Source organism: Myotis yumanensis, unplaced genomic scaffold, assembly GCF_028538775.1.
Source record: "Myotis yumanensis isolate MYYU_CA2020_CCGP unplaced genomic scaffold, mMyoYum1.0.hap1 SCAF_1, whole genome shotgun sequence".
NCBI lineage: Eukaryota > Metazoa > Chordata > Mammalia > Chiroptera > Vespertilionidae > Myotis > Myotis yumanensis.
In genome coordinates this window covers 74172241-74460598 of record NW_027223752.1, presented here as the reverse complement: position 1 = coordinate 74460598, position 288358 = coordinate 74172241, and the positions used below count along the sequence as shown (strand labels likewise).

At 39.5% G+C, this 288358-nt stretch overlaps 1 protein-coding gene and 2 pseudogenes across 1 annotated transcript; 2 read left to right on the top strand and 1 right to left on the bottom strand.

The window, feature by feature from the left end:
- The first annotated feature begins 5132 nt into the window (after window positions 1–5132).
- LOC139005226 (pre-mRNA-splicing factor SYF1-like) lies at window positions 5133–8622 on the top strand (annotated as a pseudogene).
- A 102489-nt stretch (window positions 8623–111111) lies between these two features.
- Window positions 111112–236564, top strand: SPRED1 (sprouty related EVH1 domain containing 1). The gene is made up of 7 exons (XM_070425299.1): window positions 111112–112263; window positions 169377–169551; window positions 190916–191084; window positions 195603–195652; window positions 200324–200479; window positions 228084–228185; window positions 230738–236564. Exons 1-7 carry the CDS (start codon window positions 112232–112234, stop codon window positions 231374–231376), a joined length of 1323 nt encoding a protein of 440 aa, XP_070281400.1. The 5' UTR covers window positions 111112–112231; the 3' UTR covers window positions 231377–236564.
- Window positions 185598–186438, bottom strand: LOC139017212 (small ribosomal subunit protein uS5 pseudogene; annotated as a pseudogene).
- Window positions 236565–288358: the final 51794 nt, after the last annotated feature.

The window sequence follows — 288358 nt, the reverse complement described above, 5'->3', positions numbered from 1 at the left end:
AAATCAATTATATATATATATATATATATATATATATATATATATATATATATGTTTTTTTTTTAAGGCTGTGATTCTAGTTCTGATCTTTTGTTGCATAACTGGGTGGCCTCAGAAATCTCCACAATCCCTCTAGGCATAGTTTCTGCATTTCAAAAATAAAGAGATTGAACTGAATAAATGGGTATTATATTATGCTGTGCTCAGAAGGTGAAGAGAAGGAGGGTGATTAGAGGAGCCAAACTAGCTAAGCTTTAGGATCCCTTCTCTTGCTAAAGACAATATTTGTGTCCCCCCAAATGTATATGTGGAAGCCTTAATCGTCATTGTGATGGTATTTGAAAGTGGGGCCTTCGGAAAATAATTAAGTAGGTCATGAGGGGGGGAAGTCCCATATTGAAATCAGTGCCCTTGAAAGGAAAAGAAGAGACCAGAGCTTGCTGTCTCTCCCACACAGCAAGAAGGCAGCCATCTGCAACCCAGCAAGAGTCCTCACCAGAATCTGACCATGCTGCACCCTAATCTTGGACTTCCCATCCTCCAGAACTGTGAGAAGCAAATGTCAGTTATTTAAGTATTTATTTAAATATACAGTCTCTGGTACTTTGTTATAGCAGCTCAAGCTGACTGAGACATTTCTCCAACCAGAGTGGTTTGCTTCTATCAGTTCTATGTAGTTAAGTTTGTTCATATGACTTATACTGAAGAACCGATTTTCAAGGATTTCAAAAGAAAATTTACAACTACAGTGGGACCTTGACTTACGAGTTTAATTCGTTCTGAGACCGAGCTCGTTAAGGAGCTCTTTAACTCAAATTACTCTATCAACTCAATGCAAAAAAATCGGCCTAGAGCAGGGATGGGCAAACTTTTTGACTCGAGGGCCACAATGGGTTCTTAAACTGGACCGGAGGGCTGGAACAAAAGCATGAATGGAGTGTTTGTGTGAACTAACATAAATTCAAAGTAAACATCATTACATAAAAGGGTACGGTCTTTTTTTTTTTTTTTTTAGTTTTATTCATTTCAAACGGGCGGATCCGGCCCCGCGGGCCGTAGTTTGCCCATGGCTGGCCTAGAGACAGCTGGTATCTCAAAAAACTCGTTAGTCGGGACACTCGTAAGTCAAGGCCCCACTGTACTGTAATAGATGACCTCTAAAATCTCCTCAGGTGCCAAATCCAGTGATCCTAATTGGTAAGCTTAAATCAGCCAGGTACCCATTGTAAGTCTTTAAAAGCAGGCAGGCATTTGTTCTCAAAGCTGCTTTATAAAATATTAAGAAACACCCAGGGATCCTCCAGAAGTTTTACACCAAACCCTTTTTGGTATTTTATTTTGATCCAAATGGAAGCGATTCCCTTCCCTGTGTTTATAGGCAGTGTGCTCCTGGGGGTTTGTGGCCACACACAGAGGGCAGGGAGCTCTAGACAGATACTTCCTGTGCCTCCACGTGCAGGGCCCAGCTGTTGGCCTGGTGGCTCCTGCAGTCATGTGTGCTCCTCTCCGGTGGTGATTCTCAAGGCCTCTAGAATTTTTCATCAGTGAGTCTAAGTAATTCAGAAAATCCGTCTCTCAGAAGCCTTTAGACAGCCATGCACTCAAATCTGCTGATTTGTGTGGGAGTCATGTTTTCTAAGAGACCCCATCTGCCTTGCAGCTCACAACTTGTCCCGCTGGTTTCTTTTTCTCCTTAAGATATTTGTACATTGTGCATGTGTTCTTTTTTCATTCCCCTAATTGCGGTGACTCAGTGTGTTTGCCTAGTGCCCACATCCTTTCCCCACAAACTTAGAGGATCGAAAGCATGGTATAGTGGAAAAGAAACCTAAACTCTAAATCTGGCTTTACCGTTCAACGTTTCATGTGATTTGGGAGAACATAGGTCATACCTCTGACCCTCAGGTTTCTCATCATAAAATGGGAAAATTAGCTTAGTTTTTTCTAAAGTTTTTGATTTATAATCACTGACATGGAACATGAGTTTAGAATGTCCATAACATACACCTAATAAGTATGTATTTATTTTAATGTACAGTAGAAAAATAAATGATTGTTACATAAACCAGCTTAAATTAAATTTTAATTAGTAGTTTATCTAATGGTAACAATTTTTAAGTGAATTGATTTAAAGTAGAATATTAAGCAGATTCGAGGGGTAAGTATTATAGAAAAAAATGAGGAAGTGGTCCATACAGTGGTTGGAAGCAGTATTAAGTTCTGCCTCAATGTTTCATGGGAAAACTACATTTCCAAGCTCCCTTGATATCGGGTTAGAATCAGGGCCTGATTTCTGGCCAATGAAATGTGAACACAAGTTATGTGTCCCTTCAGGAAGCCATGGCATTGTCAGCGTACAGAATGAGTTTAGTACCCTGAATGCTCAGATGGATGAATGTGTCTGTGTACTTGAATAAGCCACAGAGATTTCTGGGTTTATTATCTGAGTATAGATTACCGTATCCTGACTAACACAAAGCATCATAAGATCATCACATTCCATCTAACTCTAAAATTCTACATTCTCAGTTTTAACCTATACTTTTTTTCCTGGCCCTCTAACTTCAAAGAAGCTTCTTCTAAACTAATCTGCCTATGTTTTGCCCTTCCAACTATCTCTGCTTTTAGAAGTGGCATTTATTTTTAGTGATGGCTGTAGGTCTGGATAATTACATAGAACCTTCCTCACATCCAAAGAGGACATGACAATTAGTGTCATTGCCTGTTTGTGGTGCCTTTCTGAGTAACCTTTGGTGACCATCAGATCTTTCAGACTACTCATACATAAATATGACGCTTTCTGCAAATCCTTGTTCACTATTGACATCACCATTTCCAGCTGTTATAAGCCTGTGTCCTTGGTTTGTTAAAGCCACTTCTCTTACTGTTTCGGGTCACACTAGCTAGCTTCAAGCTATTGGTTCCCAAAGTCCACCAGCAAGATATATTGTTAGAAGTTGTGCTATAGAAAGCTCATCTATGAGCCCTGTTCTTAGTATGAGCCCTTATCAAGCCCCAAACAGCTGGAGGAGCCGACTTTCTTTAACCTTCATTATATGCCAGAACAGCCAAGCTACATGATGAAAATCATCATTTTAATCCTTGAAAGCTGATTACATTTTAGGACTTCATGTTGGCTTGTGTTATCTGGTTTTGTCATTTAATAGTCATAAATATTTGTTTTAGAAAAATGTATTTTTCAAGAAGCTTGATTTAATGTCTGGGTCAAATTACAGCCTCTTAGTTCTAATCACTGCTCTATATATCTTCAAATTTGTATGGTCTGCCAAGTTTTTGTCTGCCTTTTCTCCTAAGGACATTAAATTTTGATTCAATTTGCTTCTTTATGGCTTGATCAATTAGTATATCAAATGTGTGCTTAGACAGTGAAACTAAGAGGCAGTTTTTAACAGTGTAAGTTGATGTAATGTTTTTATTATGTATAATGTTTTCCTTACTCAAGATAATATAGAAACCTAGTTCTCCTGAGGTTCATAGGTCACTGGTGACCCTTCAAATGGTCCAGGAAAGCCGTGGCTTTTCTTCTGTGAGTTTATAAATGGAATGATCATTGGTTTGTTATTTATACCCTAGAAACTTCCAAAAATAATTTTAAGATTATCTTAGAACGATTAAAAGTCATTATCCATTAAAAACACAGTATGTGTAACAATAGTGATGTCTGTTGCTAATCACAAAACCATGGAATTACAGAATATTGGAAACGGAGGAAACCAACCAGCCAAATGGCTCATCTCCGATTTAACAGAGATGAGAAAACCTGGACACAAAGGGTGACATGTTGTTATTTTATTTTTATAACAATGTTATTGACATGTAATGCACACTATCAAATTCACCAATTTGAAGTGTATAATTCAATAGTTTTTAGAAAGTTATACAATCAATTTTCATCACCCAAAAAGAAACAATGGACCCATTAGCAGTCACTGCCCTAAATCCCCCTCACCCTAAGCAAACACTCATCTACTTGCTACTTCCAATGATTTGCCTATTCTGGATACTTAAGAGGAATCATGCAACATATGATCTTTTGTGATTGCTTCTTTCACTTAACAAATGTTTTTGAGCTTCATTCCTTTCTAATTGCTGAATAATATCCTATTATATTACTACATATATTTTGTTTACCTGTTCATTCCTTGGTGGACATTTGGGTTGTTTCCAAATTTTCAGGATCAGAAAATTTTTTCAAAACCTTTTTTCTTAAGTTGAATATATAATATATCTTGCTAAATCTCAGTCTTCCCCATTTTTAATTTAAAACACTAGAAATTTAGAATTAAAATTCTTTTAACTATTAATCAGTGTCACTCCAATAAGTTTAATTTAAATTTTCTTTTAAATTCTTTTAGACATCTTTTAATAATATAACAACTTATTTTTTTTTAAAAAAATACATCTTTATTGATTTCAGAGAGGAAGGAGGTGGAAGAGAGGAGAGAAACATCAATGATGAGAGAGAATCTTGGATTGGCTGCCTCCTGCATGCGCCCTACTGGGAATCAAGCCCATAGGGCCCTCAGGCATCTATTTGGCAGAAGCAATTCATAGTCCTCTTTGAGAGAACACACCCCCAACCTCAAGCCTCAGAGAATTTCTATACATAAGAGAAACAACAGTTAATAATTCATATTTTTAAATGCACTATACTGACAAAGAAGCAAGTCACCAAGAGCAAAACTCACAGAAACAAACACACACAAAAACAGACCTGCAACAATTTCAGGCATTGGAATTATCAGATATGGACCATAAAAAATTATATATTTAATATTTCAAAAATGTAAAGGAATGGGAATATAAAAAAGAACAAAAGACTATTTAAAAAAGTAAAAGTCGCCCTAACCAGTTTGGCTCAGTGGATAGAGTGTCAGCCTGCGGACTCAGGGGCCCCAGGTTCGATTCCGGTCAAGGGCATGTACCTTGGTTGCAGGCAGTGTGCAGGAGGGAGTGTGCAGGAGGCAGCTGATTGATGTCTCTCTCTCATCGATGTTTCTAACTCTCTATCTCTCTCCCTTCCTCTCTGTAAAAAATCAATAAAATATATTTTTTTTTAAAAAGTAAAAGTCATAACGTGGCACCAGCCTGTAACTAAGCAGCCAGGAAAAATGGTGGTGATGGTGCAACTCTCCCAGCCAGAGTGGCAGCTAAATGATGCCCGCATCGTCCTGAAGAAGGCCACCAAGTGAGCTCACTGTGGAAGAAGAGAACCTCCCCACTGAGGAGGAAATCGTGCAGAACCAGTTCTCTGTCAAATGCTGGCTCCGACACATAGAGTTCAAACAAGGAGTGCGAAGCCCGGGCTCAATCAGCTGTGTGAGCAGGCACTGAAGCTGCTGTCCTGTAGCTACAACCTCGGGCACCACTCCCAGACTGCGAAGATGTCAATTCCTGCCGCGAGAGGGCCTTTGTGTTCCTGCACAAGATGCCGCATCTGTGGCTAGAATATCGCCAATTCCCCATGTACCAGGTCCGCGTCACACACACACACACACACACACACACACACACACACACACACCTGCTGCACTTTCAACTGTGCGCCCCAGGCATTGCCCATCGCTCAACACTCTCCTATTTGGACCTTGTACCTGCGCTTCCTGGGCTCGCACCTGAGCCATGCGGGCCATGGTGCTTCCTTAAGCTGAGCCCTGAAAGCGCAGAGGAGCGCACGGAGTATCTCAAATCGAGCTGGACGAGGCCACACAGTGCCTGGCCACTGTGGTAGAGGACGAGCGCTGAGTGTCCGAGGCCCGCAAGTGCAATTACCAGCTGTGGCACGATCTCTGCGACCTCATCTCCCATAACCCGGATAAAGCACAGCCGCTCAACATGGGGAGGAGAGAGGAGCGAGAAAGGCCTCACCCGACCAGCGGGGTAAGCTTTAGTGCTTGCTGGCCAACTAGTACCTCTTCGGTGGCCACTGTGAGAAGGCTTGGGAGGTGTATGAGGTGTCCATCCGGTCTGGCCATGGTCACCGCACAGGACTTCATCCAGGCGTTGGACAGCTCCGCCCAGTTCGAGGAGAGCAGGCTCACAGCTCAGCTGGAGACGCCTCGGAGCTGGGGCGGGAGGAGGAGGACAACATGGCCCTGAAACTGTGCCTGGACGCTTCGAGCAGCTCATCAGCCAGCAGCCCCTGCTCCTCTACAGCGTCTTGCTGCGCCCAAACCCGCACCGCTTGCTGAGTGGCACAAGCTCTGGGCCCTGCACCAGGGCTGCCCCCTCACGGAGATCATCAAACACATGCAAGGGATCTTTGCAGACGCCCGACCCCTTCAAGGCTACGGGCACACGCCACACTCATGGGTCAGGTTTGCCAACGGTTATGAGGACCACAGCCTGCATCGTCCGGAAGGAGGCCACCAAGGTGAGCTTCAAGCCGATGGATGACCTGGCAAGCGTATGTTGCGAGTGTGACGAGCTGGAGCTCTGACATGAGAATTAGGAGCAGGCCCTGAGGCTCCTGCGGAAGGCGACAGCACTGCCCCAGGCCAGGCCAAGAACTTTAACAACTCGGAGCCCGGGAAAAACCATGTATATAAGACCCGGGAGGTGTGGTCCCTGCTCCCCGACCTGGAGGAGAGCCTGGGCACCTTTTAGTCCACCAAGGTTGTGAATAACAGCTTCTTGGACCTGAGGATCACCTTCCCCAGATTGTCATCAACTCCACCATGTTCCTGCAGGAGCACACTGCTTCGAGGAGTGTTTCAAGGCATATGAGTGGGGGCATCTCGCTGTTCAAGTGGGCCAATACGTCTTACATCCGGGCATCAACCTGACCAAATTCATCGCCCACTAGGGGGAGGCCGCAAGCTGGAGCAGGTGCCGGGACTCCCTGGAGTAGGCGTTGATGGCAAATTCGCAAACACCTTGTACCTGCAGTACTCACAGCTGAAGGAGGAGTGGGGTGTGAGAGGGCAGACTCTCGGTGGCCGTGTACAGTACACCACCCGGGAGGTGGCATCCGCCCAGCAGAACAACATGAGCAATAATTATATCGAAAGGGTAGTGGATATCTATGGAGTCTCCCACTGGCACGGCATCTGCCAGAATGCCAGGGAGATTCAGTCACACAAGCACGCCCAGGAGCTGTGCCTGTGGCTTGTGGATAGGGAGTGAACACCGGGGGAGATTGACCACGCCCAAGCCATCTACAGCTTCTCCCAAATCTGCAGCCCTGGGTGAGTGGGGCCTCCTAGCAAACGTGGGAGGACTTCGAGGACCCGCAAGGCAAGAAGGACACAGGAGATGCTGCAGATCCGCCGAAGCATGCAGGCCACGTACATCGTGCAGGTCAACTTCATGGCCTTGCACACGCTCAAGGTGTGGGGTAGCTCCACAAACACCATGGCTGACGTCGCCCAGGAGCAGAGTGGCATGGAAGATACGGAGCCGCTGGAGCAATGGGCTAAGCAGCTGGCAGTGGAGGCCAAGAGCAACCAGCCCCCATGAGCCCAAAGGAAGATCCTGTTGGTGTGGAGCGATGCTTCCTGGGAGGGGCTGGCCAAGCCGACATGGCAGGACAACCCAGAGGAGATGGAGATGGGCAAACGTGAGGATGAGGATGAGATGAATCTACAGCCCAATGAGGAACGGCTGGAGCAGCAGAGCATGCTGCTCAACTGCTCCAAAGGAAGACTGACACCTACCTCACCCGGCCTCCCTTGCAATGAAGCCTGTTTCTATGGCCAAAAGAGAGAGAGAGAAAGAGAGAGAGAGAGAGAGGGAGAGAGAGAGAGAGAGTTTTAAAAAGCACAAATATATCTAAGGTATAGAAAATGTCATTCAAACTCAATGATCATTAACGATCACCTATGTCTTGGTTTCCAATACCACTCTCCAATAAAAGAAACCAGGGGTCCTCCTTGGAGAAATGGTTGACTCCAGGACTGGAGAACACAAAATGAGCTTAGAGAATCTTGTAGTGCCAGAGAGTAAAAAGGTGCAAAATGTAAAATCACAATGACACAGGCACACAGGAGCCAACTAAAAAAGCTCCCATGGCCAACGTTGAAACAACCTGAGGAACAAAATAAAGTAATATTGGGCTGTAACTCAAAGTATAGAACAAGTATCCACTAGTCTATACTGATATAAATAAATAATTGAATAAGCAAATGGGTGAGAAGAAACAAATCTTCCATAAAGAAGAATTCCAAGTAATTTACTACCTATTCCATCATCAAGAAGGTAGAGCATAACTTCTTAGCTGTGGGCTGCACACAGTGACTTTATTCAAAAAAAGGACAGTATAGGAAGGGGTTGGGTGGGAAGTAACTTTACAGTGGAGAAATCTGACAAATATTACCTCAACCAGGTGATCAAGGTCAATATCAACAATGATGAGGCATGTTGACAGAATGTACCATACCCTTGATATGATATGATAAGAAATGGTGCTTTATCTCTGTGGTCTTCCTCCCAAAACCCCATTACTCCAGTCTAATCAGGAGAAAAACATCCGAAAAATTTTAATAGAGGGTCATTTTACAAAATGCATGACCAGTACTCCTCAAAACTGTCATGGTCACCACCAAACAAGGAAAGTCTAAGAAATTGTCACAGTTAAGAGAAGTTGTCAAGAAGGAGACATGACAACTAAATGTAATATGGTATCCTGGATGAGATCCTAAAACAGAAAGAGGACATTAGGTAAAAACTAAGGAAATATATAAAAGATATATGAACTTTAATTGATAATAGTGTATCCAATATCAGTTTATTAATTGCAATAAATATACTATACTAATTTAAGATATTAATAGAAGAAACTGCATTTGGAGTGAATGGAAATTCTCTGTAGTATCTTTTTCATTTTTCTGTAAATCTAAGAAAATAAAGTTAGGGCTTTTGTTTGTTTTTAAAAGTCTTGCTAGATAAATTAAACAGTGGTTTGGGCATATATGAAAAGAGATTTATTTCTGGAAAATATATCCAAATATACTCAGAATTCAGCTCAGCAATATCAAGAGAGATTAAGAGACACAGAAGACGTAGCAGGAAGCTCTAACTAATATGTCTAATTGAAGTTCAAAAAGGAGAATAATGACGGAATGGATGAGTGATAAAAGTGAAAGATAATAAGTCCAAGTAATTTCCAGAATTAATTAAAGATACAATTTCTTAGAGTCCAATAAATATAAAATAGAAAAAAGCCACACATGAAGACAAACTGTAGGCAAAGAGAAAATCTTAAAAGCAGTGAGAGGGGAGAGAAAGCCTAATTACCTATAAAGTAACATGAATTAGACTAAAAACTAACTTTTCAGTCAGAAGATAGTGTAATAGTATCTTCAAAATTGAGAGGAAATAATTTCAAACTTAGAATTTTATACCTGGAAAAACTATTCTTGAGAATAAAAACGAAATAAAGATATTTGGATAAACAAAAACTAAAGAAGTTTACCATTCAAAGATCCTACTAAATGAGCATCTAAAGGATGTACTTTAATAGGAAATAAATGATCCAAAAAGATCTCAGATCCAAGAAAGAATTGTAGCTAAATAAATGAATAAGCTTATGGTAAATTTAAACTAGTATTCAAAGCATAAAAATATCTATTTCATGAAGTGTAAAAAATAGAAAGATAAGGCACTAGACACAGTTACATGTAAGATGAGAGGAGGGTAATTTGAGTTCACATATACCAAAATCCTCATTTTGTTTGGGAGTGGGTGAAAATATTCACTAACCTTAGACTTAAATGTACATTGTTAAATTCCAAGAGTAATGACTAAAATAATAGATAATAAAGTACATATATTCCAAACAAATAAAGGAGAAAAACATAGAAGTAAAAACAAGTAAACAAACAGAAGAAAAATCTCAAACAATTTTAACAAGTCAAGAAAAAAAATAAACTGTATATGCAGGACAAATAGAAAACACAAACTACAATGGCACCAATACATTTTTCACATCAATAATTATGTAAATATTTGATAAGTAGCAATCTTAACTTCTTCCACTGAATGGTCCTGCCATCGTGTTCATCTTCTTCAGCGTTAGATAGTCAATTGTCTCTGATAAAATTTGGTACTTGGGCCTGCACAACCACCTTACCATAAAATATATTGTATGACTGAGATGGTGTTAAACCCACTGTCTCTCGTTGGCTATTAAAACTCTCATTAATCAGTGCTACTAGAAGAAAGTCCTGATATAAACATAAAACATATCAAACTTAAATATATCATCTGTATTTTAGCATTTTCACCAGCCTATGACTACAAAATAAAGATACAATGTTCATATGCATACTATAATTATACAAATCCCACTGGGCTATTTTAGGAAAAGAGCCTCCTTAGAGCATCCTCCAGGTATTTCTAAGAGTTCTCAAAGTACTGCCTCACATACATTCTGAAGAAAGACTCCTGATTTCCTTCCACTCCAGCCTTCTTAACATTGCACTTTTTTTCTGCTGTGGATGACCTTATGCACACACCACTTCACTGAACACTGCCTCTGCTGCAGGTGAACTACCAATGATCCCCATCCCCCCAGTCTCACCTTAGGAAGTAGACATTCCCCTCCCTAATCCCCCACATTCACACCTGAAACCATTTTGTGACTTTCAACAATATTTCACTGAAGGCTTAAAGAATGATGTGACTATAACACAATGTAGCTATTAAAATATCTAGTCAAACGCAAAGAAGAAATACAAATACCAACAAGTATATAAAAAAAATGTTCAACGTCATTAATCATTATGGAATTTCAAATCAAAACCACAATGAGTTACTACCTCATACCTGTTAGGTTGAGTATTATCAGAAAACAAAAGAGAGTAAGTTTAGGCAAGGAAGTGAAGATAGTACAAACTTTGTACACCATTGGTGGGAATCCAAAATGGTGTCACCTACTATTAAAAACAATATGGAGTTTTCTAAAAAATAATAATAACAACAATAATAATAATAAGATAAAATATTTCAACAAAATAGTTGAAATATTTTAACCTTTCGTTTAAGGTTTCAAGATAGTGTTCCAGGTCTACAAGTACTGTTCCATTTGGAGGCAATGAGGGACCCAGGCTTCTTTTGTCTTGGGGCCTTGTCATCCTTTAGACGTCAACTGCATTCATTAGGGAAAAGAAGAGAGCATGGAGGCCTATGTAATATTAACAGTCTTGCCATGGAAATGCCACACATCACTTCCACTTACATATTTTTAACAAGAACCAATCACAGCATCACAACTAATTGTAAGGAAGATTAGAAACTACAGTCTAGCTCTGTGTTCAGAAAAAGAAAAAAAAAAGTGGAAACAATTTATAAACAACCAGCAGAGTTTTTTTGCAAATGCACTCACAAATACCCAAAGAAAACTCAATTTATTTCAAGGGGAATTTTTAAAAAAAATTCTGCTGTTACACAATAGTGCTATTATACTCAATTTACTTAAAAAATTATCTTACAACTCAGTCTAACGCAAGTACATTTACATTAATTCATTACATTCGAGCTCCCCAGAGTAGGTAGGGAGGCCCAATGATTTAAATCTACATGACTAAAAGCAAAATAATCCCTCCCAAGACAAAGAAAAAGGTTCCCCTAAAGCAGTGGTTCTCAACCTTCCTAATGCCGCGACCCTTTAATATAGTTCCTCATGTTGTGGTGACCCCCAACCATAAAATTATTTTCGTTGCTACTTCATAACTGTAATTTTGCTACTGTTATGAATCATAATGTAATTATATATGTGTTTTCCGATGGTCTTAGGCGACCCCTGTGAAAGGGTCGTTCGCCCCCCAATGGGGTCGCGACCCACAGGTTGAGAACCGCTGCAAAGGCTAATTAATTCCTGCCTCTTGCTTTATTTCAACTTCAAAATAGCAGTATTTTACCCTCAAAAATTTCAATTTTAGTCTCCAATGGCTCCCTTTTTACAATTTTTAAATTGTAAAAGTCTTGGAATTCATTATCTTCATATTTCACATGATGAGTTACACAATACATTTGCCAAGCCAGGCTGTCAATAACATTTGTGGAATTGAACCGATTTGATGTCAAGGACCTTCTTTCAGGTGTTTTTGAAGTGGGGATCAAACCCGGAACAGTGACTTGGACAGACCCTTTAGCATGTTTCCACTACATAATGAAGGAGAACAGCTGTGGGAAAGACTGATGGTTTTTCCTCGCAGGCTGGAGCACAACACATGTGCACACGGAGAAGGTGACCTAACTCACTGTAGCCGAGCCTCTATTTAAAGGTAATAATGACTGTACAGTTTTGGGTTTCAAACAAACTAGTTAACCCAAGCTATTTGTACAAGAACTTCGAAGACTTTCATAATCCTGGTGTGTTCAGTAGGTGTGTCTTCCCACACATGATTTGTAAATAGAATCACTTTTCATCAGCCCACCGCCTAAATGATCCACCAGGCTTTTTGACTTCACCAGACAAATGTGCCCGTTTCTTCAAAACTACTGTGTCCAAGGCCTGCCTGCTCTGACCCAGCATAGTTTCAGCATTCATTAAGTAGAATCTTTTGGGCAATTAAGTTTTTTGCCTAACTCACGCCTCTTTTTCTTCCTGATTCTAAAGTCTAAGTCAGCAGTTACCATGTTTTCAGCCTACAACATATTCTCTATACACCACTAGTTTGTGTTTTTTTAAGTAAATTTAAACCTATAACTAGAATAATTTATGAGGCCTCCAATAAGTCCACTGCATGAAAAAATTATAACAAACTAGAAATAGGAGAGAATTCCCTTAAACTAATAAAGAACATCTACTAAAAAGACATCAAACAATACTTAATGGCAAAACAATAGAAGTATTCCTAGTCTAGTCAGAAATTAATTTTATTAACCAATGTGACCTCAATAAATTCAATTTAAAAATTCAAGAAACAAACAAAAAAGACTATGATATGAATGCCTGCTATTCCTGGTGTTTTTCTTTTAGCATTTTACTGGACAATCTATACAGTCCAACAAAATAAGAAAATAAAGTAGAAATAGTAGTAGAAAAAATAGTAGAAAAGAAAGAAACAAAATCTTTAAAATTAATAAATTTAGGTCACTAGATAGACAATACACTATACAAAAAAATTAGCAACATTCCATGTGCTAGCAATAATCAATTAGAAAATATAAGACCATTTTTTCTAAAAAAAAATTATATATATATATATATATTTACTGCAGGAGCAAAAAATCCTAAGTGTACATCTAACCAAATATGTTCAAGATAATTATGTGGAATACTTTAATATCTCAATGGCATAAGAAAAGGTCCAAATAAATGAAAAATATATCATTTTGTGGGAAACATTTTAAAGTTTGATAGTTCCAAGGATATATAAGGATGTAGAAGCAGGAGCTCTTATTTGTGCTAGTGGGAAGGAAAATCGATTCAATTGAGGAATATTGAAAAAACATTTGAGCCAGCTTGTCCACTTCTGGTTATATATACGAGAAAATTCCCCTGTGTATACTAAGAGGGCTGTATAAGGATGTTAACTACTTCTGAAAGCAAAAATAACTTGGGAAAAAACTACATATTATCTTTGGGGGATAGAAAAATAAATGATACAATTGAATACTACATTGTGATTATTTTACATCATAATTTACATGGACATTAATATGATATTAACATAGATAAAAATAAAAGCCATGAGTTTAAATTAAACATTTATTAAATTTAGTGGTAGAAATATGAGTATCTATTAGATTTTTATCTCACCTTTGTGTATTCATAAAATATTCTATAATTTTAAAATAATACTAAATTACTATTTTATACACTATTAATTAGAATTGATTGAATCCAGGAATTTTCTAAATGATTTTTCCTCTTATGAATTAGCCAGAGTGGACAGCAGCATCAACATTTCACAAAACCTGATCAATAAGCTGCTTCACTGAATTTCTACTGATACTTTTTTTGTTTGACATTAGGATGTGTTGCTGATTAAAATAGTGTTTATTAAATATTAAAATAATAAAACAACTATTTTACCTAAATGGTCTCCCTCCTTTGGACATGTTATGAAGAGACAACCCACACATTATTTAAGGTTTCAGGCCAAATCTTTGTCACTAAAGAATCCTGAGGATTTGGGAAAGTTACAGTTCCTCTTTGACCCTCAGTGTCATCTTCTGTGTAATGGAAGTTTAGACTAGGGGATTCCTGAGAGTACTAATACTCATAACTCAGTGACCTACAGTTTGATTTGAGAACAAAAAAGTAAACTTAAGCTCAAGCATCCAAACCTTAAGAAAAAAAATAAAATAAAGGCCCTGGCCGGGTAGCTCAATTGGTTAAAGCACTGTACCAATACACCAAGGTTGTGGATTTGATCCTCTGTCAGGGCACATACAAGTCTCACTCTCTCTCCTATCCCTTCCTCAATAAATAAATATATATATAAGCCTAAGCTACCATTATGACCAAACAACTGGAAAGACCAGTCAACCAGTCAGTATGATGTGCACTGACCACCAGGGGGCAGACGCTTAATGCAGGAGTTGCCCCCTGGTGGTCAGTGTGCTCCCACAGCCAACCTCCCGTGGCCTGTCCCCCCAGCAGGCCAACTTCCCATGGTCCCTCCCCCCTGCTGGCCAGCCCCCCTGATAGGCCTCAATCGCCAGCCAGGCCCAGGGACCCCACCCATGCATCAATTCATGCACCGGGCCTCTAGTATACTAATAATTCCTGAAGAAGAAAACAGCCACTAATGAAGTGAACGATTTAAGTAATTAAAATTGAGAATATAAGCCTCATCATAAATATAAAGCATAATCTATTGATTTCCTGGTTTCTGAAGGTCAGTGGCTGGTTGAAAAACTTAAGCCAATGAATTTAGAATATTTGCAAATATCCAACGTTCAAAAACCCTGGCTCTTTTTGAAATCAGACTTTGCTACAGGCAAACTAAAACACAGCTTCAATTTAACTTCAAGATGTATCCATAACAACTGATTACCCCAAATCCTTCTATATTTCTTCTCCCAGTGGCAAAATGCGAAAGTTTTAAATGCCTCTATAATTATAGTAAACATAGACAGCAATCTCTGAAATTGCAGTATACTATTTGGTGTTCCTAACCTATGGGCGGTCTTTAAAGAGCTAGATTAAAAGACACCATCTGGGAAGGGGAATCAAACACTAGATTCCAGGTGTTTGAGAGGCAATGCAGAGGTATTTTTTTCTTCTTTTCAGAGTTAAATGAAAATAGTTTTTATGTAGGCTATTTTCTAGTTGGTATACAGAAAACCTGGAAATCTGTCTGAGGTTAAGTTGTAAATAATATTAAAGGAAGAAAGTTTTCAACTTTGAACTGAATTGGGTATAAGAGTAAATCAGCTTTGGTAATCCTGGTGTTTTAGATGGTTTCCTTGCCACCTCCTTTCTCCTCCCAACCCCCCAGGAAATCCAGAGTAATCTGAAACTCCATAGGACCCATGATTACAATTTAATATGTGTTCAGCAATCATTATTCTTCATACATTTAGACTTATTTTATCCACCTTTTTGTTTCTTGTTTCTGATGGTCTTGTTTTCCCCCTCCTTTTCTAGCTTCAGTTAAAATATAAAGCTTTTCTATGTTGGTATGGAAGCTATAGGTTATATTTCTATTCTTCTAGTGGTTTTCCTAGATATATGTACTATGCTATATGTTTTTCTAACAAAGTCTAAATTTTTAATGTCTCTCTCCTCCAAACAAGCAAGACAATCCCCCTAGAGCATGTGAACATTTCCCACTCCCATAAAATTATCTAGCTTTGGCTTCTTATTTTTTAACATAAGATGATATTATTCTTTTTAATGGCCTATTGTTTTTTTTTTAAATTTACCAACATCTTTTAACTTCTGTGCTCAAAGTTGTTCTTACATTTCTCCTGTCCTCGATGAGTATTCTTGCCTAATGGTACAGTGCTCTTTAAAAGGATAGGTGGGTGGAATGTGTGTCTGAAAATGTCTTTAGTCTACCCTTACCCTTGAATAATCATTTATGGGAATAGGATTGTAGGTTGTCAGTTATTTTCCCTCAGGACTTTGAAGATGTTTACTTCATTGTCCTCTGAAGTCTATGGTGACATATGAGAAGTCCACTGGCAATCTAATTCTCTTGGTAATCTTTTGTTGGGATTAGATAGTCTTTGAGATTTTTTCTCTATCCTTGATATTCTGTAGTTTCACTCTGAGGTGGATTTATTTAAGTTACTTGAAACCTGAAATGCACTTTCCATCTAAGGATTCACATCTCTTCAATTCAGGAAAAGTTCTCAGCCCATTTTCTTTCAGATATTGCCTCTCCAAAACTGCCTTTAATCTTATCTGCTATACTAGCAAGATTCCCTAAATCTAATCTCCATAAACTTTCAGGGTATAATGCTTTGGGTAAGCACTTTATTTTAAAAATTCATTTTAAGTATTTTATTGAATATACTAGAGGCCCAGTGCATGACATTTGTGCACTGAAGGGGGGCGGGGGGACAGGGGGGAGTCGGGGGGGGGGGGTCCCTCAGCTTGGCCTGCACCCTCTCGAAGTCCAAAACCACTTGGGGGATGTCGCAGAGGGGTACTTAGGGCTGCCGCGGAGGTGGGAGAGGCTCCCACCACCACCGCTGCACTCACCAGCTGTGAGCCCAGCTTCTGGCTGAGCAACGCTCCCCCTGTGGGAGCACACTGACCACCAGGGGGCAGCTCCTGCATTGAGCATCTGCCCCCTGGTGGTCAGTGCATGTCATAGTGACCAGTCATTCCTCCATTCAGTTGATTTGCATATTAGGCTTTTTTTTAATAGGATCAGGGTGACACTTGTTAACAAAATTATACAGGTTTCAAGTGCACAATTCCACAACATGTCATCTATACACTGTATTGTGTGTGTTCACCACCTCAAGTCAAGTCTCTTTCCATCACCATCTATCCCCTCTATACCTTCCACCTCCTATACCTTCCACCTCCTCCCCCAGCAATCACCACACTGTTGTCGGTGTCCATGAGTTTTTTCTTTTTTGCTCAATCCTTCCACACCCCCAAGCTTCCACCCCTGCCCACCAAAAGCTGTCAGCTTGTTCTCTATCTATGAGTTTGTCTCTATTTTACTTGTTACTTCATTTTGCTCATTAGACTCCACATATGAGTGAAATTATATGATACTTGTCTTTCTCTGACTGGCTTATTTTGCTTAGTATAATAATCTCCAGGTCCATCCATGCTGTTGCAAAGGGTAAGATTTCTGATGCCGACTAGTGCAGCCACTGTGGAAAGCAGTATGGAGTTATCTCAAAAAAATTAAAAAATTGAACTGCATTATGACCCAGCAATTCCACTTCTGGGAAAGAAACCTAAAACACTAATTTGAAAGACTATATACACCCCTATGTTTGTTGAAGCATTATTTACAACAGCCAAGATTTGGAAGCAGCCCAAGTGCCCATCAGTACATGAGTATATAAAAAAATTGTGGTACATTTACACAATGGAATACTACTTGGCTGTAAAAAAAGACTTTGAGTAAACACCTTTAAAATTCCAAGGCTTGGATAATATGAGAAAAATCCTAAGACATGTATCTCTAAATTAATAGGGCCTATAAATTGCCTAGAAATGACTTTACAAAGATATGTAGCAAGGACCATAATAATGAAACTATGAAGCAATGGGAATTAAAAAAAAAAGTTTGCAAAATATTCATTTCACAGCAGCGCTGGAAACATAAGAACCACAAAATGTTTCATCTAAAGGAAACTTCATTTTTCAGAAGATATACTTGAGACATAAACGAGAGATAAAGGATGATTTCATTTCAAGCTATTGTCAGCTTCAGGACTACACACAAAATTTCATGAATTTCAGTAGAGTAAGCTTAATGCGATTCCACATTACCTTCCTAAAACATTAAAAATATTTTAGCTATCACATCAAAATCCAGGCTCAGCTCATTTTCTAATCCAACCCTGGCAGGGTCCCGAATACCAGGGGGCAGTAAGGATCTATGGAACACCATTGGAATAATGAGGGGTTCACTGGCTCACCCAGAAACATGTATAAACTGGCCTTCCAGCATTGAGTCCTGCCCAGGCAGCCAAACAAGAGTGATTCACTCAAAGAAAAATTACTGGAAATATTGTGAATTAAAAGGCCTGTTCGGTTGAGGAGCTGAATATTTGCTCACTGTATAAGCAAACCCACACTGATGTTCTGTGGGTGGCTGCAAAAATAAAATTTCTACCAATTTCTTAAGAACTGTGTTATAAGAGCTAATTGGTGAAAACTGATTTAACAAGAAGAGCCCTTTCATGGGCTAAACAGTTTCTAATCATAAGTACCAGAGAAAATTGATGACTGATCAAAGAAAAAAAGTTTTAAGGTAAATTAGGCATAGAGATAATTAGCCAGACAAATGAACTAAGCCAGGAATATGGTTGTTTTTTGAAAAGTAGAGATAAGTAGAGCTGAACAAAAGCCATGCACTACTTTCAATCTACCAACTAAGGAGTAATTTTAATATTTAGATTTGTGCTATATGCCCAGGGTATCATGGAAAAAGGGCCAAAATATTATTGGCAGTTGAGTTTGAAAGTACAATATATTGTGTTTTCTTTCCTCCTTCACCACAAAACGAAAAGGAGAGCTTGTAAAAGGGAAAGAGATACCATTTTGCCAACTCTGAGTGAGGCAAAGCAGGATGTGATTGGACTTTGCCCACAAGTATATAAAGAATTCTAAGTCAAATGCAGATCCTCAACCTGGTGAAGAAGCCCAGAAAGAAAATTTATAAGGAAGAAAGGAGAAAGGGTATTTCTTAGCTGAGCCTGGAAGGAAGAATCATGGATATGTTAAGGTGCAGGTAGATAATAGTCTTAATCTCGCTGAAGAAAGGCAAGATCGCCAGTATTTCTGCAGTGGTAAAGAACAAGAGCTTGGGGGTTTATAGAGAAAGAAATGCATTTGAAACAATCATTAGGGGATAGAGTTAGGCAGGGAATAGAGGAAGAACATGCAATGGGGTTGATGTACCATAGTCAAGGAGGAAATAGAAGTATTTTTGTGGGTCATTTGGGTTTAATTATGAGTCTTTCTTTAGCAGCTTTCTGTGGTTGGGAGCAGCAGACAAAAGAGGTGCCATTGAGGGTGGGATAATGTGATTGACAGAACCAGAAAAGTCAAGCAGGCTGGAAACTCACCCTGAAGTTGTTGAACAGTTGGTCCATGATGAGGAGAGAAACACATTAGACCGACAATTAGAATTTTCAGTGAATAAGCAAAGAAAGGTTAAGAGGCCAGGACTGGTGGTCCTGGGACAAGAGAAACTAAGCAAAAAGTAGGGCTAGCTCCAAAGAAGGTGCCAGTGGTGTCAATCACCTTGTTCCAAGGGATCTAGAAAACTCAAATCAGATTCAAAGTAGTGCTGACATCCATGGACCTGTTTGAGGCCAGGGAACCCCAACAGAGTTCATTAGGCAGCAGTAACACAAAGTCAAAGCAGTTGCACAGTTAGAGCCCCAAGATGGTGAGAACTTCTGAATTTAAATAGCAACTCAGGCAACAATGACTTGTGCCGAGATCAAGATCCAACCCATAGGGAAAGAAGCTGACAAAGAATTAACTGCTCAATCAAGGAACCAGGGATTAGGACTGTGCTTGAATCCCAGCATAGACTAGAGTACAGACCAGAAACTAAGGCAGAAGCCAGCCATAAAGACTGAGTGCACGCAATGGGGCCTGGGAGAAAATATTGAGGTAGGAAGGGCACTCAGGGTTCATCTAAGACATTTTAAGCATGTAGGCCACAGACTATTTCTCAATTCTAACATGAATCCTAGGAAATAAAAATATTTTTCTGATTCAATATATATTCAGGCTTGATTATTCTCAGCCCAGAGGTTGAGCAGAGCTAGCCTCAAGTTGTGAGGTTTCAATTTCTATAACTCAGCAGTTCTCAAACACAGGCAATTTTGGACCCCAAATGACATTTGACAATGTCTGCAGACATTTTTGATTGTCATGACTGGAAAGATTGCTACTGGTATCTAGTTAATAGAGGCCTGGGATCCTTCGAAACATCCTACAATGACGGGACAGCTTTCCACAACCAAGAAGGTCTGGCCCAAAACATCAATAGAATGGAGGGGGAGAAACTCTGCTCTGGATAGGGATGGGTCTGGCAGGGACTGACACTGACAATTAAGGATTAAGTAGGGAAATTGCTATTATATTTGAATATTCACTCATTTATTCACTCACCCATTCAGCAGACACAGCACTTATTATGCCCAAGAGACTGTACTGGGCACTAGGAATACAATGATGATTAAGAAATGGGTCCAGCCCTAGCCAGTTTGGCTCAGTAGATAGAGTGTCAGCCTGCAAACTGAAGGGTCCCAAGTTCGATTCCTGTCAAGGGCATATGCCTGGGTTGTGGGCTCAATCCCCAGTAGGGAGCATGCAGGAGGCAGCCGATCAATGATTCTCTCTCATTATTGACGTTTCTATCTTTCTCTCCCTCTCCCTTCCTCTCTGAAATCAATAAAAATATATTTTTTGAAAAAGCAAGAAAGAAATGGTTCCTGCCCTCAAGAAATTATTAGTCTAAAAGGAAAATCTCAAACTTCACAGCCTTCATTCAGTTTTATCAAAAATGCCAGGAGCCAAAAATAAATTATTTCCTTCGATTCTATTCTTTGCAGAATAATTTAAATTATCCCCATAGGCACACTTGGTTTGGGCTTAAAATCATAATGTGATGCCTTCAAAAGACCTGGAATGTGTCTAACATTTCCAAGATCACTAACTTCCGTGTCCTCTGGCAGGAAGAGGCCAGGAGCAACAATGTGGGTAGGCGTAGACAGAGGCATGGATACATGGAACAAACAGACAGTTCTCAGCGAGGTGGAAGGGAGGGGAGGACTGGAAGAGATTAGCCCAAAGACATATGTGCATGTGTGCATAGCCCATGGACACACACAGCAATGTGATAAAGGCCAGGATTGGGGAGGGGGTGCCAAAAAGGGGGACAGGCAATTGGGGACATCTGTAATAAATAGCAACAACAACAAAATACTGGTTAAAAAAATTTAAAAAAAAGAATGTGGGTAGGAAAAGTGACAGATGGGGCCAGCTGAAAAGGCTTCCTGAATAACCTTCACAGCTTGGTCACCAACCAGGAAGAGAGTCACATTTTTAAATGCAGCTTAAAAGTATTTTGGATGAAATGCACTGCTGTGTGCAGCTCACTTTGAAATGTATCAAAGCCAATGTAGACTGAGGTTGGCTAGAAAGATGATAATTGGACCAACATGTGAAAAGCAAGAATAGTACAATGTTAATGGGACTACAATGTCTAGGTGGTGGGTTCACTGTAAAACATCTTTCAACTTTTCTTTGTTTGCAAATTTTTATAATAAGATCTTAACAAAATGCAGCTTAACTCCCTATTCCTTGTTTAGAGAAAAATTTAAGACTAAACCATATGTACTGAAGTAGACTATAAAATATTTCTGGCAATGGTTTTGCTTCAGGAACACAGCTGCAGCCCAGTACTTGGAATGTGGTCCATGGACCCCAATCATTGGCATCGAAATGCAGAATCTCAGAATTCGAGACATTCTCTATCAAATTTGCATTTTAACAAGATCTCCAGGTAATCCGTATGCATATTAAAATTTGAGAAGCACCAGAGTAAAAGAAAGGTCAATGACCTAGCAGACCCAAGTCCTACTTTTCATTCATTCATAAATTTAAAAATGCTTATGTATTGAATCCCATTATGTTCCTGGCACTGTTCTAAATGCTAAGAACACAGCAATGATTAAGACAAATATTTACTTAAATTCTAGTGAAAGAGACAGTCAATAAACAAGAAAATAAAATATTTCAGAAAATGTATATGCAATAAAACAAGTAAGGATATTAAGAAAAATTGGTCAGAAGCTATTTTAATTAGAGACTTCAGTAAATACAAACTAGAGTCCTGAATAACAAGAAGACAGAGGGAACGGCGAGTGTAAAAGCCCTGAGGCAGAAGCCAGACTGGATGCCCCACTTTGGATGTCAGGACCAGAGATTCTTCATACCCAAAATGAAAGCATTGAACCAAATCATCTCTGAAGTTTTTTTTTAATTCTCTGATTTCATGAGGATCTTTAAGGTGACTATTTATGAGTGTTCTAAGAAGAATACAGAACTGTGTTCTTGGCTATGTATTTAAGGAGCAAGTATTAACATGGCCAGTGGTTCCAATCAGCATTTGAGTTAAGTCATCATTCAGACCTATTCTTCCAGTATTTTCTTGCCTCCTCGTATCTTGATTCATACAGACAAGCAAAGACAATTGATTGTTATCTCTCACCACCCCTTGTGTCTAGGGCCCATTCCCATCACAGTCCCCTCATCTTCTATTTATTAGTTGATACATTAAACAGTGGGTTCCATCGGCCAAGGGTGCCAACATCCCAGCAGTTGAGACTGGAGATGATGTCCTGATATGCAGCAAACAAGCCGAGGAATACCTAACTGGCTCCATCAAGCGTCCCCTCAGTTTCCTGTGGAAACTATTCACACATGAAACATTAGCAAACCCGGGGGGTGGGGGGGAGAGAAAGCATGTTACACATCTCTCTTGGCAAGATTCGGTCGGAGCACGTGGCTTGGACCCAACATTTCCAGGGAGTTTTACCTTCCTCTCAATCCTAAAACCAGCTGCTGAAAGGAAGAGAATGGGTATCCTGCCAACCTCATCTCCATCTATTCCTCCTGCTACATTTGTGATCCAGATATACTGAAATGAGTTTCATTCTTCACACCCACTCCACTCTTTCTTATTTCTAAGCCTCAAGATATGCTGGACCCTCTGCCTAGAACACTCTACATCCTCAGCTCTCTTCATCTGGCTAAATTCTGCTCATGCTTTGGGTCTCTGAGTCTTCTCCCATACCACCTTGTTCTCCTACTGTCCGGGCCTTTATCACGCTGTATTGTAACGATGTGTTTACTTATCTGCAGCCCCCTAGGTTAAGAAACATGAGAAATCAGGAACATCTTGTTTAGCTTTTTTTTTTAACCCAGAATCACATCCACAGTCTGTGTGGTACACAATAGGTGCTTAGTGATTATTTATTGTTTGAATGAATGTAATTTGCATTTGTCCCTTGCTCAACCATCTGTGTAGATCTATGCTATTCTCAATAAACTTTTCTAATCTTATTGAACAAAGAAAGTTTTCAGAATTGAGAGCTTCTCCCCTGATAGCTTAGAATTTTTTTTTTCAAGAATTCCTAGGAAGGAATCAACAGTATTTTCAAAAATACAGGAGACCTTTTTTTTTTTCCAAATCTAGGAATCCATGCCTCCTGTGACAGCTAAAATTAATATACTGCCTTAGTCATCACAATTCTCTTAAACCAGTTTGAGGAAACATGTTTTGCTTTTTGTTTTAAACAGGAACAGATTGCTCAAGGCTTGAGGGAGCCAGACACGAATCAGAAAGCCCTTCCTCTTTCATTTTACAAGTCTTTAAACTCTACCCAGCCCTGAAATATTTACTGAGCTGCCCAAGGAACAACTTTCTTTCTCTTCTCCATGCGGCCTTGTGTGGTGTTGAGAGGGAGAGGAATCAGGAGCACTCCTCCAGCACCAGCCTCGGCAGGTTAGCACAGGGGAAGAGGACCATGAATTTTGCTCACCCTGGACTCAGAAAACTCTGACAAGTGGCCTGAGTCTAAACGGAGAGAGGGAATTGGGGTTGAAAATTAACTCTTCAGCTGCTGGACAAGCCCAACAAGCTGTGGAATGATACCACTCATCAGATCAAAAGCAGCTGATATCTGTTCCAAAAATCTTCTGGCATTTTCCCTCTGGCTCTAAACCAATCTGTTCTTTTTTTAATTTTTGAAAGTGGATATAGAGAAACCAACATTTACTGGATTCTTTTTATGTACCCCACACTGGGCTAAGTGCTTTACATGCATTATCTTATACAATCATCCACACAATCATGTGAGGTGTTTATTTTTAATCCTCACTTTACAAAGAAATTGATACTCAGAGAAAGCTAGTAACTTAGCCACTTAAATAATAAACCCACATATAATGAAATCAAATTACAGTATTTTTTTCCTGCTACACCTGGGAATTTTAAACTGGAAGTCATAGGAATGCACCCAAAGTTTTAGAGGCAGCACAAAATAGAAAGTTCTACACAGCTCACTACATCATTAACAATAGCCATTCTGTAGGTGACAATAGTTGATCTTAGCCAGAATATTGTCTTCAACCATATTGAATACTAAGATTTTTCTGAAAGAGCATTTTGACAAAGGTTAGTTGTTTCCTGAAATAATCCAGCTTCCCTAAACAATTCAGGATAAATTCAACATCCAGAAATTAGTTATTCTTATCTTAAACAATAGCCCTAAGCAAATTTCCTTTAGCATTGTATATCTATGTAGCATCTATCCAGGGATATTGTAATGTTCTGTGTATCATCCCCGCCCCCTCTCACAGTCCAGGAGCCCTCAGGGGTGGGAGGCGACCCAGCGATCAGGGGAAGGCAATGCCCCCATCACACCTCTGCTGCTGCCACTGCCGGCAGTGCAAGCCTCAGCCAGCCCTGGTTGCCTGAGCCTTCGGTGGCTCTGTGTGGCTGGGCAGACACCATCTGAGGCTTGCCTGCACCTCAGGCAGGCCCTGGGCAGCTGGGGGGCTGAGGGCAGGTCCTGCCGCTCTGTGTGCCTGCCGTCCACCCCCCACCCCCTCCGGGCTGGGCTGAAAGGACTGTGGGACTCCAGTGGAGCTGAGGGGACTGGGCACTGCCATCTTTGTGGCAGTGTGATGGTCAATTTGCAGATTCCCTCTTTGTTAGATAGGATTCAATTAATCTAGCAGAAACCACCGTTATAAAAACAACTAGCTGTAATGCAATTTGATAAGAGCTGACATTAAAATAGGTTCAAGATGCCCTGGCCAGTGTGGCTCAGTTGGTTGGAGTGTCATTCCATACACTAAAAGCTCCCAGAGACATACACCAGATGCCATTCAGTCCAAGTTGGGGCCCATACGAGAGGCAATCAATTGATATTTCTCACATCGATGTTTCTCTCTTCCTCCCTCTCTTTAAAATCAATAAACATGTCCTCAGGTAAGGACTTTTTAAAAATAGTTTCAAGATAAGGTGTAAGGTGTAATAACAATCAAGTCTATTTAGAACAGTGGTTCTCAACCTTCCTAATGCCGCAACCCTTTAATACAGTTCTTCATATTGTGGTGACCCCCAACCATAAAATTATTTTCGTTGCTACTTCATAACTGTAATTCTGCTACTGTTATGAACTGTAATGTAAATATCTGATATGCAGGATGTATTTAGGCGACCCCTGTGAAAGGGTCGTTCGGCCCCCAAAGGGGTCGCAACCCACAGGTTGAGAACCGCTGATTTAGAGGAAGGGCTGTTTGGGAAAATCGCACAATGAAATGAGTTCACCAGGTAGAGAAGGAATAAGAAGAAAGGCATTTCAAAGATAGAGAAGCTTAAACAAAGGCAAGAAGACAGGAAAGTATGGCAAGAAGCTGAAAGAGGGGGCCATGGATTTGTCTTCTTGGAGGGAAGCAAAGGAAAAGGAGCAAGAGTCAAAAGAGTTAAGAATTTTTGTCAACAATATTAAACTCTTTTTATTTCTTGACATTTTGTGCTTAATACATTATTTAAGGTGTAGTGTCATCCAAAGGCTGCAAAGTCTGGAGCCTGCTTGTGAATGGGTCATACCCTGAGACTGCTTACTCCTAAGTTCACTTGTAAGATTTCAAGGGGAAATGAGGTAGAGCAACCCATAGGGCTAAGGATCATCAATACTGAGGAAACCTTTTTGGAAGGTAGAGACAATCTCCTTCTACTAAGAGTTAGAAATTAAATGCTTCTCATTGTATTTACACATCAATATGTCCCTGAAAAAACCTTTCAGGGAGCCCCATCATCTGTCTCTCCCCAGTGCATTTTCTTCTGTATCTTAGTCAAGCCTTTCTTCTTTTATTTTCTCTTCTTTTCAGTTCCAAGGACACTTGACAAATAGAATGAGGGTTTCATTGGAAGCATCTAGGATAGTGGAATTCAGTGGGGATGGGGGACTATGTAATGCCAAGGAGGAAAAAATCTTTTTCCCTGGAGCTGTAATACTGCCTCATCTCCTCTTTGCTTCTTCTGCTTCTTCCTTGTTTCCCTGAAAATGACAATGACAGCCACACCACAGCTCCTAAGTATAGGTCAGCTCAGTTCACATCCCAGGGTCTAGGACCTAAGAACCCAAAAGTAAAATAACCAAACTTCTGTAAGCTCTTCACTCTTGGTTCAATAAGCTATGGCCTGAGTAGGTGGGAAATCATGGTTTTACGGGCAACTCATGGGTGGAAGAGGATTCGTTTTCAAAGGCTATGCGTTCTATTATAAAAGCCCCTTACCTGTCTCTATAATTACTTTGGCCCTGCCAGAATTTAGATTTTTAAGCCAGACTTTTTAATAGCTGTATCTTGTCCTTAGATGATGTTTTCCAAACACTTTAAAAGCACAGAAACTTGTTTTCCCCAGCAAAATAGTTCGCTGTAACCCAAGATATAAAACAGATAGGAAGGAGAGTTGTTCCCATTGACCTGGGCAGGGGTGGAGGGGTGATGGGGGGTTGGCAAAGCATACTTCCTCTGTACATTTAGCTCCCTGGTGCCCCCCAAAAGCCCTGCATCAGTCCCCTGGGGAAGCCACTGCTCCTGTGTTTATAACGAATGATAGTCACTCCCACAACTATAAAAAAATATGTTACACTTCTGTTTCTTGACTTGTCAATGTTAGTATCTTTTGACTGCCTGCCATAAAAGATAAAACACTTCAACTCAATTCTACTTTCTCCCCCTCTCTTCCTAGTTGGAAGAGCTAACTTATTTATAGTCCTTTTCTTCATTACTGTTAGATACTGTTTAAATATTATGATTAAAGAGTATTTTTCTCTTTTGACTGTAGGTAACATCTCATCTGTCCAATAACTAAAATAGCTCCCTTGTACTGCCCTCCAAACCTCCCCCACTTTTAACATCTGAACACATGATAATTAATAGGCTTTCTATGCGTCATTTCCACTCCTTGATCCACTCTGATACACACAGTATTTATTCTCTTACTTGTCTATGAATGCTAAGTTTATTTTAGAGCATACGCTCTGAAGAAGCAATTGGAGGTGGTTTATATTTTTAAATGGCACCACTCACAGAAGAAGAAGCAGACAGACATGGTGTGGTAGACAGGTGGTGGAAACCATCGACTCTAATTTCAAGAAGCTGATGATCTGAATTTGAAATAGTCTGGGGAGAGGGAGAAAAACAATGGATTCCTGCAGAAACTCAAACATCCCTTAGATTTCATAGTCCATTTTCCTTCACAAATGCCACTATTTTTTGTTATTCTATACAGCACAATAGAACATTGCCACACCCATGCACTGGTAGCACCATCTTCAATTAGCAGCAGCCAGTTTCCTAGTGGCTTTGTTAAGAAGACCCCACGCCATAGCCACTGACATATATTGTATAGTCTGTGAAATGCTCATGCTCTTTTCCTTGTTGCTGACAAGTAAAGTCGTCCTTCAGCCTCTTCCTCGTGCTCTCTTTTACCCTCCCAGCCCTGCTATGAAATGAATCAAGGCACTTTTTCAATCAACCTTCTGCATCAACGTAGCCTCCCTCTGCAAATGATTTCCTTAGTAATTCGCTGACTCTCTTGGGTTCACTTTAGTTTCTAGGTAATTGGCCGGTAGTTCAACTCTCCTGCTAGAGGAAGTGCTGAAAACTGATGAGGGAAGAAAACTTTCATTAGAGATAAGTTGTCAATGGCTTTTATAAGCAGTGATAAAACACGAAGAATCCGCAGGCACAACAGATGATCCTGGTAGTGTTAGGAACAGGAATGGGCCCCTCGGGCTTCTGTGGACTAGCCTTCTCTGGAGTTCTCTCTCTTCTTTAGTCATCCTTATTTGGCTATGGGTTTAGGATGTTTCAGTTCATGGGTCAAAGGGGACCATCTAGTCAAGGTACATTAATCATCAAGTCTTTAGTTGATTTTAAGTACTTATTAGAATTTACAACATTCTCAAGTGTGTGATCTTATTGGATCTTCCCAACAATACTGTGAAGTAAAGAAGACAGCTATTATGTATTCACCTCATTTTGCAGATTAGAAAACCACAATGTGTAGGAATTAGATGTGGTTCCCAAGGTCACAGAGCAGCAAGATGTTGCAGAAGCCTCTTGTACCACACTACGCCGCCTTTTCCACTTAGTGCTCAGGTTGCACCAGAAGGTTTTACCAGACAGGATTCATGGGGTATAATCACCCACTAACTTTATATAGTCTCCCAGTCTCCCTTCAAAGGTTAATAGATAGAGAACATTCTTCCTGCGAATTGGATAAAAACTCAAAAATCCCATGACTCTCCTGATTACCTAGGTAATTTTTAAAAAACTAACTCTTCTTTCATGTTGCAAACATGATCTCAAGTTCATAATTAAGATTATTTAATTACACACAATAGTAAAAACTTCAAACCAGATTTGGAATTCAAAATCCTCCCTCCCATCCTCCTGTAAAATTTTTGCTGTGTGGGAAGTCAGGAAAATGATTGGATAAGAGAAGGGGAATCCTTCTTCCTTGTACCTTCCTTTTGCTATTTTGCAAATCTGGTTGTGATCCATTCTTCCAAGGCCAGAGAGTATTGGGAGAAGACAGGAGAGACTGGGGTAGACAGGAAAACTCTCACGTAATTACTACATTTGTAAAATGCTCCTGCACTCTCTAGCAAATAAAACTGATTCTTATGAGCTATTTTGTGGATTCTTAGAAAGAGCCCCATTACTGAGGACTTCTCATCTGAGATTCCCTGGATATGACTCATGCACACTCCTCCACTTCATCCATCTAAAGCAAACCAGCCTGCCTGCTGCCTTTTAGGTTTCACAGGAGGAAAACACTGGTCTTCATATCCTAATTTCATATTAGGTTCAGTGAGTGCTCTTAAGTCCCTTGCAGGGGGCTTAAAATATGTGAAGGTAGCTTATTCTGCGCCCCCCGCCCCGCCCCGGGGTAGAGTTAGAATCCCAGCCCAACTCTCTCAAAAAAATATTCTTTAAAATCCTTCCTCAATCCTATTCCATTAGACACTTGATGTAGCAAGAGGTTTTAGTCGCATAATTGGTTCTGAGACTGAAACTTTCCATTTTTATCTGGACTCTCTTCAGGAAATGTATCTATCAACTCTAGGTGCCTTAGTAAAAAATTTCCAACATTATATCTTATTACATCAAGTAGGTATAAAACATGACCTCCACTCTTTATTTTTTTTAAATATACTTTATTGATTTTTTTTACAGAGAGGAAGGGAGAGGGATAGAGAGTCAGAAACATCAATGAGAGAGAAACATCGGTCAGCTGCCTCCTGCACACCCCCTACTGGGGATGTGCCCGCAACCAAGGTACATGCCCTTGACCGAATCAAACCTGGAACCCTTCAGTCCGCAGGCCGTTGCTCTATCCACTGAGCCAAACCAGTCAGGGCGACCTCCACTCTTTAAAAGCTTCTTTCTAACTGGGAAGGCAACCGACATATGAAACTATAGGAGGATAGAAACAGTATTAACCACAAGTGCTACAGATGCTCAGTAAATGGAGAATCCCCAGGGTTTAGAATAATACATTCTATAAGCTTTGTATTAAAACAAGCAAAAAACTAGAACAAAGCAGCATTCCAGGGAGAGAAAAATATCACCATTAAAAGAGAAAGTATGTGATAAATATGATCATGATATGTTAACTAGCTTCCAAAATTGTCTCTTCCCTTCATTTCTCTCACTGTAGCCTTAATTCATTCAGGCCACCATTGTCATCCGCTTTGAGTAATGTCATAACTTCTTGGTTAGTCTGCTTATGTTTAATATTTCTCCCTTCTGCCACTTTCTCTCAGTTTATTCTTATCATTTGGATGATAATCCCCTCCAGATTCATCTTTAGTTGTTTCTCCTATCCAGTCTTCCCAGAAATTCCCCAACATCTCTCTATTATTTTGCCTCCTTTTCACTCACAGTCCCCATCTGACTCTCCTACTCCTACCTCATCTTCACCTGGTATGTTTGATGATTGAGTTGTATTCTGTATCCATTCTTATCCCACCTTCCTTTGTCTAGCAAAACCTACAGAGCTAAAAATTACATTTTTCAGATTCTGGGTGTGAAAGAGGCTTCATCAATCAGATGCAATCACTCAAAGATTAGAAGGTGAAAATGAAGGAAAAGCCATATTCCATTGTGGTTGTTTTCTATGGGCAAGGAAAGCTGTGCAGATATAGGCGTTTCTGCATTCCAGTACACAGTGTCCAGCTTCCTGGGAGGTGTTGGCCACAATAGCTTCCTGATTTGTTTCCTGACTTCTGGGTTTCAATCACAGATGTTTTTTAAACCAATTGGTCCATTGGACCTTTCAATTACCACCTCCTAAATGTGACAAAATAGTAGCTCCCATAATGATTTTGTGAATCATTACTGGAGACTCAGGTCAATGGGGGAAAAGAAGACATATGTAATATTTTAAACAATAAAGAATTTTTTTAAAAAATGCCCAGACAGATTACTTCTCTTGTTCAGGCTCTAAGTAAATGTGTGCAGGCTTTGCTCATTGCCTTTGGAAACCTTGAACAAGTAGAAATAATTGAAGGCTTTTTATACACATCAGAGAGAGAGATTCCATAGCAATAATGACTGTGATAGTTCTTAACTCTTTATTTGTCTTTATTACTTATGTTTATAAGTGATAACTATTCAATTTGGAAATATAGTTTTTATTTTTGACAAGAAAAATAATAGAAAGCCTAAATATCTGTATTTTATTTTGTTTTTATTTTTTTTAAATATATTTTATTGATTTTTCACAGAGAGGAAGGGAGAGAGACAGAAACATCGATGAGAGAGAAACATCGATCAGCTGCCTCCTGCACATCTCCCACTGGGGATGTGCCTGCAACCCAGGCACATGCCCCCGACTGGAATCGAACCCGGGACCCTTCAATCTGCAGGCTGACACTCTATCCACTGAGCCAAACCGGTTTCGGCTAAATATCTGTATTTTAAAAGATAGGTTGTGTATCTATTAAATAGAATAGTTACTAGTAACAGTAACTATTTTAGTATATATATATATACTTTTTTCATTTTATAAGCAAGAGGTTTAGCTTTAGTTAATTAGGGGCAGAAGAACTGGGATTCAAACCTGAGTCTATCAAAAGACATATTTAAATATAAAGACACAGAAAAGTTAAGAGTAAAAAGACTGAAAAGATATATCATGCCAGTTTACCCAAAAGAAAATTGGCATTGTATGATAATATCAGATTAAGAAGACTCTAAGGCAAGAAGTATGACTGGAAATAAGGAGGAATATTTTATATCCATAGAAGTGTCAATTCAACAGAAAATAAAAAATTTCTATGCATTTAATAACAGCTCAAATGCATAAAGCAAATAGTCAAATTCACAATAACAACTAACAATTTCAACGTGTTTCTTTCAGTAACTGATAGACTAAGCAGGTAAGAAAATCAGTAAGGATATATGAGATTTTAACAAAATGATTAGAAACTTTATATATATAATACTATACATGTAAAACCAATGATTTTGTAATACAAATTCTTTACATTTGCACATGGAATATTTGCTAAAATAGAGTTTATACTGGGCCATAAAGAAAGTCTCAACAAATTTCAGAGGATACAATCACACAGAGTAAATTCTTGAACCACAGTGAAATTAACCTAGAAATCAATAACAGAAAATTAACCAAAATATCCCAGAAATCACAATGGAAACTAAGTGAAAATGAAGATTTCACATGTCAATACTTGTGGTATGCAGCTGAAGCAGTGCTGAAAGAAAATATGTAACTTTCAATGCATATATTAGAAAGACTAAATATCAAGGATATAAGCTTCCATCTCAAGAAACTAGGCTGAAGAAAACCCCAGCATATTAAACTCAAAGGAAATAAGAGCAGAAATCAATAAAATAGAAAGCAAACATACACTAGAGAAAATTAACAGAAGCAAAAGATGGCTCTTTGAAAACAAATTTAAAAATTGATAAACCCCAAGAAAGATTAATCAAGAAAAAAACAGCAAGAAAATATAAGTTGTTAATACCATATATAAAAAGATAATAAATAGATAATAAATGAGTTAGAATGAATGGACAAATTTCTTGAAAAACACAATTTACCAAATATGACTAAAAAATAAACAGAAACTCTTAATAGTTCTGTGGGTATCAAAGAAATTGAATCCATACTTAAAACTCCAAGTCCAGATGCTTCACCAGTAAATTCTTCCAAATGTTGAAAGAAATAAGAAGAACCTCATACACACTCTTTTTGATAATAAAAAAGGACTACTTCCCAACTCATTTTATAAGGCCAGCATAAGCTTGATACCAAATTTGGCACTAACATTACAAGGAAGAAAAACTACAGGCCAACATCTCTCCGACAAAATGCAAAAATCCCTAACAAAATCAGCAAATTGAACCTATGGGTATATAATAAGGATAATTATATCTCAATCAAGGAGGAATTATAACAGAAATGCAAAGTTGGTAAATATTTCAAACTGAATAATGATTAATAGAATAAAGGAGAAAATCCATGTGATTATTTCAATAGAAAAATAAGAAATCACCCTCACTTAAAATTCTAGGCTTTAAAAAAGTAAACAGCACCATATGAATAAGAAATGCATTCAGCTAAAAATAAAAGAAAATAATAAAACTGAGGAAAAGCAGCTAAAAACTAAGGGGATTCATGAAGTGCAGGGGGAGGCAGTTAAAGTTGTTTCAATGTTTAATGATGCCATCTGGGCTCCAGACTCTTTCTATCCTTCTGCTCTGCCACTTTTGGGAGCATCTAAAATAGTGCCTGGTATCATAGTAGGTGTTCAGTAAATACTTGTTGAATGTTTTAATCTTCACCCTGAAGATGTTTCCATAATGACCATAAGACTAGCTTAATGGCCTTCAGGTTCATGTGCAGGCATGAAGACCAAAGCAGAAAGAAGTGTGGTGCCTATATTCAGAAAACCAGAAACCCTCGGCTTTCATTTCCTTGTATAGAACTGACTCATTTAGCCACCTGACTGCAAGAGAATTTGGAGAGTAAGTATTTTTAGCTGGGCACATTATCACCCTGAAAAAAAACAGAAGTTCTGTTACTCAGGATGAAGAAAGAATAGATACTGGGTCTGTCTACATAGAAGACACAATGATAAGCACTGTTCAATCCACAATATTGGTAAGAAAAGGCACCATCTCTGAGGAGATTAAAGTTTAACAAGGAGGTAAGAGAAGTAAAAAACAGCCATAATACAGGGAAGAGTAAGATAACAACCATGCAAGAGTTTCAGACAAAGTGCTCTGGGAAATCAAAGGCAGAAAAGACAACATCTATTAGGGAGAATGAATAGCTTCATAGACTAAAACTTTTGAAAAAAAATTTTTTTAAAAGGCTAAGATTGTCATAAGTAGGAATGGGCAGTAGCATATTCTAGGAATAAAAGTACCAGCAAAGGCATTTTGACAAGATATCTGGTATCTAAGGAACAATAGATGTATGCTGCAATATCAGATATTCATAAGGATCTACTTGGAGATAAAACTAGAAACATGAACTTGGACTATGTCATAGAGGCACTGAATGCTGCGTAAAAAAAATAAACTTCAATTGACAATGAAGAATTTGGGATAAGGAAATGATAAGATAGATGTGCTACTTCCCCCACCCTACCCCCATTTTATTGAGATACTAGAGGCCCAGTGCATGAAATCGTGCAGGGGCAGGGTCCCTAGGCCTAGCCCGCGATCAAGGCCATCTTCCGCTTGCCCACCAGTCCCCAGTCCCGCCTCGCTGCCACCCACCCCAGTTCCCCATGGTTCCCTGTTGGCCATCTGGTGATCAGAGCCTGCGGGCTGGGGGGAGGGAACGAGAGGTGGTCAATGCAACTCATAGGGATTGATCAATATGTCATTCTGGTCATTATGCTGTTATGGTCGCTGGCCTTTTATTATATAGGGTAATTGTGTGATATTGTGGTTTATAATAAGATATTTATATTTGGTCTTCATTTCTGTTACTGGCATAGAGTTCCTAAAATCATTGTGATTAACTGAAAGTGACAATGGTGTCTTTTGTTATGTTAATGAGGTGACTTTTGGATTATGCCTATGGATGGAGGTTGGTTGCCAGGGTAACCAACCATGTGATTGGAAAATTGGAACTTTCAGTCCCACATCTCCCATTCCCCCAACCCCAACATCCAGGGAGGAGAGAAGGGCTGGAGATGGAGTTCAGTCACCAATGGCTAATGGTTTAATCAACCATGCCTGTGTAATGAAGCCTTTAACACCCCAAAAGGATCGGGTTTGGAGAGCATCAGCGTTGGTGAACAGGTAGAGATTCAGGGACAGTGGCCTACCCAGAGAAGGCCAGGAAGCTTTATGCCTTGAAAGCACCATGTCCTTTCTCCACACCTTGCCCTAAGTCAGTGGTCGGCAAACTGTGGCTCGCAAGCCACATGCGGCTCTTTGGCCCCTTGAGTGTGGCTCTTCCACAAAATACCGACTTCTGCACATGGGCCACGAAGTTTCGATCGCACTGTACATGCGCACCCGCACATGGTATTTTGTGGAAGAGGCACACTCAAAGGGCCAAAGAGCCGCATGTGGCTTGCGAGCTGCAGTTTGCCTACCACTTACCTTTGATAAGAAAGGATATAACTGACTGTTATATCCTCTTATAAGAAACTAGTAATCTAATAAATAAAATATTTCCATGAGTTCTGTGAGTGCAAATTAATCAAACCTAAAGAAGGGAGTCATTGGAACCTCGAATAAATAGCCAGTCAGTCAGAAATCCTGATGACAACCTGACTTGCAGTAGCGACTGAAGTGGTGTGGGCAACAGTCTTATAGGACTGAGCCCTTACTGTGGGACCTGCTGTCTCCAGGTAGATAGTGTCAGAATTTAGCTGGTGTCGGGGAATGACTTGATGGTGTGGGGAACCACTGCCCCCCCCACACACACACACATGTTGGAATTGGTCATAAGAACCTTAAATTTTCATTGAACGTTGTATTAGTTTAAGGTGTATAGCATAATGATTTGGTATAGGTTTATAATGAGAAATGATTATAGATATGGTACTTTTTAAAGTTTATTCTGATACCTAAAAAGTGTGGGACCGGGAATCAAGTTTTCAGGATTTTGTAGTTGTTTAGGGGAGAGATCTATGTTCCAGGCCTGATGAAGAACAAAGCAGAAAGCTCTTAGTGCTGTAATGGTTTCAGGTAAATGCTAGGGTGAGCAAGGAAAAGAAAGGCTGGATGAGAGAGACCCTGGAGAGGAAGAACCATTTTGATTGGCAATTGGTTGGATGCTAAGATTAGAGAAAAGGTGTCTTAAACTTTACTGAAAACGAGTGGCGATGTCATTAACGGAAGAGGAGAGGTGTTAAGAGGATATCTAAGTGAATTTGTTCGGCCAACCCAAAGATGCCGTTTTAGGATTAATCCACATGAACACAAAGAACTTCTCTGATGGAGTAAGCCTAGGGAGAAGAAACCCAGGGCAAACTGTTGGAAGGAGTTTAGTGAGTGGAAAATTTAAGAGGAGCCAGTGGAGAAAGGAGAGGACATTTAAGGAGGAAGAGTTAGAAATGTAAACATCAGCAGGAAGAGGCCAGAGCCTTTCTGGAATCAAAAACAGAAGAAACAGATTTTTTGTGTGCAGTACTCACTTATTACCTGTATACCTCACCTGGTCCTAAATTCCTAAAAAACAAGAAGTGTTTGTCGGGTGGGGGTGGGAGCAGGGTGGAAAGGGTCAATGGGGGGAAAAGGAGGACACCTGTAAAATTTTCAACAATAAAGATACATTTAAAAAAACAAGTGCCTAATTCATTCTTGTGTCTCCAATGCATAGCTCAGTGCCTGCCACTGAACAGTAGTCCCCCATCATCCACAGTTTTTCTTTTCAAGGTTTCTATTGCCCACAGTCTGAAAATATTCAACGGAAGCTTCCAGAAATAAACAACTCATCAGTTTTAAATCTCATGCCACTCTAAGTAGCTTGATGGAATCATGTGCCATCCCTCTCCATCCTGCCTGGGGCGTGAAGCATACCTTTGTCCAGCTTGTCCATGCTCCTGTTAGTCACTTAGTATTCATCTTGGTTTTCTTAGACTGTCCCGGTATCACAGTGCTTGTGCTCAAGTAACCCTATTTTACTTAATAATGTCACGTTCACATAACTTTTATTACAATATGTTGTTATAATTGCTCTATTTTATTATTAGTTATTGTTTTCAGTCTTCTACTGTGCCTAATTGATATTAAACTTTATCATAAATATGTATGAATAGGAAAAATGCATAGTATATATAAAAATACACAGTACTAGTTGTGGTTTCAGAGATCATTGGGGTTTTGGAATGCGTGCTCTGGTGATAAGGAGAGTCTTCTTAATACAGGCAGGGGGGTTGGAAGGGAGAAAAGGGAGTTAGGAAGGAAGGAGGAAGAAACGAACAGTTGGGTTGGTGATCAGGAGAGTGTTGTCAATGGGATGGTAGAAGTGAAAGACATGTTGCAAGTGGTTGCAGGCGTGACTAAGGCAGAGCGAGGACAATGGATACAGAGACAGCTTTTTCAGGTAGGTTGACAGTGAAGAGGATGGGGGTGAGTGGAGAACAATCTGGTTTTTGTTTGCCTGCTTGCTTCCATTTTGTTTACTGTATTGGGAATAGCACTTAAGATGTTATTTTGAGTTTTCCCTTCTTATATTTAAAGCATTCAGTCAGCTCTATCCTTACTCAAAAGTCTTCTCAGCTTCTTTTGTTGTTGTTCTCCCAAACTCTTAAGCCCTTAGGAGAAATTAGGACATGTGATGTTAAAGTTTCTTGCAGGAAAGTGAAGGGAAACATATTTCTCACAGCCACAACAGGAGGAGAAAATAGAGAGAAAGCTGCCTGTGGATTCCCAGAGCAGAGATGGGGGCCCTGCTTTCAGGAGCCCCACAGAAAAAGGTATGACCTGATAGACAAGGGCTATGTGATCTGACCAGGGACACAGGACCTTGGGGAAAGTTCAGCACAGATGCCCACATGCCAAGGAGCATAGAAACAGACTCCTCAATGGTGACCCAGCAGACCAATGGTCGAGAGAACAATTGTTGCCATCATCATGCTTCCCCCATTCTCAAGTCTCCCTACTGAACAAGTTCCACAAGGGGAAAGAGCACCCTAAAAAAGAAAGAAGTTGCTTGCAAAATATATAGTTTTGAATAAATTAAAAAGTTAATATTTTTAACCACATCGGCAGAATGGGGGTTCAAGTCAGAAATTAAGTTACATCACAGAAAGATCAGAGAGGAGATTATCAGCTGAGTTTGTGGACCAAGCTCCACTGGAGGTGGTTTATAAGCAGACGAGCAGGGGCCTCGAGGACAGCAAATCCATAGCTAGAAGCACCACGCACACACACATCATGACATGGGCAGTACCCACTGAACTGCCCTGAAAGAGACGCCAAGGTGGGGAGACAGAGTTAAGGAAAAGCTCCTCCGCTGGCTTCTGTATTGCAAATAAACTGTAGGGCTAAGTCACTGAAAAGAGAGAACAGAACATGTTTGGAACATTTCTGAGGAGTTGTGTGAAAAGACGAATCCATTTGTAGATAGGTGAGCAACAAGGAGCACCCAGTAGCCTTTTGAGAACATGAAGTCTGAAATAATGGGAATAAGCATGTGTTTATGCATTGATTGGTGTGTGTATTTATATTCTGCCTTGTGTAACAAAGGACACAGGCAAGCAAATAATTGCTAGGCAAAGTGATCAGCGCTGTAGTGGGGACATGGGCCCAGTGCTGTGGGCCTGCAGCTCAGTGACACGCACAGCTACCTCACCCTGGGAGGTCAGGGAAGCATTGCCAACAAGGACCGTTGCCTGGTGTCTCGAATGATGAATTGGAGTTTCAGGGAGGACATGTGACAGAGTGATAATGTCTAAAGGCTTGGAGGCATGAATGAGCATTGTATGTTTTGTAAATAAAAAGACATTCTACATGGATTCATCAAAACACTTAGAAGTAAGTGGTCAATGAGGCTGAAAAGGGAAGGACCTTGTGTGTTACCATGTAACCTATTGGGACTGAGGAGGACCCGAGGTTTTTATCAGAGAAGCGACAAGATCGCTTCCAGTGATGTGGAGAGACACCTCTAAGTGATGAGATAATAATTTTTATTTTATTTCCATATTTTCAAATTATATTCAGTGAATATGTATTGATTATGCAATCAAACAGTTCGTTTTTAAAATAAGTGAATAATATAAAGCCAATTCACAAATATAAAAGGAATTTGAGCTACTAGAGAATTCAGTCTGTTTTGCAGCAAAGATGAAGTAAGCCTAGGTAATGACACCCTCACTGACACTGGCTTCGCCATTGCCAAAGATTTGGAATCTAATTACAGTATCTTGTCACTTCACTACCCAAGATAAAGGCAATGGCAAAGAAGAAAAAAAGTGTTACTCCAATGCTATAATAGGTATGACCAAGACACAATAGGTGGATTTCTATGAAGATATTCTTATTACATTTAGTGACATAACTTTTCATTTTTACAATTTTCAATTGTCAATATTATATATCCAGATCCCAAACTTCCAGGAAACTCAGATAACCAGATCTTTCCCTGGGATATACAGGAATTGTAACTTTTTATAATAATGACACTGAGGTGCTGTTAGATATTTGGACACTTATTACTATCCCAAAATGCATATGTGATGGTCAGAGTAGGGAGTTTTTCATCTTCTAATTCTATAAAAATTTGTTCATGTATGGCATAATGAGCTTAATTATCTAAAATATTCAATTAACCAGAGACTACCCCCATTCTCTAAGAGTGCTAAATGAAATATAATTTACACAAATTCATCATTTCTTAATTATTTTAGTAGCTGGTTGTTAGATATGAACAAACAACATGATCCTCCTTTGCAGAAATATTACTCTCAATCAGAATCCATGCCACTAAATGGAGCTAGAAAAAAAACAATCATCCACACTGACCAGTATCTCTTTAAATTAATCACATTCACAACTATTAATTTCAAGTGTGTCCTTCATTCTGCTCAGCAACCATGAAGCATTTCTTTAGTTCATTTAAAATCCTAGGACTACGATTTCATATTTTCTCCTCAAACTTCCAACACCTCCTCCCCCATCTTCACTCTTAGCTCTTGACCTTGATAGCTATTTAACTGAGAAAATAGAAACAACCATAAGAGAACTTCCACAAGTTCCCACCAACACCTCCACCCACCCACCAGCATCTGGACCCTTTATGCTGCCTTTCTCCTGTTACCAGGGATGAACTCTCCATCTTCCTATCCAAGGCTAACCTCTCTACTTGCTCACTAGATCCCAATCTTTTTAATATTCAAGAGATCATTCCAGATATTCCTCCCTTTTCTTTCTCCTACATCATTTTTCCTCTTAACTGGATCATGCTATCATCATATAAACATATTATTTCTCTCATCTACTTTTCCCTCCAGTTCATATTTCCATTCTTCTTTACAACAATTCCTCTAAAGAGTTATCTATACTCATATCTCTAAACCCAATTCCACCATTCTTTCTAAACCCCCCTTTAATCAAGCTTTTGCCCCTTCCAAGCACCAAAACTTCTCTTGATCTATATTGTCCACATTGCTAATCCAATAGTCAATTCCTTTATTTGACTTCTCAGTAATGTTTAACACCATTGTTCACTCTCTCCTTCTGGAAATATTTTATTGACTTGTCTTCTAAGACATCATTCTCTCTTGGTTTTCTTCCTACTTTCCAGTTTTCTTTGCTCATTTCTCCTTGTTTCATCAACCTCTTAACATTGAGTGTCCCAGGACTCAGTTCTTGTCCATCTTCTCTTTTTTATATATGTTCATTCCTTTAGTGATTGCAGTTGTTCTCATGGCTTAAAATTCTATCTATATACCAACTGCTCCTAAATTTATATCTCCAGCCTAGACCTCTCCCCCACCACCAGAAATGGATGTCAATTGCCTACTCAACATCTCCACTTGGATGTCTAATGGGTATTTCTAACTTGACATTCCATCTCCCTCATAAAAGACCTGATCCTCATTCAGTCTTCTTCTTTTTGCTTAGACCAAGGAGTCAACCTTGATTCCTCCTTTTGTTTTACATGTTGGCCTATCAGCAGCATCTATCAGCTCTACCTTCAAAATGTATCCAGAATCTGATGACTCACCTTTTCTACTGCTTCCTCCCTTACCAAAGTCATTATTAGCTCTCTCCTGAATTATTTCCAAAACCTCCTGACTGGGCTCCCTTGCTCTCTCTCCTGTGGTCTCTTCTCATAGGAGCCAGACAGATCCAAGTCTTTACAATGCCCTACAAGATCATGCCTAATCTCTCCCCTGACCTCACTCACTGCTCCAGTCACACTGGTATTCCTGTTGTTTATCCAACGCACCAAGCATACTCCCTCCTAAAGACCTTTCACTTGCTGTTCGCTCCCTGTGTTCTTCTCCAGCTATCTCCGTGACTCACTCCCTTGCCTCCTTCATATCTTTGCACAGATGTCACCTGTTCAGTGAGGCATTTCCGGACCATCCTATTTAAAACTCCAACCCACTCTCTCCACCAACACACTCTATGGCTTTTACCTGCTTTATTTTTCTTCTCAGCACTTACCAATTGTCAATTATATATTTTGTTTACCTGGGTAGGGATTAGGCTATGTTTACTGTTTGCTGTAGCTGTAGGTGTCAGGGGTTAAATTTTTCTCTGTTTTTTTTTTGTTTGTTTGTTTGTTTTTGCCCCTTTTTTTTTATAGATTTTCCTAAAGAGTCCTTAATTATTGTCTGAGATGCACAGTTCTTTCAGCTGTTATCATAAAGAAATCCCATTGATGTGGTGGTGTGTGTGGGAGGAGAAATATTCTATAGTTCCTGTGATTAGGTCTCAGTTTTTTATTGCGCCTGTGTCCCTGGGCTGTGACCTTTACAAGTGCTTCTCAGTTTTTTTTTGTTTGTTTTTTTTTTTCCCCTTAGAATAGACAGGAAGACTAAAGGGTGCTTGAGTGGAGTATTTCCCTTCCCCTAGGTTAGATAGTAAAACCCCAGTAGGCTGGGCTCTGGTAAAATAGTTTCTCCTGGAGGCAGGTCTTGTTAAACAGAACAGAATGCCCTGGGAATATTTCAAAATAGCTCTTTCCCCACCCGCTACCAGAAACATAAGGGGATTTTCCTCTGATCTTGGCTGTGAGAAGCTGATAGGGCTCCAGGAAGTAAAACATGCAGAAGTGTGGAGGCCTCTCCTGAGGCTGAGCCCCTCCAGAGTTTTTATCTCTGACTTGTCCACACTGAGGCTCTAGAATTGGTCATTTACACATTGGTTTTCCTACCCTGGTGCTGTTTCTGCTCCTGGGCTTCTGAGTCTCTGCATCTGCCTGTTTGTCTCTCCAATTGTGTGAGCAACATTTTTCCCTATGACCTCAATTCTCTGATGGATCTAAGAAGCATCATTGAGCCCTAGCTGGTTTGGCTCGGTGGATAAAGCGTTGGCCTGCGGACTCAAGGGTCCCAGGTTCAATTCCAGTCAAGGGCATGTACCTTGGCTGCAGGCACATACCCAGTAGGGAGTGCTCAGGAAGCAGCTGATTGATGTTTCTAACTCTCTAACCCTCTTTCTTCCTCTCTGTAAAAAATCAATAAAATATATTAAAGAAGAAGAAGAAAAAGAAGAAGCATGGTTGAAGTTCAGTCTGTTCAGTTTTTTCTTCTTGTGGGGAGGATACAACTTCTGAGCTCTCTAGATGCTGGACCAGAAACTGGAAGTCCCTGTTGCACATTTTTATCATTTATTTTTCTTTATTATCCTTTTTACCCTCTGGAATGTAAGTTCTGCAAGGGCAGGGATTTCTGTTTGATTTGTTCACTACAATATCACCAGTGCTTAGAACAGTGACTGACACACAGTAGGCACTCAGATAATATTTCTTTGAACAAATTGAATAAATGAAACAAACATTTCCCAGTAGCTTCTAGCACAGAAACTTCTTACTTGGGACCACTGAACAGGGCCTTCGCCTATATCGTCCCTCTACTTGAAAAAGCTCTTTCTCAGTCTCTGTTCCTCTTTACCTGGTTAACTCCTCTTGTGTCAGCTGCAACGTCAGTTCCTCAGGGAAACCTTTCCTGACCTTCAGGATACGGACCATAAGCATTGATAACCCTGCTATTCCATCTCATACTTATTGGAATTAAATAATTATATAATTACTTATTGAATATTTGTAAGCATCACGTGATTATAAGTTCTTCAAAGGGAGGAACTATGTCTCTCCTACTCACTTCAGGAACCTGGCACCTAACAGACTGCTTGACACGCAGGAGATGCTCAGTAACTATTTGTTATGTAAATTAAGGCAGGTTAAATTACCCCCTAAACTTTGTGCCTTGAAAACAACAGTAATCATATATTATCTATCAGAGTTTCTATGAGTCAGGAATTTGGTTGTGGCTTAGGGGAGTGGACTTGGGGGTGGGAGGTGGGGGGAACAGGGGAAATCTCTCATTAGGTTCTGGTCATGACATCAGCCAGGCTACAGCTATTTGAAGGCTTGGCTGAGGCTGGAGGATGCACATCCACCGTGATCCTTTCATATGGCTGGCAAGTTTGTGCTGGCTGTGGGCGGGTAGTCTCAGTTCCCCCCATAGGAGCATCCTTCAAGGCTATTTGGATATCCTCACGACACGACAGCTAGCCTCCCCCAGAATGGGCAGTCCTAGAGGGATCAAAAGGGAATGGTGATGCTTTTCTTATAATTTAGCCTCAGAAGTCACATGTTATGACTTCTGCCACATTCTGTTTATTAAAAGGAAATCACTACATCTGGTCTACATTTAGGTGGCAGAGAATTAGACTCTCCACCTAGGCAAGGAATTGTATCCAAAAAATTATGAACATCTTTTTAAACGAGCACATAACCATGTAACAAATTAATGTATAAGGGAATGAGGAAGAATTTGATGTAGTGTCTCAAAATCAATTTTCCTAGTTTTAAAATAGAGAAGGAAAAATAACTCTATAAAAGTTTAAGAGCAATATCATAAAGAATCAAACAGTAGATTAATATCTGGAGATATTGCTTCTTTATATTAATATCAATATAGATGCAGAGGTGTAATGTTCATAAATGCTTCTCTACTTTAGAATATCCTGGGGGAAATAATAATACCACATTCTTAGAAGGTCAAGGTCAACAGCCAGCACAACTCTGCAAATAAAGATGGATGGATAGATAGATAGATAGTAGATCGATAGATTTTAGATAGATCACTGTTTAGCTCTATCATAAGATAAGGTAATGAATGAAATAGATGCAAAATAATAGCATTTTGCATCCTTCTTGCAGAGGTTACAATACTCCTGTAAATATCTGAAAAACAAAATCTTCTTCAGTCTATCCACACATTGTTGGGGTTGCTGGTGGAAGGCAGGGGGTGCATAGAATTACTTTCTCTGCCTATTCATATCAGCCAATATCTGATCCTAAGATTGGAGAGTGAAGTGGATAAAATACAAGGTTAGAATTTGAAAGGGCATAAATTATATAATCTATTGTAATAGTCCCACCAGATATATTGCCAAGCAGAACTTTAGCACAACCCAGTTCCCTAACCCACTTTTTGTGGAGAAGTTAGTCTCTGTGTCTTAGCTCTCTTCCAGTTTGGGTACGTGCTGTCTGTCTGCTAAAAATCTCTCTGTACTTTTAATGGACTGCTGCTGTCTTCTCCCCTTCCTTTCCTGGGCCATTTTGACCATGGTGGGATGGTTTGTAGATCAAATAAATAATAAATAGCCCACAGCACATAAAAAATATGTGCACATAGAAATGATAGTGATTCATAGTAGATGAAAAGTTCAGTTTACAATATATGTGTGTATACATGTGTCTGAATGTACTCCTTTTTCATCTGAATTCCTACTAAATGAACATCTCACTTAAATGACTTTTTCATGTTACAAAAACTCCTTTAGGTCCTCAAACATTGTTACTTTAATTTAATTGCTGTTAATGGACAATTTCTAAACTATTGTAGACTGTTCTACATTTTTAAACTAAGCATGCTAAATTTCAAACTTTGCTTGATGATTCCAGATGATCTTTATGATTATTAATGATCGGTCTACACTTTACAAGGCAACCTAGCACAACAGGAAGATTATTAGATTAGGAATGACAATGACATCATCAAGTTCTTCAACCCCCCTGACACACAGTTGCCTTCTTTGTAAAGGAATATTATCTTCCCTGGATTTCTCAGTGATTAGGGTAACTATTAAATTATATAACATGTAAATGTTACCAATAAACTATTGACTATAAAAAAGTAGATACTAAAATAAGGGGCCATTTTAGCCCAAGAAGTGCTATGTAGCTATGATTTTTGATGTTTGTGTGCTTATTGTATTTAATCATGATCTCCCAAAGCAGTTAAATTATGTTTAAAATTACAGTAAATAGATTCTAAGTAAATGGGTTTTCCTATAGAAAAAAAAATTTACTTTTAATTATCTGGTTTCTATAGTACCCATTTCTTCGGTATACGGATTCTCTTTTTGCTTATTATATCCTTCTTTGCTCTGTCTGGCTAGGGGGGTTTGCTAACTGAATGACCTCCGAATAACTGAAGTGTTATAATCTGTGTATCTTTTTCTAGCATAAATGCAAATGCCATGAATACTTTACTTGGTATAATATTTTCCATGTTGAACTGTCTCTGAAAATAGACATAGGCATATAAAAAATATGCCCAACGCTGGCCATGGCCAAAATGATTAAGTTTCCGAAGCATTTGAGGGGAAAGTGCTACCTTGCTAAATCATCAGATTTTACTGCGTTGATTTCTAAAAAAACCTTAGGTTTGGCCAGCCACATTACTGAACGGAGTGGATGGTATTTAGGGCTTTATCTCTCCAGAGCAGGTGTATAAAGCAATGTTTCTTCTCCAGAGAAAACCTTCAACCTCACCTTCACAATTCATCACAGAGCAAAAAGGACCAGTGAGCCACACAGGCTCCAGGCTCCAAACTGGACAGTGATTCTGACAGTCATTTCAGGGCAATGCCTATGACAGTAGTTTCTAAACACTGGACTGTGGCCCAGAGTGCCGGAATCAGCTGGCAAACTTATTGCTTGTTCTGACCTTACAATATTGAAGTCAAATCTCTTGAAGATGAACCCTAGGTACTTGTGTTTTCAATAAAACATCCAAGTCATATTTGTGAATCACTGGTCAAAACTGGGTGAGTGAAGGTGCTCACCACTCTGCATTATCTCACTGATGTAGAATGTTCCAGAGAGGCACAGGATTCTGCCATCCTCCCACCCCGGTAGTACTCTGATTGTCATTCCTTCAGCAGGTATTTTCTGAGCTCCTACCACATGCACTGTGATGGGTGTCAGCTTTATAGCAATGAATCAAGCAGATATGGTCTCTTTTATTTTTTTTATTATTATTTTTTTTTATTAAATTTTTATTGTTCAGATTACATTTGTTCCTCTTCCCCCCCCCCATAACTCCCCTCCTTCCAGTTCCCGCCCCACCCTCCGCCCTCACTCCCCACCCACTGTCCTCATCCATAGGTGCACGATTTTTGTCCAGTCTCTTCCCGAATCTCCCATTCCCCTTTCCCCCTCAAGAATAGTCAGTCCATTCCCTTTCTATGTCCCTGATTCATTATAATCACCAGTTCATTCTGTACATCAGATTATTTATTCACTTGATTCTTAGATTCACTTGTTGATAGATGCATGTTTGTTGTTCACAATTTATATCTTTACCTTTTTCTTCTTCCTCTTCTTAAAGGATACCTTTCAGTATTTCGTATAATACCGGTTTAGTGGTGATGAACTCCTTTAGCTTTTTTTGTCTGTGAAGCTCTTTATCTGACCTTCAATTCTGAATGATAGCTTTGCTGGATAAAGTAATCTTGGTTGTAGGTTCTTGGTATTCAGCACTTTGAATATTTCTTGCCATTCCCTTCTGGCCTGCAAAGTTTCTGTTGAGAAATCAGCTGACAGTCGTATGGGTATTCCCTTGTAGGTAATTGAGTCTCTTTCTCTTGCTGCTTTTAAGGTTCTCTCTTTGTCTTTTGCTCTTGGCATTTTAATTATGATATGTCTTGGTGTGGTCCTCTTTGGATTCCTTTTGTTTGGGGTTCTCTGCGCTTCTTGGACCTGTAAGTCCATTTCTTTCACCAGGTGGGGGAAGTTCTCTGCCATTATTTCTTCAAATAGGTTTTCAATATCTTGCTGTCTCTCATCTTCTGGCACTCCTATTATTCTGATGTTGGTACGCTTGTAGCTGTCCCAGAGGCTCCTTACACTATCTTCACACTTTTGGATTCTTTTTTCATTTTGCTTTTCCAGTTGGGTGTTTTTTGTCAAATCTTTGGTTTGATTCTTGTGCTCCTCTGGTCTGCTATTGGGTATAATATTCTTTATTTCAGTCCGTGTATGCTTACTTTCTAATTTCTTTATCGTAGCATCGAGGGTCTCATTAGTTTTCGTGAGGCTCTGCTCAAGTTTATAGCAAGCCCTCAAAATTGCGATTCTTAGCTCCATATCCTCCATTTCTGTCATGTTTTTTTGTCTCCGCATCTTTTATGCTTTCTTGGTGCACCCCCTTGTGGTCTTTGTGCACAGTCTTGTTCTAGCCAAGCCTTAATTGTTGTAGTTAACACTAGAGGGATTTGACCACCAGGCCGACTGGCTGTAGGAATCAGCTGTGTGGAAAACTTCAGTCCTCTGGGGAGGCGCTAGTCCAGCCTTTGCCTGAGGCAATCGGCAAATGGCTCTGCGCAGGGTTTGGGCAGGGCGGGCTCAACAGGGCAGGGGGAGGGAGCAGCTATGGCTGCTCTCAGTCCGTCTCCAGGGGCTCTGCCTCTCTGTCCCCGCAACCGCTGCAAACCTCGGAGGGACCGTAGCCAGACAGTCCCGCTTCTCCCGTTTGAGTCTGGGTCCCTAGAGGATCGCCCGGATCTGTAGCCCAGAGTCTGAGACTCACTCCTGATTGAAAACGACAACCGCGCCCTCAGCCACCAGCCCGCTTTGCGTGCGCACCGCCGCACCACCGTACCTTTAAATTTTCCACACTGCGCCTCCTCTAAGCCTCGTAATGCTGTTGTTTTTCCTTCTAGTTGAAGAGTCTCTCCTCAGCCAGCCTTCCTGTGGTTCTGGGTGATGTCCGTTCCGTCTTTTAGTTGTATTTTTGAAGTGGTTGTTCGAGGCAGCAAACTCCGGTGTTTACCTATGCCGCCATCTTGGTTTCTCCAGATATGGTCTCTTTTATCACAAAACTTAAAATTCTGTGGGAGAAGGTGGTATATATTAAGCAAATGATCACTCAAATTTCTATATGTATCATGGGTGTTATAAAGGAAAATAGTGTGTTTGAGAAAGCATAACTAGTGCTTCAAATACTGATGGAGTATGGAAGTGGTCAGAAAAGTCTTCTGTCAAGAAATAGCATTCAATTTGAGATTTGGATAATGGGCACTAATTTACAGGATAGGCAATCCAAGAGCTATTAACAGTGGTGTAAGATCCTGTGGTAGCTCGTCCTCAAACTGTAGCTTCAGGTCCATTGAGCAATGTGCCTCAGAGCAGGTTAGTAAAAGAGCAGTCAGATTCAGAAGGGAGTCCACAGGACTGGTGGGGTCAGTTAAAAATCCTATTCCTGGATGTTTATTTTGTATTTGTTATCCGTTTCCTATCTGGGGTTCTAGTAATCATATTTGACATCGTTTGATCTAAAACAGCGTTCTTAATCTTGGCTGTACATTGGAATCTCCTGAGGAGGTGTTTTTATTGTTGGGTTTTTTTTTTTTCTTTTTAAATACTGATGGCTTGGCCTTACTCCTAGAAATTCTAATGTAATTGTTCTGGGGTGTAGTCTGGACATGAAGATTTTCTAAAGTTCCCCCAGATGATTCCAACATATAAACAATTTTGAGAGTCACTATTTAAAGGAGAAAAAAAATTAACTCTGAATTGATCAATGAGGAAAGTCAATGAACAGTTAAAATAATCTGGTTTGCGTCTCTCTCTTTTTTTTTTTAATTTTTAGAGAGAGGAGAGGAAAGAGAGAGAGAGAGTGCCACTAATTGTTGTTCCACTTATTTATGCAGTTATTGGTTGATTCTTGTATTCATCCTGCCTGCAGTCAAACCCTCAACCTTGAGGTATCGGGTGATGCTCTAACCACCTGAGCTACCTGGCCATGGCTTGCATCTCTTCTTTGGAAAGCAAAGAACAGCTGGTAAAATTGAACCTTAAAGCGAGTGTGCTATTGGTTAAAAAAAAAAATTGAACCTTAAGTTGCTTGCACACCAACCAGGAAAGAGGGCCTCACTGGCTGTCTGTTTCACATAGACATGACCTTCTATGGCACTCGATCCATTTTTTTGAGGCAATTCTTTATTCCTAACATTTTGTATGCTGGGACAAGGAAAAAGATAAAAATGCAAGTTAAGGATATCTTTCCCTCAGAAAATTTGAAGTTCACTTAAAAAGACAGAACTAACATCTACAAAATAATAAAATAAATACAGTTTAAGGTGTTGACTAAGACAACAGAAGTTTAAGAGGTGGGGAAAAGCTTCACTGAAGGCGGGGCAGATGGAAAGAGACAAGAGGACATGGGACTCAAGTGACTGATCTTGGAAGAGGGAAAAGAGTAAGCCCAGGCAATGAAGTGGGAATAATCTCTGCTATTCCCACAGGAGATCAGGGAAGAGACCTGCCGTTTTGTCCCCAGGGTGGGAGCTGGGAGTAGGAAGAGATCAGCTCTTTTCTTCAGTTGAAGATGGCCAAAAACCAACAGCCATGATTACATCTTATTTTTCAGAGAACCATTTTTTTAAGGCATTTCCCCTCATAATGAAAAAGACTGATTCCATTTTTCCAATTTTCTCCATCAGAAAAGTGACTAGCCTTCCATTTTCAAGTGTTTTGATGTCAACTGCCAGGTTTTACATTTTTTAGTCCCTGCAGGCCTCCTGTCACAGGTAGATAAAATATCCTTTCATATATTAATGGTATATTTTGATCACTCGGGTACAAGTTTCTTTAGATTACCAACCTAAAAAGAAAGCAAATCACAGATAAGCTGTATTAACTATTTACTAAGTGCCAGGCAATGCACATATATTATCTCATTTAATTTTTACAGCATGTTACTAGGAAACTGTTATCCCCACCATGAAGTTCAGAAAAGGTGAATGATTTGCCCAAGTTCACACAGTAAGTGGCAGAGCCCAGTCTGTGGCCAAAGTCTACCTTATTTCAAACTTTAACTTGTAGGTATTGCCTTTTACAAGGTTTATAATAGACAAGAAATTAAGATTCTTGATATTACTTTACTATACCTAAGACCTCATGATCACTGTGCAGGAGAACCACCTGTGGCACTTTTTTAGACTATATAAGCTTTGATCCCACTTTGGAACTACTAAGTGCATATACCCAGGGCAAAGCCTGGAAATCTATAATATTTTCTAAGTTCCCTGGGTGATTATGATATGGAGCCTGAATAGAGAACCATGGTCCTCTTAGTGGCAAGGGTTGGGAAACATTTGTGTGACCTAATGCTACTTCCTAAACTTGTACACAGGTCTGCATAAGGCCTCTCACCTAGAAATGTATAGCATCTTTCTGTTTAATCCGCTGGAAACACCCATAATAAGGAAAACAGTGATGATGCTAATTAAAAGAAGCAAGTTTGAGAGGACACTCTGACCAGGAGGAGCTCCACCAATCCCAAATGTGGGGAACTTAGGAAATGTCACCATTTCTAGTCAGCAATGGCCTATGGAATTGTCGCATTCTCCAAAAAGTGTTAAAACATATTACACAAGCCCTGTTGTTTGTGGTTTGCATATGCTTCCAGAGCTGAACCAAATTGCCAGCTGCAGTCATATTAGCATATATTTTTTGCATCCTTAAAAATTATTTAAGTAAATGCTTACAGAGGTCAGATGTTCGACACCACCACAAAAAATGCGTTTTGGAATAGGTTTGGGCATCATTAAAGAATGACAATTGTGTTAATCATAATCTCAACCAGCATGTGGTTACTGCAGGCAAAAGGTTTTGGAAAAACGCATAGTGGGTGGGAGAACCAGAAGTTGACCTTTAGCGTATTTGGAAATAAAGTGAGATAGGTGTGTTCGGGTCAATTCTTTATCCTTTTTGGAGCAACAGTTAATATTTATGTTATTCAGAGACTCATTCTGAAATGATTATACTTAAAACTAACTTTTCTTGCAAAAGATTATCATTCATGGGCTATCAATGTGAAATGAGCCATAGAGGAAATTCAGCATTTTTCATCTTCCTTAAGGACTGAGCAACTAAGAATTAGAAGACAAAAATGAAAGTGAGCTTAATAAGCTTTATGAAGCATCCAACAATCATTTGCTTGATTGTGGCCTATTTAAAGCTCTGTGCTAATTTTTTGTTTTATAAGCAATTGAAAATTGCCAAGAAATATATTGATGTTGAGTTGTTTGACATTTCCCAGATATAAATGCAAGAGAATATAAATAAATCATCTTTTGGAGATAGGAGGTATACCTATCATTAGATCTTATGTAACAACTTATAACTGCCCAGGCTTTCAAAAATAGACAAGGACATAACAATTAAAGAACAGTTTTGGAACACATAAACTCAATCTAAGCAATAAAATTAAGGCCATCAATTTTTTTTGCCTACCAGATCCTACATATTCATTTGTTGTTACAAATGGTTTAATATAGACAAGGAAGGCAACCTACCTAACATCTCTGTATTCTATGGTTCCCTGGGAAGTGGCAATTATCAGCGGCAATTAACACACAGAGAAAGTGGAAGAAAGCAATTAACATCATAATTTCTGTTGCTTTATCAAGTCCAAATTACAACAGACTTTTTAGTGGTTAGTTTTATGCAATTAGAACCCTCTGATATTTGATGAGAACAAATTGTTGGGACTTATTCTTAGAGCAATCTCGTCAAGTAGAAACATCTCAAAAGCATCAACTGAAAAATGGGCACGTGCTTACCAGAGGAAAACCTAGGCTAGAATGATATGGGGAATCAGCTCTGTACATAAAGCAGTTTTACATAGATACCTTTGAAATCGTAGGCTTACAGTGATCTGCCAATTTTTGGTGGTAATTACAAAAGCACTAAGCTACATAGAGGATCCACTACATACTGGTGCTTCACAATGTCACTACTCTCAGTAATTAGTCTTCGCTCTCAGAGAGCAAAATATACTTTCCAAAGGTGAAGAAAGGCAAAAGCCTGAATTATATAATAAGTTTTAAAAAGTATAGTCCCCATTTTACCTCTCAGTTCTGTATCTATAGAATCACAAAACATTCCATCTGGAAAAGACCTTGAAGATCATGCAGCAACTCTTTTATTTACAAGTGAGGAAGCTCAGACCCAGAAGACTTAAGTGGCTAGTTCAAGGTCACATCCCTAGTTCATTGCTGACCTTCTAAGTGTATCATCAGTGCTCCAGTTTATTAGAGAGAGACAGATTTCCCTTTCACATTCTATCAACTGGAAATTCTTTGAGGTTAACAACTAGCTCTTTTTTTTTTGGGGGGGGGGGGAGGGGTGCTAAACCCATTGATCATTTCCATATTAACGCCTTGAGTGCTTTAGATAGGCAACATCTAGATGACGTTTCTGTGAAAGTGTGGAAGGGAGGTTTGTTTGAAACTATGGAGAAGGGTGCAGAGAGACTGTCCCACAGGAATGTAGGAGACTTGCTGAACTTGCCGTCACATTTGAAAAAGTCTATCCCTAGGTTCTAACTTACTACTTGTGTGACCTTAAGAAAGTTACTTGATGTCTTTGAGCCTCAATTTCCTCATCTGTATAACCAGGATAATAACTATTACTTCCAAGGTTGGCATAAAATTAGATTTCAGGTTTTTACATAAGCTACTAAAATAACCAAGCAAAATGGCTGGCGTTTGGTAGGTGCTCATTAAATGTTAGTTCTCTTTATTTTCCTTTTCAGTCACCACTATCCCTACCAGAAAGTTCTAATAAAATCAAAGTGGTTTTTAGACCACTGGGCCTAAATTTTCTTGTCCGTAAAATAGAGATTAGATATCCTACTTCACAGGGTCATTGTGAAGATTAAATGTGATAATGTTTGTGAAAGTGCCTTATAAAGTATATACTGTTATATACATAAGGATTTAATACTGTTATTGTTATTATCTACAACACAATACACCAGACTCAATACTTTCTTTTCCAATCTGCTTAAAACACCTTTATCTTTCCTCTCCAAGTACCTGACACTCTTCCATCAATCCCTAACCTCGTCAAATAAACAATCCCTTAGAATTTGCTGTGTGCTGGGGGGCTGTGTTGCTATGTAATAAAGCCCAGTCTCTCTGCTCTACCTACTGTGGTCTGTCCTTGCATCCAACTCCTGCACAAAACATGTTTAATTACCTCATTTGGCACTTATCACATATTGTTAGGATGTTTTTGCACTTAATATTTGGGTTCCTCTACTAGATTACGGGACTCTTCAAGGATAAAGAATATGGTTTTTGGTTTTGGTTGTGTGTTTTTTACAAACTCCACAAGTCTAACAGAGTACTTTGCTCAGAGCAGGTTCACAATATGCGTCTGTTGAGTGATTGACCAATTACAGTATTGAGTTTGGCCAATGGCTTTGTTTTAGTTATTCTGCTTACATTAAAAATGTCCAGAAAACTAGTGGGGTAAAACAACCTTTTATTATGTTCATGGATTCCATATATTGGGAATTTGGACAGGGCACAATGGGAATGGTTTGCATCTGCTCCTAGATGTCTGATACTGAAAGGTTTGAAAGCTGGAGGCTAAAATCATCTGAAGGCTCATTTGTTCACATATAATGCTAGCTGTCAGATGGGAACTTCATAGGAGCTGTTGACTGGAACATATATACATGGCACCGCCTGTTCATGTTGACCTGGGCTTCTTTCACCATATTGTGGCTGCCAAAACAACAGCCAAGCAGAAGCTGTATACTTATATGACCTAGCCTCAGAAGCCACACAACATCACTTCTGTCATATTCTGCTGGTCGGAGAGAGAAGTCATGAGTCTGCCCAGGTTTTGGGGAAGGGAAATAAACTCCATCTCTTGATGGCAAAGTAGCCTGGTTCTGCAGGAGCCTGCTGCAATGGAAATGCTGCTGTGGTCATTTTGGGAAAATATAATCTGACACAAGCTTTTGTTGTTCTGATGAAATAATGCCATGTTTTTCTGTGTTTTAAATTTAAGGAGATGTCTAACTCTCAAGTGTAAGTAGAGGACGTGAAATCTAGAGGTCGTTTGTTTTACAAATTGTGAGAGAGGCTTGGAAAAGACATAGGCTTAGTGCGCGTGGATGCAAGCACCCCTCTCCTGTGAATGGTCAACTGGATATTCAGAGCAACAGAACCATTGGTTACGATTAGTGAATAAGTGGGCAGTCCCATAAATGGCTTTTGGTTGGAGCTTCTTTTCCTCCACTAAAGGTGCCGTATCCTTGATACCACGACGTTGGCCCCCTGGTTGAGTTCCCTGACTGAAAGCTGACTCTTTACAAAGCTCAAATAACCATCTGTCCAGGATGCTAACATGCTCAGTAGCTCACTGGTGATTGAATGGCCAAAGGGGAGTACAAGACAGTTTTTCAAGTTTATATGTTTTTTTCTTCCCTGTGAAAGGTTCAGAACTCCCTCTTATCCATACTTCCCCACACATAACCGTCAGAAAACAAACAACAGTGGACAAGGTGGCAAGTAAAGGTATTACAGATCCAAATGTGAAAAAAAAATCTGCAGACATGTATTATTGTAACAGTGTAGCAGGTTTCTCCAAGAAAGGTGCACAGTAGTTCTACATGGTCAGTTTAATACAGATTACTTGTTACCTTCCAAGACATACAGCAAGCCAAACTGTGAGATAGTAAAGTCTGCATCCCACTTTTTCTCCCCACAAATTTACACATACATACACCACTCCTTTTAGTGCTCTTTCCTGCTTAACAACACCAGCTACCATGAAAACTAATTACGCAGGTCTTAAGGCCTGCTAAGAAAATTTACTTAATCCTCCTTATATATTTTTTTTAAATGTGATTTTTCTAGGCTGCTCACCTAGCTTCTTTGAGTCCTAAAGCAAATCTGGTCCATTGGTCCTGGTTAATAGAATAATTAATTACTTCTTCCAGGTAAACTGTTATTAGAATCTTCTAGGGAGCTAGATCTTCTGACTTTAAGAAGCCAGTAGCAAGAATCAGAAAGACTCAGCAAAAGCCTTAAAAAAGTGAAAATCTTTTGACCCACCAATTAGACTTTTGTTAATATATACCAAGTAAATAATTGAACCCAAAGATGTGTGTAATGCAGATGTTTACCACCAGGTTATTTATCATAATGGATAGATAAATAGAAAATTTGGAAATATCCAGAATATCCAAAAAATAGGGGAATAGTTAAATACAGTAGAGGATATCAAATTGTTTAAATAATGATGAGGAATCTACATAATGAGATAATATGCAACCATTTAAAATAATAAATTACATATATATTTATTGGTGTGGAAATTCTTTGATAATGCATTATGAAATATAAAAAGTAGGTTACATAGCACAATATGGAGAACCATCTGGTCTTTGTAAATATATATTTCATATGTATATATATTTTTGTGTGCACATCCTTCCAGGAAAATCCTGGAAGAATATACACAAAAATGTGTTTTGTAAAACCTTTGGCAGGTGTTTTGGAATTATTTTCATTTTTATTACTTTTGCTTATTTGAATTTTCTATTTTTTACCCAATGATGAGTATTACTTGTATGCCTTTTTTAGTTAAGTAAGTTAAAAATTAGTTGTCAGTCAGTAGGAAATATATTTTAACCAGATAGAGTTTTCAATTTCCCCTCAAATTTTATCCCATAAGCAGCCATCCATTTTGTCCATGGATGGTCTAAGTTTTAAGAGACAGTAGGTAATTATATTACTGAAATATTATAAGTGCACGAATCTTACAGGTCAATATGTGCATTACATTAAGTAATTATCTTAAAATGAAAATGGAGGTCATTATCTGCACCTAAAACAAAAGATCAATAAGGAGTAGAAATTTTGGTGCCAAGATAACGTCTCTTCATTCTCCAAATTGAATCAGAGCTAGATTAAGGGACTGCCAGCCAGGCTATTTTATGGGGAGTTAACATACTAGGAAATAACCCACCTTTGCTAATAATGTAATGAGTTGTAGAACATTGTATTTACCAAAAATTTTCTTAGGAAGAATAAAATATGTGGCATAAAGAAATACTTGGAAAAGGCAAATATTGGGATGGGATGGGAGACCTCCCAAGGGACACACTTAGAGCCCCACTTTGTAAAGAGGTGGGTTAACTTCAGTGTTCCTGACTTGCTAAGTGGTGTACATGACGTTGAGGACAGTACTAAGGTGCTGGGACCTAAGAAGAATAGGCAGGGCTCTGCTTTCTGTGGTCTTTCTTCTACGCTTTCCCCCTGCAGTGCTCAGCCTCTCCTCTACTTGATTATTTAAAGTAAGTTGATTCACAGGGCTGCCAAGTTTTTGGCCTGTCCAGGAACTCACGTGCTTCATTCCAACTCTGAATCCAACACATAAACTCTCAGGGCTCAAAGTCTTATCAATAACATTGGTACTGGAGCTTCTGCCTCCAGATGGCACCCCCTCTAGGAATATATTTATAACTATTAAGTAACCTACTTAAGAATAAAAGCTTTTTGGAATTCTCATTAATAAGATTTTGTTACCAAAGTATAAGAGGTTATGCTTATATTCTCCCTTCTTGTTTCTTGTGAATTTTCTAAATTATTTGCCCTTTGTATTTTGATTCTCTGTAAATAAAATTTAGGTAACATTATTAGGATTCCTGGAAATGTTGCCCTTTGGAAATAGTGCAGTACTCCATGCAATCATTTATTGAACATCTTCTACAGGAGCTAGACAAGTCAAGAGATGACAGCCTATCTAACAGGTTTGATGGGAAAGAGATGTACAGCATATTATGGGAAGAGATTATGAGCACCCAAAACACTAGAGAATATGAATTTTGAAGGAAGAGTAATATCACTAGACAATAGAGGGGAAAGATCACTTCCTACAGCAACATCAACATGTGTAGTTTCCCGAAGTTTGTTCTCTAGAGTATCAGTTCAAAGGAATGCCAATAGGTGTTATCAGTAAAAGAGTCAATGAAAAAACGTTTGAAAAACACTGGGTTAAACATTAAACAATCCCAAGTTAATAATGTTCTATTAAAAACAAAAGAGCCCTAGCCTGTTTGGCTCAGTGGATAGAGCATAGTCCTGCAGACTGAAGGGTCGCAGGTTCAATTCCAGTCAAGGACACATGCCAGTGTTGCTGGATTGATCCCCAGTAGGGGGCATGCAGGAGGCAGCCGATCAATGATTCTCATCATTGATGTTACTATCTCTCTCTCCCTCTCCCTTCCTCTCTGAAATCAATAAAAATACATTTTTTAAAAATGACAATGCCATTAAAGACAAAGAAAGGCAGTCATGGCAGTCAAAGCACTATGTGTGTCAGATCTCCTGTCAAGAAAGAACCTGCTGCAAGAAATGTAGTTTGCCTACAGTCACCAGCTGCCACATCTTCTAATCTACTGCAGTGTCTATACTTAGACCACACTCCCCACAGGCTGCTCCCAACCTGTGGCTGAGCATGGAAGGACAACTACTGCTGGCCCATTCCTGCCCAATGTAGGCCCTCTCTAATGGGAAACTTTTGCTCTGGGGGTCCCAATGGATCTTGTGACAGATCTTGTATTTTTTGCATCTTGACTATGGTGGTGGCTACAACAATCTATACATGTCATAACATTGCCCAGAACTAAACACACATACACAAGTAAGTATATGTGAAACTGGAAAATTCTGAATCAGGTCTGCAGATCCTATCCATGTCAATTTCCTGGTTTTGCTACTACACTATAGTTATGCAAAGTGGGGAAACTGGGTGAAGGGTATATGAGATCTCTCTGTAATATTTCTTCCAAATGCATGTGAATCCACAATTTTCTTAAAATAAAAAATTCTCACACACACACTTTAATTTTTCCTAACCTCTTAACATTAACTTTTCCCAAGAAATAGGTGTGCTTTTAATGCACCTAAAGGAGACGATGTCTTTATCTAGAAGAGAAGTTCCAAATAGCTGGCTGCCTTTCCATCTAGGATAGACCCAGGGGAAAGATATTTTTGTGCAGGCAATTCTTTTGGTAATGTTCACATCTCACGACATCAGCAGCTGCCTACTCCACCTACTCCATCTTCCTTCAGTGGATTGAAACTAAAAGTTCCTTCTTATTCATGAGGAGCTGTGTTTAGCCTTGTCCAACTTGGTAACTACTTGTACATTTCCCTGTGTTATAAAGAAAACTCTCTTATTCTAATTTTTCTTCCTTGAAGGTGAAAGAAAAGGTCTATTCTTGACATATATGTCTGGGACCTCAAAGCATAAGAAATAAAAAATGCTGAATTCAAATGGGTGTGTAAAAGCTTCCTTCCACACTTTCCCCTAGGCTACTATGGAGGAGTAAAAGGCTTTTTTTCTCTGTTGAGAATCAATCAACAAATATTTACAACCTTTTCAACAAGCTTTTTCAACCATTACTAGATCACTAGAGAAGGCTTCATTCGAACTCCATGGCCCTTTAAAGGTTTTAGGGACTGAGCTGCAGAAAAATGAAACCACAGAGTTAGTAGAGCTCCCACTCTGCTCCCATACTTCAACCGCAGGTAGCTTTTAAAAGTCAATCTGTGGTTCTGGACAAACGGGCTAGGCTAGAATGGGAACCCAGAACAGAAGCAACTGCAAAGGAGATAAGCAATTAGAAAATCCTACTTATTGTTAGAACACTACTTGATTATATTAGACCTCTTTTAACCAAAAAAAAAGTAGTTTAAACTATAAAATAAACATTTTTCACTATTTGTTCTTTTTATCTGAATAATTGAAAAATGCTCTGAAATTAGTACATTTAGTAATTTGCCTTTATAAATCACTTGTGAGCCAAAATAATAAGTGATCTATTTAGAATGCCGACTCTACTCATTTCTCTGGAAATCACTCAGTGGTTTGGCAGGTTAGAAATATTGCATTTCCTTGCAAGATTGCTTTTATACTTCAGCAGTTCATGAGTTCCAAAATTGAACTTAAACCTCATAGAGTGGGGAGAGGTATATGGGAACTCTCTGTATTAGCTGCTCAGTTTTCTGTAAACTTAGAACTTTTCTAAAAAATAAAGTCTATTAAATAAAGACAAAACAAAAACTTCATAGGGACCCAGAGTTAAGTTGACAAATATATCTGAATAATTTCCTTATTTAATATTCTAATATCCTGGATTCCTTCCCTTTCCAGCAGCTATAACAAAAGCCACCTGCCCCTATCCCGACCTCCCAACACTCACAAAAAACCTGCTGTTTCTATTGAGAAAGGAATCTATTGAAGAGACTGTCTTGACTCAGTCTCTTCAATAAATGGTATTGGGAAAATTGGACAGGTACATGCAAAAAAATGAAACTACACCACCAACTTACACCATACACAAAAATAAACTCAAAATAGATAAAGGACTTAAACATAAGACGGGAACCCATAAAAATCTCAGAAGAATCCATAGGCACCAAAATATCAGACACACTGTATACTGTAGCAATATATTTACCGATACAGCTCCTAGAACAGTGATGGTGAACTTTTTGAGCTCAGCGTGTCAGCATTTTGAAAAACCCTAACTTAACTCTGGTGCCGTGTCACATATAGAAATTTTTTGATCTTTGCAACCATAGTAAAACAAAGACTTATATTTTTGATATTTATTTTATATATTTAAATGCCATTTAACAAAGAAAAATCAACCAAAAAAATGAGTTCGCATGTCATAGGTTCGCCATCACTGTCCTAGAACAATGGAAACTAAGGAGAAAATAAACAAATGGGACTACATCAAAATAAAAAGCTTATGCACAGCAAAAGAAACCATCAACAAAACAACAAGAAATACCACTGCATGGGAGAACATATTTGCCAATGTTATATCTGACTAGAGGCCCGGTGCACAAAAATTTGTGCACTTGGGGGGGAGAGGGGGTTCCTCAGCCCAGCCTGTGCCCTCTTGCAGTCTGGGACCACTTGGGAGATAATAACCTGCTGGCTTAGGCCCACTCCTGGGTGGCAGAGGGCAGGCCCAATCCCTAGGTGCAGCCCCTGGTGGGGCTCAGAGCAGGGCCGATTGGGGAGTTGGGGCGCCGCCCCCTGTCATGCACAGAGCAGGGCGAATCGGGAGGTTGCGATGCCACCACTAGTCATGCTCAGGGTAGGCCCGATTGGGGGGTTGGGGCACCGCCCCCTGTCACATTCAAGGCAGGGTCGATGGGGAGGTTGCGGTGCCACCCCCTGTCACACACAGATCAGGGCCCATCAGGGGGTCGGGGAGCTCCCCCCTGTTACGCACAGAGCAGGGCCCATCAGGGGGTTGGGGAGCTCCCCCCTGTCACTCACAGAGTAGGGCCGATAGGGGAGTTGGGGCACCGCCCCCTGTCACACACAGAGCAGGGCAGATCAGGGGGTTGGGGTGCCGCCCTCTATCACCCACAAAGCAGGGCCGATCAGGGGGTTGGGGCACTGCCACTGTCACACTCAGGGCAGGGCTGATGGGGAGGTTATGGCTCTACCCTATCACACACAGAGCAGGGCCTGTGCCGGGGGTGGGGGGGGTGGGGAGGGGGGCGCCGCACCCTGTCACACACAGAGCCGCAGGGCGATCAGGGGGTTGGGGAGCTCCCCCCTATCAGGCACAGAGCAGGGCTGATCAGGGGGTTGGGGCACCTTCCCCTGTCATGAACAGAGCAGGGCGGATAGGGAGGTTGTGGCCCTGCCCCCTGTCACATACAGAGCCGCAGGGCGATCAGGGGGTTTTGTCGCTGCCCCCTGTCACGCTGATCCCGGTGCCAGGAGGCCTCATGGCTCCGCTGATCCCAGTGCTGGGAGGCATACTACCCTTTTACTATATAGGACAGAGGCCTGGTGCACGGGTGTTGGCCGGCTGGTTTGCCCTGAAGGGTGTCCTGAATCAGGGTGGGGGTCCCCACTGGGGTTCCTGGCCAGCCTGGATGAGAGGATGATGGCTGTTTGCATCTGGTCACACCCCCTTCAGGGTGGGGGTCCCCACTGGGGTGCCTGGCCAGTCTGGGTGAGGGGCTGAGGGCCGTTTTCAGGCTGGCGGGTGACTGAAGCTCCCAACCGCTCCTTTTTTTCTTTTTTAATTCTGGGCCAGCTTTAGCTCTGAGGCTTGGCTCTAGCTATGAGGCCTCGGCTGCTGAAAGCAGCTTTCTGGCCTCTGTTTACCTTCTGTATTTGATACAATGTTGCAGTCCGGCTGGCTGAAGCCCAGCTGACTAAAGCACTTTTCTGGGGTTTTGTTTAGCTTCTATATTTGCAACATAGTTGCTTAGAGTTGCAGCTGAGAGGCTGGCAAGTCAGGCGGGGAAAGTTGGAGTCCACAGTCACTGGAGCAAGCAAGCCTCCCTGTTCACGTTAGTGCATGGCTGCCAGCCGCCATCTTGGTTGGCAGTTAATTTGCATATCTCAGTGATTAGCCAATGGGAAGGGTAGCGGCCATACGGCTAATCACCATGTTTTTCTTTTATTAGATAGGATAAGGGCCTAATCTCCAAAATTTATAGGGAACTCATACATCTTAACAAAAAGAAGATAATCCAATCAAAACTGGGCAAAGGACTTACATAGACACTTTTCGAAAGTGAACATACAGAAGGCCAACAGACATCTGAAAACATGCTCAAACTCACTAATCATCCAAATCAAAATGACAATGAGATATCATCTCACACCTGTCAGAATGGCTATCATCAACAAATCGACAAATGACAAGCGCTGAAGAGGATGTGTGCTGGGGTGCAGCCCCAGCAGGTCCAGGGATCCCCAAAGGTGTGGACAGAGTCGGCGAAGAAGGAATGACACGGAGGCTGCGTTCAGTTGATCATCATAGTCGGGTTCTCTTGTCAGGGTCTCCTGCCATGTTCTGTAGCCATGTTCTCTTGCTAGGTTCTCCAGCCAGGGTTCTCCAGATTCTCCAGCCAGGTTCAGTCGCCAGGTTCTGTAGCAAGGTTCTCCGGCCAGGTTCTATCCAGGTTCTCCTGCCATGTTCTGTCTAGGTTCTCCAGTGAAGTTCTGTAGCCAGGTTCTGTCCAGGATCTTTTGCCATGTTCTCTGGCTAGGTTCTGGTTAGGATCTGACGTTTTTTGTCTTGTTACATCCGTATTTATACCAGCCGATTTTAATCCTGTCAATTTCTATTACAAAGGTTAGGGCGTTTCTTATCTCCATTCCAGGGAGTAAAGATTATGTAGCTTAACTACCCGCCTGGCACTTAATTAAGGGGTTGTATCCCCTCCCTAACTTCAGGGAAAAATTCCCACCTGGGGAAACAACCTTTCTCGGAGAGGTGACTTTGGTTAAAACACATAGCACCAAGAAGGGGAGCAAACATATTAAGAACAGTATGCCATATACGCCAGGTCCCTTGAAACAGCAAGGATGGACCGGCTCCCAGCAGATGTGGAGAAAAAGGAACCCTTGTGCACTGCTGATGGGAATGTTTTCCACTGTGGAAAACAGTATGGAGTTTCCTCAAAAAATTAAAAACGGAACTCCTATTTGACCCAGTAATCCCACTTCTAAGAATATATCCCAAGAAATCAGAAACATCAGTCAGAAAGGATATATGCACCCCTATGTCCATAGCAGCACAATTTACAATAGCTAAAATTTGGAAACAGCCTAAGTGCTCATCAGCAAATGGATTAAAATTTGGAAACAGCCTAAGTGCTCATCAGTGGATTAAAAAACAGTGGTACATCTACACAATGGAATACTACGCTGCTGTAAAAAAAGAAGGAACTCTTACCATGTGCAACAGCATGGATGGACATAGAGAGCATTATGCTAAGTGAAATAAGCCAGTCAGAGAAAGGTAAATATCACATGATTTCACTCATTTGTGGAATATAATGAACAACATAAACTGATGAAAAAAATCGATACAGAGACAGAGAAGCATTGAACAGACGTCAAACTTCAGAGGGAAGGCAAGGGAGGAGGGGGTAAGAGATCAACCAAAGGACTTGTATGCACGCATTTAAGCATAACCAATGGACACAGACACTAGGGGGGGGGGGGGGTGAGGGAATGTGCTGGGGGGTGGGGGTGGCCAGGGAGAAGACAATAGGGGGAAAAGGAGACATATGTAGTACTATAGGTAATACTTTAAACAATAAAGAGGTTTTTTTAAAAAAAGAAAGAAATCAGAAATAATATTTTTAAAAAAGAAAAAAAAAGAGAGGAATCTATTAAAGGAGGTGGGAAGAAATAGCTGGAGGAAGAGACACTGAAACTGCCCTGAAGGGAGAAAGGGGGGCAGACCAACATGGTTCTTACGAACCTCCCTCTTCAAGAGTGGAGGTAGCTGGGACTGGCTGATACAAGAGATGACAGGAGAGGAATCCGTAAAAAAGAGCCTTGCACCTTGAGCACCCCCTCCTCCTTTCCTTCGGTGGGACAGAAAATGGCCACGCCCACTGGAGACAAAAGAAAGGCATTCCGCACTGCGCACTGCACGTGGGAAGTGGAGGCATCTGAACCAGAGCAGACAAGGCTGACACATGGCTCTGTGGCCCATGGCTGGTCAGGAAACACTGTCGTTGCCAGACACAGAGGTGAAGTGTATAGAAAAGACTGTCCTTCCTAAGGATTCCCCTCCCGTGTCTGAGCGGAGGATAGGGTGGATTGAGTTGGAAGTTCCCACAGGGCTGGGGCAAGGGGAGCAGAAACATCAATTTGCTACAGTAGGACATCCCAGCTCTACCACATGACTGGTATGGCCTGAGGGAAATCCCTGTTATGTAAGCAGCTTCTGAAATGATTCACCGAATCATGCAGTGTTGTTAAAATGCTGCCTCCTTTGTAATAAAAATCCCCATTAATTTTTTTTTAAGTCAACTTACTTTCAGAGAGTCAGATGATGCGACCCATTTCTGAAAGAGTGAGAAATGAAAGCCTCTGCCATGTTGCAGCTTCCTCACTTTCCAATCCCGAAAACACTCTCCAGGGACATCAAACCAACTGGACCTAAAATTCTGAGACTTCTGCCTCCACTACATACCCACTACACAACCCTGGGCTAGAAGCCTCACTCCGAGGTCTCCTTTTCAACTGTCAATGACAGGGGTCCTCAAACTTTTTAAACAGGGGGCCAGTTCACTGTCCCTCAGACCGTTGGAGGGCCGGACTATAGTTTTAAAAAAAACTATGAACAAATTCCTATGCACACTGCACTTATCTTATTTTGAAGTAAAAAAACAAAACGGGAACAAATACAATATTTGTATTTGCATGTGGCCCACGGGCCGTAGTTTGAGGACCCCTGGTCTATAAAATGAGAAGAACTTCCAGGAGCAGTCACCACAATTGTGTGCTATTGGTGACTTTATCGTCGGTTACATATACACAGAAAGAGCTTAGGTTGTGAGATGCCAAAATCTAAACTGAAACCTCACATTCAAAAAAAAATTATTTATTAAATTGATTGGTGTGACATTGGTCAACATGAACATATAGGTTTCAGGTGTGGGTTTCTATGTTACAAGATCTGTATATTGCACCATGTGCCCACCACCCAAAGTCAAATCTTCTCCTGTCACCTTATCTTAGGACCCGCATCTCCTCCCACCCCCTTCCCTCTGGCAACAACCACACTGCTTGAAACCTCACATGTTTAGAGTGATTCTCATGGACTTCTCAAAAATGTCAGTTAATTCCATTTCCCCATTCCTAAAAAGCCTAAAAGGGTATGTAGCCTGGTAATTTCCTATCATGGGTCAACAAGGAGGAAGGAACATCTGGGGGTTCCCACTGTTCAAGGGCCTGGAGATAACACTGGGATTCCCAGCAGCAACCTCGGCAGCGGGGCTTGAGGATGATATTTGGTGCATGTGCAGGATGGCCATAAACCTTCAAGGTTGCAAGAAGCGATTTCCAGATCCAGACGTGGTGGGTGATTGCTAGTCTCCATCCTACTTCCCCAGATGAAATCAGGATGATTTTATGACAATGCCAAGGCTGTAAACCAAACCCCAACTCCTACTCTTCTCCAAAGTCCCTACTGTGCCCAGGCTCCCAATGGGTCCTGTCCTGGGGCCATGATGAGAACCTAGCTCACCCACACAAACGCACCTGAGACACTCGCCAACCATAGGCACTCGCCTCTGGAATTTGTCTAGACCATTTCCCTTAAAGAGATGAAGAAATTTGCCCAAGGTCACACAGCCAGGAATTGGCAACCGGAGGGTGCAAATATAAGTTTCCCGAAATGCAGAGCCTGTGTGATGATGATGGCACTGTTCACTGCGGCTCTAAGTGCTCCTTTAAAGGAAAAGCAATGCTGCCAATTTGCTTTGACAGGTGACCTGGTCCAGGCTGAGAGGTGTTTAAGAGGCTCATGATAAAACACACAAAGACTCTCAGGCCCAGTGGCTGTATAAATTTCAAGAGTTATCATCATTTTATCTGCCAGAATATATCTCCTCTGCCCGTATCTCATACTGTACAGGCTGCCAGTTACTAAATAGTACTGAAGTCAGTTAATGTGTATTTTGTACTTGCTATGTTCACTACAGTTAACTGAGTGCTGTCTGAGACTTAATAAAACACATTTCTTGTCCTCCCACCACTCAACTCTAAGGGGCTAGAGGTAGGAGTGGAGATATGAAAAGTAAAGCAAAAACACAAATGCCTGTTATCCAGGCCAGGGTAAGATAAATACCACGAGAGACAAACCAAGTCCTGTGGAAGCATAGGCATAACCAAAATGATTTCTCCTAAAGCAGTGGTTCTCAACCTTCCTAATGCCGCCACCCTTTAATACAGTTCCTCATGTTGTGGTGACCCCCAACCATAAAATTATTTTCGTTGCTACTTCATAACTGTAATTTTGCTACTGTTATGAATCATAATGTAAATATCTGATATGCAGAATGTATTTTCATTGTTACAAATTGAATATAATTAAAGCATAGTGATTAATCACAAAACAATATGTAATTATATATGTGTTTTCCGATGGTCTTAGGCGACCCCTGTGAAAGGGTCGTTTGACCCCCAAAGGGGCCTCAACCCACAGGTTGAGAACCGCTGTCCTAAAGTAATTAAAGTTCTTTGTCATCAAGTTAACCCTAAACTCATCTACATCTAACTTTATCAGTTTACTTCACCTCAGTAGAAGTTGCCTGAAAAAGTCTTAACTTGCTGTTGCCGTAAGCCCCGTCTTTGTCTATTTTTATAACAGAGAAGCAAAATTCTCTCCACCGTTGTTGTTTTTCACCCCCTGAGCATTCTTAACATGTTAGAACTCAGTTCAGATCTTTTTGAGAACAGCATAATTGGGAGGAATGTGATCAAGGGCCCTATTCACTAGGAATGTACACACAATTTACGTGGCCAAGTTATGTTGGTTTCGGTGGCATAATCTCAAGTCACGTAGAAGCAGCTTGAAGATTAATGCAGACAAAAAAATTTATTCTTTTTTTTTTTCCTCAGATTGTTACGGCAATATAGTGAGGCCATTCTCTCTGCTGGGCTTGTGTCAGCACTTCCCATCTAACCCTGTTTTTTCAAGCCTTTCAGACTTGGCTGTGAAACTGCCCTGTGGGTCTGTAATTCAGGAGACAGCTTTGTAAGGCCTTTTGATTAGATTTTTGCAAGTTTCCCTGTCTGAGCTGTCTCCTCATTACATGATAGGCAAGGAAGGTTGCACAATTCTTAAGCTGTTGTGTTCCTAAAGAGAAATGGAATTATCTACCTCACAACCGGGACAGGAAACAATTGTTTTGATCCTTTAGAATCATATCAAAAACACCTTTGAGTTGTATGAAAATTTTAGATGTGAGACTTTAACCTCCCTTTTTATGAAATGTGATGGTGTTACATGTTTTGCTTCATTCTCTCTTTCATGCTTCTTCACATGCTTATTTTGGTCCAGACCTCATCCCTCAAAATAGACCAGCTACCAAGAGTTTTTGCAATCCATCTACTCCATATGTTTCATGGGTTGAGTTGTGTGTCCCCAAAATTCATATGTTGGATTCCTAAAGCCTAGTACCTCAGAATGTGAGGTACTTCAAGTGATATGTTTCACTCTGATGCTTGATTATACGGAAGCAATTGCTACCACTAAGTTTGGTGCCAATGTAAAACACACAGAGAAATTTCTCATTTCTCTTGGTAGTATCAAGAATTGGGGTGTATTTTTGGAGATAAAGCAATCAGAGAAATCCACAGATTGGTGTGTTTTCTTTCAATCATCTCGCCTATGGTTTCTGAAAAAGGCAGTTTGGTGGAGTGGAAAGTGCAGGAGCTCTGAGTAAACAGACCTAGCATTGAATATCAGTTTTACCACTGTGTGACCAAGAGCATGTTGTATGAAGCCTGGTCTCCTCAATTACTAACCAGGGAAAATAACATTTCCTTTTAAGGGATTCAAGTGGTTAAGATTCCCTAATTTTTTCTTTAATAAATATTTGGGGGCATTTACTCTGTGCCAGTCACATAAGCAATGGAACCACAGTTACAATACCTTCCCGAGAGATAAACTTGAATCCAATAATGACCCAAGTAGAAGTAAAAAGTTAGAGTTATGAAACCGTAAGTGCCACAAAGGAAAGCACATGTTGCTTTGAAGGCATGTCAACCTCATCCAGGGAACCAAGTGAGTGATGTCTGAGCCACATCTGAAGGATGAGGGAGCCTTCGCTAGGCAGAGTTGGGGTACTTGGGAAAGGGGTATTCCAGGCAGAGAGATCACCGTGGAAGGTCCTGCAGCAGGACGAAGCATGGACCCAGCCAGCTGAGTGGAGGGGAACGTGGAACTAAAGGAGATGAGGGAGGGTTCAGAACAAGATATTACAGATCCAATGATCCTGTTTATAGCACTTACTTTAACTCTCAAAAAGTATCCCCATTTGGATAATTATATGACCACACTACTCATATGCCACATTCATCATCTTGACCTTTTTCTTGAAAGCAGTAAAAATGTTTAAGCATAGGAATAACAAAATGGTTTTAGGAAACTAAGGTGTAGAGAATATATCCCTGAGTCTCTCCTGTGACTACATATTTCATTAGCCTCCTATGAAACCCCAGCCTGAAAAAAAGGCAGTATCGCTCATTTATCAAGGTATCAACCAAGTGACTATCTTCCCAAATAGACTTCTTCTAATCAAGTTTTAATAGCCAATTTTAGGGTATGTTCAGTGTCATAATCAGGATTCTCCAGAAGAATGTGTGTGTTCGTGTGTGTGTGTGTGTAGACCCAGGGAAGAGATACCAGTCAAGTCCAAAGGTAATCTGCTGGCAGGATTTCCTCTTCTTTGGAAGAGGTCAGTGTTTTTTTTCTTTTAAGGACTTCGACTGACTGAATGTGGCCCACCCACATCAAAGTGGGTAATCTGCTTATTCAACATCCACAGACTTAAATGTTGATCTCATCTAAAAAAAACACTGATTCAATTCCCAGTTAGGGCACATGCCTGGGTTGGGCTGTGGGTTCTATCCCTAGTTGAGGGCATGCAGGAGGCAGCCAATCAATATCTCTCTCTCTCTCTCTCTCTCTCTCTCTCTCTCTCTCCCTCTCCCTCCCCGCCTTCATTCCTCTTTCTCAAAAATAATTTAAAAAAATAAAAAACACACCTTCATAGAGACATCTAGAATAATGTTTGAGCAAATATCTGGGTACCATGGCCTAGCTAAGCTGATATAAAATTAACCATCACAAACACCTATGGGTACAGGTGAACGAATGAGTGAATGAATGAATGGTTTGTGGAGAGCATATTGCCTAATCCCAATATCCTTGGGGGTCTACTCCCAATTGAATTAATTCCCAAAGATTCTCATGGCATCTTCATTGCCAGGACAGCAGCTCAATCAAGACAAGTTTCTTAACAGACAAAGCAAAGTTTTAGAAGCAACACAACCAGGCTTTGTGTTTCCAGGATTCCCACCTGCCACAGGCCCCATAGGTCCCACATTCCAGGGTGGAGTGGTGAGATGTTCCAGGAAGAGGTGTGGCTGAGAGACCTCCCCTTTGCGAGTTTCCCACTTCGAAAGAATAAGGCAAGAACTGTTTGGCTTGTCAAGGAAATTCCCTGAGGGAGACATTAACTTTCAAACTTCCCAATTTCAATAAGGAAGTTATAAAGGCCAGACATCTAAGAGCTGAAACTCTTCCCCCACATTCTCATTTAAAAAGAAAAGGGGGGGAAAGACTTCTCACAAAAGTAGTGTCCCTGGGATACTTTTGTGCTTGTGTGAGGAAATAGGAGCTATGTGTTGTAGTTGAACCAATCTGACTGCATTTGGGATATCAAGTCATAATTTCTCATGGCATTATATCTAACATTTTAATTCACAAGCCCCTCCCTTATGCTCATGAAGAAAAAAAAAATGGTTGTCTGTCCTAGTGGCCCCAAACACAGGAGGATAAGCAAGAGAAAAAATTCAGAGGGTCTAAAGAACTTTCTAAAGACATTCAAGCTAATACCACACCCATTTTTGTTTTCTTTCTTTTTTTATAACCCAAAGAGGGACAGCATATTTAATAAGGGGAAGAGAAAGTTTTTAATGACAAGAACCATTATGCAGACTAGTTGATTTTTAGCTTCAGTATAGACAGAGTAAGAGACAATGAGCTTGAACTTAGCATAAGCGATTGGATTTATACAGATCTATGTGATACTGAATGAACTACCAACTAAAAGGGGTGTCTGAGAGAGCCTGTGGGCTCTGCTTCCTGAAAAGATTAGTCATAACAGACCAGGATTTTCCATGCCAGTAATATTAGGACACAGTGGTGTATGAAACATCTTATCAGTGTGTCTCAGCAAGGATTTTTGCCTCACATATTGCAGAAGCCACTTGCCCCAGGCCTGTAACTGTCCAGAGGCCCCAAACTGTGTCCTTCTTTCTATTACTCCCTAAGTTCAAAACATACCCAGGAGTTTGGGGAAACATAAATGGTTTGGACTGCCTGCTCTGAGGTGTGTCCCTGCCCCAATAGCCGGCATCACTGGTGTTAATTACATTTCCTTTCTAAAGTGTACACAATACACAGAGTATAAACAAACACAAAGACACATCTGTGTTGACACAAACCATACACCTACACATACCAACTGAAAAATATATAGAAATGGCAAAGTCGTTCGAAATAATGTTCTACAACTTTTTTTCTCTACGTGTAAAAACATACATTTTCTTTTTCCAAACAAAGGAATAAATTGCTCTTGTGGAGAGCTATGATATTTCTACCAAGTTAGCCAGGTGTTTAAAAGTTGAGACAATCTGAAAAGTAAAGATTCTTCATTTTTTTAAAAAAAAAGCCAACTTTAATTCAGGAACTACTAACTCCAACTTGGCCCACTGGAGATAGCAAATCTATCTTCATCTGAAGAGATAGAATTGAGCAGAAACAAACAAAAAACTACTGACTAGATTTAAGGGAATGGAAAAGTAGGAGATGTAGGAAAGGGAGGTAAACTGTTTATGTGACCACTTTTTTTCATCCTATGATTTATCACAAAAAAAAAAAAATAGGTCAAAGGACAAAATGTTTCACCCTGGCCAGTTTAGCTCAGTGGATAGAGCGTTGGCCTGCAGACTCAAGGGTCCCAGGTTCGATTCCGGTCAAGGGCACATGCCCAGGTTGTGGGCTCAATCCCCAGTAGGGGGCATGCAGGAGGTAACTGATTAATGATTCTCTCTCATTGTTGATGTTTCTATAACTCTCTCCCTCTCCCTTCCTCACTGAAATCAATACAATATATATATTTTAAAAGTCCTTTAAAAAAAAAAGGACAAAATGTTTCATCCACCCCTTCACTCTACCATTGTGGCTTTTCTTTCTTTCCTTTCCTTAATTAAGCACCTCCAATCTATTTTTATCCGTGACTATTAGCTCTCATCCTCACTCTCCTTGCACGTTGTAGAAGCAAACCTGGCCACTTTAGAAATGTATATAGTCAGCATAGAATGGTCAAGTGTGACATGGACCACATCCTACTAAGACGATGTAACGCTGCACTGCCTGAAGTTGGGATAGGATGCTCTAACTATGAATATTCTGTCAAGGTTCTCACCTGTGTACAGTTTAAGCTGAGTTTGGTTAAGTGATATTTCCAAATCCTGGCATATTTTTAAAAATTTTATACTCATTTGTAAGAATTTAGAAAGATTAATTACCTTTTATGTATGAAAGGACATTTCCCCCCTGCCATTGATGGTCTGACTTCTGCTTCTGACATGATGGGTAAGGTTTCTAGGGAGAGAGACTCTTATCTGAATTGTGTCCCTTCCAAAATTTGTATGTTGAAGCCCCAACCCTGAAAGTGACTGTATTTGTAGACATGGACTTAAGGGAGGTAAAAAAGGTTAACTGAGGTCACAGGGTGAGGCCCTAATTCTATAGAATTGGTGTCCTCATAAGAAGAAGAACACAACGGAAGAAAAACAGAAATCTCATTCTCTCCTTGTGCATATAAAGCAGAGGTCATACGAATACACGCAAATGGTGGCCACCTACAAGCCAAGAGAAGGGGTCTCAAAATGAAATCTATTAGGCCAGCACCTTGATGGAATTCCCAGCCTCCAGAACTGTGAGAAATAATTGCTATTGTTTAAGCCACCCAGCCTGTTAGATTTTGTTATGACAGTCCTAGCAGGCTGAGATAGAGATCAAGTTCCAGATTGGTAGGAGCAGGAGATGGGCCAAGACTAGAAGCCCAGTAAGCAGTTGAACAGCTAGAACAGTGATGGCGAACCTTTTGAGCTCGGCGTGTCAGCATTTTGAAAAACCCTAACTTAACTCTGGTGCCGTGTCACATATAGAAATTTTTTGATCTTTGCAACCATAGTAAAACAAAGATTTATATTTTTGATATTTATTTTATATATTAAATGCCATTTAACAAAGAAAAATCAACCAAAAAAATGAGTTCGCGTGTCACCTCTGACACGCGTATCATAGTTTCGCCATCACTGAGCTAGAATATCCCATGGATTAGGAAACACAAGAGAGGCACCAGCGTGTACAGAAACGTGGCATGCAACTACAGTGAGCTCTAAGAACCAAGCCAGAGAATCAGCTAGTGCACAGCTCCGTGGTTTAGAGCAGAACAGGATTCGAGTCTCTGCTCTTCCCAGCTGTGTGGCCTTCAGTAACTTTTTCTGAGTTTCAGTGTTCTCATCTGTGCAATGAGGATAAAGGCAGTAGCTACTTATTGTGAAGAATCAATGAAATATATGGATAAAGAGCTCAGCACAGTCCCTGCCTCCTAGGAAGCATGTACTTAAATTACCCAAGGCAAGAAAGAGAGCAGAGAGGCCAAGGTTGTCACTTAATAGCTAACATGGCCGGAGGACAGAGGCAGAGCACAGCACAAAGTGACGATTCAAAATGGGGACCTAGGAACAACATCACCCACGACAGAACAACTACCAGGAACCACAACGCTATAAAGTAAGACTGCTGGACCCAGGTCAGGGGCTGTCTGCTTGTTATCTGTTGCAAGCTTTGCTGATGGGGAAAGATGCACATGTTATTGCTCTAGCAGAAAACAGATGGCCCCACTCAAAGAGTGTGGAAGCCAGAGTCATTCTGGTTAAGGAATGTCGACAAAGGATGGTCAATCGCCCCTGGACTAGCAAGAGAGGGACAGCATCCGAAGTCGTAGGCCTGGATGGCAGGAGGAGAGGGTTGCTGGAGCCCAGGGAGACCTGCTCTGCAGGAAAGAGGCCCAAAAGGAGCTTTGGTCTTTTCTAGAAGATCATAACCCTACGAAGCTGAGGCCTGGGAGGAGGACTATGGGGAACAAGGAGATTCATCTTGCTTTCCTGCTGCCTTCTGACTTCTTGCCAGCCCCTCCCATCAGTCAAACCCAAACAGAAGCCAGAGGCAAGAGAGCCCAGTGGATTCAGTCCATATTACATCAGCCTCATAAGGCTCAAAGTGGAGAAGAGTGGAGTGTCAATCTTTGGAGGCTCATAGAATAGGCAGTGCAACGAACAAAGGATCATAAGAGTATACGGTCCCTCAGAATCAGATGGGGTCTGAGGGCATTGTTCTTAGAGTTGAGATTAGGTGTCTTTGCAGCTCTCCTCAATCTGACTACAGACTCATCAGGGAGAAAGGAGCTAAGACATCCTTGTCTCCTCAGGGCAAAAACGCCCATCCCCAGCGCCTGCGTTCAACACAGCTCCTCTGATTACACTCTCTCTTGCCTTTCAGGATCATTAGCACCTGGTTTCTGCCTTGGTGTGGGAGGGCTGCTCTTTTCTGCTTCAGCTTCCTGAAAACTTAAATTTCTTCCTAGAAATGTTATTTCCAGGTGAGCTGCAATAACCCTGCTATACCTAGGGACAAATTTGGGTTGAAATGTTTTACAGTCTGGAGTATACATGAGCAAGATTCAGGGGGAAAAATTAAAATCTTCTGCTTCATCTCTAACCTGTATCCTAAATGCTCAACATTTTTTTTTTCTGTTAGTCACTTGCGAGTAATGGGACTTTGATCGTTTTCATCTTGGAATCTATTGCGAAGATGTTGACTTTGGGATCTAGTCTCCTTGACTCCACCCCCCCGGATATGCACTCATTGGTCTTGTTGACATTAATGAATAGTTGTGTGTGCACAACTCAGAGTCAGAGTGGCAATTTCTGTGCTGGAAGCAAGAGCTATGAATTTTGTCCAACAAAGGAACCAGCGGAGTAGCCATGTGAGGTATTATTTTTCTTTATTCTATAGGGAGACATTGTAAGTTCTCCTAATTAATAGAATCTTTTGTGCATCACAACCCGAAGAGCTTTCCCCTTTCAAAAAGAAATCTAACAGCACGGCAAACATATGCATTTTTGGCTGCTTTTCAAGCCGTCTTTATTAACTAAGTGCTAGGGTGGAGGGTGGTTTTCTTGCCAACAGGATTCATAGGACACAGCACTTGAAAGCACATCAAGGAATGAACCATTTCTCTGACGAGCACAATCACTGCCTGTAACTCCAACTTAGCTGGTGCTGTCAGCACTGACCGCACAAACCACAGACTAACTGAAGGACCGTAGGCACCTAGGATGAAACACAGCCCCCAGTATTATGAGGTGCTGGGACCAATCCCCAGAGCCACTTGAGTTGAGAGAAAATAGCAGCTGGTCAGACAGAGACCATTTCCGACTTCTCCCCACCATGTTGGACACAGGGATCTTCCTGGTGCTGAACTCTCCCTTATCCTGCTGTTAGGAGGGAGTCTCCTATTCGCCAGAGGGCCTACACTACTCCTACACCCTTTGCAAAACAACGGTTCTGGAAGAAATCCAATGACCTATGAAACTAAAGCAGGGAATCTGCCAGGTAATTAAGACACAGGCAGGTTTTCTTCAGTGCCTCCCCTTCCCGGGCTCACCCTCCCTTCTGTGTCTCCCAACTTCCAACGTCAGAAATTCTCCTTCCTTCAGAGGCAGCCTGTGAAGATGAGGTTGGAATAAAAGGTAGTTCCAGGGTTCATGTAAGGTGACAAAGCTGGCACACGCTAAACACTTAGCATTATACAGCCACCCCTTAAGAGTGCTCCAAATCCATCAGTCATCATGGAAAAATTAGAAGCTTTACTGGATTCCTGCCTCTCCAAACAGATCTTTTGAACTTCTTAATGGACTCCATAATTCAGCATTGGAGAAGAGAGCTTCAGACCAGCAAGACTGTCTCTATAACACACTGTCAGGCAACTTGGAACAGGCAGAGAGGAACAAGTCAAAACAATCAGCTATTTCATTAAGGGGATAAGATTAATCTTGAATGATGCCCAAGTCTGACTCACATTGTCAAACATTATATATGATCTCTGTGAGCAGGCCATTTTCCCAATTCACTGAAACATCTGTGCATTTCAGTGGGCGAAGCTCTGCCCTGTCCGCTGCCCTCTAGCTGTTTTTGTTGTGGATTATGCAATTGAGTGAGTGATGCAATCAGAGGAAGAATACTTTCTACCTGGGCTTTGTACATGATGTCTGACGATTTACTGCAACGGGCTAGATGGCACAGAACCTTGGATTTCAACACCCTAAATTGCTTTGTGACCTTGGGTCTATTACTTCCCCTCTCCTGGCACCCGCAGTAAAAGTGGGGAGGGGCAAATATTGCCTCTTTCACCACTGGATTGGAAAGTGCTTTGTAACTGCCATGAAAATAAGCACCAGCCCAAGAGACCAATGGCCACGGAAGTCAGGCTAAGAATCCTAGAAAATGGGCAGTGGGCATGACTTAAAACAAAAAAATGTTTGGCCTGTTTTTTTAAATTTGCCTTTGTGTTTCACTGTGTGAGAAGCTATGTGTTTAAAGAGGAAATCTGAGTTTAACTTAGATTTTCATGCAGTGATGTAAAGAAGAGAAAGAGAAGCTAGAGAAGTCTGAGAAGTAAAAAGTTTATATTTAATGTTAGATGCAGAAAGGCTCACACTTTACCCTAAAATATATTCCACAAGGATCAATCATTTAAATGTACAAGAAAACAAAACAAACCTAAAAACACTAGAATAATATGGGTGAATATTTTTAGAACCTTGGAGCCTTTCTTAGGATGTCATATAATCTGGATGCCACAAAGAGAAAACTGATAGATTTATTGCATTGTAAAAATTTTTACAGGAAAAAATAGAAGATACACATAAAGTCAATGTATCAAAGAAGAACTGGAGACAATGTTTCATTTTGCCTATCAGAAAAAGGAAAATGCCCCTAACATATGATGTGCTCTTTAAAAATCAATATGAAAATCATGAACACAAAAATGAGCAAAGAAAATGAATAAGCAATTCAGAAAAGAGATTCAGAAGGCCCCCAAAAATGTCTGGAAAGATGTTCCTCTGTGCTCATAATTGAAAAAATATAAACTGTAATAATGTAGACATACCAATTTTTTACCTATCAGATTGACAAATATTTAAGTTCTTAAATCCCCTAATTAGCAGATGTGTAAAGAAATGGGCTTTGCACATTCTAATGGTTAGATTGAAAACTGATTAAAAATTGGCAAGTTGGCAACATATATCACAATTTTACTTGTGAATTGGAAGTGGTTCTTTTAGGAATTTATTCTGCAAATATTCTTCCCAAAGTGTACAAAGGCTCTTTACTTTAGCATTATTTGTCATATAAGAAATCTGAAAACAGCCATCTATACTAATAAAAGGGTAATATGCTAATTAGAGTGGACATGTTCCAGATGTCCATCTGAAGAAAGCCACAGTGGCTGCAAGGCCCAGGGCTCAGGCCTCGCAGCCGCGGTGGCCGGCAGTGGCAGCAGCAGCAAGATGATGGAGGCGGTGCCTTCCCCTGATCAGCCTGGTTGCCTCCTGCAGAGGGAGGCCAGACTGTGGCTTAGCCATCAGTAGGACATCCCCTAAGGGCTCCCGGACTGTGAGAGGGAGCAGGCCGGGCTGAGGAACCCCCCCCCCCCCCGCATGAATTTTCGTGCACAGGGCCTCTAGTCCTATATAATAAAAGCCTAATATGCTAAGTTTCCAGTCGTCCATCAGCCATTCAACCAATCAAAGCGTAATATGCTAATGATATGCTAAGGCTGCTCAACTGCTTGCTATGAAGTGCACTGACCACCAGGGGGCAGATGCTCCCACCAGTAGGTTAGCTTGCTGCTGGGGTCCAGCGGATTGGGGACTGAACAAGATGGGCTGGACATGCCCTGGAGCCCTCCTGCAGCCCCTCCTCAGCTGGCCAACCTCCCGCGTCCCTCCTTGGCCCTGATCGTGCACCAGTGGGGTCCCTCGACCTGGCCTGGCCTGTGCCCTCTCACAATCCAGGACCCCTGGGGGGATGTCGGAGAGCTGGTTTCAGCCCGATCCTGCAGGCCAGACAGAGGGACCCCACTGGTGCAGGAATTTGTGCACCAGGCCTCTAGTATAGCATAACACTTCACTGAGCCATATGGACTGACAATACAAGTTATCTCGGACATGTTCCTAAGAAAACAAGTCCTAGAACAGTAAACATAGTATACTCCCATTTGAGGTTAAGAAAGGCTCTATAATATTTAGACATGTGTATTATGTATGTGTGTACATGTGTGTGCTTTCCTTAAATAGACTTCCTAATTTATCCGAATCTTGGCTGAGGTTTCAATATTAATAATAGTAAGTGATATGTTCTCCCATATTCTAAATAGAGGTACTATATTCTCCAGTCAGGGCTTAGTCAAAGGTAAACAACGCCCTAAATTGTGATCCTTAGCTGATCACCCATCTTCATTCTCTATCAGAGTGTGAGGAAGAAAAGGAGAGCTTGGACAGTTGTTGCTGGTCTAATAGCATTAGAGTTCCATGGATTCCCTTCCTCATGAGGAGGCTGAATGGCGTGCCAAGAGAAAAGAAAAGAAAGGATGGCAGGGCCTGCCAGAGGATGAAAAAGCATCTCACCCCTACTGATTACTTGTCAATCTGCCAACATTCAGAAGGCTCCCTCCATGCTGCTCTTACAACAGTCAGCTCTTGGGTGAACTTCATCTGTGTTCCCTAGAATTTGGGGGCACAGAATGAGATGCCTTCCTCTTGCCTAGAAAAGGCTAAAGGCCAGAGGTTGCCAAGTTTTCCCATGAGCTAAGCGATCACCCTGGAAGGTAGCCAGGCCAGGGTCATTTTGAAAAGACCTTACCCCAGAGTCTCGCCCGCTGGGTCAAGGTAACCCCAGCAGAAATATTCTGAGAAGAGGAGAGGAATCATAGGACTGCACTGAGGGAGAGTCATGAGAGTCTGGGCTGAGAGAGCATCCCTCACTACAGAGAACAATTCAGAGACCAGAGCACAGAGTCCTTTAGTGGCAGAAGGAGTCTCTGAAAAACCCACAGAACCATCCCATGGAAGACAAAGCCAGCATTAGGTATCCACAAGCCAGAGGGCATAGATATTGGCTAACATAACACCCATTGAGCAAGGCTGGTCCTTTGAAATGTCCATTCTCTACACGGCCCAATCCTGGAGGAACCTGGGGCAGCAGGGGTCCGTGTGGGACCCAGAGGAGTAGAAAAGCAAGGAGGAGGAGAATGAAAAGCCACATCCCTCACTTCTCTTTCTCCTTGCAGGTTTCTGAACCAGGATCAGGCCTAAGCTTAGGGGGAGAGGGGAAATTTTTAAGTAGATGTAAGAAAGAACTTTTGATTTTGATCAGATTTCCCTTTTAAATCTTTTAAATTCATTTGAAAATAAAAGACTATTTTAACATCTAGATGTGTTTGGGAAAGTTGCAGGATCTGCAGGGAGACCTGTAGAGTGAGTTTGAAGGGTTTGTGTTAGAGAAAGAGTAAAGTGACTTTTATGATTTCACCCCCATTTAGTAGCCTGTTAGGTAAAGCAGTGCTACATGCATTAAACATTCCTGAAAAGATAAACAAGAAGCTCTTAGTTGTGCATACTCAAGGTGAGGGCACAGGGCGTCACACAGATGGGGGACTCTATTTCCATTCATCCATACTTTTTGCATCTCTTACAATAAACATAAATCACTCTGAACATTTAATGTGTTTTAAATACGGAGCTGATACAGACTTTGCAGCAGAGGAATTTATGAAAACTCTTTGGCGAGAGCCTTTAGCGTATCTTTCTCAGAATCCTCTCCTTCACCTTTAGCACAGTTAACTACTGCCTACTTGGCCAATACAGCTAGGATTGGGTGGAGTTCCCTGGCCACCTAGTTGGCCCCATAGTGCACCAGAACCTTCTGGCTTCTATCCATTGAAGTGTGCTAGAGAACAAATAGCCCTGAGAGGGAGGCTCCCGACAGCCGGTGCTGTGGCCAATCAGTCTCATGGAACTAGGTACATCCCCAGGTGGATTCCTTAAGCCTTCAATGCTGTCAGCATCAGCCTTGAGGAGGCCTCTTTACATACCAGCACCACTCTGGGGTACTGGCTATGTTGGCTCTTCTCAGCAACTGTCATTCAGTTCGGTGGGTTCCAGGGCAAGAGCCTCAGGAATCCAAGGCAAGGTGAGAACCAAAGACCAGGAGAGTCAGACCTGGGGAACTCAGGAGTCTGGATTTCTGGCGGTAGAATCCAGACCTATGGCCATGAGCCGGGATGACATAGGTACCTGAAGTCCATGCAAGGCAGCAGAAGGGAGAAATGGATGAGGGAGGGTAGAGGAAAGACTATGTCAAGAACTCGATTGTTTTAAAAAGCAGAGACAAAGAAGAAACTTGAAGCAGAGGCAACTTCTGTTTAGGATTGGAAGCCTGCTTCCTCTTTCAGTGTGGTCTCCCTCTACCTCAGGAATGTAATCTGCTGGTCATGCCACTAAGCCCCCATAAGTCGCTGTGCTAGGGAAATGGCTACTGGGATAATTAACCTGGATTCTGAAATCTGTGCATGAGGATAAAGGTAGATCCTAACAGAGCTCCCTCCGGCTAGTTAAGTACCACCACACGACTGCTGGGAAAGGAAATTGCACAAGACTGAAATATAACAACTAATAAACAATGCAAAAGAACATGCCCTGAAAGGTAAGGACAGGAAGCACTCCGTAGTCCTATAAATTATTCCTGTTTATTGAGTGCTAAAAGCACAAGTTCCAGACATATATAAATAATATATTTGTATAAATAATTGAAAACACAAGGAAAATTACATAAGCAGGAACCAAATCTAAATTTAGCAAGGCCTCTGGCTTTATGAACCCCTAGAAACTATGCTTCTCAATAAGCCCCATCACCTCATCCAGAAGAAAATTAAGATGAGAAACATTTTACTATATCATATGGACTGGCCACAGCATTTCCTTTGGTTTTCAGTTTCCCCATCTGAAAAAAAAAAAAAAAAAGGGCAGTGTGAATAAATAAGCTCTTAAATAAGCTCTAAATTCTACTGGAGCTCTGACAGCATATCATCTGCTTAAAAATTAGTAGAATAGTCATTAATTAGGATCCTGTTTACACCAATAGTGTTCAGGATAATAACTTGTTTTAGGCTTGAGTTTCTAGCTTTATTGCAAAACCCCCTATGCAAATCTTCATATCTCTGAGCATCCTAACTAAACATCTCTGAATTTCAGGCTTATACTGTATGGCTTGACCTGTCCTTGAGCAGCATTTTCTCTAGTAACATTGGTAATCCTGGTTTGGTGTTCCAGCTAACAAGTTACTGTCATTGGCCAAAAGAGCACCCTGTGACTACAACCTTAATTCATGAATTAGCTCATTGTTTCTCCCTCCTTGGGACATTAGCTTGTTGTCTGTTTCTTCCAGAGGAAGACTTCACAGATGCCAAAAGCTCTGGTGTAAATTAAATAAATGGACTTCATTTTCTAAGTTGTGCAAAAGGCAGAAAGAGCATGCACTTCCTGGTCTTCTTTCCTCTCACAATGGTCACACTGGATTCTACGGACGAGCTTTCCAAAAGCCACCAGTAGCCCTGGTTAATGAGAAAAGGAAAAGTTTAGGTGCTCTCTGAGTTTGGTATAGCTATTTTCCTCTATGACTCTGTTTAGACTCAGATATAGCAGTGAAATCACAAACATCATCATTTATTGAACAGCAACCATGAGGCAGGCACACACACTATCTCTAATCTTATGACAATTTGGCAAAGTACATGTTATTATCTAGACCCGTGGTTGGCAAACTGCGGCTCGCGAGCCACATGCGGCTCTTTGGATCCTTGAGTGTGGCTCTTCCACAAAATACCATGTGCGGGTGCGTACATACAGTGGGATTGAAACTTCATGGCCCATGCACAGAAGTCTGTATTTTGTGGAAGAGCCAGTATTTTGTGGAAGAGCCACACTCAAGGGGCCAAAGAGCCGCATGTGGCTCGTGAGCCACGGTTTGCCGAGCCGCAGTTTGCCGACCACTGATATTAGACCAACGATTTTCAACAGGTGTGCTGCAGTGTGCCGCATGAATTATAAAACATGCGATACCTGACTATTTAGTCAGGGGCACTGACCTCTTTTCCCTTAGTTATCAAATAAAAAAATGACAACAGTCAACATAACAATAGCCATCTGTGTGAATGAAAGGAAATTTAACCTATTTTTTGTCATATTGGCAAAAAATATAACTTTTGATATGCTTCGGAATTTTAGTGATTAATTTATGTGTGCCATGAGATGAGAAAGGTTGAAAATTGCTGATCTATACTATTAGATACTAGTACTATAGGTATTCGTATCCACAGGTATTTATAGATACTAGAGTACCCTAGGTACTATATATTAGATATTAGTTGCTATACTATTAACCTTTGAGACTCAAAGGTTAAGTAACTTGTCTATCTCATTTGACTCCAGTATTCTCACATAACTTCTGAGATTCTTCTCAAGGAACACACTGCAGTGGTTAAGCCTAAGGACCCTAGAGACAATGTCTGGGTTCCAACCCTTGATCCAGAATGTACCAGCTCTAAGGTTTTACACAAGTTTTTCAGCTCCTTAAAGCCTTTGTTTTCTCTCTGTCCATAGTAATAGTACCTACTGCATAGAGTTAAATTATGCAATGTTGCAATAGTAACATAATGCAAGTACATGCACTTAGCACATTCCTTGGCAAGTAATGAGCATTCAGTGCATGGTGGTAGGTATGGTTTCTATTGTTGCCTATATATTGTGCTCCCTCTAGAAGCACACTTAATTCAAGTTCTACAATGGGACAGGAGCTCTTGCCACAGTAGCCTCCAACAGTAAGTGCCCAAAAAATTTTTGTTAATGATTTCTATGGTTTGCCTAATGAGGTATGCTCTATCTGGGCAAGGCATATATGTGCTTTTATTTTTATTTACATTCCCTAGAGTCTCTTCTTTTCCCCTTATATATGTGTGCACACATGCACCCATATGTATGTATATTCAATAGCATATATACAGGGTAACAATTTATCACTACTCATTTATATTAATGATGCCACAATGCCACAGAAATGTTTGATTTCAGAGTTTATCATGTGGTATAAGATAATATTTCTGCATCTGAAATTAATATCAAATACTTACCAAAATAACACATGTACTTTGAAGACTACTAAAGAATAAATTTTGGAGAAAATGCCACATAGAAAAAAATGTGTGTATATGTGCCCCACATCATTCATTTACTATCTTGTTATGATGCTGCCAAATTCATCAATTATACTTTGGGGAGGCAACAATTATTCTTACAGTATATTCGTCTTATGTTGGTAAATATAGATGGTAAGCAACAGTTGTTCCTTCTCAAACTGTTCAAACAGAAAAAAATTAATACCACATAATCAAGTTGGTTTCCTATTCTATGCATGTTCAAGGGGGCAGGCAAGACCACAAAATATGGCCAAGATTGGCCAGAGTCACTCTATGAGCCCAAAATCACAGATGTTTGAGGCATTAGGGGTTAGAAAGTTGGGAAAAGGTGTATCTATCTCCCAATCCCATAAAGTATAACACAATATCCTCCCTATGAGTAGCATGCCATACCTTGAATAAAGAAGACAGCAAGCCATATGAAAACAATGGCCTTTAGAACCTTTGCACTGACTATTCCCTCTTTCCTAGAAATGCTCTACTGCCCTAGCCAGTTTGGCTCAGTGGATAGAGCGTCGGCCTGCAAACTGAAGGGTCCTGGATTCAATTCTGGTCAAGGGCACATGCCCAGGTTGTTGGCTCAATTGCTAGCTGGAGGCATGTAGAAGGCACCCGATCAATGATTCTCTCTCATCATTGATGTTTCTATCTCTCTCTCCCTCTTCCTTCCTCTCTGAAATCAATAAAAAAGATATTAAAAAAGAAAAATAAATACTCTACCAATAGATAACCATGTGACCAACTCTCTCACTTCCTTTATGTTACCTTCTCAATGAGGCCTATCTCAATCACTCTGTTTAAAATGGCAACACTCTCACCTCAACACTCCTGATTCCTTTTACCCGGCTATACTGTTTTATTTTTCCATACTATTTAATTTACTTATTTATTAGAGTTAGTATTTATTGTCAATTACCCCACTCTAAAACGTAAATTCAGTGAGGGCAGGCATTTTTGTACATTTTGTTCGTCATTGTATTCCAAGACCCTAAAGAAGTACCTAGAACATAATAGATGCTCAATAAATATTTGTCGAATGATGCTTTTGTAGATGATGTTGATAATAATTACAAAGAAGAGATATTGTTCAATGCAAACAGGTATGTTCCAAACAAAATATAAAATTTTCATCTTCAAATAATGGACAATTACAAAAACAAAATTCCTTTGGGAAGGAAGAAGAATGAAAATATAAATTAATTATCTGTCTCAAATTGCATCACAATTCTCCAGACCTTTTTTAATGGATTTTTAAAAAATCTGCCTCTCTGCCCTAGCTGGTTTGGCTTAATGGATAGAGCGTCAGCCTGCGGACTGAAGGGTCCCAGGTTTGATTCTGCTCAAGGGCACATGCTCAGGTTGTGGGCTCGATCCCCAGTAGGGGGCATGCAGGAGGCAGTCAATCAATGATTCCTTCTCATCATTGATGTTTCTATCTCTCCCTTCCTATCTGAAATCAATAAAAATATATTTTTTAAAATCTGCCTCAGTGATCTCTAACTGTGTTAAGGTGCTATAAGAGCATTTCACACCAAATTCACACCATGTACAGTGTAAAATAGTTGTTCCCTTATACCCAATATTTTAAGTTTATGCAGGATATTATTTCAGAATCTAGTGCCTGTTCCCATTTATAATCATCTTTACCTGTAGTATAGTGGTTCTACCCAACCACAATTAAGGATGGTGCCTCTGGTATTATCAGAGTATTTCTACCTTATTTGATCATATAACTGACATTGTAAAAATAGAAAAAAATTAATTGTATGATAGCCACCACAACTTGACACCCTTATTCATCCTTCCCTAATTTTTTACAGACTCCTTCACCTTACAGTTGACCAATAGTTACAAATCTATATTTTTATTATCATTTGTCATGTACATTTATCTTAATAACTAGATTGATAATCATGAAAGTTAAGTGCTTAATCGTTTTTAACAAAATATACATGTTGTGAATTTCAAGACATTTCAAGACTTCTGATTTAAGATTTCTCTTGGAAAGTAATTCTATTATCTTTACTGGAATGAATTGAATCTAGCTTGGGGTTGATGATAAAATCAAAGTGACTTTGAAAAGTAAATAATCTAATTCAAGTGAGAGGAGGCACATAGGCCCTTACCAAACATGGATCTAAAATCACTGGATGTGATGAATGGTTGTTACAACATTGGGAGCTCTCCCTTAGTATAGAGTCCCTTGTAGTTTTGAACAGAGTGTTACTAGGACAAAAGTTTAAATCTCATGCAAACGTAACAGAATTAAGTGTGTCCTCAATGAATGGTATTTTTTAAAGTTTTCTTTAATAAACACCCCACTCACATAAAACCACCCAATCCCCATTGACCATCGTCACTGTGATTTCCTGATCTATGACTTCTTTGTCTCCAGCTCCATGCTCTGATCGCAACTGTCACTGAGTCACACAGCCTGCTCTAGGCGCAGAGCCAATTTGATTACAACAACCTCTTGTGTGACAGAGAAAGGTGGTTTTCAGAGCCCTAGCAAATGGCTCACCCAAGCTTCTGACTCTGGGGCATAAATTTTGACTGTCATTCACAAGATGAAAAATAAACATCTGCCTAACCTAGTAAACCAACAACCTGGAAAATCCTTACGAACACAGAGTTCTATCACCAGGACACAGTAGGAATGATCAGATGGGTCACACTCTAGCCTTGTGATAAGTAGACATGATCACAGCCACATTCCTCAAAAGCATAATCTCCATGCACTCAATACATTTACAATCTTATTTTTATTTCTCCAGGCTTACAATTGTGGCTGGCTCGTTTTGAATCCCAGGTGCCTAGTACATGGCATATGCATATAAAATATTTATTTAAATTAAGTGGAATGAAAATAACAAGTCACTTAGAGACAGAAAGGTACCTGCTTGTTAGCCTCATCCACCCAAAAGGCTGCTAATTAAGGGGTAGGTGATGGGAATCTAAGGACTCTTTCAATTTTTAAAACTGAAATGAGTTGTTCAGCTTTAAATTAGTTATATTAGTTTGATGGAAACCAAGTCCTGTTTTTTTACTTATCAAATAATATGGTATTCTACTAATGGAGTTAAGGCAATAAAAAATTATATATGTAAATAAGATGTCCTAACCACTACGACGCCTGGGCAGGATATCACCCTGTATTTATTTTCATGTTTCTGTGTTTCCCTTTCTGGTTACCATCTAAAACATAACCTAGAACATTAATTAAAATTCTTTAAACTCCTGGAAAGGAATAATCCTTTTACTATAATACTGGAGGCCTGATGCACGGATTCGTGCACATTGAAAGGAAATTAATTAGAAGACATATTTTAATATCTCTATTTGTCCTTTCTCTATAATAGAAGTGTCAACCAAATTTATGATCGACAATGACAGATCGAAACACATGCGTGCAATTGGTGCTAGTGAGAGCTTTATATGTATTGCGTATGCGCAAGTCAACATAGCCTTCTATATATATATATATATATATATACTAGAGGCCTGGTGCACGAAATTCATGCATGGGTAGGGTCCCTACGCCTGGCCAGCGATCAGGGCTGATCTGGTTCCCTGCCTCCTCCTTCCCTCACTCCCTCAGCACCCGCTGCCCCACTGGTCTCCTGCCATGTTCTGTGTCGCCCCCTGGAGCAATTGAACTCCTGGTCTCCTAGTCAAACTCCCAAGGGGACAATTTGCATATTAGCCTTTTCTTATATAGGATAGAATAAACTTGCTTAATTAGACCTGCTTTCTGATTTAGCTAAACTTTTTCCAGCCCATTGAAGCACCCCAACTTCTCTTTCAGGTAATTGTCAGCAACACAGCAGTAAATATCAACATACAGCAGGTTATTATTGTAGATCACACAGGGAGAACAAAGCGTAAAATATTTAACTGCAGCAGTGTTTGACAATATTCTGCACAGTGAGAAAACCTGAAGTCATTTTCAAGTTCCACCATTTCTTACTTCTTTTCAGCCGGGTCAAGTTTCTAAACTTTCTAAATCTCCATTTTCCGACTAATGAAAAGAAAATAGGATTCCAATGAGTCTCCTATACCTACTCCAGGATTTCTGTGAGGATCAAATGAGATGAGGCATGGGAAAACGCCTCACAGACATTTGATTAAAATGTGAAATGTTTGCACCTGGCTATAAAGCAAATCATGTTCCTGGGCTGAAGAAACTGTGAGGAGGCTAGTTGTTGCTAGGGAGAGAAAGCTGGGCATTGCTAAGTGATGTCATTACCAAGCCCCCACAGCCACCGTTTCCAAGATGAGCTGGGCTGTAGGCTGCATTTTGCACCATGAGGTCTCAGCAGCATCAGCTGCAATTTGGTGGGGTGTTGCCCTGGGGTGGTGGTGGGGCCTGTGTCCCACTTGGGGGAAGCCGAGTGTTGCTTTGTGGGCGCCAGGTCCACGGTGCCATTTTTCTGTGCACGTCACAGCAGCTCCTGTGTTGTGCATCTGCCCCCTGGTGGTCAGTGTATGTCATAGTGACCCGTCAGATGGTCAGACACTTAGCATATTAGCCTTTTATATATAAAGTGGGACCTTGACTTACGAGTTTAATTTGTTCTGAGACTGAGCTCGTTAAGGAGCTTGTTAACTCAAATTACTCTATCAACTCAATGCAAAAAATCGGCCGAGAGACAGCTGGTATCTCAAAAAACTTGTTAGTCGGGACATTCGTAAGTCAAGGCCCCACTGTATAGACTAGAAGCCCAGTGCACGAAGTTTGTGCATGGGGAGGGTCCCTAGGCCTGGCCAGTGATCAGGGCCAATCTGTGGGGCGACTGGTGGGCTGATGGGGGGGGGGGGGCTGGCACCCGCCTTGGCTGGCCTGGGGCCTGTGGGCTGGGGACAGCTCCTGCGTTGAACGTCTGCCCCTGGTGGTCAGTGCGCATCATAGTGACTGGTCGTTCTGCCGTTCGGTCTATTTGCATATTAGGTTTTTATTATATAGGATATCTTTTGCTCTTGACTGATTAGTATATCTTCATTTCATTTATATAGTTCACCTGACAAACCCTTATTAAACTGAGTGCATAGTTAGGCAACTGTGGGAGAGAAAAGTAGACTAAAATATAATCATTGTAGCTACCTTATAATTAATTCTTCTTAGACCCCACTCCTAAGCTAATGCTTTACATATATTATCTCAATTAAACAAACTTATGTGGCTGTTACTGTTCTTATGCCCACTTTACAAAGGAAGAACGTTAGAGAGGTTAAATAATGTGCTCAAGGTCATCTGTCTAATAAGTAATAAGCTGAAGTTCAACCCACGGCTCTTTGACCCTAAAGCCCCGTACTTTCCTGTTCATACACAGAGGTAGAACCAAAAGAGAAGATGCATTTTCTTATTCCAACCAGCAATATGGATGGCAAATGAGACATGTGTGCCTGAAACAACTTAAATGATTCTAAGGGAATAGAAAAGGAAACATAAGATGGACGTAGGAACGTCAGTCCCAGGCCAGAAAGAATCTGCAATTTTTAGTCATCCCAGCACTTCCTTCCTCTAGAATATTCATCTCCCAGCTCAGCCAGCTTTTTTATGTTTTTGTTTTGCAGCTGGGGGTCCCCCAGGGCAGTCTGCTTTCCCTAGATTTCTGGCCTCAGTAGAAATGTACCCTCCTTCCCTCTTAGCGAAGTCAAAGCTGGAGGTTTTCCAAACAGATTCTATTAAGAAATGAAGGGAAAATGAACATGGTGGAAGAAGAAGAGTGAGAGGGAAATGCAAAAAAAATGTATGAAGAAAGCATTAAAAGAACATTTGAAATTAAGAAAATTAATCTTTACAAATGCCTGCCTTTTATGTTTGTTTGTTTTTGCATTGTTGCTTTGTTTTGCAGTCCTTAGCAAAGTTTACTCAGAAATCTGCCTTTACAATTTAGTAAATTCAAAGATCTCAAGTTTCTTTCTTTGCCTTTGATTGGAGGTGGGGGTAGGGTGACAGCTAAGGTTTCTCTGGGCATATATCATCTTATTTCACTGTGAGGACATGATGAAAGGGCTATTATTATCAGCTTTTACAAAATAGGAAACTGGGGTTCAGAAAAATGGGAAACTGGGGCTCAGGAAAATTCCTTTTCCACAGGCCCTTAGCCAGTCAGAGGCAGAGAACAGAAGGATTTCTGACCAGGTTCCTGGGTTGACAGTGCTCTCTGCAACCTTCAGCACTCTCAGCTTCTTTGTCCTGAGGTGCTTCCTTCTACACTCGCTCATTTGCATTCCCTCCTCCAATAGCGTCTTCAACAGTGGAAGCAAAAGTCAGCCTTAGAATAGTGCGCCTAAGATTGGGGTTTGGAGGTTTACATGCAAAGACTCTCAGAATACTTGGGTTCAAATCCTACGGATCATCTGTGTGTAAATGTGTGATCTTAACCTTCCCGGTGAGATTTCCTTGTCAGTAAAATGGGGATGAGTGATGGTGCTACCACCTTACAGGGTGAGAACTGAATATGTAAACACAAACCTAAGGGAAGTAATTAGAGCAGTGCCTGGCACAGATGAGCACTGCTACATAATTACAAAATGCTGCCACGAGGTAAGTTGTTGCCTGGGAAGGAATAAGAAATTAAGGAGTTTAATCTTCTTCCTAAAATAGGACATGTCATACTCACTGAGTCTCTCTGTTGCTGTGGGTCAGCTCTATGACTTGGGACAATAATGATAAGCAGCAAGGAATGCCCAGAAGATAGAAATACTTTGGACTTTCCAGTGTCATATAAAATCGATTATATTGATCTTTGAAGTAATGGTTCATTGGGAAGAAAACAAAACCTGTTGTTAAAAGATAAATTGAGACATAGTACATTTTTATTTTATTAGAGCAAAAATTGATTGAAATAGGCCAGAGACAAACCTGAAATGGTTAGGAGTGCTTTAACAGCTCCTTAGTAGAAAGACTTTTTAAAAATATATATATATATAGGAGGCACATGCAAAGCAAAGAAATCCTTAAATTGACTATAACTTAAACACTTGCCTTATTTGGAAAAACCTAGTTTGTGACTGGTTGTCCTTAGATTCCAATTTCCTTGCCTGGCGGCATTTCAGGCTGAGGTTCAGTTTGCTGTGTAGATTACTAAGGCATTGAAGCCACTTCGGCCTAATGGCCTGTTCAACTAAACACTGTATTGGCCATTTTCCTAGTATGTCTATTTCTTTGGGCAAAATAGATGCTACAGATAAACAGTTATTTACCTTGGGGCTGGGACAACCTTCTGAGTTGATAGTTCAATGCTTTCACTATACTCAGCCACAACCTTCCTACGCTTCATTCCAATGCAGATGTAAGGAAAACACACAGAGAGATAGCAGATTGAAAGATAGTCCCACATGTGAAATATTCCCCCAAATGAACTCTTCCTCTTAAAGAAAAATGTCATTATTTTATTAAAAAGGTACCTATTTATCTATCTATCTACCTACCTACCTACCTGCCTGCCTACATAGAGAACTACATAATTTGAAGGACTGGGGAAAAGATATTTTATAATAATGCTCATTTAAAGAAAACTTCATTGAACAACATACAGCTTCAAGTCAGGCCTATTTTCAATGACCTGAAGGATTTAAATAGGTCATTTTAAGAGAGATGGATTGTTTGTGAGATAGACTGGTTAAGAATACCTATCGAGTCTTTGACATAAATAATAGTCCTTTATGCAAAATTAATATTCCTGCTATAATATATATTGAGTTGAGGTATGAACCCTGGCTTCGTCTTACTGTAGAAGTTTCCAATTATTCTTAGAATACTTGGGATATTTCATTTTTAATAGGTTCCTCAGGCAATTCAAATGTATACCAAAATTTGGAAACCACTGACATACTTTCTAATGGTTACCCCATGGTCCATTATAAGGACATGGTACTATTTATTTAATCAATCTCCTTTTCTTGGACATTTAGGTTTAATATAAGCGTTCACCATTATAGATCATATTGTGATGACCATCTTTATAACAACATCTAACATTTATTGCATGTTTTGTATGTGTTGCCACTATACTACACTTTTATTCCGTTAAGATAAATTCTTAAGAGAAAAATTACTAAGATACGTTTTGTGTATTTTTAAGGTTTTTAAAAAATATATATTTTTATTGATTTCAGAGAGGAAGGGAGAGGGAGGGAGAGATGGAAATATCAATGATGAGAGAGAATTATTGATGGACTATCTCCTATATGTTCCCCACTGGGGATCGAGCCCAAAACCCGGGCATGTGCCCTCACTGGGAATCGAACCCTGACCTCCTGGTTCATAAGTCGACACCCAACCAACTGAGCCACGCCAGCTGGGCTAAGTTTTGTGTAGTTTTAAGGTTTTTGATGCCTAGATGCTACTCCAGAAGGTTTGCTCTGTGGCCACTTTTTAGTGGGAAAACACGGATAGCTATGTTACATGAAGACTAGCATTCAGCGATGAGTTTAGGAAGTGCCCACAAACAGTGCCTCATTCAAGAGACTTAGGAAAGATACAGCACAGCGTCCTGACTCAAGCATCATATCTTAGCTGCTGTTGTTGCTAAAAGTAGCACTCCTGAGTGGCTGCTTCCAGGAATGCCTGTCCAGAATCCGGCCGCAGAGACTGTACGCTGTTTCTGGGAACTAGCACATTTCACATGCTGTCCCTTCCGGGGCCCATCAAGGCAGAGCCAGCCATCTCCTGTAGCCACGGGAACAAAGGGCAGTGTGGAAACGCCGAATCCAAGATCATTTGTTATAGAATTCAATATGAAAATGTTCTGATATCAGACAAAAGAAATATGCACAGACGTGTGTACCCAGGTAGTTAAGAAATTAAAGCAAGCCTAGCCTTGGCAGATATGGCTCAGTTGGTTGAGTGTTGTCCAGTGCACCAAAAGGTCACTGGTTAGATTCCCCATTAGGGCACATGCCCAGGTTAGGGGTTCAGTCTCCGGTCGGGGTTCATACAGGAGGCAGCTGATTGATGTTTCTATTGCATTAATGTTTTTTTTCTCTCTCTCTCCCTCTCCCTTCCTCTCTTTCTCAAAAAAAAATCCAACCACACCAAAACATATTTTTTATAAAAGAATATGAATTCTTCCCAGTAATATGAATTACATGTTCATCCTATATCTTAACCATCTACTATGGGGAGGAAGAAATTGTTTGGAAGCATGACATTTTTCCATGTAAGACCAGTGTGAGATTTTTTGGCTACCTAAATAGATTTTTTAAAAATCACAGCAGCAACTCATTATAATGCTAGCACTGGGAGACAAAGCCATCTTGTTTTCAAAGAAATCTGGTCGATTTAATGAACATAATTAGATCACTTAGGATCTGTGTACAAATAGTGAAATGCAAGGCTAATCACCTTAGCATAAAGCAGAGTGAAAACACTTGGTATCCTGAAAATGTAGAATGTTGAAACTAGAATGGATTTTATATTTAACTAGAGTCCCGGTGCATGAAATTTGTGCACTGAGTGGGAGGTGTCACTCAGCCCAGCCTGCACCCTCTCCAATCTGGGACCCCTCGGGGGATGTCTGACTGCCGGTCATCCCTCTCACAATCTAGGACTGATGGCTCTAACCACTCGCCTGCCTGCCTGCCTGGTCACCCTTAACCGCTTTTGCCTGCCAGCCTGATCGCCCCTAACCACTCCCCTGCCAGCCTGATTGACACCTAATTGCTCCCCTGTCGACCCGATTGCCCCAACTGCCCTCCCCTGCCGGGTCGATTGCCCCCAACTGCCCTTCCCTGCTGGCTTGGTAACCCCCAACTGCCCTCCCCTGCAGACCTGGTCGCCCCCAACTGCTTTCCCCTGCCAGCCATCTTGTGATAATGTGGGGGTGGCCATCTTGTAATGACATGGGGGTGGCCATGTTGTGGTGGCTGTCTTGTGATGATGTGGGGGCGGCCATCTTGTGATGCGAGGGCATGAGGGTCAATTTGCATATTACCTCTTTATTATATAGATTGGCTCTACCAATCCTTTTAAGAATATAATAAAAGTAGGGCCCTGGCCAGTGTGACTCAGTTGGTTGGAGCATTATTCTGTACTCCAAAAGGTGGTGAGTTCAATTCTGGTCAGGCACATACCTAGGTTTCTGGTTCGATCCCTGGCTGGACCACATACAGGAGGCAACCAATCAATGTTCCTCTCTTTCTCTCTCTCTCTCCCCCTTCATCTCTCTAAAAATCAATTATAATAATAAAAAGGAACAAAAAGAACAATGTAAAGGTGCAACTTATACATAATTTCAATAGAGATTATCTAGTCCCCACTTTTTATTTTATTGATTAGGTAAGTAAGGCACAGAGTTAAAGTGGACTTCTGAAGGTCACGTAGCTAGCAAAAGAAAAGTGCAATGGATGTCTGATTATACACTAACTAGAGGCCCAGTGCAAAAAATTCATGCACTGGTAGGATCCCTAGGCCTGGCCAGCGATCAGGGCCGATCTGTGGGGCAACTGGTGGGGCAATCGGGGGCCCCCTGCTGGCACCTGCCTTGGCTGGCCTGGGGTCTGCAAGCTGGGGGCAGCTCCTGCGTTGAGCATCTGCCCCCTGGTGGTCAGTGCACATCATAGTGACCCGTTGTTCTGCCAGTCGTTCCACCATTCAGTTGATTTGCATATTAGCCTTTTATTATATAGGATACTCAATTCAGTGTCCATTCCTTTATTTTCTTTCCCTTTCAGTGTTCCCAAAAATGTCCAAAGAATTTTCAATCATTACATATAAATGCTCCTCCCTTGAGGAAAAGTATAAATGGGGCATAGTAAATACTAAATAAAGATGTTTAGTTTTTCCTCTCCACTTACAACATGCCTGCTATATGATGAAAACATCCCTAAAAGCCTTGTGCATATTAAATGTGTATCTTTTTAAAAAAATATATTTTATTGATTTTTTACAGAGAGGAAGGAAGAGGGATAGAGTTAGAAAGATCGATGAGAAACATCAATCAGCTGCCTCCTGAACACCCCCTACTGGGGATGTGCCCGCAACCAAGGTACATGCCCTTGACTGGAATCGAACCCAGGACCCTTCAGTCCGCAGGCTGACACTCTATCCACTGAGCCAAACAGGTTACGGCTTAAATGTGTATCTTGTGACTGGGTGTCTATCAAAGCATTCAATCACTCTTCATATGGATTTTGTGAAGAGCCAGGGAGAAGGGGTTCGGATTTTGTGAAGAGCCTGGGAGAAGGGGTTCTGGAGTTTTCTATAGGAAAGATTAGGGGCAGAGATTTAAATAAAAGAAGCTGTTTAAAAGAAGGAAGATTAGAACCCCTGGCCAGATGCTCAGTTGGTTGGAGCCTCATCCCATACACTAAAAGGTTGTAGATTTGATTTCTGGTCAGGGCACATATCCAGATTGCAGGTTCAATTTTCAGTTGAGGCCCGATCCAGAGGCAACCAACTGATGTTTCTCACATCAATGTTCCTGTCTCTGTCTCTCTCCCCTCCCCCCACAACCCCACTTCCTCTCTTTAATAAAAAAAAAAAAGAAACAAAAAAGAGATATCAGAAGACAGTCTGTTTGATCTAAGCAGTATGGTGAGGACAAGGAAAATTTCTGTGGTTGTTGTTTCCTGTTATAACCAACCTGAGCACCTGAAACCAGGTCTGGCACATAGTAAATGCTTAGTTAATGTCTGTTGAATAAAAGAACATGAGTCTGGCACTCAGGAGACCTGAGATCCAATTCTGGATTTCTCACTAGCCTTGGTCAACCCACTTTTCTGAGCCTCATTTTCATCATCTGTTACATGACAAGCTTGGACTAGATTAGCTCTGTGGTAGATACAGGTACTTTTTTTCTACTGAGCTCCCACTTCGCAGGGGCGTGCCCCCCTTCTCTATCATCTGTATGATTATGATCACACAACTCATCCCCAAATTAGTCAAATCTAACCCTCCCCATGGACAATGTTGACTTGTCCAGGCATAGAAACTCCCAAGCTGGGCCAATATGAGTTTTTTCCAAAGAAAAACTGGAACAAAATTTAATATTATCCTCCTTCTCATGGCTGAAATTTAGAAAATACAAACCCACAATTGGTTGGTGGTCACCTTCCCCAATTCTGTCTGAGTGGTAGAAGTATCCAATAGATAGAAGGAGAAAACAGACACAGAAACTGAGCAGAGAGACAGAAACTTTACATCCATGATGCTAGCTGAACCGGAGGCCCAATGCATTCCTGTCCTTTATGTAATCCTCACATTAAATTCCCCAATTAAAAATTAGATCAATCACTTAGTGATTAGATTATCTATTTAATGAGATGAAAATAGTTATATCCAATAAATTCTAATATCTTTTTATTTAACTTTTTAAAATTGATTTGAGAGAGAGGGGTAGGGAGGGAGAAAGAGAGGGAGAGACAGAGAGAGACATTGATTTGTTGCTCCACTCATTTATGCGTTCATTGGTTGTTTCTTGTACATGCCCTGACTGGAGATTGAACCTGCAATCTTGGAGTATTGGGATGACACTCTAACCAACTGAGCTATTCTGCCAGGGCTATACATTGATTTTATTTGGGTCTATATTTTTAAAATTACCAATAGGGATATATTCTATTCTTTGAATGATCTTGGTAAAAGGGATAATGAGATAAGCAAAATTATATTAGCAAATAATGCTAGACTTGGTCAGAGTCAGAGAACATGAATTCCAATCCTGATCTGCTCTTACTAGCTTATGTAAGCTTGCTCAAATAACTTCACCTTTCTGAATCTTGAGTTTCCACATCTGCTAAATTGGTAATCGGGCTTACAAGAGATAGTATACATAGGACTGAATGGAGTACCTGGTACCTAAAATTTAAAATAGTATATAAATCTCAAATATATTATTAAACACTTTGATTGTCTTAGAATGTCTAAATATATCACATTATCATTAATAAATATGTAAAATGGTAATATTCAAAGTAAATTTTCATGAGATTAGGAAGATTAATCATAGTATCTTAGTCTAATTATTGGGTAATAATTATTCCTCAGGCAGTTCTAGCAGAATAAAGGTTTTCCTTTCCTTTCTTCTATTATTATTCCAACAGCACCTGCTCAGTTTCATTTCAATCCCTGGTTTTATAAGGGAACACCCAAATAATATCATTCACACATGACCAGAGGTAGAAAATCCTGGCAAGAAATTATACCCAAATATTTTGACTTGGATTTTTATACTACTTATGTTTTGCACCTTTTCCCCTTCATGAATGTCCTGGCCAGACAGGAAGAAGCTGGAATGAAAAAGTGGAATTTGTCTGGAAAGAAAAGTTCCAGTTATCCTTGTATTGTTGTTAGAGAACAAATTCTCATGCCACTGGATGGTAGCGTTAACCTGAGCTGGGGTAGCATTGTCTTACAGAACAGGGCTTCCTCAACCTTAGCATTGTTGACATATCAAGTGGGATAGTCTTTTATTCTGAGAGGCTATCCTTAGTAGCGTCCCTGGCCTCTACTTACTAGATGCCAGTGGTATTCTCCTTCTCCCTGCCCCAGTTGAGACAACTAAAAATATCTCCAGATATCACCAAATTTCTGAGAGTCAGGGGTACAAAATTGCCCCTGATTGAGTACCACTGTCATGTAATGATTCCCCATGGTCTTTTTTACTGTGTTGAAGATGAAGGGGCATCTGATTCGCCAAGGTTGGGTGCTCCATCCCAGTCAGGGCATATACAAGAATCAACCAATGAATTCATAAATGTGTGGAACAAATCAATGTTTCTCTCTCTCTCTCTCTCCTTCTTCTCTTCTCCTCTCTCTCTTTCTCTCTCTCTCTCTCGCTCTCTCTCTCCCCCTTCCTCTCTCTCTCTAAACATCAATTAAAAAATGTTTTTAAAAATAAAAATTTCATTGTTTCATCTAGAATATTTTAAGGACACACTTTGTAAACCTTATATTCTGCCTAAAGTCTCAAATCAGATGATGAGTGTAAAGTCAATCTCATCTTTCTTTGTAAGAGTCCACACCTCTACAATTTTTGTGAATCTTAGAAGGACAGCAAGGGGAGATGCCAGAACAATGTCCCCAGGTTGAAAGAAGTATGCCTGTATGTGGGCTTGAAGGGTTGGTTTGGCCAAGGGCTTAGGGAGCATGAGTTATACCGAACCCACAATGCACTGCATTTTATTGGTGCTTTTATGAACAAGTTCCATCAAGTGGGCCACTAGGTTGGCGACACGAATCAGAAGGTAATTTTCCCCATTTCTTTCTTTCCTACTTCCTTCCTTTCTTTTTTTATTTTTCTTTATTTTTTTCTCCTCTTATCTTCCACATTTTTTCTTTTCCCCCTTGTCCATGTCCTTCTTATAGTTACTTTCTCTTCTGTTACTATTTTATTCAAATACTGGTCATGGAAGTTCAGCATTGACTGTGAGTGGGGCTCTGGAACCAGATGGCTTGAGTTTGAATCAGGGCTCTGCTACTTTCTTGCTATGAAACCTACTCAAGCAAGTTATTTGACCTTGTGTGCTTTCATTTCTTCATCATTAAAATGGAGATGATACTAATAGTACCTGCCTCATGGCAAGATCCGTATTAACATATGCAAAGCACATGGAACAGTGCCTGGCATGTAGTAAGCAACCAATAAATGTTAGATATTATGATGATCTTCATGTCCTCCACCAGGGAAGAACATGTACCACATCCTATATCATAAAGAGGTAATATGCAAATTAACCCTCACACCCTCACAAAATGGTTGCCTACGACCAGGCTGGCGGGGTGTTAGTGAGGGACGACCAAATGACTGAACAAGCAGGCTGCATGGGGAGACCAGGCCAGTGGGGGGGGGGGCTGTGAGGGGCGACCAGGCTGGCAGAGGGGGGCAGTTGGGGGTGACCAGGCTGGCGGGGGAGGGGGGGCAGTAAGGGGTTACCAGGCCTGCAGGGGGGGCAGTTAGGAGAAACCAGGCTGGCAGGAAGGGGGCAACCTGGCTGGCAGCGGGAGGCATTTAGGGGTGACCAAGATGGCAGGGAGTCAGTTAGGGGTGATCAGGCCAGCACGCAGAGGCAGAGAGGGGTGATCAGGCTGGCAGGGGGGAGGGGGGCAGTTAGGGGTGACCAGGCAGGCAGGCAGGTGAGCAATTAGGAGCCAGCAGTTCAGGATTGTGAGAGAGACGTTCGACTGCCAGTTTAGGCCCGATCCCCAGGATTGGGCCTAAACCGGCAGTTGAACATCCCCCAAGGGACCCCGGATTGGAGAGGGTGCAGGCTGGGCTGATGGGATTCCCCCCCCCCCCCCATGCACGAATTTCATGCACCGGTCCTGTAGTTTTTATATAAAAGAGCCCAGCAACAACTGCCCATTTGTATTTATGTAGTGGATTATTCTATATTACTGGTCTGGGAGAGGAGAAAGTTAGATATCTGTCTTTTCTCCCTGATGCATTGTTATTGCTAGTCTTAATACAATGTATACAGTGTTTCAGTATGACTGGAGAAAAAGCAAATTTTAAAATTACATACAAAAAAATAGAATATCAAATACAGAGAAGATAATTTTGAAAAGCCTTTTAAAATAGTACTTTTATTTATTATTTTTCTTAGAAAAGACAAAGACCCACTGATAATAATCTATAATAATAAAAGCATAATATGCTAATTAGACTGGATGTCCTTCTGGACAATCTTCCAGATGAAGCTGGGGCTGCAAGGGAAGCCCAGGTCCTGCGTGCCTGCTGGCAGCCGAAGGGAAGCTAGGGTCCCAGTGCCAGAGGGAAGCCAGTGCCAGCAGCCAGGAAAAGGAAGGCCTACTCTTGCATGAATTTCATGCATTCGGCCTCTAGTCTATCTATATATATAAAAGGCTAAGTGACCAACCATTCGTCTGTCTGACCGTCTGACCAACCAACCAGCCGGTACATATGACATGCACTGGCAATTTAAAAATAAACGTTGACTCACTCATACGTGATACATATAAAGTTCCCATCGAATTTCTTAGTAGTATTAGACCTTCGGGAATGCTGTGTCATAAATTAAAATTGAAAGTAGGTGCAATCATCATGCTACTGAGAAATCTTAAGAGTAAATGGGGTCTTTGTAATGGTACTTGATTTATTATCAAAAGATTGCGACCTCACATAAGCGAAGCTGAAGTATTAACAGGATCTGCAGAAAGAGAGATTGTTCTGATTCCAAGAATTGATTTGTCCCCGTCTGACAATCGCCTCCATTTAAATTAATTCAAAGACAGTTTCCTGTGATGCCAGCATTTGTGATGACTATTAACAAATCACAAGAACAAACTCCAGACAAAGTAGGATATTCCTATCTGGACCCATTTTCAGACACGGTCAGTTATATGTTGCTTTCTCTCATGTTCGAAGAGCGTGTGACATTAAAGTTAAAGTTGTAAATACTTCATCACAAGGGAAATTAGTCAAGCACTCTGAAAATGTTTTTACTCTTAATGTGGTATACAGGGAGATATTAGAATAAGTTTAATCAATTTATCAGTCATTGTTTTTATCAATGTTATTTTTATATCATGTTTTTATATCATGTTTTTGTTGTTTTTATATGTCTTTGTTGTTGTTATTGTTTATTTATTAATCACGTTATATATTATTTTCATATACATTTTACTAATTTTCTTTCATCTCTGACACTTCTATTATAGAGAAAGGGCAAATAGCGATATTAAAATATTTCTTCTAATTAATTTCCTTTCAATGTCATGAATCCATGCACCGGGACACTAGTATCTAATATGTAAGTATTTTCATAACAGTTACTTCACAACAATATTGAACTAAGGGTACATGTAGCTAAGGAAATTGAGGCAAAGAGAAATTAATAAGACACAGATGGATTAGGAAATTCACTGAAGAAGAAACATGAATGAAATTAAACTAAGTACTAGTAATTAGGGAAATGGAAAATAAAACAAAAATAAGGTACCATATTGGGGGATATTACATTGGCAAAAACTAAGAGACTGTTTATATCTACTGTGAGCGAGGGTATAGAGGAAAGAGTACTCTCCTATACTGGTGGTGAGAAAATAATTAATTAAAAATTGAACAGTGTTTTTAGAAGACAATTGATCATTATCTCTTATTTAAAATATTCACTCTCGCCCTAACTGGTTTGGCTCAGTGGATAGAGCGTCAGCCTGCGGACTGAAGGGTCCTAGGTTTGATTCCAGTCAAGGGCATGTACCTTGGTTGTGGGCACATCCCCAGTAGAAGGTGTGCAGGAGGCAGCTGATCGATGTTTCTCTCTCATCGATGTTTCTAACTCTCTATCCCTCTCCCTTTCTCTCTGTAAAAAATCAATAAAACATATTTTTTAAAAAATAAAATGTTCACTCTCTATGTCCTTGCAATTTCACGTAGATAAATCTTTCTGAGAGAAATCTTCACCTTTACGTCCAAAGATAAAGTGTGCAAGGATGTTCACTGAAGCATTATTTCTAATAGAAAAAAGAAACAAAATCTGAAAACAATCAATGATTGATGACTATTTACAGAGGATCAGATCATTAAATTACAGTATGTCTACATTATAAAATACTATAGACAATATTTAAAAGAATAAACACTAATATTGAAAATGTATATGACATGTTAAAAAAGAAATAGAATAATATTTAAAATATGTTTATTGTGCATGTGTAAACGTATATAAAATAATCTGAAATTATATATTCTAAAGTGTTAGTAGCGGTCACCTTTGAGGTAAGTTGAATTGAAGTACTTACTTTTATTCTGTACTACTTTTCTATAGAGTTCTAAATTTTTACAAGGAGCATTTGTTTTAATTTAAAAATGAAAAAGGCAGTTTAATATTTTTGCCTTTGCACTTGGGGATTTCTCAGGTGGTATATGAAAAGTCTGTGTAGACTTTCTATTGGAATATATATGATTTGGGGTAACTGATTAAATTTTGAGATTTCTTCATCTTGATATTAATTATGTTGTGCCTTTTGAAATTTTTGTTGGCAAAAATAAATGAATGGAACTATAGCAAACTAAAAAGCTTCTGCACAATAAAAGAAACTGACAACAAAACAGAGGTAACCAGTCAAATGGGAAGTTATATTTGCAAACAGTAGCTCTGACAAAGATTTAATCTCCAAAATCTATAAAGAACTCATAAAACTCAACACCAAATAAACAAGCAACCCAATTAAAAAGTGGGAAAAGGACATGAACAGATACCTCTCCCAAGAAGACACACAAATAGCCAATAGGTATATGAAAAGATGTTCAACTTCTCTAGCTATTAGGGAAATGCAAATCAAAACTATAATGAGATACCTCCTCACATCTTTAGAGTGGCCATTATCAATAAGACAAACAATAACAAGTGTTGGAGAGGTTGTGGAGAAAAAGGAACCTTCATTCACTGCTGGTGGGAATATAGGCTGGTACAACCACTATAGAAAGCAGTCTGGCAATTACTTAAAAATTTAAGAATAGAGCTACCATACAACCTGGGTATATACCCCAAAAAACTCAAAAACATGTATTCCCAAAGACATATACCTCCAAAAACTCAAAAATATGTATTCCCTCTATGTTCATTGCAGCATTATTCATGGTGGCCAAGACATGGAAACAACCAAGAAGATGTGGTACATATACACATGGGATACTACTCAGCCATAAGAAAGGATGAAATAGTGCCATTTACAACAACATGGATGGACCTTGAGATTATTATGCTAAGTGAAATAAGTCAGTCAGAAAAAGCTATAAGCCATATGATTGCATTCACATGTGGAATATAAAACTGAAACTCGTGGACACAAACAGCAGTGTGCTGGTTGCCAGGGGAAAGGGGTCGGCGGGGGGGCGGAAGGGGGTTCTAATAATGGTGACAGGAGAAGATTCGACTTTGGGTGCTGGACTCACAGTGTAATATACAGATCTTGTAACATAGAAACCCACACCTGAAACCTATATGATCATGTTAACCAATGTCACCCCAATAAATTTTAAAAAAAAGAATTGCAATGGAAGAACAATAAAATAAAATTGTTGTCTTAAGGTGTACATAACAACCCAGGTTCAAATGAACTTCCCTCAAATGTTGAGGAGGCAACAGGCAACTTCTGTCAACATTGTTGAGGGTACAGTAATATACATTTGGGGAAGATAAAAGAAATTTTAGAAACCAATGACCTTGTTTTGTTAATTTAATATTCAGAACATACACTAGGAACCTAAAAACACTTTTTTGGAATCAAATAAACACACCAAAAATATGTCCAGTACAGAATTTCTACATATGTTCAGAAGAGACAAGAGAAATGGAAAGCTCAGTGAAAACTACATGGGATGGATGAGATGAGAAGCAGGACAGGTGGCCTTGAGCATTTAGTACACACAAAGCAACCACAGGGAGTTCTTGGGGTGGGAATCAAAACAAGGTGCATTATATAAAAGATTATTTTCTCAGAGTATTTAGGCACTAATTAGGAGATTGCTCAAATATACCAAAAGGGCCTGTAAAATAAATAACTAGCAGAAACATAACTGAAAACAAATAAGCCAGCTACACAAACATCCCTCAGGTCACTGTATGGTAACAAAGGGACATTCTCCCAGGGAAAATGAAGATAGGTGTTGATGAAGAGGATAACATTTAAATAGGGTGAAGGTTGGGGAGTGGCTGCGAAAGCTTTATCCTCATGGGGCTTCATGTTCAGCATTTTCGCCTTGTTGTTATATAAAAGTGTATAAAAAAGAACCAAATGTTTATCAAACCTTAGTTCCCATTATCCCTTTGGAGGTTGAATTATACAACCATCAGCATTTTTTTTTTTTTTCTATTTACAATTTCCTTGAACACATGGGTGAAGCCATTTTTTTCAAGGATGGCTTTTCATTTAATTATTCTTGTGTATGTTTCACAATAATGTTTAATGGTAACTCACCTACTGTTAAGCCTCTGTTTTATGTGAAGCAAAATCAACTGCTCCCATAGCACCTTATTCTAATTTGTATAGCACTTTCCATGGTAATGGTAATCTACCAATTTTCATCTGCACTAGACATAAGTTCCTTGAAGTCAAAGACTGCTTTAATTTTCTCTATATTACTGAGCCTAACATATAAAATCAATTAATTAATTAATATTTCTAATATAGATATCTTCTGTGAGTTTGTTGAAGATGGATCCTTTGAGAGTTTATCCTAAACCACTCCCTAACTAATTCTAGTGCTAGTTTCTGAAGGTTTCCTCTATTTACTGAGTACTTTCGGCTTTATAAAAGATCAATATCAGAAGTAAAGGTGATAAAAAATAAAATAAAAAACAACCCACAAGAAATAATTATTGTTAGAATTAAATGAGCTACATTTCAAGTGATTTCCAAGGAAATTTGACATTGTAGATATGTGAAAAGTAAAAAAGACACTGGAATCATACATAAATAGTTTATTAATTTGAATGAAAGCTTAGCAAAATCTTTTATATCACTTACACATTTGAAGAGATAGGAGCTCCAGAGATATAAATTGAAAATGGAAATTAAAAGTTGTCCTCGTGAAGTAATAAATTATTATTACCATATAAAATAATGTTTGAGCCCTAACCGGTTTGACTCAGTGGATAGAGCGCTTGCCTGTGGAATCAAGGGTCCCAGGTTCGATTCCAGTCAAGGGCATGTACCTTGGTTGCGGGCACATATCCAGTGGGGAGTGTGCAGGATGTTTCTAACTCTCTATCCCTCTCTCTTCCTCTCTGTAAAAAGAAATAAAATATATTAAATAATAATAATAAAATAAAATAATGTTTGATCAGCACTGGACATCTCACTTTGCAAGTTACTGTCCAAGAATAATTTGATACATATTTGGGTTCATAAAATCTTGGAAACAGTAGATAACTATAGACATTAAACCAATACATAGTTAAGAATAGTAGCATGGACTATATCAAGAATAACTACATTTCTGAGAATGTAGACTAGACCAAATGCTGTAGGACCGTAGAAAGCAATTTTTTCCCTCCAAAATCAATTCTAAAAAGCTTTATGGAAAATATCAGGAGATGTACTTAAAATAACAAAGACAATAAGGCAAGTAAAGAGAGACTGTTGGAAGTACTTGGCACAGTTTGGCAGGGGACCCAGAAGGAAGACTGGCATGATCCAACAAAGGAAGGAAACTTGAAATAAACAACGATTGGCTAAAATATGGAAGACGATAAGGGTGTGAAGTGTTTTAAGGCTTCCTGATAAAGAACTTTAGAGCTGAGGGTGGCATTCTCTAATATAAAGGAAAGTCAGTAACTTCTCGGGATTTAAATTTTATAGAGAATGAAAATATCTCTTCCTGGTAAAGTAAGGGCTGGCCAGATGTCACTGGAACTGAAGTTTAAAATTAATGCTAAACACAGAAATTTTCAATGTGGTGTATAGTTTAGATTTTATCAGACAAAGATATTAAGGCTATTAGTATAGGATTCCAAAGCGGACATATTTGGGAATGCTAATAAGATTAGTGTCATTAGTGGAAACAACAGCAGTTATTTTAATTACTTGTCATGCCATGTATTCATATAACATCTTGTATTTTCTAAATGTTTCCTTTTGGTGTCCCATGTCGGCCCCAGCTAGATTGCAAGTTTCTGCAAAGCATGCCTCCTAGCAGCTAAAGTAGTCTGGTACCTACATTTATTTGTATCCATCCTCTTCTCTCCAGCACCTGACAGGTGCCCAAATTGTTCTCTAAAATAGACCATTGCAACAGTCTTTTTACTGGTCTCCACAATTTTACAATATATCTAGGAAGACAGGAAAAACCGAAAGGAAACATTTAGATAACACAGATAATAAAAACAACTGCTATCATTTCCCTCTAATACTGACATTTCCTGTATAATGCTCCTCCTAGCTCTATCGCCTAAATGTCTGTATTCCTTCCATTATAACTGTTCAACTTTAAATTATGAAAACACACACACACACACACACACACACACACACACACACACACACAAAACCAACACAGGTAGCAGTCTGGAAGGGTCAATGTCATAATGTAAATGGTGAGTCTTAACTTTTGTTTTGTTTTTAAACTATAGTAGAGCAAACAGAAGTTACAACAAAACCCGAAGTTTTAAGACTTCCTGAGAGGGTTGTGCAGAAAACTACCAGGTTTCCCCTGCCTAATAAAGTGTGACAAAGTCCCATTAAAGTGCGATGTTGCAGAAGGGGAAGAGGGCGGACCCTTCAGTAAGTCAGAAAGAGGGAGTTAGAAAAAAAAGAAGGAATGTTTTTTAGGAAAATAGGGAGAGTTGATAGAAAAGAGGAAAATGGGAAGGGGTAGAGAGGAAAGGGGTGGCCCTCAAATCATCTAGGCTTAATCCAGGAAGAAGCAGGCCGAAAAGTGCTATTAGGTGCTCTAGATCGGAGACCAGAAAGAAGAGGCTAAAAGCAAATTGGAACAAAAATCCTCTTACAGGGGACCAGGAAAAGGGCTGGAAATGATGGGTGAGTCTGTCTTAGTTTTTCACACTTGGAAGCTGGACAAATCTGAAGAAAAATATACCTAGTCAAGGTTACGAAGGGCCACCATTAGAGAGAAAATTTACAGCAGGGTTTCTTAAACTTATAAACTTTAATGTGCGGATGAGTCACCTGGGGATCTAGTTAAAATGCAGATTATAATTGAGTAGGGCTGGGGCGGGGCCCAAGAATCTGCATTTCTTCTCTCTCTCTTCTCTCTCTCTCTCTCTCTCTCTCTATATATATATACATATATATATATTTACATTGATTTTTAGAGAGAGAGGAAAGAAGAGAGAAAGAGAAACATTGATGTGAGAGGGTAACATCAATCGGATGCCTCTTCCATGCCTCCTATGCCATCAATTCTCCAACCTGGACATATGCCCTTACTGGGATTTGAATCTCTTGGTGCACGGGAGGACGCCCAACCAACTGAGCCACACTGGCTAGGGCTCAAGAGTCTGCATTTCTAATAAACTCCCAAGTGAAGCTTTGCTGCTTCAATAGCAAGGGTTTATTTTACAGTACTAAACATGAGCATTTAAAGTATTCTTATAAAATGAATAAATCAATGAATTAGTGCTTCCAAATACAGCTATCTTCTGTAGGTTTGTCACAGACTTTAATTATGAAGTTACCCTACCTTTTTCCCTGAATTGATGGCAATGAAGACATAATCTAAGGTCAAAAGAGGGAATACAGTGTACCAGCTCAAAGAGACAATGAGATATTTGAGAGCATAATCATTGTGAGATGTCTATATTAAGAACAAGATAACCACCTGTGTTGTTTACAGCAACACATATGCACATTAAAATGCCAATAGAATATTCTGTGATAATAAAAATATAGTAGCCACTAATTATAGTGGCCATTGAGCACTTGAAATGTGGCTAGTACAACCGAGTAAAATTTTAATCTTATTTAATTTAATTAATTTAAATTTAAATAGTCACAGATGCTGGCAAGTGCCTACCGTGATCATCAAAACTGCTACTATGCCAAAGGAAAACCAGATATTTTTTGCCCCCCAATGGAAGTAGTCTTCCTATCAAGGCTCTAGAATTAGCTACCAATTCACAAAAGAGACACCAGAGGTTTTCTCTTCACACCAATGGCATAAACAAATTTATGTGCCTGAGGCCCACAGAAGGCAACTGATGACAGCCAAGGAATTTATCTTCCCTTTATCACAGTCATAAGACTTGAAATGGAAAGATATCCCACTAAAGATCCCATCTTTGACAAGTTATCCTATCTAATAAAGCAGGAATATGCAAATTGACCGTTACACCATAACAAGATGGCTGCGCCCACAGCAGAGGCAAGGATCCTGTAACGAGCCTTAACGAGCAATCAACAGGGACCTGAGGCTGCGCCCCCCTGCCCCAGTGCCAGGCTGGGGGATCTCAGGCTGCATGCCCCCGATGGCAGGGCTTGACGGAGACCTCAGGTTGCGCCCCCCGCCCTGGTGCCGGGCTGGAGGACCTGAGTCTGTGTCCCCTGCCCCGGCGCTGGGCTGGAGGACCTGAGGCTGTGTCCCCCACCTGGCGGGGCTTGACGAGGGACCTCAGACTGTGCCCCCTGGCCCGGGCCAGGGGACCTCAGGCCGCACCCCCAACCCAGCGGGGCTTGATGGGGGTGGGGCTGGCCGGGCCTGGATCTAGCCCAATGGGGTTGGGGCCGGCCAGGTCTGGGTCTCGTGTGACTTCGAGGTGCACGTGGGTGGGCAAGGACTTGACTCTGGTTCCCATGGTGTGCCCCAGACTCTGACAGGAGGAAGATTTTCATATACATTTTACTAATTTTCTTTCATCTTTGACACTTCTATTAAAGAGAAAGGGCAAATAGCAATATTAAAATATTTCCTCTAAATAATTCCCTTTTAATGTGCATGAATTTCATGCACCGGGTCACTAATATATAATATTAACAGGTACACATAGGCTTTTGAAGGAGAAAATTTGAGTTGGAGCTCTGGTCACATCCTTACTAGTGTGTGGCCTCTCCGATTTTCAGTTTCCAAATCTCTCTGTAAATTGGTAATAATCCATAGTGGGCAAGGGTGTTAGAAAGGTAAGTTCCAGAGGGGCCTAAGTTTTACGGTCCTATACAATGGCTAATGATTATTACTTACTAAAAGGGAAGTCAAATGCCACATTTAAAACAAAACCCAAGGAACTGCTTAGACAATTTTGCCGTGCACCGAATTTGTGTCGCATGCACATTGTCTTTGGAATCTTGCTCTAATAGGATTATCACCTTCAAAGAATGAGCATGCCAAGGCTACTTGGGAGAAGCATGGTAAGGGAGGAGTGCTTTATTTAGTGGTGTGGAGCCTGGTAAGCATACTCCCTGCTAAGATTATACTGAAAATAAAGGAAATCGCAGACTGCTTATTTCCCTTGTACTCCTTGTAATCTTGTGGAAACTTCCTGTAGAAGGCAGTTATAGCATTAAAAGTAAACTTATTTCACACTCACCGGATACTACCAGGCCAACAATTGCAGTCCTTTGAGAAAAATATAAAATAGCATACTTCTACTTTATACTTTGTATTCGTTCGGAAGAACATGGAAACCCTAGTGATGGAGAAACAGACTGATGCCAGAGGCAAGGAAACTATTTAGAAACATGGTTACCATTTAGTAATTCCACTGAGAGGCAGAGCTCATTAGCCAAGAGACTGGTTATGCGGAGAAAAAAAAATCATTCATTAAACAAAGTACAGCATGAAAATAGTGTCCCCTTTGATCTAGGCACATATTAACTACAGTTTTAAAATATAAAATTTTAATAACATCTGCCAAGGGGTAATGTTAAGAGTCGGTTTAGAAAGGGAAATGTGTACATGTATTTTATATTCTGTTAGAACCTCAAATGTTGGCATGGCTGTTTCCTCTTTTGGCTTTTTCAAGTATACAAATATCTGCTGAGAGCTTATTAGTACAAGGAAAGGTGTGTGTGAAATGCTGAACTGCGGTAGTATTCAAGGCACACACAGTAGGAGGCCAGAGGGGACTCCAGATTTCCATCAGTGTCAGTCAATACTGCTTCATTTTTACATATGCACACCGCTTTGGCATCATATTTCACTTTGAAAAAGCTTCCATTACTTAAAACCCATGCTGACGAGAACACCAAAAAAATATGAAATACTGCCTCTGCCTTCAAGCCACTTAAAATATAACTGGGAAAAGATACAAAAACTCATGAAAAGTTAATTAGGTCAAAAAAATAGAGGGAAAGAGAATTATTAATACAGGCTTAAAACAGTAAAGGCAAAAATAAAATAATTTGAGAGGATAGCCTTGTCCAGGTTGCTCAATTCGGGTTTGATTCCCAGTCAGGGCACATACCTAGGTTGTGGGTTTGATCCCAGGTTGGGAAGAGGCAGCCAATTGATGTTTCTCTCTTTCTCTTTCTCTCTCTCTTTCTCTCTCCTCCTCCTCCTCCTCCTTCTCCTCCTCCTCCTCCTCCTCCTCTCTCTCTCTCTCAAACCAATAAACATATCCTAGGATGAGGATTAAAAGAAAATAAAAATAAAAAGAATTTGAGAAGAAAAATTCTGAGTTCATAAGAAAGATGATCACTGTGGGCCAAGTGGTCTGGAAAGAAGGAGAAAGCCTTGACGTGGAGTGCCCATGCCAGCTGCCAGTGCCTCCATGAGGACAGGCTACTTGGCTGTCCTTGTGAACTCTGGTCTGATATCTACCTGGAACTCAGAACCCACTTGTACTTTCTTAACTTTAATGACTTCCTATACAGCAGTGACAATTACCTGGCAGGTGTGCCGTTGGCTGGCCCATGGATGCTTTAGGTAATGAATCATCTATAACAGGTTGTTAAGTGTTAAGTGGCTGTGGCTAATTCTTAAGCTCAGGACACCGCTACCGAGAGCCGCCACTTGTAAGAGCCAGCTATTGTGGCCAGTGTCCTTCCCACAAAACCTCCTAAGAAAATACAACAGAGCGAATGTAAGGGCCCCGTGCCTTCCCGACCCTGATATGGCCACAGAATCATTCTGGACTAGTGCTCAACCACCTGAATGAAGTTGGAACTTAAGGTGAAACTGTGGCCTATGTGTATCTCTCACGCAGCTTTTCAAGACTTGTTGAATCCATCCTCCATAGTTGAACCAGGTCTCTAGCCTTGATCAGTATCTACTTAGCCTAAGATATACCTTGGGCCACTCTTTTTTGTGTTCTGTTATTATAGAAGTTTAAATTAGAGATGTGTTCAGAGATGGAACTACACAAGTAGTTGCAAGGAAAGGGGGAGTAGTCTGTGAGGGGCTAAGAAGGACCTGGTTTACTTCTGAAAAAAAACAACAAAAAACAAAAAACAGATTTGTTAGTCCCATTACAGATCTGTGATCACAATCTCTGGAGTGGGATCTAGGAGTCTGCATTGAGGCAGCACTCACACACCCTAGCCCAGTGGTCGGCAAACTGCGGCTCTCGAGCCACATGCGGCTCTTTGGCCCCTTGAGTGTGGCTCTTCCACAAAATACCACGTGTGGGCGCGCACGTACAGTGTGATTGAAACTTCGTGGCCCATGCGCAGAAGTTGGTATTTTGTGGAAGAGCCACACTCAAGGGGCCAAAGAGCCGCATGTGGCTCGCGAGCCGCAGTTTGCTGACCACTGCCCTAGCCAGTTTGGCTCAGTGGATAGAGCATCGGCCTCCGGACTGAAGGGTCCCAGGTTCACTGTGTCTCTCTCACACATCAATGTTTCTCTCTGTCTCTCCCCCTTCCTTCCACTCTCTCTAAAAAAAATTAATGGAAAAATATCCTTGGGTGAGGATCAACCAAAAAATAAAGCATCACTTGCAGTGTACAGCAGGTCATCAAATAGTATCATTTTATTTAATGTCATTTTGTTATAACCTAGGAAATTCAGTCTTGTTTATATCAATTAGCCCATGGTAAAACTGGTTTTGTTATACGTTGTATGCCTTAAAGTCACAGAACTCATCAACACTGAGGACTTACAGTACTTGAAAAAAGAACTGTTTGGTGACTGTCTTGATCATGGGATTGGGAACAATCTAAAAGCATTAATTCAGGCTGTTGATTATATCTTGCCCTTTTGGGTAAGCACTGTGTGTGAAAGTGGCCAGCACAGTACCTTGCAAATGACAGCCAAAATGGTTTTTCGATCTTCTCACAAAACATGCTATTGATACTTTCCCTGATGTACTTGAACCTCAAACAGACAGAAATTTCTTCCAAAGAAAATGGAGGCTTTGCAAGTGACTCAACTTTCCTTAATCATAACTCTGAGAACTATTATTTATTGATGACTTACTAAGGGCCAGGGCATATGTCTAGTGGCACATAGAAAAAAATCTGAGTTACTTACTGAATGATCAAGGCTATTGAATGCTTTACATTCAACCTTCAGAGCAATTGCTACTGCCTTGTCATGGAGTTTATTATCTCGATTTAAAAAAAACCGTAGGACTTATTATTGAGCCCTTAATCTGTTCTAAGTGCTTTATGAATATTTATACCAAATTAATCAGTACAGCAACTCTATGAGTTAGGTACGCAGGCTGAGTTCAAAGTAACTTGTCTAGAACAGAAATTATAACTGACTTGATTCAAATCTGAGTAGATGAAGCGGTCAGCAGTAGTGCTGGAAGGAGGGCAGGCCAGTCCCAACACTCCCAGTTACAGATTCTTAGCAGAAACAAGATAAAAAACAAAGACAAAACAAAACTCAGGCTCAGAGGTAGCAGAAGTAAAGCCTGATGATCCCAGATCCTCTCACCTCTTCCTATCACTAACGTTACCCGTCCTCACTTTGAGCAAGGACAATGCTGCTGCGGAGGCAGTTTGCAAGAGACCTCAGACATCAACGGGATGTTTTTTGGAGGCAGACTGACTGGTTTAGCTCCTTTACTCGTTCATCGCACATTTATTAAGCACCTACTATGTTCAAAACACTCCTAACAGAATCGAGCATGCACTCCTGAGAGCAGCAATCCTGAAACTTCGCGGAGGCGGATGGCAGAAGGCGAGTGCGGACTCGTGTGGGAGGTTCTCCCACTTTCTTCTTCCTCAGGAATTGTTCTACCCCTCAAGGTGGCAGGAGCAGCAACCTTCATCACCAGGTCGCACAAACTTGAGAATGAAGAGAAAAACATTGCGCACAGCGCTAGACCGATTACCTAGGGAGATGCGTCAGAAAAGCTGGAGCGCTTGGGACTCAGTCCCCCAGGCCAGATCCTCTAGAGGCTGGCTTTCTAGAGAGAAGAGATAATAGAATTTGCGGAGCCAGGGGCTTAGAGTCCTCGGATTCAGGAGACCCCATACTCCAAACCCGCAACCCCAGCAGGTTTCTGTGCAAACACCTTTTGAGACGAATGCATACTTTGTCCTCTAATAATGCAAACGTGACAGCTGCCCATTCAACTCTCGTTCCGCCTCCATTCAGAGCAGTTGATGCCACAGCGGCATCTTCTGAGCTGCAGTTATGCAACCTCACTCACAGCGGGAGTTATTTCCTGTGCTTCTGGCTGCGCCAGATTCATGTAACACGCCTACCCTGGGCTTCAATGGAAGTCGTTCTCCATTAACAGCCACTCTAGCGCTCGGAGATGAATGCCCTGCACGGCATACCCCTTTGAGCAGTAAGAATCCGAGGCATTAAAAACAACTCTTTCTCTAACACACACGCGCGTACGTACACACACACACACACACACACACACCCGTTGTGCATGCAGCTAGGACACTGCAGCGATGCAAGCGGAGGACAGCAGGCGGAGCTCTCTTTGTACAGTCCCTCTTCTAACCCCCACCAACCAAAGATGAACTCATGCCAGCTCCATTCTTTGCTCTGCAAGGAGAACACACGCGGCAGAACAGAGTAGCCTCCCCGGTCCTCCTAAGGCACAGTCATTCTAGCTCCTTCGTTCAAATATTCCAAAACGAGTGACCGGGAGGACCGCTGCCGCAACAATGCAGCCTCCCCAGCAGCTCCCGGTGCAGCTCACACCCCCGCCCCCTTTCGCGGCGTGCCAAGAGTTTGGAGCGCGCGCACGCACACCGAGCTCGGTGCCTGGCGTATCCCTCCGCCTCCCTCCGATTTGGGAAATGAAGGGAGGAGGGGACTACTTTCCTGAAACTTGCTATGCTGCACACGACTTCGAGTTGCAGTGATTCGCTCCGGGGCCGCAGCTCTGGGTCCTCCTCCCCACACACCCTCACAGCTCGGGCGTCCCGCTCTGCCCACCCCCGGCCCGTGCTCACTCTGCTCCCCGGGGGAAGCCAGCGGCCGGGAGAAGTCGCCAGGGACTACTTCGCCTCCTCCGGCGGGCGCCCCGGGTTCGGGCAGCGGCGACGGCGGAAGGAGCGGGCGGCGTGAGCGCTTCCGCCGCCCCCCTCGCGGCTCCCCTCCGGCGGGTGTGCGGAGGTGAGGAGTTGGCCCGCCGAGCGGCTGCTGGACACCGGCTGCCGGGGGACCTGCGGCCGCGCTCCTCGCTCTCCAGCTGCTTCTCGGGACCCTGCCCCCCGCGGGAGCGCCCGCTCTTCGCCGGCCCGGGCGGGGGCGATCGGCCGCCTGCCCCCGCCTCACGCGCTCCCCGCCGCCCCCTCTCCCCCCTCCGGAGCCGTCCCGGCTGGAGCGTGTCTGGAGGAATCCGCCGCCGCGAGGCCCCGCGCCCGGTGGTGCTCGTTCTTGAGGACCGCCCCGCTCGCTGCCGGGGGCTGAGCGGGTGCCGGCAGCCGGGCGGGAGATGGTGGGGTGGGCTCCGGTAGGACCGCGCCGCCGCCGCCCGGAGCCTGGCTTCGGCACCCCCGCGCCGGCCCCCGCCGAGCGGAGCTCTGCTTCCTCCTCGCCGCATCTCTGAGGGCAGCGCCGCCTGTGCTCCGGCTTCGCCGCCGCCCGCCCGCCCGCCCGCGCCTGGCTGGCCGGACCCCGCTGCTCGCCGCTCCGTGGCGGGAGCAGCCGCTCTCCAGGCGCCCTTTGCAGCCCCCCTTCCTTTTCTCCCCTCCGCACACCTCCCCGGCCTCCTCGGACCTCCTGGCTGGGCGCTGCGGCGAGGGACGAGGCTGGGGTCGCCACGGCGGAGGTTGCCGCCGCCACCCCCCTGCGGGGGCGGCCGGGGTTCCCGGCTGGGGGGGCCCCGCTCCGGGTGAGGCGTCCACCATGGTGAGGCCCCTGAGCTGCTGCCCGCGCGCCCCCCCGGCCGTCGCTGCCTCCGGTCCCTCGGTGCTCCTGCTGCTCCTCCTGCTGTTGCGCCTCCATCTCCAGATCGGATCACGGTGAGGGAAAGATGAGCGAGGAGACGGCGACTTCTGACAACGAGTAAGCGCCTCATTGATCTTGATTACTACCCCCTACCCTTCCTCCGCCGCCCCCCACACCCCTCCAAGACTTGGGCGCCCGAAAGCTTGCAGCCCTGGAGAGTTCGGTGCATCTTGTTCTGCAGATAATATTTGATTTCTTGAGCCATTTAATTTCATGGCAGCTCTCGCTCCCTCACCCCCACCCCCATTTAGTTGCTTCCTTCTGGGGAAGGGTATTGAGGGTTGGGGTTGGATGGCAGTTTTATGTCCGGGAGATCGAGTGGTGTGGGTGGATGGATGCAGGCAGGGTAGAAATGACCCCTTTGCCTGGAAGACCTTTGGCCTGTCCTTTTTCACGGGAGCGTGCCAATCAACATACCCCGAATATCCATCCTGTTTCCTTTATAGCTATTTCACTTGGAAACGAATGAGTGGGAGCACCTCCTGCAGCAAACTGCTCTTGAATCTTAATTCGATGAGTCAGTGACTCTTAAATACAGATTAAGCCTCTGCCCCCTCCCCTCCTTTTTTAAACTTATGACCTGTAAGATTCTTGTAAAAAATGGGGCCAGGGGGACATGTTTAGAATTTAATGGGATTATGGACGCCTGGAGTGTGGGAGTTGTTGAACCATTCTATTTTGCCTTTGCGAACCTTGGACATGTGTTTATCAGGTGCATAGAAGAATTTCGAATGGTAATTTTTTGTTCTTCAGCTATGTTAAAATACACCTTTTACGTTGGTTTAACACTACTTACATTGCTGAATATGTTGATGACTTCATTGATGAACTTCTAGAGCAGCCTGGTTAAAGTTTTTTATTTATGTGGGCTGTCCTTCTGTTTTTCAAGCGAAATACTTTGCCTTTTACAATATTTTGCTTTAATGTAACAGCTGCTTGGAGAAGTGTTGGTGCGCTGACAGTTTTCTGTTGAGACTGGATTTAATTTCATGCAGGATATTAGCTTCCGTTTTCTTGTAATTCAAATGTTGTTTATCTTTTGAGGGTTGGAAAGAGTTAAGTGAGTTACGGCTAGTCCTAGGATGCATTCCTTTAAATAAAGTGCATTCCTCGAGTCAGACCTCTTTTGAGAGAACTTTAATAAAAGTCCAAAGCCTAGGCCTGTTTAACATAAAATAGCTTGAGAAATGCCAAGCAGCGTTTTTCCTTCCCCTCCCTCCCCCCAGCACACTCTTCCGATGAGCGGGTGTGGGAGAAGGTAGATTGCTGCAGTGTCAGTGCGGTCGGGAAGCAGAAGTGGCCGCCATGTTCTCTCTTTTTTTTGTGAATCGCCCTCATTTGCATAGCACACTCTTCATTCATAAAAAAATAATTAAACATCCATCACCTTGGACATCTTGAAAGGATTTCCCAAGAAAAAAATTCGAAGCTTGATTGTCTTCACGTAGATTTTTGAGTTTAGGAAGTAAGGAAAATTCGAAGTTTTAGGTTAAATGCTAAAACATACGCACACACAAACAACTACCCCTGTTCTCAGAATGTTGACACAGTTATGTGGGAAATATCAGTTCGGGGAGGTGCTGGGATCACGTGATCGCCTCCATTCATAAAATACCTGGCTGTCCATTCACAGTGCAGTACACTGTCTCACTGCCTTCCGCAGATTAGACCTACTTTGAGCGAGATCAAGAAGTACTGTATCTCAGATAACGCCTAGTTAGGAGAATAACTGCTGGAAATTCTGAACAGAATGACGATATTTTTTGTGACTCTTCAGAAAGCTTGGATCAACATGTCAAGTTCATTTTAGGGATAGGAAAAGACTAATTACCATATTTAGAGTGAAATATTTAATGCCTCAGCTAATAGAAAAGCAAATGAGGGGATGTGGATTGACACACGTGTATAATAGTTTCTAAATGTCTCTTTCTGTAATACTTGCCATGAACAAATTCAGAGCAAGTTTTTGGTGTAGTGATGTCAGTGGATGATTTTGCTGTTACACGAAAAATGAGTAAATATTTCCAGTGGCTTAATCCCAAAGATGTTGATATTTGAAACACAAAATGGCAATTTTTACTGAGAAGGTTGCTTCTCTCTCTTTCTCTCTCTCTCTTAAATTTTAAATGTACTTAATGTGGGACAACTTGGAAATAACCTCACACACCCATATTTTTGGAATTCTGTTTTCACAGATATATCCTGCTTTATTAATATTATTCCCCTAGGGGATTTGTTAAGCTATTTTTTGTAGGACAAAATTAATATTTTAGCATATAATATTTTGCTATTAGATCTTAACTCTTCATGGGAACAAGCTCTTGGGATTTTACTTACTTTTTTTTTTAATATTAAAAAGTGATGTGTTCATCTGGCAATCAGTTTTATTAGGGCCAACACTGTGCATTAGATAAACCACAGTAAACTTGTTTGGAACGTAGCTTTTATTCTGGTAATTTATATATCTCATCTTTAATATATAAAGTAATGTTTTGAAATGGCAACTTATTATTTAACCATATATATATTATGAAGATACAAGAAATATATAATGGCCGATGCCCTTGAAGGTTTAACATAGTTTAAAACTGCCTTGTAATGTGGAATTTATTTATAAAATCCTTATGTATATTTTTTCTTTCCTCAGTTTTTTTCAGTCTCAATTAACAGAAATTTAATTACAGTAGAGATTACTTTTAACATTGGAATGTTTTTACACCTAATTTCAACCGTTAGAAAAAAAAAAGTAATCGTTTCTAGGCCTTTCGGCTAAGATCAAGTGTAGAAAAAAAGTGAAAATCACCAATATCTTGAGAAACCTTAATCTTTTCTAGCCATTGTAGTAAAATACAGTACGGCCTTTGTGGCCTCATGTTGAAATCCTCTATTATGTGCTTTATTATTTGAAATAAGAGTTATGTATAGAGAGATAGTTAGCTCTCAGGTTGATTGTGGATATATATTGAATTAAGAATTAGTGAAGGATCTACTATGTGTAAGACTTTGTCTTATGCAATATCAGATTTTGGGAAGGGTTGGTAAAATTCTGCTTTTCTTCAACTTTAGTAGGAACTGGAACTGAGTTAAAAGTGCAGTTTAAAAAAATAATTCGTTCCATGCAGGAGTATTAGTTTATTTCAGATAATGTACAAAATGGTCTTGAAAGTGAAAAAATAATGTATTTGCAATTCTACTACTAATATAATGTCTTAATATTTTATATATAAACACACTTTTCCTATGATATGCATAAAGCATATTCACTTACTGAATTTTTTTACCATGTTCCAAGAACTGTGATAAATGCTTTACTCATGTATTATATAATTTATGTATATGCATCTATTTTCAGCAGAAATGGAATTGCGTAGTGGATACTATTATAACTTAATATATTGTGAATATTTTTCTGTGTCATTACATTCTAGAATATAATTTTAATGGCTACATACATTAGTTTTAATCAGTCTACTATTTTTGGATATTTCTAAACAGTGTTGCATTTGATCCTGAGTTCTGTCTGTATTCAAATATATTACTTTTTCCTTGAGATAGTCTAGGAATGGGGTTAAAAGATGTAAGTTAAAAATTTTTTTATTCCTGCCAAATTGCCCTCTAGAAAAGAATAACTCCGTGTATCAGAGTGCTTATACCTTGAAATGTCTGTCCAGTTCTCTTAGAAATAAATTTTTGCCATTAAAAAAAAATTCTCACCTAAGGATTTTTTTTATTGATTTTGAGAGAGAGAGAGAGAGAGAGAAAGAGAAAGAGAGATACAGAAAAAAAAGGAAGAGAGAGAAAGATGTGAGAGAGGAATATACATTGGTTGCCTCTCATACCTACCTGGACCCAGCCAGCAACCTAGGTATGTGCCCTGACTGGGAATCTAACCCGCTATATGGGATATTTCTCCAACCACCTGGGCCACCTGGCTAGGGCAATTTTTGCCAAATTGAATGAGGAAATGAGATCTTGTGCCTATTTTTAAAAGGTGCTGGATGGTAAAATAAAATTGATATTTGAAAAAACAAAAAACTTGTGAGGTTGTTTTTGGACAACTGGACTAAAACAAAATACTATATAATAAAATAAATAAAATTACAATATATGTGATCATACAAAAGTCATCTGCAGATCATTTATTTAACCATTACCAACCTTTATGTAGTAGGGTATAGTGTAAAGAACATTGGACTTGGAACTGGGTGATGCAATGCTGTCCTAACTGTCACTAATTTTTTCTGTGATTCTGGGCAAGTGACAGCTTCTGTGGGCCTCAGTTTGCTCACTTGTAAATCAAGGTATTTGAACTGAGCATTATTATGGTCCCTTCCTGTGCTAAATCACCCTAAAGTAATATGGTGGTAGAAATACTGCAAGTCACTAGCCTTGTAACGTACAAATTTGTTAATTAATTTTATTATGTTGTTTGTGAAATATTGAAGCAAATGAAAGAAAGACTTCTAGTAGAGATCTGGTAGGGTGATGAATTAAAAGCATGAATTTTGATGAACCAAGATAAAAATTTTGGAAACAATTAATATGTTGAGAATCTTTTAAGATTTTATTTTGGGCTTTTAATAACCCTGTGTCTTTGATAATATATATACATCACAGATGGAGAACTTTTTAATGCCCTTTTTAAGCCTCCTTTTAAGGCTATTGGGTTTAAATACCAACTTGAGTATTTCTAAAAGGAAGACTTTTACTAACAAGGTACCAACCCTTGTGTTTTAATTGTCCAAGAGGTGCCAACAAATTAAGTCTTTTCATTTGCTTATTCATACAAATCGTGTTAATTTAATACTAAGAGGTAATTTAATTCATTTAAGGAGCTAATGCAGATAATGAAATTTTTTATTTTTAAATTTTTTTATTGACTGACTAGAGGCCCAGTGCACGAATTCGTGCACAGGTTGGGAGGGTGTCCCTCGGCCTGGCTGGCGATCGGGGCCAATTGGGGTCCGTCTCACCCAGTCCCGATCACGGTGGGCCAGCTGGCGGGGAAGCAGGGGAGGGAAGAGGTTGGCCGGCCGCAGGAGCTTGGCTGTGGGAGCACACTGACCACCAGGGGGCAGATTCTGTGTTGAGTGTCTGCCCTCTGGTGGTCAGTGTGTGTCATAGCGACTGGTTGACCGGTCGTTTGGTTGCTTAGGCATATACACACACACAAACACACACACACACACACACACACACACGCGTTTAAGAGAAAGAGAGAGACATCGCTTTATTGTAACCACTTACTGATGCATTCATTGGTTGCTTCTTGTTTGTGCCCTAACCTGAGATTGAACTTGCAACCATGGTGTACGGGGACAGTGTTGTGCACTAACCAACTGAGCTATCCTGCCAGGGCCTTATTTTTTAATATTGAGATTTAGTTTGCTGTTTATGACAAATTTGTGTCATAGCAGAATCTCATTTTAGAGTCCTGAACTATTGTCATTACAAACTCCTAACATGTTGATTTTTGTGGCAAACAGAGTAGTTTTAAATGAAAAAAAAAAAGAAAAGAAAAAGAAAAAGATGTATTTTTGTTTAACACGTTAAGTGCCCAGCCTGTTTTGTCTTCTGGACGGAAAGTATAGTGTTAATCACTGGTGACTGGGTGCTTAACGTGTTAAACATAGTTTATTATTTTTGTTAAAATATAGTTCATTAGTAATGGCTCTTAGACTAAGGTGTTAAATTGCTTGAGACATCGAGTTCTTAGAATTCAGACTACCAATCTCTAACCGAACCTTGTTTACATTCATGGTTGAAGGAAATACCAACAAATCATAGCAGAATTAGAAGTACTTGTGACAGCAATTGTATTAGTTCCCTAGGGCTGTCATAATAAAGTATCACAAACTAGGCGGCTTAAAACAACAGAAATTTATTGTCTCAGTTCTGGAGGTTAGAAGTTCAAAATCAAGGTGTTGGCAGGGCCATGCTCTGAAATCAATGGGTGAATCCATCTTTGCCTCTTCCCTAATGTGGTTGATGGCAACTTCGGCATTCCTTGGCTTGCAGCTGCCTAATTTCATAATCTGCTTTCATCATCACATGGTGCTCTCTCTGTGTATCTCTGTCTTCACATGCCCCCCCCCCCCCCCGCCCCTCCTTTTTTAAATATATATATTTTTTATATCAGAGAGGAAGGGGGAGAGAAATAGAAACATCAATGATGAGAGAGAATCATTAATTGGCTGCCTCCTGCATGGCCCCAACCAGGGATCGAGCCCACAACCTGGGCATGTCCTCTTGACCAGAATTGAACCCGGGAACCTTCAGTCTAGAGGCCAACACTCTATCCACTGAGCAAACCAGCTAGGGCCACATGGCCCTTTTATAAGGACACTAGTCATATTGGATTAGGAGCCCATCCTACTCCAGTATGACTTCCTCTTAGCATTCTACAACAACCCTGTTTCCAAACAAGATAATTTTCTGGGGTACTAGGGTTTTGGACTTCAACATTATTTATTTTTAAAAGGATATAATTCACTTATAATGGCAATAGAAGTCAGATTTTTTAAAATGTCATTTTTATTTTATTTTTTTCTTTATTGATTAAGGTATTACATATGTGCCCTTATTGCCCCATTGCCCTCTTATCCCCCCACTCATGCCCTCACCCCCAGGTGTCCAGGCGTTAATAGGTATCTTGAAATAGCACTTATTATAGTCACTAGTTTGAAATTATTATAGTTAATTAAACTATTGCTAGAGCTTATATTTTAATATGTTAATAAAAGAAGCACATGTATTTTGTATTGCTATTTCAAAATTTAAAATATTTTGATAGTTATGTCAATGTAATTGATTTCTTTTGTAATCCTATGCATTTTGTTTTAAGCCTTTAATGTTGTTCTGAGAAGGGGGCCATAGGCTTCCTTAGACTGACAAAGAGGTCCATGGCACAAAAGGTTTAAGATCTGCTATAGCCCTGGCCAGTGTAGCTCAGCTGGTTGAGCATCCTCCCATGCACTGAAAGATTGCCCTTTAGATTCCCCTCAGGGCACATGCTCAGCTTTTGTGCTCCATTCCTAGTAGGGGGCGTGCAGGAGGCAGCCCATCCATGTTTCTTTCTCTCTCCCTTCTTTTCTCTAAAACCAATGAAAACATATTTTTAAAAAATCTCCTGCTATAGAAGGCTGAACCCAAAGATATGGATATAAAATGGGAAGATTAAGAAACATGAAGGATAAGATAAACAAGTTCAACATACAAGTTCAACAGTTCCAAAAGAAGAGATAATGGAGGAGAGGAAATAGTCAGAGATAATGGCTGAGAATTTTTAAGAAGTAGCAAATTAAACCCAATTCAGTGAACTAAACACAAAACAGCCTCACAATCAAACTGGGATTATCTGTAGATTGCAAGAAAGGAAAACCTAACAAAATCCATGTAGTTTATCACATTTGAATATTAAAGGAGAGAAATGATAGTTTTAATAAGTGCCAGAAAGGTAATACTGTCATTCCATCTCTGCCCATAATATGCAAGTAAATGTTCATAATTTATAGATTTATAATATAAATATTCATAAATATAGATTTACATTATTTCTGCTCCCTAGAATTTAAGACTTAATTTTTCTGATTTAAAATGAGAGTGTTGGATTTGATCTTTAGTATTTCTTTTAGTTCAGTAATTCTAGAATCCTAAGTGATTTTCTTTGTATTTCTGAACCACATTGAATATAGCATTGCTGTTACTTATATATATATAGAATTGATTAGTAAAGATTTCCTTGTATCTGAAATTTTTGAATCATCTTGGAAGGCATTTTCTTTGTACATTTAGAGTACAAAGAATAAGCTTTAGTAAATTCAACAGTGATTGGAAATAACATTTAATCTAATCAGTTTTATAACTGATTATAATTTAGATAAAGGCCTTTATGACTTAGACTGTAGAATGCAATTGTTTTTTTGCTGATTGTATTTAATGATAGTATTGTTTATGATTGAACACATCTCATTTGTTTATTCACATGTTTAGAGATTACGTTCACAAGTACATGGTATTTGTTTTTGCTTTTAATTTTTTATTGTTTAAAGTATTACATGTGTCTCCTTTTCCCCCATTGACCTCTCCCCGGCCGCTCCCACCCCCCAGCACATGCCCTCACCCCCCTAGTGTCTGTGTCCATTGGTTATGCTTATATGCATGCATACAAGTCCTTTGGTTGATCTCGGCCCCCCCCCCCCCCGCCCCCCACTCACCTTCCCTCCTAGATTTGAAGGTCTGACCCCCCGCCGCGCCCCATCCCCACAATCTTCCCTCCTAAGTTTGACAGTCTGTTCGATGCTTCTCTGTCTCTGGATCTATTTTTGTTCATCAGTTTATGTTGTTCATTATATTCCACAAATGAGTGAGATCGTGTGATATTTATCTTTCTCCGACTGTTTTTTGCTAATGGCTTCTCTATATTGGTGTCCTGTGATAGGATTACCAGAAATTTAGTGAATCATGACTTTTCTGATGCCATTTTTATAAAGTTGTCATAACTTTCACCACATTAGAATGTTTTAGTAACTTTGGCATAAAGTTACCAAACTTTTTTATTTTTGCTATCTTATTGTTAATTACATTGATATTTTGAGATTGGAATTCGGGATCAATTCTGGATTTGCCCCATTAATAATATGTGAAAGCATTTCAAAATTTTAGTTGCTGAATTGTATATATGGATTTCTTAACAGTTTTTCAGGACAGATTTCATTAGTAACTTTTTCTTCAAGAATTTCAGATCAGTGACATTTGAGTGCCTACTAGGCATTTGACTTTTCCTTAGCCTTGGAGATACAAAGATAAGTAAAACCTGATAACTGCTTTCACTTTCCAACAGGGGAACTAGATCCCTCTGAAATGTGATGAGTGCTCTGCTTATGAAGTTATTCAAGGCTGTAGGAGAAAGTGATTCTTTCTGGAGGTGGATGGCAGGGTGAGAGTTATGTGTGAAGGAAGTTTTCAGAAAAGAAGAGGCATTTTAGGAGTCACCTAGAGATGAGATGGAAAGGGGAAAAGTATTCCAAGAAGTGGGGTGGGGAGAGGGTAAAACAAAAGCAAGCACAGAAGGTTTGAAGAAAAGCAATAGCTTTTTGGATAAACATGTTTGGAGGAGTAATGGGAGGTAGATTACAAGGTGTTGGTGGCCAGATTGTAAGCATAGATTTGTGCTTAACTATGTATCAGCAATCTTGGAGCAAAGGTGATGGCTAGGTCTGGAGCCTGAGGGCCACAAGATAAATGTGACAGAAGCTCCTGGAAGCTTTTTCAAAACTTCTTTTGAAAAGTTGAGAGAAATTTATTTAACTGTTCAGTCTGTTAATTACATTAATTTTGAACAGAATTCCCATAAATTTTTCAGATAAAGTCTAAGCATTTGAAGAAAATTTGTTCTTTGAGCTTCCCTCCCTCTTCACCACAACTCTTAGGTCAGTAAGGATAATAATGAAAGGCACCAGCTTAAGTCTTTATCATGTAGACAGTGGGGAACATTATTTTAAGTGAGGAAGTGATGTCAGATTTGTGTAGAAAGATGAATACTAGGGTTCCTTTGTACAGGTGATTAGAGGGAAAAGAAAGGAAAAGAAAATGAACTCTCGAGGAGGAAGATGTAATACTGATCAAGGTAAAGAACAGCTGGGAATAGTTCATTTGGAACTCTTGAGGATGAATTTGTAAGGCAGTATAGATTTCCAGTGTGATTATGTGACTGGATGTGAAGGAAGTAGGATGAGTGTGGGATGATTTCAACATTTTAAATTTGGGTGGCTGTGATGCTTTTAAATGAAGTGGGAAGAGGAAGAGACGATTTTTAAGGGGAAAATAACGCCATTTTGATATTTTTTAATTTGTGGGTGCCTACTAGGTATCAAGGTATGAAATACCCCATAAGGTGATTTAAATGATAGGTTTGGTGCCCAAAGAATGTTAAGAGGGCAGAGTTAGAGGTAACTTATTCAGCATATGTAATAGTTGAAGCTAGTGGAAAATTGCCCAAGGATAACATTAAGTAGAAATGGGAAGTTGAATAGTTAGAAACAGCAGTTTGTTTTTTAAAATATATTTTTAATTGATTTTAGAGAGGAAGGGAGAGGGAGAGAGAGATAGAAACATCAATGATGAGAGAGAATCACTGATCTGCTGTGTCTTGCATGCCCCCTACTGGGGACTGAGCCTGCAACCCGCGCATGTGCCCTGACCTGGAATCAAACCATGACCTTCTGGTTCATAGGTCGATGTTCACCCATTGAGCCACACGGGCCAGGCAACAGCAGTGTTTTTAAGGGAGAGTAAGAAGAGACACTAAAAGACAGAAAAGTCTTGAGAGGTAGGAAAGTTCAGAGAGAAAGTGTTAAAATGGGAAGTGATGAAATGGAGACGGCAAAGAGTAAGATTATACTCATTTAGGGGGAAGCTGGGAGTTGAGATTGTTTGTTAAATGAGGTGATGTCAGTTATGCAGAGAAAGAAAAAAAAGAGTTAAGGAAGATGGGCAATTGATAGAGGAAGGCCTAGGAAAGCGGAGCCTATCAAACTGTTTTACTGCTTGTCAGATGGAATGCTAGATTTACTCCTTCTAAGGACCATGTGAGCTAAGTATTATCCATAGTTACAGATAGAGATAACTGAGGTTTAAGAGAAGTTTAGTAACTTGCCCACAGCCACACAAGGAAGTAAGTGGCAGAGATGAGATTCAAAATGCAATGTGATATTTATACCTCGATTTTAAACAAGAAATTAAGCTTGAAGTGATAGGTAGACACAGAATTGACAGCTGATTTGAGGGACTGGAAGTTTTGATGAAGTTAATGGACACAGAGTGAAAGTGGGACAAATTGAAAGTTAGATTTTGATCAGAGAACACAGGCTCAAGAATGCTGACATGTGAGGGAAGATTAAAGTAAAAACAGGTTGTAGGAGTAGAGGAGCCAGGATCTGCTAGGATGTTTTAAAAGGTCAACAATGTGGCTGTTCAAGTTTCTGGGTTGGTATTAGGAGTTGAGGTGGAGAGGAATCCTGAGCCAAGGCCAATGTATTTAATGTGAGTGTGGGATGAGCAGCTTAGAGTGGGAGTATGAATGCTGACATCTGCCTCTACAATTTAAAGAGACAGGAATACGGATTTTGGAATTGGAGGTTGAAGAAGGTGTCAGGGGGGAGGATAAGAAAAGGGAAGGGCTTACCTGAGAGGAGTTGAGAATATTAGGAATGTTAGGATCGCATGTAATAATGGCCCTATCAGGGATGAAAGATGGTGGGAATTAGAAAGTGGAAGGGAGGATAGACATGTAAATGAATTACCCAAATTTGGATTTTAATTAGGAACTTTAAGGTTTCTGAAAGACTAACCAAGATGTTGACTTTATCCAAATAAATTATATTGTCTTTGACAGAAGGTTTTGTATTCTTTGGGTACTCCAATCTAAATAGTTAGAAAGGCCTTTTCAAAACAAAATTCACTAATTAAATAACTACAACTTGGTGTTCACAATTAACATGATCCTGCAGTTACTGCTGACTATTGCATTAAGACCTTGACAAATCACATAACCTGTCTTTGTGCTTGATTCTCCATCTGTAAAACCAGGGAAATGTGTCAGTACTTAAGAGAGATGTTAAGATAAATGTAACATCCCCCTCCCTTGGTATTATTTTTTTATGAGTTAAGAGAATATTAAAAAGAACTTTTTAATTCTTGAGAAGAAAGGTTCATGAAATAATGGGTGCTTACTTTCACTTAGCCTGAATTGTATGTAGGGTTACTTTAAAAAAAAAAATTTATTGATTTTAGAGAGACAGAGACATTAATTTTTGTTGTTCCACTTTATCTATGCATTCATTGGTTGCTTCTTATACCCTGACTGGATGAACCCAGAACTTTGGTGTACTTGGACAACACTAAATAACTGAGCTACCTGGCCATTACTGGTAGGGTTACTTTTTAGAAAGGATTTGAACTCCTGGAAAATTTGTATTTCACTATAAATGTTGAAAAGCAACTTTTCAGAAAGACTTAGAAACTAATAATTCCAATAAGCAGAAAATAATATAAATCTATATTGTGAATATTTTCTTCCATGTTCTGAGCAAAGATTGAGTAAAGAGAATATAATAAGTGTTAGGCAAAGAACTAGCTCTAGCCAGTCTTTTTGTTTGTTTGGTATTTAAAACAACTATTTAGTTATAAAAGGAGAATATTTCTAGAGCTTGTTAATGAAAACAATTTTAACACCTGAGCACATTTTGAAAGTATAAGTCATCTTTCTCAGTTGAATGCAGGAGCTTTCAAATATTGTATGGAGAGCAAAAATCTACTTTCATGGGAGAGAAGGGAGAAGAAGGTTTTTTTAAGCTTATTGAAGATTTAGGTAATTTTTTGCAACTGTAATCAAAGTAGGATTCCTATTAATAGGCTAGATCTATTAATAGGGATCCTAGTGATAAGTGAAATAGGCAAGATCTGCTAATCAGTTCATTGCTCTTGATTTAGTCTGTTAACTTTAATTTGGACAGCTAAAAGGTCTGTAAGCTTATGTTTGAGTTCATTTTATAGTCATCAACAACTAAAGCAAAAACTTGTTTATGTTTTAATTTAGCCTGATATTTACCCTCATTATTGTAAAACTGTATAATTTGTTAATTAAAAAATAACTGCCTTAGATACATAATTACTGAAACTAGGGTTCGGAATGAATTTGAAGTTAATTCTCAATCAAGATATAACATGAACATAAATCAGGAATTTAAAAAATATGATGATTAAAGATTGTATATACTTTTTCTAGAGGGTTATTCAAGCCAACAAACAAAATTAACTTAATAAAAATTAACATATAACAAGTAATTTTAATAAGTATATCTAATTAAGATATTCTTTAACTGTATTATGATCATTTTTAAAAGGAAAGGGAGAAATAGGAGATGAATGAGTGAGACAAGCTAGCCTCTAACCACCTTTGTTTTTTTTTTGAGCAGTTTTTCCTAGTCTTGATCCTTCAAGAGAGCGAACTTAGCTAAGTGAGCCAGAAAGAGAAAGAATGTATCTGATGTTATGTAGACCCTATTGCAGATGAGTCTGAACTTTATAATGGGTAGGAGGCCTCCGCATACACTGGTTTGGCTTTTAATTACTGGCTAACTTCTAGTTGTGTCATTTGTGTATTTGCCTTGTGTTAAACAGATTTGGCTAGGTGTAGTGGGAGGAAAATTGAAACTGAGCAGTCCTTTTAACTGACTGCTATGGTCTGAATGTCTGTGCCCTCACACCCATCCCAAATTTGTATGTTTAAATCCTACCCCCAAAGATGGTGGCATTTGGAGCTGGGGCATTTGGGAGGTGTTTAAATCATGAGGGTGGATCCTTCTTGAATGGGATTAGTGTCTTCTTAAAAAAGAGGCTCCAGATAGATCACTAGGGTCTTTTACCCTATGAGGGACACAGAGAAAGAAAGGCCTTGGCTGTGAACCAGGAAGAAGGCCATAATCTGACCATGCTGGCATCTTGATCTTGGACTTCCCAGTCCCCAGAACTGTAAACATTTCTCTTGTTTATAAGCTACCCATCAGTAATATTTTGTTATAGCAGCCTGAATGGACTAACATACTACTTTTTGTTTGCTTGTTTTGGGGAATAACATCTAGGAAAGAAAGAAGTTAATTAAAAAACAACACAAATTTCAGTTGCTTCTAGATCCATATGTATATATTTTACTTGTTTTAGTAGGGTATGCACAAAAATCATTCATTTCTTACCTGATATACTTAATATAAATAATTTCTATGCTTAGACATAGATTTTTAGTAATCATTAATTTAATGCCTATAATATTTCATCAAGTTGTACCATAAGTTTACATAGCTATTATCTTCTTAGTGAACACTTCAGGTTTCCAGCTCTTTGCTATTATAAATAACATTGCAACGAGCATCATTTCACATATAATTGTTGTCTTTTGTTCAGTTTATTGCTTAGGATGAATTTACAGAATTGAGATAACTGTGTCAAAGAGTATGTGTTGTTATTTTTATTCTTGATATAAATTGCTACTTTCAAAATTTAACAATTTTTTTATTGTGGATTATTTATAAATGAAATTTGTTCTCATATTTCTTACATTCCATTTTTGTTCTTTAGTAACTTGTGATTTTTTTTATATAGCTCCCAGTACATAATTAAGTGATAGTTAATATTTGAGTAATTACCAACATTGTCTTAATCATTTTATGGATTTAGTTTTCATAATAGTCATTTTAAATACCGGGGTGGGCAAAAGTAGGTTTACAGTTGTGAGTGTGTGAAACAGTTTATAGTATTACTATTTATTCATTAATTATTGTATTATTTACCTACTTTTGTCCACCCCTGTATTACTACCATTATTACCCCCATTTATGAAGATGAGGAAACTGAGGCTTAGCAAAGTTAAATAATTGACAAATATATACCTGGTAAAGACTCCAAAGCCTGTGTCCTAAAACAGTGACTTTTTTTATTGTCTGAAGTTTTACATATGTCTCCTTTTCCCCCAATTGACCCCCCTAACACAGTGACTTTTAATCTTTAACTGTGACAATAACGAATACATTATACCCTTTGACACTGTGTGTGTGTGTGTGTGTGTGTGTGTGTGTGTGTGTGTATGAATGCACACACAACCTTTCACAAAATAGCTTAACTTACTGTGCGATGACATAGGTTGACTTTTGTGCTCCCATTCAGTTCTCTATAAAAACATAACTGGTGAAGATGCAGTGAAAAATCTATTCTACACTACAGTGCAGTATATGGGATGTTGTCTTTTAAAGATGTACCTCCTTATTGCTACTGAAAATAACATTTGTGTTCAGCTTATTATTTCATGAAATACGAGATAATACTGAAAGTTATAGGATCCTCGGGAGAGTGCATTTCAAGGTCGAATTAGGAGAAGTTGCAGGGGAATTCAGATTTGAGTTGCTGTGGCTAAAGTATAGAGAAGTGTTGCGCCATTGCTTTGCAGATTTCTTCACTGAAGTGCCTCAAAAGATAGGAGAGAATGCATCCCAAAAGCAGCCTTTAAAAAGTATGGAATTATTTTGAAATCTAGTAAACTATTTCAAAGATAATTGTGAATATCGTATTCTAATCAGTAATATAGTAGTATTTCCAATTTGAAATGTTTTTGATTATATATATTAGGAAAAATTGGGGAGCTCTTTAACCACAAAATCTTTGCACATTTACATGTCAAGGCATTATGTGCTCATAGCCCATGTGGCACCTTCCTGGAAGTGTACTCTCTGGAGTACACTTTGGGATACATCCAGGGTGTGCTCCTGAGACCAGAGCATGGTTGTGCACTGTAATTATAGCGGCTGCCATTTTCAAACAAAAAGTAGGAATAGCAAAGAGTATATGGATTCAGCAAAGAGTAACATAAACTTTTTGAAGTATAAAAACAATATAATCAATCACACTGTAGGAAATTTGGAAGATGATGGGAAATAACCTGTAGAAGAAATTTTCTTTTGTGTATTTTTTTAGATTAAAAGTATTAAAGACAAAAATATAGAAGGGATATTAAATTTAAAATTTGTTGTTTCTATAAAAACTTCAGGTCGATCATAACATTTATACAAACAATAAATGAGCTGTGTTGGAACAAATACAGGCATGCTAATTGGTAGTCTAAGAAATCTGCAGTGTTGTGTAGCAAAGGACACTCAGATTTCATTTCAATGTTGCCATTTAATTATGTGACTTAGAGCAGATCTTTTCATATGTGAGCATTTCTGTTAATGAAGACAGTAATCTTTTCCCACTTATAAATTGCTTTTGCATGAAAATTTATATTAAATGGATTTAGCTATAGAATTTTGATTTACTTATAGGGAAAATGGGGGTTTTCTAGAGGATGAAAAAAACAAAGGCAGACAGATAAAGGAAAGGTTTTAGCAAAACCTTAGGGAGAGAAAGTAATCTGAAGAAAATGAACCTAGGTCTTAGATTTAAAATCTTGAGGCTTGTTTGGGAGATAAATAAGATCTGTATAAGGAGTATTAGCTAAGTTAAAAGGTTATGTAACCCACATATTGGGAAGTTATGTAAAATCCGTACATTGGTTATATAATTTACAAATTGGGAAGTTTTGAAAAGCATCTATCTACATAGTTAAAATCAGTGAAAATTTGCGTGGTGTATCAGATGGACTGGAAAATTCCCTTTTAAAATATTGGTTGCAGGAAACAAGACATTCACAAGGATGTTTAGATCATGTAGGGCACAGAAAGGGGAGGCCCTAAACAATTTTAAATGATCAGGGGAAGGAAAATGAGAATTTCTTATACAAGACCCTTTATTTTAAAAAGCTACATATTGCTGATATTCTGTTCATTATTTGGGCATGGTTTCATTATTGCTTTATTAATGAAGGTAAGGTAATTATAAGAGTTTTCATAAGCTCATGTGTTGAAACAGTGTTTGGTATACAGTAAGCACTAAATGTTTGGCAATAGGCATTCAGTTATGGCTTCATTCTTAACCTTTTTGAAAATTGATTTTAGAACAGAGGTGAGAGGGAGTAAGACATCAATTTGTTGTTCCACTTCCACTTATTTATGCATTCATTAGTTGATTCTTATATGGGCCTTGACCTGGGATTGAACCTCCAACCTTGGCATATTCCAGATGATGCTCTAACCAACTGAGCTACCTGGCCAACTCTCTTAACCTAATTTTCTTTCTCAGTTTTTAAGTTTGTTCCTCAATTGCAATCTTAGTTGCATCTCCAGCCTTTGAAATAAATCAAACTATAAAGGAATTGTAGAAAAAGAAAAAAATACTTTTACTACCAGCTTTTAATTCATTCTCTCACAGTTCTTTCAAAATGTTTTTATTACTTTACTGAAAGATACATTTTTTCCCTGTTAAAATTTGTCTTACTACCATTTGCTACCCTTTGGGCCTTATTAGATTCCTTTGACAATTGAAAGCAGCGCTGCATTAGAACTTTCTGCGATGATGGAAATGTTCTGTTTGTGCTATCCAATCTGGTAGCTAATATGTGGCTAGTTGGCTAATGAGTACTTGAAATATAGCTTGAGGGACAGAAGAACAAATTTTAATTGAAATAGCCTCATGCAGCTAGTGATTTCTGTTTAGATAGCACAGATCCTGAGTGTTTCTAATTCTTGAATTCTAGCCAGTTTTTGAAGAAAGTTCAAAAATTTTTAATAGGGAGTTAGCTTGAGGTAGTGCAGCTTTTTTCAAAGTATGGAACTTGCCCTGGTATGTAAGATAATTTTTATCACAGACATGGCATTAAATTTAATTGACAAGTTATTTCTTTTTCAGTACTTTTTGCATTTTTATTAAGTTGTTTATTTGTGTGTGTATATATGTCTGTGTGTGTTTAATAGGGAAGGAGTAATATCAATCTCATTCTCTTGTACACAAGCCAATACTGTTTTGACTTTCACTGTACTAAAATTTATTATTATTAAGACAGTCTCTTCAATAAATGGTGTTGGGAAAATTGGACAGATACATACAAATAAATGAAACTAGACCATGAACTTACACCATACACAAAAATAAACTTAAAATGGATAAAGGACTTAAATGTAAGACAGGAAACCATAAAAATCTTAGAAGAAGCCATAGGCAGCAAAATAGCAGGCATTTGTCATAGCAATATCTTTACCGATACAGATCCAATGGAAACTAAGGAGAAAATAAACAAATGGGACTACATCAAAATAAAAAGCTTCTGCGCAGCAAAAGAAACCATCAACAAAACAACAAGAAAGCCCACTGCATGGGAGAACATATTTGCCAATGTTATCTCCGATAAGGGTTTAATCTCCAAAATTTATAGGGAACTCATACAACTTAACAGAAGGAAGAGAAACAATCCAATAAAAAAAAATGGGCAAAGGACTTAAATAGACACTTTTTGAAAGAGGACATACAGAAGGCCAAGAGACATATGAAAACATGCTCAGTCACTAACATCCAAGAGATGCAAATCAAAACAACAATGAGGTACCATCTCACACCTGTCAGAATGGCTATCATCAACAAATCAACAAACGACAAGTGCTGTCGAGGATGCGGAGAAAAAGGAACCCTCATGCACTGCTGGTGGGGATGCAGACTGGTGCAGCCATTGTGGGAAACAGTATGGCGTTTCCTCAAAAAATGAAAAATGGAACTTCCATTTGACCCTGTGATCCCACTTCTAGGAATATATCCCAAGAAATCAGAAACATCAGTCAGAAAGGATATGTGCATCCCTATGTTCATAGCAGCACAATTAACCATAGCTAAGATTTGGAAACGGCCTAAGTGCCCATCAGCAGATAAGTGGATTAAAAATCGGTACATCTACACAATGGAATACTACGCTGCTGTAAAAAAAGAAGGAATTCTTATTATTTGCAACAGCATGGATGGAACTAGAGAGCATTACGCTAAGCAAAATAAGCGTCAGAGAAAGATAAATAAATGATCTCTCTCATTTGTGGAATGTAATGAACAACGTAAACTGAAGAACAAAAATAGAACTAGAGTCATAGAAGCATCGAACAGACTGTCCAATATTTGAGGGAATAAGAGATCAACCAATGGACACAGATGGGGGGTAGGGGGAGTGGTGAGGGCTTGTGCTGAGGGGTGGGGGCAGCTGGGGAGAGGTCAATGGGGAAAAAAGGAGACTTACGTAATACTTTAAACAATAAAGAATTTAAATTAAAATTTTTATGTATTTATGGATTGTGATAGTTTTGTTTTTTAAATTGACTGAGGTGATTAAAACCTTTCAGGAACATTTTTTGGATAACATACGTGGTACACATAGAGTGCAGAATATTGACGAAGGCAATAAATATCAAAACAAAAGCAGGTTGTGTAGTAGTTGAATTGGCTTGGTAGGGAATCAGGAGCCCTGCTGTGCAGTCTCTGTTTGCTGAGGCAGTCTCTGTCTCTTAGGTAAGGTTTCTGCTTTGGCTAAAAGGGAAGATAGGTTGGTTTAGAGTGAGAAGTGATTTACAATTTTTTAAATGTGTTTTATTCTGTAAGTAAAACATAACATTTTGGATGATAGCTAAAATGCTGTATGTCAAACATGAAATATCTTATTTAATCCTTCACTCCAAAACAGATTACACTTAACTCTCAATTTTTTAAAACAAAAACACCTCCGGTGTACCAGTTATAAAATAAGTCACAGAATATAATGTACAGCATAGGAATATATATACTTTGTAAGTATATAAATGTTGAATGAGTATGTTGTACACCTAAAATTAATACAATATTGTATGTCAACTCTAATAAAATAGAATAAAATTAAAAACACCCTCTGGTATACAGAATTGGATTAATCTTTATCTTGATTCATGCTGCCTTCATTGGTCTATGTATGGCCCTCGGAAATCTGATATTTTAATATTTTATTTACTTGGCAAATACCCCATCACAGTACAATCAAGAATCAGAACCTTAATGATGACTAACATTTACCTAATGTGCATCTCTCATATTATCTTAACTTCTCAGAGGTTACTCTAACCTGAGTTGTGTGCTTACCATTCTCTTGCTATTAAAAAAAAAGTTTAATTACATACATGTATGCCTAAACAGTGTCTCATTGTTTAAATATTTTGCAATTCCATAAAAGGAATATATTATATGTTAACTCCTAGAACTTGATTTTTTTTAATACATTACTAAGATGTATCATTTTTGGCAGGGTGTACTTTTTTTTAAAAAAAAAATACATTTTTATGTATTTCAGAGAAGGGAGAGGGAGTTAGAGAGAGAGAAACATCAGTGATGAGAGATAATCATTGATCGGCTGCCTCCCGCATGTCTCCTACTGGAGATCGAGCCTGCAGCCCCGGCATGTGCCCTGACTGGGAATCGAATATAATATGCTTCTGATACTTATGTGCTAAATGTGCTCTTGAGTATATATTTAGGAGTAAAATAGTTGGATTTCAAGTTACGTTGTGAATTTTTGAGTTTATAAGATAATGCCAAATTGTATCCCAACATAGTTTCAGTTTGTACTCCTACTAGCAGTGTAAGAGAATGGGTATAAAATTGTATTTTATGGGTCTTGATTTGCATTTTCTATAACAGATAATGATTTTTGCCAAAATTTTTTCAGTGTTTGCTGTGTGCCAGACACTGTTCTAAAGACTTTACATGAATTAGTAACAACCCTTTTGCCATAACAACCCTTTTGGAAAGATATCCTTACATGCATTTATATATGTAAAGATTGAAGCTCTATAACAGCGGTTCTCAACCTGTGGGTTGTGACCCCGACCCTTTCACAGGGGTCGCCTAAGACCATCGGAAAACACATAATTACAATTTGTTTTTGTGATTAATCACTATGCTTTAATTATGTTCAATTTGCAACAATGAAAATACATCCTGCATATCAGATATTTACATTACGATTCATAACAGTAGCAAAATTACAGTTATGAAGTAGCAATGAAAATAATTTTATGGTTGGGGGTCACCACAACAATGAAGAACTGTATTAAAGGGTCGCGGCATTAGGAAGGTTGAGAACCACTACTCTGTAAGGTTAAGCTAGTAAATGACAGAGTTAGGATTCATACTTGGTCAAGCTAAGCTGCAGAGTCCAGCCTCCCTAACTAATGTTTGATGTATGTTTTAATGTGCATTCTTCTTCTCTTTCCTTCTCCCCCACCAATCTCTTGGCCTTTGTGTGCTTGTGATGGCAAATGTTGGTTATTCTATCCTTATATTATTGTGTGTAAGGATTGTCCTTCCTTGAAAAAAGCAATCTCTTACAAAACCTGTTTCCTCATTGCTAGAATGAGTAAGATGGCTCAAGATCATTTCTAGTATTTTATTATTTGACCTCCTCTCTTTTGCAGTTCGTTATTTTCAGAATAAGCTATTATTTGCATTTTCTCTCTATTATTAAAATGTGAAACAATGTAGTATGCTTTATTTCTTTGTATAATTCTATTTTAATTGAATTATTTTTAACAGAATATTTTAAATGTATTAGTTGATTAAAAAATTCTGGAGTGGATTTTAATGTATACTGATCTCCACATAATCTTTTGTACATACACCATGAACTGAATAAAAATTTTTCCTTTAACATTTCCAGGTAATGTCCTTGAAGTGTAGTTCATTATTAAGCCATTCATCTTTGCTTATCAACTGTTAGATGCTGAAAAGATGTTTTTTGTTTTACTTTTTAGGTACTGAGTTTTTAAAGACAAAAATATTACTTTTAAATTATAATTCTAGTGTAGATGAGAATTTATTTACTTAATAATTGTGGAATGACAAAGTGCTAGACCCAGTAATGAACACCTCATTATCCATATTTCTTGCCAAAGTGTAAAGTATTATCTAACCTCAGATGTTAAAGTGTTTAGGTTTTCTAAAACAGTGTTTAGGCCTTTTCCCTAGGCAAAAATCTTCTGGTTCGTATCCATTATATGTATGCTGCATGGTTTAGCAGTAGTTAAATGTTTCAGTGCACTGGGCACAAAAGGATCAATCACATATGTGTTGGAGTGGTTGGCTGATACAAAGCAGCTAAACAGATGGAGATCAGGATGTTGCAGCATTTCTTATTAGTCAAATTTAGTTCGTTTCCTGGATTTTACATTGCTCGTAGGTTTGGCAGTCATTAATGTTGATACTGAATGAAATACCTACAACAAACATTTATTGAACATTTATTATATGCCAGACTATATATGAGGTTTACTGTGTTCCAGGTGTTAAGAGGGTAGATTAATAAAATCTGCATCTTTGCCCTCAAGATATTAAACCAAATGATAGGTTCTTTGGTAATGAAGGACTTGGAAATATTGATTTCTTGCTAGGGGAAAAAATTATTTTCTTAGAAGAGGAGAAAAACTATTCAAAGTAAAAATTACTACATTTGGAAGAGGCATCTTTACAAGTTATGTTTAACTTTACATATAGTTCAGTAGTCTTGTGCTCTGACAAAGTAGATACAGTGTTAATTGTCTTTTATTTGAAGTTTGTATAGCAGAATAGATTGTGTAAGAATGGTAAAAGGTTTAGTGTCAACAACTTAGAGGTAAGGCTCAGGTGAATAGAGTGAACCTAGTCCTTTTATAACTTTCGCCTTCATGTATTATAAATAAAATTATATATATATATCTTATATTTTATTATTGATGAGATGTGTATGACTTTAATCTTTTTTCTAATTATTAATTTTCACTAAGCAAGAGCTTTGAAATGAGTAATTTGTAGCTGATTAGCCCAGTTGGGTGCCATCCTAAGTCACATAAATGGTCCAAACAGCCTAGATTTCTGATTAGAAGATTAAGGGGCATTTTAGGTGAAGGACATGTTGTGGTTCCAAACGCCACAAATAAATTATACATTTACTGAACAAGAACTTTTCTCCCTTTCCTCTCAGTTATTTGTGCTAAAACTTGGAGATTTTTATGGGTGAGAGGTCAAGGTGGGAACAGTGAAGGGATTATGTAAACATGCTGGTCTGTCATTGCCTCTTACCAGCCTGGGTAAATCTTGAGGATTTTCCCCCCTGTTATATACTAAAGAGCTGTCATTCAAAGATACGTGGCAGTTATTGAAAAAAGCATAAGCTAGTCTTCCTCATATTGTTGTGTTTCTTCAGAAAATTTATATATATTTTTCACTTTGAAATAATTTTAACCTATATAAAAAGTAGAAAAAATACACAAAGAATATCCATATATTCTTCAGCTGACTTTCCAAAATGTTCACCGTAGCCAAATCAGGAAATTAACATTGACATAATATTATTATCTACTGACCTTATTCAAGTTTCATCAGTTGTCCCACTAATGTCCTTTTTCTAGTTCAGGATGCAGTCCAGTATCACATATTGTATTAAGTTGTCATGTCTTCTTAGTCTTCTTTAATCTAGAGCAGCTCTTCACTTTTTCTTTTATAACCATGAAAACTTTTGAAGATTCTTCACTTTAGGTTTGTCTGATGCTCACTCTTGATTAAATTCAAGTTAAGCATTTTTAGCAGCAATGCTGTAGAGTGATGGCGCCCTCATCCTTTAAATCAGGAAGCCCATGATGTTGATAATGTTCCTATACTGATAATGTGAATTTTTGATTATTTGGATAAAATGGTTTTTCAACTGGTAAATATTTATAATAAGTATCTTCTAAGGAGAGATACTTTGAGACTATGTAAGCATTTTATTTCCTATTATACACTTGCCTGCTATTTTTGACATTTGTTGATGATTCTTTTTTTTTCTTTTTTATTGTTATTGTTGTTGGTTCTTGCCTGCAACAATGGTGATATTTGCCAAATGATGACTTTTTACTTCCATCATTCTTTTTTCTTTTATTAATTGAAATTCTATAGACAAGCTTTCTCTTCTCCCCAGATTTATTTATGTATATCTGTCGCTATGGATTATAATCCTTTGCTATCATCATTTTGTTACTTTGTTGTCCCGAATTTGGCCATTGGGAACCCATCAAGTTGACTTCTGTGCCCTTTTGACATGTTCCTTCATTGAGCACTTCCGTTTGGGCTTCACAAGATGTTCCAGGCTCATCTCATATTTTCCCTTCCCCAGCTTCAGAGTCATCCCATTTATCCAAGGAACTCTGTTTCTTTCTTTCTTTTTTTTCCTCAAGGAATTCTGTTTCCATTTATTGGAAATTATATGTAGAAACTATATCTGGGTGCTAGGTGTGCTCATTGGCATTAGGTAAGGTTGGTGTTACTAACCCTATTTTCTAGATGAAGAAAACTAAACTGAAGGTTTAAAGTCTTTTTATAGCACCCAGATAAAAGTTATGGATTTGGCACATACATTCAGACCTTCTCAGTTCAAAGTCCAGGCTTTCTGCTTACTCTCCATAGTATTCCTTCCTTACACTTGCCTTTTCCATCAGTTTTGTTACTTGTTTTTTTTCTGCCAAGGAGAGGGCATAATCTGATTCTAAGAGTCAAGAAGATTATTGGCTAATAATAGGTATAGCTATTTTAAAACAGAAAAATCTTCAATTCCAAAAACATTATATGTATGCTATGGGTAATGCAGTGTACGAGGCATTGATGGTATGTGAGTATATGCATATAGATTTCAAGAGTTGTTTACAGTGGCTTTTTTTCCCCTGGATATAGTTAAGGGGTCTGGGTAAGTGGTATGGCTATTGTAAATTATTTCATTATCCATGAATCGAAATGGCTTAGGGACTTACATATTATAGTTAAATATATACTACATAAACATATGGTACTTAGATTTACATTTACTTATATGCCTCTTTTAAGTACATTGTCATTTTATAATTTCAGTAATATTACATAACCATTAAATGATACATGTTTGCTAAACACACTTAAGCACTTTATGTTTTTGCTTTTAATTTTCACAATAGCTCTTGAGTTGATATTATTTGTCCTGTATTTCAAATAATCAGAGACTTACATTAAGTTTTGTATCTAAATCATAGACTTATAAATATAAGGTAGATTTAAATCCAATTTTGACACTCCCTACTGTGTGAAGTACTGTTTCTTTTATATATTTTGCTCAGGCTTTTAGAGTATTCCTTAGTTCTGATGTTTGGAATTTGGTGAGCAACTTTATTCTGTATACCTTCATGGAAACTTTTGAGTTCTTTTATTCAAGGTTAAAGGCCAGCTCTGTAACTTAAACAATTTTGTGATCTTGGACTTGTGAAAAAACTGCATCTGTAAAATGAGGATAATAATTATACCTGCTTTGGAAGGTTATTGTGAGGATTAAATGTAATCCATATGAAGCATTGAACTGTTTCTGCACATAGCAAATACTGAAGTGTTAGCTGCCTATTAATGTCAGTAGTACAAGTACTAATTAATTCATTGAAAAGAAACATTAAAAGTTAAAACTATAGCCCTGGCTGGGTAACTTAGTTGGTGGCCCCCATACGCCAAGGTTTCGTGCTCAATCTTTGGTCAGGGCACATACAACAAGCAACCAGTGAGTACATAAATAAATGAAACAACAAATCGATCTTTCTCTCTCTCTGCTTCTCTCTCCCTCCCTCCCTCTCTCCCTCCCTCCCTCCCACCTTCCCTCTCCCCACACTTCCTGTTTCTCTCTACCCCTCCCCCTCCTTTCTCAAATTAATTTTTTTAATTGAAAAAATTAAAAAGTTAAAAAATATAGAATAAATACTAAATAAAAACATAAAACATTTATGGTGGACTACCTGGGATAATTTTGTAAGTCTTGGTATTTCATGGAATCAAATTTAGAATGAGGAAGGCTTTTGATTAAGTAGCATCTTATCTCTGATTTTTTGGATGAGGGGTTTTAAGGTCTGGAATGACAAAAAATAACTTCCCCAAAATATTACAGTTGCATATGTCAGTCTCAATGCAAACGTGGACTTCATGATTATTAACTCGGTGTTCTCTCCACTTTGATTCCCCCCCCTCCCTCTCCCCACAGTATGTCCCTGGAAAACCCAGTTTCAATTAAGGGAAATAATTTTTTGGGAATGTCATTATTTTTAGGAGTCATTAATATTAGTATAAACACTGATTTCTAAAATGTAGCCAATGTAAATTGGAAGAGATGTATTTAATTTGACTCTTTAAGGGATTATGATAAGCATAATAATGATTTTAATCAGAATCCCTTCATTAATATGAGCAACAAAAGGTCAATGAAAAAGCTTCTCTAAAAGCACATTGTTCATATTCTCATGCTAGCCACCAGAGTCTCGGTGAGGAATAGGTTTTTAGCTTTTGGGTGAGTTGCTTATTTGTTTACTTTTTAGAAATTTAAAAGAGACACAAAAATGCAAAGAAGATACCAATCATCTATATCCTTGTCATCCAAAATTAATCAGTTATCTTTGTCCCAGGGTGGTTGTTATTTAAATCTATTGCTTTTGTAATGGTAATTATAATTGAATTAGGCTATTAGAATATATTTTACCTAAAGATTGATAAAAGATGAAACTGTTGTGACATTTTGTTCTTGGTTATTTCGAACATTTGGTTGGGCACTGTACTCATAAAGTTAATGAGTCTGTTGTGAGCCTGCAAACTATTTTTACTTTTATAAGCAAAAAAAGCCAAACTGCAAACCAAATGAAATAGAATAAGTGCAAATCATTTAGCATCTCTTATGATGAAAGGAAATACATTGTGAATTCTTTTGACCATCATTCAGGAATATAATTGTAAAATGGATAGCACATTAAAGGGAAAGCTGTGAATTACTCTACTATGAGTGAGTCCATCACCTAACATCTACATCTAAAAGCTTATTATTTTTCCCATATACATAACCGTTGTGTTAAATTCATAATGTACCAGTATGATGAGATATTTAGAAAGCAAGGTCAAATGAGGAAAAGTTATAGGAACTTGTCAGGTTGAGCTTAGAGAAGAATTGATGAATAAAAAATATTAGCTGTCTTCGAATAATTGAAAGCCTCATAAAACATTAGTAAACTTAGATCTTGTCCCTGAGAATAAAACTGGAATCAATAGTGTTTAGAAAAGGGAAGGGATGTAAATATTTGTTTTGTACAAAAGACAATTTCCTAATGATGTGATTTGACTGATAACGAAATAGACTGTTTCATGAAGTTGGGAATTTCTCAACTTGTTAGTTATTTTCGATCTGAGACAGAAAGGATTGATTACCTGTGCAGATCTTTTCAAAGGGAGTGCTGTGTTCTTTCAGGTTCCTTATAACTGCCTAAGTTCCATGCTTTTAATTTTCATGCACATAATACGCTACAATGCTTTTGAATGTCAACTTTCTTAAAAATGTACATTTATATAAAATGGAAATGCATAGCTTTAGAGAAATATCTTATAGTTTGAGATTTATGGATGAAGAAAAAATTGCCAATACCTGTTCATCTTTTGGTTAAAGGAAAGCACATGTATTCAGTTTCTGTCCACACAATTTCTGAAAATTTTAAATATAATCTTGATACCCAGATCTGCGTATCTTCTTCTTTAGTAGATGTCATGAGCAAAGAGTGTTTTTGTAGCTGTTTTAAATTTATCTAGGGATGATCTGCATGAAATATACCCATGGAATGAAAAGGCTTTCACTACCTTGTTTTAACTGATTAACCTTTGATTGTCAGATTCCTATGGATATCCGCATTACTGAGATTATACATAGTCCATAATATTCCATACAGGTTCCATAATACATATTTTGGAGGGAATGTATGTGGACTTACTCTCTGTGCATTAATCATTCCTTTTTCTCCTCAAGAAGTCATGGATATTGTCTTTAATTCATTCCAGCCATGCCCCATGTAAAAGCTACTGACCTACATGGATAAGCAGTGATAGCAAAACCTGCATTTCAGATCTTGGAAACTCTTGAAAATTCTTGTTTATGCCTATTTCCTAATAAAAGAATTCTGTATATCTTTAACCTTTTATTCATTACAAGGTTCGAAATGAAAGTTTACAGGTTATATTTTGTCTCATGATGGTTAAAATTTGTCTGGTGATGGTTGTTTTTATTTTGCCATTGCCTATTTTTTCTTCCAAGTAAGGACCATGATTTGTAGGTTTGTAAGGGCCTTATACTGGAATGTTTCTGTTTTTTTAAACCACACTGTATGAGAACCATGATGCTGATTTAAATCCACTATTGCTCATAGTTAAAAAGTGTCTCCTAAGTTTTAGTGTATTTCCATGAGGTGTAATGGGTTGCTGAACATTTGAGGAGAGACTGAGGAGTATTGGGCATTATATAAAGGATGTGTTGTCAAGATGGACATCTTTACTTTGTGAAATAGGATTGCAGGTTTTGAGATTTGTTTCTCTACAGGAGAGGGAGTCATGATTATGGAATCGTGTTCAGTAAATGCTATGAGCTTACATTTTAGACTTATATAAGATTGTACAAAAATGAAAAAAATGTTATTGCTAGAGAATATTTACTCCCAAATATTCTTTTACACAAATGAAGTTGGGGCCCTAGCTAGTTTGCTCAGTGGTTAGAGCATCAACCCGGGTGTGGGTTCCATTCCCGTCAAGGGCACATATCTTGGTTTCAGGCTTGATCCCTGGCCCCAGGCATGCAGGAGGCAACCAATTGATGTGTCTTTCTCACGTCGGTGTTTCTCTCTGTTTCTCCCCTTCCCTTCCACTCTCTCTAAAAATCAATGGAAAAAATATCCTCGGGTGAGGATTTACAGTAATAACAAAAAATTAACTGTCTTAGCTATTTTAAGTTGCAGAGCAGAACTAAAACAGCATGGATTTTAAATCACTGTTCAGTTACTTACAAGTGAAGCAAGTTACTTTTAACCTCTTGAAACTTTAGTTTCCTCATCTGTAATATGGAATAACACCATTTTACAGGATTATCATAATTTAAAATGATACCTTTAACCAAATACCCAAAATAGTTTAAGCAGATAATAAGAGCAAGATAAATATTCACTATTAAATGTTTATAATTAGTAATAAACATTGCTTTGGATTGCTTTGTTTCATTTTAGGTAGTATTTGTGATTATAAAAGGTGAAAATAAAGGTCACCTCTAACTCTGCTGCTAAGGCATAGCCATGATGACATCATGTTGTAAATTTTTTCAGATTTTCTTTAAAGGCATATTATATACATTTTATCTTTTTATTTCCCCAAAACTGAGTCTTTGGAATTTGGCCTCTCACTATGAATGAAATAGGTAATTCTTGCCGGGTTTTGAGCAAGTCATATGACCTGACCAGCCTCTACCACTTTTAACATCCCCCACCAAAGTGGTACATTTGTAACAACTGATGAACCTACATTGATGTACCATTATCACCCAGGGTCTACAGACAGTCCTCGGGTTATGTTTCGTGGCTACGTCGCCATCTCCCATTTATATATAAAAAAAAGTTCCGTCATTTCAACGTATGTACATATGTGCTTTCTGTTTTTTATTATTTACCACAAGTAAAGGTCAGGAATTGTTACCTTTTAATTTTTTTTTACTGTTTCACTTCATTACTGCTGTGTATGTGGTCCATGTGAGCGACGTAGGTGCTTATGTAGATGGGTTTGGACTTATGGCGAAAATCGCATGTCGTGGCGTGGTAGGAGGATCTCCGACGTAACCCAAGGACTTACTATAGCTTACATTTGGGTTTACTCTTGATGTTGTATATTCTTTGGGTTTGTACAAATGTACAATGATACGTATCCACCATTATAATATCTATAGAGTAGTTTCACTATCTTAAAACTCCTCTGTGCTCTTACTCATCCCTGCCCCTAAACCCCTGACAACTGCTGATCTTTTTTACTGTCTCCAGAGATTTGTCTTTTCCAGGATGTCATACAGTTGCAGTGATACAGTGTGTAGCCTTTCAGACTGTCTTCTTTCACTTAGCAATATACATTTAAGGTTCTTCCTTGTCTTTTCATAGCTTGATAGTTCATTTCTTTTTTAGTGCTGAATAATATTCCTTTGTCTTAATGTACCACAGTTTTATCCATCATTTACAGAAAGACATTTTGTTTACTTCCAAGTTTTGGCAATTATGAATAAAGCTGTCATTAACATTTGCACAGATTTTTATATGAACGTAAGTTTTCAACTTCTTTGGGTAAATACCAAGGAGGGCTATTTGTGTATTGTATGGTAAGAGTATGTTGAGGTTTGTAAGAAACTGATGTTGTCATGCAAAGTGACTGTACCATTTTGCATTCCCACAGGCAATGAGAAAGAGTTCCTGTTGCTCTACATCCTTACCAGCATTCAGTGTTATCAATGTTCTTTATTTTTGCCATTCTAATAGGTGTGTAGTGGAATCTCCTTATTTTAATGAGATGACATGTGATGTGGAGAATCTTGTCATGTTTATTTGCCATCTGTATCTTGGGTGAGGTGTCAAGGTCTTTGGTCCCATTTTTAATCATGTTGTTTCCTTATTGTTGAATTTTAAGAATTCTGTGTAGGACTTGGATGGGCCCCCATCTGAACCCAGACCAAATAGCTGAGCCCAGGCCATGCCTAGGTGCCATCTAACTAAGATGGAGGAGGATCTGGCTATCCATGGTGCTGTAGGAATTCTATCTAGCTCCTCACCCATATCTAATAGAGTCTTGCTTACTTTATGAGACTGACGCACTGCCTACTGCGCTAAGACGGCAACTTAATCTTGCTTACTTTAGTATTTCACTCTTCTGTTCAATAAAATGCCCTGTTTTTCTTAGGATTAAAAAAAAGGGGGGAAATTTTGTGTATATTTAGGGTAATAGTTCTTTATCAGTTTTATCTTTTGCAGATATATTTTCCCAGACTGTGGCCTATCTTCTCATTCTCTTCACAGTGTCCTTTGCAGAGCATATTTTAATTCTAATGAATTCTAGCTCATCCATTCTTTATGTCATGGATCATATCTTTGTTGAAACCAAAGGTCATTGCTAAACCCAAGATCATGTAGATTTTTCTCCTATGTTATCTTCTAGGAGTTTCATAGTTTTGTGTTTTACATTTGAGTCTGTGACCCATTTTGAGTTAATTTTTGTGAAAGGTATAAGGTCTGTACCTAGATTCATTTTTTTTGAATGTGGATGTCCAGTTGTTCCAGCACCACTTGTTGAAAAGACTATCTTTGCTCCATTGTATTGGCCTTTGTTCCTTTTTCAAAGGACAGATCAGTTGACTATATTTATGAGTCTGATTTTAGACTCTCTATATTGTTCCATTGATCTGTTTGTCTATTCTTTTGCCAATACCATACTGTCTTGATACTGTAAATTTATACTAAGTCTTTGAAGTCAAGTACTCTCAGTCCTATAACTGTGTTCTCCTTTAATATTGTATTGACTATTCTGGTCATTTGCCTCTGTACTAATATGTAAACATAAGAATCAGTTTGTAGATATCCACTAAATAACTTGCTGGATTTCATTGAATTTATAGATCAAGTTGGGAAGAGCCATCTTTTTTTTGTTAATCCTAACCCAAGGATATTTTTTTCCCCATTGATTTTTAGAGAGAGTGGAGGGGAGGGATAGAGACAGAGAGAGAGAAACAATAATGTGAGAGACACATCAATTGGTTGCCTCCCCATGCACCCTGACGGGGGCCAGGGATCTAGCCTGCCTTTGACTTGAATCGAACCTGATACCCTTCTGTCTGTGGGCTGACGGAGAAGAGCTGACATCTTGACAACATCTTAACCATGAGCATCTCTTCATTTATTTAGTTCTTTGATTTCTGTCATTACAGATTTGTAATTTTTACAGATCTTGCACATATTGTTAGATTTCTACTTAAGTATTTCATTGGAGGGGGAGGGGCAGTGCTAATGCAAGTAGTATTGTGTTTTAAATTTCAAATTTCACTTGTTCATTACTAGAATATAGAAAAGTGATTGGTTTTTGTATATTAACCTTAGTTCAGGAGTTTTTAATGTCAGTTCTTTTAGATTTTCTACATACATGATCATATTATCTGTGAACAAAGACAGTTTTCTTTCTCAATTTATATACCTTTCATTTTCTTTTTTATTGCATTAGCTAGAAGCTTAAATACAGTGTTGGGAAGTCTGTTTACACTGGTGAGCACCTCCAATATATTGTTGAAAAAGACTGATAAGAGGGAACTTCCATGCCTTGTTCCTAATCTTAGTGGGAATTTTGTAGTTTCTCACGATTAAGCATGATGTTAGTGATAGGTGGTTTTTTGATACTCTTTCTCAAGATATTATCTATTTTACTGACAGTTTTCATCGTGAATAGGTGATGGATTTTGCCAAATGTTTTATTAGCATCTATTGATAAAAATCATGTTTTTTTTCTTTAACCCATTGATGTGATAGGTTAGATTAATTGACTATTTATTAATAGTGAGCCATGTTTGCATACCATGGTTAAATCCCAGTTGATTATGATGTACAGTATAATTTTTCCCAAATTGTTGCAACCAATTAAAATGAAATTATTTTGTTGAATATTTTTGCATCTTTGTTCATAAAAATATTGGTCTGAAATTTAAATTTTTTAAAAAAATTTAAGTTTTCTTGTAATGTTTTTGTCAGGTTTTTATATTAGGATAACATTGATCTTATTGAGTAAGTTAAGAAGTATTCCCCTCTGTTCCTATTTTCTGAATGAAATTATAGAAAAATTGTATAATTTCTTTCTTAAATGTTTGGGGAGAATTTATCAGTGAACCCAAGTGAGCCTGGTGCTTTCTGCTTTTGAAGTTTATTAATTATTGAATAAAATTTAAAAATAGATTAATGGTCCTTTTCAGATTAGATTGGTTTTCTTGTGTGAGTTTTGGGAGATTGTGTCTTGCAAGGAATTGCTCTATTTCATGTAGGTTATCAAATTTATGGACATAGAGTTATTCATAGTATTCTTTTATTATCCTTTTGACATCCTTGGGATCTGTAGTGTTGTCTCCTTTTTCATTTCTGATATTAATAATCTGTGTTTTCTCTCTTTTTTTTTCCTTAGTTAGCCTGGGTAAACTTTATTAAACTTTTCAAACAACCAGCTTTTGCCTGGTGGGTGTGGCTCAGTGTTTGAGCATTGACCTATGAACCAGGAGGTCACAGTTGGATTCCTGGTGGGGGCGCATGCCCTGTTGCGGGCTCAATCTCCAGTAGGGAGTGTGCAGGAGGTAGCCTATGGATGATTCTCTCCCATCATTGATGTTTCAATCTGTTTCTTCCTCTCCCTTCTTGTCTGAAATTAATAAAAGTATATATATATAATCTCCAGCTTCTGGTGTTGGTTTTTCTGTATTTTATATTCTGTTTCACTGATTTCGGCTCTAATTTTTATTATTTTTTTCTGCTTTCTTTGAATTTCATTTGCTTTTTCTACTTTGCTAAAGTGTGAGCTTAGATGATTGATTTTAGATGTTTCTTTTTTTTGACATATGTATTCAATATTTTAAATGTTCCTCTAAGCATTGCTTTTGCTTCATTCCACAAATTTTAATAAATTGTTTTGATTTTCATTTAATTTAAAACATTTTAAAATGTCTCTTGAGATTTCTTTGACCTGTATGTTATTTTATGTGTGTTTCATGTATATACACATACATGTTTACAGATACATAAACATACATAATGGGATACATTGTTATTTGAACAAACTATTTTATCTGTTAAATCAATTAAGAATAAGGAAAATATCTCTTTCTTTATGTAGATCTAGGTTCTTGGCCTGTATAATTTTTCTCCTCTAAATAACTTATATTAACATTTCTTAGAAGACAGGTCTGCTGGCAACACATTCCCTTAATTTTCATTTGCCCAAGGAAATCTTTATATCCCCTTCACTTTGGAAGGATAATTTTGCAAGGTACAGAATTCTAGTTTGGTGGGTATTTTTCTGTCAGTAGAATTATTTTACTATAATCTCTTCTTGATTGCATAGTTTCTGAGGAGAAGTCAGATGTAATTCTTGTCTTTGCTCCTTTACAAATAAGGTGTTTTTTCACTCTGGCTTTTTTCAGGATTTTCCCTTTACCTTTGTTTTTGGTTTTTTTTTAGTTTGAAAATACTATGCTTCATGCACTTTTTTGGGGCCTATTTATCCTGCTTGTCTTATGAGCTTCCTGACTCTGCATTTTGGTGTCTGACATTAATTTGGGTAAATTCTTAGTCCTTATTGTTTCAAATATTTTTTTCTATCTCTTTCTCTCTTCTTGTATGTATTCCCATAGGTGGTATGCTACATTTTTTTTAGTTGTCTGACAGTTCTTAGATAGTATTCTGTTTTTGAGTGGTTGTTGTTTTTTTCAGCCTTTTTTTCTCTTTGCCTTTTAGTTTTGAAGGTTTCCCTAGAGATATCCTTAAGTTAGAGATACGTTTATTCAGCCATGTTGTCTATTAATGAGCCAATCAAAGACATTCTTCATTATGGTTTCAGTATCTTTTATCTCTAGCATTTTTTTGTTGTTCTTTCTTAGGATTTCCATCTCTGCTTTCATTGCTCATCTGTTCTTGCATACTGTTTACTTTATCCATTAGAGCCCTTAGTGTATTAATCATAGTTTTTTTAATTCTTGGTTTGAGAATTCCTATGTTTCTATCATATCTGATTCTGGTATAATCTGTCTCTTTAAATTGTGTGTGTGTGTGTGTGTGTGTGTGTGTATTTTTTTGGCAGTTTAGTATGTCTTGTAATTTTTTTTTTTGATAGCCAGACTTCATAAAAGGAACTGCTGTAAATAGGCCTTTAATAATGTAATAGTGTGTGTGGAGGGGGGGGGGTCGGGGGGGACTGCTTTATAGTCCTATTATTAGGTCCCAGTCTCCACCCCAAACCCCCACAGCTTTATTTAGGTATGATTGACAGAAATTTTTTATATTTAGAGGTGTATAACTTGATGTTTTGGTATACGTATACATTGTGAAATAATCACCACAACCGATCTGATTACCATATCCACCACAGCATGTATTTACCATTTTTTCTTTTTCTTTTTCCTTGTGCTGTAAGAACATTTAAGATGTACCCTGTTAGCAAATTTCAAGTATATAATACAATATTGTTAATTATAAGTACACTAGTAGCCCTGTGCATGAATCCATGCTCCAGTAGCTTGCCAGTAGCTTGCTACCGCCCTCCAGTAGCTCTCCACCCACTGCCCCACCCTCCTGTAGCTCCCCCCCATAGCTTGCTGCCCTGCCCCCACCTGTAGCTCTCCACTGCCCCACCCTCCTACTGATCCCTGATCCAGTCATTATGTGGTCGATTGTTACGCTTCACGGCGTAATGACCATTTGCATATTGCATCTTTATTATATAGGATTGCTGTACATTTGATCGCCAGAACTTCCATAGGTCTTAGTCTTTTGTGATCATGTGTCTCTGGATTGTGAATTTTTCAAGTGTTTTTTTTATTTCCCTCCTGACCCTTCTAAGGACAGGATGGCTGGAGGGGGCTGTAGTTGGGCGTTTCCTTTCTTGAGATCAGTTAGGTGCTGATAAAACTCCAGGAGGTTAGGCTCTGGTTAAATAAATTCTGCTGAGGGCAAACTTTAAGAAGAGAGTGCTCTGATATATTTCAAAATGCTTCCTTTTCCCTTTCCCTTCTGGAAGCCTGAAGGGGTTTTTCTCTGATATTGATTGTAAGGACTTGGTAGAGCTCCAAGAGGTAAAGTTCACAAAAGTGTTGGGTACTTCAATGATTGGGTCTCCTTGGAGTTTTTATCTCAGTTGTCCACACTGAGCTTCCCGCAAGTCATCAGTTGTACCTCAAGTTTCCTTACTGAGGCACCATTTCCCACAGAAGGCTCTGCTCCCTGCTGTTGGGTTTCTGCTCCAGTAAGTTGTGATTCTCTGTGTTTGTTTGTATTTCCAATTTTGGGGGCAACAGTTTTCCCTGTGACTTTGCTTTTCTTATGAATCCAAGAAGAGCTGATTTCTCAGTTTGTTCAGTTTTTTACTTGTTAGCACAAATTGACAGCTTCCAAGTTTTTTCAGGTTGGATTGGAAACTGAAAGGCTTTATATTTCTAATAAAGAGTTTGCTGTGGGTTTTTTGGTAAACAGTTATATAATCTGCAAATAAGGTAATTTTTAAATCGATATTTCTGTTTTGTTTCATTTTCTCTTCCTCTGGAACTCCTCTTTTAATCATATTACTATAATTTTAATTTTTAAGCCTTCCTAGTAATATCCTATATCTAGCTATAATAGGAATGCCTCAGGTGCTTCACTTTAAATAGCCTTTATCATGTTAAGGAGTATCTTTCTAATAGTTTTTTACCAAAAATATTTCCAGGAGTTAATGTTGAATTTAAAAAATTTTTTTAGCATCATTCAAAGTAGTAAAGTTCTTTTTGAAATAGTGGCTCTCAGTTCCTAGTTTAGTTCCCTTTTCAGCATTTGAATCTTGAGGTAAAAGTAATATGGTCCCACTGTATTAGGTTTATAAAATTTATATTTAAGATTCTCCTCCTCCTCTGTTTCCAGGTATTTTTATTCATGTTGCATGTTATTTTGTTGCTACTTATACTGTCTGTAATGCTATTTATTAATACTATTTAGATGGTGAACTCCTTGAGGAAATAGGAACCCTTTGCATAATATGACCTATCAGGAAAATCATTCTTCTCCCTTTTCAACTTTTCCCCTTCTCTATAATTTACCTCTACTCATCCTCATCTCTCTTAGGATTCAGGCTGCACTTGGTTCTTAGAAAGACAAGTCACTCTGAGAACCCAGGTAGTCTTCTCTGACACATAACTGAGAAAAGTTCTGTATCTTCTGGTTTTTGCTTGAATTGTAAGAATGTATTTGTTTAACATCTCCATGTCATTTGAGTTGCTTCTGGAGTCTTTTATGTTTACCTAACCCAAGTTAAAATTACCTGACCACAAGGGTACAGGGGAATGAGGAAGGGAGCTGAGGGGAGGACGGTAGAGGAAGCTAGGGAACTGAAATTTTCCTCTTTTAATCTTGCTTAGGGCTAAAATTTTATAAAACATTTTATTGTCTTTGTAGAGGCTTATCTGTATGGCACATTAATAAGTTGAGAGTAAGATTGGGACTTTGTATGCTTTTCTGTTCATTTACTCAACAATAACATATGCATTGAGCACTTACTAAATCTCACATAACGTTCTATTCAGTGCAATAATGGGACATAAATTCTACTAATAGGAGACAGACAGTAAATTCCTAAAGAAAGAAATAAATAAGATAATTTCAGATAGTCATACACATTATGAAGACAAACCAGGAAAAGAAATGGAGTGAGGTAGAATTAGGGTGGAGGGAAGCTGGGTGTTGGAACTAGTTTAGATTGGGTGAATCCACGTGGAGGAGGATTCATGCTAGCTGACACTTGGGAGCATCAAAGTAAAGGAAACAGGAAGTGCAGAGGCCCTAGGGTGGATAACACTGTTTAAGGAACTGAACGGAAAGAATGCTATTGTGGTTGGAGATAGTATGAGTGAAGTAGGAGTCAAAGAGATGGAGTCTTATAAGTCGTGGTAAGGAGCAATTAAAAGATTTTAGATTGCCAAGCTTACTTTAATCAATATTTTTGCTTTAACTATGGAGTTCTTGTATTAGTGCTTTCTTCTGAAATTCAATTTATAAGATTATCTTAAATCCCAAAACTAGAGTAGCTAGCTATATTGCTTGAAGTGATAGGAAAGAAATTATTCTGAATAGAACTTTATAATGACCACTTTTCTGTTAATTTATTCAAAATTAAGATTAGTTTTATGGTTTACTAATATCCCAAATTCAGCTACACATCAGAACTACTTCAGAAATTTAAAATATAGGTCTGCTTAGCCTCATCCTTTAGGAATTTCGGAGTGGACCTTGGGAATCTGGTTTTAAAAAGTTCTCCGGATAATCCTCATAGTACTAATCCTTAGACATGAATTTAGGAACCTCTGAGCCAGTGGAATTTTTATCTAGAACAAGTTTGCCCACGATTCTTGGTCATTTGTGTTCATTGTTAAATACATGTGCTGGGATTTTACAAGTTTTGTATTTCATGCTTAAGAACAAAGTGTATTCAGAACTTTGAAATGAAAACACGTATTAAAGTAACATTTAGTTTAAGGAATTGAGACTAAAGTACTAGTTGGCTAATTGCTCTTTCTTGTTGCTTGTGTTTTTTGGGAGATCCTAAAATATGCTATATTTATTTGTATAGTTTTCTAGTTAAAAAAGGTAAGTGCAGTGGTAAAAATGAATAAAACCAATTTATATTTTTGATGAACTAAAAAAAAAATCATTATTTAAGACAATCATTATTTAAGAAAACTTCAGGTGAAACCAGTCCATTTATAAATGAGCCAGTATTTAAGAAATCAGGCAGGATTTCTAGCTTTTCTAAAAAGTTCAAAACATTCTTATAATACTGACCCTACATTCTTATAAGGCAGCTGCTGGAGTATAGAGTGTTAAGTATTCCATTTCCATGGTCCCAGTCTCTACCACTACAAATATCATAAGCACTAAAAGCTGCAATCTTTGCTCATTTATATTTGTTTTGACCTCTGCTTTAAGACTTAAGGTAATCTTTTAGGTATCATCAGTATAGTCTGAATCTGAGTCTTCTGTGAAATGAAAAGAGATTAAAAATTTCAAACATTTATTTATAGCTATTCCTTTCTAAAAGGTAGACTATCCTACTTAAAATGATTTGGCTTAACAAATTGATATTAACAAAATGTGAATTACTAGTTTATTCTCGTTTATTCTCTAATACTGGAGAAATGAGTATTCCAAATTTATGATTATCAGTTGATTAGTACTATTGCATTCAAATCATACTTCCAATATGATTTTAAAACAATCCTTTTGTCTGGGCTTTTATTACACTTTATTCTTTTTTAAAAATATATATTTTTATTGATTTCAGAGAGGAAGGGAGCAGGAGAGAAAGAGAAACATCAATGATGAGAGAGAATCATTGATCAGCTGTCTCCTGTATTCCCTCTACTGGGGATCGAGCCTACAACCCAGACATGTGCCCTTGACCAGAATCGAACCCAGGACCCTTTAGTCCGGAGGCCGATGCTCTATCCACTGAGCCAAACCGGCTAGGGCTACACTTTATTTTTCAAATTTTCTTGACTATCTTAAGTATTCTGACCCCCATTACTGACTCCTGTCTTCCTCCTTAAGAGAATTATTTCTCTTAAAGCTCAGTTTCAATACTATATTCTACTTTTCTTTTACTCAGGCTTCTGAATCACTCTTGAAGCTTTCTTTACCAGAATTAATCACTTGTTTCTCTGAACTCTAATGGCAGTTTAAAAAAATGATTGTCTTTATTATTTATTCAAGCTAGTTGTATAGTGAATTCTATGAGATCAGGGACTGTGTCTTACTCATTTTGGATACTTTTTGTTTAATATATTATTTGACTTGTAAAAGACATCCAGTCCATCCATCCATTTATCAAGCATCTATATGTGCTAGGGACTGTGGAATTACTTAAGGTCTCCTTGGCTTTTGAGTTATTTCCTTTGAGTGTTCTTTCCACACTTGACAACTGAACTCTTAGTCTATATTGATGACAACTTCTTTTCTGCATCCTTTACACTGTATATAGAACTACAGGACTGAATCCTTACAAACCTACAGTCTTGGAGTTTATCTTTGACTCCAGTGTTTTTAGTACTCCCCTCCCCCTTTCCTTGCTTTCATAGTATTTGTTCTGTCTGAGCTTTGTTGAAAATAATAGATCTAGGATTCTGCCTTCTACTTTTTCTGTAAAGACACTGCTCTATTCCAGCCTTCATTGTTGAAATAGCATTTGGATTCAAATAGCATCTTCCTAGCTGCCTTTCTGTCTCTGCTCCTGACTATTCCAAGCTTTCCTGATCCTATTTTTCAATATAATTATTTTTAGATACCAACTTAATGATATTCCCCCTGCACGGAGGCCTAGAATAGTTCCTTTTTGAATACACAAGGCCTTTACCAGTAGATTCCTATTTAGTCTCAATCATGTTTGTTGTCTTCAGTAATCTTCCAACTCAAGCAAGAATATATTGCATACTCTGTGTCTATTTTCATGATGTGCCACTCACTTTAAATGATTTTTTACCTTAAACCCACTCCCATGTTCCCTCCTTCAATATTGTAACGGCCATCTATGGTTTTGGTATGCCGAGAGTACTGTGATTCTTCTGTTAAGAGCACCCTACTTTTCTTTGGGGAATCATTTCTTCTTCTTTTTCAGGCCTTTTAATTTGCGTGGGTTTATTGGTTCAAAGATTGTCCAGTAACCCAAGCCAGACAAATCAGAGACAATGAGACTCAATTCCAGGACTTTTGAACTCTGAGAAGAGACACTGTGACATATAAGGATTTTGTGGACCTAGAGCTAATGGGGTGGGGAGATAAATAAGGAAACAATCAAGATCCAACTTTAAAGTGAAGTCAGCTGTATTTAAAAGTAAAACCCTTTTGGTTTGAAGCATTGTCAGTACGCTTCAAACAATTCAATAAGCAGGGATCCTGCTCAATTTCCTATATTGGCAGTTGAATATTGTGTCCACATGCAGTCAGAGGTGTGTGTGCACGCACATGTGCAAGAGAGATTGTCTTTTAACTTAGGCTGCAGGAATCCAACAGCTTGGAACCCTGAAGAATTAAAAAAAATAATTTATTTCTTTGAGTAGATGAGTACATATTAACGTAAATACTTTTTTTATCAGTGAATTATATCAGCTGTCCATATGCCTGGTTGTAATGGTGATAAAAAGCATAGGCTTTCTACTCCAACCTTCATTTTATTCCTTGTTTTGTCTACTTAATTGAGTATGGAAAAATTGAGGGATTAAGGAAATCTCATTAAGAAAAACTAGCTCTGAGACGAAATCTTAGTTATTTTTATCTAACTGGAGAAATGTTATCAAGAGAGTGTCTTTGTTTTGATCTCCAAAGGGATCCCTGTTCTTTTGGTTAATTGACATCTGCCAAGACTTTCTTCTCAGAAGACTGGATTCAGAGGAGCATAGGTCCTGCCTTTCCACTTTTAAATAAATCTGCTCCGTGCCAGCACAAATTGACTGGCAGGACTTGTCATCGATATTACCTGCTTTATCCCTACTTCAGATACATATTTGATGCTCTTTCAAAATGTTCTATCACAGTACACTTTTAAAATAAAATGCTATAAGAATTTTTTTCTGCCTCTGTCAGTGACATTTTATTTTATTTTTAATATTTTTTGTTAATCCTCACCCAAAGATATTTTCCATTGATTTTTAAACATAGAGTGGAAGGGGAAGGGGAGAGACACACAGAGAGAAACATCACATTGATTGATTGCCTCCTGCACGCACCCCAACCAGGGGATAGAGCCTATAACCGAGGTATGTGCCCTTGACTGGAATTGAACGCAGGACTCTTCAGTCCTCGGGCTGATGCTCTATCCACTGAGCCAAGCTGGCTAGGGCTGTCATTGACATTTTAGGTGATGATGTGTTGTTGGAGGATATCTGATTTTTTCAGAGCAGCAGTGTTTTTTTTTCAGATTTATAGCTCAGATTATTTAAAAAAAAATGACTTAAGATAATTTCTTACTGGTTTTTATTTATATACAGTTAGAATATTATGAATGAATTACATATAATCAAGCAATATCAATATTTAGCTGATATTAATACAGTGAATTACAATGAGAAAGCACATCCTATATAATAAAAGCCTAGTATGGAAATCGACCGAACTGCAGAATGATCAGTCGCTATGATGCACACTGACCACCAGGGGGCAGATGCTCAATGCAGGAGCTGCCCCCTGGTGGTCAGTGCGCTCCCACAGGGGGAGAGCCGCTCAGCCAGAAGCCAAGCTCACGGCTAGCGAGTGCAGCAGTGGTGGCAGGAGCCTCCCCTGCCTCTGCTGCAGGCAGACGATAAGGAGCGAGAGCCCCGGACTGTGAGAGCGATGTCTGACTGCTGGCTTAGGCCCGATTCCCCCAGGGGATCAGGCCTAAGCCGGCAGGCGGACATCTCCCAGGGGGTCCCGTGCTGTGAGAGGGCACAGGCCGGACTGAGGGACCCCCCTCCCCTCCAGTGAACAAATGTCATGCACAGGGCCTCTAGTTTTAAAATAAGATATGTATGTAAATGTGTTCCCACCAACTTAACAGTTATTTAGCAGTTTTACACAGTAACAAAGACTTAACCAAATCCATTCTCCTTCTTTATGGAAAAATTATAATGGGTTCACTTTTTAAGCTCTGGTTTTTTGGAATCCTGATGAAGATAGAATGTCAGTTGTATTATGCAACATTGAGGATTGGTAAATAACACCTGGACCTAGAGGACTGGGAATGAACTACAGTGGTGCCTCCCCACCTCACCACACCCCCTCGTGTCCATGAGGGATACGTTCCAAGATCCCAAGTGGATTCCTGAAACTGCAGATAGTACCAAGTCCCTGTCTACTGTTTTTTTCTATACATATAACGTTCAATTTCTAAGTTAGGCACAGTAAGAGATTATAGCAATAACAACTAATAACCTAGAACAATTATGACAATAAAATAAGGGTTACTTGAACCCAAGTACTGTGATACCACAGTTGTCTAATCTGATATCAAAGGTGACTACTAAGTGACTAAAGAGTGGGTAGCATATACAGTGTGGATATGCTTGGCAAAGGGGTGATTCACATCCTTGGATAGGATGGAGCTGAGCTGGGCTGCATGATATTTTATCAAACTACTCACAAAGAGCACAATTTAAAATTTATGAGTTGTTTTTTTCTGGACTCTGCCATTTTCAAACTTCAGTTGTCTGCAAGTAACCAAAATCTCAGAAACCAAAACCATGTATAAAAGGAGGGGACTACTGTACTTATCAGGTGAAAAGCCAGAGCTTTGGTCTGCCCTGAGTGTGGTGCATTCTTTTACCTGGGTGTATCCCTTGCCAGGACTTAAAGAAGTATGTCCATAGGATTGTTACAAGATATTTTAGTCCTTGTATGGAATGTAGGGCTTTTAAGCCAGGAGTAATTTTCACCCATGGGATTTCAGTCCTTCATAACTGAACTATCAATTAAGGAGCTAAAGAATAGTCCCTAAATTGCTATGAGGACTCCTGCTTAAGAAATCTTCAAGTTGCCCTGTTGTGTTTCCTGTTTTTGTTTTTTGTTGTTTTGAGTTAAGGATGCTAAGTAGTCTCATTCAGGTTGTGTGGACTTTGATTATTTAGTTCAGCTAAAAACAATCCATTAAGAGTGAATATTGCAGATATCCTTTTGGTATTATATTACCTGCATGTGAAATATTGTTTATTGTAGTAGGAAGAGAGTTGTGATGGATGTTGAATGTCAAGTTCTTGCTGTATATGAGGTACTATGGGTGGTACAGGGCAGTCCAAGATATGGTAAATGGAAGAAGGTTGAAGTTAAATAAGAGAAGATAATGGCAGAAGAATTAAAAGGGTAGTAGTAATCCTATATAATAAAGAGGTAATATACAAATTGACCGTCACGCCCTCACAAGATGGCAGCCCATTGTGGTCACAAGATGGCCACCCCCATGTGGTCACAAGATGGCTGCCCCCCCCATGTCATCACGGAAGGGCAGTTAGGGGCGACCAGGCCAGCAGTGGGGGCGATTGGGTCAGCAGGGGAGGGCAGTTGGGGGCGACCAGGCCAGCAGGGGAGGGCAGTGGGGGGCAATCGGGCTGGCAGGGGAGCAGTTAGGTGTTGATCAGGCCAGCAGGGGAGTGGTTAGGGCGTGATAAGGCTGGCAGGCAGAGGTGGTTAGGGGCAATCAGGCAGGCAAGCAAGCGGTTGGGAGCCAGCAGTCTCAGATTGTGAGAGGGATGTCTGACTGCCGGTTTAAGCCCGATCCCACAGTCGGACATCCCCTGAGGGGTTTCAGATTAGAGAGGATGCAGGCTGGGCTGAGGGACACCCTCCCCTCCCCCCCCACCCCCGCACAAATTTCGTGCACCAGGTTTCTAGTTACCTAATAAAAAACATGTTGACAAATACATTGAATTCATCAGAAGAAGAAACCCTTATAGCAGTGGTTCTCAACCTTCTGGCCCTTTAAATATAGTTCCTCATGTTGTGACCCAACCATAAAATTATTTTCGTTGCTACTTCATAACTGTAATGTTGCTACTTCTATGAATCGTAATGTAAATATCTGATATACAGGATGGTCTTAGGCGATCCCTGTGAAAGGGTACTGCCAAAGGGGTCGCGACCCACAGGTTGAGAACTGCTGCCTGATAGCCTCTAGAAGCCAAGACGAGAATTAAATGTGTGTTTTTACAAAGGAGTAAAGAGCAAATACAATCAAAGGTAATAATTGCATTTTAATTCTTAGGTGGGTACTTTACAAAAAAAAGAAGGCATTGAGGATTAGCTATAGGTGTTGTATGCTAGAAAGTGAGACTGTAGATAGAATGAATGTCTTCTTTTTAATATAAGTTCACCTGACAACTTATTTTTATCATCTTTTTGTAATATTTCCTCTCCAATATGGTAGCTGTTAACTACATGTAACTGTCAAGCACTAATCAGAATTGAATATGCTATTTATATAAAATGTACACCAAATTTTGAAGGATTGGTATAAAACAAATCTAATGGGAAAAAAAATCTAACGAATTATTTATATATATTTTTTATTAAAATGATATTATGTTGGACATATTAGATTAAATATACTATTAATATTAATTTTGCCTGTTTTTACTTTATAAAAATTGAGATGAAATTCACAAATTTAACCATTTAACAAATATAACCATTTTAAAGTATACAATTCAGTGGTATTTAGTACATTAACAATTTTTGTAACCATCATCTCACTCTAGTTCCAAAACACTTTTATCACCTTAAAAAGAACACCATATCCATTAAACAGTTAATTCCCTTTTATCCCCCACCCTCAATTCACTGGCAATCACCAATCTGTTTTCTGTCTGTATAGACTTATCTATATTTGATATTTCATATAAATGGAACCATGTAATATGTGACCTCGTGTGTATGAATTCTTTCATTTAGCATTAACACTGTAGCATATTAGTATTTCATTGTTTTATAGATGATGTTATGTTAATTATTAAAAGTGTAGTGTTGAAGTCTTCCAACTATGATTGTAGATCTATTTATTTCTCCCTTCAGTTTTGTCAGTTTTTACTCTATATAGTTTTGGGCCCTGCTATTTGGTGCGTATCCTACATAATCCTATATAATAAAAGAGAAACATGTAAATTGACCATCCCTCCACTACGCTCACCAGCCGATCAGGAGTGAGTATGCAAATCAACCCGATAAAGATGGCGGGTTAATTTGCATACACAGGCGCCAGGCGGAGAGCAGAGCGGGAGAGCCAGCGGAGAGTGGAGAGGGAGAGCTGGCAGCTTGGAGGACTTGGCAGAGTGGGAGGCTGTGGGACTGAGACAGAGAAGGAAGGGAAAACCAAGAGCGCGGAGAGCACCAGGAATTCTGGGAATAGTAGTTCTTGTGGCAGCCCCAGGACCAGAAGCGGAAGCCCAGAGCGCAGGGAGCACCAGGAATGCTGGGAATCGTAGTTCTGGTGGCAGACGGATCTCCTAGACACTAGAGCAGCAGTTCTCAACCTGTGGGTCGCGGCCCTTTGGCGGTCGAACGACCCTTTCACAGGGGTCGCCTAAGACCATCCTGTATATCAGATATTTACATTACGGTTCATAGCAGTAGCAACATTACAATTATGAAGTAGCAAAGAAAATAATTTTATGGTTGGGTCACAATGTGAGGAACTGTATTTAAAGGGCCAGAAGGTTGAGAACCACTGCACTAGAGCAAAGTGAGCCTGGAGCAAGTTACTGTTGCTGTGGGGGTTGGAGGGAAAGCAAAGGTGAGAGACATAAGTAAAATCAGTGTGTCTCAGAAAAATAAAAGGGAAGATATCCTAAAACTTGCAGGAAATCTCCACCAATGAAGCAAAGAAAAAACAAATGCCTCTATTATTCTGTGAGCAACAAACCAAACTGGGTTGGGGGGTCTCAGATAATTCGCTCATATGATTGCAAAGACAGACAGAAACTCCTGGATTGGAGAGGGCTCCCCTGAGGGCTCCCAGATTGGAGAGGGTGCAAGTCGGGCTGAGGGAGCCACCCCCCCCCCCATGCACGAATCTTCGTGCACCAGGCCCCTAGTATGTTTATAATTGTTACATCTTGATTGACTCTTTTATCAATGTATCATGACCTTTGTCTCTAAAAATGTTTTAGTTTAAGTAGGACTCTGGGGTGTTACTAATATATTCATCCCAGCTCTCTTTTGGTTATTGTTTCATGGAATATTTTTTCCCATCCTGTCATTTTTATTTTATTTTTTTAAATATATTTTTGATTTCAGAGAGGAAGAGAAAGGGAGAGAGAGAGAGAGAAACATCAGTGATGAGAGGGAATCATTGATGGGCTGCCTCTACACACCCAACACTGGGGATCAAGCCTGCAACCCAGGTATATGTCCTGACTGTGAATTGAACCCTGACCGTCTGGTTCATAGGTGGATGATCAACCACTGAGTCATGCCAGCTGGACCCATCCTTTCATTTTTAACCTGTTTGTGGTTTTGGATATAAAGTGAATCTCTTGTAGATAGTATATGGTTGGATTGTGTGTATGTTTTAAAATCCTGTCAGTCTCTGCCTTTTGATTAGAGTTTAATCCACTTACATGTGAAGTCATTAATAATGAAGTACTTCTGCCATTTTTCTGTTTTTTGCATATTTCGTACCTTTTCTGTTCTTTATTTTCTCCATTTCTGTTTTGTGCATTTGATTTTTTTTTTTGTAGTATTTTTAACTCCCTCTAATTTCTTATTCTCTCCATATATTTTTTAGATATTTTTTTAGTGGTTACCATGGGGATTACAATTAACATTCTAAATTTATAACAACTCAGTGTAAATTGTTACTAGTTTAACTTTAATAGGATATAAAAATTCTGCCTCTATACAGATGTCTACTCCTTTTTATGTTGTAATTGTCACAAATTACATTTGTATATTGTGACTATTAATTTAGATTTGTAATTATTGACAACAAAAAGAAATTACAAGCCCAAAATGCCGTACAAAAACAAGCCCTGAAGTATCTGATTTCCACAGTTAATAATGGTGTTATATTTATATTGTTTTGTTTTGTTAATGGTTTTACATTTACCAATATGTTACACTCCCTGATCTTTATCTGAGAATGTCTTATTTTCCTCTTCACTTTTGAAGGATGGTTTTGCTGTGTATAATTCTGGGTTGATCATTTCTCTCCCAGCTCTTTAAATGTGTCATCTCCCTGCCTCTTACCTCCATTATTTTCTATGAGAAATTGACTCTTAATTTTATTGAGGCTCCCTTGTATATAATGAGTAGTTTCTCTCTTGCACCTTCAAGATTCTCTGTCTTTCAACAACTTAATTGTTTATGTCTTGGTTTCTAGCTCTTTAACCTTTTTGGAGTTTAACTTCCTGGATGTGTAGATTTATGTATTTCACAAAGTATGGGAAGTTTTTTGGCCCTTTTTTCTTCAAATATTCTTTCCTATTCTTTTTTCTCCAGAGATTGCCCATTACATATATGATGGTATATTTTATAGTGTTCCACAGATTTCTTAGGCTCTGTTCCTTTTTCTTCATTTTTCTTTCAGTACCTAAGACTGGATGATATCAGTTTACCATTCTTTAAGCTCACAAATTCTTCTCCATTCTCAAATTAGCTTGGTATTGAAACCTTGCAGTACATTTTTCATTTTGGTTACTGTACTTATCAGCTTCAGAATTTGTTTGGTTCCTTTTTATAATTTGTTTCTTTATTGCACATACATTGTTTTCCTGATTTCCTTTGAGTATATTTAAGACAGTTGATTTAAGTGTTTGTAATAGGAAGTCCAATGCATGTACTTCCTCAGAGATCATTTCTGTTAATTTCATCTGTGAATAAGCCAAACTTTCATGTTTCTTTTCATGCTTCGTACATTTTTGTTGGAAACTGAACATTTTTAATATTATACTGTGATAACTCTGGAAATCAGATACTTCAGTGTTTGTTTTTGTTGCTGGCTGTGGGATGTAATTTGTTTAGTTACTTTTCTGAACTATTTTTGTACAGTCTTTATTCTTTGCCATGTGTGGTATCTGAAGTCTGTTCATTTAGCCTACGGTTTTCTCATGCTTTGACATATTTCCTTGAACACCAGGAGCTAAAAAAAAAAAAAAGAAAGAAAAACTCTCCCAGTCTTTGCATATTATATCAAGGCACTCTTTCAAAGCTTAGCCAACTTTGCCTTACCCTTTACTTCCTGCATGAGCCTAGAGGTCAGCCCAAGATAAGAACTTAGGGTCTTCTCAGATTCTTCCTGCACACGTGTTGTACCTTGTGTGTGCATGTGGCTTTCTGAATTCCCCAGTATATGAGATCAGTTTTAATAGCCCTAGTTCCCTAAAGAAACTGTCTCCCCAGCTTTTCCTCCCAGGCTTTTGGTACATCTGTTGTTGGCCTCTGTGATATTTTGTGCTTGGCAGCAGCTGGTTGTTTGTTTGCTTTACGGTGTGTTTGAGGAATACAAACACCTTGTGTTGATCCTTCACATAATAGCTCCAGACACAATTCTTTGAGCTTAAGGTCTGTTCTACTCTCTCTGGAACCAGGGGCCAGGATCCCATGCTGAGAACGCAGGCTGCCTTCTTCAAGACCACTGCTGAGGTGTGGAGTGGAAAGTGGGGTTAGGCCAACGACAAGTAATAGTGCCCACAGCTTTCCTATCTTTTTTAAGCTGCCTTTTGGTATAGCACTTGCTTGGTCTCTGTAAACCTTTGACTATTTTCTAGAGTTCTGACAGAGAAGATTCTGACAATTTTTACCCTTAGTATTTCTGTTGAGTGATGGGCCCTTGGAGCCACTTTCAATGCCATCTTCCTCTTTTTACTTTTTAAATATAACTACTAGGAAATTGAAGATTACATATATGGCTTGCGATATATTTCTATTGGACAGCACTGCTGTAGGGTAATAAGTTTCAGTGAATATTGAATCCATTTATGTTGCATTTGGGAGGAAAAATGTTTAAAATTTTCAAAGGCCTCACAATTAGAATTAGCTATTTACCCTTATGCTTTTTATTCCCAGACTAAAAAGCATAAGGGCAAATAGCTAGTGTGGCATTTTTAGAGGAACTCTTTAGACTTCCTTCTACACGATGAAATGTTAACATTGTGTAATTATGTACCTATATCATTGAAGTCTCCTAAATTCTGACTAGATTCTGCATCTGCTGAAAGCACTCTTGATTCCATATCCCTTTAGCATCCTCGGCTTGTTTGCCTGATCCTCGAATAATTGGCCTCCTAGATATGCAGGGTTGCCAGCTTACCCTTGTTATTTCTCTGATCCTTGCCATTAAATGCTAAGATGTTATATGTCTGGTTATATGCATTCTCAACATGAGTAAGCTGTACTCAAATACTTACTTACAGGTGCATTTTAAAAGCAAGTGATCTTTGCTTCTACTAAATAAGGTTGCATGTGCAGAACCATAGAAGGAGTTGGCAACATATTCAAAAGTTGTGGGTACAAATGTAAGGAATTCTGCTGGCTTCATTAGCAAAAAATCTCTCTATATAAAAGGCTAATATGCAAAGTGTCCCCTTGGGAGTTCAACCAAGAGACCAGGAGTTTGATTGCTCGCTATGAGGTGTGCTGACCACCAGGGGGCAGTGTGGAATGAAGGAAGGCCCCGGCCAGCAGCCAGAAAGCCCCAATGGTCCCTGATCACCAGCCAAGCATAGGGACCCTACCTGTGGTCGAATTTCATGCACCGGGCCTCTAGTCATTTTATAATGCTAACAATGAATGAATTGCCTCCTGAGTGTCAACTGAATCTCTTTGAGTCTTTCTCTGACCAAAGAGAGCATTGCTCTCTCATTGAATTCTCTTGCCATTGCCCTGAAGTAGTCAGAAGAGAATTGCTTCATCTTAGTTATAAATCCACATTTTTCCATTAATATTTCTGCTACTACAGATCATAAGACCAAGCAGTGTAATTTTACTGAAGACACCAAGAAACAACGGTAGTAGACTACTATGTCTTCTTCCTATCTGGTGGAAAGCAACTTTTCATATAATCACATGGTGGTACACACAAGGATATCATGTACTTAATTTAAATCAGAAAAATGGAACAGTGTCCACTTTTTGCTTTAAGTAAGAATTATTAGCCACAGCTAACCATCAAGTACCAATTTAAAAAGTAAAATTTAAAAAGATAAATTTAAAAAATAAAATACATTGTGGGGAATAGGATGTTTTGTTACTGTAAATATCCCTCTGTGGGAAATGTTATAAATTCTTATTGTAAGGAACAAATGTTAAGGGATTCTAAGTATCTTTTTTGGGGGGGAGTGGGGGGAGAGGCTATTTTGTTTTGATGTAGTCTGAAGGTAAGAAGTCCAGATAATCATGAGGCTAAAATCAAGGTCTTGATAGGGTTGCATTCCTTCTGGATGGAGGCTCCGAGGAAGAATCAGTTTCCTTTTGCAGCTCATAAGACGCCTGCACTCTTTGTCTTAGGACCCTTCCCATGTCCAAAGCCAACTGTGATTCTGACCTCCTTCCTCTACGTCCCTTTTCCACTTAAATTGATCTTTTATTGATTTCGTTTTCATTTTCTGAATATTGCTTATTTTTATCTTTATTGTTGAAAGTATTACATATGTCCCTTTTTTCCCATTGACCCCCTTTACCCCACACTGCCCCCTCCCAGTAAAACTACCATTCAAATATTAAGTATTTTGTTCCCTTGGAAGTGTGGTACTTTTATGGTTTACTTGCGAGAGGATGATATAACTTCACTTAACCAGCATTCAGGTAACTAATTTGCTGGGGAATTTCATCTTGATAAATCTGTAAATTATAGCACCTAAGAATCTATTGCAGAGCAACATTGCCCGTTAGACCAATTATTCTTAATCTCAGGTTTGTGAACCTCTTGGAATTGTATTCAGATATGAATTTTTAACTATATGTGTTTGTGGGGGTTTTTGCAGAGAAATAGTCCATAGCTTTAATCACAATTTCAGTAGCATCAGTGATCACCCTAGTACCTCAATTTAAGAACCATTTCTATACAAAACAATATGACTTACACAGATCTGGCTTTTTTTTTCCAGATCTGTTTCCTAAATTTTTGTACATTTCTAATTGCCAGTTGGTAATTTATAATGTAATAGCTGGCTGTTTCTAAACTTAACATTTCTAAAACACTTTCCTTTCCTTTGTTTTTCTCTCTTTTTCTGTGTTCCTCTCTCCTTTCTTTCTCTCTACTATCCCATTCCCTACCGCAACACCTCCAGACCCATGCTGAGAGCATTTGATACCAATATGTTAATATTTTCTTTTACCTTTCTGCCTGAGAGCTTGCCTATATCTCCCCTCCCCTCCCCTCCCCTCCCCTCCCCTCCCCTCCCCTCCCCTCCCCTTCCTCCCTCCCTCCCTCCCTCCCTCCCTCCCTCCCTCCCTCCCTCCCTCCCTCCCTTCCTTCCTTCCTTCCTTCCTTCCTTCCTTCCTTCCTTCCTTCTTTCCTTCCTTCCTTCCAAGAAGTGGGCTTAGGAAACAAGTTACAGGGGCAAAAGAAGGGCCTTTGGAGTTTAGGAGAAAGAAAGAGGCAAGAAAAATGCTCCTAGAGTAAGGTGGGGGTGGTGAAAGGCACAGGGGTGCTCCATAGAGAGCTCCTCATTTTCTGTAGTTCTCAATTTAAAAAATTTTAAAAATATATGATTTTATTGAATTTTTTAGAAAGAAAGGGAGTGGGACAGAGAGATAGAAACGTTGATGAGAGAGAAACATCATCAGTCGGCTGCCTCCTGAACGCCCATACTGGGATCTGAGCCCACAACCTGGCCATGTGCCCTGACCAGGAATCGAACTGTGACCTCTTGGTTCCTGGTCCATGCTCAACCACTGAGCAACACCGGCCGGACTAGTTCCCAATTTTGTATGGGTACATGGTTGCCTGGAAATACAGACTACATTTTCTAGTTTCCCTTATAGATAGGTTTAGTATTGTGACAATGTGTCTATATAAACATCTATTTTATTAAGATATTATTATGTAAAATTTGTTATAACAACTTCCTTAGTAATCTCTCTGCCTGTTTTCTCTCCTTGTTACAAATTTTTCTGTGCTTTCAAGTTGTAGAAATCTTTATTAAATATCCTCTTTTGTTAGGAAACTGATTAAGAAGGTACATAACTAATGTATATTGGCAATATCGTAATAATTTGCCAGTTTTTATTTTTGGAAAAGATATAATTGAGAACTGTTTGAAATAATGTTAAACATATCAATGAAGTTAAAAACAAAAAACAAACACCTGGAAGTTTTAAACTATGAAAGGGCAGAAAGGTTTAGAAGTTGGATTAAGTTTAGGAATGGGAGGGGGAAGTTTTCTGTACAGATCCATGCTGGAGCAGAATGGGCACTAGAGATGAAGAAAAATTATTGGAGATAAGTCTCAATTCAGCAACACTATACAACAGCTGTGAAGCCCTGGTTTCCATGTCCAGGAGAACAGAGAAGCATATGTAGCTGAGAAACATTTCATTTCTGGGCAATGGAAAAGGACTAGTATGTGTTATAATTTAGTAAATACATGAATACTTGCTCTGCTTGACATAGGTGATTCAAGGGACTTTCTTACTTTGACAGAAAATAGAGTATTCTGTTTGCTAAAATGACTTCAAAAGAAAAAAGGTTTTATTTCTTACTAGGATGTAAAGGGCTTAAAATAGTTATGTATGAGATCTTACAAAAAGTCAACAGCATAAATCATAAAGGAAAAGAAATACATTTGACCATGGTAAAATAAAAGCTTTGTTCTTTAAAAGACAACATTTAGAAATAAAAGAAGCCAGGTTTATGAATCACATAACTGGCAAAGAATTAGTATTTATAATAAAAAGAATTTATGCAGATTAATAGAACAAAGACAACCCATTTGAAGGAGAGTAAAGAAAGAATGAAAAGAGCAAGAAGGTAGATTAGTGGATATATTGTAGGCTTGTTAATAACAGCAGGAGGTTTAAGAGTCCATTTATCTTTGTGTTTGGTCCTCATTTTGCTTTAACTTTATTGAAATGCCAGTTGAAAATTTTATAAAATAAAGGTCATAGTTACTATTAAGAATTTTAGATAATTTAGAATACTTACTGTGTTGCTATAACCTCATCAAGTCCTTTGGCTCTTCCTCCAACATCCACCCAAATCAGTCAGTTTCTCTGTGTTCATTATTAGCACTCTAGTCCAATCCAACATTACCTCTCACCTTGATTTCCAAATCGCCTACTATGGCATGAAAGGATATATTTGATGTAATTGTTCAAATAAGACCAGAGGTTAACAATTGAGGTTCAATTTAGATTTTGAATAAAATAAAGGAAACCAAGCATCATTTTACAAGAGTCTCTTCACTTCATTGGAATGAAAGCTAGGCTGCAAAAGTGGTTGTTATGTAGTTCATTGTCGAAGTGAAGAACAGAGCTTTAGTTGGAAGTATTTTCGAAAATAATACTACAGAACTAAATTCTTGTCAGATTTGTCTTTTTGGATAAATCAGTTGGAATAAATGCCTTTCAACTAAATATTTTAAAGACACTCAAGAGTGAAATTCTGAGAGCACATTGTTATTATAAATGACTGCTGTGTCAGAGAAGAATAAATTGCAAATATGATACCCAGAGAGTAAAAATCCAACAAAATTTTGAATATTAATTCCATGATGGCAAATATTACTTTTACTTATTTTCTATATTTATTAGAATGGACTTCTATTGTTTGCATGACCAGGAAAAAATAGTCTGTTATACTTTAAATAGAAGGATAGGATTTGGTTTCTTGCCCTTAGGTCACTTTTATCTAAGGAGGGAATGACAAGTGCAAATTTTACTCTGCTACAAGGAAGAAGAGTATGACAGAGTTTGTAAGAGCTGCTATTAGTCTTTCGGAGTGGTTGCATGTTTTAGACAAGAGTTGCTGCTTTATTTGGGAAAAGAAGACATTTGAAGGCAAGGAGGTTATGAGATGAAAAACTGGTGGAAAAGATTAACCTTGTCAAGAATGAAGGTCTTTGAAAAAAAAAAAGCCCCACACAATATTGAACAGCTTGACTTTTATGGTATTCTAATCTTAGGTCTTGAAGTTGACAGCTGAGTTGTTAAATTATAAGCTAATGAAGGCTATGGAAGGGTGAATACAGATTTACATAATAGGCTTTGGAGTACATTAAAGTTTTTAGAGGTATTGAGAGGAATTATGTTAGAGATACTTTTGTTTGAAACATATTTATACACTTTTAAAAATAACATTCTAAATTGTTTACGATATCTATAATAATAAAAGCATAATATGCTAAGTAGACCGGACGACCTTCCGGACAAAGCCAGGGCTGCGAGGGAAGCCAGGGGTCCCAGATGCTTGCTGGCAGCTGGAGGGAAGCCCAGGTTCTGGGTGCCAGAGGGAAGCTGGTGCCAGCAGCCAGGGAAAGAAAGGCCTACTCTTGCATGAATTTTGTGCATCGGGCCTCTAGTCTTGTATAAAGCCAAAGGCAGTTAAAAATGGGTTTTAATTTATTTAGATTACTTACAGTTTATAAATATGAATAAAAATAATTTTTGAAGAAACTGAGAAATGAAGGGAAAAATATCAAATTTCACCATTGTAAAATAACCACGAGGCTTTTAAATATTTTAAAAATAATCTTACTTATGTATATTTTTATATTTTTAAAATATAAAATATGTCTGAGAACCATTATACAAATTGTAAATGAGAGAAAGACTCAAAGATGATAAAATAAGAGTCTATGCCCTAAAGAGAACAACTGCTCTCCCATTCTGAGGTCAAGGTACCCTGAGCTTCTGCATTGGGTATTTTACTCCAAGTCTTAAAGAATCTAGTATAAAATTCTTAAATTTCCCAGCTGACTAAATAATTAAGCAAGAAGGAAGAGTCGGGGTTCTATAGTAAATAGACACTTAAATGATTATTGGGAACTTGAATTTAGGTTTTGACCCACTTCCTTTGTGACTTGGTAACTTCACTGGACTTCAAATGTGTTGAGCTTCAAATGTATGAGTTTAGTTCACAAACATTTAAACCTAATATGTCTAAGTTAGGTGCTGGGTTTTGGTATAATTCAGTCCAGCTTTTATGCACCCACACCTCCACTGACCAGTACTCTGAGTTGAAGATTGGTAAGAATTGGGCCTAAATCAGAATTAGAGCCTCTGAATAACTGAATAATGAAAAGTTTAGGTAGAATGGTCACCTGTAAAGCTAAAGACTATCAAAGCTTCTATATAAAAAGTTATTTTGACCCCAAAAATAGAGGATTATGGTTGACCATGTACATTTTATTTTTCCCTATATGGCTTTGAATTATCAGGATGACAGCTACTTCAATTTAAAATTCTTTGTTGTAGTAATAATAGTGATTATTATATCCCAGGCATTGTTTACATTTATTAAAGGTGGGTTCTGTAACTTCTCTGTAACGTTTCAAGGACACACAGCTAGTAAGTTTTGGAGCCAGAATCCAATGTATGAAAGTTTGACTTTAGACTCCTCACTAAGCCACAACACAGTATAGTTTTAAAAGTGTACAGCTCTCTTACAGGAGATTTGTGTCCAGAATATATAAAGAACTTCTAGAAGAATTGGTAATAAAAACAGCATAATAAAAAAATGATCAAAAGACTTAACAAAGAAGCTATACAGATGGCCGGTAAGCATATGAAAAGATGTTCAACATCATGATTTATCAGAGAAATTGATATTAAAACCAGCATAGGTTACCAGTATATACTCAGTACAATGAATAAAATTTAAAAGTCTGAAAACATTCAGTGTTGGTAAGGATGTGGCACAACTTCTATACATTATTGATGCTACCATACATTATTGATGGGCTGTATGATGGTACAACCACTTTGGAAAACAGTTTTTTAGTTTACAATTAAACATACTACCCGCCCTAGCTGGTTTGGCTCAGTAGATAGAGCTTTGGCCTGCAGACTGAAGGGTCCTGGGTTTTGATCCTTGTCAAGGGCACATGCCTGGGCTGCAGGCTCGATCTCCAGTAGGGGGCATGCAGGAGGCAGCCAATCAATGATTGTCATCATTGATGTTTCTATCTCTTCCTCTCTGAAGTCAGTAAAAATATCTATATAATAAAAAACCCAGTGGTCGTAACACCGTAACAACCAAAGATCGGTCACCAGTAGGCTGCATGCATGGTGAGGTGCATGCGGGTGGGCGGGGCTGCGTGTGTGGTGAGGAGCGTGCAGGTGGGTGGGGACTTGACTCTGGGTCCCACGGAACTCCGGGACTCGGGGGTCTGGGTCTCATGCGATTTCGTGCGCTGGATCACTAGTATATATATAAAAACATACTACCCTGTGAATTAAAAGGTACAAGTATTGACACTGATTCCATGTATATGAAATCCCATAATAGGCAAAACTAATGTGTATGTTAGAGAAATCAGAACCATGGTTGTCTATTTGATGGGAAGGAGGTTTAAAGGACTTTTCTGTAGTCATAAAATCTTTTATAGCATGATTACCAGTGTTGGTTATGAAGACATGTACATTTGTCAGAATTTATGGAATTATATATTGAGATCGGAATATGTTATTGTGTGTAAAGTATACTTCAATAAAATATGTAAAGTGAAAAAAGGAAAGTGGACTATTTTAAACAGGCACTATGGCAAGAGAAATGACAACTGGCAACCTAGGACTTATAACATAGAGGCTGAGTAGCATAGAACTATTAACATAGAACTTCAGTTGATATTCAATCACCAAAACAAGTTTAAGTTTATGTTCAATATATTATTCTAAGTTAGCAAGGTATACTATTTTTTAGAAAGGATTTCATCAATAATTATTATATTAAAAGCATTAGAACTAAAATGCTTAGATGTCAGTTATTTAGAACATTAGTAGATGAAACACACTTCTTAGATTTTATGTAAAGGGTATTTGCGGTTAATATTGGGAAATGATTCAGAATGGAACTAGAATGTAGTGTAGTCTCTTACGAATAGTCTTCCAAAAAGAAGGCATGAAATTCAGGTTTCAATTACTTGATAAGTTATTGAAACAGAACATTTGTCTTTATATGATTAGTGTGATTTAGGTTCCAAGCTGAGAAGATATACAAAACATGGTGTCTGAGTTTCAGAATTTTATTTATAATAAATTCCAGAAATGTTAGAAAGTTATAGGTGTCACTATTAAATATACTAAAATATAGCAGTAATTTGTCCTGGTTGTACTGCAGCAGTTGAATATATATAGACAAATTTGATGAAGGCCTATGTAATTTGACAGTGTTTGTCTCTGGGGTTTTTCTTAACTTGTTCCATGACAATCAAATGTGCTTGAACTATTCAAATGATTAATTGAGTTCTATAGCCTTTTATTGTGAGGTTGATCTTTAAAATAAAGGTTAACCTTTTAAGTTAGTTTATGTTTTTGACATCTTTCAAGTAGATTACTTTCTGTAGGCTATCATGGAAGTAGTAAGCACTTTAATTGATGTGGTCTTTGATTTCTCAAACAAGACTGGAAGCTTGGCTGGTTTTTGTTTACGGAAAAACTAACTTATAATCTTTGCCTTTGTTTTAGTAATAGTTATGCACGAGTGCGAGCTGTGGTGATGACCCGGGATGACTCCAGTGGCGGATGGCTGCCCCTCGGAGGTAGTGGACTGAGCTGCGTCACTGTCTGCAGAGCCTCCCACCAGGAAGAGGATGGCTGCTCTGACTTTCTTATCCGTGGAGAGCGGCTCAGGGACAAAATGGTAACTGATAATGCATTTATTATAATTTTAAGATTCCATAGAATGAATTACTAATTTAAAATAATTATTAGTGTGCCATAATTGATGAGAATTATTTTTGCCCAGGATCAATGGTTATGTTTTCTGAAACTCTTTTAATATTAAGCACGATGAACTATTCCTGGTTTTTTTTTGCAACTGGAAATAACATTAATGCACCCGTGTTAGAGGAGAGCTGCTTTTGTGGTTAAGTTTAATGGAAGTGTTCCTGGGTAGTCCCCCTAGTTCAGTGATGGCGAACCTTTTGAGCTCGGAGTGTCACCATTTTGAAAAACCCTAACTTAACTCTGGTGCCGTGTTACATATAGAAATTTTTTGATATTTGCAACCATAGTAAAACAAAGACTTATATTTTTGATATTTATTTTATATATTTAAATGCCATTTAACAAAGAAAAATCAACCAAAAAAATGAGTTCGCGTGTCACCTCTGACATGCGTGTCATAGGTTCGTTATCACTGCCCTAGTTATTAAACCAGGTACACCCTGCCTCTCCTTCTCTCCACTATCTCCTAGACTGGAGGCTGGCAAGCTATATAGTCCACAGGCCAAATCCAGGCCTGCCACCTGTTTTCGTACGGCCCATGAGTTGGTTTTAGCATTTTTAAATAATTGAAAATAATCAAAGAAGAGTAATAATTTCGTGGCACATGAAAATATGTTTGTGGACTGGTTAAGCATCTATGATGTTTTTTTCTATTGAAAAATGTATTTTAAATTCTAAAATTTTCATACATGAACATTTTAAGTTATTTTTAATTTGTTGATTTAAAGGGGAGGGAGAAAGAGAGAGAAACATCAATTTGTTGTTTCACTTATTTATGCATTCATTGGTTGATTCTTGTATGTGCCCTGACCAAGGATCAAACCCACAACCTTTGCATACCAGGAGGATGCTCTAACCAACTGAGCTACCCAGTCAGGGCTTTAGCATTTTAAATAAATTTATTTTTAATTTTGGTTATTGGTTTCTGAATAATCTTTACTATTGAATTATTTCAGTTATTTAACTTTTCTTGTTAAACTAACTTTCTTGTGCCCCGGTTTCTGCCTCAGTGAAAGGGAGAGTTATCCTAAGTCATCTTGAAAGTCTCCCAGTTCTAGTGTTTTGTGAGCTTATGACTCACTCCTAACAATGTATCTCAGTGAACCAGAATGTCATTTTAGGATTGTAGGAAACCCCAATATCTAAAGGTGATTCTGGCTTTCCATAAGATGGTGGTTGGCACATACTATTGCTAATCTATATATATAAAATCCTAAGCAACGGTTATGACCGGTCACTATGAGGACGCACTGACCACCAGGGGGCAGACACTCAACTTAGGAGCTGCCCCCTGGTGGTCAGTGTGCTCCCACAGCCAACCTCCCTCGGTCCCTCCCCCCAAGCTGGCCGGCCCGATTGGCCCTGATCACTGGTCAGGCCGAGGGACCCCACCCATGCACGAATTCATGCGCCAGGCCTTTAGTTTAAAATAAGGCTTTGTAGACTCAGAAAGAGTTTATGGTAACTTGTCCTGGACTATAATACTACTCATCTGAGCTAATGGTAACTGGGAAATGTTGTTGGAGGAGAAGTTGTTGATTTTAGAAACTGAGTGTAAAATACTGATGATCTAAAAATATTAGCTGTATTAATGGACAGATTATTTTAGGGTAATTTAATAAATGACATAATCTGCATAACTAGGAGTGAGGCTGATCAGAATCAGCTCAGACTGAAGGATTAGGGGTTGGTTATTGTGGCTTTGTCATAAAGCTAGTGCGAATAAACCTGGGATTCAGAAAGAACACAAACTTATTCCCTATGGCAGGCTTAAAAGGAGCCCTTAGGTGTAAAATTATAATAGACTAACAAAAAAATACATTCTTCTGATAGATGCACTGACTAGGAATCAGAACATTTGTTGTTTCACCTGACCACTTCTCCTTGAGGAAGCTTGTTATCTGTGTAACAGGTAATCAATATATCTCAGTGTAGACATGAAGGAAAAGTTATTCACTTGGAGGGTTGCCATATTTCTTGCAGAGATTAGCTATATAGTAAAGCATTTTAGGTTGTGGGGACTTGTATGATTAAAGGCAGAGGCAATAATGCATGGTTATAAATTTAAAACAGCAGTGTCTTGTGGAATTTCAAGACAAATAGGACAGTGACATTGAAATAAGCAGATTAATTACCCCCCTCTGCTGGGTAATACACTTTTGATCAAGATACTTCTGAAGCAATACAGAATTGAAGTATATATTCTTTTTTTATTGTCACTGCATTTTGGATTCTTAATGTCCATTTCTGTAGATGTTTTTATTGATTGGTTCTATTTCAATTCCATATGCTGAGTTCTAGTTTTTTTATTTATCTAAGAAAGAAGTACGCTGTGACTATTGAGTCTATAAATTTACAATGTTCTTCCCAAGTTGATAGTTATCTTTAAAATCCTCATTTGCTAAAAACTGTTTTGTACCCATTTTGTCTGTCGGTCACATCTTAGAATCCTTTACCTTAGATAAATTCTAAAAATGAAATGAAATACCTGCCCCTCATATCCCAAGAAAAACTTGTGGTCTTTAAGAAAGAATAGATAATTAGTAAAGAGGAGTACCATGGCCATTTGTATAGCTAACAAAGAAATATTGGTAATATTTTAAAGAGTGTTCATAAATCAGAATGCTGGTAATAGTAGTGAAAAGGAAAGATGGCTTTTCTTAAGGCTGAAGGAAGCACTTTGGTAGAAGAGTTTTTGCAGCTTTTGATGTGCAATCACTTGTATTAAAATATGTCTTTTACACTTCTAAAAGGTTTATATTTCACTCATTTATCACTCCTTTTTAATAAGAAACGAGCATAAATAAAGAGTAAGCTGACTGGGATTTTTTTCAGGAAGTCAGCTTGTGTGTTTTGGGGGTAGGACTCATTCATTTATTGATCTGTTCATTCTGAGTACTCAGAAATTATTTCCTGTGATGCTTTCTTTCTTGTTTTTATGATGCTCATAAAGGTAGAGTTTATTTTACAAATTACCCTTTTGCTGCTCGAAGTGAGAGCTTCCCAAGCTATGCACCATGAATAAAAGTGGCTGGAGCCTCTTGGTTTGTTGCCTCTTAACTGGTAGCAACTCCTCTTTCCTGGATGCTTTACAAATGTTATATTTTTAAGGGTGCCTGAGGAAAAAGCTGGAAAGCACTGAGAAAAAACAGGGTTTGGTGTTGTATTCTCCCATCCAAGTACTAACCAGGCCCGTCCCTGCTTAGCTTCCGAGATCAGACGAGATCGGGCGCGTTCAGGGTGGTATGGCCGTAGACTGGTGTTGTATTCTAAGGTAATCAGAGTACTGCCTTTCTTCCAGACACTTGGGTATGGAATGGTCTTTAACAAGGATAGATTCTCAGAACTGCTTTTCTTGATCTGTGTAAGTTGTAGCCTCCATTGCCTTCTAAATCTTTATAGCCTTGATTTCTTCCTTTAATTCTCGAGTACAAATTAGTGTTATCCTCGATCACATATTTCTTAAATGCTAGCTAAAATTTAACTGTTATTTTGTATAGATATCCTTTACTGAGCTTCACATTCTCTATAATAGAAAATTTCTCTTTTGCATTCATTTTTTATTAGATATATTAGATAGGCCCTTCTCTGTTAGTATGACACTTTATTTTATTGGAAAACATTTTATCATATGTATAGGTTATATTTTTTTAATCGTTTTTAGCTGAACTGTATGTGATATGTAAATTTAAAACACTGTATTATAATATACCCTTAAAGTCTTTATAAGTAGCTGAATAAACTGTCCATAATGACATTAAAATTTTGCTAAAATATTTACTACTAAAAGTTTTAAATTACCATGGGAATGTACTCTTATGTTTATGTAGTAGGCAATAAAATACTGTAAATTTACAAATGTAATTAAAATTATGCTTTTAAAAGCATATTACGTGCTAAGAGATGACAAAATATGGAATAGGCTACACAGAAAGATACAATAGGACTCTTACAACATATGTATTACTTTAGATAGTCTGTAGAAATAAGAAAAAGGCACTGTGTATGTCAGCAAAGTTATACGATAGTTATCATTATAAACTTATAGTGACAAAGTTATTAATGGTAAAGGTAAAAATAATAAAAGCAAAAATGAAGTGAAGAAAGGGAAAATAAGAAAAATTTCAGGTTAGGAAGTTGCCAAAGAGATTAAGGATATGTTTTTCAGATTAATAAATATAATTAGGTTGTAGATAAAAAGTGACCTGTAAAAAATAAAAATGCCTGTAAGATAATAGTTTCATTGTTTAAAATGACATTGTAAAAATGAGTTTTCTTTTCAGTTATTAGAGCCTAAAACAAAATTAGAGGATTTGTTTTCTAGGGAGAAAACATAGGAGTAGCTTTATTAACAGTGAGACTCACCCCCTTTCCATCATGGGACACTTTAAAAGACCAGGGACACATCTTTCTGCCTTAGATTGAACTTTATAAAAGTACAGAACATTAATTTCCTACTTGGCTTTTCCCATTGTGCCTCTGAATTATTGCATTGTGAAACCTCAATCTTCCACTAAAAACCAATTGCATTAACTACTTTTCTCTTTAAGATTCAGCAGCTCTGTCTCTTGAAAGATACTGGTTCTCCTTTGACTATAATATCACAGTTAGGGGGGGAAGTGGGAGTATAGATGGTGTTAGCATAATTTTAATTATGCTTTATTCGCCGAAGTATTGCTCTATCAACTACATACATATATAAACCCCTTTATTGACAGTGTTCCATTCAGATCACCATCCATTCGCTTTCATTTTCATCTACTGACCTTAGCAATTCCTTCCCATAGCAACTCTTCCACATCTGAACCTCATCATTATTCTTGGCTACTTTGCTTGCACAGTCTTGACCTTTTGGTCTTCATTTCAGCAGGCTGCTTTCCTGGATCTGGTTGTTATCCAGAACTGTTCCATTTGAGGAATTTTACAATTTCCTCTCATTTCTTTTTTATTCCCCTTCCCTTGCTCTACAATTTCATGCTTACTCTATTACTTTGTGCCTTCAATTTTCCCCAGTTTCACTAGATTCCTCTGGCTTGAGTATCTTTTTTATTATTTTCTTCTTAAATCCAATCTAAATTTTTTGTCAGTCATTTAAACTACTTCAGTAGATAATTACCTGTTGAGTTTTTACTTTATTTTACCCTGAAGGAACTTCACTGAATTCTACATTATTAAAAGAGAATATTCCCTTTTTAAAGGTGAGTCAAATATATATTGAGAAGCTGCTGTGTGCTAGACACTGTTTTAAGCACTAGGGATATCCAAATAAACAATGACAGAAATTCTAGTTTTTAAGATAAATATACATTTTGGTGAGGGACAAAGAAATGTTACAATAAGTAAATAAGATTAATATGCTAGGGAGTCCTAACTGATAAGGGGAAAAACAAATCAGGAAAGAAGTATAGGGAGTTTATTTGTGGGGAGGAACTTTTTTTTTTTTAAACCTTACCCAAGGATATGTTTTTGTTGATTTTCGTTTTGTTTTGTGGGAGAGAGAGAGAAACTTCGATGTGAGAGAGAAACATCGATTGGTTGCCTCCCACACACCCCACTGGGTATCAAACCTGCAGCCTACCTATGTGCGATCACCAGGAATAAAACCACAACCTTTTGGTGTACAGAACGATACTCCAAACAACTGAACCACTGGCCAGGGCTGTGTGGAGGAACTTTTATAATCTGGCCTTTACTTCCTTTATCTTGAATCTTTCTGCCCTTTCCCAAAGGCAATCACTTCCATGATATTGCATTACTTAGTTATCTTTACCAAAAGCAAGTGTTGAATTTATGGAAATGCCTTCCCCTCTTTTACATTAACTAAATAACAATAGATAGCATATTAAGAGTTTATGTGGAGTAGAGAATGTAGACAGATTGCTAGTCCTGAGGAAACAGTGACAGGAACAATTTCCTTTTTATTGTCACAGATAAGTCATAAGCAGAAAACTAGGAAAATTTAATTAGAGAAAGCACCTTGGGCAAATCAGTTTTTCTGTTAAGGATTGGAATTGGAAGAAATGCTAATAATAATGGTAACAACAACAACATTCATCTAGTCCAAAATTAGCTGCTCATTTTAGGGTCAATTCATTGAAAAGATGATAAATTGTACTATTAATGACTTCTTCGTATAACCATAAATTTTGTGACTTTCTCTTGGCAGTTGTTTTTCAACAGTTAACTCTTAATATTGCCAATATTCCCTGAAGAGATAAAACCTGCCTGTTAGCATATATATTATCTTTCTTTTAGAGCCATGTGATAGCTGTTTCCTGGAAATTAAGATTTAGCATATTTCCCATATTACCTGCCTTGTAATTTCTTTTTTTTTTTTTTTTTTTTTTTTTTTTTTTTTAGAAAACTTCAGGTTAACTCTTAACTTCCTTCAGTACTCTCTTTACTGAATATACTAAACTTCCTCTTTATTATTTAACTAGAGGCCCAGTGCATGAAATTTGTGCACGGGTAGGGTCCCTAGGCCTGGCCAGCGATCAGGGCCAATCAGATTCCCCGCCTCCTTGCCTCCTCCTTCCCTCGTCACCCACACACTGCCACTGCACGGTTTCCCCCGCCACCACCGCTGGTCACCTGCCATGTTCCCCGCTGCCCCCTGGGGGTCAGTGCACATCATAGCGAGCAATTGAACTCCTGGTCGAACTCCCAAGGGGACACTTTCCATATTAGCCATATATATATATATATATATATATATATATATATATATAGGTTGGCTTGCTTTAGATTAAAGTCATTCCATTCTCTAGCTACCGGTTTATACTGGTTGATCTGGTCTATTGGGCTCAGCAGGATTATTTTGCCTTCATCTTTCTCCTTTATACCTGATTGTGATACATTTCACATTCCTTCCATTACATTCCAATTAAATTGTTACAATAGTTAGTAGCTTCCCTAATAGTTAAAGTTCAAACTTTTTTTATCTCACTATTAGCTTTCTAAATATTTTGTCACTACCTTTGCTCTATTAGAATCTAAATTATCATGTGAATGTAGCATGCTTTTTAATTGATTGGTTGATTGCTATTCTTTTAATTAATAAACAGCTGTTTGAGTATCTTCTCTATGCTAGACTTTTCTTGTATTAGTTTGCTCATGACACCCGAAGACAATACCATAGACTGGCTGGCTAAAACAGTGGAAGTTTATTTTCTCACAATTTTGGAGGCTGGGAAGTCCAAGATATGGGTACTCATTGATTCGGTTTCTGGTGAGAGCTCTCTTTCTAGATTTCAGAAGGATGTAATTCAATCCATACCACTTCTTATTTAATTCCACTTTTTTGTCTATTGGTTTTATGTGAATATTATACTTTTAAAATTAGTTTTATGTATTTGCTAATACTGATTTCCCCCTTATTAGTCCCCCCCCCTTTTAGGTATATTTTTGCTCATTTTCCCATAACTAAACAATTTTTTAAAAATATGGGTACATTCACTTAAGTTTTTTTCTACGTATATAAAAATTTAGTGACTATTATATATGATTTGGGCAGAGGGTCATTTTTGGTTTCTTTTAAAGCTCATTTCATGCAACTCATCTTCTTTTTGTATAGTGCTAGTCAGAACTTCCAAAATAATATTAGATAATGTTGGTGATACGGTTAGCTTTTTTATTAATTTAATGGGATTTCTAGTGTTGTGTAGAGAAGTAGAACGTTAGATATTATTTTGAGATGTCATTTATCACAGTGAGGAGGATTCCTTGATATCTCTTAATGTTTTCCTCATCAGAATTTGATAATAATTTTTCTGAAATCTCTGTAGATTTTTTAAATGATCTTTTTATCAAGATAATTATAGATCATTAATTGCTCTTGTAAAGAATAATGTAAAGAGATCTTGTTTTCCTTTTACCCAGTTTTCCCCATGGTAACATTTTACAAAACTAGTGTATCACAACAAGTATCTATATTCACATTGACACAGTCCATCACACTCAGATTTTCCCAATTTTGTACTCATTTGGGTCTGCATTTAGGTCAATATAGTTTTATCACATATATCCACTATGATAGAAAAGATGCGAAACAGTTCAGTAACATAAGAATCCTTTCCCCTGGTACTTAAAGCACACCTACCTCCCTCTTGGCCTGGAAACCATTCACCTGTTCTCCATTTCTATAATTTTGTCATCTCAAAAGTGTTATGTAATTGGGATCATAAATATGTCACTTCAGGATTGGTATTTTTCATTCAGCATAGTTCCCTGCGGGTTCATGCAGGTTATTGAGTGTGTATCAATAGTTTGTTCCTATTTATTGTTGCCTGGTGTTCTACGACAACTGTGTACCAAAGTTTAACCATTGCTTCACTAAAGGAAATGAAGGCTCTTTACAGTTTGGGGCTATTGCAAATACAGCTGGTAAGAACATTCATATACAAATTTTTCTGTAAACATATGTTTTATTCCTCTGGGATAAATGACCATAATGTAATTGCTGGGTTGTGTGGTAGTTGCATGTTTAGTTTTGTAAGAAATTGCCAAACTTTTCCCCCAGAGTGGCTATATTGTCTTACATTTTTACCAGAGCAGTCCAGTTTCTAGGCATTCTCACCAGCATTTTCTGTAATCACTATTTTTTATTTTGTCATTGGTATAGGTGAATCATGATAGCTCATTGTGGTTTTAATTTGGATTTCCCTAACAGCTAATGATGTTGAATATCTTTTCATGTGTTTATGTGTACCTTCTTTGGTGAAATATCTGTTCACGTCCTTTGCCATTTTTCTCATTGGATTGTGTTTTTTTTTCTGTTGAGTTTTGAGAGTTCTTTATATATTTTAGATACCAGTTTTTGATTGGGGATATATGGTTTGCAAATATTTTCTCCCATTTTTTTTTATCTCCTTCACAGAGTCCTTTGCAGAACAGAGATTTTAATTTTTATAAAGTCCAGTTTATCAATCTTTTTCCTTTCAGGGATCATGATTTTGGCATCAAATCTAAGAACTCTTTGCCTAGCCCTAAGATCCCAAATATTTATCCTGTGTTTTCTTCCTAAAAGTTTTATAGTTATTAATTTTTACCTAAGGTATGATACTTGGGTCAAGGTTAATTTCTTATGCCTATGAATGTCCAGTTCTTCTAGCACCCTTTGTTGAAAAGGTTGTCCTTCCTCCATTAAATTGCTTTTGTACTCTTGTTAAAAATCAGTTGAGCATTTTTGTATATGTTCTCCATTTTGTTTCATTGTTCTATTTTTCCATCCACAAGTATTATACCATATATTATTGTCGCTATATTTGTAAGACTTAATATTGGGTAGTGTGATGTCTCCCATTTTATTCTTATTTCTCAAGATTATTTTAGCTATTCTAGGGTCTGCTTTTCACATAAATTTTAGAATAATTTTGTCCTTATTAGGATTTTGATAGGAATTGTGTTAAACCTATGGGCCAGTTTGGAAAGAATTGACATTATTACTATATTGAATTTTCCAGTCCATGAATGCCCTATGTCTCTAGTTAGATCTTTGCATTCCTTTTCCCCCCTTTGAATTCTTTTGACATTTTTCAGCACATAGATACATTTAGTTAAGTGTATGCCTCTGTTTCATTTTTCTTGGAGCAGTTGTAAATGATGTTGTATTTATAATTTTGGTTAATGCATGTTCATTGTGTGTATGGAAATGTGATTAATTTTTGTTTATCGTGCTACCTTGCTTAACTCTGAGGTTTTTTGTTCGATTCCCTGGGATTGTTTAAAGTAGACATGTCATCTAAAATTATGAACAGTTTTATTTCTTTTTAATCTATGCCTTTTATTTTATTTTTTTCTTTCCTTATTGCAGTGGCTACAACTTCCAGTTCTATGTTGAGCAAGAATGGCAATAGTATACATCCTTGCTTTCATCAGATCTTAGTAGAAACACATTGTCTTTGACCTTTGAGTATGACGTTAGTTGTAGGTTTTTTAATAGGCAATCTGTGTAAAATTGAGATAATCCCCCTCTATTCCTAACTTACTGATAATTTTTATTATGAGTGGATGTTTGAATTTGTGCAGTGCCTTTTCTGTGTTAACTGCTAGAGCTTCTTTAGCTTGGTGACATGATAGATTACATTGATTGGTTTTTGAATGTTGACTCAAGCCTTTCTGAGTCAACATTCAAAAATCAATCAAAACTGGACAAACATAGGCAAAGTCTATGTACCTGGAATAAATCCCACTTGGTCATGATGTATATCTTTTTATATGTTATTAGATCTGATTTGCTAGTATTTTGTTGAAGAATTTTGTGTTTTAGACCATGATTGATATTGGTCTGTAGTTTTATTTTTTGGTACCATCTTTGTGTCAGGTATTAGTTTCAGGTAATACTGGTCACATAAAATCAATTGGTAAGTGTTCCCCCTTTTTTCTGTTTTCCAGAAGAGATTATGTAAAATTGGTATTAGTTCCTCTTTAAATATATGATTGAATTCTCCAGTTGAAACCATCTCAGTGTAGAGAGTTCTCTTCTTGAGTACTCTTAAATTAAAAATTTAGTTTCTTCGATGGTTATAGGACTGTCCAGGTTAACATTTTTATGTTGACTGAGTATTGATAAAATGTTTTTCACAGAATTGATTCATTTCTTCTAACAGTTGTCTAGTTTATACGTTCTTAGTATCTTAATTATTCTTTTAAAAACTAAGAGATCTTTAGCAATATCCTGTTTTATTCCTGAAATTGGATATTTATGTCTTCATTTTTAATTTGTCAGTCGTGCTAGAGTTTTATCAATTTACTAGAGGCCTGGTGCACAAAAATTTGTGCACTGGGGGGGGGGGGTCCCTCAGCCCGGCCTGTGCCCTCTCGCAGTCTGGGACCCCTCGGGGAATGACCACCTGCTGGCTTAGGCCTGCTCCCTGGGGGATTGGGAATAAGCTGGCAGTCAGACATCCCACTGGCAGCCCGGGAGCCCTCGGGGGATGTACACTTGCCAGCGGGGAGCAGGCCTAAGCTGCAGTCGGACATCCTTAGCGCTGCTGAGGAGGTGGGAGAGGCTCCCGCCACCACCACTGTGCTGGCAGCCATCAGCCTGGCTTGTGGCTGAGCAGAGCTCCCCCTGTGGGAGCGCACTGACCACCAGGGGGCAGATCCTGCATTGAGCGTCTGCCCCCTGGTGGTCAGTGTGTGCCATAGTGACCAGTCATTCCCAGTCTTTCTGCTGTTAGGGTCAATTTGCATATTACCCTTTTATTAAATAGGATTATTTTTTTAAACCAGCTTTTGTTTTATTGATTATTTTCCTTTATTTCAATTTTATTTCTGGGGTTTTTTTTGTTCATTTCTTTCTGCTTGCTTTGGGTGTTTGGCTCCCCTTTTTCTAATTTCTTAAAGTGGAAACTTCTGTTATTGATTTGAGACCTCTTTTCCCAACATCCATAGCCTTTTTAAACTTTATTAAATTATTCAAATCTTATATATCCTGTTTGGCCCCCTTCCATTTACAGGCTGAAACTCTTCAATCATCATTATGTCTTTGGTTATTCTTGATTTTCTAAATAATTTGTGTTATATAGATATTGCTATATAAATAAATTAATAAAGGTTTATGACTGTTAAATCATTAGATCATTGAGATTGATTTCATCAGAATGTGTGGGCCCTTCTCCAGATTATACAGACCCAGTTGAAGGAGAAAAGAATTGTGTAAGCTTATTTACTCTGGCAATTCAGAGATCTAACAGGTTATGATAGGGACTTTGGAAAGAACCAACTAAAGAAGCAAGGAATATTATCTGTGCCTAATCCTATATAATAAAAGGCTAATATGCAAATTGACCAAACAGCAGAACAACCGGTCGCTATGACGCGCAGTGACCACCAGGGGTCAGATGCTCAATGCACTCAGCCAGAAGCCGGGCTCACGGCTGGTGAGCGCAGAGGCAGCAGTAGCGGGAGCCTCTCCCACCTCCGCGGCAGTGCTAAGGATGTCTGACTGACAGCTTAGGCCCACTCCCCTTAGGAGGCTGAGGGGATCTCCCTCCCCCACCCACCAGTGCAGAAATTTCATGCAGCAGGCCTCTAGTAATTTTATATTATTCTTTAGTGTGGCCACCAGGAGTTAGAGCAGTGCCCTAATTATTGTGACAGTTTTTTTCTTTAATCCCCTCAGTACTTCATAGGGAGTGCCTCTCTTGCTTATGGTCCTTAGTTTTCCAGAGATGCTGATAGATTCCCACTGTATCTCACCTCCAGTCCCTCATCCCCTTTCATCCTCACTTTCTAGTGATTCAATTTCTTTAATGGTTATAGGTCTATAATGGTTTTCTATTTTCTTTTCAAATAGTTTTGATAGTTATAACTTTTCTAGGAAATCCATTATTTCATTTAATTTTTCAAATTTGAGCTCATAAAACATTACATTGCTTTTATTATTTTCTAAGTGTCTTCAGTTTTGTCCCCTTTTGCATTACTAATACTGTTAATTTGTATTTTAAGCCCTTCTTTGTCCATTTCCTGGTCTTGGGCAAAGAATCAAATAGTACAAGAATTCCTATACACCCATTACCCAAATTCACCAATTTTTAACATTTTGCCACATTGGTTTTATTCTCTCCCCCCGTATGTATGTACACACACATACACACACACACACACTTTTTGAACTATGCATTTAAAGTAAGTTGCATATATCCTACCTTTTACCCCTTAATACTTTAGTGTATTTTTCCTAAGAACAAGGATATTTTCTTAAATAACCACAGTGTAATTATTTTATTTAGGAAATTTAACATAAATATAGTACTTTAATGTAGATTCCATATTCCAGTTTTGTCAACTGTCTTAATAATGTTCTTATAACATTTTTGTTCCTTCAGTACAAAACACATGACATTAGCTGTCATGTGTCTATTCTCCTTTAATCTAGAGCAGTTTTTCTTTTATTGACAGACATACTGAAGGAGTACTGGCTCCCTTCCTTCCCTTTTTAGTAGCTGAACTGCTGTTATGCGAGAAATACGCCATTGTTTCTTTTGTTACTTTTTAAAAATTCTAAAATCCCATGCAGTTTAGAACAGTGTTAAATATAAATTCTTATTAATGATTAGTAAAACTATGTATTTAATAACAATTAATTTCATATTTAATAGTATGCCTTGGTGTTTTTCATAAAGGATACAGTTTCTATATCATCAGGAAGACTAAAGTTCATAATATGAGGCAACTGTTTGAGATGCCAATTAGTGATTTTGGTTATCAAATAATTTGAATTTGGAATTTTTGTTTAAAAAATGAAATGATTCAAAGGTATTTTAGAAAGTTACTAGTAAAATTTTTTAGGTTTGGTTACCAACCGTACTACTTTTTAGATAATACTATTTGTAAACATAAATTATTACTTGTAAGGTAGCAACTATAATAAAGTACATAGTAGTTTGAAAGTACATATTTAATTTTACTCTGCTCTCCCAAATTATTAGTTGTTGTAAGTTAAACAAAAATACATTTATTCTCATTTTTTGCTTGGTCTATTTTAAATGCTTGTGGAAAACAAGTCTAGTAGTTTTATGATGGTAATTTTGGTCTGTATTTCCCAAAATAACTTAGAATATATCTTCAGAAGTTTTAGTTGTTAAGTGGCCTTGGTTTCCCTTCCCCCCTCCTCCTCTCCCCTCCCCCCATCAAATACCCTAGTATTTCTTGGGGGAAAACAACAACAACATTGGGAGATTGAAATGTTTCCAGTGCTTTTAGAATCCATTAACTTATGCTTCCCAAAATCTATTCATAAGTTCTTTGAGGTCCTGAGCACCTTTATTATTCAAATTCCTCCCCCTCCCATTCTCAAAAAAGGTCTCCCCTCCTAATTACTGACCTCCCAGCCTCTAAAGCAGTGGTTCTCAACCTTCCTAATGCCGAGACCCTTTACTACAGTTCCTCATGTTGTGGTGGCCCCCAACCATAACATTATTTTCGTTGCTACTTCATAACTGTAATTTTGCTACTGTTATGAATCATAATGTAAATATCTGATATGCAGGATGTATTTTCATTGTTACAAATTGAACATAATTAAAGCATAGTGATTAATCACAAAAACAATATGTAATTATATATGTATTTTCCAATGGTCTTAGGTGACCCCTATGAAAGGGTCATTTGACCCCCAAAGGGGTCACGACCCACAGGTTGAGAACCGCTGCTATAGGGGAAACACTTCTCCCTCTCTCCCCTCATCTGTATCAGATTTTAATATGTTTATGCTAATTATAGGTTCACTTTCTTAATTTTGGACTTTACCTGTTATGTGTAGTTTTTTCATAATTAACATCTATTCAACCTTAATAGAAGAAAGAAAAAAAGTTTTTCTTTTTGTGAATACTTGATTGAAAGACTTTAAGATCTCATTAAAATATTCATGGTTCCAAAAGTATTTATCTAGCTAGAAAATAATTTAAACTGGTATGTCTTACCCAATTTAGGTCTGTTCAGATCTGTATTAGACTGCAAAGCTATTCTTCCAAATACCCCTACATAATTGTATTTTTCCTCCTCCATTATAATAGTCACTTCCTAAGGCTGCCTGCAGCCAGTCTATTTGCAGCAATTATATTCTACTCAAACCTGGTCATGTCTGTTGGTATGTCAAAGTCTAAAAAAAAAATTTTTTTTTTAATACAGCCATAAACATTAATGTGCTTTTGAATCTGTTGTTGCTTTTTTCTAGCTTTAAAATTTTTCATCATACACTAATTTTTTTAGTTTCTAATAAATAATAATACTTCATTTCAAATCCCAACACACTTGTAAGTGAGCAAAAGTTCAAAAAGTTCTAGTATTATGCTGATTCTAAAATGTGACTCCTTGATTTGTTCTTATTTGTTAACAAACCACATCCTTAATGGATCTTAAAGGTTATTGATGTCATATTGTTTGGGCAACGTATTCTTTCATAGTTATTCTTGTGTCAGTCTTATTCACTTTATAATTGCTATTTACTCTATGCTTATCTTTCTATTAATTTAATGTAAAATATATTTTGGGTAGAAATGAGGGCAGAGCCACTGATCCCCCCCCCCTTTTTTTTAAAATATATTTTATTGATTTTTTTACAGAGAGGAAGGGAGAGAGATAGAGAGTTAGAAACATCGATGAGAGAGAAACATCAATCAGCTGCCTCCTGCACATCTCCCACTGGGGATGTGCCGGCAACCCAGGTACATGCCCTTGACCGGAATCGAACCTGGGACCCTTCAGTCCACAGGCTGACGCTCTATCCACTGAGCCAAACCGGTTTTGGCCACTGGTCCCCTTTTTATTTTTACTCTCTAATTTACAAATGTTTTTGAAAGTTAACCATGAAGGTCTGATGAAATTTACATTTTTCCAGAACTCTTTAACTCTAGAAAGAGGTATATTCGGCTATTAATTAGGATTACTTAGAGATGCATTTCAAGTTTAACATGCAGCTCTGTAGAATCCCTTTTAGTTTACTACATTGGTAATTAATAGGTGTAGTTCTCTTTTAGCTAGAAATAATTTATCTCCTTACCTATTTTTCCTGCAGAGTAAATAAATCACCTACTGATTTTGTATTGGTGAATTATAATTGCTTACCAAGAAATGTAATTGCTGTTTTCTACAATTTGGTTGTTAATTGTATACCAATATGAATATGGTAAACATTGAGCTCTGTTTTCTGTATGCTTATTATTATCAACATTACTGTTATCGTAATATACATAATTAATATAGTGAAAACTCCAATGGAGTAAAGTCAGAGCACATTGTTCTGATATAGTTTAGGGGCAATGGAAGGAGGGAGGCAGCAGAACTCACTAATTTTTAAGAATCCTTGCAGCCCTTAAAACTTTGTTTTTTAGGAATGCAGACTTAGTATTACTCACATGGTGGGTAAAAGTCTTTTGAGGCATTATTCTACCTGTCTTTCTTTGTTTTGTTTTTTTTTCTAGCAGGCTTAATTCACTTTATTTTTCTTGTATATAATTATGTGGTGGCCACAGCTGGAGCCTGGGCCCTCTGCACAGACACTCTGGTGTGGGTCTTTACAAGATGGTCAGTGAGTTCCTGATAGGGAGACTTGGTGAACACACTCTCTTTCCAGAGATCTGGGGTGAGATAGCTGTAGGTCTTAGAGATGGCATCAAAGGTGGCCTTGGCAAAGTTGCCCAGGGTGGCAGTGCAGCCCCTGGCCAAGGTATAGCAGTCGTCAGTACTGGCCATTATCAGCAACTTCTTTGGCACAGAGGCCGAGACAATGCCAGTATCCCCTGGGGCAGGGATGAGGCGCACCAGTAGAGCCACAGTGCCAGTCACCTTGCAAGGAACGGTGTGGGGCTTGCCGAGCTTGTTTCCCCAGTAGCCTGCTGCACTGGCACAATAGAGAGCTTGGCCAGGATAATGGCTCCATGGATGGCAGTGGCTACTTCCTTTGAGTACTTCACACCCAGACCAACATGTCCGTTGTAGTCCCCAAAGGCGACAGATGCCTTGAACCTGCTCCTCTGGCCCCCAGCACATGTCTGCTTTTGCATGGGCATAATCTTCAAGAACTCATCCTTGAGGGATGCCCCCAAGAAAAAGTCAGTGATCTCAGATTCCTTGATTGGCAAGGAGAATAGATAGATCTCCTCCAGGGACTTGATCATCATATCCATGATCAGACAGCCCAGCTTGGTGTCGGGGATCCACTACTTGTCCTAGGCCTTGTCTCTACCAGCTCTGTGGCCTCAGCTCCGGATACCGCTGCCAAGTCCTCCACGGAAGCAGCTGCGACCTGCTATTCCAGGGCCCCAGGCCCTTGTGCAGCACCGTTGTCATCCGCCATTTGGCATTTCCTTGGAAAAGAATCTCTACCTACCTTTTAAAATACAACTTTAATGTCTTTTATTTTTTTGAGGTGGACAGTTACCTTTATTCTTAATGTGATGAGAGTAAATTTATTTGTTTGTTTGTTAATTCTTACCTGAAGATATTTTTTCCATTAATTTTTAGAGAGGGGACGGAGGGAGAGAAAGAGAGAAACATGGATGTGAGTGAGACACAGTGAGTGATTGGTTGCCTCCTGCATACACCCCGACCTGGGCCAAGAATTGAACCTGTGACCCTTTGGTGTGCAGGCCGATGCTCTAACTATTGAGCACATCAGTCAGGGCAAGAGTGTTTATTTTTTAATGCTACTTAAAGTCAGAAGCAAAAAAACTTTCTAACATATTGTGTGACTTAGATGAGAAATTTTTATACTTTGGATATGGAGGCTTTGAGATTATGTATAAGTTGAGCGATGCAAAATGTTTTAGGGAGTATATTTTTAAAATTACGTAAAAAGAATGATGGCTGATTATGCCAGTAGATTAACTGCTTTTTTTCTTTTGCCCACGTATATATCTTTTTGAGGTCTTTCTTTATGTAGCTTCAAGTTGTTGTCACTGTCATCTCACCTTGTCAGACAGAGTTCCTTGACCATTTTTTTTTTTTTTGCAGGGCAGATCTAGTTGCAGCAGTCTCTGATCTTTTATTTATTTTCCTTCTCTTTTGAATTTCAGTTTAACCAGCTATAGGGTTCTTGATTGACAAGTTTTTTTTCCCATTTAGCACTTCAAATGTATTATGCTGCCCAATATATTTTTACTGATTTCAGAGAGGAAGGGAGAGGGAGAAAGATAGAAACATCAGTGATGAGAAAGAATCATTGATCGGCTGCCTCCTACATGCCCCCTGCTGGTAGATCGAGCCCACAACCCCGGCATGTGCCTTTGACCAGAATCAAACGTGGGATCCTTCAGTCCACAGGCTGTGACGCCCTATGCTGTCCATTATCTTTTGGTCTCCAAAGTTTCTGAAGAGAAGTCATTTAGTATCCTTATTTAGGATCCTTTTATGTAATAATTCACTTATCTTTCTGCCTTCAGGATTCTCTGTGTGAATGCCTTTGAGTTCATCTCATTTGGAATGTGTTTAGCTTATTGCATATTTATATTCATGTCTTTTTATCAAATTTGGGGAGTTTTCAACCGTAGTTTCTACAAATATTTTCTCTGCTTCTTTCACCTAGTAAGTTTTTCACTGTAGTTATTGTACTTTTCAGCTCCAGAATTTCTTTTTGGTTTCTTTTTAGTTTTGGGGTTTTTTTTTTTTTTTGGTCTTTATTTATACTTCTATTTTGTTCATACAACATTTTCTTGATTTTTCTCCATATCTTCATTTCGTTCTTTGAATATCTTTAAGACCGTTAAATTTTTTTTAAATATTTAAGCTGACATTCAGTATTGTATTAGTTTCAGTTGTACAACTTAGTGGTTAGACACTTATATAACTTATGAATTGAACCCCCCCATAAGTTTAGTACCCACCTGATGCCATACATAGTTATTACAATATTGACTATATTCCCTATGCTGTACTTCACATCCCTGTGACTATTTTGTACTTTTTTGCCAGTTTGTACTTTTTTTTTTTAATCTTTATTGTTCAGATTATTACATTTGTTCCTCTTTTTTCCCCCCATAACTCCCCTCCTTCCAGCTCCCACCCCACCCTCCACCCTCACTCCCCACCCACTGAGTTCATCCATAGGTGCATGATTTTAGTCCAGTCACTTCCCGCATCTCCCACACCCCTTTTCCCCCAAGAATAGTCAGTCCATTCCCTTTCTATGTCCCTGATTCATTATAGTCACCAGTTCATTCTGTACATCAGGTTATTTATTCACTTGATTCTTAGATTCATTTGTTGATAGATGCATATTTGTTGTTCATAATTTGTATCTTTACCTTTTTCTTCTTCTTCCTCTTCTTAAAGGATACCTTTCAGCATTTCATATAATACTGGTTTGGCGGTGATGAACTCCTTTAGTTTTTCCTTATCTGTGAAGCTCTTTATCTGACCTTCAATTCTGAATGATAGCTTTGCTGGATAAAGTAATCTTGGTTGTAGGTTCTTGGTATTCAGCACTTTGAATATTTCTTGCCATTCCCTTCTGGCCTGCAAAGTTTCTGTTGAGAAATCAGCTGACAGTCGTATGGGTATTCCCTTGTAGGTAACTGAGCCTCTTTCTCTTGCTGCTTTTAAGATTTTCTCTTTGTCTTTTGCTCTTGGCATTTTAATGATGATGTGTCTTGGTGTGGTCCTCTTTGGATTCCTTTTGTTTGGGGTTCTCTGCGCTTCTTGGACCTGTAAGTCCATTTCTTTCTCCAGGTGGGGGAAGTTTTCTGCCATTATTTCTTGAAATAGGTTTTCAATATCTTGCTGTCTCTCATCTTCTGGCACTCCAATGACTCTGATATTAGTCCGCTTAAAGCTGTCCCAGAGGCTCCTTACACTATCTTCACACTTTCGGATTCTTTTTTCATTTTGCTTTTCCAATTGGGTGTTTTTTGTCGAATCTTTGGTTTGATTCTTGTGCTCCTCTGGTCTGCTATTGGGTATAATATTCTTTATTTCAGTCCGTGTATGCTTACTTTCTAATTTCTTTATTGTAGCATCGAGGGTCTCATTAGTTTTCGTGAGGCTCTGCACAAATTTGTGGCAAGCCCTCAAAATTGCGATTCTTAGCTCCATATCCTCCATTTCTGTCATGTTTTTTTGTCTCCGCATCTTTTATGCTTTCTTGGTGCACCCCCTTGTGGTCTTTGTGCGCAGTCTTGTTCTAGCCAAGCCTTAATTGTTGTAGTTAACACTAGAGGGATTTGACCACCAGGCCGACTGGCTGTGGAAATCAGCTGTGGGAAAACTTCAGTCTTCAGGGGAGGCGCTAGTCCAGCCCTTGCCTGAGGCGATCGGCAAATGGCTGTGCGCAGGGTTTTGGCGGGGCGGGCTCAACAGGGCGGGGGGAGGGAGCAGCTATGGCCGCTCTCAGTCCATCCCCAGGGGCTCTGCCTCTCTGTCCCAGCAATCGCTGCAAACCTCGGAGGGGCCGTAGCCAGACAGTCCCGCTTCTCCCGTTTGAGTCTGGGTCCCTAGAGACTCGCCTGGATCTGTAGCCCAGAGTCTGAGACTCGCTCCTGATTGAAAACGACAATCGCGCCCTCAGCCGCCAGCCCGCTTTGCACACGCACCCTCACCACCGCACCGCCGTACCTTTAAATTTTCCACACTGCGCCTCCTCCGTGCGTCGGAACGCTGTTGTTTTTGCTTCTAGTTGAAGAGACTCTCCTCAGCCAGCCTTCCCGTGGTTCTGGTTGATGTCCGCTCCAACTTTTAGTTGTATTTTTGAAGTGGTTGTCCACGGCGGCAGTCTCCGGTGTTTACCTATGCCGCCATCTTCGATTCTCCAGTTTGTACTTTTTAAGACAGTTTTTAAAAAAGCCTTTGTTTAGTAGATCTGCTATCGGATTGTTTTCAGGACCAGTTTCTATTAAACCCACCCACCCCATCCCCCATCCCCCTTATTTTGTTTAGCTAGCCTTACCATACTGTTTCTTTGTATGCATTGGGATTATTCTGATTGAACACTGGGCATTTGAATCTAATAATGTGGTAACTCTGGAAATCAGATTGTCTCATTTCCCTATGGTTTGCTGTTTTTGTTACTACATTGTTATTATTATTTTTCTCTGTGCCAAGGATCAGAATAAGATGAACTTAATGTCTTCTTATGTCTTTTCTGAGCCTTTCCCTGGGTATGCATAGTCACTTTCTAATTTCCCCCAAATATGTTGTTGTTTTTGCATTTAATGTTTGGCTCTCAAAATGGGAAAAAGCAAAAAAATGGCAGCTAAAATAGGGTGCTAGCCCTTTAAATACCCTGGAAGTCACTTCATTCTGATGAGAAATGACTTGCAGCAATGAGGGAAGGTACAACAGTGGCTGCCCTCTTCTTTCTCTTTACCTCTGTGATCAGAAGCAGCAGTCAGTGATAAGAGCACAAATATCTGGTGGTTGTAGGACAGGATTCTTTTTATCTACCCTGGCTCCCAAGATTTGTGTACTTGCTGCTCCAGGAACTACTCCCACAACTCCCAGAAATTAACCACAATTTACAGTCCATGCGTTCCCCTGGAAGTTGCAGGCTTTCAGCAGACTCCAGACTTCCAACATAGTTTTATCAGACAGATTCTGCCAGTGCAGTTGTTTAGGTAGGAGGACAGATTCCTGGTTCTTTGCCATCTTCCTAAAATCCTCTTCAGTCCCATCTTAATTTCTGTAGTGAATAACTTTGTGAAGTAGATTTAAGTAGCAAGAACTCTGTATTAATATAGGGTTGAAATAATCACTAAAATATAATAGCTCTTCAGTTTGTATTTAAGAGTTACATTAGATGCATTTGACACATATAGTAATTTTTGGCATTTCACTTTTGACAGGTGGTTTTGGAATGTATGCTTAAAAAGGACCTCATTTACAATAAGGTCACTCCAACATTTCACCACTGGAAGATTGAAGACAAGAAATTTGGCCTTACCTTTCAAAGTCCTGCTGATGCTAGGGCTTTTGATAGAGGTATTCGAAGAGCTATAGAGGATATTTCTCAAGGTAAGTTTTCTTGACTATTTTCTTAATCTGTTAATCAGTTATCTATAGTAAAGTAGAGTTACTTTAAGCAAGTCAGCTTTTGTGATATGTGATCAGACTTTGAAAGCTCACTGTAGGTGAAGTAGATAAAATAATGGGCTCCTTAGTCTGTTTCAAATTTGTTACATCACAATATATGCCAATTAAATTTATTACCTTGAAGAACCCATCAACAGTTCCCTTCAGATAATTCAGGTGATTTCAAATAAGAGGTTGAAGAAGAGGGGAGCAGTCAGTTCCAGCTTTTAAAATCCTTGTGTATATGTTATATCAGTCATATTCTTGTTTTGGTAATGATAAAAATAAAATTTCTAATAAATATAGGTATACGCCAGTTATTCTATGTCAGAACCCCTTTCTTTCTTATTTTTTTGAAAGAGAAATGCTTTTTTAAAAAATATATTTTATTGATTTTTTTTTAAAATATATTTTTATTGATTTTTTACAGAGAGGAAGGGAGAGGGATAGAGAATTAGAAACATTGATGAGAGAGAAACATCGATCAGCTGCCTCCTGCACACCCCCTACTGGGGACGTGCCCGCAACCAAGGTACATGCCCTTGACCGGAATCAAACCTGGGACCCTTCAGTCTGCAGGCCGACGCTCTATCCACTGAGCCAAACCGGTTAGGGCAGAACCCTTTTCTTTTTACCTGATTTCATTATTGACAAATATTACAACCCCATCTATTTCTTTGTAATCTTTCCAGTCTGTTAAAATTATTAACTCTAAAGCTTGCAGGTTTTAAAAAGAGGGAGACTGTATATACATGTAAGACTGGCCTCTGCTTAATTAAACAAAGAAATCACATTAAAACTAATTTCTTCCCCCAAACAAGTCAAAACTTGATTTGTTTTTCTAATTAAAAAGGAATATCAACTACACTAATAAAAGAGAAACATGGTAATTGGCGTACGACTGCTACCCTTTTCATTGGCTAATCAGTGAGTATATGCAAATTAACTGTCAGCCAAGATGGCGGCTGGCAGCCAGGCAGCTGGAAGCAAACATGAGGCTCGCTTGCTTCAGTGACTACGGACTCCAACATTCCCCGCCTGACTTTCCGGCCTCTCAGTTGCAACTCTAAGCAACTATCTACTATGTTGCAAATAAGAAAATAAACAAAAGCCCAGAAACCGGCTTTCAGTCAGCCGGGCTTTAGCAACATTGTATCGATGTTTTCAGCGGCGAGGCCTCAGAGCTAAAGCTGGCCCAGAATTAAAAAAAACAACAAAAAGAAAAGAAAACAAGGAGCGGTTGGAAGCTTCAGTCACTCGCTTCCGGAAAACAGCCCTCAGCCCCTCACCCAGACTGGCCAGGCACCCCAGTGGGGACCCCCACCCTGATCCAGGACACCCTTCAGGGCAAACCAGCCGGCCCCCACCCATGCACCAGGCCTCTATTCTATAAAGTAAAAGGGTAATATGCCTCCCGGCACCGGGATCAGTGTGACAGGGGGCAGCGCCCAAAACCCCTGATCGCCCTGCGGCTCTGTGTGTGACAGGGGGCGGGGCCACAACCTCCCTATATGCCCTGCTCTGTGCCTGATAGGGGGGAGCTCCCCAATCCCCTGATTGCCCTGCGGCTCTGTGTTTGACAGGGTGCAGTGCACCAACCCCCTCCCCCCCATGGTCCCTGCTCTGTGTGTGACAGGGTAGAACCATAACCTCTCCATCGGCCCTGCTCTGAGGGTGACAGTGGCGGTGCCCCAACCCCCTGATCGGCCCTGCTCTGTGGGTGATAGAGGGTGGCATCCCAACCCCCCTCTACGGGCCTTGCTCTGTGTGTGACAGGGTAGAGCCATAACCTCCCCATTGGCCCTGCCCTGAGTGTGACAGGGTGCAGCACCCCAACCCCCTGATCCGCCCTGCTCTGTGTGTGACAGGGGGCGGTGCCCCAACTCCCCTATCGGCCCTACTCTGTGAGTGACAGCGGGGAGCTCCTCAACCCCCTGATCAGCCCTGCTCTGTGCGTGACAGGGTACGGAGCCCCAACACCCCTGATGGGCCCTGCTCTGTTAGTGACAGGGGGCAGCACCCCAACCCCCTGATGGGCCCTGCTCTGTGCGTGACAGGGGGTGGCGCCGCAACCTCCCCATCGATCCTGCCTTGAGTGTGACGGGGCGGTGCCCCAATCCCCCAATCGGCCCTACCCTGAGCGTGACTGAGGGTGGCATTGCAACCTCCCGATCTGCCCTTCTCTGTGCATGACGGGGCGGTGCCCCAACTCCCCAATCGGCCCTGCTCTGAGCCTGACCAGGGGCTGCACTTAGGAATTGGGCCTGCCCTCTGCCACCCGGGAGCAGGCCTAAGCCAGCAGGTCATTATCTCCCGAGAGGTCCCAGACTTCGAGAGGGCACATGCCGGGCTGGGGGACCGCCCCCCCCCCCCCCCCCCCCGGCCCCGAGTGCACAAATTTTTGTGCACAGGGCCTCTAGTCTTTAATAATAGAATGGCTTCTGTATAAAGTAACTGCATCAATATTAGATAACATTGTGATTTGTATATTTTGAATATTAGAAGAAATGAACTAATTATGAAACAGACCATAGGCAAGAACATGGAGATGCTTAGTATAAATCTGTATTAATAGTACATGAAACTGTGGTTAAATAATTTATTTAGCTACTTTAAATATTAGAGTTTGTTAAGCAAATAATGTTTGATTTCCAGTTCAGAAAGAAATTCTAAGAAATGATAGCAGTCATTTTATTTTTATAATCAGAGCCCATAAATTATTTTTATGACAGTGTTCTTGATGTTGGCTGCACATTAGAATTACCTGGGAGGCTTTTGAGAAATAGAATGACTAGTTCTCACTCCAGGTCACTTGAATCAAACTATTTGGGGAGTGGAGCTGAGGCATTATATATATTTTTATTTATTTATTTTTAAGTTCCTAGACATTTCAAATGTGATAAGGAATTGTTATCCTAGCTGAATTATTATATTATGAATTTACAAAAACAAATGAATATGCATCCTCAGATTCTCTAGCAAATGTTGTGGTTCTCAAACACTACAATAAACTTTAATTTAAAAAATGCATGGTGCCCTTGTGCCTCACCTAACAGGCGTTTCTGACATTATTGGTTTGGTACTGTACTCTAGTGTTAGTTTCCCAGTTGATTCTGCTATTTAGCTAGTGTTGAAGAACCAGTGCTTTAAAGAGAAAATCGTTATCTATGGCTGTTAAAATTCATATGATTTATGTTTAAGTTTTGAATTACTTTGAAGCCTATACTTATGTTCCCATAAGAACACACTTTCACTAGGGTCAAATAGATTGAGTTTAATGTTCAAAAAGACAATTTATAAGGAGAAATTTACAAACTCCTAGCCAGGTAAAATAGACTGCTACTGTATTCAATCGATCTTATTATTTGTAAACATTATTTTAAATATACTGGTTAACCTTATTACCAGTTATTATATAGACTTTGAACAATCTCATTAAATTTCTCTTCCTTATTAGCCTTCTATAACAATAAGGAAAAACTTATTGCAACCCTTTTGAAAGGACAGATTTCTCATCTCCATGCTAGCTATGTCTCAAGGGTAGCATAAACTCAGAATTCATTGCTAGGAGAAATCCCTCTTTATGAATTTGTTAGAACTAAAGGCTCTCTTGAACATAATAAAAATGTATACAGAGACATTGATGCGTAACGGTCAATAGCAACAATTGGCCATTGACTATCAATAGTGAATTAAGGCTCATTTATTTTTCTTACTATAGCAACTAAAATCCTACTTCTGGGTACTAAATACTGTTTCCTGGATCAGAGTATTTAGACAGATTGAGGAGATCACACATGGACATTATCTAACACCAGAGGAGTGTGGTGCACATAGTTTACCTAGTGCAGCGGTTCTCAACCTGTGGGTCGCGACCCCTTTGGGGGTTGAACGATCCTTTCACAGGGGTCGCCTAAGACCATCGGAAAACACATATATAATTACGTATTAATCACTATGCTTTAATTATGTTCAATTTGTAACAATGAAAAACATCCTGCATATCAGATATTTACATTACGATTCATAACAGTAGCAAAATTACAGTTACGAAGTAGCAACGAAAATAATTTTATGGTTGAGGGTCACCACAACATGAGGAACTGTATTAAAGGGTTGTGGCATTAGGAAGGTTGAGAACCACTGACCTAGGTGTTTGAGTATTTTGGAGAAATCAGGAGCAGGGCTTGCTGTAAATAGTACACTTTTCACACACAGAAAAACATCTCTTTGTAAGTAATTGGAAATTTACCTGCAGAAGAGAAAAACAATCACTTTGTTCTCTATTCTTTTAATAAAGGGGCACGTATGAGTGGCCAATATCAGATTGGTTGCCAGGCAGCCCAGAATGATCTCTGATCAGTCTCCTGTAGTATTATAATGACATAGTCAATTAGTCAGTAATACTAAAATCTAAGACAAAAATTTTATGTTTAATTAAACTTTTACCTGTTTTCTTAGGTTGCCCAGCATTAAAAAATGAAACTGAAGGAGCAGATGATGACTTACAAGTAAGTAGTTGGCTTGAAAGAATTTTTTAAACATAAAGGATATAGAGCAGGGGTGGGGAACGAAAAAAGGTTCCCCACCCCTGAAATAGAGGAAATAACTAGCCTTAATAAATAAATAACTCATAACTTTTTAAGAAACTTTCTAAGGCACTGTATTTGTCAAGAAATACAGAGAAGCAGAATCAATAGTATGTATATATGTATGTATGTACATAACATATATAGAGAGAATGTTGTTTTGGTTTGGATACACACACACATTGTTTTTTGTTTGCTTTTGAACGAATTGGCCCACGTGATTATCAAGTTCAAAAGCCACAGGATAGGCAGACATGCTGGAAGTTCTGTCACTAGTTGATGTTTTGGTCTTGAGTGGAAAGGCAGTTTTGAGACAGACTTCCTTCCTCTTTAGTGAACCTCAGTCTTTTTTTAAAATGTTTTTATAATGAGCCCCACCAACTCTATGGAGGGTAATTTCCTTTCCTCAGAGTCTACTGATTTAAATGTTAGTCACATGAGAAAATTACCTTTACAACAACAACATTTAGACTGGTGTTTGACCAAATAGCTTGGCATCATAGGTTAGACAAGTTGACACATAAAATTAACTATCACAGATACCCCACCCATTAGGAAGGTACTTATATAAAAAATTCACAGAAAAGGCATTGCAAATTGTTAATAAGCATATGGACACCCTTCTGTTTTATCTCACTGTTAATCAGCAGGTAGCTTAAGTTAACATATTTTAGTTAACCTAATGACCAAAGGTTTAAAAATTGATATTATATCCCATCTTGTGTCTGTCCATGAGATTGGAGCCAACTCAGTGACATATAACACACATACAAAAAAAAGCAGAGGAGAAATACTCAGAGGCTAGTAAATATGTGAGGTAAATTTTTCTAGACATCCTATTTGAACAATTTTAAGAAGAATCAACATCCATAATTAAAACTACCAAAGAAGACTCTTGACTTTACCTTATTTTTTCATGATATGCCAAAGTTTTTGCATGCCATTCTTATTTTGGAATAAGATGTTGGAAGTATAAAGTATTCAAATTCATTTAACTCAGCAATTTTTAATCTTTTTTCATTTCATTGCACACATAAGCTAATTACTAAAATTCTGCAGCACACCAAAAAATGTATTATTATTATTATTATTTGCTGATGTGCCAGAAATATAGGTGTAATTTTGATTTATTTACACCGGACGGCTGTTGTTGTGTTTGCTGTCATCATTTTTTAATTTGACATTCTAAGGGAAAAGACAGAGAGAATCAGTGATCGGCTGCCTCCTGCCTACCCCCTACTGGAAATCGAGCCTGCAATGTAGGCATGTGCCCTGACTAGGAATCGAACCTGGTTCATAGGTCAACGCTCAACCACTGAGTCACACTGGTGGGGCGAAATTGGCTTTTTAACTACTTTATTATGGTAAAGTACATCTTGTTTCATAACTCACCTATGGGGCCCGGCATAAACATTTTGAAATTATTTTTAGTACAAATTGACTGATTTATGGTAGTGGTTATGTCAGGCTTACTTTATTGGTCATTATTTGCAAAAGCAACTAAAATGGTTTTAAAAGAGTAACTCATTATCTAAGTTTTTAAGCCTAAAGGAGGTAATAATTGTTATATTTAGATCAGACTTGAGGTAGTAAGAGGAAGAGATCTCAGATTTCATGCTTTTGGCAAGTAGAAAGATGATACCTAATTGATATGAAATGAAAAGTTGTTCTATCTTTTCTTTCTGCTACTGAGAAGTATTTGACTAATATCCTTTTTTAGAATTGGGTAATGTCATTTCTGAGCCAAAATGATTAAAAGGTTTGTGATTTATATTGTTTAAAGTTATTTTGTTATAGGCTAGGACGATATAAATTGTTCGTATACTAATTTTCAAAGTTGGTAACATTTTAATAAGGCTCTATATCTGAAAACTAAGTTAATAGATAGGTTTATTTAGTTAGCTAGGCCTTTTTTAAATTCTTGCATGTTGTATTTAAATACATATATACTTTTTAAAAAAGCACTATGAGGATCAATCTTTTCCATTTTGATTGTGTTTTTGTTAGGATTTTTGTTTGTATTGGGGATGGTGGTGGTTGGAATTCAAGTAGCATAAATCATAAAATTTGAACCCACATGATCTGACTTCACAGTCTTTGAATTTTAGCCCTTATATCATGTAACAGTACTACTAATTATTTAACCATTCACATTCCATTCAACATTTACTTTATTTTCCACAGCCTTTTACATTAATTTTTGTTGGTATTTCTGAATGTGATGTTTGAATTAGATTCTAGAAATAGATTTGTCATTTAGAGGATTGTATAAAGATTTATATAGTTATCAGGAACTATGTAACTACTGCCTATTTACTCAGATTTGGAGACAATAAAACAATCTCTGAAAATCTAATACAATTTTTTTGAAGTCAAACTAAAGTTACATTAGGAAGGTAGTTTAGTTTTTCTGCTTATTAATTTAGGGTGGAGGACTTGTTTTCCTTTTCTGTTTTTGCTGGGCATTATATATTGGTACATTTCTCATATCCCTTTCATATTGTTTCATCACTGATTACTGTATTCAGGTTGCTTAAACAATATACTATAAATGCTGTTAATGTTTTCAGACAAAGCTCATAGACAAATGCAGAATTTAAAACTCAAGGTTTATTCTTATCTTTAATCAAATGTAACTTAAGAAATCTAATGAATGAATAGGAGACAATTATAGTCAGGTCTGAAATGAATTTCTACTGGATGCTACTCCAAAATGTTAATAGTGGTTTTGTTAAGTTCATGGAATTGTTAATCATTTCTTCCATTTTCTATGCTAAGTTTGCATAATTTGAGTATATAATTTTAAATGCCAAAAATAACTTTGGTAGCATTTTTAGCATATCCAGCACTGAAATATAAAATTTCTTTATCAAATAACATTTAAAATTTTTTTTATCATTTTTAAGTAAACGAATAGTATAGTCATTAAAAACATCTATTGTTGGATAAGACTCAGCCACACCTTTTGAAACCTGTGATTTGTGATATACAAAAAGGAAGTTTTTGAGCAATAAATAGACTGTGATATTTACTTTCTCATACTTAATTGGTTATTTATTAGGAAACATACATTCAAAAAGGCTTGCAGAACAACACTTAAGTTTTCTCTGTGTCAGGATTACTACAGGAAGAAGAGCAAAGGTGGAGAGAACCAAATTTTGTTTTTATTTTCTTCACAGCTGTCATCTAGCCTTGTGATCTAGTAGAGAGCTACAGCCCAAATTGTTTTATTGTTTACCTGGCATCCTTTTGCCTCTACACACAAAATTGCCATAGTAGTCTTGGAAAAAGAAAAAGCTAAACAATCTCTTAGCAACCATAGGAGAATAATTATTATACCAGCCTCTGAGAGTAAAACATTAAAGTTGGCATGGGTTTCTCTATAGATAATACAGATGAGTCAATGCCAGCACAATACTGAAAGCATTGAATGTGCTTTCAGTAGCATAAATCATAAAATTTGAACCCACATGATCTGACTTCATTTTTAAGTGCTGAAGATCATGCAACTGTATGTACATTTTCTAGTCTTGTGGAAGATTTTTGGCACTTCCCACCACCTAACTTAAGATTATGTCCATGTTCCCGTAGTAGTTTTTTTTAAAGGGTTATAATCCAGTAAAAAAAAAAAAAATCAAACTTGACTAAACCTGAACACGTTTTACTCATTTGTACAAAAATTAAGAAAGTGTTTTGGTTATTACTAATTTTACTTATGAAAATGGTAAAGATAATCCTTTTGGAAAATAACACTAAAAATGTTTTTCTTAATTGTATTGGAAAAGATTGGTAAATGATAATGCCCAGTGTGAGCAGAGATGTGAGGAAATGGTTCTTCTTTCATATACTACTGATCGATTCTCTTTGTAATGTAATTGGAATATATGCATATCCTTTAGTCAGTAATATTATTTATAGGAATTAATCCTAATGAAATAATACTACCAGTCCACCAAGATGTATTTATAAGGAGGTACGCATTGCTATGTATGTAACAAAATATTGGAAACAATGTCCATATGTAGAATATTGCCTATGGAATATATAATATATAAACTACTCAACTTCTTTGTAACCATTTCAAAGCACTTGGACATATTTATATATTGACATGGGAAGAGATGTATGATAAATTATGAAGTAAAAAAGGTACTATGTGGACTCTAAAATAAAATGGAATCAATTTATGCATAGAGATTAAACATACTTGCATTCAGAATTCTAGAAAGATGTAATAATAGCTGTGCAGCACAGTTCTTGGTACATACCTTCCTTTTTAAGGTGCAAAAGAGCACTGTAGTTGTAATTAAAAGCTCATTATAATTAAATATCTCTCTCACATGGAATGGTTAACCTTCTAATTCTTCCTAAGTTACGTTCTGTAAGTTTGTTCATAAAGTTGATTTTTTTTTAATTATTATTTTGACATGGCTCCCTAATCATGTACATTTCAGTTTTTGGAATTGCTATTCAAGTGTTGGTAGTGATACATTCTTACTGATTTGCTAAATACTTGTTAGAGTGAAAGTATCTAATTTTTTATTGTTGTTTTTATATTCTGGCAACTAATGAGTTGGGGATTGTTCCCATTAGGCAACTGCTGAAGAGAATATTCCCAGTTCTCGAGTGAAAGATCATCTTTTCCAGCAAGAGACTGTTGTTACCAGTGAGCCTTATAGGAGCTCAAGACCTTCTCCCTTTGAAGATCTGAATGCCAGAAGAGTCTACTTGCAAAGCCAAGCCAGTCAGGTGAGAAGATAAATATTTTCCAGTATGTTATTCATATGTATAGAAGTTGGGTGTGTTAGACAAGGGTTAAGGCCATCTGCACTTCACCAGGCAAAATAAACAAGCAACAATAGAAACCCAGAAGAAGGTGATTTATAATGAATCAAATCCAGAATTAAGATAATAAATATATAGGCATAAAGTCCTTTACAGATTTAATAATTGAGCCATAAGTTTGACTTTAAAATTTTCAGTGACAAAGGTGCAAAGGATAATTGTATTAGTTACAGTGCTTTTATACTGTGTGAACTTGAGTAATTTAATTCATACCCACTATGTGTCTACAAAATCAAAGTTGTTTTAAAATATCTACTCTTGATTGGTGTTACCTAAAATATGTATTTGTGTTCAGTGACATAATGGCTATCTGTACCTAAATACCAGCTGATTTTGTTGTTGTTAATCCTCACCAGAGAATTTTTTTTTTTTCCAATGCTTTTTAGAGAGAATGAGAGGGAGGGCGGGAGGGAGGGAGACAGACATCAATTGGTTTCCTCCTGCATGCACCCGTACTGGGACCAGGGATCAAAACTGCAACACAGGTACACATGCCCTTGACCAGGGATTGAACCCACGATGCATCAGTGAATGGGCTAACTCTCTAACCACTGAGTACACTGGTCAGTTGATTCTTATTGAATGGTTCTCATTTGACCTGAGGGCTTCAGGCATGCAATTTACTAGGGAAGAAATTTGCATACACTGTATAGATAGTGAGACAAATCAAATGAACAACATGATAAAGCATTTAGTTTAACTAATTGTTTTATACCGTATGAAAGACTCCGTGCTTTAGAGTTGAGGGATAAAAAGGAAAATAAACCTTTTTTTCCTTTGGTGTCTGTTCTAAGGGTTTCTAGTGAGGTATTATATACATGCTCATGGTGTTGCAGGGTGCACAGGATAGAGACATTGAACTTATTGTGAAAAATGAGTAATTGCCCTGGCTGGTTTGGCTCAGTGGATAGAGCGTCGGCCTGCAGACTGGAGAGTCCAGGGTTTGATTCTAGTCAAGAGCACATGTCTGGGTTGCGGGCTCAACCTCCAAGTAGCGGGTGTGCAGGAGGCAGCCAATCAATGATTCTCTCTCATCATTGATGTTTCTATCTCTCTCTCCCTCTCCCTTCCTCTCTGAAATCAATAAAAAGTATATTTAAAGAAAGAAAGTGAGTAATTTTTCCTGGTATGCCTAAAGGATGGGAACAGTTAACCATTTACAGTTACAAGAGTGGGGCTGCCAATAAGGATTGGGGAAAAGGACACAGGAGTGATAGGATGCATGTTTTAGAGTGAGTGTATTACTCATTCTGTCATAACAAAATACCACATAGTAGGTATCTTAACAGAAATACCTTAGAGTTCTGAAGGCTGGAAGTCCCAAGATTAGGGTGCCAGCCAGCATGGTTGATTCCTAATGAGGGCTCTCTTCCTGGATTACAGACAGCTGCTGCCTCCTGTGTCTTCACCGGGCAGAAAGGGAGAGCATTAAAGTCAGCAAGCAGACTGGTGTCTTTTCTTATAAGGGCATTAATCTCATCAGACCAGGACCACACCCTTCATAACCTTATATTTCCCAATGATCCTATTTCCAAATACCTCACCTTGGGGGTTAGGGTTTCATGTGAATTTTGGCAAAGCATGAACATTTAGTTCATTTCAGGGAACAACATAAAAGATGCACAACATGGAGGGTAAAAAAGGGGCAGATAGGACAAGGGCCATATTGTTGTATTTTTATGTTCTATGAAACACCTTGGACTTTCCTTGTTGCTTCGCAGACCTGGGTACATAGTCATGTGCCAGAAGGCACAAGAAACCACAATAAACAGGTTTATGGAGTCTCAGTTTTACTCAAAAACAAAAAATTCCCAGATGTTAATATTAGTTTACATTCCTGAACACTTGTTATTGCCCTGATTTGGTCACTTGATGAAAGTAAAGTGATATTTTATTACTAGGGGCCCAGTGCACAAATTCGTGCACCTTGAAAGGAACTGTGGTTCGAGAGGTTGCAATGGGCACAGGGGCGGGTCTCAGCCCATCCTCCATGCCCCCACCATGGCCCTGAGTCCTCGGTCCCCTCTGCTGGCAGCTCCGCTCCTGCCTCCACCGCTCCCATGCGCTGATGGCACTGGCCCCACTTGCGCCTGCTGATGGCACAGAGCGATTGGGGCTGGTGCCAGCAGCGGTGTGAATAGGGCTGGCGCCATCAGCGGGTGCAAGCAGCGGCTGCTGCCCCGATCACCCCTCAGGAGCAGGGCGAGGTGGAGAAGCCTCAGGGGCGATTGGGCCTGGCAGCCTCTGCTCGCACCGCTGATGGTGCCAAGCGATTGGGTGTGGCGCCGGGTGCAAGCAGGGTGGGCACCAGCAGTGGGTGCGAGCGGTGGCTCTGGTGCCAGCAGCGGGTGTGAGAGGGACCGCCGGCCCCGATCACCCCTCAGGCTCAGGGCAAGGTAGAGAAGCCCAGAGGAGCAGTTGGGGCCAGCAGCTGCTGCTTGCACCCGCTGATGGCACTGAGCAATCGGGGCTGGCACGAGCAGCGGCTCTGGTGTTGGCAGTGGGTGCGAGCGGGGCCGGCGCCAGCAGCAGGTGCGAGCACCAGGCAGGACCACAGTGCATGGGAGTAAAGAATTTTCAGTAACCACCAGAAGCTCGCCCCAATGACAGTGACCGGTGCCCCACCTTGGTCTGGCGCCCCTGCTCACCTGCTCCACCATCCTGCCGTGGCTGATGCCCACCATGTTCCACACGCGCCCCCTGGTGGTCAGCACACATCATTGCGATCGGTTCCGCCATTCGGTCTATTTGTATATTAGGTTTTTATATATACAGATGATTTTAATTTCTATTTTCCTTATTACTACTGATGTTGTGCAGCTTTTATCATATGCCTCTTGACCATGTAGAAATTGTTTTGTGAAGTGTCCAAGTGTTTTACACATCTTATTGAGTTGGTTTGTCTTTCTCTTATTGATTTAAGGCATTATTTTATTTTAGAAATAAGTTTGTTTTTGTTGGATATATGTATTGTTGCTATATCTACTCCTACCCTATGGTTTGCCTTTTCACTCTCTTAATTTATTTTGCTGAATAAAAATTTTAATAAAAGCAACTTAGCAATCTTTTCTTCTATGGTTAGTGTTTTTTATGTCCTGTTTAAGAAATTGTTGAGTACTCTCACCAAATCATGAAGCTATTTCATGTTATCTTTCAGAAGCTCTATTTTTTTTCCTTTCATTTGATTTTTATAAGTTGTGTGAGACTTTTACCCCTACCTGGGTAGTCAGTTGATCCAGCACCATTTATTGCAACCATGTAAAACTCAAAGGCTAACATGGGCCAAATAAACAAGGTTTACGGTTATGTGGGCTGCAAAAATATCAAAAGCTTCAATTTTCATATAAACGTAGGTTTATTTCAATGGAGACATGCTGAATACCAAGGGCTGAAATAAATGACTAATAATTAACAAAATAATAGAACATTTTAATAAAAATTAATATTTTTTCTTGAACATTAACTACCAGACACTAAATAGCTACACAAATTAATAAGCATAACGCAAATAAACCTATTTTTTTTGTTCTCCAGAAGCAAAATATTTTCTGTTGCACACACCAAACAAGTCAGTACAAGACTAATGACATGGCAATTGGCTGCTAAAATATTCACTGCTAGTATTAGTGGAGAGAAATGGTGCTCCTGCTTGCAAGGGAAGTGAATGCAACATGATTATAGTAATCAGTCATTAGTGAACGTTGTAGTTCGCTATTAATAATTATGCATAACAGGATATTGTAAAAATTAAGTTACAAAATTTTTATTAAAACATTTCTTACAGACCGTTACATTGGCTGGGCCACAAAAATATTCATTGTGGGCCACAAGTTTGACATGCTTGATCTAGTGAAAAGTCTCTGTTTTCTGTAAACTACTGCATTGCAGTGTCAGCTTTGTCATGTGACTGTATGTGTGTGGATCTGTTTCTAATCTCTATTCTGTTCCCCTTGCCTCCTTGTCTATTTTTATACCAATACCAGACTTTTAAAATACTACAGCATTATAATGATTCTGGGATCTGGGAGTTAATGTCCTCTAACTTTGTGTTTTAAGATTTTTGTTGTTGTCGTTTAATGGCTCAACATATGGCCAAGTGCTGTATGCACTTGAAAAGAACGTGTATTCTTAGTTAGATGTAGTGTCTTTTGTATATATTAGGTCAGGTTGGTTATTGAACAAATATTTGAAATTATGTTATATCTACACTAATAAAAGAGAAAGATGCAAATTAACCATCTCTTCGCTACACCCATAAGCCACGCCCGTCAATCAGGAGCCAGTATGCAAATTAACCCAACTAAGATGGCCGTGGCCACGGAGCTGGAGCAAGCAGGAGGCTTGGGTTGCCCCCGGTTATGGAGGAAGCCAAGCTTCCCGCCTTCCCTGGCCTGCCCTGGGCTCCACTCAAGGCTACAAAGTTTCAATTATAGAAGATAAATAAATCCCAGATACCTGCTTCCAGGCCATTCTAGAAAGAAAAAACGGAGAGGCTGGGAGCTTGGGTCACCAGGGGGCGTGGCCAGCCTGAAAACGGCCATCAGCCCCTCACCCAGGCTGGCCAGGCACCCCAGCAGGACCCCCACCCTGATCCAGGACACCCTTCAGGGCAAACCAGCCGACCCCCACCGATGCACCAGGCCTCTAGCCTATATAGTAAAAGGGTAATATGCAAATTGACCCTAACAGCAGAACAACTAGGAATGACTGGTCACTATGACACACACCACCAGGGGGCAGATGCTCAATGCAGGAGCTGCCCCCTGATGGTCAGTGCGCTACCACAGGGGGAGCTCTGCTCAGCCACAAGCCAGGCTGACAGCTGCCAGCACAGCGGTGGTGGCGGGATCCTCTCCCGCCTCCTCAGCAGCCCTAAGGATGTCCGACTGCAGCTTATGCCTGCTCCCTGCTGGCAAGTGGACATCCCCCAAGGGCTCCCAGGCTGCCAGAGGGATGTCTGACTGACAGCAGGTGGACATCCCTGAAGGGGTCCCAGACTGCGAGAGCGCACAGGCTGGGCTAAGGGACCCCCCCCCCCCCCCACTCCCCAAGTGCACAAATTTTTGTGCACCAGGCCTCTAATATTCTTATAAGTTTAAAAAATAAGCTTGTCAGTAACTATGCAAGGTATTTTGAGAAATTTCCAATGTGAGCATAGAGTCATCTTTAATTCCATCAACTATATATTTTGAAACAGTTATACATTGCATGTAATTTTACAATTGTTAGACCTTTTTGTTGAATTGATTCTTTTGTCATTGTGAGATATCCTTCTTTATCTCCGATAATACTTCTGCCTGAAAGTCTACTTTGTCTGATATTAGCATTAGGCTATGTCAGTTTTCTTTTGGTTAGCACAAAATAACATATTTTCCATTCTTTTACTTGGAACATTTCTCTATATAATAAAAGCATAATATGCTAATTAGACTGGATGTCATCCCGAGGTCTTTCTTTCCAGATAAAGCCACAGCGGTGGGGGCTGGGGCCAAGGCCCTTGCACATATTTCATGCATCCGGCCTCTAGTCTTTATATAAGATGTCCCTTTTAAACCATATATAGTTGGGTTTGCTTTTTCTCAGGGTGTCTTTGAGATTTTTATCCATTTACTTTTACTGCAATTATTGATATATTTAAGTACAAATCCACCATCTTATTTGTTTTCTACTTGCCCCATTGAATCTCTGTGAATTTCCTCCCTTTTTTTCTCACTTTGCTTATTCAAGTATATTTAACTACTTAATTTTATCCCCTTATTAACTAACTAGAGGCCCGTGCAAAGTTACAGTATATTTTGTTGATTCTTTAGACTTTACCTTTAATTGTATTTTTTGTTTTGGTTTCTTTTCCCTGCACAATGCAGGGATCCTATAATACCTTAGTCTCTCTCATTTACTGTTCATGGTGTCACAAATTTTAATTCTTCTCATTCTCTTTATTGCTCTCCTCCCTCTCTCTCTCTCTCTCTCTCTCCCTCTCTCTCTCCCTCTCTCTTTCTCTCTCTCTCTCTCTCTCTCTCTCTCTCTCTCTATATATATATATATATATATATGTATATATATATATGTATATATACACACACATACACAAAACCACAAAATATTATTTTAAAGTCAATATTTATTTAGATTTATCTACCTATTGTGTTTTTTTTATGCTCTTCAGTCCTTTCTTTATTACTATATTTTCATCTAGGATTATTTGTTGTTTATTGCTGTCCATCTTTTTGTTTTGTTTTGAATCTGTGCCTTTATATCTTTGAATGGATTTAGAAATTTCTCCACCAGTGTCTCTTCAAATATTATTTCTAGATCTGAGGCTCAAGGAGAGATAAAGACTGGAGATAAAAACTTGGGAATCATTATCCAAAGATGGAAATTAAAATTATGAGAGCAGTTAGAATTACTTTGTAAGAATGGTGTTCAAAACTAGAACACTGCCCTGGCTGGATGGCTAAATTGGTTGGAGCATTGTCCCATGCACCAAAAAGTGGTGGATTTGATTCCCCATTAGGTTGAGGGTTTGATCCGTGGTCAAGGCGTATATTGGAGGCAACTGATTTCTCTCTCTCTCTTTCTCTCTCTCTCTCTCTCTCTCCCCCCTATTTCTCCCCCCCCCTTCTCTCTCTCTCTCCCTCTCCCTCTCCCTCTCCCTCTCTCTCCCTTCCGCTCTCTAAAAATAAATTAAAAATTTGAAGAAGAAAAAAACATCTTAGAACACTGGGGTAACTAAATATTAAGGACAGTGAGATAAAGAAAAATAGTCACACAGGTAGGAGAACTAGGAAAGGGTAATGTCTCAGAAGCTTAGGAAGGAGAGTTGAAAGGAAGTGATGGAGTAGTTAATATCTTACAATTAAATGATCCAGTAAAATTTGAATTCATCTTTATATAGGTAATTGATAATCTTAGCACAGTTTTAGTGGGATTAGGAGGCATTCATGACAGGAAAGGAAAGAGACAGTATATTATTATTATTATTATTATTATTATTATTATTAGTTCTTTTAAAAAGTTTGACTATAAAGTCTTCCTTGAGAGAGTAGATAGAGGGGTGGAGAAATTTCTAAATCCATTCAAAGATATAAAGGCACAGATTCAAAACAAAACAAAAAGATGGACAGCAATAAACATTCATCAGGGCCAAGGATGAATGTACTTATAATTTGAAGGGATAAGGAAAGAAGGTAAAGTTCAGGGCAGAGAGAATAACATAGAACAAAGGCACAAAAGAGACTGTCAAGGACATAGGTAGAGAAATTAACAGAAAGATGCAGCATCACTTCATCCTTCAAGGCGGAAGAGAAGTTCAGGTAGAATTATAGATGTATTATGAAGGAGACAGAAATGAATGGAATTTAAACTATCAGTTCAGGATTGTGGGCCCTAGCATTCTTGGATGCGCTTAAATTTTAACTTTTGTATTTTGTTTTGTTTTTAATCCCAAAGACTTGAATGGGGCAGGGGGTTGAAAATAAAATAAAAAATCATGTAGTAACTCTCAATACAGTCATACAATAGCATATAAGTATAGTTTGAAATATTCAAGTTGGACACAAGGTTATTTAAGGTTGCAAGAAACAGACATTCTCAAGCTATGCCAGATAGTCAGGACACATATTGTAGGGACCTGGGCAAATACCATGATAGAAGCACGTATTCAGACAACCTCCCTGGTCCCCACAAAATTGGGACCTTCAATTATGATATCTTTTAGTTTCCCTCTACCCTGACTAGTTGTAATACCAGTTTTTGTCATCTCAGTAAATGGTATATCATTTATATGTTTGCTTAGGGCAGCGGTTCTCAACCTGTGGGTCGCGACCCCTTTGGCGGTCGAACGACCCTTTCACAGGGGTCGCCTAAGACCATCCTGCATATCAGATATTTACATTACGATTCATAACAGTAGCAACAACACAGTTAGGAAGTAGCAACGAAAATAATTTTATGGTTGGGTCACAACATGAGGAACTGTATTTAAAGGGCCAGAAGGTTGAGAACCACTGGCTTAGGGCATAAACTTGAACCCTTCCTGACTTATCCTCTCTTTTTTCACACACTATAGTCAGTCAGCAATTCTATAAGCTGTGCTATATTTCTTGTTCAGACCTTTATCATTTCTTACCTACTTCCACTTAATATCCTTCCTACCTACCCCAACAATCTATTCTCCACACAGTAGCAAAGTGACCCTTTAAAGATATAAATCGATCACATCGCTGTCTTGCTCAGAACTTTAGAAAAGTGTACAATACCATTTAGAATAATATTCAAAGTTTTTATAAAGGTACAGTAGGTGATTTTGTTCCTGGCTTCTCATGATTTATTTCCTGTCGATCTTTCTCACTCGCAGTCTCCTAAGTACCGTGATTTTCTGTGTTTTCTGATTTAAGATTATCTCTGCCTCGGGCTTTGCATTTTCTCTTCCCTGTATTTCAAACATTCTCCCTCCACCTCTGCACAGAGCTGGCTTCTCACTTCAGGTCCCCTCTTTTGTGACCCTTCCCCAAGCACTCTAAACAGCAGCCCCCCCTTCCCCCCCCCAGAGCTATATTCTTACTCTGCTTTATTTTTCTTCCTAACACTTTTCATGTCCTGAATTTATGTATTTGTCTCATATTTGTGCTTTTTTCTTTGTTCACTGATGTTCACAAACCTAGAAGTTTCTGAAATAGAGTAAGCATCCAGGCAACATTTGCTGAAAGAATAAATGCTAATAGCATCACCTTGGAAACAAATGATGTTTTGACTCAGCTTATTCCTAGTCTTATTATTCATTATTGGGAACTAGATTAATTTAGGATCATTTGGTTGCAGGTGACAGGTCCATTCAAACTAGATTAAGAAAAGGAGACTTTATATTAATGACACAGAAGGGCATTTCTCAGAATTTATTTTTAAGAGTAAATACAGCTAATACCTTTCAGGTTTTTTGAGATCTGAAAGGTATTAGGTAGCTTCTTTCTTTTCCTACTCCCTCTCCTCTCTCTACTCTACTTAGAAATACGCCACATGATCGTTTATCTCTGATTCTCATTACACATCTGTTTCATTCTTTTTCTCTATAGGCTGGGTTCTTTTTGCCTCACCAGTTTGTAATCAGTCTTGACTATCAAAATATCAGGCTTATTAATCTATATTTCAGCCTCGTGTTACAGGACACTAGCAGAGGCAGACACTAAACACCAAGAATAGCAGTGGCTATTGTGAATGGTGCCACCCAGGGGAACAAGGAGCTAATGCTCAAAAGCCTGAACTCCCCAGTCCAGGGTTTGGAGCAGGATTTTATGGGTATAGGGCAGTGATGGCGAACCTTTTGAGCTCGGCGTGTCAGCATTTTGAAAAACCCTAACTTAACTCTGGTGCCATGTCACATGTAGAAATTTTTTTATCTTTGCAACCATACTAAAACAAAAGATTTATATTGTTGATATTTATTTTATATATTTAAATGCCATTTAACAAAGAAAAATCAACCAAAAAAATGAGTTCGCGTGTCACCTCTGACACGCGTGTCATAGGTTCGCCGTCACTGGTATAGGGGGAACAGGTATGTGAACGTGCTGGCGAGTTATAATTGGAGGACCTTGGAGCTTGGCTATTTATGGTAAAGGACGTCAACACAGGATCTTCCGGGGTGCGAGACTTGGCTCTGGGTGCAGCTGGAGGTCACAGTTCTCTCCTCTGCACATGCTTTGGCTGAAGACTCGTGGTTTTGGTCTGCTATCTCTGAAAAGCAACTCAGTATTTCATTAAACAGGATAGAACCATTTTGAGCTGGCTCTGTAGTTATATTATATCCCTGTAGTCAGTGCCATATTCTTACAAGAAGAAAGCTGATTGACTTGGTTTAGGATAGGATATTATAGCATATACAGCTGTCCATTCCAGGGTTACAGGGTGGACAGGTTAGGCAGAAAGGATATAGTGATGTGCATTTTACCCAACATTGCCGCTTTTAGACAGAGCTCTGTTCCAGTCTATCTTAGAAGCTTGTGGCTTGCCTTTGTGTCCATGCCAGATCCTGGTTTAGTCATAGTTGTGGCTGTTTGGGAGGAGAGTTACTTGGCTAATCTTCACACCCTTTGAGTAAGAAGATGCTTCTTGCTGCTTTGTGTAAATTGGAGTTGCGAATTTTACATTTCCTGCATAGACTTGTTATTCTGCCATTTTTCTTTAAGCTCTGTTTACTTATTAGACTCAAAGTAGGCATTAGGGAAAAGTTATTCCCTGGATAGAAATTTCTGAGTAAGGTCTTGGGCTTTAGTCAGAGGCAGATCTAACTTTAATTCCTGGCTTTTTAACTTACTTAGAATTGCAAAGCTACTAATGCTCTCTGTCTTCCTGTTTCCTCATATGTAAATAGCAATAATAATAAAACTTATTCCCTCAGTGTTTATTTTAGGGGCTTAAAAGGACCTTCATATTCACGCATACATTGATATGTATGTGATATGTGTGCATGTGATAAATGTTAGAACACCTGTGTACCAAGCATCTGGGCTAAGCCCTAGGAATAGCTGTGAACAAGATAAATATGAGCCCTAGCCTTGCAAAAGATATAAATGCTAGTGAGAGAGACAGACAATAAAAGTTTTAATAACCAATAATATTTCCCAGTAATTGTAAAGAAAATGGTAGAAGGACTGAAAGGCCTATTGGCTATAGTTTAGTGAATTAAGGTGGTAGTAATACATACATATTACAGTTAGAGAACCTGATAGTGTTTGGATAGTGTATATAGGTTATTGTGAGGACTTGGAATGTTATTCTGGTTTTAATGGGAAGCTGTTGGAAGGTTATTAATCTTCAGTAAAGGTCTCATTTGCATTTTTAAAGCACAGTTCCTGTGTGGAGAATGGGCAGCTAGGGTATGGTCACGAGTGGAATTAAGACCAATTTGAAGGCTATTGTTTTTGTCCAGGTAAATGATATTGCTGATTTGGATTAGGTAGAGAGGATGAGAACTGGCTGGATTGGGGATAATTCTGGTGGAAGAGCAAAAAAACACACACTTGATAATAGGTTAGATAGGGAATATGAGGGAAAGAGAGTCAGGGATGACTTCTGAGTTTGAGGTCCAAGCAGTTGAGTGGGCAATAATGCTATTTATTATCTGAGATGGAGAAGATTGGGGAAGGTTACCTCTGTTACCACTAATACAACACTGCTACCACATCCCGCTCCTGTCAGAGAGCATAGAGTAAGTGATTTGCCTAATATCCAAGGGTTGTGTGTTATAGACCACAGACATTTTATTTGTGTGTGTGTGTTAATTACTCTTCACCTGAAGATATTTTTCCATTGATTTTTAGAGAGAGTGGAATAGAGAGGGAAAGACAGAGAGAAACATTGATGTGAAAGAAACATATCAATTGTTTGCCTCCTACACATGCCCTGACCAGGGCCTGGGCTGGGGAGGAGCCTGCAACCAAGGTACATGCCCTTGATGAATCGAACCCAAGACTCAGTCCACAGGCCGACACTCTTTCCACTGAGCCAAACTGGCTAGGGCAACCACAGGTATTTTAGAACACGTAGCCACTTATATTCTGAATAATGTATGTCATGATTAAACTGTAATGATTATTTAGTGGCTGTAACAGACATGATTTGTCCTGACAGCCAGCATAAATGAGATATAAAATTTTAAAAATCAAGAAAAAGTAAATAAAAGCAGTACTTTTAAAAAATAGTTAAAAATAAATAAATAAATAATAAATATTAAAAGTAGTTAAAATTTTAAAACTAAATTTGGAACAAACTGAGAAATTAAGGATAAAATTATGATAAATACTTGTTAATGATGAAGGAGATGAAGTATAAAGACAAAATTCCAAAATTTATGTGGATTAGGAAATTAAAAGTATCTACACTAATAAAAGAGAAACATGGTAATTGGCGTACGACTGCTACCCTTCCCATTGGCTAATCAGCATATCCTTATGCAAATTAACTGTCAGCCAAGATGGCGGCCGGCAGCCAGGCAGCTGGAAGCGAACATGAGGCTTGCTTGCTCCCGTGACTGCAGATTCCAACGTTCCCCGCCTGACTTGCCTCTGAGCTGGCAGTTTGAAACTTTATAATAAATATAGCCGGCTGGGATCTCAGAGCTGAAGTTATACATTGTTTCGATTATAGAACTGAAACAAACCAGATACCTGCTCTCAGAGCTAGAGCCAGAGCTAAAGCTGGCCCAGAATAAAAAAAAAAAAGAAAAAAAGGAGCGGTTGGGAGCTTCAGTCAAGAACCACCAGCCCGAAAGCAGCCCTTAGCCCCTCACCCAGACTGGCCAGGCACCCCAGTGGGGACCCCCACCCTGAAGGGTGTGTGACCAGCTGCAAACAGCCATCATCCCCTCATCCAGGCTGGCCAGGCACCCCGGTTGGGACCCCACCCTGATCCAGGACACCCTTCAGGGCAAACCAGCCGGCCCCCAGGCCTCTATCCTATATAGTAAAAGGGTAATATGTCTCCCAACACCGGGATCAGCTGAGCCGAGAGGCCTCCTGGCACCGGATCAGCGTGACAGGGTGCAGGGCCCAAACCCCCTGATCGCCCTGTGGCTCTGTGTGTGACAGGGTGCGGTGCCCCAACCCCCTGATCGGCCCTATTCTGTGTGTGACAGGGGGTGGAGTCCCAACCCCCCTGCCCCCCCACGGGCCCTGCTCTGTGTGTGATGGGGTAGAGCCATAACCTCTCCATTGGCCCTGCCCTGAGTGTGACAGTGGCGGCACCCCAACCCCCTGATCGGCCCTGCTCTGTGGGTGACAGGGGGCGGTGCCCTAACTCCCCTATCGGCCCTACTCTGTGCGTGACAGGGGGGAGCTCCCCAACCCCCTGATGGGCCCTGCTCTGTGCGTGACGGGGGAGGAGGGGCGGGCAGTGCCCCAACCCCCTGATTGGCTCTGCTCTGTGAGTGACAGGGGGCAGTGCCCCAACCCCCTGATGGGCCCTGCTCTGTGCATGACAGGGGGTGGCACCGAAACCTCCCCATTGACCCTGCCTTGAGTGTGACAGGGGGCGGTGCCCTAACCCCCCAATCGGCTCTACCCTGAGCGTGACTGAGGGTGGCATCCCAACCTCCCGATCCGCCCTGCTCTGTGCATGACAGGGGGCGGCGCCCCAACTCCCCAATCAGCCCTGCTCTGAGCCCGACCAGGGGCTGCACCTAGGGATTGGGCCTGCCCTCTGCCACCCGGGAGCAGGCCTAAGCCAGCAGGTCGTTATCTCCTGACGGGTCCCAGACTGCGAGAGGGCACAGGCCGGGCTGAGGGACCCCCCCCTCCCCCCAGTGCACAAATTTTTGTGCACCGGGCCTCTAGTCCGATATAATAAAAGCCTAATATGCAAATTATTCCCTTAGGCGGTCATTTGACCACTTGCTATGACGTGTGCTGACCACCAAGGGGCAGCAGTGAGGGGACAGGGCCGCTGTCTGGCTCCCAGGCACTGAGGGAGCCAGGTGGGGGCCCAGCCCCAATCAATCGCCCCACAGGCAGAATGCTGGAGCAGGTGAGGGGGCAGCGCCAGGCCAAGGCGGGGTGCCAGGCAGGGCTGTGAGGCTGGGGCCACAAGCTGGGGCCTGATCCCCACAGGTCACCCTGAGGGACCCCACCCATGCACGAATTCGTGCACCGGGCCTCTGGTAAAAATATAAAGAAAAGCAGAATAAAAGAGGAAAATAATTCTTTAAAAAACAAAACTTTTAAAAAGTAGATCAGTAAGAGGGATAAATGGTAAATTTAAATGAAGAACAATGAAAAGAAAATAAGTTTTCTAAACATTATGGTGATTTGAAATAGTATGAAAATATAAGTTGAAGAACTATGTATATTTTAAGAAACTATGTCTAATTTTGTTGTTGTTACTGCTGCTGCTTGTTTTTAATGTAAAATAGTAGTAGGATAGAGTGAAAAGTTAATGTGTTCTGTTGTTGTCATTTATTTATGCACAACAAGCTATAAATTGGTGTGGAATTTGATCTTGTACATCTTTAGTGTTCCTTGAAAAGGACTGACATGTTGTGAGTTTTCCTCAAGTAGAGAGAGGAACCCAGCAGGTCAGATCCAAAGGTTTGATATTTCAGCCTTTGCCTCAGGTTAGGACCAGTAGTTAGTTAATTCTCAGACAGTGTGTTGTGTGTGTATGTGTGTGCGCGCACGTTTGTGAGGGTACAGATATGCTTGTGAACGTGTGTTGTTTTTCAGTGGAAGAGGCATGGTAATTGATCTGACTGGTAGCTGTGTTGATCTGGCATAAAGATAAAGCTTCTAGTTCCAGAGATAGCAACTTGTAGTTCCAGAACATAATTTTCTTCTGAAACATTTACTTTATGATCTTACTGGATTAAAGACTCAGTAAGACATAGATGAAATACTAGGAAACTTCAATGCTGTTTAGGGTCCCAGTGGAAAAGAAAGGGAGGGACCTCCATAGTTAATGTGGCTATGGGGTTCCCTCCTCCCCCTTCTTTCTAAATAAGTATTTTAACCCTCTAGAACAGCGGTTCTCAACCTGTGGGTCGAGACCCCTTTGGCAGTCGAACGACCCTTTCACAGGGGTCGCCTAAGACCATCCTGCATATCAGATATTTACATTACGATTCATAGCAGTAGCAACAACACAGTTATGAAGTAGCAACGAAAATAATTTTATGGTTGGGTCTCAACATGAGGAACTGTATTTAAAGGGCCAGAAGGTTGAGAACCACTACTATAGAAACTTTGGTCACTCAGGAAAATTGGTCTCAGCAAGAGTCACAATAACAGTATGGATCCTGTTATCTAAATTTTTGTGATGATTATCCTAAACATTTCTTGTGATCAGATAGTTTTAAATTAACTTAAATTTTACTTTTCCTACATCAGGGATTTTGTAGCCCCTTTAACTTTCGTGTTGGCCATTTTTGAAACATTAGTTTTGTCATCCATCCTAAGGGGGACTTTTTTCTTCTCAAAAGACAGGAGAAGACTCTTGTTTCTTTGGTAGTGTTTGATTGTCTTATTTGTGGTTCTGTCAAACACATGAGTGTTTCTGTTTTCCTGGTGCAGTGGAACTGTAATTTATACTGATATTCCTGACATTTTTCCCTCTGATGTGTTATAGAAGAAATGGTATGTGAAGTGGCATAATGAAACCTGTTTGTATTCCTGCCTGGTGTTTTTCATTAATTTCTACAGAAAATAAAAATATCACTGAAAGCAACACTCAAATTTCTGAGAATCATTCGCTTTGGGGAGGATGACTCTCATGTTCAGAATAGCTGTTGAATAGAAAAATTCATAGAACACTTAATTTATTCCACCTCTGTAATTGTCTTAGGAAATTGAGAAGACTGTTAAAAATAAGAATGAAATTTTATAGTCCTTCCGTGCTTCACTAAGTGCTTTTGAGTCCAATATTTTATTTGAAGAGAACCAATATTTTTAGTTTTTATCAGTGAGGAAATTCATGTATAGAATCATTAAGTACCTGAACAAAGTCACTAGGTTAGTAATTACTGAATTATTGGAATTCTTATTTAGAAATGGTAAGTTTTCTTCTCTTCCTCTTCTCCTCCTTCTCCTTTTTCTTCTAGCTCAGATTAAAATGTTTCCCTGTGGTAAATAGGCACTTTCATTAAATCTAATAATTATAGTTTTTTAATCTTTATCATAGCTGGTACGTGCTATGTGCTGGATACTTAAAGCACTTATATAAGTCATTTTAATCCTCACAGCAACCACTATTGACAAACTGCCTCATTTTGGGGATAGAAATTATCTGTAATTTAATGCATTTTGCCTAAGTTTATTATGAAATTTTATAAGAATGCAAGAAAAATTGTATTAAAATATTTGTTCCAGAAAGAAAAAAGTAATCCTAAACCAATTTTACTTTGAGCAAAATAATATCAAGAATAAAAGCTGAAACTGATCTGCATATCCTTTTGAGGAATTTTGGGATATCAGAACATTATCTATAGTTATATTTGCCCATAAATGTTCAGGCATCTTAGGAAATAACATACCCACTTTAACACTTTTAAATAAAAATATGCTTTAATATCTTGAGTAATGAACAGAAAAACTCATCCCTCAGGAGGAGAGAGTGAAGATATGCGCATTCTGAACTAGGTCACTGATTCATGTAGTTGAGCAGCAATAAAAAAAAACCTGGTGAATGAAACACAAACTTAACAATGGACTAACTAATATTCATCATCCAAATCCTGGGAATTTGCTTGGCCTGCCTTCTTTGGCTGAGGGAACTATAAACTTAAAGCTTCTTTTTTTTTTTTTTTTTTTTTTTTAGTTAATTAATTAATTAATTAATTAATTATTTTTTGATGGGAGGGGAAAGACCTGGACTCTTCCAGAATGGCAGTGATGATAGTGGTGCAGGGTTGAAGTAGTCACCATGGAGAAAAGTACAAAATAATGCTAGGTAACTGCAGAGAGGAGAGTGAGCAGTGTTTGGCAGATAGCCAGCCAAATTGTTTGGATCTGAATTCCAGCTTCTTTACTATTGATACTTTCCCTTACCTCCAAGATTGATGTGACACAGAGAAACAAGAGTTATGTTGTGTGAGTTTGCATAACTAGGTGTTTAAACATTGTTTGGTATATTGTCTACATAAAGTAGATCTTCATGAAATACTACATCATTGCCAAAAGGTACCTTTGTTTGTGTATATGCTCAGCGGGGTAATTACATGCTTTGAATGTTTAATTGCATTCAACTGGGGTAGATTGATAGACCCTTCTCTCCAAGGAGGAACAGCTAGGACTCCAGGGGTCCTCAAACTATGGCCGCGGGCCACATGCAAATACAAATATTGTATTTGTTCCCGTTTTGTTTTTTTACTTCAAAATAAGATATGTGGCCCTAGCTGGTTTGGCTCAATGGATAGAGCGTCAGCCTGCGGACTCAAGGGTCCCAGGTTCAATTCCGGCCAAGGGCACATGCCTGGGTTGTGGGCTCGACCCCCAGTAGGGGGTGTGCAGGAGGCAGCCAATCAGTGATTCTCTGTCATCATTGATGTTTCTATCTCTCTCTCCCTCTCCCTTCTTCTCTAAAAATCAATAAAATATATTTAAAAAAATAATAAGATATGTGCAGTGTACATAGGAATTTGTTCATAGTTTTTTTTTTAAACTATAGTCCAGCCCTCCAACCGTTTGAGGGACAGTGAACTGGCCCCCTGTTTAAAAAGTTTGAGGACCCCTGGACTAGACTACTTCCTCACTGTCAAGAAATATGAAGCCTAAGATTTTACACTACTTAAAAGCTAATACGTTAACTTGCCAGTGGTATAGATGCTGCCCAGAGACAAAAGACCATTAGATCAGAGACAAAGGACTTCATTAACTCACAGTACAATAGGCAGCATGAGATTCATTTTGTGTTGGTTCTCTAGCCTCCCAAGTTGCATGGGGACAGTTCTGAGCTGCTCAGGTGGATGTGGCGCGTGCCTGTCTGTCTGTCTGTCTCTCTCTCTCTCTCTCTCTCTCTCTTTAGGGAACCCAAGTGTTTTCTACTGGGCGATAAGTCTGCCTGACTTTTGCCATGGAAGGAGACTGTTTTTGTTATATTGGATACTAAACAATCTAACTTCTAGACACTATATCTTCCAAAGGATTCACTAAACACACATCTTTGAAAAAGTCTGAAACAAAGGCAGATTCGTGCCTCTGCTCACTAGGTCTGCAGAAGTAAGACCAACCCATGGAGAATTGTCACTTAAGATTAGCTTAGGTTTTTCCCTGCAGTGTTTGTTTTTGACTCACTACATTTTCATGGGCTATTTAAATCCTTTTGATGGATAGGTACAATCTTTCAAAATGCTAATGCTCTCATTCAGATTTTAGTTAAGTCTAATAGCCCTAGAAACCATTATGGTTCTTTTTTCAGTTTTGCTTTCAAGTTTCTGGTGCTTACTTAACTATAGAGAAGTAAGACCGTATACATCAATGAGTTTATGATCAAAGATTTATGACATATTTAATACAAAGAAAACAATATATGTAATGAACACCTGAGAAACCACCAAACTTACAGAAAGGAACCCCCATTTCTATCCACGTGTCTTCATCCTAGAGGTTATCATTGCCTTGGATTTTGTTTGCTTAGACTTCCTATGCTTTTTTGATAGTTCTATCACTTATTTTTTTCTGCCAGTGGATATTTCAGATGTTTCCATAATTGTGTTATTAGACATACTGCTAGTACAAACTTTCTTGTCCTCAGCTATTCATGCACAAGAGGTTTTTTTAGGGAATATAGGAATGGGCTTTTGAGGTTGATGTGCTACAAAAGATTCTGGGATAAATTAGTCTACGGCAGCGGTTCTCAACCTGTGGGTCGCAACCTCTTTGGGGGTCGAACGACCCTTTCACAGGGGTCGCCTAAGACCATCGGAAAACACATATATAATTACATATTGTTTTTGTGATTAATCACTATGCTTTAATTATGTTCAATTTGTAACAATGAAAATACATCCTGCATATCAGATATTTACATTACGATTCATAACGGTAGCAAAATTACAGTTATGAAGTAGCAATGAAAATAATTTTATGGTTGGGGGTCACCACAACATGAGGAACTGTATTAAAGGGTCGCGGCATTAGGAAGGTTGAGAACCACTGCCGTGGCCGGCAAACCAGCTCACGAGCCACATGCGGCTCTTTGGCCCCTTGAGTGTGGATCTTCCTAAGCCTTAGGAGTATCCTAATTAAGCTAATAACAATGTACCTACCTATATAGTTTAAGTTTAAAAAATTTGGCTCTCAAAAGAAATTTCAATCGTTGTACTATTGATATTTGGCTCTATTGAATAATGAGTTTGCCGATCACTGGTCTAGGGGATTCATGTGTTCTATGAGCGCAAGCCATATATATTGAGCATTTGAAAGATTATGGAAATAGCTATGGTTGTTCCTTTACAAGCTAATTTTAGCTACATGTTCTTATATAATAACCTTGTTACTGAGTAATAAAATTTTCTGTGTCACTTCTCCTTTTTCAGTTTTATTTGTGGCCAATATCTTCTAGTTTGTAGTTGTTTTTCATTTTCTATATGGGTTTGGTGAACAGATATTCTAAATTTTAATGCAATTGAATTTATTCTTTTCCTGGTGGTTTTTATATAAATACCTCCTTATCCTTGTTTCAAAGATTTTCTCCCTATTTTGTACTAAAAATTTTAGTTTTGTCTATAACCTAGCTTAAACTGATTTCTCTTCTGTGATAGGAATTCAATTTTATTTTTACCATGTGTATAATTAATTGCTTCAGCACCATTTATTGGGGTCAGGGAGTACAGTATCTATCATATATCAAATTTTCCATATTCCATGTTTCTTGGTTTCTCTAATCTGATCTTCTTTATTGTAGAATTACTTTAGCTCTGTGAGAAGTCTTAATATCTGTATAATTAAAATACACCTACCTACATTTTTGTTCCTCTTAGATTAAAAAAAAAAAGTTTTGGCTGTTTACTCTTGCAAAACTTTTAGTCAGCTAATCAAATTTGATGAAATACCCATTTACAGTTTGTATTTTAATTGCACTGAATCTCTGTTAGTTTTAGGGAAAATTTAACCTTCTTATTTATAAATATGATATATCCCTTTGTTTAACTATTCAATATCTCTCATTAAAGCTTTGCATTTTCTTCATGAAAAGATATGTGTTTTTTATGAGATCCTTTGCACTATTTTGTGCTGTTGCCATTGTAAATGTAATTCTCTTAAAATTTCATTTGTGACCAACTTTGAAGAAGCATCTCCCATGGCTTTTTCAGCTAAGAAATTCTTCTGAAAGCCTGTAGCAGTAGCATCACATTAAAAAGCAGGGGTGAGTTGGGGTGTATCTTACAGCATCTGTGCTTAATAAGTGTAAAAAGTCAGCATTGTCCATTTTTGTTTTCATCTAAAGATTGTGTGGGAGGATTAACATTATTAACTACTCTGATAACTCGGGTAGTTTCAAAGTGCATGTGTTTTGGTGTTGTTGGTGACTTTTTTTCTGAAAGTGAAATTGGAGTAATAAGTCAAACGTGGACATTTTTACTATAAAAATAAACCTCAAGAATATATATATTTAATACATGTCATTGTATTTATTATAAGAAATACATCTATCAGGGGGAAAAAACAAAAATGTTTCTCTCTGCTTCTTTTTCTATAATGCTCTTCCATCTTTTAAAAAAAAATTGAACAAATGCTTACTTTATTTGTTGTTTACTTTCAGTTTCTTTTTCTTCATGAATCTTTTTCAGACCATTTAATCATAGGGATTCCTTCCTCCATTAATCCTGAGTTCTTACATATTTCACCTTGAGTTGTATTTGTATGCTTTATCATCCGACCCATGAGGATAAGAGCCATTTTTGTATTTCATTATGCCTTCCATAGAGACTAATACTATGTACTTACTAGGAAATCAAGTTTATAGGTATACACACACTTTGAAAATTATAAAGGCAGTGTTTATTAAAATACATTTCATTTTCAAAATTGAGCTATCTTATCAGCTGTTAAAGTGTGTATACATTTTGGGGGGACATCCGTACTTGAATATTGAAACTAAAAGGAAAATGGAGTGGGAAGTGTGGGCTCATAATTTTTCATCCTGGGTAGAGGTAATGGGGCATGGGAGAATGGATAATAAAGACAGATTAGAAAAAATAAACTCCAGAATCCACTTTATCCCACATCAATTCTTTAGTTCTATAGCACAATTAAAACGGAAATGCTTTTTTTTCTCTTTATGTTCTATGTGATTAAGGTGCTAATGAAAGTAAAATTTTAGCCCTGACTGGTTTGGCACAGTGGATAGAGCATCGGCCTGCGGACTCAAGGGTCCCGGGTTTGATTCTGGTCAAGGGCATGTACCTTGGTTGCGGGCACATCCCCAGTGGGGAGTGTGCAGGAGGCAGCTGATCGATGTTTCTCTCTCATCGATGTTTCTAACTCTCTATCCCTCTCCCTTCCTCCCTGTAAAAAAATCAATAAAATATATTTTAAAAAAAAAAGTAAAATTTTAAAGCTGTAGGAAACAAGGTTGGGAATGAGGTAACCTTTTCATTAACTAATTTTATTAAACTTTCTTCTATGTTTAAGACACTACAAAGTAGATGGTTCGAGTTGGGTATATCCATTTTAAATTCTTTTTTTAACTGAAGTATACAAACTTTTTTTAAAAAAGTTTGCATTTGCCGAAACCGGTTTGGCTCAGTGGATAGAGCGTCGGCCTGCGGACTGAAGGGTCCCGGGTTCGATTCCGGTCAAGGGCATGTACCTGGGTTGCGGGCACATCCCCAGTGGGAGATGTGCAGGAGGCAGCTGATCGATGTTTCTCTCTCATCGATGTTTCTAACTCTCTATCCCTCTCCCTTCCTCTCTGTAAGAAAATCAATAAAATATATTTAAAAAAAAAAAAAAAAAAAAAGTTTGCATTTGTGTGTGTAAATTAATACAAAGCCAAAAAAAAAAGTGGAAGTTACCACCAGTACATTAACATGGGAATACCTCGCATCTACTTGTTTAAATTTGTTCATCAGAATTTTGTGGCTTTTCTCATATGGATCTTGTACATATTTTGTTACATATCAAATTCTTCTTATTCATTGTTGGTATAAGAAAGTGTTTGGCTATTGTGTATTAACCTTGTATCCTGCAGCTTTGCTATAGTTCGCTTACTGGTTGCAGGAGTTTTTGTGTGGTTTTTTTGTAATGTTTTTGTTTGGTTTTAGTATTAGGGTAATGTTGGCCTCATAGAATGAGGTAGGAAGTGTTTCTTTTTTGGATCTTCTGTATAGGATAGTAGAAATTTGGTGTAACTTGTTCCTTAAATATTTGGTAGATTTCTACAGTAAATCCTTCTGGAGCTGATGCTTTCTTTTTTTTCTTTCATTAAATTGATTGGGGTGACATTGGTCAACATGAACATGTATGTTTTAGGTGTGGGTTTCTATGTTACGATATCTGTATATTGTACTGTGTGCCCACCACCCATAGTCAGATCTTCTCCTGTCACCTTATATTATGACCCGCTTCTCCTCTTACCCTCCCTTACCTCTGAAAACCACCACACTGCTGTTTGTGTCCATGAGTTTCAGTTTGATATCCCACATATGAGTGAAATCATGATTTTTAGCTTTTTCTGACTGACTTATTTCACTTAGCATAAGGTACATCCATGTTGTTGTAAATGGCACTGTTTCATCCTTTCTCATGGCTGAGTAGTATTGTGTGTATGTACCACATCTTCTTTATCCAGTCCTCTATCGCAGGGCACTTTGGTTGTTTCCATGTCTTGGCCACCGTGAATAATGCTGCAATGAACATAGGGGTGCATATATCTTTGTGAATACATGATTTCGAGTTTTTTGGGATATATACCCAGAAGAGGGATTGCTGGGTCATATGGTAGCTCTATTCTTAATATTTTGAGGAATCGCCAGACTGCTTTCCATAGTGGTTGTACCAGTTTACATTCCCACCAGCAGTGAATGAGGGTTCCCTTTTTTCCAAAACCTCTCCAACACTTACTGCTTGTCTTATGGATAATGGCCACTCTAACAAGTATAAGGTGGTAGGTATCTCATTGTAGTTTTCATTTGCATTTCCCTAATTGCCAGTGAGGTTAAACATCTTTTCATGTATCTATTGGTTGTTCATATGTCTTGGGAGAGGTGTATTTTCCTTGGTGCTTTCTATTTTGAAAAATTACTGATTCAGCTTCTTAAATAGATATAGTCCTATTCAGATTGTCTTGAGTTTTGGCAGATAGTGCCTTTCAAGGAATCAATCCATTTCACCTTGGCTATCAGGATTGTGGCCATGGAGTTGTTCATAATGTTCTTTTATTAACCTTGTAATTTCCATGGGATCTGTAGTGATATTCCCTCTTTTATTGCCAATATTAATAATTTGTGTCCTCTCTGTTTTACCTAGCCTAACTATAGGCTTGTCAGTTTTGTTCATCTTTTCAAAGAATTAGTTTTTTATTTCATTAATACTCTGTATTATTGATTTCTATTCTAATTCTTATTCTTTTCTTGTTTTGGACTTAATTTTTTTCTGCTTTGTTAAGGTGGGAACTTACATTATTGACTTTAGATGTTTCTCTTTTTCTAATTACATGCATTCAATGCTATCAGTTTCTCTCTAAGCACATGTTTTACTGCATTTCATAAAGTTTGATCATTTGTTTTTATTTCCATGTAGTTCAAAATACCTTTTAAGTTTCTTCAGATTTCTTTGTGACCCATGATGTATTACTTTGAAGTATGTCATTTAAGCTACACGTATATTGGGATTTTTTAAATTACCTTTCTCTTATTCATTTATAGTTTAATTCCTTGTGGTCTGAGAGCAGACATTGTATAAATTCTTCTTTTTTTTTTTTTTTTTTTTGCTAAGATCTGTTTTTTTTACCCAAAATGTGGTCTATCTGGGTTAATGCTCCATGAGAGATTGAGAAGAATGTGTATACTGCTGCTGGGTTAGTAGTCTGCAGATGTCCATTATATCCAGTTGATTGACAGAGTTAATGTGTTCAATTTGTCCTTAGTGATTTTCTGCCTGTTGGATCTGTCCATGTCGTCTTCACCTACAACAATGGGTACATCTATTTCTCCTTGCAATTCCAACAGTTTTTGCCTCATGTAATTTGACACACTTTTGTTAAATACATACTTGCTAAGGATTGTTATGTCTTCTTGGAGAATCGACCCTTTTATCATTACATCATTGCTCATATGTTGTTCTTATAGACAACGTATACTTGGGTCTTATTTTTTTATTCATTCTTCAATGTCTTTTAATTAGAATATTTAGGTCATTATGTTCAAAGTGATTACTGATACAGTTGAATTAATCTCTATCATATGTGGTACAGTTTTCTGTTTGTTACCCTTGATCTTCATTTCTATTGTTGTATTTCAATTTTCCCAAAGTCTTTTGTGGATTTATTGACCACTAGAGGCCCGGTGCATGAAATTCGTGCACGGGGTCTGGTCCCTAGGCCTGGACAGCTATCGAAGCTCGAGCGTCTAGCATGGAACGGCAGATCCCAGCTGACCTCTGGGCCCCCCAGATCCCCGCACACCCCCCTCTGCCTGAGTCATGGTGCCCGAGTACCCACGCAGAGATTCGGTGAGCACGGCCGGACGCCATGGGCTGGGGTGCAGCGTGGGCCTCTGGGCCGCCCAGCGGTGCTGCACAGAAGCCAGGCGGGCAGTATGCTCTCTCCCAGCTGGCCTCGCAGACCGGCTCCTGCACAAACCCACGGGGATGCTGACTGGTCCCTGTGGTCCTGGCTCACCTGGAAGAGGCTGTGCGGGCGCGGGGCGGGCTGCTCGCAGGCACCTGGCACCTGAGCATGGGGGCTTCCCTGGCACGCAAGCCCTGGCTTCCCGGGAGAGGGAAGCAGGGGGAGTTAGAGCAAGCTCAGCAGACACCCCACATTCTCACCACACCTCTTTCCCTGTCACCCCTGCTCCCAGGTAGCTGGCAAGAGTTCGCAGCGCGCCGCAGATGCCCGCCATGTTCTGCACTGCCCCCTAGTGGTCAATGCACATCATAGTGAGCGGTCGAACTCCTGGTCTCTCAGTCGAACTACCGCCCAAAGGGACAATTTGCATATTAGGTTTTTATTATAGGATTTTATATGATTTCATTCTCTCCTTTTTTGCATATCATTTATTTTTTAAAAAACTTTTTTTAATGGTTGCTTGACAGTTTACCATATACATTTAAAATTAATTCATGTCTATTTTCAATAATACTAAACCACTTTGTAGGTAGTGCAAGTATCTTATGTAGTAAAATAATCCCAATTCCTCCCTCCCATCCCTTGTATCATTGCTGTCATTCACTGATATATATATATATATATATATATATATATATATATATACACACACACACACACACACACACACACACAAGTATATTCATACTGGAGGCCTGGTGCACAAAATTTGTGCCTGGGTGGGGTCCCTACGCCTAGCTGGTGATCAGGGCCAATCAGGTTACCCGCCTCCTTTCCTCACCGCCACCACGCAGTTCCCCGCCTCGCCGCCCATGCGCCACCACCACTCGGTTCCCTACCTCCTCACCTGCCCCCTCCTCTTTCCCTCGCCGCCCATGCGCCGCCACTGCGCAGTTCCCCACCTCCCCACCTCCCCCCCTCACCGCCCACGTCTGCTGCTACCCACCTCCAGTTCCCCATCCCAGCCTGGGGCCCGGCCCCGATCAGGACCTCCCAGCCCAGGGGAGGGATGGGGAGAGGGACCTAGGAGGTTGACTGCCAGCCCTCTGCCCCCCTGGGAAAGGGGCTGCGTCTGCCACCACCCACCCCTAGTTCCCTGTCCCATCCAGGGTGAGGGCCTGGGAGGTTGGCTGGCAGGCCCCATCAGCGATCGGGGCCTGCAGGCTGGGGGCAGCTTCTGCATTGAGCATCTGCCCCCTGGTGGTCAGTGCGCATCATAGCAATCAGTCGTTCTGTCATAACGGTTGCTTAGGCTTTTATATACCAGTATATAGATATATATAGCTGTACATTATCAAGTACATTGCTGCTGTCTTTTTGAACAAACTTTTGTTAGATCAATTAAAATAAGAAAAATAAAAAGTTTTATTTTATTTTTACTTATTTTTTTTTCTTTGGTACTCTTTCATTCTTATGTAGATTCAAGTTTCTGATCTATATTATTTTCCTTCTCTTTAAATTTAGACTGTTAACATTTCCCGTATTGCAGGTCTACTGGCAACAAATTTCCTCGATTTTTGTTTGCCTGAGAAAGTCTTTATATCTGTCTCCTTTACTTTTGAAAGATAATTTCACAACATACAGAATTGTAGGTTGGTGGGCTTTCTCTCAATACTTTATAAATGTTTCACTCCACTCTCTTTGTCCTTGCATGGTTTCTGAGTCAGATGTAATTCTCATCTTTGCTCCTTTATTTTTTTTTTAAGTGTTTTTTCCTCTGTGGTGTGTGTGTGTGTGTGTGTGTGTGTGTGTTTTGTTTTGTTTTATTTTCTTCAAGATTTTCCCTTTATCTTTGATTTCTTTTTTTTATAGTTTTAAAACATGCTTATGTTTACTTTTTTGGGCATTTATCCTGCTTGGTCTTCTCTGAGCTTCCTGGATCTGTGGTTGACATTAAATTGGGTAAATTCTCAGACATTATTTCAAATATTTCTTCTGTTCCTTTTTTTCTCCTGGTATTCCTATTTCATATATGTTATGCCTCTTGCAGTTGTCCCATGGTTCCCCAGTATTCTGTTTATTTCTTTCTATCTTTGTTCTCTGCTTTCGTTTTGGAGGTATGTATTGAGATATTCTTAAGCTCGGAGATTCTTACCTTTCTAATAAGCTCATCAAAGCCACTCTTCATTTCTCTTAGTGTTTTGGTTTTTTTTATCTCTAGCATTTTGTTGTTGTTCTTAGGATTTCCATCTCTGCTTTCATTACTCATTTGTTCTTGCATGCTGTTTACTTTATCCATTAGAACCCTTAGCGTATTAATGATAGTTGTTTTAAATTCCTGGTCTGCCATTTCCAACATCCCTGTCATATCTGGTTCTGATGCTTATTCTTTCTTTTCACATTATGGGTTGATGTTGTTTTTGTTTTGTTTTGTTTTGTTGCCTTTTCGTATGTTTTGTTGTTTTTTGTTTTGTTTTTGGGTGTGTGTTTTTTTATAGCTCCACATAATGTACTGGGTAAAATGCTTGTAAATAGGCCTTTAGTAATATAGTGGTAAAGTGTGTAGGGAGAGGAAGCATTCTTATAGCCCTATGATTTGTTCTGTCTTCTAGTCTGAGGCATGCCTCTGGACTGTGAACTTCACAAGTATTTCTCAGCTTTTTTCTTCTGTGCTTAGGGTGGATGGTGTGGTCAGATAGGTTCTTATGACACCTGGCAGGTCAGACTCTGGTTAACTAATTTCTCCTGGGGGCAGACTGTTAAAAACAGTGTGCTCCCTAATTTCAAAACGGTTCTTTTTCCCCTCTTCCTGCTGAAAGCGTTTGGGACTTTTCTGATATTTACCGTGGGGACCTGGTGGAGCTCCTGCAGGTGAATCTCAGCATTATCCACAGTGAGCTTCCAGCAGTTCATCAATTACAGTTCAGCTTTTCCTACCCCAGCACTGGTTTCCATGGCATTGATCACTCATGAGTCTGCTCTGTTGTTCTGTCTCTCCAGTCTTGGAAGCAGTGGTTTGCCTTATGTCCTTCTCTGTCTTACAGACCCAAGAAGTGTTGATTTTTTTTTTTCTATTCAGTTTTTCCTTCTTAGGACAGAGTGACAACTTTAAAGTGCTTACATGTAGAACCAGAAATCAGAATTCCGTATTACTTTTTAATTTAAATTTTAAATGCATAAGGAAAGACCTAATTTTATATAATAACTAGGATGACTCAACATTTTGAAAAGCTTAACTACTAATAAATTAAGAAATTTGGGAATTGTCATTTAGTAGAAATTGTTTGCATTTTAGATAACGTTCACTCATCCAAGCCTAGACATTCAGGGCAGAAGCATAGAATATGCACAGCGACAAATATCCAAGGAATGTGGAGGCCTAAAGTCCCAAAATAAGGTAAGTTATCTTAGTTTATCTTCTGATAGGGACTATAACTAACGAACACATAAGTGAAGTTTTCTAGTCCTTCTAATTCTCTATATAGTTGAATTGTACTAGGGGAAAAAATTTAGTGTATAAGTTTGCTACATAAGTGCTTGTAAACCCTAATACATAAATTCTATCCAAATTTCTAGTGTGAGTCTGGGGGATATCAACAGTGTATTTATCACCAGATAGAACCAATAAGAATTATACAGAGTTAATTTAATGGACTTCACCTTTAGCCCAGACCTGGAATTTTTTTTAGTCCCAGTACCAAATATCTGGGGAATAGAAGTTTGCCCCAACCTGGGTCAGGTGCTTACTTATAGACTAGTCGCTGTGTCCAGGGACTGGGGGAGATACAAATGCAACTTCTAGAAGCCCATCTGAATGGGTAAATAAAAGGATCATTTTGATTTAGACCTTGTAGGATTTATCTCCAGATTTACTTTGCTCCTTGGCCTCAAGGAGACAGTCTACCCAGAAGGAGGGGTGAGGGAGGTTGTATGCATATGCATATGCATATGCATTTGCATATGTATATGTATATGTATGTGGTATGGTGCATTTTAAGTTATTTTCAGAGACCTACATAGCCAAGCTTTAAAAAGTATATGTCTTTGTATTAGTTTACTAGGGCTATCATAACAAAGTACAACAGACTAGATGGCTAGAACAACATGAATTTATTTTCTTATGAGTCTGGAAACTGAAGTCCAAGGTCAAAGTGTTAGCCATTTGGTTTCTTCAGGGACCTCTCTCCTTGGCTTGTAAGTGGCTACTTTCTTGGTGTGTCCTCACAGGTCTTTGCTCTTTCATGCATATCCTGGTGTCTCTCTCTGTGTCCAATTTCCTCTTAAAAGTATGCCAGTCAAATTGGATGCATTAAGGTTCACTCTAAGGGCCTTCTTTGAACTTAATGACCTTTTTAAAGTCCCTGTATCTAAATATAGTGACTTTATGAGATAGTGGAAGTTGGTGCCTCAACTCATGAATTTGGAGAGGACATGGTTCAGCCCATAACATTCTACCCGTCTGGTCCCCTAAATTCATGCCTTTCTCACACGCAAAAATTCACTCCATCACAGCAGTGCCCAAATTTAACCCATTCCAGCATCAACACTCAGTCCCAAGTCTCATCTAAGTTTCATCTAAATCAAGAGTGGGGTGAGACAAAATATGATTCATCCTGAGACAAAATACCTTTCTATCTGGGGACCTGAGAAGCCTGAGCAGTTACCTGCTTCAAACTGTGATTGTGGGAAAGGCACAGAATCGATATTTCCATTCCAAAAGGGAGAAACTGGAAAGAAGAAAGGAGTCATGGGTTTCTTAAACAAGTCTAAAACTTAGCAGAGCACAAATTCCATTAGATTTTTACGGCTCAGAAACAATTCTCTTTGGCTTGATTTTTTTTTTTTCCTTCAGGGGGGTGGCCCTGACCCTGGGCTTCCTGGCCCACGGGAACTGAGGAAGTGGCCCCATCCTATTGAACTGAGGAGACAGCCCCAACATTTCCAGTTCTTCCCTTAAAAGATAATGCATGTTCCCAGCCAGATAGCTCTGTTTGCCAGTCCTGTAAATGCTATTACTTTGACAACCTTGATTCATTTCCTCTCAACTCTGTCCCCTTAGATCCAACCTGGCAGCATTTCAGCTGAGATGGTTGATAGGATCTATGAGTCACACCATAACCTCTTTATCCTATGATTATCTAGCCACACCTTTGGTATTTTCTTCTTTTTTATCCACACCCGAGGATATGTTTATTGATTTTGAAAGAGAGAGAGACATCCATTGCACCCAGATGGGATCGAACCCACAGCCTTTTGGTGTATGGGACAGTGCTCCAGCCTACCTATCCAGCCTGGCCAGGGCCACACCTTTGGTGCTTTCTTCAGAGCATGCTTATAAGTTCTGCCTTCCACAAAACACTAGAATACAATTAGAATACAATTCTTTCCCCCTTTTTTTACCACTTCCTTTCACTATCCAGTATTATGTTTAAAGTTCAAGGCTATCTAGGTTTTTTATAATGTGCACCTCAAAACTTTTTGCGCCTCTGTCTGTTACCCAGTTTCAAAGCCATTGCCACATTTTAGGTATTTGTTACAGCAACCCACTTCTCAGTACCAATAGATGAGTCACGATTCTCCAGAGAAACAGAACCAATAAGACGCGTATATATAGAGGTTTCTTTTAAGGAATTGGCACATATGATAGTGGAGGTACATTTCCAAACCCTGCAGGGTAAGCTGTCGGGCTTGAGAAGCAGGGAAGAGTTGCAATCAGTCTGTTCCATTAAGGTCTTCAGCTGATTAGATGAGGTTCACCTATATCATGGAGGCTGATCTTCACTCTTCATTGTCCACCAATTTAAATGTGAATCTCATCCAAGAAACATCTGTACTTAAACATTGAGAGTAATGTTTGACCAAATATCTGGGCACCATGACCCAGCAAAGTTGACACATAAAATTCATGTTTACGGTCCTTATTGCAGTTTTCATCTCTTCCTTTTGTAGGTCCCTCGACACGTCAGCTTTCAAGATGAGGATGAGATTGTCAGAATAAACCCTCGAGATATCTTAATCCGTCGCTATGCGGACTACAGGCATCCTGACATGTGGAAAAATGACTTGGAGAGAGATGATACTGACTCCAATATTCAGTTTTCTAAACCAGACAGTAAAAAATCAGACTATCTGTACTCTTGTGGGGATGAGACTAAGTTAAGTTCATTCAAAGACTCTGTGGTATTTAAGACACAGCCTTCCTCATTAAAATTTAAGAAGTCAAAACGAAGAAAAGAAGATGGTGAGCGTTCTCGCTGCGTATACTGCCAGGAAAGGTTTAATCATGAAGAAAACGGCAGGGGGAAGTGCCAGGATGCTCCAGACCCTATTAAAAGATGCATCTATCAAGTTAGTTGCATGCTCTGTGCCGAGAGCATGCTGTATCATTGTATGTCAGACTCAGAGGGAGACTTTTCTGATCCCTGTTCATGTGACACTAGCGATGACAAGTTCTGCCTACGATGGTTAGCCCTGGTAGCTCTTTCTTTCATTGTACCATGTATGTGCTGCTACGTCCCTTTGAGAATGTGCCATCGGTGTGGGGAGGCATGTGGGTGTTGTGGTGGGAAACATAAGGCTGCTGGATGAAAGGATCTAGGGCCAAAATGAGTTTAAAATCTTTGTTTCCAGGCACTAGCTAACTTGGATTTGCAGAAGCTTTCGGCAAGCAACATGAAATCTTGCCTGGTGTCATAGGGGCCATGTGTGGAGGAAGCAGCACTCGTCAGTTCTTGGCATTTCACAAATGCCAGCCATGCCTAACTTTTCCCTTGAGCGCATGGCACGTTTTGTTACAGGTTGTAAAGCGTATTTGCAAAAGGAAACCATTTCTGGTTATTGGCTATAAAAAGGGATCATAAAATATGATCTGACTAAAAGGGATTAATTTTTGGCATTTTTGTATATTTATGCATTAGGTGATGGGACTTTTAAAGGTTTGAATTCATTAGGACATGAACTAAAAGTGCACTAGGGAACAGCTGATTTCAATCTAAGAAAAGTTAACACTTGGAAATTATAAGAAGTTAAACAAGTGCACCTAAATCATTTATTGTTTTTTGAAAGCAGTTTTATGTATAAATAACAAATGTTTATATTTAACTAAATACAAGGTACGAATTATGACATTAAACTTTTCTTCCCCTTCCTAGTTCTGAAGTAGATGTACATATATCTACGGTCACATTCCATTATATTTTGCATATTTTACTCATCTAATTAATATAACATTTTTATTCCATGTGAATGATTTGATATTTCCATCTTTGTTTCCTGTTGGCTACGGTTTATATTGAGTTCTATCTGTACATTCTGGTAATCTAAAATTCTTTAAAATATTCTAATAGCCTTGAGTGACCAACTTTTTTTTAAAGCACAGATATAATCGTCTAATGTTCTGATGGGAACGTAACACTTATTTTTATATAAAAAGAGATTGTGTAAACATAGAAAAAAAAAGAAGTTTTGGGGGTTGTTGTTTTGTTTTTTGTGGTATTCAACCAGCAAGTTGTTTTCTTTCAGTTTCCTCCTTCAAAAAATTATATTGCATTTACAAATATGTCACAAGACAAAGAAGTGTAACTGGATGGTTAGTGTAAAGGTTTCCTCCTAAGATCTTCGTTTATCATTCTGCTAACCCAGAATTCATTCAGCTGTGTTACTAATTTTTTTTAGCTTAATCCTCAGTGCTCATTATTCACATAATACCAGTAGCTTTTTTCAGTTGCATTTTATTTTATTTAAACCAGCCAAAAGCAAAATTATTTTATGTTAAAGTATGTGCTAAACTATCCCAGGGAAGTATTTAATCCAACATTGTGAATGAAATACCTTGTACATAAAAATTTATTTCTTTTGCAGAGCATTGTATCACTGGATGTTTTATTTACAAAGTAGTTGGATAAGCGTTCCAACAAATTATTTAAAGTACTTTGGGATCAAATTGTCTTCTTTTTTTTTTTTAACTGTTACATTTAAACTCTAATCAAGTAAGGGTTCTTTAAGAACATTCCCTTAGAGGGATCAAGTTGAGAAGCGTGCCTTTCTTTTTAATGGCTTGAAGTTTCAGAAGTGATAAACATTAAAATCACACTACCATTTGAAGCTCATTTTCTATGCACGTTTTTAAATGTCATTTATGTATCATTCTTTTTACATTCACACTTAAGCTTGTGTTAGCTGTCTTCTTTTGCCCCAGATCAAATTGAACAATGTATATAACACTATCTGTCTGTAAAATACTTTTTTTAAGAAAGCATTTATATTTATATGACAGCTTGAACTGACAACATTGTGTATATAGATCATCTTGAAGTATTATTTCACATTGAAAAGAAGAAAAATATATTGATAACTATAGATGTTATGAAGAAGAGGTTATTTCTAGTTTTGTACTAAAAATCAATTGGATGAACTAAATCCACACGTGACACTGTCGCAGCAGTTTTAAGTCTTATTTTTACTGTTTATATATTTGGACGCTGCTGCACCAGATGATCTTCATCCCTGAAGTTTTCAGTTAAACTCGGTTACCTAGAATAGACTGTTAACTTTCAAAATTACTTCTTACTGATGGAATGGAGATATTGATTTTCCTTATGAATAAATTTTCATATTTGTAAGTGTGGAGTTTATAATCCAGGTTTGAGCAAGGTGTGAATAACTGAAGAAAATAACTTGCTGGCTACATAGGAAAATCTGTGGGAATGGACTGTGTGTATATTTCTGGGGAGAACAACTATAATCATTTCTTCTGTTAAGCACTAATCAGTATAGTGCAACTCCTGGTTCTGTACTGTATTTTATATGCAACATATATGCTTTAATATTTTAATGTTTGTGCATTAATATTTTCAAATTGTTTTAACCACTTTGCTGCTAAGATTTTGCCGTCCCATCCCCATTTTTTTCCTTTACAATTTTAAACAAGTTTCTTCATTAAAAACGATGGTGATAAAATGGTTTTATTTCACCTTGGATCTTTATAGTTAACACACCCAATTTCTAAATTGGTCTAGAAAACTAGTAACATGTTATCTGAATCCCTATGTGGAAAGTTTCTCTTGAGTCAATTAGAATTCGTATGTGAAAAATAAAGAGTGGTTTAAATTTCTTGCTCTAACGTATATAGGTATGTTCAGGGACATTTTCTCGTTCTGCATACAGATTTGGCACTGCACTGCCAGCTGGCTTTTCTAAAACCTTTCTCTGTTTTTAATCTGGTAGTTTAAGCAAATGGCTAAACAGAACTGCTTATGTAATAGTAAATATGGAAAATGAAATCATGTAGATGGCATGACAACAAAGACTTCGGTCTGATGGTGTGTTGTGTTCAGACCTAATAATTTGGAAGTGATTTTTCTCCTGCCTTGAAGGTGGGGGGCTAGTGAGGGAATCTCTAGGTTTCTGAAGAAGTAATGAGGTGTGGAACTTCAGCACCACCTACTGGATGATTTATAGGCCAGAACCGTGAGGTAGCAATTGGGGTCTGACAGGGTTCGTCACTATTACCTGTAAAGGGCTATTTGGTGGTCACCGCCAAGCGGAGAAAGCAAGAGTAAGATCTATATCTCAGACTATAAAAGGAATATTTTACCTAATGTGTCTTGTTGGTTGCTGAAAGATTTTAAGCACTTTTTCCTCATATATCCTGAATTAAAATATTTTATTGATATTTGGAACTGGCAATCAATCTTAATTAATGGATGTGCCGAAGCATTTATAGAACCAATTCTTTTAACTTTCTAAAGCCATTACCAAATGGTATTCTTATTTTTCCTCCCATTGCTAGTCAGGGAGAATTTTTTAAAAAAATAAACATCAATTACATCAAGACAACTTTAGAGGGAGTATGTGTTTGTCTCTGGGATGCTGGGGCAGGGGGAAACTTGAAATTACCTATTTTCATTGGTTATTCAGCAGTGCCTAATATGAACTTTTGAAGTAATACAAATGCACTTTTAATTCTTGTTATAGTGCCATCTGATATCTTAGGTAAGTCTTGCTTTTTCTTTTCTTTTTCTTCCCCATCCTCAACTCCAACCCCCATTTAATTGAACACCACAAAGATGTTTCTTAATATCCATACAAGTCTCCCAAATACAGAAAAGTACTTTCCTCTATATTTAAAGAATCTGAAGGGTGTTTCTTATATTGAAATTTGTTTTTAGTCTTGTGATTACACTTTAGACTATGTATTTAAGAGTGGGTTTTTAATTTTAGCCCAAAGATGCATTAAGCAAGTGTAACATTTTTCTAAAAACTTTGAAACCTTAGTTACCTGAAAAACAGATTCTTCACTAAATATCTTGTTCTTAATTTGACCTCCAGAATTACATTTCTAAGTATAAGAGAAAGTACTGGAAACTTGCATTGTTGTGTACTTAAACATTTTTTGGTCTGTAAACCACCGTGAGATATTTTGCAGGAAATCAAAACAAAAAAGAAATCACAACCTGGAGTGATTTATATAAACCAAAAACAAGGGCTTTAAGGTATTAAGGTACTGTTTGCTAGCAGCCAGGTGGTTATAAACCTTTCATATGCTTTGATTCACTGATGTTAGCCATTGTTTCTGGAAGCTCCTTAAATTGCATAAGTTGCTAGTTTTGAAAATTTTCAAAAATAATCTAGTCGAAAATCTTATGTATTAAAGATACACATAGATTTTTGTGAACATTACCAGTATGTAGTGTCGTTTGCTTTCTATTCTTGACCTCAGAAGTGCCTCACTTGTATATTACTTCCATTAAAAGCTTGACTGCATTCTTTCTAATAAGCATTGAAGTATTGTTTAACTCATGTCATAATGTATCTCCTTAGATATAGTTGACTAGCTTGGTAGTTTTGGGTATATAATGTAAATATGCATATATAAGTTTGTAACTGTTTTTGTTACATCATACCCATGTAATTGGACATATCAGATGATATCAAAGAATTTGTTTTCATTACCTGATTAAACCTATCATGAAATATAAAAAGACTTTTTCTTACTCTTCTAGAGGATAACAAACTCACGTAAGAAATAATAATTATGAGAGGAGGAAGCAATAGTAGAAATGGAAGCTTTTGATCATAATTTTGTAAGGTAATATTTTTAACTGAGAATTAAAATATAGTTCATCTTAATGACTTACATATTCACCCTTGATTGTATCCAGATTTTTTACAGTCTTTTACCTAATACTGTACATTATATTTATTGGTTGGGGAATACATTACAGCTAAGTCTAGATTAACCACCTTAACTGGTAGGTGAGACATGTTTAACCCATGACGGCTACTAATTCTTTTTGTGTGTCTCCTAGTAAGTTTCAAAATTTGGCTTAACTTGTAATATAAACAAAGATAGCCAATAATCTAAATGAAAAATTATTGGGATATTACTTAAAATCATAGTGTATTTCAACACCAAAATAACCATTAGCTTACTATAATACAATTGGATTTGTTTGAAATCAAAAATTAACTGTTTATACTTTTAACCATGAATTACGAAATGTAATCTCATGTGCTTATTTACAGGTTTTTCAGAAATTTGCTTTATAGTCTTCCCCTCAAGTTAATACCCACAAGTAAGTAGGATGGTCTTCACATCACAGAAATTGAAACTAGGGTTCCTTCTTGGTCATCAGTTAAGTATCATGTCCACAGTGGTCCTTTGAAAAAAGTCGATAGTAATATGAGATCTGGAGTCAACTCATTTAAATTAGCTGCTCTAAATTTGCAGTTTCAGACCCTTGAAATGATGTTCAAAAACTTAATTCATAATAAAAGTCTAACTGCAAAACATAGGTGAAATGGTGTTTTGTCTAGCAATCTTTATTTTTGTTAATGTATTTTAAATGATCACTTTCAATCCTCAAATAACCCTATATTGTATTATCTTCATTTTACTAAAGAGGAGATTTAGGCTTCAAGAGGTTAATAAATATTCCCAAAATCTCTTTAGAGGCACCAGGATTTGAAATTTGCTTACTCCAAAGTCAAATTTTAGTCACAGTACATTTTGCCTTTTGTTACAAAGGTTACTTTTATAGAATAAGCATTGTTTTTTTCAAATGCAATTTTTTAAGGGAATACTTTCTTAATTTCCAATCACATTTGTTTCATTTCTGGATTCGCTTTTTATCTATCTTACTAGGTTATGCACTATCCATCATATGGCACGTGGAGATCCATAAAATTGGGATGATGCTTCAATATGTATCAGTTGTATGCTGATCCAATAGAAAGCACTAAAGACATATATTTATTTTTTATTTTTTATTTTTATTTTTTTTATTTTTGTGGTATTGTTCATCTTGTCCAATTGGTATTTTTGCTAAAGACTTTGAGTCAGAGGGATTCTTTTTCATCCAAGCATTGGTGCTTCCTCTTGAGATAGTAGGGGGGAAAATGCTCTCAAATGAGTCTTCTGTCTTCTGTCCTGTTTCTTTTCAAAGGGCCAGCCGCTTGTACATGAGTTATCCCACAAAGCCTGCCTTTGAACCAAAGTTCCATTTGCACATGTGTCAGAATGATTAGGTTAGTGTCCCCTCCTCCCCCAAACTTAATTTTAACCTGGAAATAATTTGTAGTAACCTATAGGCTGTGTGCAATTAGGAAAGAGGTTGGACAGAAAGAATTCCAGAATTTCTAATACTGAAATAATTCTTTCTGGACAGTGAAACTTAAGGAGACCTGTGTAGCTTTTGTCCCCATTGCTTCTTAATTTTGCATTTCAAAATTGCAAGCTATTTATTTATATCTTTTTATTTACTTTTGAAATGGGATACAGAAGATCTTAAGTATATTACTAACATAAACCTCTTTTTGTGCCCTCTATATTTTCTTTCCTCCTTTCCTCGGTTATAGGAATACTAGAGGCCCAGTGCACAGATTCGTGCACGGGGAAGAAGGGTTCCCCTCAGCCTGGCCTGCGCCCTCTTGCAATCCGGGACCCCTCGGGGGATGTCCGACTGCTGGTTTAGGCCAGGCTGGAATGCAGGGATCGGGCCTAAAGCGGCAGGCGGTCAGGGAAGAGCCCCAGCCGAGTGCTGCTAGCACTCATCCCGGCCCACTGTGCCTGCCGCCGCTGCTTGGTAGCACTGCCAGGACAGCTGCGCTCACCAGATATGAACCCCACTTTTGGCTAAGCAGTGCTCCCCCTGTGGGAGTGCACTGACCACCGGGGGCAGCTCCTGCACTGAGCATCTGCCCCCTGGTGGTCAGTGTGCATCATAGTGACTGGTCGACGGTCGCTTAGGCTTTTAATATATACAAACATTTCTCCAAAACTAGGAGGGGAAGAATTCATGGAGAAGAAATTTCAACAGTTTATTGTAATTATTTTTTAAATTATTGTATTCTGGAGAAAAGCCAGCAAGCCTAATTGTGTTTTTCATCGGTAGGGGAAGCCAGTGTGTCGCCATCTTAAAATTTAAGAGAAAACAAAGTTTTATGAATCCCTTAGCTTTGGGATAGTTCCGTGGTCAGCAAACTGCGTCTCGCAAGCCACATGCGGCTTTTTGGCCCCTTTTGTGTGGCTCTTCCTAAGCCTTAGGAGTACCCTAATTAGGTTAATAACAATGTACCTACCTATATAGTTTAAGTTTTAAAAATTTGGCTCTCAAAAGAAATTTCAATCATTGTACTATTGATATTTGGCTTTGTTGACTAATGAGTTTGCCGACCACTGGGACAGTTTAATAGTTCTTGTTAAATTGCCAAAGTAAAATGCACATGGCATATACTCCAGAATTTTAAGAAGGAAGTAGGAATTCAACCCAAATGACTTAAGATTACTGAAGATGGTGATTTTATTGATGTTTTAGGGCTGGAAGACATCTTTGAGATTATAAATACAACACCCTTATTTTGCAAATGTAGAAACAGGCCCAAGGAGGCTACGATATTAGTGCAAGGTCATAGTAACAACCTGCACATGTCACCTGTACATCCAACTACCTGAGGCGCATCTCTTGCAACCCCTCAAATTCAGTATGCCCCAAGCTGATTTTCTCTATTCTTTAAACTTTTTTTCCCTTTCTCTGTCTTGATGGATGGTGGCACCATTGCCCTTCTAGTAGTCTAAACCAGAAGCTTGATCATCATCCCTAATTTCTATTTTTCCTCACTTATCACCATTGATTCTCCATTTTCTGCAGTTCTATTTCCTAATCCAGTGTCCCTCAAATCTGTCCATGTTCCCGTCTGCCCTCACTGCCACTATCCTAGGAGAAGTCATCTCACACTACTGACGTTGGGGATTTGGCATGGAATCACTTGGGCGTCGGTTTTTAAAGAGATGGTTTATATTTTAAAGAATTGGAAGGTGAAAATAACTTAAGACTGCAACAAAATGGTAATAAAAAGTTGAGATCTTCAGAGTCCAATATCCCCAGGTTCAGACAAAAATGATTTTTGGTAGGATTGAGGAATCAAGGGATGATGACTTTAAAGACTAATCCAACATCTAGAACCACCTAGAGAATTAAGAGTAACTTGAACTACAAAGTGCAAGCTTATAGAGATGATCAACTTTAAGCTATTTATATGTTCACCTTTTCTCAAACCCATTCCCTTTTTTACATGAGGTAAGCTTGTTGTCTGTGGTGGTGGTGGTGGTGGTTTTCTGAGAGCTTGGGTAAAGAAAAGAAGCTATTACTGGAAACCTTTGAAATCTTACTGTTAATAGTATTTTAAGTAAATCAATAACTCCATAAGCAAGTGAACCCATATTTAAAAGATTTTCTTTGCTTTTTACAAGTCATTCTTCCCTTAGCAACATCAAAAACTGACTACCTAGTATAGATTTCCCCTCTTGAAGGTCACAGCTCCAGACAAGGCTGACTACTTCAAGGATGTTGGACAGGTAGACATTGTATTTATATCTTTATTAACTTTTTTAATCCTTACCTGAGGCTATGTTTTGTTTTGTTTTGTTTTGTTTTGGGGGGGGGGGGTGTTTTTTGTTCATTTTTTGTTTTTTAATGAAAAAGCCTCAGGGAGGGAGTGGAAGCAGGAAGCTGTTGGAGAAGTGTGGGCAGGACATTTGCTGACCAGGGATGGAACGCACAACCTTTTGGTGTATGGGACAACGCTCCAACCAACTGAGCCTCCAGCCAGGGCTTGGGCAGGTACCATTTTAGGTATATAGTCAAGGAAGGCCATGCAAACAAGTGGGAAAAGAAATCATCCAGGTTAAAGGAAGAGCAAGCAGTGCAAAGGCTCTGAATAGAAAGAAGCTTGGTTTAAGGAACAGCAAGAAGACTAGTATGACTAGAGGGCAGCGTAAGGCAGCTCATGAAATGAGGTAAAGTCACAGAGACAGCAGGTGCCAGATCTTGTGGGGACTTGAGGTCATGGGAAAGAGTTTGGATTTTATTCTTAGAATGATAATAGAAATCTACTGAAAGGTTTGAAGAGGGTCATTTCATGTGCTAGCTGCTAAGTGGCTTTTTTTTTTTTTTTTTTTAGTAGAAAACCCAATTCTGGTTTCAAATGTTGGGCTGGTATTGCCTCAAGCTTTGTCCTGACTTTGAAATGCTCTCCCCCACTACTTCCCTGTTTCTAAACCTGATGAACGTTTCTTAGACATCATTCACCGAGCAGCTTTTGAAGGATTCTTTGCTCCTTTGGTACTACGCCATCCTGGTTTCCTCCTGTTCCACTGGTTTCTCCTCTCTGCTAGATCCTTCTCCTCTTTCCTCGGTATGGGAATCAATTCTCTTTTCTAGCAACACTCCCCTCTGAGGGGATTTCATCCAGTCCTCGTTACCTGTCCTAAATAGACCGCTAGTAACCTCATCTAGATCTACTTGGCCTCCTCTTGGATGTCTTGCATTTCAATTGTAATAAGGCCAAAACAGAACCCTTGATTTCCCCCTCCAAATGTTCACTACCGGTCACGTTGCTTAAAGAAATGTTCAAAATTTGCAAAGTTGCTTGAAGAATTACTGTCTTTCCTCATCAAGAGACTCATCGATTGCAGATTACACAGGGCTCATGGTCCATGCCTCAGTTATCTCCTGCCCACACTTCTCTGACAGCTTCCTGCTTCAGCTCCCACCCTGAGGGCTTTTATTTTTAGAATTGAGTTATTACCTTACGTTTATTGAATATTTGTCTTTTCCAATTGTTATTACTTTTTTTTTCTTTACTTGACAGTTATTTATTTCACTCTGTCCCTTTCCTTCTCACTCGTACTTTGTGAACAGGTAATGAAGAATCAGAACTTAACATTTATATGCCTATGTTGGACATATTTACATACAGTATTTAATTCCTCAATACTGTTGTGAAGTAGGTGTGATTATTTCTGTTTTACAGATGGGGAAACTGAGGGCATACAGAAATTAAGAAACGTACCTACATTCTTAAACGTGGGAACTTAAATTCAAATTCTGTTTTTTCTGACTCCCACTCTTTCCTGGCTACCATTCTGCCTTTATAGGGTTTCCTCCCTCCTGTACTCCTTAAAGCCTCTGGCCAATCCTCCTCCCTTTCCCCATCCCACCCCCTCAAATTCCTGTGATTGTATTTTATCTCATTATTCTGCATTTTCTCTTATACTCACTGACCTATTCTTACCCACCAGTGACACTCAGGTAGTAGTTTCCCAGTGACAGTCAGCGGTTCTCAACCTGTGGGTTGCGACCCCTAAAAATACATCCTGCATATCAGATATTTACATTACGATTCATTACAGTTATGAAGTAGCAACGAAAATAATTTTATGGTTGGGGGTCACCACAACATGAGGAACTGTATTGAAGGGTCGCGGCATTAGGAAGGTTGAGAACCACTGCGAGAGGATTAGCTTCATGACTGCCATCAATATCCAAGCCACTTAACTATGTTAAGTCTGCTTTGAAGACTTAGAAAGAAAATGTCTAATGTTTTTCTGTGATGTCTTTATTTGCTTTCTGGTAATGGAGCAGCATTAAGATTATTGTGCTTAATTAGTAAATGCTGACATCCATCTTTTACTATCTGTAGTTTAATATGCAATTGATTAAAATCTCTACTTCCTATGACAGTGTAGGTTTAATCTGTGTGTATCTTGATAGAGAATTTCTCCTTTTTAGCATTTAAAAAAATCATCTTCTTCTATATTAATTGATACTTTTCTTACATTTTTCTCACTTAATTTTTTTTAAATTCTACTCACTTAATTTTTAATATAGGTAAACCTAATAATACATGATAACCAGAATTAACCATTTTACTCCATAAGCGTCTATAGACGCAAGCGACAGACCTTTTTTAATTAAATTCAAAATATCATGGCAGTTAACTGGCTAAATTATTTATTACTAGTATTAGTATGTAAAGTAGTAACTACATGACTAAATAAATGCTTTGCTCATACTCAGTTCTTTTTAAAAGAATCGTGGCTGTTTAACCAGAAATAAAAACAGTGTAGTATGTGGTTTAAAACAGGTGTAGAAATAAAATTTGTGGCAATAGCACAAAAGCTGGGAGGGGAGAGATGAAATTATAAGATTCTTAGACTGTAAGTGAAATGTTATCACTTGAAGGCAGACTGGTAAATATTTACACTATAAACTCTAAAGTAACCTTTAAAATCGCAAAACGGAGTTACAGAGGGTTTCCGAGATAGCCTGTTCCATTACTAGACTGGAAAGCATTGGTTCTTCAGACGGCCCAGCACCTAGCTTGCATAACACAAAAACACTCAGTAAGGTGTTTTCTTAAAAGTGCCAACCTCCTTGGCTCTCAGCACCGCAAGCAAATTGGGTTTTGAAATTACAGTTTTCATCATCAGGGCTTCTGCCTCCACTAATTTCAGTCATTGGATGGAGCTCAATAGAAAATTTTATGTCCCGGTCCAGAGTAACCCTTCCTTGTACCTATGAATTGTACAAAGTGCAATTTCACTCGGGCAGGAACTGAATGTTATTCAAATGTTTGTCCTTCAGCCCCACAGAGCACTTCTTCATTTTGATTTGTAGCGCAACTTAGAAGTTCACTAAATATTTGCTGAATCCATCAATGATTGGCCACATGTTATTTAAAGCCTACCGTTTCCCATTCCCTAACAGTGAATAAAAATACATTCATTACTTCAGTTATTTACTCAGTGTCAGGGTCCCTTTTCTGAAGAAGTTCTGAACACTTTTTTTGTTGTTGTTAATCCTCACCCGAGGGTATTTTTCCATTGAGTTTTAGGGAGAGTGGAAGGTGGAGGAAAAAGCAGAGAGAAACATCGATGTGAGAGAAACACATCAATTGGTTGCCTCCTGCACAAGCCCTGACCAGGGCCCAGGTCTGGGTAGGAGCCTGCAACCAAGGTACGTGCCCTTGACCAGAAGCAAACCCAGGACCCTTTGGTCCACAGGCCGATGCTCTATCCATTGAGCCAAATTGACTAGGGCTAAACACATTTTTGAAGGACTAAAGGAGTGGAGAAAATAGAGTTCAGCGACTTTCATTCTCTCACAAAAGACTTCAATAACATGCATCCTCTAGAGAAATTTATTTTCCTTCTCAGTAAGGTGCAAATAAAAATGTTTTCAAATTCATATAGTTCAATTTCTTGGGCTGTTTCTCTATCTTTGAAGTGTTATAGGCCTTGCTCTCTGCCTCTGACCTCAGGCCATGCCCCCCACCGCAGCACCGGGCTGGGGGACCTAAGGCTGCACCCTGGTGCTGGGCCAGGGACCTGAGGCTGCGCCCCTGCCCCGGACCAGGGGACCTGAGGCTGCACCCCCCGCCACAGCACCAGGCTGGGGGACCTGAGGCTGTGCTCCGCCGGCCCCCGCCCCCCCCCCACCCCCCCCACCCCCCCCCCCCCCCCGGCCCTGTCTGGCGGGACTTGACGGGGTGGAGCCGGCCAGGTCTGGATTTCTCCCTCCTACACTCCCCGTACTGGGGATCAAGCCCACAACCAGGGCATGTGGCCTGACCTGGAATCAAACTGTGACTTCCTGGTTCATAGGTCGATGCTAAACCACTGAGTCACACCGGCCGGGCTCAATTCTTATTTATAAATTCATTCCAAGGACATATACAGCTTGAAAAGCTTTGGAAGTAGTTTAAAAAAAACTAGCTTTTAAGTAACAAGAAAACAGTTATAGAAGAAAATTTAAAATAAAAGAAAAAAATTGTTTTAATTTATTCAAGAGTGGGAACATCCTCCATGAAAATGTGTACCTTGACTGTGGATGGCTGGGTGGCTTTATCACACCTTAGGAATTCAAATTATTTTTACAATGAAAAGAGAGTTTCATCTCATTTCTCTCCCAGGGTAGATGTCTGTCAATGGAAGGTGGACATCAATAAAAGGAGGGGCTTGTACAATCAATCCAGGAAGTCAGCAATCTATGAATAATCCAGAACCGAGTATTTATCTCCTCTGCCACACACCCTCCCTCCCAGCCAGTGAGCAAGATAATTACTCTCAAGTTAAGTGCCCCCCAGTCACAGTGGCCCAGTGCTGACATACAAAGCATACAAATAATTCTCACTCTGGCATAAAAGTGACAACTTTCTTGGAAGAAAAGCAGATACTGTAAGTTTCTCAAAGTCTTCCCGAAACATTTTTTAAAGTAATTTTTACTTCTTTAGAAAAAATGCATACATGATAAACCATCTGTAATAAAAGGCCCATTCTATAAAATTTTATCTGGTCCTACTCATATCTGCAATCATAATCATATTTACATACAAATATATCTATACTAATAAAAGAGTAATATGCTAATTAGACTGGGAGACCTTCCAGGAGACCTTCCAGATGTTCTTCTGGACAAAGCCATGGTGGCAGGGCCGAGGTAAAGGCAGTTAGAGGCCAAGAGGGGAGGGCAGTTGTGGGTGATCAGGCTGGTGGGGGGGCATTTGGGGGCAAGCAGGCTGGCAGCAGCGGGGGGTGGGGGCAGTTGGGGGCGAGCAGGCCGGCAGGCAGAGTGGTTAGAGGCAATCAGGCAGGCAGGTGAGCGGTTAGGAGCAAGCAGTCCCAGATTGCGAGAGGGATGTCTGACTGCTGGTTTAGGCCCAATCCCTGTAAACTGGCAGTAGGACATCCTTCGAGGGGTTCCAAATTGGAGAGGGTGCAGGCCAGGCTGAGGAACACACCCTCCCCTGTGCACGAATCTCGTGCACCGGGCCACTAGTCTATATATAAAAGGCTAATATGCTAAGTGTCCCTCCCACTGTCTGACCAGTCCCTATGACATGCACTGACCACCAGGGGGCAGACGCTCAACACAGGAGCTGTTGAGCTGCAGTGACTTGGCAGCAGAGGTTCTTAGGTGATGCACCCCAAAACCAGAGAGGTGGGAGCCCAATTCCTTGCAGGGCTGCGTGATTCCTTCCGCCGTGGGTTACTTATTGCTGGGGCACTGCCGGCCCCGAATCTGGTTTACTGCACACTTGCATTTGCGTTCCACACCCTGTACAACAGCAACTTTTCAGAGTGCCCTCTCGCACTCCGGACCCCTTGGGGGATGAGAGCCGGTTTCAGCCTAATCTCTGCAGGCCAGGCCGAGGGACTCCACCTGCTGGAGGGACTCTGCTCACTCTGCAGATGCTGGGGAAGGACCGCAGGAGGTTGGCTCCAGGGTGTGTCCAGCCCTTCTTGCCCAGTCCTGCCCCACCAGCCACCTTCTAATTAATTTCCTTTCAATGTACACGAATCTGTGCACCAGGTCACTAGTTGCTGTATAACTAATCACCACAAAAGGCAGTGGCTCGAAGCAACAACGATCATCTTATTGTTTGCTTGGGGTTTCTGCAGGGCTAGAATTCAGGAAGGGCTCAGCTGGGCGGTTCTGGCTTGGGAATGTGCAATGCACTGGAGTGGAGGTTTGGGTGCTGGACTAGGGGGCTGGAGCCATGCTCTCTCAGGGAGTCTCTGGGACTCTCCATGCCAGCTGGTTAGTGCACTGACAACATGGTCACTCCAGAGCACTCAGACTGCTGGGGTGGGGCTGAAGGCTTCAAAGTTGAGTGTTATTGTCCACAGGGCAGAAGCGGCATCCCCTTTCATGATCGAGCCTGGGAGATATGTACCATCACTTCGGCTGTGCTCTGGAGCAGCGATAGAGAAACTTTTCCTGTAAAGGCCCAGATAGTAAATGACTTAGACTTTTGGACCATGCAGTCTCGGTCACTCACAACTACTCAACTCTGCCATCACATAGTCCAAGAGGAGCTCCATCAGCCTGAATGAGAAGATGCAGGGTTGGCCCACAGTCCACCTGCAACCTAGAGCCGAACCTGAGCCAGAGCCGCTGAACCTCAGCTGTAACAATGGCAAATAACTTTCAATGTTGCAAGCCACTGAGCTTTGGACGTTTCTTGTTCCTCAGCATGACTGTAGCAAAAGGCACATCTACTGTGTGCCAAGACCCTGAGCATATAGAGAACACATTGCGATGGATTGCTTCTGTTCTTGAGCATGGCCTGGGAGCCCTGTGGCATCTGGTCTCTCATCTCCTGCCACTACCTGCCAATCTCTTTCCAGTGGTTCCATGTCTCTGTGCCCTTTGCACACACAATACCCTCTGCCCTTGGCTGCCTATCAAATCATATGTGTCTCCAAAACTCACTGAAAAGCATCTCTTTTATGAAACGTCCCCCCAAAGCCTCTCCTAATACCTTCTCCAGCACTTGTTCGCAGGCTCATGAACTTGTCTGTGATGATGCTTGTTCACATCAGAGCCCCTGCCAGGCTGTAGTCCCCTTGCACACAGGGAAGGTGACTTTCCATGGTCACATCAATCCTCAGACCTTAGGACAAAGCCTTGCACTGGAGCGCATTTGAGGGGTGTTGCTGAAGTTGTGACCTGAGGCAGATGGAGTCCTGAGGGAGAGGGATAGGCTTTAAGTTTGAGGCAAATTCTCTGTTTGGAATTCTCATTTCTCCATCATTTTCTGCAGAACAAGTCGGATTCAAATAAACATCAAGGGCAAGTTTGAAGAGTAAAGGAATAAAAAAAATTCCGAAGGCTGTTGTGGTCTTAGGAGTTTTGGGGTTGATGTGATATTTATAAAGCTTGCTGTGTTCGTTTATTTTAGTATCACCACACCACCCGTCAATTTCCTCCTCTCCCTTTAGCAATTTGTCCTCAAATTCCCTAACCAGTGAGTTCCAGGCAACCACCCAATTTACAACACCCTAGCGCACCTTCAGAGAACTGCCCAGGGTCCGTGCCAGAGCGGACAGTTCTGATTTCCCTCCTTGATGTTTAGGGGTCTCTGTCTGAGTCCCAGGGGCAGCATTCGAGAGAGGACAGTTGAGCATGCCCAGTGGGCATCAGTGCTCATCCAGGAGGGGCAGAGGCAGGGACTGGTGGGCCTCTTCTGTCCACTAGTGCGCACGGCACGTTGCGTGGAGCCCCGAGCCACTTGCGGATTGATGAGGACCGCTCGTCAGCAGAACTAGGTTGTCATGTTAGTATGATGGGGACATGCTTAGGCACATCTTAATTTTTCATGCAGCTCTTTAAAAACCCTCTGTGAAAGTAATATAGGAACTATCAGAGATTGGGAGTATTAATTGGATATGTACTTGTTTTATTTGACTGTAATCCTGGCTCTGCCTCTAGCTAGCTCGTTGGGCCTCCGAGAAATGAATGGTTTGGAAGTAACTGAGAGCTAATGTTCCCTTAAACCTCTGAGATTCTAAGATTTCATAATGGATTTAGCAGCTGCAGGCTTTTGATGATGTGCCCAGAAATACACACCACAATTCGATCAAGATTGTGAACACGCCGATCTTTAAATAAGGGCGAGTGGGGGACTGATGAGATGTTGGTGAGGATAAAATAGAGTGCCGGATGGGAACACGCTTCATGAAATGCCAGATGTGGACATGCTGATGTGTATTACGCGAAGTCCTGCCCACATTGAAGAGTGAAACGCTGCATTTGGCAACCTGCTATCTCCTTAACAAAATCTGTGATTGTTTTGTACAAACGGTGGCCTACAACGGAAGGAAGAGGCTGAAAGCAGGTTCTGGTGAGAGATGGTGTACAGAACAGAACATCCCTCGCATCATCGGTGGTCTCCTGCCCTTCCCTTGCCCAGGAATCAGTGATTGTCATCACACCTGACCAGTCTGCAAGCGAGAAACCCAGAGCTGCTTCTGGACCCACCTCTCCTGTGAGACCAGGGACCATGTTTATTCTTGTTCATCATTTGAATCCCTAGCACCTAGCAGAGGAGGAGCTCAATATTTTAAAAATAAATCCTTAGTGTTAAGCATTGCCCCCTCCCTTGAGGCACAAATACCCTGGGCAAGGACACCTCAACTTATCAGATCTGCCTTCCTTGTGAGAGTAGCCACCTAGAGGGTCACTAAGATCATCTGATGCTTGGCATTGCAGATAACTCGTGTGAACATCGCGAGGGGCGATGGTGAGTGCTGATGATCAGGTAAGGCTCGCCTGCTTCCCCTGCTGCCTGGGGTTGGTTCTGCGTGTTGGTCTGTTGCTTGGAGATCCTGCACGGACAGAGGGCATCCACCCACTGGTCCCTGAGCTCAAAAGACCCTTCCAGTTCTGAAAACCAAAAAGAAAAACATTCAGATAGCCATGAGTAATTACAGAAATTTTATCTGAGAGTGATAAAAAAAAAAAAAATCAGGGGCCTTGCCTACATTTCATCTGTGTGAGTGAGGCAAAATGAACCACTCAACAGGATTACGAAGGCAATTGTGAGAAAGGGAGTAAAGTGGTGTTTGTTGTGCCCTTGCATCTTATTCAATGGGCTGGTTCCTTTGTGCGTGGTATTTCTCCCCCTTATGCAGTGTGTCTAAGAGAAAGACACTCCTCCTCGACCTCTCAGCCACTTTCAGGACAGGCCAACCCCTCCTTCTTTCTGGAAATGTTCTTCTTTGAGTTCTGGGGATACTACGTTCTGGTTTTCCTTAAGCTCTGGGGTAGTTCCTCTTCAGGCCCCTCTGCTGGCTCCTCCTCTGCGAACAGGCTAAATTGCGCCCCAGGCCTCAGCCCTTTTATCTTCCCCGAGTGATCTCATCCGGAAACATGGCTTTAATTACCATCTATTAACTGAGGAGCTCCCAAATTTATATCTCTGATTTTGACCTCTCCCTTGACTCCCAGACTTGCACAATCAGAAAAGCCTTCTTAAAGTCTCCATGTGGATGAGGTGCTGGATATTTTTTGTTTTCCCCTGTGGGTCCACTCTCCTCCTGCCCCCCATTCCCACCCCTGCCCTGTGCCCTGTGAGGCGGGCCGCGTGATGTGCTACATCACCAGGCTGCCTTGTCTCTCGCCTCCCGTTGGATTTGCCCAGTTGGAAAAATTGGCCGTAGGTGGAAAGTCAGGAGGAGAGTGAGGTCAGGGTATGTGTCCCCTTGTCTTCCTCTTTGTCTCTTTACTGTGGCTTAGACATTTCCCTCTGCTGAGGTCAGCCCTTCCCATGGCCACAGCTATTCTCGCTGGCTTCCGGTAAGACCACCCTTCCTCCCTTTGCCCCTTTAGGCCTAGAGCTGGTCACCTTTCTGTGCTGCAGCTTTAACATGGCCCGGAAAGGACTCCTGTTTATACCAAGCACATGGCACCAGCATGTTCTTTGTGCAGCCAGTGGGAATCCGGGCCCAGAAATCACTTCATTTAAAGATTTCTTACCTGTGGACACAAGCAACAACAGTGGCCGCATCGAGCAGTTACGGTCAGGTGCCCTTCAGATCAAAGAACGTAAGGCCTGATTATGTTATAAAATGTTGACATTTTGCTGGGTCTTCATGGCTTTTTCATAAAGGCCATTCATCTGTGACTCCCCATCTGTAACAACTACGGAATTAAATGCTGTTTAGTCCACTTGCAATGAGATTTTCCTAACATTTCTCACTGCACGATGAGCCCTTCAGTGGCATAACCTTGTTCATCATTGTATCATTACCTACACCATATTTGAAATAGAATAGATGCCCAAAATGTGTGTGTTGGATTTATGAGTTAATTAAGGTTTGCTAGATATAGGTCTAGTTAAAGCCACCTTTTTTGTTCTTGCATATTTGAACTCTTAGTAACAGCGTAAGACTTTTATCGGATTAGTACGGTCTTAACTTACCTAGTGATTCTGTCTCCGCCTTAGTATTCTAGGACTTTCGGCTTGAGTTTTTCTAAAGTGCAAGGGATGAGAATTAAGTAGGAATGTTTTTGGCATTTGAGTTGTTTTTGAGCTGAACGAAGTTCACAAAACTACTGGGAGATTCTACAGGAACAGCTGTGATGTGACCCTGTAGAAGGAAATGTGCATTTTTAAAAAGGCAGAGTATAAACAATAAACATGCTGGGAGGTCACACTGAGAGGGGAAGAGGAAGGCTGGGAATAGACATGGGAATATTTCACACTCGCGCTGAGATTGCTAAGCTTTTTTCCTGATGTCTTTAAAAGAAGTTTTAGCCATTTTTGGAGAAGAGATGATTGTGGCTATTTATGAACATCATGTTGCTAGGTGACACCCTGGGATGAGCACCATGCTAACCTATCACTCACTGATTTCCAGAACTAGCAATGAAGGGGATGTACGGGGGCGGGGGACGGAACCCAGGAAGGAATGCAGAGACACCGGGACAAGAACTGTCTGGAGCGAATGAATCAGCTTTAGAAAAACCTTCATTATTCTCTCTCCATTCCTGTAAAATGATCTGTTCAGGATCTTAGGTCCAACCTTTCCCCTGCTCTGATTCAGGGCCCCTTTGTTGCTAGCAGCCTTTTCCTCTATTATGACATTTGGCCTCCTCTGGGAGAAAAGCAGATCTGCTTCCTGCAGAAGCCAAGTCGGGAAATCACCAGGGAGGAAACCGAGAAGTCAGGCTCCCCAGGCAGCAAGTCTGAGAACCGCATTCTCTGCTGTCTGTACACACGCGGCCTGGGAATGTGTGGGAGGCCGTGCAGCCGAGCTTCGGGGCAAGCCAAGCCTTGGAGAATGATGCTGAGTGTGCTGCGCTGTGATGAGGCTGACGTGCAATCACTGACACCTGCGATTTCAATACATCTGAAATAATAGCAACCTGGGGCAAAGCCAATCACAGTTTGAAATGCACCTATTGAAAGCCTGGCGGCTAATGTTCAGTTACCTAATAAGCATGGGTTTAGGTGGGGAATATACGGGTTCACACAGCTGGCTGGAGTCAGTGGATAGCCACCTGTGAGATATTAGCCAGCATCCGGGGGTTATCAAGAACTTATGAGTGCTTTGGGGCAGGGTGGTATTGCGTGCATGTGTTAGCCTGTGTTTCCCTAGGGCCCTAGGCCATCTCCACCTTAGGGGCGGGCAGGCTTGAGTATAATTGCAAGGTGGATGCTTTGAATCTCATCCAAAGCACTTACTGGAACTGGGAATGCTTTTAACCCCGCCTACCACTGAGGCTACAGTGGGTGTAATGCACCTCCTAGTGGACACGAGCTTGTGTGAACCAGGTCCCCTTCTGCTCTGCTGCTTGGAGAAATGCGGCAGGTACTGTTCGCTCTCCTGGGGTCTCAGCTGGCTTCTGCAGCTGCCTCCATGGCAGGTCTCCAAATTAGAGAAGAGGTTGTCTACCAGCTCTTGAATGCCAGCCCGGTGATAGTCACCTTTATGAAAAATTTTAAAGGATGATGTCCCACTATGAACAGCAAAAGGATGATCCCTCTAAGGCAGTGGTTCTCAACCTTGGCTGCACATGAGAATCACCTGGGAATCTTTTTAAAATCCCGATTTCTGGGCCTCATCCTCCGGAAATTCTGTTTCTTTGTTATGGGGTGAGGCCACAACATTAGTAACAAAGAAACAGAATTTCCGGAGGATGAGGCCCAGAAATCGGGATTTTAAAAAGATTCCCAGGTGATTCTAATGTGCAGCCAAGGTTGAGAACCACTGCTCTAAGGCAACCTTTTTTTTTAAGTTTCTTCTTCCTGCTGACACCACTGCCTTTAAAGGCAGATGGCTTGGGAAGAGGGACCAGGGCGGGGCTTCTGTCCACACTTGTCCTTGTACAAAATAGATCGAATAAGAAGGTCGAATAAGAACAAAAAGATAAAGCACCCATCTTAAACAATTATCAGCTCATAGCTAATCTTATTCATACATACCTTAACTTTCTTCCCCACCTAAAATACTCTAAAGAAAATTCTAAAGGGATTGCATTTAATTTATATCATTTCACCCATAAATATTTCAGTATGTATCTTTAAGTGATAAGGAATACTATAAAAATATAAGAATATTATTCATTATCATAAGCAGTTACCAATACACCTGAAACCTCTATAATTTTGTTAACCAAGTCACCCCAATAAATTCAATTAAAAAACAGTTACAAGTAGTTAGTAGTAATTCCTAATATCAACTTATATCCAAATTGGTGTTCATATCTCCTTGTTTGTCTCATACTTTTTTTTTTAATATATTTTATTGATTTTTTACAGAGAGGAAGGGAGAGAGATAGAGAGCTAGAAACATCGATGAGAGAGAAACATCGATCAGCCGCCTCCTGCACATCTCCTACTGGGGACGTGCCCGCAACCCAGGTACATGCCCTTAACCGGAATCGAACCTGGGACCCTTCAGTCCGCAGGCCGATGCTCTATCCACTGAGCCAAACCGGTTTCGGCCTCATACTTTTTTTTATAGTTTGCTTGTTATTTGTTTGTTGTTTGTTTCAATCCTCACCTGAGGATATTTTTCCCATTGATTTTCAGACAGAGTGGAAAGGAGGGAAGAGGGGGAGAGAGAACAACATCGACACATCCATCGGTTGCCTCCTGCACACGCCCCAAAAGGGCTGGGGATTGAACCCACAATCGAGGTAAGTGTCCTTGACTGGGAATCAAACCCAGGCCCCTTTGGTCCACAGGCCAATGCTTTAACTGCTGAGCAAAACCGCCACGGTCAGTTTGCTTGTTTAAATCAAGACCCAAATAAGGTGTAAATGTTGTGATTAGTGAGTATGTATCTTAAGTCTCTCTTCATAAACAGGGTCATTTGTTCTGTAGTTTCCGACAACCTGGATATTACTGATCACATCTCTGTGGTGATTTAACACCTCTCAGAGTCCGTTACTCAAAAAGGCCAAGAGCTACTACTTATACAGCTGTGGGAACATAGTTAAATGTTTTGGAATTCTCAGATGAGAAAAAGAGTACTAATAAAAGAGTAATATGCTAAATAGACCAAATAGACCAGCTGTCTTTCAGATGTCATTCCAGACATCCTTCCTGACAAAGCTGGGGGCGTGGCCGGCCTGAAAACCACCCACGGCCCCTCGCCCAGGCCAGCCTCGCCCCCCAGGGGGGACCCCCACCCCGATCAGGGTTGTGGCCAGCCTGCAAACCCCACAGCTCCTCACCCTGGCCCACCCTGGCCCACCCTGGCCCCCAATGAGGTCCTCCCACCCCAATCTGGGACCTCCTTCAGGAGAGGCCAGCTGGCCCCCACCCGTACACCAGGCCTCTATCCTATATAATAAAAGGTAATATGCAAATTGACCCTAACAGCAGAACGACCAGAACAACTGCTGGACCAGTCACTATGAGGTGCACTGACCACCTCTCTGTCCCTTCTCCCGGCCGTCAGGCACCAATCACCCAATGGCGAATGGGGAACTGGGGATGGGTGGCAGTTAGGTCGGGGGGGGGGGGCGCGGGGCTGGCTGCAGGCAGCTGGGGAAGATGGCCCTGATCACAGGCCAGGCCTAGGGACTGTTTCATGCGCCGGGCCTCTAGTCCTATATAATAAACGGCTAATATGCAAATCAACAAAATGGTGGAACAACCGGCCGCGATGACACACACTTACCACCAGGGGGCAGATGCTCAATCCTGGGGAAACGCCGCTCAGCCAGAAGCCAGGCTCACAGCTGGTGAGCACAGCGGTGGTAGTGGGAGCCTCTCCTGCCTCCGTGGCAGCACTAAGGATGTCCAACTGCCGGCTTAGGCCTGCTCCCTTGGAGGCTATCCCTTGGAGGCTCCCGGACTACAAGAGGATGCAGGCTGAGCTGAGGGATCCCCCGCTGAGTGCAAGAATTTCGTGCAGTAGGCCTCTAGTTCTTAAATAACAGGACACTGTACTCTCAGATGTTCTTTAATGTTTAGAGCCATAGTTAGAATAGGGGTAAATCACTCAAATAATAAGTAATGATTCACTGGGGTATGGGAATAAAATAATAGAACTTCTATGTCTTTTTACTTTTATTTTAAAAAAAATTTCTTTTTTCAGTTTCCTGGCTACACTGGAACACCATGAAGGCATTAACCATATAATCATATTTTTTTTCTTTATTGATTAAGGTATTACATATGTGTCCTAATCCCCCATTGTCCCCCAACCCCCCACTCATGCCCTCACCCCCCTGGTGTCTGTGTCCATTGGTTAGGCTTATATGCATGCATACAAGTCCTTTGATTGATCTCTTCCCCATACCCCCATCTTCCCTTACCTTCCTTCTGAGGTTTGACGGCCTGATCGATGCTTCTCTGTCTCTGGATCTGTTTTTGTTCATCAGTTTATGTTGTTCATTATATTCCACAAATGAGTGAGAGCATGTGATATTTACCTTTCTCTGATTGGCTTATTTCGCTTAGCATAATGCTCTCCAGTTCCATCCACACTGTTGCAAATAATAAGAATTCTTTCTTTTTTACTACAGCATAGTATTCCATTGTGTAGATGTACCACAGTTTTTCTCATCTGCTGATGGACACTTAGACTGTTTCCAAATCTTAGCTGTGGTAAATTGTGCTGTTATGAACATAGCAGTGCATATATCCTTTCTGATTGGTGTTTCTAGTTTCTTGGGATATATTCCTAGAAGTGGGATCACTGGGTCAAATGGGAGTTCCATTTTTAGTGTTTTGAGGAAACTCCATACTGTTCTCCACAGTGGCTGCACCAGTCTGCATTCCCACCAGCAGTGCATTAAGGCTCCTTTTTCTCTGCATCCTCACCAGCACTTGTCATTTGTTGATTTATTGATGATAGCCATTTTGACAGGTGTGAGATGGTTCCTCATTGTCATTTGGATTTGTATCTCTTGGATGATTACTGATTTTGAGCATGTTTTCATGTTTCTTGGCCTTCCTTATGTCCTCTTTCGAAAAGTATCTATTTAGGTCCATTGCCCATTTTTTGATTGGGTTGTTTATCTTCCTTTTGTTAAGTTGTATGAGTTCCCTGTAAATGTTGGAGATTAAACCCTTCTCAGTGATAACATTGGCAGATATGTTCTTCCATGCAGTGGGCTTTCTTGTTGTTTTGTTGATGGTTTCTTTTGCTGTGCAGAAGCTTTTCATTTTGATGTAGTCCCATTTGTTTATTTTCTCTTTAGTTTCCATTGCCCTAAGGATCTGTATTTGTGAAGATATTGCTTCGGTATATGTCTGAGATTTTGCTGTTTGTGGATTCCTCTAATTTTTTTATGGTTTCCCGTCTTACGTTTAAGTCCTTTATCCATTTTGAGGGGTTTTTTTTGTGTGTATGGTATAAGTTGGTGGTCTAGTTTCATTTTTTTGCATGTATCTGTCCAATTTTCCCAACACCATTTATTGAAGAGACTGTCTTGACTCCACTGTATGTTCTTGCCTCCTTTGTTGAACAGGAGTGGTGAAAGTGGGCATCCCTGTCTTGTTCCTGTTCTTAGGTGAAATGGTTTTAGTTTTTTCCCATTGAGTATGATGTTGGCTGTAGGTTTTGTCATATAAGGCTTTTATTATGTTGAGGTATGATCCCTCTATTCCCATTTTGCTGAGGGTTTTTATCAAGAAAGGGTGTTAGATTTTGTCAAATACTTTTTCTGCATCAATTAATATGACTATGTGATTTTTATCTCTCAATTTGTTTATGTGATATATCACGTTTATTGATTTGCAGATATTGTACCATTCTTGCATCCCAGGGATAAATCCTACTTGGTCATGGTGTATGATCTTTCTGATGTAATGCTGGATCCAACTTGCTAGAATTTTGTTGAGGATTTTGGCATGTATGTTCATGAGGGATATTGGGCTGTAATTCTCTTTCATTGTGTTGTCTTTAACTGGTTTTAGGGTAATGCTGGCTTCATAGAATGAGCTTGGAAGTGTTCCTTCCTCTTGAATTTTTTTGAATAGTCTGAAGAGGATAGGTAAGTCTGACATGTGTTATAATGTGAATGTACTTTGAGGACATTACGTTAAGTGAAATAAGCCAGTCACAAAAAGGCAAATATGAGTTCTTTTATTTTTGCAATTTAATCCTGCGTTTTTCATGAGAAGGACAGGTTGGGCCTGGACTTCCCCTTGCCCAGGATAATTTTTTGTTATTTTGTTGTTGTTGTTGACAACTTACTCTAATTTTGTTGTTGTCACTCTTACTCTAATTTTGTCCTTTCCTAATGAATATTGCTTTGTTCTTCAACAATTCTTAACTGTTCTTCAGCCAGTTGCTTTTGCAATTTTTCAATTATTTTCTTCCAATATTCACTATAGCTCCTCACATATTGCACATTCTTCCTCCTCTCTGTTTTTTTGTGCTGTAAGCTCAGCTTGGCTCTGTTGCTTGCGTTATTTGAGCAACTGATTTTCCATGATGTGCTTGGTTGGCTTCCTCCACCCTTCAGAGAACTTCTCGCTCAATTTCATCCTTCCTTTTCTCCAGTTCTTCCTCTACCCTTTTGGCTACTAATTCTTCCACTCTGTGTGCTATTTCTTCCTCAATGAGTTTTTCTTCTATTTCCTGCTGCCAGAGTTCTGGGGTCCATAAGTCCCAAATTAAGATGTCAGCAAGGCTGGCTCTTTACGAGGCTTTGAGAGAGAATCTGTTCCATGCCTCTCTTAGCTTCTGGTGGTTGCTGGCAATCCTTGGCATTCCTGGATGCTCCATGGCTTCCATTCTAGCCTTTGTCTTTTATTTGAGATACTTGGAGTACTGAAAATCATAGAGCCAGAAAGTAGAATTGTAGTTGCTCGGGGCTGAGGAGGGGAAGAGAATGAGGAGTTGTTGTTTAATGGGTACAGATATACAGTTTCAGTTTTACAAAATGAGAAGAGCTATGGAGGTGGGTGGTGTTGGTGACTGTACAGCATTATAAATGTAGTTACTACCACTGAACTGTAAACTTAAAAGTGGTTAAAATGGTAAATTTTATATGTACATTTTACCACAAATAAAAAAGTAGGAGGAAAAGATATTAACCAGTGATGGTTTGAAGCCATCATGATTAGAAAGACTGATTCTCCACATGTGAATTCAAATCTCTACAGTTTTCCAGCAATGATTAATTAACTTTATTGGTCAACCCAGTACCATATACAGTTTTCTCTAAACTCAATAACAAGTGTTTAAAAGACTATTTTCTTTACTATTAAAAGATTTTTTTAAATGTCATTGGGAAACCCTTACTGTTTAAAGTGGCATGGAAATCAACATTACAAAGACATAAATTACATCCTGGAGATACTGTTGGAAGACAGAAATCATTGCTGATAATATGAAGATACAAATGTAAGAAAACATATAGAATGGGAGGTTTATTATCCAGTCAAACTGGCCCTTTGCTTATTTCTGTAAATAGAGTGTTACTGGAACGCAGTCCCACTCATCTGTTTATGTATTATCTATGGCTACTTTCATGCTACAATGGCAGAGTTGAGCAGTTATGACAAAAACTATAATTAGCCCTCAGGGCACAAAACATTTACTATCTGGCCCTTTACAGAAAAGGTTTCCTGATATCTGAGTTAGATGAACAAGTAAAGTAGTTCTAATATATCAAAGTATATTGTATTTTCTAGAATGTTTCAATGCAAAAACCTACATTTTTATTTAATAACAAATAATATTTTAAATATAACAAATACTAATATTTATAAAAAGTTTCTATACATGCAACCACTAAATCGAGTGGCTGCTTTGACCTGAATAAATAATACATAAAGGATTCTAGAGTTACAAATATAGCACCATATATGAAATTCATTCTCCACAGGATTCATAGGCAAGCTATTGCTCCAAAAATAGGTAAAGCCAGAAATTTACAGAGCCACAAAATGAGGTTAATTTTATACAAAGACAACTGTTTAAAAACTTTTTGTACCCCACAGAAGTTTTCTCATTACTTAACAGTCAACATACTTAAATCTGTAGTTTAATGTCTGTGATCAGTTGTGGAAGTTTTCAGTCATTATGTCTTCAAATGTTTCTTTTGCCCCAATTCTCTCTTTTCTAAGTATAGATTTTTAAAATATATTTATTACATATTGTATATCTTCTTTCTTTACTTTCTATCTTTTTATTTCTTCATGGTTCAGTCTCTACCAACATTCTCAGACTTGTCTTTTAATTACTTGAACATATTAATCACATATATTTTAAGATACTATCTGGTAATTTCATCATTTGGATCCCTTGTGCATTTATATCTATTGTGTATTTTTTCTCTTAATTTTTAATTATGCTTTCTTTTCTTGTATATATAGTTTTTTAAAGTTATTAAGATCTTGACATTGAGGAATATCCTAAAGCTCTGGATTACTAGTTTCTTCCACCAAGAAAATTTACTTTTATCAATTGCAGATCATCTTAATTCAAACAGGGATTGACATGCTTTGAAGTTAAGCTTCAGTCCTTGAGCGAGATGGTTTTGTTTCTAGTTAACTTCTCAGTTTAGCCCCTGAAATATTGACCAGGGCTCCTCCTCTGATTTTTGTTTCCCCTAGTCTTGTGAACCTGTTGAAAGTTTGTTTTCGCCTTTCACCCATAACTTATTTACTTATTTATTTGTTGTTAATCCTCACCCAAGGATATTTTTCCATTGATATTTAGAGAGAGTGGGAGGGAGAGGGAGAGACAGAGAGAGAGAAACATTGATGTGAGAGAGACACATCGATTGGTTGCCTCCCTCATGCGCCCAGACTCTAAATGCTGGGCTTGCCTCTCTGGGTTCATCTCTCTCTTGGGTCTTCATCCTTAATTCCTCACCACCTCGAATACCTGCAAACAGCTTTAAAATTTTTTCCTTGTCTAATATTTCTAGTTGTTTTAAATGAGAAAGTACTTTTGAAACAACCTAAACTGGAAGCAGAATTCCACTGAAAGTAAAAGATGAAATAAGAAATTCATATTGTGAAAGATAAAGTGTACCAAATTTGCTGATATTCTCTCTGATGCCATGTTATTGTTTTATGCTCCCTGGCAGGTTTTCTTAAATTAAAAATTTTAAAAAAGAACATTCTCAATCTATTCCTTCAAAGTAAAGATGATGTTTAACAGCAAGCAAGGAACCACTTTTCTAAATAAATTTGTGCTATGGAGAATTTTTAAAAGGAATGTTTGAAAAATATTTCCATTGTCTCAAGATTTTGTTGCAAATGATAGCAGGTTGGCACTTACCAAATCTCTCATTTGAACAGCAGTTAAAAACTATGAATCATGGTTTCCTAACCCATTTAAAATTTTTAGTTAAAAAATTTCAGTGAATCTTGAAGCCATTTGTTGAAAAAAATAAAAAGCAACAACTTCCAATTGTTTGCTCAACAGCAACAGAAATGGAAATTTACTGACCAGATTCTTCCCCTCACCCCCCTCACAAAGAAAACTCTTATATAATTGCTAGATGAGGTTTAAATAGTAAGCACCACAGTTTGAAAAACAGCCAATGATTCACTTCTTTAATTTGGATTTATATATTTCTATGACTTTTTTCTAAGTAAAGCTCTAAAATCAAGTATAAAAGCTCAATTTAAGATCAGATATTTGAAGCATATTTAGTAACATTGCTCACATTAGTAATTTCTCAATGAAGTAAAAAATGATTTTGTACTGTTTGAATAAATGTTTTAAAATATTATTTCATCCATTTTCCTTTTTTTAAATGTTACTTATAGTGCACACACTATATCACACAAATAAACATATTTTAGGAATAATGCTAAAAAATGTTTGCTTATGGGTATGTGATAAAAAAAATGTGGATGCTACTGCTCTCTGGAAATATATCAGAGGCAGTGCATACACTAAAAAAATTTCAGTGTTTATATTTTAAAGACAAAACAAACTGTTAAAGAAGAAAACAAACAGCTGGGGTAACATTCCCTTGCATTGCAGAGCCAGGAGGAAGTTGGAGTTTCTGCTTCAAATTACTTCTCTCTGTTTTTAGACAGGCACCCTGGTTTCCACAAAGGTCTCCTGGGGCTGCAGATAGTTCAGCCTTCGTTGTAGTGGTTAGGAGCACAAGTTTCCAGTCCTGGTAAAACTGTGACCTCAGGGAAGTTATAGAAAGTCTGCACACCTCAGTTTCCTCATCTCTAGGAGGGGCCAATAATAGCATTTTATTTACTTACTAGGAGCCCAGCATGCAATTCGAAATCCCGAGGTGCGGCCCACCCACCTGCAGCCCTGCCTTGACACCCGAACCTGTCCACACAGAGCTCCAGCACGCCTGGCCCAGCCCCCAAAGTCTCTGGCTTTCTCTGACCACTTCAAGCCCCGCCCTCAGTCCCTCTAGTCGCCTGGGGCTGGTCCCGCCTTCTCTGGGTGCCTACCCACTTCTGGCCCGTCTCCGTAGCAATGTGGTAGCTCCGCCGGTCATGGCACCAGAGGAGAGTGTGGAAGCCTCCCGCCTACTGCGCTGTGCTCCTTCCCCTGGCAGGTGGGCCGAGGGGCACTCAGAGTGCCAGCAGTGGATGGCGAAGGACTGGTGAGGGGGGCGCTATGGGCTCTCACCCCTGCCCTCCCCTGCTCGGGATGGTCCTGCCTCCTCCTGGCACCTCCCCACTTCCCCCGGTCTCCAGAGCAACGCCCCAGCTAATATGCTAATGACCTGGTCATTACCGTTATGGTATATTGACCATTAGAATATTAGCTCTTTATTAATATAGACTAGAGGCCTGGTGCACAAAAATTTGTGCACTCGGGGGCGGGGGGAGGGGGGTCCCCCAGCCCGGCCTGTGCCCTCTCACAGTCTGGGACCCCTCGGGAGATAACGACCTGCTGGCTTAGGCCTGCTCCCGGGTGGCAGAGGGCAGGCCCAATCCCTAAGTGCAACTCCTGATCAGGCTCAGACCAGGGCCGATTGGGGAGTTGGGGCGCCACCCCCTGTCATGCACAGAGCAGGGCAGATCAGGGGGTTAGGGCGCTGCACCCTGTCACACTCAGGGCAGGGCCAATGGGGAGGTTATGGCTCTACACTGTCACACATAGAGCAAGGCCCGTGGAGGGGGGTTGGGGTGCCACCCTCTATCACCCACAGAGCAGGGCCGATCAGGGGGATGGGGCGCCACCGCTGTCACACTCGGGGCAGGGCCGATGGAGAGGTTATGGCTCTACCATGTCACACACAGAGCAGGGCCCGTGGGGGCGAGGGGCGGGGGGGGGTTGGAGTGCCACACCCTGTCACACACAGAGCAGGGCCGATCAGGGGATTGGGGAGCTCCCCCTTATCAGGCACAGAGCAGGGCCCGTGGGGGGGGGGGGGTTGGGGCGCCGCACCCTGTCAAGCACAGAGCCGCAGGGCAATCAGGGGATTGGGGAGCTCCCCCCTATCAGGCACAGAACAGGGCTGATCAGGGGGTTGGGACGCCTTTCCCTGTCACAAACAGAGCAGGGCGGATAGGGAGGTTGTGGCCCCGCCCCCTGTCACACACAGAGCCGCAGGGCGATCAGGGGGTTTGGGCGCTGCCCCCTGTCACGCTGATCCCGGTGCCGGGAGCCTTGCTGCTCCGCTGATCCCGGTGCCGGGAGGCATATTACCCTTTTACTATATAGGATAGAGGCCTGGTGCATGGGTAGGGGCTGGCTGGTTTTCCCTGAAGGGTGTCCTGGATCAGGGTGGGGGTCCCCACTGGGGTGCCTGGCCAGTCTGGGTCAGGGGCTGAGGGCTGTTTTCCGGGTGGCGAGTGACTGGAGCTCCCAACCGCTCCTTGTTTTCTTTCTTTTTTTTTTTTTATTCTGGGCCAGCTTTAGCTCTGAGGCCTCGCTGCTGAAAACATGGATACAAAGTTTCGGTCCGGCTGGGTTTCAGTCTGGCTGGTTTCTTGGGTTTTGTTTAGCTTCTTATTTGCAACATAGTACATAGTTGCTTAGAGTTGCAACTGAGAGGCCGGCAAGTGAGGCGGGGAATGTTGGAGTCCGCAGCAAGCAAGCCTCATGCTCGCTTCAGTGCCTGGCTGCCGGCCGCCATCTTGGCTGACAGTTAATTTGCATATACTCACTGATTAGCCAATGAAAAGGGTAGCGGTCGTACGCCAATTACCATGTTTCTCTTTTATTAGTGTAGATTATTGCCACCTGACTTCTGGGTGCCCCTCTTGTTTATAGTTGTCCCTCTGCCCATTGTAGGAATCTGTTTGGAAGCCAAAGGGGCAGCTAGACAGGAGTGACTGTGGTGGGACTGAGTGCCCAGTGCTGGCCAGATGTTTCTATAGCATCCCCTTCCCAGTCTTAGTTCTTTGCCTTTCTTGTCAGTTTTCTGAGCCAACCAATAGTCTTCAAAAAACCTTTTCTTCCTACCGTATTTTTCCATGTATAACACGCCCCCGTGTATAAGATGCCCCCCACTTTTCCAACCCAAAATTAAGAAATCAGTATTTTAAATATTTTGCTGGTTTTCCTCTTAAGGCCTTCTTCTTTTTTGGTATCTTGAGGAGTTGTTCTTCCTGTTTTCTCTACTATCTGATCATATATTCAGTGGGAGGAGGTCCAAGTTGTCTCTCTGCCGCTCTATTTCCATGCTCTTTTGCATAGCTGATTACATTCAGTTTGAATTTTTCAGAGTAAGACAATCACTTACCTGTATTTATCTCTTTATTTTTTGACATCTTTATGGACTCAGAATGCTCTGGTTCCTGTTGCATCTACACACTCTCCACCTCCACCTCCAATTACAGCATTAGCTGGTGCCAGTAACAATAAGGCTCGTGATTGGAGGAAGCCTGATTGACAAGGTATGGGCAGCTATGCACCCTCCTGGCTCCCTCCTAGGCTGACTTCCGTATATAAGATGCCCCTCCATTTTCAGTCTAAGGATTTCAGAAAAAAACAGCGTCCTATACACAGCAAAATACGATAAGTTAGCTGGAGTCAGTTCTGATACTTGCATCTGAGAAATGTGATAGAGACACTATCTCACTGTGATTTTGTTGTTGTTAATTCTATTTTTTTTAATCCTCGCCCAAGGATATGTTTTTATTGATTTTTTTTTAGAGAGAGGAATGGAGAGAGCGAGATAGAAAGATGGATTGATGGCCTCCTGTTTAGCCCCAACCGGCCACAATCTAGGTATGTGCCCTGATGGGAATGAACCAGCAACCTTTTGGTGTGTCAGAGGATACTCAACCAACTGAGCCATCCGCCAGGGCTGTGAATTCTATTTTTAAAATTATCAGTTCTGGTTCAGTGGATAGAGCGTCTGCCTGCGGACTCAAGGGTCCCGGATTCGATTCTAATCAAGGGCATGTGCCTTGGTTGCTGGCACATCCCCACTGGGGGGCGTGCAGAAGGCAGCTGATCGATGTTTCTCTCTCATCGATGTTTCTAGCTCTCTATCCCTCTCCCTTCCTCTCTGTAAAAAATCAATAAAATATATTTTAAAAAATTATCATACCAAATTAGGTATTTTTGGGGGGCACAGTTATTGATTTTCATACCTGCATAGATTCGTTATCGTCACCACAATCGGGATACAGAGCAGTTTCATACCAGGGTAAGTTTCCTCCTGCTAATTCTTTATAGTCACACCTTCTGCATGTGCACCACCAAGCGGTTGGTCTGCAACCTGGGTAGTGGGGTATAAATCCAGTTTTCAAAGTCTTTGGTATGTCCATTAGGATCAGATTCATGGGAGCACAACTAGAGGATGAGCCCAGTGGTTCACAAAAAAACTGTATGGGTTCACTTTGCAGAACTTTTTCCTCTTTGCAAGTTTCCTGTAAGTTCTGGTTCCCTGAGCTTTGTTTTTCGTCCTCTGGACAGAATGCGGTGTCTTAGTTGCCCACTCTGCTGGCTACAGAGCCTAGAGGTGGAAGGTTGGAAAGAGAGTAAGAGAGAAAACAGAACAAAACAACAGGCGTCTGGGTTCGCCCACCCTCTTGGGGATCCCAGCTCTACCAACCGGAAAGGAAGGCTCCCTTTTCTCATAGTTCTGGTTCCGGTTGAATTGCAGCCTCCGCAACCACTACCATGGATTGCAGGGTGCAAGAAAATGAATGGGTAGAGGGGGACCTCTACCTCTCGGAGCGTTAGGAGTCCCCCTTTCTGCTCCTGAGCCAGATCCAAGGGCGTCTCCAACGCCACTTCCGGTTCCCAGCGCTGAGCTCAGGCCCCGAGAGTAAGAAAATGGTCCACATCACCAGTTTGCTTTGAATTCCGGTTTTCTTCCTCAATTCTCCTGCTAACATTTATCTTCCGGAGTACCCAAACAACTGCTCCATACCTTCTCTCTAGGGCTTATAGGGGTGTTTTCTGTGAGACTGTGTTTTTGCAAGGATTCAATGTGATATTGCATGTTGTGTCAAAATGCCTGACACGCACTAAAGGCGCATTAAATATTAGATATTATCATCTCTACTAACTTGTATTGGTTAGTTAATCTATTACCCAAGATTAATAAGAAACATCAGCTTTCTTCTGAAGTATTTAAGACCAAAAGACTGACTTAAAAACCACTCTGCCCAGGACCATGTCTGATAATGTCTTCTTTAGAAAAGAGTTTCTGAGAAATACCTTTTATTCTCTTCTCTCTTTCCCTGTTCAACTTCATTGAGAGGTCATGGCTACTTACAGTTGGGATGTGCTATTTCTAATGGCAGCTACGCCACTGAACAGAGGGCTTTAAAGATGCCATACCCCTATCAATGGAGATGGTAGCGATGGATAGGAAAGTGAGGCTCTGCTTCAAGGATGGTGTTTTTCTTCCTTTTGAGTCCACGTTTGGGAGCACAATCCAGTTAGCACAGAGACTTACTCCAGACTTTCTGTTTGGTTTATTTATTTGTAACTTAGCCCAGAGTATAGAGAACAGAATTTAGAGTCTGGAGACTTCAGTTCTTCTAGACCAGAAGTTGGCAAACCATAGCTTGTGAGTCAAACAAACCCAGCCCACTCACCACTGGCAAAATGCATACATATATACATACATAAAGTAATAAATATGTAGTAAGTAAGTCGAGTTTTATTGGAACACAGGCATGCTCATTTCTTTATGTATTATCTATTACACATTCTTTTTGTTTTGTTTTTCAGTTTTATTGAGAAATAATTGACATACAGTACTTTAAGTTTAAGGTATACAGCATGATGGTTTGCCTTGCATATACTGTAAAATGATTACTGCAATAATTTAGTTAATACCCATCATCTCATTTAGTAGATCAATAAAAAGAAAAGAAAAACAGTTCTCCTTGTGATGAGAAAGCTTAGGATTTACTCTCTTAACAACTTTCCTATATATCTAGGGAAAGTATCAGAGGCAGTGTACATACTTCATAAGAACCAAATTACTGTGGCCAGTTGTTTCTATTTCAGTGACTTCCCTTCTTTCTTTCTTTTTTTTTTTTTAGAAGAAAAACTTCTAAAATAGTTTCATATGTGTTGTATTTTTAAAGTTGGACTCGATGCAGGCTCATTGAATCTTTTAGTACTTGGGTTTGTCAGCTTGGGTTTTTGAATTGGTCATGTGGGAGAGGAATTCCTTGAAATCTTTTATTTATTTTCTGCTTTATATAAAGCACACCATGTTCCCAGGCTCAAATGTTATAAAAGAAATCCTCACTTCCAAAATAACATATTGTCCACAGTGGTTGCTCTCACTCATACTTCTGGTTGATGGCTGGTGGCTGACTCATTGTGTGCTGGCAAAACTTGCACCTTCCACAAACAGTTTGAATTCTGTACACTTTAGGACAAGCCTCCTGCTTGGTCAGGCAGTGGCTAAGCACCAAATGAAGGCTGTGGTTTCTGGATACAGTTTTCAAGAAGGACCTCACTGTGGGAGAACTTAGCTGTTATTCTGCTTGTATGACAGAGGATGGCTCAGGGATTCTCTCATCAGTCATCCCTGAACTCTCCCAAGGCAAAGATCCAAATTCTTTTATTTCTACTACGAGCTTTCCCCTGATCCACTTTCAAGTCCTTCTGGTTTGTACCTTGACTTTCCAGACATGTAATCAAGAGGTGAGTGTAACAATTCACATGCTTGTCCCCCAGGATTTAATCTGTGATCAAAACCTTTCTCCCGCATTTTCTTTGGGCTGCTTCCTTTCTCGTCCACAGGGCAGTCTCTAGAGCCCCTCATGGGTCCTCACACATTTTCTTCCCGAAATCATTGTTAGATTTGTTCTCCAGACCACCCTTAATTTCTATACTGAACAATGGCTCTTCTTTTGCAATCACTTTCGTCTGGAGTGACCTGATGTTCTACATCTACATGACATCTCTCTCCATTTCCACAGGGCGGTCTAAATTCTTGCCTCTTTCAAAATGTTATGCATGAAGGTCCAAAGTCCAAGTCAAGGGGAATCAGGAAGTTGATTATCAGTCATTGCCATAACTCAAGAGTGTAACTATATTTTAAAAGATAACACGTAAAATAAAAGCACAATTCACTCCTAGACTTGTTGATTCAGGGGAGTTGCTTCAGTCCTTTTTTTCCCACTGCTGTTTTAGAGGGTTATGTTGGAGGGGTAAGGTAGGAGTACTAAGTCAGCTTCTGAATTGTTCTCTTTCATTGGTTACCACTTTTTAAAGATTATAGCATGAGTTTGTGCTCCTATAATTCTTACTTGATTTTAATTATTTTGAGATCATTGCTCTTTGGTTTTGAGGGATAAAATTTAAAATCTGGCTTCACTCTATCATTCTATTCTGGAAGGTGTTAGGATCCCTCAGCTTTGAGGGGAGAAATGAACTATTCAACTGGCCACTTCTCTAAATCAGTTTCTCAATAAGGCCTTACCAGTTTTGCATTAATATTAAGGCTAAGAAACAGTGATGATAGAAATGCAGATACAATAAAAAACCATGGAACGGTTAGTATACTTATCCGATCAAAACTGATTTCCAAGGTGGAGGACAAAACAAGATTAAGCTTCCCAAGGCAGATGCTGATGAGTCACAAAAATAAGCTCAAATCTCTCTTTACCTACTTGGGTTCAACTTATTCCTTTTTCCCCTAATTGTGGTAGAATAAACTTAATATAAAATTTACCATTCTAGCCATTTTAAGTATACAGTTGAGCAGCATTCATTACATTCACATTGTTGTGTAACTGTCACCACTATCAATCTCTAGGATTCTTCCCATCTTACAAAACTGAGACTCTCTACCCATTCAACAATAACGCCCCATTCTCCTTCTCCCAGCCCCAACAACAACCATTCTACTTTCTGTCTCTATGAATTTTTCTATTCTTCGTTCCTCATATATGTGAAATTAGGCAGCGTTGTTCTTTTTGTGGTTGACTTTATTTAGCATCATGTCTTCAAGATTCATCCATGTTGGAGGACGTGTCAGAGTTTTTCTCCTTTTAAAGCTAAATAATATTCGTGTGTGTGTGTGTGTGTGTGTGTGTGATTTTGTTTATCCATTTATCTGTCATTAGACACTTTGGGATGCTTCTACCATTTTTGTGAATAATGCTGCTGTGAACATTGTTGCAAAATATCTCTTTAAGACATTTTTTTTTCAATATATACCCCAAAGTGGAATTGCTGAATCATATGATCATTTTTATTTTTAATTTCTTGAGAAATCACCATAGAGTTTTCTATCAATATATTCCCTTTAACTTAAAATAGAATCTCAGACTATGGAACAATTCACCCTGGATTTGGGTTTGCTTTTGAAGGACTGCTAGTAATTTCATGGTAGCCCTAATTTGGAAAGCAATATAGCAATTACAACCAACCAAGCAAAGCAAAAGGGAAATGGAGTATGTGAAATAAATAACAAATATAGTCACTCTTTTCCTGCTTAGAACTGTGCTATGGCTAATGCTCACCATTCCCCTTCTATTTCAGGCTGTTTCAGGTGTCCCTGAAGAGGCTGGGATGCTCTTCCCAGAGAAACACTCCCATAGGGGTGAGATGGAAACCATGTGGAGTTTACTCATCCTGGTTTGGTATCCTGCGGATTTCACTGGAATGAATCAGGAAGCTGGGCGGCCAGTATGCTACCCTGAGAAAAGTGGGCAGAGCTCTCTGTGAATTAAAAATAAGGGTCTGGAATCCATCTGTGTTCCGCAGCCAAGCGGAGGCTGTCTGTGGAGGAGGCTAAGTTGCAGCATGGTGGGCTTTCTTCCCACAGCTGCAAGGGCACATTTCTGGAAAACGAGAGGACCTATTTGTCTAGCTTTCAAACTTGTCACTTTTCATAGGCTAGGTTAGGCCTGAGGTTGCCTGTTTTCAGTTTCTAGGCTTAATTTTTATTGACAAACTATAACTTCCAGCTTCAGAAATTGAGGATAAGGGTGGGAAAGAATAAGCTTTTAGAGCCTTACGCTTACAAAGAAAGAGGAAGCACATCAGGCTTCTCAGACATCAAATGGCTCTTATAAAACTGCATTTTGATGGGTTAAGTGTAAGTGATCCCAACCCATGTGGATTAAATTTTCCAAGAAGCACACATGGATTGAAAAATCAGAAGGAAAGAGATCTTGGCAGTGTTAGTTTGGGGCCTTCCCAGACACCAAATGCCTTGCTATTCTTGGTGCCTGGTGGCATAGTCACACTTGATTTTCTGTGACGGTGACTCACAGGACCGTTGACTGAGTAGTTGTCTGAGAAATGAGGCATTGCCAGTGGCCAGATGGAACAATTCCGACTGAACACTCTACTCGAGCTCTCCTCATTCAGGTTGCACCTCCATATCACCAGGCTCACCAGTGACTCGGCCATTCTTATCCTCATCACTTGACACATTCACATAATGAGCACCCAGAGTTCTGTCACGATCATGACCTCCCCACTCAAAGGGCAGCCCATGTACGGGAGCCTGCCCACCCACCTCCTGCTTCACTCGGGTGAAATGCGGAAGAAGACAGCATGGAATAGAAAAAGAACACAGACCCTGGGGTGGATCATGGGTTCAGATTTCAGTGCCACCACTTACCAGTTCTTCCTTCAACTCTTAGCTGCATTTTATCCTACTTTATGAGGACGAAAGGAGGTAATGTGCGTGAAGTGGCTAAAAGAGTGCCCTTCTGACTCTAGAAGCCTACGCTTCAACCCGTCACCAAGTGTTGGTTGACAGCTGGTTAACCCAGTGCCAGAATCTGGAAGAATTTTACCACAATTCTAAAGCCCAAGAAGTTGATTTGAACGCAAATGGTGATCTGTTCTGGTGATCAACTAGAACAGCCGTTCTCAACCTGTGGGTCGCGACCCCTTTGGCGGTCAAATGACCCTTTCACAAGGGTCACCTAAGACCTTCCTGCATAGCAGATATTTACATTACGATTCATAACAGTAGCAACATTACAGTTATGAAGTAGCAACTAAAATAATTTTATGGTTGGGTCACAACATAAGGAACTGTATTTAAAGGGCCAGAAGGTTGGGAACCACTGAACTAGAACAAAGATGGGACGACCCATATCTGTCTGTCTTTCACAAAGGGGAGATCTGTACCAAATGGAAAAATGGGCCGTCCCCTCCCCTGTGTTGGAGCTTTCTCTTGAAGCAGCCAGTGCTGTCCCTGGTTCCCATCTGTACCTCTTTTTTTTCTCTGTGCTCAGCAGAATAAAACACTTTCAGGAAACAACTGGGCAGGAAGTAAGAGAGGACGGAATTTCATCCTGGGAGGTTTGATTCCCACAAGTGAAGCGCTGCGGTGGGAGCATTCCGGAAGCATTGTCGGCACATGGGGACCGCTGCACTTTATGAACTCCATGTGTCCGGGACATCTGAGAGTCACACGGTGGGGCAGGGCAAGCTTCTATTTCATTCCAGCATATTCCTATTAGGTGCACTCCTGCTAGAAAGTGGGAAGTAGCCAAAAATTGTGTGCATCAACTCATCACACATGGACGTCAGACATAGATCTGAGAAGGTGACCCAATCCACCCCACTTGCAGTGGGACCAGGTAGAAAACATGCACACTCTGCAGGTATTAGCAACACATGGTCTGGTGGAGCTCACCTCATTCTATCATGAGAAGATAGTGTGAAATATGGGTCTCAGGGGTTGAGGGGGCAAGAGTTGCCAAGTAAAAGGAAGAAAGCATCACTGAAGACTCGGAGGAAGGACAGACCTCTGAAAAATGGTTTGTCGTAAGAACCAGGTGTGCTTCTAGGATGCAGGAAGACATGGCTCTATAAAATGGGTATAAAAAAGTGGCAGAAAAATCTAGACACGAAGAAACAATGGCATGAAATGAAGAGAAGTACAAGAGAAGGGGAAAAAAGAACAAACAGAAAAACTAAAACCCCACAGTAACCATTCATTTGTTATTTATTCAGGAAACATTTAATGTTCACATATGAAACAGGAACAGAAATAGAATTAGTAAGGGGCAGAGTTAACATGGTAAACATTGAGTCAGAGATGTGGAAGACGGACTTGAAAAGATTCTCAAAAATGCAGGGAGGACAGAGATGAAAATGAGAAAGAAGATGATTGACATGGAGGACAGAAATTGGAGGTTTAATTCAGCAATAATAGATGCTTCTGTGATTTAAAAAAAAAAAGACAACTGGACTACAAACCATGATCAAAGAAAATTTTCCCAAGTTTAAAAAATAAAAACAAATAAATGTGATAGGTAAATAGAACTAGTTTACTACATTCCAAACAAAAATCAATGACAATGGGGAAAAGAAGGAGACATATGTACTACTATTTGTAATACTTTAAACAAGAAAATAAAATTGAAAAAAAAATGAAAAGAGAATAATATTCAGGCATAACCTGAAATTTTAAAAAATGAAAAATTATTTTTAAAACATTCATGCAGGGTAAAAATTAGCTACAAAGAAACAGCATCCAGTGAAGGAGGTCAATGGGGAGAAGGAGGGTATCTGTAATACTTTCAACAATAAAGATAAATTTAAAAAAACAAACAAACAAACAGCAACAAGAAACAACATCCAGGCTGGCCCCAGACCTTTCACTTTGCAAAACAAAATGACCCATGAAAATGTAGCAAAATTGCTAAAGTTGTGAGGCTAAATGGTTCGAAATAAGTTTATACATAGCACAACTTTCTATAAAAATGCAAAGATAATTTGAAATATGTTAGATTTTAGGAAATATCATAAAAATGACTATAGCTATTCCAACTTATTGAGGGTTTGGGGTACAGTAAATAGCACCCATCTTCTCAGCCCAAGTTCTGAATTGACTTAGAAATAGAAGTCGGGCAGGTGGGCCACAACGTTCCCCTTATGTCGCTAATAAATCTCATATTGGAGGCCGTGCCATATTGTGGACTACTGGATTTCCCAGCTGAGCCCTAGGACTAGAAGCTGCTCTCATAAATGTCTCCCCCACGTCAGTGTCTGTTCTGGAAACATCCTGCATGGAGGGGCTGAGCAGAGCAGAAGCTTCCTGAGGGCAGGCTGGGTTCAGAAAGGATGAGGCAAGTCCAACCAGGTCTGGGTTTTAGCCCAAACTTGCTGGTCCAATAAGTCACTGCTGCACTCCCACTCCCACTCTGGGAAGAGTGAGTGAGGGGACGGGAAAAGGGTCAAGAGTGTTCCACTGGTGACATCGGGAGTCAGGAAAAAGCATCCCCTTCTCCCCATTGCATCAATCTATTTCTCCCCTTCTTGCACCCCTCCCACCAGGAAGCTGCCTGAGAAATAAAGGAAAATGAAAAACAGAATATTGGGAAGGTTGTGATATAAAAGGTCTGTCATTTATGCTCCCTATTGGATGGAACCTATACTAAGGGAAAAAATTAGAAATAAAGACAAAACTTATGTTCTTCATTACAGCATTATATCATTTAAAAATAGCTTTGTACTATTTATAATAGTAAAATATTGTGAACTACTTAAATTATTATCTTTAGGAAATGGAAAAGTCATTCTGCCTTAAAAGTGATGTTTTTAAAGGTTTTTGACAACCTGGAGAAATGCACGAATCACAATGATCTAGAACACAGAAATCACAAATGGCTTTATCTTGTATGTCAACTAGAATTGATTATGAGTGACTGCTTTCCTCCCCCATCTGGCCCTTCCTCCCAATAGATTTTGACTTTGGAGAGGAAGGGAGAGAGAGAGAGAGATTAAAAACATCAATGATGAGAATCATTGATCGGCTGCCTTCTGCATGCCTTCCACTGAGGATTGAGCTCAAAACCCAGGCATGTGCCCTGACCAGGAATTGAACCGGTGACCTCTTGGTTCATGGGTCGACACTCAACCACTGAGCCACAGCAGAGGGGCTTTAAAGGGAGACTTTTAATCATTACACCAGGAGCAGAAGTTCAAACCAGGAGAGATAGTCAAAGAACTATTGTTGTCCAGGTAACAAGCAATGGTGACTTGAATTAGGGTGGAGAGATTGGTAAGCATTCTAGCCATCATTGACTTCCCTGACTGGTTATATTTGACATTCTCTTTTGATGTTACTGGGTTTGATAGGTCGATTTTCCTGGTCATCTTAATGCCTCTGGCTAAATGGTTCTCACACTTCAGTGTGTATCAGAATCACCTGCTGGGCAAGAATCCTGGGCCTCCCTGTTGGAGATTCAGTAGGTCTGAGGTGGATCCTGGGAATTCGCAGTTCCAGCAAGCTCCCAGGGCCTGCTGGTGCTGCTGGGCTGGGAACCACACTTTGAGAACTATAGCTTCAGATGTGTGCTAATTGTGAAGCAGATGCAGGCTCTCTCTGTACTGGCTTCCGTCCAGTTTCCATTATGTATGTTTTTATGCCTTTTCTGATGCAAGTTTCTTGTTTTTGTTTTTTTAAATCTCTTAACTTACCTTTTACATTGCATGCGTGCATTTATGCATTGTTTTACCTGATTGGACTGGGAGCATCTGTGATCTAGTCTGGAAAGCTATGACTGTTCTTTTTATCTGTTGCATTTAGTTCTAAGCTTGCACTGGCCTTAGCATTCTGGTGATAATGGTGGTGGCTTTAGAGTTTGTCACCTCTAAGTCATTTCTTACCCGTTTTTTACAATGCTGCAGTTTTCCTGCCCTGGCCAACTGCTGACTAAACTCACCTTCTGCTCTTTGTAACTGTTTTTTGGGTTTTTTAAAATATCTTTTATTGATTTTTTACAGAGAGGAAGGGAGAGGGATAGAGAGTTAGAAACATCGATGAGAAAGAAGCATCGATCAGCTGCCTCCTGCACACTCCCTACTGGGGATGTGCTTGCAACCAAGGTACATGCCCTTGACCGGAATCGAACCTGGGACCCTTCAGTCCCCAGGCCAACGCTCTATCAGCTGAGCCAAACCAGCTAGGGCTGTAACTGTTTCTTGAAGTGGCACTTTTCTTCAGCCACAGCCCTTGAGGTCTATGGACCTCTTGCATATCAGGAACCTCAGCTTAACCTGCATGGCTGCAGACCCAGTGGCCTCTCTCTCCCCGTCTTCTTGCATATCTCTGTGGACGGTGTGGCTGTACTGACATCTACACCTCACTGGCTACCTTCCGTCTGCCTGTCACACCTCTGTGGCCCGTTTTTGACTTTCTGCTTTGTCTCCAATGTCTTCTGGTCTCTGCTGACTTTGGGTCCCATGAATTCTCTGGAATCATCACTCATAAACCCTGAGACGTCCACCCAGGAAGACAAAGCTTCTGAGAAGACTGTTGCCAGGGAGACTTTAGCCCAGAAATAACAGCCACTTTTCTCAAGCCTTTTCCTGTTCCCGCTTTCAAAATCTTTTCCCTTTTTCACAGCTTCAGAGTAAGAGACAAAACAGCTGTGCTTTGTGTTTGAAAACTGCAACTCACGTTCAAAATGCTACGATCCCAAAGAAAAGCCTGTTTTCAGCACTTTTATTTGGAGAAGTAGGCAAAGCTTATTCTTTTATTTTAATGTAACTGTGTGCATGTTGATTACAAAACTAATACTTTTTCACTTGTGAAAACTTAGAAGATGCAGAAAGCAAAAATAGCAAAACAACCACGGATGATCCAACAAATAAAACCACCCAGAGATAACCTTTTCAGCACTTTTACGGCCTCTAGGTCATATTTTGTAGCATCCAAAACTTTCCTTCAAAATTGTACTCAGAAGCCCTGTATGTAAACAGATGAAGCTGCTTGGATTGAAGGCCGGAGACTTGAGGTCCAGCTGCTCAATTGAACCCTCACTGCCCACAACAGCTGAGCAGGCTCAGCCCTCCGCAGGCCTGTGTGAGGACCGCCGCTCTAGGTCATTCCTGTGCAAAGCTTAGACCCTGCAGATTCCCTGCCAAGGCATTCTTGGTTTGACACTCCGGTTGCCTGGGGGTGGGGGAGAACAGATGCTATTTGGGGGTTGATTGTCCTTTCAGCTTCCGTATATTTTATCTTTTCCTAGAGTCTATGTTATTCCCAGTCTAAAGCAGAGATTATTAATTTGGGGCTCAAACATTGCCTGAAAAAAAATATATATCTATAGCTTTAATTAGTGTAGGGTTCATGCAAATTTTTTTTCCTTCATAAATAAAATTTTGAAGAAAGATCTCAGCAATTTCCAGTTCAGCAATATAGTGGAAATCTTTGCATTTCAATAGTTTAAAAAGTTAAAGTATTAAACATTTAGGAACAAAGGGGAAAACAATTTAAGCAGAAATTTTGTTCCCATTGCTTTTAAGCTTGACTTCAACTTATCTATCAAATACTTTTTTTTATTAAATCTTTATTGTTCAGATTACATTTGTTCCTCTTTTTTTTCCCCCCATAACTCCCCTCCTCCCAGTTCCCGCCCCACCCTCCGCCCTCACTCCCCACCCACTGTCCTCATCCATAGGTGCACGATTTTGGTCCAGTCTCTTCCCGAATCTCCCATTCCCCTTTCCCCCCCAAGAATAGTCAGTCCATTCCCTTTCTATGTCCCTGATTCATTATAATCACCAGTTCATTCTGTACATCAGGTTATTTATTCACTTGATTCTTAGATTCATTTGTTGATAGATGCATGTTTGTTGTTCACAATTTGTATCTTTACCTTTTTCTTCTTCCTCTTCTTAAAGGATACATTTCAGCATTTCGTATAATACTGGTTTGGTGGTGATGAACTCCTTTAGCTTTTCCTTATCTGTGAAGCTCTTTATCTGACCTTCAATTCTGAATGATAGCTTTGCTGGATAAAGTAATCTTGGTTGTAGGTTCTTGGTAGTCATCACTTTGAATATTTCTTGCCATTCCCTTCTGGCCTGCAAAGTTTCTGATGAGAAATCAGCTGACAGTCGTATGGGTATTCCCTTGTAGGTAATTGAGTCTCTTTCTCTTGCTGCTTTTAAGATTCTCTCTTTGTCTTTTGCCCTTGGCATTTTAATTATGATGTGTCTTGGTGTGGTCCTCTTTGGATTCCTTTTGTTTGGGGTTCTCTGCGCTTCTTGGACCTGTAAGTCCATTTCTTTCACCAGGTGGGGGAAGTTTTCTGCCATTATTTCTTCAAATAGGTTTTCAATATCTTGCTGTCTCTCATCTTCTGGTACCCCTATAATTCTGATATTTGTACGCTTGAAGCTGTCCCAGAGGCTCCTTACACTATCTTCGTATTTTCGGATTCTTTTTTCATTTTGCTTTTCCGGTTGGGTGTTTTTTGCTTCTTCGCATTTCAAATCTTTGACTTGATTCTTGCGCTCCTCTGGTCTGCTGTTGGGTGTCTGTATAATATTCTTTATTTCAGTCAGTGTATGCTTAATTTCTAGTTGGTTCTTTATCATAGCATCGAGGGTCTCATTAGTTTTCGTGAGGCTCTCATCAAGTTTATTGGCTGCTTCTAGCACATTATTGCAAGCCCTCAAAATTGCGTTTTTTAGCTCTATATCCTCCATTTCTGTCATGTTTTTTTGTCTCCGCATTTTTTATGCTTTCTTGGTGCACCCCCTTGTGGTCTTTGTGTGCAGTCTTGTTCTAGTTGAGCCTTGATTGTTGTAGTTAATACTAGAGGGATTTGACCACCAGGCCGACTGGCTGAGAATCAGCTGTGGGAAAACTTCTGTCCTCTGGAGAGGTGCTAATCTAGCCTTTGCCTGAGGCGATCCGGCAAATGGCTCTGTGCAGGGCTTGGGCGGGGCGGGCTCAACAGGGCGGGCGGAGGGAGCAGTTTTGGCTGCTCTCAGTCCCGTTCCCAGAGGCTCTGCTTCTCAGAACCCCAGCAATGGCTGCAAACCTCGGAGAGAAAGCTGCCCTCACGTTTCAACTGATGCCAGACAATCCCGTTTCTCCCATTTGAGTCTGAGTCCCTAGAGAGTCGCCCGGATCTGGAGCTCAGAGTCTGAGACTCCCTCCTGATTGAAAACGACAACCGCGCCCTCAGCCACCAGCCCGCTTTGCGCGCGCACCTCGATACCTTTATATTTTCCACACTGCACCTCCTCTGAGCCTCGGAATGCTGTTCTCTTTCCTTCTAATTGAAGAGTCTCTCCTCAGCCAGCTTTCCTGTGGTTCTGGGTGATGTCCGTTCCGTCTTTTAGTTGTATTTTTGAAGTGGTTGTTTGCGGCAGCAATCTCAGGTGTTTACCTATGCCGCCATCTTGGTCTCTTCCTGTTTTCTTCTATCAAATATTTTTTTAAAAAAATACATTTTTATTGATTTTAGAGATAGAGGAAAGAAAAGGAAGAGAGAAAGAAACATTGATGTGAAAGAGAAACATTGATCAGTTGCCTCCCATATATATATACCCTGACTGGGGATCAAACTTGAAACCTGGGTATGTCCTCTCACTAGGATTTGAACCAGTGACCTTTTGGTGCAGGGGATAACACTCAACCAGCAGAGCCACACCTGCCATGGCCATCATGGTTTTTAAACAACTGATTGGCATTTTCCCTTTTCAAATTTAAATTGTAATGTCTTCTTACATCTAGCATTTTAATATCAGCATTATGAGATAATTACATAGCACATAAAACTAACCTTAGACTAAAAAATAATGGTAATGGCACTGATTTTTTATAAAGATGACCCCGCCCCCATCCATTGTAAGTATAACACAGTATTCCATAAATACAGTGATGAATAAGTATGTTTTAAATTTTGTTATTTTCATCTATTTTAAACTTCAGGAATTTACTTATTTTAAATACTAGTATACTAGGAAAGTTCCTTGCAAATGAAATCCCACAACAGATACACTCTTCTAAAAAGTAGTGATGCCTTTGAAATGTTAGCTCTATTGTGGTGTGAACAGGGGTTTGCATTTTGTTGTTTTTATAGGTTCTGATCTCACATTTATTTTGAATTTTCTGAAAGTTGGGCCCATTGTGTATTGGGTGCCATTGGCTAAGCATTTGCCTAGAGGGAAAGGCAGGCCTCATTCTTGGGCTGATAAAGATGCAACGAATGTAAATGCCTCTAAAACATCCCCTTCCCCCGTCTGTAGCAAAGTCAGCTGCATTGAAGGCGTTTGCCCTGGTGAAGCAGTGCTTGGCTGTGGCTCTACCTCCACCCTGATCCCATTAGCCCCCCCCCCCCCCCCCCCCCGCCCAAGCATCTCCACCCCCTAACAACAAGCAGAATAGTTTATACCTCATTTGTGTCTTATTTTACGTTCATGATAAAAATTATAGCAGAATTAAAAGGATAGATTGAGATGAGACCCGAAATGTCATGCCCCTTCATGGACCGTTTCATTTAATATCCTTCTATTTTTAATATAAGGATATAAATATAAGGATATATATATTTAATATAAATTTAATATATTTAATATAAGGATATATAATATAAGCACTGCGTGCTCTACTGTTTGTGGACGTAGAAGAGGCAGAGATCCGTGGGTCAAGAATTGTAAAGGACAAAAGTAATGCAACAGGCAGCCTCCTGTGGCATCCTCCTGTGTGATGTGAGCTGGAGTATCCCGCTGCTCATGGTGCTGCGGTCCCCCCCTAGTGGCTCCACGGGGATGTCTCCTCCAGAGTCCTGCCTTATTCCTTATTCAGTTGGATTGCACTGTCTGCCAGCTGGCAGCTCCAGCGTGTTTGAATTAGAGAATCACAGCAAGTTCTGCATCCCTTTGAAATCAGTTGTATTCAGGGCTCTTTGTTCCATATTGCATGGCTTTAAATGAAAAAAATATCCCTGAAGCATGGAAACAGTAGGTAATTGAAATTCTTCATTTCCTCGTGTCGTTAGTTCCTGCTCCCTTCAGATGAATTTTTCCCATGTTCTGCCCAAGAGAACACAAGTGAGGTAGGGTGTACAGAGACACTAAAGGTGCAGGTTCAGGACACAGCACCTCCAATAGCCGACTCCTGGAAAACCCAGCTCTCTGCCAGCGCACCTCTGTTGATCTCTGCTCCAAGCCCCTAAGCTGCAAGAGAATTAAGCAGTTCTTGTGATCTCTGAGAGTGATGAGGTATATCTTAGAAGAGCTGGGGCCATAGAAATGTCTTCTGCTGAATTGTAGACTAGCCCATTGAGTGCTGAACCCTTTTGTCTCTGAGCAGTAAAGTCTTGCCCATAATATGAGCTTTAATATGAGTTGACGGAATAGAATCAGGAATCAGTGCATGTGTGTATATGACACCCCATCTCAATTCTGGTTTCATAGGGAAAATGCATTATTTCCCTTGGTATACTCCCCCTTCAGAATCATCTGAATACTTGAAAATAGTCCCTGAGGAGGTACACACTGTGCAATAACAAAGTACTCCTGTTTTTTCATCTCTTCTTGGAGTCACACCTAAAACTATTAGTGTAGGCCGTACCTGCTCATAGACTGTGACATGATTTGCTTTAATCTGAGATGCAGACGTCTGAATAGTGGTGATGCGGGGACACTGAGTCCATCCATTGTGGACTCTTCTAGAGAGTCTACCAATCTGACAATTTGATCTAACAATCCAAATGTGCTGCTATTTGAGGGAATGATGTCCAAGGAAGGGCTATGGCAGCCTCATCAGGGATGGTGCAGAGAAATGTTCAACACAGGGAGTTAGTGGAGAATTAGATAGAGTCTAAGGTCCCTGCTAATGTTGTTATAGGAGTCTGCGATTCTTACTCTACACTTTGAAATATTCTGGTCTTATGAATCAATCAATGTAGGTTTTGTTTTAAAAATAAAAAATTTAGATGGACAATTGTGAATAAGTGCAACTAAACCCTAACCTTTGTCCCAGTCAACTAGTACATTGAGGAAATTGTTCCCTTTTTGTGCTAGAATATCTCATGCATGCTTTTTCAACCCCTTTGATATCCCTTTCCTCTTCTATTCTATCACCTGGATCTCAGCTCATTGCCAGGCATTGCTTTTCCTAAACAAGATCCCCTACCCCTGGTTCAGCATGACTTCCCAAGACCCCCCCATCTGTTGCTCTGGCATCGTCTTGATCTTCTACTTTTACTGCTACCTTGATAAAGTGGACAAGACTGGTGAGAACAGAAAGAATACCTGCTACTTTAGAGCAAACTCTGTCACCGGTCACAACACTCTCTGCATCTCCTGATAGTTTTCATTTAGCCAGATATCGCAGTTGGTTGTTGTTCTTCAAAAACTGGGAAGCAATCTGAACCAGAAAGTAAACCCTTTGGGGAGGAGGTTGACCAATTGGTTTAAGGAAACCAGGGCCTCCCAGGATAGAAAGAACTAATATCTCAAACCCTACACCCTGAAAGAGTCAGCATTAGGGGGTCCTGTTGAGAAGGACCACTGAGATGGCTAAGGGCCCTCTGAAACAAAATGGATCTAAAGCAGCAAAGAGATGAGATTAAGTGGACAAGTCTTGCCCTGACTTGGGGATGATGTGGTCTGGGTCTTTGGAAGTTCTGATCCCTCCTGGGGATGGTCAAGGTGTGATCTGAAAGAAGATGTCTGAACCTTTCTTTGTGGAGCAGAATGTTGGGAGGATTGTCTTCTCTCAAAGAGCTCTTATAGTAAAGTAATCAGTGGTGTGGCATATACCACTAGAACCTAAACCTGCTGCAGGTGTTTCTACAGCGTAGCATGTGATTGAGGAAGGATTAAAGCAGAGGTTCTTTCCATGGGGCCAAGTTCCTAAACCATTATTAATCCCAGAACTGAGTGGCATTTGTTTTTTTAACAATGGACACAATTTCAAGCCAAAGAGCTGACACAGGATGCCTGGTGGAATTCCAGAAATCAGTAAGTAAATGGGTGAGGATGATTTGGGGAGCTGGAATAATTGGGTCTGACAATGCTTCTGAAATCCACATGGATAATCAGCAATTTCACATCCTCTGCTTGTGAATAATTGAACTTGACAGAGTTTGTATGTAACAAGACTAACATTTTATCCAAAATTCTTCTGTGATCTCATGTTCAGGGTGTCCTTTCAGTGTTTCTTCATTTTATGTCTCACTCCTGGTTTGCAGCAAACTGTTCCACATGACTTCATCACGCTAAGCAAAGGGACCAACATCTATCTCGGCACTTCAGAAGACCATAATCATTGAACATTTATACACAAAGAATGGGCTAAGGAAATACCTATGGCATACTTATACTTTTGCTCATTTCAGATACAAAGATACTAATTCTGTTTTAAAAGATTACGTCATTTCCAACTGTGCTAAATCTTGCTTGATATAATTCTATTTTAGCATGCACTTTAGAGTGACAGGAAAATTACTCAGTTCTTTAAAAAATAACTTTACATAATGATTTATTAGAGCAAGAAATAATTTGATATTATTTCTTTTGGGAAAGAAAAAAGTGTATTTTAAATCCATCACATACAGACTCCTGGTAAAATTAACCTACTTTCAGAAACCTTATCATGTTCTTTTCTATTTTAATGATCATTACATTTGTCTTGCAATCAATTTGAAATAAACCACAAAACAATAGTGACTAGAACTGGGTATAATTTAGGAAAAATATGGAATGCCAAGTTAATAATAGAATTTACAAGAAGGGGATGCAAAAATTAGTCCTGCTGTCAATAGTATGACTTACATACATAGGACTGGACTCTAGGGTATTTTAAAGTTATAGGTAGCAGCTAAAGGACTATTGATACCAGCATTCTTTCCTTTTAAATGCAGCTAAATATTATCCTATAACATATACTTCTAAATTTAATGTTGACTTTATTATAAATTTTAGCTTCAGTTAAATATCTATTGAGTGATTTTTTTCCCCATTTGATTTGGTTGGTTACAAGCAACAGAAACTAACTTAAGCTAAAAATAAATTATTTAAAAACTGGGGATAGATCATGGAATTAAGGAAAAGCTGAAATTCTAAGCTGGAGGGTTTTTTCATGAGCTGATATTCATCCACTGAACCACACTGGCCAGGCTGTGCTGGCATTTTGAAGGTCAGTATGTAACAGCCTTGTCTCTCCAGAATTTGGGAGCAGGTGAGGATTTATTATGATGAGGATTAAAAATCACATTTATCAAGCCAGAATGGATTGCCATCAAATATTCAAAGTGATAAAAAGCAATGACCTATATCCAAGATTATCCAGCAAAGCTACAACTTAGAATTGAAGGAGAGATAAAGAGCTTCCCAGACAAGAAAAAGGTAAGGAGTTCATCACCACCAAACCAATATACAAGAAATGTTAAAGGGACTTTAAAAATATGTTTTTATTGATGTTTAGAGAGAGGGGAAGGGAAAGGGATAGAGATATAGAGACATCGGTGAGAGGAACATTATCAATCAGCTGCCTCCTACGCTCCTCAGCCTGCAACCTGTCATGTGCTCTGGCTGGGAATCAACTCCACCAGTTCCTGGGTCGATGCTCAACCACTGAGCCACCCACACTGGTGGGGCTAAAGGGACTTCTTTAAGAAGATAGGAAAAAAAGATTAAAACCATGACTAATAAAATGGCATTGACTACATACCTATCAATAATTACTTTAATGTAAAGAATTGTAGTGCTCCAATCTAGAGACATAGGGTTGCTTAATGGGTAAGAAAACAAGACCCATATGCTGCCTACAAGAGATCCACTTCAGATTGGAAGACACAACCAGGCTGAAAGTAAAGAGATGAAGAAAAAATTATATTTTATGCAAATGGAATGGAAAAAGCTGAAGTAGACAAATCAGACAAACTAGACTTTATTTATTTACTTTTAATATATTTTTATTGATTTCAGAGAGGAAGGCAGAGGGAGAGAGAAAAACATTAATGATGAGAGAGAATCATTGATTGGCTGCCTCCTGCACACATCCCACTGGGGATTGAGCCTGGAACCTGGGCATGTGCCCTGACTGGGAATCCAACCATAACCTCCTTGTTTATAGGATTATGCTCAAACACTGAGCCATGTTGGCTGGGATGGGCAAAACAGACTTTAAAATAAAGTCTATAACAAGAGGAAGCAGGACCCTGTAAATTCGTTCTCAAGCCCTTTAAGAGGAATACCTGGACTCCAGCAGCCTCGTGTCACTCAGCCACAATCACTGCTGGTTTTTACAGCTCAAAGTTATGGAAACTTCTCTTTCCAGCTCTGGAGCCCTGGTGTGCAGCTGGAACCCTCTGCTTCTCACGGGAGGCCCTGGAGATATTCCTCCTGATTTTAAAAAAACACCATACATGATTGTTGGATCAGCCTGTTCCATGCCTCTGCCCCCCTACCAGTCTCAATGTGACTCCTTTACTTCTCTAGTTGTAGGACTTCCAATCAGCCAGATTTCAGGTGTTTCTGAATGATGGTTGTTCTGTATTTTAGTTGTAATTTTGATGTGGTTGTGGGAGGAGGCGAGTGCAGGCATTTACCTATGTCACCCTCTTGGTTTTCCGTCATTGTCTTATGAAGGACAAAAGTTTTTAATTTTGATGAAGTCCAACTTATCTATTTTTGTCAACATGTCTATTTTTAAGGACTATTTATTTATGAACAAATTATCCTATCTTTTGGTTTCTATTATGTACACTATTTGGATATCTTGCAATTTGAAAACCTTATAATCTATATATACATCCTGCACCTTAATAAAAACCATCTTTATTGATTACCAGGTCTTCACCCACAGGAGGCTGAGCAAAGAGGACAGGCTTGGGTTTCATGACAGCTCCTCAGCTCTAGCAGTGACCACATGTGTGACGTGGGACAAGTCACTCAGCCTCGCTGGAATTCAGCTCACCAGTAAAATGGGTCTCGGTTATGTATTCTCCAAGGGTTCTTTCGTTTAAAAAAAATTTATGGCCTCTTCTATGATTCTTTTTTCTTCCATTCTCTTGCATTTTATCAGTGGTGAGATGTCTATTTCTCTCTTTCAGTAAATACACTGGCTGCCCCTGCCCTTTCATTTCTTCTACCCCAAGGTTCATTCATACCTTTATCGCCTTATGTCTAGACAGTAGCATCCAGAAGGTCTCCACTCTCTCCCTCTCTCAGTAAAAAGCATTGAATTACATAGTACATTTTTCTAAAAACATCTTTTGTCTTGATTTTGCTCTAATCAGATATCTACAATGGTTTTCCAGTTCCTACCAAATATGGCATTAATCCTCAGGGTCTCAGCAGACTGATCTGAACTTACATTTCCAAACTGATATTGTTTTCCTCTCTTTAGGAGCTCTTCTCCTGACCCAAACTTTTCTGGTCACCTTTTCCTTAATTGTTTCCTACCCCCTCATCTAAATCCCTTAAAAATGTCTTCTTTCACACTTATGTTTAAATCTTACTCTTCAGCCAAAGCCCAGCTCCCATCCTGTGCTTGATAGGAATTCTGTCCACCTCTGCCAGACTGTAATTGTCTCCCCTCCATCTGAAGTGCTATGAGGGCTCACTGCCCACATTACATTTTGCCTTGACTATGATTTGCTGTGTAACCATATCTTTGAAAACATGGATGATATTGGATCACTATTTTATTCTCAGGGTATAGTTCAGCACCTTGTGCAATATGTGTGCTTATGTATTAGTTACTTGAGCTTATAATCTCTTACAAATATCCAGAGTATGTAGATTTGAATGATAATTTTTCAACACCAATTGCATGTACTATGAAATGCACCCTCCCCCATCTACATAAGCATGCATGCATGTTGAGAAGAGAGAGAGAGAGAGAGAGAGAGAGAGAGAGAGAGAGAGAGAGAGAGAGAGAGGCTGCAAGCTTTTCTTTGGAGTTCAGGTGAAAAAGTGGAGACCAGTCTGGCTTGCAGAACCTTAGGAAATGTTAATAGGATTGCATTAGTCAAGAGTAGCTTTTAAGCACCCAATCCCTAGTTGATTCCCATTTTTAGTCCTACCTCAGAAGCAGCAACCAATCCAGAATTGATGGCCACTTTCTAGAATCCTTCAGTGGAATCCAAACCTTACGCAAGATGTTTCTTCCTCTTTCTTCAGAGTAGTTTTTTATTGTTTAAAGTATTACACATAGTAGTACATATAGCTCCTTTTTTCCCCATTGACCTCCCCCCAGCCTCCCCTACCCCCTGTCACATGCCCTCATCCCACCCTCCAGTGTCTTGTGTCGATTGGTTGTGCTTATATGCATGCGTACAAGTCCTTCGGTTATCTCTTTCCCCTGCTCCCCAACACTCCCCAGCCTTCCTGCTGTAATTTGACAGTCTGTTCGATGCTTTACTGACTCTGTATCTATCTTTTTGTTCATCAGGTTATAATGTTCTTTATTTTCCATAAATGAGTGAGATCATGTGGTATTTTTCTTTCATTGCCTGGCTTATTTCACTTAGCATAATGCTCTCCAGTTCCAACCATGCTGCTGCAAATGGTAAGAATTCCTTCTTTTTTATAGCAGTGTAGTATTCCATTGTGTAGATGTACCATAGTTTTCTAATCCACTCATCTACTGATGGGCATTTAGGCTGTTTCCAAATCTTAGCTATGGTGAATTGTGCTGCTATGAACATAGGGGGGCATATATTCTTTCTGATTGGTGTTTCTAGATTCTTGGGATATATTCCTAGAAGTGGGATTACTGGGTCAAATGGGAGTTCCATTTTTAGTTTTTTGAGGAAACTCCATACTGTTCTCCACAGTGGCTGAAAAGTTTGCATTCCCAACAGCAGTGCACGAGGGTTCCTTTTTCTCCGCATCCTCACCAGCACTTGTTGTTTGTTGATGATAGCCATTCTTACAATCATGTGAGATGGTACTGCTTTGTCGTTTTGATTTGCATCTCTTGGATAATTAGTGACTTTGAGCATGTTTTCATATGTCTCTTGGCCTTCCTTATGTCTTCTTTTGAAAAGTACCTATTTAGGTCCATTGCCCATTTTTTAATTGGGTTGTTTATCTTCCTTTTGTTAAGTTGTATGAGTTCCCTGTAAATGTTGGAGATTAAACTTTATCAGTGAATACATTTGCAAATATGTTCTCCCATGCAGTGGGTTTTCTTGTTGTTTTGTTGATGGTTTTTTTTTTTTGTTGTACAAAAGCTTTTCATTTTAATGTAGTCCCATTTGTTTTCTTTCTCTTTCTTGTTGAGTGGCATGCCACAGCTCCTGCGATGTTTAAATTATGTATCATCTTGACTGTGCTAATAAATGCCCAGATAGATGTAAAACATTATTTCTCAGTGTGTTTGTGAGGATATTTCCAGAAATACTACCATTTGAGTCGGTAGAACGAATACAGATAGATATCAACAATGTTTGGGGGCATCATTTAGTCTGTTGAGGGCCCAAACAGAAAAAAAAAGGTGAAAGAAGGGCAAATTCTCTCTCTTTCTATCATTTTTTAAAAAATCCTTACCCAAGGACAAGTTCATTGATTTTTTTAGAGAGAGGGGAAGAGAAAGAGAGAGAAACATCTCCAGGCATGGAATGACTCTCCAACAAACTGTGCCAAACCAGCTAGGGTGCAAATTCTCTCTTGAGCTGGGACATCCATCTTCTGCCCTCAGACATTGGAGCTCCTGGTTCTTGCATTTCAGACTCTGACTAAATTATACCACCAACTTTCCTGATTCTTCAGTTTACAGACAGCAGATTGTGGCACTTGTCCTCCATAACTGCACGAGATAATTCCATATAATAAATCTCATATATATCCTATTGTTTCTATTTCTCTGAAGAATCTTGACTCATACAGTTCCTTTGCAGTGTGCTCCCTCACTGAAAACCAATACATCCAATTTTGTCAGACTATAAGTTTGTTCTTGGTGGTCTGTGGCCGATTAAATTTTAAGAGTCATGGGAGGAATAAGCCTGTATGTTTAATATTTACCCTAAATTGGTCCTTAGCGGATGTTTTCTGATCATATGTTTTTATTTTTTAAAATTACTTTACAATTAATTTACTTTAAAATTTTTTTAATTTTCCAATTCCAGTTGGCATACAATATATTAGTTTCAGATGTACAACATAGTGATTAGATGTTTATATAACTTAAGAGATCCCAATAAGTCCAGTTTCCATCTGACACCGTACATAGTTATTACAATACATATTATTGAGAGTTCACAGAATGTCTCACCTATGATAACAGTATTTTGAAATAAGGAACTCATTTTATAGCAAAGATGATGAGACAATAAGCGAAACAGCAAAATGTTTACAGGTGCTACTTACCATGAGAAGCAGCTGTCCTGATTGAATGGCGTAATGGTTTATTGAAGACTCAGGTAAGACGTGCTTAGGCTTAACATCTGCAGGTTTAGATGCTGATCTCCCTTATAGGTATACTAGAGGCCTGGTGCACAAAATTTGGGAAGGAAGGGGGAGTGTCCCTCAGCCTGGCCTGCACCCTCTACAATCTGGGACCCCTTGGGGGATGTCCGACTGCCTCTCACAATCCAGGACCTCTGGTTCCTAACCACTCGCCTGCCTGTCTGCCTGATTGCCCCTAACCCCTCTACCTGCCTGCCTGATTGCCCCTAACCACCTCTGCCTCGCTCCATACCCGTGACCCAGGATTCCCTCCTCTGCCTGGTTGCAGGCACCTGGGACCTGGGCTTCCCTTCCTCTGGCTGGCTGCAATAACCCAAGACCCGGGCCGGCTTTGCCCTGGCCCGGCCACAGCCTCAGGGGACCATGGGCAGGCGGCTTCACCCGGGCTGCAGCCGCAGGCACCTGGGACTGCGGGGCATGTGGCTTGTCCCTCTCCCGGGCCAGGTTGCAGGCGCAGGTGCAGCCACTGGCACCCGGGACCGCAGGGCAGGTGGCTAGTCTCTCTCCCAGGCCACAGCCCCATCCGCTGACACCCAGGATTATGGGGTGGGCAGCTTATCCCTCTCCCAGGGTGCAGGTTCAGGCACAGCCGCTGGTGCCCGGGACTGCAGGGAAAGCAGCTTGTCCTCTCCTGGGCCACAGTCTGGCTTGTTCCCATTCCTCTTTTGTGAGCTCATTTGTGCCTGGCTGGTCCCCATTCCTCTCTCCCCAGTGTTGAGTGTCCGAGCAGTTACAGCGTGATGGCATGACAACGTGAGGGCGTGAGGACCATTTGCATATTAGCTCTTTATTATATAGGATGAGTGGAACCAGAAGATGATTTATAATGGTGTGCTCCTTTGCTAGAAAATGTGGGCCCAGGAACTAAAGGGAACAAGTAGAATTGGCTCCTTCACCTTCTTGCCTAAGGACACTCTTATAGAATTTGTGCTCACTGTTTCTAAAACTTTGGGCTCTTATGGGTTAGATTCTGGCTTCCAGGGTGGGAAGATGTTGACTGTGGCAACTATCCTTTTACAAGCTTGGCTCTTCATACTAGTGAACTTGCAGGCAAAGAATAGTTACTTTACTGACATAGCTATTTATCATGAACATCTCAGGTTGCTGCTACACAGTGGAGGCAGGAATTTGTTTGAAATCCAAGATCTTACTGGGGTATCTCTGGTTACCCTTGTCCTTTTTCTGACCAAAAATGGTTAATTTCAGCAAACATGGCTGTCAACCCAGAATACTGAAATTCTGGTCAAGAGTGTGGGTAATAGGTAATAGGTGTGGAGGAGGAAGAGGATGGGCCTCCATTATAGCTTGGACTAGCTGTATCATCAAGGACTCTAGCTTGGTTTGCTGACCATTTTAAAGGCTTTTGAGGAGGTTAGAGTGTCCACTCTCTTGACAGATTGGTCATGTATCTCTCTTATCAGGGAAGAAGGGAGGGTAGTTAGTCCCAGATATGGGTGCAAGTGGCTCTGAATGCAGCAGGGCTGAACTGATTGGATTTAGTTTATGCACCATTTAGAGCTACACATGTGCATTGTGTTCTGGCCAGTGTGGCCCTAGCAATAGCTTGTGTTATTAAGAGGTTTGAGGAGTCAGTTGCTGCTGCCTTCCTTGTGCCTACAGACTGAAGGCCTCATTGTCATGGCTTCAGTTCCTAGTTTAATTCTACTGTAGTCAGAAAAAGTGCCTTTTACTAGTATGCTTTCAGTCTTTAAATGTGATAAGACTTACTTTCAGGTACAGTCTGAAGTCAAGTTTTATAAATGACACATGTGCACTTGAAAAATGCATATTTCTGAAGTTTGGGGAGGAGTGATCTATGTATATCAATTAGGTTAAATATGTAAATGATGTTCTCCAAGTTTCATGTATGTCCACTGATTTTTAAAAACTATTTGTTACAACAAGCAATTAGAGATGTGTTTAAAATCTTCCCCTCTGGGTTTGCATATTTCTCGTTTAAGTTC

Excerpts from the sequence above, each read along its gene's own strand:
- SPRED1 (XM_070425299.1), top strand. The coding sequence starts at position 112,232 with ATGAGCGAGGAGACGGCGACTTCTGACAACGA. Across the intron at positions 191,085-195,602 it reads TATAGAGGATATTTCTCAAG|GTTGCCCAGCATTAAAAAAT; the intron begins GTAAGTTTTCTT and ends CTGTTTTCTTAG. Across the intron at positions 200,480-228,083 it reads TGCAAAGCCAAGCCAGTCAG|ATAACGTTCACTCATCCAAG; the intron begins GTGAGAAGATAA and ends TTTGCATTTTAG.